The 252,929-nt window shown below is 44.2% G+C and overlaps 6 protein-coding genes across 13 annotated transcripts; 3 read left to right on the forward strand and 3 right to left on the reverse strand.

The window, feature by feature from the left end:
- Positions 1 to 4,964: 4,964 nt before the first annotated feature.
- On the reverse strand, positions 4,965 to 41,184 carry OCLN (occludin). Of its 2 annotated transcripts, none has more exons than XM_066602931.1 (9): positions 41,066 to 41,184; positions 28,000 to 28,083; positions 25,939 to 26,611; positions 23,092 to 23,253; positions 13,776 to 13,912; positions 12,898 to 13,098; positions 12,282 to 12,453; positions 7,894 to 7,935; positions 4,965 to 6,588 (listed from the first exon to the last, which is right to left on the reverse strand). In XM_066602931.1, exons 2-9 carry the CDS (start codon positions 28,047 to 28,049, stop codon positions 6,490 to 6,492), a joined length of 1,536 nt encoding a protein of 511 aa, XP_066459028.1. In that variant the 5' UTR covers positions 28,050 to 28,083; positions 41,066 to 41,184; the 3' UTR covers positions 4,965 to 6,489. The 2 variants fall into 2 exon arrangements, with proteins under 2 accessions (XP_066459028.1, XP_066459029.1); XM_066602932.1 differs by having other exon boundaries at positions 28,000 to 28,088; positions 41,066 to 41,172.
- A 12,724-nt stretch (positions 41,185 to 53,908) lies between these two features.
- On the reverse strand, positions 53,909 to 83,810 carry MARVELD2 (MARVEL domain containing 2). Its single transcript, XM_066602933.1, has 7 exons — positions 83,632 to 83,810; positions 79,502 to 80,689; positions 77,729 to 77,773; positions 69,945 to 70,096; positions 68,297 to 68,468; positions 56,613 to 56,663; positions 53,909 to 54,620 (listed from the first exon to the last, which is right to left on the reverse strand). The coding sequence occupies exons 2-7, from the start codon at positions 80,678 to 80,680 to the stop codon at positions 54,501 to 54,503; spliced, it is 1,719 nt and encodes a 572-aa protein (XP_066459030.1). The 5' UTR covers positions 80,681 to 80,689; positions 83,632 to 83,810; the 3' UTR covers positions 53,909 to 54,500.
- A 12,163-nt stretch (positions 83,811 to 95,973) lies between these two features.
- AK6 (adenylate kinase 6) lies at positions 95,974 to 105,171 on the reverse strand. Its single transcript, XM_066602934.1, has 5 exons — positions 105,053 to 105,171; positions 102,048 to 102,140; positions 98,170 to 98,228; positions 97,074 to 97,219; positions 95,974 to 96,416 (listed from the first exon to the last, which is right to left on the reverse strand). Exons 1-5 carry the CDS (start codon positions 105,078 to 105,080, stop codon positions 96,227 to 96,229), a joined length of 516 nt encoding a protein of 171 aa, XP_066459031.1. The 5' UTR covers positions 105,081 to 105,171; the 3' UTR covers positions 95,974 to 96,226.
- Positions 105,172 to 105,404: 233 nt separating this feature from the next.
- RAD17 (RAD17 checkpoint clamp loader component) lies at positions 105,405 to 132,289 on the forward strand. Of its 3 annotated transcripts, none has more exons than XM_066602936.1 (17): positions 105,405 to 105,479; positions 108,124 to 108,227; positions 109,699 to 109,944; positions 111,124 to 111,198; positions 112,637 to 112,793; positions 114,220 to 114,356; positions 114,459 to 114,511; positions 114,602 to 114,727; positions 116,601 to 116,670; positions 118,595 to 118,706; positions 120,118 to 120,312; positions 121,548 to 121,636; positions 121,870 to 122,016; positions 124,863 to 125,009; positions 125,626 to 125,746; positions 126,245 to 126,302; positions 131,333 to 132,289. In XM_066602936.1, the coding sequence occupies exons 2-17, from the start codon at positions 108,186 to 108,188 to the stop codon at positions 131,592 to 131,594; spliced, it is 2,037 nt and encodes a 678-aa protein (XP_066459033.1). In that variant the 5' UTR covers positions 105,405 to 105,479; positions 108,124 to 108,185; the 3' UTR covers positions 131,595 to 132,289. The 3 variants fall into 3 exon arrangements, with proteins under 3 accessions (XP_066459033.1, XP_066459034.1, XP_066459035.1); XM_066602937.1 differs by lacking the exon at positions 105,405 to 105,479 and adding an exon at positions 105,562 to 105,690; XM_066602938.1 differs by lacking the exon at positions 105,405 to 105,479 and adding an exon at positions 105,628 to 105,645.
- Positions 132,290 to 135,504: 3,215 nt separating this feature from the next.
- CCDC125 (coiled-coil domain containing 125) lies at positions 135,505 to 173,318 on the forward strand. Of its 3 annotated transcripts, none has more exons than XM_066602939.1 (12): positions 135,505 to 135,641; positions 137,590 to 137,914; positions 152,771 to 152,829; positions 155,445 to 155,531; positions 158,150 to 158,227; positions 159,791 to 159,876; positions 161,230 to 161,312; positions 161,794 to 161,909; positions 167,705 to 167,809; positions 169,945 to 170,122; positions 171,351 to 171,484; positions 172,782 to 173,318. In XM_066602939.1, exons 2-12 carry the CDS (start codon positions 137,629 to 137,631, stop codon positions 173,139 to 173,141), a joined length of 1,572 nt encoding a protein of 523 aa, XP_066459036.1. In that variant the 5' UTR covers positions 135,505 to 135,641; positions 137,590 to 137,628; the 3' UTR covers positions 173,142 to 173,318. The 3 variants fall into 3 exon arrangements, with proteins under 3 accessions (XP_066459036.1, XP_066459039.1, XP_066459037.1); XM_066602940.1 differs by lacking the exon at positions 135,505 to 135,641 and adding an exon at positions 136,782 to 137,442; XM_066602942.1 differs by lacking the exon at positions 158,150 to 158,227.
- An 18,837-nt stretch (positions 173,319 to 192,155) lies between these two features.
- ZFYVE16 (zinc finger FYVE-type containing 16) lies at positions 192,156 to 232,809 on the forward strand. 3 transcript variants are annotated; one of them, XM_066602943.1, is made up of 18 exons: positions 192,156 to 192,240; positions 199,031 to 199,135; positions 204,012 to 205,945; positions 208,413 to 208,509; positions 209,788 to 209,958; positions 214,659 to 214,810; positions 216,590 to 216,830; positions 218,877 to 218,999; positions 219,096 to 219,251; positions 220,757 to 220,981; positions 222,025 to 222,107; positions 222,574 to 222,678; positions 224,091 to 224,241; positions 224,889 to 224,969; positions 226,922 to 227,084; positions 228,376 to 228,481; positions 229,326 to 229,493; positions 230,075 to 232,809. In XM_066602943.1, exons 2-18 carry the CDS (start codon positions 199,066 to 199,068, stop codon positions 230,234 to 230,236), a joined length of 4,188 nt encoding a protein of 1,395 aa, XP_066459040.1. In that variant the 5' UTR covers positions 192,156 to 192,240; positions 199,031 to 199,065; the 3' UTR covers positions 230,237 to 232,809. The 3 variants fall into 3 exon arrangements, with proteins under 3 accessions (XP_066459040.1, XP_066459041.1, XP_066459042.1); XM_066602944.1 differs by having other exon boundaries at positions 209,788 to 209,889; XM_066602945.1 differs by lacking the exon at positions 209,788 to 209,958.
- The last annotated feature ends 20,120 nt before the right edge of the window (positions 232,810 to 252,929 follow it).

The raw sequence follows: 252,929 nt of genomic DNA on the forward strand, positions 1-252,929 counted from the left end.
CTGAGGACCTGGGACGGTTTCGCACATAGACACCATTGGTTGGAAATCCAGATTTCCCCCAGGGAGATGCAGGTCTACCCCTTCTGGGCAGGCTGGGGATTTGGCTTCCTAGGCTCCGGGATGTGGTAAATGGGGATGGTCTTCTACCATTCAAATCATTCCTGGGAGATGGGGGACCCTTGGTGGGTGCGTGGTTCCATTACCTCCAGATAGGCCACTATGTACGAGCTCTGAGCCCAATCTCAGATCTGACATCGCCATACGATCCTTTTGAGGTGATTTGTGGAAACCCTCAGAGGTCGAGGGGAGAGATCTCCGCAGTTTATGGTATTCTGGTAGCCGTAGAGGGGCGGAACCCCGGGGGTACCTTTATAATGTCTTGGGAAAAAGAACTGGGACGAACTGTGACTGAGGAGGAATGGGCCAAGGCTATGTGCTTGACCCACAAAATGACGGTTTCAGGCAACCATCAGGAGCTAAATTATAAGTTGTTAACAAGGTGGTATCATACCTCGGCTCGCCTAGCAAGATATTACCCGGGATCATCTGACCTGTGTTGGAGATGTCAGGTAGAGGTTGGCACGCTTGCACACATATGGTGGTCTTGTCCTCAGATCTTGGAACTTTGGAGAGAGGTTGAGGACCTGCATAATGTTTTGAATAGGGGCTCCTGGTATTCACACTGAAAATTGCTCTGATCTCAGTCTTGCCGGGGCCTATTGGAGCTAGTAAGAGGAACATACTTAGATTTTTCCTCCTAGCTATGAGAACGATGATCCCTCGACTTTGGAGGTCTCGGGTTTTACCGACAAGATTGAATTGGGTGACAGCCTTGGATGACATAGGTCGTATGGAAGAGCCGAGGGCTAGAGATGTTGCTAAATACTCGGCGTATCATGCAGTGTGGGAGACCTGACTGACGTTCTGCAAATCTGCTGGGTTTGAACAGTGGTTGGTAGATGGGGTTATGCCTAATTAAAAATAAAGCTAGGTGTTAACAGGCCAACGTGGGACTGAGGTACTTTTTCTTCTTCATTATTTCTTATCTTCTGTTCCTCTTTGTGTGTTTTTTTTTGTTTTGTTTTTATGTCTCCCCTCCCCTCTCCCCCTTTCCCTCTTATGAGCCCTCTGTGGAGCTCTACTTGGCGCTCTTCATGGGGTTCTTATTTAGGAGGGTGTATAGCTCACCGTTAACAGTTCTCATTAACGCAGTTAGTTATTCTTTGTCTCAAAGTGTGGGCATTTTCAGCGTTAAAAGTACAGTAAAGTGAGAGACCCCTCAAGGCGGTCGCCTTATAGCAATCGGTTGTTAGCCATATGATTTTTTTTGTTTTTGACACGAATTATATTACAGAAATGTTTATATATGCAACTGAGTCTATCATATTGTATGTATCGTGCAGAGTTTCTAACAATAAAAATACATATTGAACTGAAACCAAAATGAAATACATAAAGTATTCCCCTTCTTTTTTTTTTTTAAATGTATTAAGGGCCCCTATACACGGGGATCAGGGGAGAGAACTGCCAGGAGAATCGGGGCAAATCGCAGCATGCTGAGATTTGAGTCCCGCTAGCGGAGAATCGCTATGATTCTCCGCTCGTGGACAGGGGACTGCGCTTTCCATAGCAATGCTATGCTATGGAAAGCATGCACTGCGTTACTAACAGCCAGATTATCGCCGTAACGCAATGCATGATTGCCCGTGGACAGGAGCCCCTATTTGATTATGTCAAAGATAAATATCGGAAATTTACTACTCAAAATAATGCAGAATTATAGTGCAATGTAAGCAATGAAACTGGTATACAAATCTTGAATGTTTTTTTTCACACTTCAAAGGCTATTGGCCCCTTGAGTGTAAGGGTGGGTTGTTGTCACTTAAATGCAGGTATTTTGGACTGACAATCATTTTTGTAATAGGGTTTCATTACATATTTTGCATTTTGTTTTCTGCAGTTTCTACATATCGCTGTATATAGAAACTGCAGTTGAAATCTCAATAGGAGATCAGTTAATGTAGCTGGACTGGCTTCATTTTCAACCCTCATCTCTTCTTCCGTAGGCTTCTTTCCCATGAGCGTATATCGACCACCATTTTCACGGTCGGCCGATATACTTTTACATCTGTGGTGTTAAAGCTCCTGAACAGGCGCACAAATCTAACGTTTGGGCGCCCTTTCACACAGCATGGGCCCCGACGCATATACGTCGAGGCTACCATGCCGTCGGCCCTTTCCCCTCCCACCCCCCCATATACGTCGAGGCTACCATGCAGTCGGCCCTCCCCCCCCCCTCCTCACAGGCTCACCTCTGCTCTCCTCCCCGCTCGCTCTTTGCAATGGGAGAGGCAGGGCGGAGCTAGGCCTAGCTTAGCTCCGTCCCACCCCTTGTCCACAGCCAGCAATGGGAGGAGGCGGGACGGGGCGGTGCTTAGCTCAGAGAATAATGTTATCACATTATTTATTCTGCATGCTGAATGCCGTAAAAATGAAATCCAAAAAACAAATGGAAGAATTTGTTTTTCTTCCCCAATCGCTCTACAATTTATTTTTTTTTTACAAAAGTTATGCAATACATTATACAACTTGTCCCGCAAAAAACAAGCCCTCACATGGCCGTGTCAATGGAAAAATGAAAAAAAGTTATGGCTCTTAAAACGCGACTGGAAAATTAGTTGAAATTAAATGACTGGCCCATTTAAAAAACCTGCCTTTGGGGGTCTGACAGGTTGGTAAGAAACCCGCCACTGAAGGGATTAAAATTAAACTCCAACAGAAGCGATATTACCTATGTTAATACACCTCGCTCCTTAATAAAATTAGTGGAACTGAATTTTGGCTTTTAACATCGGGCCTACTATATTCTCTACTTGGGTGTTAACCTGACCACTTCCTTGTCCACACTATATAAATGGAACTATCCTCCTTGATACAGAATCTCTCTTCAGAGTTACTTAAGTGGGAGGATCCACTGTTGTCTTGGGTGAAAAGGATTCACGCTGTCGAAATGAACCTGCTTCCACGTATGTTATATCTCTTTCGACCTTTGCCTATCCCGGTCCCCAGGGGTGTTTTATCTAATTTTCAGAGACTTAATTTTAAAATTTATTTGGGCCAATAAACACCCTAGAATTAAAAATCATATAAATGTACTACCATAAAAGACAACTTCTGTCCCAAATTTAATGAAGTATTACACAGCTGCTAAAATTGCCTAATTGATTGAGACTCTGGGTGAAGATGGGGCCCCGCTGAAGGTGGATCTAGAGGCATCGAGAATAGCTCTGCACACATTTCCGGATTTGATGTGGTCAAATAGTCCTAAATCGCCAATTTGTGTAATACTAGCCTGCTTACCTATTATTCACTGCAAATTTGGAGAAACACTAGATTTAAATATACTCTTTCTACTAAACCCTCTAGGTTGTTCCCTCTGATACCAAATGTGAGATTCCCGCCAAGCTTAGATCCAATTCATTTCCAGTGGTGGAAAAATAATGAAATAACAAGCCTCCATCATTTCAATAGAGAGTTCCCCTAACTAACAGTGGCTCAATTCCAAGCCAAATTTAGTCGCCCTCCGAGAATTATGGTGTTAATTAGGTGTTTCATTTTCTAAACTTGTTGCAGCTACTGTATGTTCTTTAACACATGACTATGTTTGAGAGACTGTATGTGAGATCCCATGACAAAAGGCACCCTGTTTTTAATTTACAGTATCCTGAATAACCCAACGGGGGAAGGCAAATTGCCATTTATGTCAAAATGGGAGATGGATTTAAAAATGAAACTGTAAGTGGAAAATTGGGGCCACTGTTGTGAAACAATCTCTAAAGGCAGTTATCAGGTTACTGGAAACTAGATGGACATAAGTTATAAAAGTACAGCAATGGGTCCAAAAGTCCTCTAGCAATTAGTCAGCAACCACATACAGTAATCTATGCGTTTAGTTTCGATGAGCTCCTTCAGTTCTTGCACACGTTATTTGGTATGTTTCAGATTCAGGGAAAATTCAGCACTTGCTGACGCATCGTTCGTGATACACCCATGTTACTAGAACAGTCTCTGGACTTGGCATGTCCAAACTGATGGAGGCCGAAGCTTCTTCAAGTTTGACACAGACCCAGTATGGTGTCATTTCTGAACCAGGCTCTGGATACAATGTTTAGCAGGTGGTTTTGTACCTGGGTACTTGTTGGCGTAGGCCATTTGTGTTTCTTTAATTAATCTGATTTGCACATAGCCTTCCACAGTAACTATTTTCTGTTGCAGGAAGAACACCATCTTTCTGCCTCAATGTACACAGAAGGACTAAATAGAAGGACTAAATAAAGCAGGAACACTGCACAAGGGCCAACTCGATTTGTCCATACAGGGTGCAAAGGGGCTACGGCCTCCAAGGATTGCAGTGTCGGAATTGGAGGTGGGCTAGTTTTTTGTGGCCCATCCTGTACGTTACCTTTAAGAATAAAGCAGATTCTGTCATGTGTTGCATAGTTTGTAATGTAGGTATGACCATTACTTGACTGGTTTGTAGATCTGTCCTATAAACAGGTTATACTCTAGTATGGAGATGCTGTAATTTATAGAATATGACTAACCCAGCTATATATCCATCTATCACACACACGATCCTGGATGATTTACAGATGTAGTAGAGCTAAATTTGTGAGCTATCTGTTCCTTTCAGCAACTCGTAATTCATGCTAGGATATATTGAGCCTAATTAAAAAGCTCAGCCCTTTATGCAGGCATTTTAATGAATCCCTTTGTCATCATTTGTATCGTTCTTTGATGTGCCATATTGTACCCAATCTGCATTTTTATTACAATAATACATTTGATGGTTAAGAAATCCAGCATGGTTAATTAGCCACAAGTTTGCACACCGATTTACAAATTGGTAAAACTGATTGGGTTTAAAAAAAAAAAAAAAAAAAAAGGTCACACGTATATTCCTATGCAAGAGATTAGAAAACATTTATTAACGAATAGTCATAGTACAAGTAAAATATACATCAAATGTGTTCAATGACCCTTGAAATCAAAAGGCCTAAAAAGTTCTACTAATGGAAGTGACAGTATGTATGTGTATATATAAAAATCATATTACCTGGATATTTGTAAGCTTGTGAAACTTTTTACAAATCAAAACATTACAAAAAATATATACAATTATTCACAGGAAACATCCTGAAATCATAAAACATGACGACGTGTAAATATAAAAATCTGTAGCAAGGTTTTGGGGTTTTCCTTTCTTTTTACACATTCATTGTTCAGGTTTTGTAGTTCACATATATTGATTTAAAGCTTATAAACTACTTGAGAGAAAAACAAAGACACAAACAAAAAAAACGTGTGGCCGCACTTAAAGGAGTTCCAGGAGATTAGAGTCTGCTTATTTTTCCCCAGAACCACCACTCTCGGCATTTGGGCTTTATCAGGTTTTGCAGCTCAGCCCTAGTCACTTGAATGCTCAAATTGACATGAGTGACATATGGTGGAGGTCAAGTAAGTCTTTTCTTACCCCACACCAACCTCCTAAAACACTGAAAATGACAGTGTGGTATATTTTGAACAAGCACTTGCCAGTGAATTAACACATGTAATACTCCAGTGGTTTATTTCACAATTTTATCTAAGAATCAATAGGAGAAAAAGTTTTGCATTTTTTGTTCAATGGGAGCCAACCAACTGGATATCAGATGTGCTCCTAAATAGAAGGGAACTGAATACAAAATCCGAAAAGTAGTACAAAGAGCTTAAGAACAAAGCTGTATCACCTTTTACTATAAATCTGACAATTACATTTTAGATACAACAATGCACAAATTTTACAAAATATCGATGAATGGCTAACAAAACACGCAAGCACACACCTAAATGTTTAAAATACATCTGCAAACTGGCTCATTGGGGTAAAAAGATGGCCACCAGATCAGGCCAATAATTAGACTGTTCATAGCAAAAACTGAGGTGATCACTATTGACAAAAGGATTCTCCAATCTGTAATAAATGGACGCCTACGCTTTCTTGTGGGAAAAGGAAAAAAATTGGTTGCTCACAGTGCCAGCAGAATTTATAAGTCCAAGGACCAGACCACTTTGGGGTCTCAAAAAGGGCTAGTCAGGCTTCATGTCAGAAAGACATCCTGAGTTTCGTCACAGATACTGGGAAGGCCCATACAATTCGATATAAAAAGGACTAGCACTTGCATTAACAATGGAAATGAGGAACTTTTGCTTAAACAAAACGCCTTATAAATATAAGCATATGTACATTTAAAATCCTGTGGAGGCAAGGGGAAAATCATTTGGTGGGTAGAAACATACATATCATTTACACTCATTCTTTAGATATGCAAGAAAACATGACCACTGCAACCAAGTAGTTGTCAGTGACCTCTTCTAAAAACAGTCAAAGTGGGCCAAAAATAAAAAAGGCTGCTGTTGATGTTCCTAGATCTTGAAATCTAGTTGCTTTTATCTGCCCCGGTCATAGTCGCTGACCATACCCTTGATGTGATTCAGTTTGGCTTTAAGCAGCTTGCAACGATTCCTCTTGTTCTTGTAATCGGCAGACTGGATAAAATAAAACAGCAGCATTTTAAATCACAAAAACAACAGGATAATATAGCGACAACATACAAAGCAATGAATCCAATATACAGCCATTAGAACACAACAAAACTTGCCATATAAATCATTAAATGGGTTGCGTCATCAAAAATAAATTGGCAACATATATCCTTAGCATGTGTCAACAAAGTTCTGGCTGATATGACCCATGCCACTTCAGTAGAGATGAGCGAGTATACTCGCTAAGGCTCATTACTCGAGCGAGTAGTGCCTTAGCCGAGTATCTCCCCGCTCGTCTCTAAAGATTCGGGGGGCGGGGAGGAACGGAGGGGAGATCTCTCTCTCCCTCTCTCCCCGCCGCAACTCACCTCTCACCCGCGGCGGCCCCCGAATCTTTAGAGACGAGCGGGGAGATACTCGGCTAAGGCACTACTCGCTCAAGTAATGTGCCTTAGCGAGTATACTCACTCATCTCTACACTTCATCTATCCAGAAGAGCAGAAAGAGTTCATGGACTATAATGGCCATCCATATCTCTATCAGGAAAACGTTAAAGTGACACAGGGCTTTCCTAACACAGCTGCCACCTCAGTGTCATGGTCAAAGGTCAGATTTCTGCCAATTGGACACTAGCAATGAGTCAAATTATTTGGCAAAATTATGCTAGAATAGCTGCACCCTTTACTTTGTTTGTCTACATGCTTCTAAATCCAACATGGCCACGTTAGACCGGTATTCGACCATGAATTTGATGTACTTCAGAAAGACTTCCAAATATGCTCAGATTAGATTTCAGGTATGCCTTATCCTGTGGATAGGGAATAGCTTTATATTTTGGCAAAACCCCTTTAAGAGATCAAATGAATCATTTACAATTGTTATTCCATCAATGAAGATGGTCTTCTAGAGAGGTTACTGTTCGGATCATTTAAAAAAAAAATCTAAGTTATCAAAAATTCCCAAACCTTCCAAAGAAAAATAAGTTCATCAACATTTGAGAAACCACAAAAGCTATTTAAGAATAAACCCTAGGGAAAAATAAGATAACAGTGGGTATATTTCAATGAACACATTAGCATAAGTCCCAATGCACATGGCTATATAATGGCCTCTAACAAGGATCCCATAGAGGTGCATACTATACCGCAGATTTCACTGGGATCATTTCTGACGAAAAGAGTATTATAGCTTGCTCCATGGGAAGCAGCTATGCACTTAGCAATGCTTCAAGGGAGAATACCCATGTGTTTACCAAGCATCATATTGTTTTGACATCACTAATACACGCAGTTATTACAGCAAGCTTACCGATTTAATGTCCTTTAAACGATTATATTCATCAGCAACAGCCTGGAAGAAAAAAAAACGTGAAAAATCAGTGCAAAAGTTTTTACTGCAGTCTACATAGTAAGCTCATACACTGTAAAGGATATGATAAAAGGGGTTGTCTCATGAATATAGCTCTTTTATTAAATAGAGACAATCCATGCATTGAAATCCAGCAGCTGTTATGGGGAAAATGTATTACATGGACAAGAATTGTTCTTGAGAAGTTTCACTCTAGCTTACAGAGATAGCCTTCACCCTACTCTCCTACAAGTGGGAGACACTCTTCATTATGATGTTCATACACATAACAATTAAATAAATAAATAAATAAATAAATAAATAAATAATTATATTTAATAGCGTATGTAGAAAAAAAAAAGCAGTTGTCTTAAGGAGACAGCTCCTTTAAAAGGGTATCAAATAACTCATGAAGCCATCAATGCCAGACATTATGTTGATGCTAGAATTATTGCAGTCAGAGAAAGATGTCCAAGATCTCGGTATTTGTGTATCTTGACGCCACCAGAAGCTAGGGGTTTGAGAGGGGGAACGCCCCTCTCACACCGCCAGCTCCCCATAGGGTCAAGGAACCAAGGTCCTGCAAAAACGCTGCCATGTTAGCGTTGTAACATGGCAGAATTACAATGTAATAGAGTGATGCAAGGTCCCCCGATGACAGATGCCGCCCTCACTGCTTCTGTTAGTCCGCCAGAACTCTCAGCTCCACGTTGGCCGCTGCCCCGTGCAGAGCTGCCGCTCTCCCCGCTTCTGCTCCTCTGCTGGGACTGTCAGCTGCGTGGACGGTGCTCCCCTGTTGCCAGCTGGCGCCCTGAGCGCTTATGCTCCTTCACCGGCACTGTGACATCCCTGCCATCCGGTCCTCTGCTGACAGCTGCTGTTTGCGCCCTGAACACTCACATTCCTGGCGACAGGTCGTCCTGTGACAGCTTGCGCCATCTGCGCTTCCACTCCTCCGCCGGGAAAGACGGCTGAGGGAGAGTGGGGGTGGGAGTGAGAGCGCCAGCGTGTGCTCCTGCAGTCTGCGGCCGGGGCCTAAGACAGTCTGTCGCCCCAGCCCTGCAGCGTTCAGTATGGCACTGTAAAATCTGCTGGGGGTGTCTGTTGTGGTGCGGCGGCGTCCCAGCAAAAGCCGATGCAAGAAGCCGTCACCTCAGTGCTCCAAAACTGAGGCCGGTTCCGCCATTAGATGCAGGGATTGTTTTATATTTTTTCCCTGCATTTTGGGCACGCTGTATGTTTTCTGAGGGCTCTTTTACAGGGCTTCCAGGACCTTAGTGCAAGCCTACTGAGCAGCCTATCAGGTTCAGGGGGCGTCACCCCCCTGTCTATCTTGACTCCACCAGGACTTCCTGGGGGCGTCAAGATACACTAATAGCTAAGATCTCTATATACTAGTAAGATGCTGTATTACTCTTTGGAGGAGCAGAGCAGCAAAAGACAGGAGCATGTTAACACTATTGCACATTGCCACTCTGAGGGTGGCATTGTGTATCCTTGAGAGATCATTTAATGCCTCGAGTATAGCAGCTGCAAACAAAAGCTGCATAAGAGACAAACTATCCTTTATGCCTTCACTATAGCAGCTGTAAAATAGCTGCACGAGAGGTAGAGACCATCTATATCTTCTATGCCTTCAGTATAGCATCTGCAAACAAAAGCCACGTAAGAGGCATATATTATCCTTTTTTGAAAAAAGGGCATACTGATTTTCCTTTTTTTTTTTTTTTTTTTTTTTAAGGGCACCATCAAGTAATTGATGTGTTAAAGGGGTTGTCCCGAGCCAAACCCGCAAAATTTTAAATCTGCACATTCCCCCAGTCACCCCCCGGCATAAAGCAGCCCTTTAAACCGTTTAAAAAACGCTTCCTACTTACTGTTGAGATGAAATAATAACTTATAAAGTTCAGCAGCTAAGATGGCGCCTGTGTTGTCCCGTCCCACGGTGCATCGCGCTTCCAGGAGGCCTTCATGCGGTCCAGCAGCAGCGGCATTCTGGCTCCACCCCCTTGTATGCGTCATAGCGTAGCTCCGCCCCCGTCACATGTGCCAATTCCAGCCTCCTGATTGGCTGGAATCGGCACATGTGACGGGGGCGGAGCTACGCGGTGGCACGTACAAGGGGGCGGAGCCAGAATGCCGGAGCGAAGAGATGGCAGAAGACCCTTCTGCGCAAGCGCGTCTAATCAGGAGATTAGACGCTGAAATTAGACAGCACCATGGAGACGGGGACGCCAGCAACGGACCAGGTAAGTGAATAACTTTGTATGGCACATATTTAATGCACGATGTATATTACAAAGTGCATTAATATGGCCATACAGAAGTATATAACCCCACTTGCTTTCACGGGACAACCCCTTTAAATCACTATACTAAAAAGACACAAGAGTATGCCTCTTATTTTATGCCTTATACTTGCTAAGGCATATATGCATGTAGTTTTTACCTGACCCCCTTCCATTTCATATTCTATATAGTACTTATGTTTATTAGACCCCTGATAACATTTAACTGAATGAAACACATAGGATCTTAGCTGTATATACATGTATTTAACCCAGTGTTTTTGCAGTGTTCGCGATTACATCATCAACTATATCATTTCACTGTAGCATTTAGGGATTACATTTATTACATCATTAGTAAAGTACTCAAACTAACAGTTGGGAGCTTTAATTTTTTTCCCCCCCATTAACCCCTTCATGATGCGGCCCCTTTTTCTTTTTCCATTTTCATTTTTTTCCTCCCTCCTTCAAAAAAATCGTAACTCCTTTATTTATCCATCAATGTCGCTGTATGAGGGCTTGTTTCTTGCGGGACGAGTTGTATTTTTCAATGGTGCTATTTAATGTACCATATAATGTACTGAAAAGTTGAGTAAAATGGAAAAAAAAAAAAAAAAAAGGACATCCCCTCATCTTTCAGTGCGCCTTGTTTCTACGGCGCACAAACTGCAACAAAAGCGACATGATAACTTTATTCTATGGGTCGGTACGATTTCTACGATACCATACTTGTATAGGTTTTTTTTTTACTGTACTATTTTTTTTTCAAATACATTTAATTTTTTTCAATTATTTTCTGCGGTCATTTTGTGCGTGCAATAACTATTTTTCCGTTGACGTAGTTGAGCGAGGGCTCATTTTTTGCGGGATGTCCTGTAGTTTCTGATAGTACCAATTCGGAATACATGCGACTTTTTGATCGCTTTTTATTGCGTTTTTTTCTGGGAGACAGGGTAACTAAAAAAGTGCATTTCTAGCGTTCTTTATTTTTTATTTTATTTTTATTCGGACGACGTTCACCGTGCAGGAAAAATGACGCCCGCGCATGTTGTACCCTTACATCCTGGAGCGGGAAGGGGTTAAATAAAAGTTACGTTTTAACCCTTTAGGCTACATGTACATGAGCACGAATGTCCTTTTGCATTGCGAGACGCACAAAAATAACACGGATATGGACTACATTCTTTTGAATGGAGTTATTTACATGAGCAATTTTTTCCCCCCTCACAGTGATGCTGTGAGGTTAAAAATCATTATGTTTTATCTTTAGGCATTCCCTTGGAATGCGTCGCCCATTGTATTCAGAGGGACTTTTAAAGACATCATAAGGCACTTGCATGCCGTGCGATGTGAGTTTTTCCATTGAAATCAATGGGAAACACTTGTGATCCTCTAGCGCACCTCGGAGGATAGCAACTTTACAGAACTGATGAGGGGCGTTTTTGAATGATGAATGCCTCGCATCCGTGTGTAGAACGCACGTTTCCAAGCGCGGTATCGGGCCAAGTTTCTCTGCCTGATATCACGCTCATCCATGTGAATGCAGGCTTATTCTTTTCTCCATGATACAGTTTATATAAAAGGGTTTTCCAGCCAGTTCCGGCTGTCAGAGCCGGGCTACACTGGGGTTGGAACGAAAGCTGCTGCTCCGACCCTCGTTTAGTGGCTGGTGCTCATAATTGCAGGCACAGCTTTCATGGATTTAATTTCTGATTTAGTTTGCCAAAATCAGAAGTGTTTGGCAGCCAATGGTGACCACTTTGAGCACCTGATGTGATTGCAGAAGTCAAATATGACTTACAGCTATAATCTAAAAAGAAAAAATTTTCTGCAGATAGCTTTATGTTGAAGTGTGTATACATTTTTAGGCCACCCTGTATGTGCATATGTATTACATTACATGCACACACAAGACACGAAGGGTGGGGGGGGGGGGGGGGGGGATGCACCAAAAATTCTTAAGAAAAAAAAAAAATTTGGTGTAGACAAATTGGTCATTTTCTGATAATTCGATCGAAGCTTAAAACAATCTGCTCCAATAAATAACTACTCTAAACTGACCTTGTATGACTGGCTGCCCTCTGGGTGTTCATCCAGCTCTCTGTCTAGCTGCAGTATGGATCTTGAGACTTCCTCCAGCTCTGCTTGTAACCCCTTGTATTCTTGCAAATTTGCATCAAACTCTCGCTTGTAGTCTTGTCTCTGTTGGTCTGAAGTAATGGGAGGGTATTCGCTGCATGAAGAAACAGATAGGTTTATTAGTTTGCTGAAACCCAGGACAATAAAATAATAAAAAATAGCCATAAAAGAACTCTATACTGGCCTAACTGGTTCTGTTCTGCCTCTGTAAGGTCATCTTACAGTGCTGGCTCCCATACTGAAGACCGGAGCCCAGAACGCACTATGTTGAGGTACAGCCATCAGCATGAACCCAACACTGGTCCATGCTACACATTAGAAGCTACTCAATGTATATATAAAAATAATCACTCCACAGTCATATACTATAGTTATTTTATGGCAACAAGAACTATAGAAAGGATATACCTGAAGTTATATAAATGATCAGACTAGACAGACATAGGCATTGCTTTCTGCTAGTTAATCTATATACGTGTTCGTATTTGGTCACATGACTGTTACAGTATGGAAATTTTATGATCTCTGTAGAATTTACCTTTCGAAGTCATCATCTTCCAATTCTTCACCTGACTCTCCTCCTGTTGTGTAATCCGTATCATTGTCATTGGGAGATCTCCTAGCTCTGCCTGGCCTTTTTTTGCGCGGCGCTTTCTTGCTTGCATCAGAGCTGCTGCTATAGACAACATTTGGGGAAAAGCCAGCTTCGTTTTTCATGGGGTATACGGTTTCTGTCATTCTGATGGGAAAAAACAATTCAAATAAATACATTAAAAAAAAAAACAAAACTATGGAATTGAGGCCATTATAAATCATATCATGTTCTCAGATATTTCATCTTTACTTACATTTTCTACACTTGACTAATTTTTGGTTTACAGTATGGACTGTGTTACAGGATACGCATCCTGGACTGATACATTTGCTACCCATGCTCTACCAACGTGACGAGTCCTCTATGATTTAAAGTGTACAAGTGCACTCATAGCTCCTAATCCAGAGAGCTGTTAAACCGTGGGGAATCCCTACAGCCGAACAGCTCAGTCTCTGGATGGAACCAAACAGCGTCAGGCGGACCCTATTGTCTATAATGGAGTTCGTCCGCTTTGTGCCCAGCTGACCGGCTTTTGGACAGAAGAAAAAGCGCTGCATGGAGACATTTTTCTTCAGGGATTTTGCGATGGAACATCCGATCCGAGGTGAAGCCACCCAGAATCCAGTTTTGTTTTTATGAAACATACACCTCCGCTGGCCGAATACTTGTTTACATGCACAGTAGAATAAAGTGATTTACTGTTCCCTCTCCCGACTATAGACATCTTCCAGAGCAGCTGCGGTGACAGATGTGTAACACAATGTGCAACCACTGCTCCGAAGCCTATAGGAAGCGCAGCATACAGAAGAAATGAAACTCACGGGTGTGATCTGAAGCTGTGTTCAGAATACGCCTGAAGACCATTAACACTTCTGTGCTCCATAACTGATCCATTCACCTTCTCGTTGTATTCGGACATGGCCGGTACCTGCTCAGGATTTGTTGACACATTTTTCACCTGTTTAAGAGAAGGAGTTCGTAAAGAGATGAATACGGTTAAGGAAACTGAAATATTTAAAACGGATACATATATTAAATCATTAATGCCATAGTAATTGTTCAAGATGAGTGACTTGGATAAGTCCATCAGCTGCCAGAGACCACCTTTTAAGTGGTTTCACACAGTGCGTTTTGGAAAAACGTCACATTGTATTGACCAATTACAAAAAAAAACAAAAAACACAACCAACAAGGCAAAAGAGACACCACAACCAGATGCTAGCAGCAAGTCAGTGAAGTTTTAAACACTACAAACAGTGCTTTTTTATTTTGCCTTTTCCTTTTTCTGGGTCTGTACCTTGTTTTTGTAAACGCAGCAAGATGTTGGTTTGGCGTCTTGTAATAAAAAAAAAACCAAAACAAACCTGTGAAGCCATTCTAATCAGTTTGTAATCTAGTGCTTTTTATCCAGCCTGTAAGAAAATTTGCCATAAATTTCATGTGCGTTTTTTTTGTTTTTAAACAAACCTTTTAATGGTGTTTTCTTTATACAGGCATGTCCTTTTTTGAGGCTTTTTTTTTTTTACTATAAAAAAAGCTTGTGAGAAAAGTGTTTCAAAAGGTATAAAAGCCAGAACCTAGAGGAGTATTCTGTGATTTGCAAAAATTGTCATTGACCCAAAGACCACACTAAAAGTGAGGGAAAAAACAAACAAAAAAAAAACAAAAAAAAAACCCAATTACTGTACTGTCCATAGAGCCTTTAACAACTTCCTTTTGACTTAGGTCAGCTTAACACTGGTGTAAACGTATTACCATGCGCATTTGCACTGCGTATTTTCGTAATGGGTGTTGAGTTTTTGTGCTAGTGTGCGTATTTGACTGTTAAACAAAAAAAAAAAAAAAAAACGCTCCCATTGACATCAGTGGGCAATTAAGTTCAATCAGTTTAGCCTGCCATTTCCCTGCACAATAATGAACACTTGCACCTTCCTCTATCACGGAATCTCAATATACACACACCGTCAAAAAAAATAAATAAAAAATATTAAGCACTTAAGAGAAGAAGGAGTTGTCACTTTGCTGCAAAACTCGGCATGCAGTTACATCTAAGGCCGCCTGCAAACGAGCGGGTCGGATCCGGCGGCGATTCTCGCCGCAGGACCCGACCCGAGCGCCTGCAGGGATGAGCGCGTACTCACCCGCGCCCAGCGGTCCCGGCTCTTTCATGTGCCGGCTGCGCAGACCAGCACCGGCGGCCGGGTGAGTGACATTTCTGTGCGGGGCTCGAAATAGGACATGCTGCGGTTTGTTTGCTGCGCAAGAGTTCGCGCGGCCAAACCACGCCCGTCTGCATAGGATTGCGTTTTTTAACGCAATCCTATGCAAGCTTTGAGCGGCGGATATCCCGCCGCAGGATTTCCACCCGTTTGCAGGCGGCCTTAGGCAGATATGCACATGATTGAAGTTGTGGTGTGATAAGGTGAATGGTTTTTTTCACCTGATGCCATAAAAGTGGGTCCACCTTTGGCCGATAAAAAAAAAAAAAGACTTAGATGCTACTTGTGTGCAGTGGACCTCCTTTTCCGCTTGTTGACCACTAGACGTCTCTACGATGCAATCTAAGAGATTTTGCCCAATTAACAGAGTTTGAAAGGGGGCTCATTCTTGGAATGCAAGCAGCTGGATGTCGCATTGACGAATTGCCCGCCACCTGGTCCTTTCAGACCTGATTGTTAGGAGATATTGGGACCAGTGGATGCGTGCGGGCGCACACACAAAGCGAACGGGCTCAGGACAGCCTCGACAAACCACCAGTAGAAAGCATCGTCTGACAAGCACAAGCTGCTCCAACTGTCACATTGTCTGCCATTCAGAGACAGGTGGCACAATAGCTACAGGCCCTGTGTCTGTCTGAACCATTTCCAGGTGCTTGGATGAAGGACAATTGGTATGAAGGCGCCCATTACATGCAGTGTCTTTGACACCCACGGTCGCCTCCGTTTGCAGTGGTGTCGTGAACAACAAAACTGGACACTACGGAGTAGAACTGCAATATCTGAGGTTCCAGTCCATAGTGTCCAATGAATCCAGGTTTAGTTTGGGCACTGATGACAGCCGTATTTGTGTCTGGAGATCTAGGCGTGAACAACTATTGTCCGCATACTCGCTCGATAGAGCATACACAGGTGAGAATTCATTCGCTAGTTGCTTCGTTACGGCTCACCTAAAAATGGTCACAGGTTGGTTAATTGTCTGGTGTACGCAAGCAATAGGCTGCCTTTCAACAACCAGCTAATAACTTTGCAGGGAGGGAAATGCTTCAGTGAACATGAAATTGAACAAGTGAACAAGAACTGCTCTGTATAAAAGTACACAAACAGTCGTTCATAAGCTTTAGGCTGTCTGCACACGAACGCATTTTTGTTGCGGAATCCACAGCAGGCGTCCAGACCGTGGATTTTGTGTCATCGCCTAGCAACGGTGTGGGAAAAATAAAGATTTAAAAAAATATATAAAAATTCTGTACTGCGCATGGCCGATGGCGGCCTGCCACGACCATCCGCAGTATAGAAAAAGGCTAAAGAACACCGGTACGCAGTGTCGCCGTCCAGGGTTAGGGCTGGAATCCGCAAGTGGAATCTGGCTCTGCCGTGTGCAGGCAGCCTTAGTGATTATTTGGAGCCACTATTTCGATGACAGTTGTCCTCTTATAGTCTTGAACAATTACAAGTGAAAAGAAAAAAATATATATATGATTTCTGCAACACTGAACGTAAAGACTGAAATTACAATGCACAGTTACATAAGACGTGCAGCTGCAAACACATATGGTCCTCCGACACCTATGGATGGACGCCAAGATGAATTGCTGTGGTTCTGAAGGCCAAAAGGAAGCCCAACACGCTACTACGGAGGTGCTTTTAATAAAAGTGGACAGGTTTATATCCATATACTGTGTATGATACACTCAAAATGCACCCATCAAGATCAATAGGTTGTCCACCTAATGCACAGACTTGCATACCAATAGGACACTTTTTTTGGAGGGTAATTGAATGGGTTTTCTATACTGGGCAAACTTTTTAATAAAAATTAAAAATGCCAGACAGTGCAAATATTTGCATGACAATTTCACACTAAAACTATGCAAATCCTTCAATATAAGAGCAAAATTCTTTATAGCATCCCCCCATGCTCTAGATTTAGGTCAGCGGAACAAGAATGTTATAGCAGTGCCTGGTGAGAAGGCCGCTAATCATACTACTTATTACTTGACCTAAGATTTCAACTTACTATTGCTTGGCAACACAGTCTCCAAGAAAAAACATCTGCAGATTTCTAGAAACCCTATCATATACTTGGCAACAGACAATATTATGATTTTTATTATTAATCTTTAGCTATGAAGAGCAAATATATTTCCCAGCAGTTTATATAGTCAGAGGAAACAGACCAGATAGGACCAGATTGTCCAGGGTAGAACAATCCATAGAATTGGTGCAGCTCAGGAAAAAATCTTGGACACTGAATTGGGAGGAAATACTCAAACATCTGAAAAACCTCTTTTCACACTCACGGCTGCCTCCATTATACATACTGGATCCATTTTTAATTTATGCAACAGAAACCACTGGTACCAGATACTTTATGCCTCCGGGAAGAAATAAAAAAAATAAAAAAAGGGGGGGGGGGGGGGGTCACCAGGACTCCATTTATTAATTATTTAAATATTATATAGAAAGTTTCCTCTTAAAGAGATCATACCCCAATTGCCTTATAACCCATACATAGCATTGATGATTGGGGGTCTCACCAGTGACACCATCAGGGAGCCTGAGAACAGGGGTCCCGTGTACCCATGTGTTTGTTTAATATATATATATATATATATATATATATATATATATATATATATATATATTATATATATATATATATATATATACACACACACACATACATATACATATACACATACATACATACACACACACTATATATTTATTACACACACACACACACACACACACACACACACACACACACACACAGCAGTGTTTTTCGGTTTTACTTTAAGGGGTAATCCGGCTATTAAAAACTGATGGCCTAGCCTCATCAATATCTGATCAGTGGGAATCTGCCGCCCGAGTCTGCATGAGGATAATCCTGTTTGTATTTGGAAGGCCATACAATTTGCAGCGGCCGTTCTGTATACGGCAGTGAATGGAACAACGCTGCAGTACGCAGAACAACTGCTACAAATAGTACAGCGTCCTGAATATAAACAGGATTGTACTTGCATGTACGAACAACGTGGCTCCTTCAATCAGCTAATCGGTGGGGCTCCTAGGCAGTGGACTCCTACCAATTAGATATTGATCACCATCCGGAGAATAAACCATCAGTTTTTAAAAGGCATCAATTTAGTACATGTTCAGTCAATGGACCAGGCAGGTGCTGATAATAAAGGGCTACCAATTCGGAAACCAAAAAAACTAACATGTTGCAAAAGGTACATCTGGCAGTGTTCACACGCTAACGAATTTTCAATGATAAATTGGTACCGTCTAAATGGGTCTTAAATTGTGAGACCATTAAGGATCTATTCATGATGGCCACACGATTTTGCGAAAAATCCCTCCCCCAAAGTCGAAGCATGCTGCGACTATGGGGTATTTTCCCATAGACTTCTCTAAAAAAAAATTAAAAAAAATAAAAACTTGAAAGATTACAAGAAAAAAAGTATGGGTTTTAAATTTAACAAAAAAATAAATACATGATAGAAGACGATTGGAACACAAAAGAAAAAAAAGTGAAGGAGCTCTAAAAGTTGGGACACACAGACATGTAGCTGTAGTCTTCCACGTGAAGCCAGAACAAACAAGCTTGAATGTAATGAAACTCCAGGCCCCGCCCAGAAACTGCCACCTCTCATTACAAACACTTCTCTGTCATGAGACGTTGTGTTACATCACTAGCACAGAGCTCCTCAAACACGTTTATCTGCCAGCACATCTCTATATACGGAATGTTACCTGTGCCCCAGGATATTCACACCGAGTACCTGCACACAGATACTGACCTACCGTCTCACTCAAGAGCCAGAACCATAGCCGCAGTAACCCATCCCGCTAGTATAAACAAGACGACTAATCATTCAGTTGAATCAAAGGTGAAAACGCTCTGTGCACGCTTCCATAAAACATGCAAATGAGCAAGTTCAACCGATAAGCCATGACTAATATTAGCGCAATAGTCACCTTTTATTATATTACACGTCAACTATTGAAATGAACGTCCAACCGTGTGATACATATATCACCACTTTGTCTCATTGAAAGGGGGTCAGGACTTGAAAAGGGAAATCCCTTCTATGACTTTTATATGTCCAAACAGACGGAACCAAACAAAAAGATTTTCCTATTGCTCTTCAAAGATCTCAGCCAATTGTTGGCGCTGGAGCAGTACTACTGTGTGGACCAAATCCTGCAAAGTCCAGAGGAGGGCTTATGTGGTCAATACAGCTATCCAACATTTCAATAGTGTTCACATCTTACTAAAATCTTATGTAAAGGGGCCTTTTACACGGTAAGATAAAGCGGTGAACTAGCAATCTTACACCATTCGCTTGGCTTGCATTTACATTAAACAATTGGGTAGATTTGATCGCTCGTTGGATCATAGCCACGTCTCTAGTCAACCCTTCTGCTACTGCTTTCTAAAAGCAAATTGTAATGACGCTTGTCTATACCAAAAGATTTTCCGCCAGACAAACTAAGATTTTTAAGTCTGCATGAAAGATCCGAATGATTTATCACTGATCGGTAGTTTGCTGCATGCATTTACACCTAACAATTATCATGCAACCCACTCGATCGCAAGATTATTTACACTATAAAAATCGCTAAGTATAGAAGGACATTAAGACTGAAAAAGAAGAAGAAAAAAAAAAAAACCGCAAACCAAAAAGACATGCCCATTGTCTTGTAATGTTGATACAGAGGAAGGCAAAAAGGAAACAACCCCCCCCCCCAGAAAACAAACACATGAGGTTGAAACCAATTATCCTTATTTTATGGAAACAACCTTTCTGAATTAATGTAGCGACTATGACATGTAATATTGTATCGCTCAAGAAAGGTGTCCAGGCCCCTGTTGAACTCCTGAGCGAGTTCTCCACCACCACGTCCTCAGGCAGAGAGTTTCATAGTCTCACTGCTCTTACAGTAAAGAACCCCCTTCTGTGTCAGTGTGAAAACCTTCCTACCCCTAGATGTAGAAGGTGCTCCCTTGTTATTCACAGTACTGTGTATAAACAGATCATGGGGGAGATCTCTGTATTGATCCCCAATATATTTTTATATATTTATAGTTATTAGGTCACCCCTCAGTCGTCTTTTTTCAAAAGTCAATAACCCCAATTTTGATAACCTCTCTGGGTATTGTAGTCCACCCATTCCATTTATTACTTTAGTTGCCTGCCTTTGAACCCGCTCAAGCTTGGATATGTCCTTCTTGAGTACCGGTGCCCAAAACTGTATACAATATTTCATAAGCGGTCTGACCAGTGACTTGTAAAAAGGAAGAACAATGTTCGTCATTTGCCCCTAGACCTCTCATGAGGCATCCCTTGATTTTATTTGCCTTGGCAGCAGCTGCCTGACACTGGTTGCTCCGGCTGAAGACCAAGCATCTCTCCGCATGAAGAATTTGAAGTTGTGGCCCTCAGGCAGGATGGGATTTCACCGATAAGGGAGTCTGTAAGCAGTTTCGACACTGCAAAACTGGTAACGGTGCTGTGTAGGTAGAGGCCAGAGAGCAGGGCTAAAAACATTTTTGTGAATGATGTTACTACCGTATAACCAGCATCAAGAAAAACATGTTTTACTCCCCCTACACTGCCTTCTCACTGACTTGCCCTCCACTCAGTCAGCTGTAGCATCCAACTAGAAAACCACTACAGCTGTGGAGCAGGTCAATAACCAGAGTGGAGGACACTTGAGTGCCAAGTCCTGCTTCTAGAGCGCTTGCAGCAGCTAAATGTGTTTTATAACTGCTGGGGACACTAAAAAGAAAGGCTAGGGGAACACTTACACCCTTCTTCCCGACCTAAGAAGAGCCTGATCTGGTGACCGGAGGTTGGTATGAAACAAAAAAAACACGACAAAAGAGACAATGGACCTATGGCGGAGCAATTCAGCAAGCCCCGCTGATTTTATCCCATGACAGGTCCTCTCCATTTTTGGGGTTGTTCTTTAGGCTGATTTCACTCCAGACACTTTTTTGGGGTGTGGGACCACACGATTATAGCGGTTACAAAATAAATGTATAAACAAGCCCTTAGGATCATTCTGAAGAGCGGATGCTATTGTCAACATTAGTTGATATTAGAGAGGCTAGATTATATAGTCCCATGTTTAAGCCAAGTCATAAATGCGGCAGCATGTGGCCCTAACACGGGAATATATCCAATCTCCTTTCTTGGACCCAGAAACCAAAACAGATTTTTCACACACAAAGAAAAACCAACTAGCCTGACCAATCATAACATTTAGGGGGCCTTCACACTGGTGATAAAATTGTGCAAGATTTGTGCATTGCAAGACGCACAAATATGAAAGCCATTCCCTTGAATGGGTTCATTCATATTTATGAGGTTTTCCTGCATAGCACCGTGTTACGATGCAGAAAAGAATCGCAGCATATACTCTCTTTTGGAGATTTCTTTAGCGATTTTGGCGCAGCATATTCTTTCTTTTGATGATCTCCTGCCGCAGCTGTGACAGCTGCAGCAGGGGATTCCTTCAGCGTTCTTCTCCCATTGATTTCAATGGGGCCGGCGCTGCTGCCGCCAGCCCCATCAATAATCAATGGGAGAACATAATGATCTCCTGCCGCGGCTGTGATAGCCGCGGCGGGGGTGAAAGGAACCCCCTGCATGGATTGAGAGGTTGTTTTCAAATGAAAACACCATGCTTCCAGGGGTTTCCACACGTTTGAAATCAATGGAAGATGATCGCCATCTCCTGCCGCTGCTGTGACAGCTGCATTGGGAATTCCTTCAGCCCTGCTGTCTTGCGAGGCAGTTACCCTGTAAAAACACCTCACATCCAGGGCTTTTCAGAAGCATTGGGAGGGCGATATTGTGCCGTGAATCACAGCCCAATATCGCTCCTGCATACTGGCATGAAAATTGTGTGAGATTTATGCATTGCGAGACACACAAATCTCACACAAATATGAAATTTGCAAGGTTTTCTGCATAGTACTGCGGTGCAATGCAGAAAACAATTGTAGCATGTTCTTTCCCGCCCCCTCTCCTGGCTAGAGAGGAATCACTATGAGAACACTCTCTAGCCCCAGCTCTCGAGAAAGCAATCTAGTCCCGCCCCCTTCTCTCCAAATATGGGGAGATCTCTAGGAGAGCCCCTGCAGCTCTGCCTCCCCCTCTCTCATTGCTATGGGGCATTCTTTCATCCCCACAGGAATGCGAGGCTGTCTCCTTTTGAAAACTCCTCGCATCCAGGGGTTTTTAGAAGGCAGCATTACCGTCACGTGTCAATATACCGTTAGGGCTGCTGTGGGTGGGGTCACTATTACCGCTGGGGTAATAGTGACACCCCCCCACAGCGGCTCCAACAGGAATAGTGACACGACACGAACACACGAACACACACACACACACACGCCCCAATGATAATAGTGATTCTTGACAGTAGCCTCAACGGTAATAGTGACCCCCCCCCCCCCACAACGGCTCCAGAGTTAATAGTGACCTCCAGAGCCGCTTCAGCGGTAATAGTGACCCCTGACAGCGGCCTCAACGGTAATAGTCACCCCCGACAGTGGCTTCAGCGGTAATAGTGCTATTACTAGCAGTAGCCCCTATATCAGCCCCAGTAGTAATAATGCCCCCGAGACCCATATACTTACCCACTCCTTGTCAAAGCGCCGCTGTTTACCCTGCTGGCACTGTGGCGTCAGTGTGCTGCCGGATGCCTCCTCCCCTGCTCTCGCAGAACCAAGGAGGAGACGTTAGGGGAGGGGATGATCGCTTACTCTGAAACAACAATGTCGCTAGGCTCCAAACCAAAGTTCTGCTGATTGCCATGATGTGTTATGCCTTTATTAAATATTTCGTGCATACAGAAGTAGCTCCATAAAATTATAAAACCAACAGGGTTCTGCCCTTACCCACTCCTCCACGTTTGGATCCCCCTGTTCCTCATGCTGCGTTTTCTTCCATAGGATATTTGACTTCCCGTAGTTGTTGATCTTCCTCCTTGTTTTCACAGCAAAGAATATGATAATGGCAAATGCTACAACAATCAGGAACCCCAGGACAATGGCAATAGCCTAGAAAAAGAAATCCTATTTTTATTTTTATGTTTGTCTGGTTATTTTTACATGTTATTATAAGATATATGCTACACATAGACCTGGGTAATGTGAACCATGCCCTTTATATACAGTGGGTTACATTTATTTTTAATACAGAAATACACTGCACTATTTGTTATCTAAACCTGCACATCAGATGTTTGAAAGTGGAAAAACCACTTAAAGGTAGGACTAATTTCCAGGAGCTCACCATGACTGCACCACAGGAGGTTGCCCTCTGAACACAGAAGTTAAAAGGCCTCTCCCATCCCCACCCTCCAGTGTTTTTCCAATTACTACAGGAGGACGGATGCAACAGATAAATCTATAATGTAAAGTTCACACAGTAGACTACAAACCGGATAAAGCAGTTACTCGAGCAAGCATCGGGGGGGGGGGGGGGGGGGGGAGATCTCGCTCACTCCCCCCCCCCCCCAAGCCTGCTCGGACCAGTAAGCAGTTACTCGAGAAGAGCGATGCTCGCTCAAGTAACTGTTTTATCCGAGTGTGCTCACTCATCTCTACCTATTACCCATAGGGCTAATACTTTCCAGGATGTCCCTTGTTATAGTTCCACAAGAGCAGTGCCAAATATGGAGGCTCACAGAGAACAATTGTCTGAAGGACTCTGTCCATATGGCCAAGTTCTGCTTTGAAGTAAAGTCCTGTCTGTAATGTCTACAGAAGGGATGAATATTAGACCAGGTAGCTGCTTTGCAGAGGTGTTGCCTTCCAACAGTGGAGTCCCAGGTATGCATCTGACCAAGGGCACGATCTGTGCAGATTTTTCACAAGATTTGAGATTGGCCCTTGTGTGTGTTTGAGGTAGGGGAACTGGATGGCAATTCTGTGGATCGGAAGTCTGTATAGTAACTCATTCTCGCCTTGTATTGTGCTGCTTTTAAAACCCTCCTGAAAAATGAACCTCAGTGTCTCTAGGAAATGGTGCATAGGCCCATCCTGTACACATACTGGGGGAAAAGGTTACTGGAGGCAAGGTTGCCATTATTCAGGACATATTTTCCAAAGTATTGTGAAGTATTGATAAATTTAAGTATGTGTCATGGTGTTTCTATCATGTTCATGCACCCAATTAGTGCAGTAGCTCAGCTCCAAAATTTGGAGACTTAAGAGTCTCAGTTGATTAACGTGTAGAAATCTGTCTAAAAACCTCTATCAAGCAAAACTGGTTCACCCTTTTCTAGACACTTTTAAAAAGTATCAGTGCAGATCAATAGCGAATTTGTGTAAATCAATTTGTGCCAAAATGCCAACGCAACTTACGCCAGAATTTTGGCACAACACCAATAGTAATTGTGCCAGACTAAGCCTGTGTGCGCACTGGATGCAGAAGGAAGGGCCCCTGAAATCTGGTTGGGAAAAAAGGTTCCTAATTTGCTACATGCACAAGAACGGTCATGTTTGAAGATACGGTCAATCAGGGAGTAAATAAAGAACAACTAAGATCTGGAGTATCCTCCTTACTCACTCATCAACTCTGCGGTACATACACCATAATCAGCAGGTTATTAAAAGAAAAAGAACACTATACAAAGAAAAATATCCATTAACAATAGTGCCAAGCAGACATTACAATAGCTTTGCATTAGGGATGAGCGAGTATACTCGCTAAGGCACTACTTGCTCGAGTAATGTGCCTTAGCCGAGTATCTCCCCACTCGTCCCGAAAGATTCGGGTGCCGCCGCGGGGCGGGGAGCTGCGGGGGAGAGCAGGGAGGAACGGAGGGGAGATCTCTCTCTCCCTCTCTCCCGCCCGCTCTGCCCCGCTCCCCGCCGCAACTCACCTGTCAGCTGCGGCAGCCCCCGAAGCTTTAGGGACGAGCAGGGAGATACTCGGCTAAGGCACATTACTCGAGCGAGTAGTGCCTTAGCGAGTATACTCGCTCATCCCTACTTTGCATATTAAAAGTCGCCACCATAGAAATTAATGTCTATTCTGTACTTGTGGACTGTCATCACTTTTTTAATTAATATCACAAATGTTTCACAAATACATATGTGTAAAAAAACAACCAAACACACTATTTCTTAGGCTCAATGCACACGGGCGTATTTGCATTGCGGATTCCACAGCAAAAACTGCCCATAAGCATGCTATGCAAAAATCGCTTTTCCATGTCTACAAGCAAAAAACAATTGCGATTTTACGCTCATGGAGGGGGAAATTTTTTTTTTTAAATCGCAACATGTCATATTCCAGCATGGATGGCTTCCATTGAAGTCAATGGAAGCTGTCTGATCCGCAGCCCTTCCGCAAAGACATTGCGGAAGGGTCGTGGAATCTGCATCATCGCTAGGCGACGAAGCAGGGAAGAGCAACCGTTTAAAAAAAAATAAATTATGTACTGCGCATGTCCGACGGCTCGCCGCGCGGACCAACTACAGTACAGAAGAAAAGAAGAAACAGTAGGTATGTATGGATGCTGGCCGCGGGCAGGGTCTGATTACACATGCGGAATCCGACCGCCCATGTGCCTTGAAATTCTTGTGTCTCCAAAACATAAATATTTATAATATTAAGGTGGTATAAACGAGGCAATCAGCTGCAAGATCGCGTCAAATGGGTATATTAAAAAACTGGTGACAAATAACCCACGAGTACCCTATTCTGATAATGTAATATAAAGCAAAGATTCTTACCTCTTGTGGTTCCACAACACAGTAATGGTAGAGATACTGATTAACAAACACTGCGTTGGTTACCGGTGCATAGAACTGCTGGCATAGTGATAAAATCTGGTTATAGAAAGACGATCCAGATGCTTGGGCTACAGGATTTACCCCCATGATGTAGACAATTGTAGCAATCAAGACCAATCCCGCCATGATTCCGCTGATGATAGTGACAATCAGGTAGAATCTTCTAGTGGTAGATGTCTCTGTCCTTGTTACCGACATTACAAAGATTACCATACCACATATAAAGCAAAACGCAGACATGGCAAGAATGAACCCTTTGGCAGCACGGGGATCCGTGTAAGATCCTCCATAAGCAAAGCCATAGCCCATCCCTTGTCCTCCAAAACCATAGCCACTGAATCCAGGAGAATAACTAGAAAATCCTCCTCCCATGCCATATCCCATAGACTGTCCAGTGATATCTAAATCCCATGGCAATGTGGAAGCTACACATGCAAAGATTCCCACACACATGACGACGATGAGGATGGCCATTATCTTGATGATTCCTGGTGGAGAACTCCATTTGTAGAAGTGCTGGACTACTTCGTCCTCGGGATAATAGGAGTATGCAGGTTGTGAAGCCATTTTCGCTCCGTACATGTCTTGACTGGGGGCATAAATAGATGGTTTGCTGCAATAATAAAACCAAAAACATTGAGTTAGAACAAGAGAGAAGAAAAAAATAAATGTTTTACAAATTCAAGTCGGTGGCAAAGTCATTGAGTTACAGGCCCTTTTCTCCATCTGCGATATTTGGTGTTCAGTGCTCTATTTTATAAGCAAATTGACAACCCGCAGCATTTCCAACAAAGGGTTTAAGCAGTTAACAGTGTTTCCGCTCACCTCGCAATTCTTTGCACGGTCAGCGCTCCCCTTCACCCAGAAGCCTCTAGTGAGTGTAGCACCACTTGTCAGGTGATGCATAAGTGACATCACCTGGCCAGTAGTGCTGCGCTCACTAGAGGGTATATGCCGACAGCACACAGAATTACGAGGTGAGGGGAAGCGCCGTAGCTGCTGAAATTAGCTGCAGATTTTCTTAACTGATTTGAAGCCAAAATTTGCGCCGATGGCGAGGATTGTGACTCTTTCTTTTGCAGATTTTGTAGTGGAAAATCTGCAGCATTCCCATTATGTGTGAACATACCCTAAGTACGTCTCTAGTAACGCACATACAGCGCTACATCTTCTATTGTTTTGCATTGAATCACTTGTTGACACAGCCACAAAATATTTCTACCTCAATCCCTCTTTAAACTTGTGCAAGTTGATGAATAAGTCATGCGTGCATCAGAAAACATTTTGTTCTCCAGTGCACCATGGTTGACATGACAAATGAAAGTTAAGAGCTGCCAAAAGAAACCTTAGACTGCAGTAAGAGGAGATGTCCGAAACAAACTAGTCTCCGGATATACATTTATCCTGTTGAGGTCCACTAGATCTAGAAACTACAAAGTAAAAATATCTGATATTATCTATCTCAGATATATGTGTATGTTCCTGGAGGTTCTTAGGGCTGGACCTATGCAGAATAAGAGTAGTGATCATTTAGGAAGACGCTTTATAGACTTACTCTAAATAATCCCATTATTGAACCGTGCAAACACTCTTCCCAAGTGAGTAGCTGCTATCAAACCAATAAACCACATTGAATAGACTGAATTTTGGGCAAGGAATAATGCAAGGTTTATGAGTGCAAAACCTGCACTTCACCCCAAGTACACTGAATTGTACATTGCAGTTTTGCAGGTAAAGTAGTGTATATCTGCTGGATTCCTGGAACACCCAAACAGTGAAAGGTATAAACAGATCTTTAAAACCAATAATGGTCATTTCCAGAATTCAATGTGGAAGGTTTACAAAGCCACACAATGCCCAGGGCATCTAATATAAGAGCAAGCGCTAATGTGTACAGCCGCACTCTTATCACTTATTCATTGCATGGCAGGCTGTTTCCCAGATTAGGTTCACAATACTTATCAAATGTTTACTCAGTAAAGCAGCAAAGTAGATACGTACTACTCATCTGGTCGATAAGGTGGCGGACTTTCAAACGGCCGGGAAGACATTTCGGCAAGCAGGGAGACGGACCACAGAAGGAACCTGAGCTTCAAAAGAAACAGAAACAGTAGTGAATTACAAACAAGCTTAATCCTCCAAAAGGGTCAGCCATGCAACATGGCCTTCTGAAACAGAAGTTATGTGGAGTTCATCTCAAATCCCAAAATGAAAGGGCTTTATAATGCACCTTAGGATAGTAGGTGGAGCTGGGCAGATCATTCCTTTTCATGTGTGTCCAGAAACAGTATGCAAATAGCAGATTGTGTGATGCCTCTGCAGCGCCACCTATTGGTAGATAGGGTGGCTACTGACTAACAGACCTTGCAGCATGACTAAGGAGAAGTGTGGTTTGGATTATATCCTTAGTTATGTTTCAAAGCCTGTTAAAGGCCCTGACATTGACATTTAGGGTATTAATTTCCAATAGGTGGCGCTGCAGAGGTATTCTAATATCTGCCATTTGCATACTAAATTTCCCAGAGGAGCATTACATGACCTATAAGCCTCCTCATACCCTCTTGGTGTTCTCCATAAGGAGAAGCAATAACCCCTCCAGACCCAGAACTAATATAGCTCTTCTAAAAGCCAAAAAACTACACAACTATTTTTATTCCACTTTGCCTATGGTGGTTTTAGGGATTGTCAGTGCAAAAGTGGAGGGTTTTTGGTTCACCCCATACGACCTGTCATGTAATACAAGTTACACCAAGCCTACAGGACAATATACACAGGACTTTCAGTAGACTCAATGATGTGAAAACATTGTAGAAAAAAAAAGCAAATGTATCAGAAGTCTAATTACCTATTCGGCTCAGTATATGGCCAACAATGGACTTACTATCTGGAGATTCTCTGCAGCATACTATTTAGAGGCAAAGTACCTCCTGAACTGGTCAAAAGTCTAACAATAGTCGTTAGGAGCGCACAATCACCACTATTGTTCCACAAAGTACAAGCTCCTCATGACTTGGAAATTACTACCTCTCCAAAATTAGGCTGTACCTTCAGATGGGTTCCGGTTGGAATGATAAGCCAGTTTAATTTTCTAAATTAAGTTAATTCTATGAGGTTTAACAATTAAAAACCTTTCAGACTCTTGTTTTCTACAAACTTAAAGGGGTTGTCCCGCGGCAGCAAGTGGGGTTATACACTTCTGTATGGCCATATTAATGCACTTTGTAATATACATCGTGCATTAAATAGGAGCCATACAGAAGTTATTCACTTACCTGTTCCATTGCTAGCGTCCTCGTCTCCATGGTGCCGTCTAATTTCAGCGTCTAATCGCCCAATTAGACACGCTTGCGCAGTCCGGTCTTCTCCCTGGTAAATGGGGCCGCTCGTGCCGGAGAGCTGGTCCTCGTAGCTCCGCCCCGTCACATGTGCCGATTCCAGCCAATCAGGAGGCTGGAATCAGCAATGGACCGCACAGAGCCCACGGTGCACCATGGGAGAAGACCCGCGGTGCATCGTGGGTGAAGATCCCGGCGGCCATCTTGCTAAGGTAAGGAAGAAGTCGCCGCAGCGCGGGGATTCGGGTAAGTACTAAACGGTTTTGTTTTTTTTAAACACATGCATTGGGTTTGTCTCGCGCCGAACGGGGGGCCTATTGGAAAAAAAAAACCCGTTTCGGCGCGGGATAACCCCTTTAATAAAATATGCGGAAGGCGCTGCCCTCAATGAACACGACCAGCAGCCTAGATGGCGTTATGCTTCCCTCTATTCTCCAAATGTGTCACCATCATCATTTATTTATAAAACACCAACTATTACGCATCAGGAGTCATAACAAAGGAAATAAAAACAAGACACTAAGGCCGGTTTCACACGGGCGTGAAAACCACACCATGCGAGAGCGTGTGAAAATGTTTGTGAGGTTTTCACTTATACAATGTTTCATGAAAAAAAAAATTGCGCATGCCTTATCTTTTCAAATATTCCCTCACACTCGTGTGTATGTATTGCGTATTCCGTGAGCAGAAGAAAAATCTAATGCGTATTCCTGTCAGAGCTGTGCCACCACCTGCGAGTCTCTGGACCAAGCGGTGTGGAGGTGCGCTGGGCTCAAAATCCAAAATGGTACCCGCTCCCTGAACCAAGAGCTGACTGTGTCTTCCAGGGAAAGTGGAGAGCTGGTCCGTCTGTGTCCAGACCTCGTTGCCAGCAACATACAGTCATGTAGCGGACTGGATTTAGCCCACAGCCTTGAGTTTGACGCGTGGTTTATGTCCCTGGCAACGAGCAGTAAGCTACCAGAGGATTCAATAGCTGCAATATCCGGAGAATGGATCTTTCTGGAAATAAACATCTTATGGGTGAATGCATTGGTCGGTGATCCCAAAATGGGAATAGCTCTTTACGTATCATGTCCCCATTTATGCCATGTCCACCGCATAAGGTGTTCTTTACAATGTAGTAGCCACCACTTCTCAGAACATGGCTGGTCTTTAGGCAAGCATTGACAAGAAACAAAAACTCTGAAACGGTTTGGACATCTTTTCTTTCAGGAGACTCTTGTTTTGGCTTAGTGTTCCAGTTATTGTTACAAAGCCTGTTAGGCAGAGCTGAAATGAGCGGGTCAGATCCAGCATTTGGGAGCCCCGTAGCAGAATCCGGATGTGCACCCGGCCGGTGACCCTCGTATGGCCCTTTACTGTATTGCAGATGACCGTGGAGGCTAGCAGGTGGTCATTATTGTGGAAAGTCCGCTTAGACTCCGATCGCAGAATCCGCAATTCAAATCTGGTTGTATGAGACCGGCCTTAAAAAGGTCAGACATTAACTTGTAGGAGAGCTGCCTTTTAATAGGTGGCATCGTACCATCTATATTTGCATACCAAATTTCCCAGAGGAGCATTGCAGGGCCTTTTACATCCCCTCGCACCTACTAAATGTTCTCCACAAGAAGAAATGGTAACCCTCCTGACCCTGTTCTATGGGTAGGCATGCAGCTTGTACCCAGGTAACCACATTACCCCCCAGCTGCCTTTACATGTAACAATTAAAAATGAAAAAAAAAAAAAAAAAAAGTCATTGGATTTGAACAATCATCGTTTAGACTAAACACTGCCAACGACTGAACAATAATTTATCGTTCATTTCATGCAAGCATGAAAATAATCTTTGGCTCGTTCGCTACCGATCATTCAGACGTTCTCATTCACTTATATAGTGAACTGAACGAGCCAGTTTTATAAAAACTATTTATCTTTGTGTTTAAACTGCTTGCCCAAACAAAACAATACACCGTTTGCTCGGGTGAACAATCATCATTATATGTAACGGTTACCTAAATTTCCCTGCAACCCCCTTGCCTCAGTAGGACTTGTGCATATTTGTTAGACTAAGGCCCAATGTCCACGAGCGGATTTGATTTCTGGAATCCGCGAGTGAGATCCGCAAATCAAGCTGCCCATAGGGAAGCATCCGCACTTCATTTAACACCTGTGGATTTGTTTCTATTTGATTTGCGGATGTCACGTACGGATAATAAAATCGCAGCATGCGCCATTCATCTGTATGGGAGCTTATGATCCACAGTGCAACCGCAATACATTTGCGGATTCACTGCAAATTTGAAGGTTAAAATCAATTAGGAAGGTGGAGTTTGATTTTTTTCTGCACGGATAATCCACAGTGCATCCACGTAGGAAAAGAATTCCCACAATCCGTGATCTCCCGCAAGCAATAAAAAACAAAATTTAATGATGACTCGCAGTGCATATGCTTCGGAAATCTGCATGAAAAATCTGCGCATGCCGTGGACATAACCCTAGGGTGATTTCACATTTGTGTTAGGGATTCCGATTTCCTGCTCCATTCTGTGAGCAGGATTGGGGAATCCCCATGGCTGAACAGTTCAGTCTCTGGATAGAACCGAACAGCTCTGGGGCAGATCCCATTGACTAGAATACAGTCCACCCGCTTTCCACCGAGCTGGGCAGTTTTTGGACGGAAGAAAAAAATGCTGCATGTTGCTCTTTTTCAGCTAGATCTGCTACGGAACTTCCAGACAGAAGTTCTGACGCAGATATGAAACTACCCTAAGATGACAAGACTTCCATGAGACTCTGCATTCTTTATTGGTACATGTAAGGCTGAGCAAGTGTAGCAAACATTCTTCTCAAATTATCAAATCTAACTGCAACTAAATCTCCGTACAAACATCACAGATTTAAAAAAAAAAAAGGTGTACAAAATTGATGGCTCGTTCACATCAGCATTGGTGGTTTCGTTCAGAACTTCCGTAGCAAATTTCCACTAGAAGACGGGACGAAAAAGCGCAGCAAGCTGTTATTTCATCCTTTATATTCTGCCAAAATGCCGGACTTCAAGCTGGAAAACAATGAACCCCGTCACAGTCAAATGGGTGTCCATTCGGAGCCATTCAGTTCTGTCATAAGACAGAACGGTTCGGCCAGGGGGGTGCCGTTTTCCTGCTCCGAACGGACACTATAGAGAGACTAACAAATATGGACATGATGGTTGGAACAGCACATACAGGTGTTTAAACATCTGACGTTAAACCTCCTCATGGTCAACTCTCAGACAATAGGTCTATAAATAGTTTCATAGAAAAGCAAAATCGGGCTGCGCACATGACATTCTTCTGCTCTATTTTGCTAAAGGAACACACCAAGGATCCTGCTGTGATCCCCAGAGCCAAGTCTGTAAGAGCTATGCGAGTCTTCTACTTGGAGGAAGAAGGAGAGGCCACCTTGCAGGGAGTTTCCTGACATTAAATGCTTTTTCTGAGCCAACATCCAGGCTGACATTGTTTCATGTAAGTTAACACTTTTTAGCTGAGGAGTGGCAAAAAAAATTATTTTATAGTACATTAAGTATGTACCATGCTGTATTAGTCAACCGGCTCACAGCGATAAGCTCTCATCTCCTCCATACACGATCATGAGATCAATGCGATTACCAGCTAAAGGAATTTCTCTACTAGGCTGCCAACTAAGGAATTTTACATGGACAGTTTTATTGTAAGATTTCAAAACCCAGAAACACAGATCGTCAAGGTCGTTTTCATTAGAAACCTTGCAAGCTTTAAGAAAAACAAGCAAGAACACCATTTGTAAAGTTTCCTAGGGCCATAAAATCTCATACTTCATTATTGCAGTTTGTCAAGTTTAGTTGGGTGTATTGTCACACTGATGAGACATTCAGTTCAAAGTCCGTTCAATGCAGTCTGAGCCACCTACATTGAGAAAGAGCGCTAATGATCATTTCTGGATGGCAGTGAGAACTTGTACATTTCTATGGCCATAGACGCTGCAATGCTTCACACAATATCACCATTATTAGCATTGGCGAAACCAAAACACTTGAAGCCTGTTTCGGGTCAAAGTCTGCTAAAAGTTCGGTTCGGTGTGAACCCAAATCTCAAGCGGCTCATTTCAGCTGAACTCACTAAAATTTCCTTTATCTTCTATAAATGTGGCTCAGTGGTTAGCACAATTGCCTTGCTGTGCTGAGATCCTAGCCTCCTAGGTTTAAATTCAACTGAGAACATCCGCTTGCTCAGATTTGAACCTAGGACCCCAGCGCTCCAAGGCAAAAGTGCTAACCACAGAGCCACCATGCTTTTCCCTTCTTCCTCCTCCTGCAGAGCAGGAGAAGAAACCGAAAATACAAACTCCAAGCAGCCCTTGCTCAGATTTAAATTTAGGACCCCAGCATTGCAAAGCAACAATGCTAATCTCTGAGCCATTGTGCTTCTTTCTGTCTTGTTCCTCCTGAGCAGAAGGATTTTTATGGCTCTTCATGTTGTAAACCAGTTTTAGGGGTATTGGTGAAGTTCAATTCAGTCCAAAACCAAACTTTTTACTGAAATTCGGTGAACCAGCTTAACCGAACTTTTCAAAAGTTTGCTCAAGAAAAATCATTATGTGTGGTCATAAAACGATCAGTTCCAATCACTGGAAGTTTGTTTTATCAATGATACACTTAGGTAGTGGTTAAAGTGGCTGTCTCATGAAATAAACTCATTTAAGCAGGAAGCGATGTAGCTACTAAAATCAGCTGCAGGTACGGTGTGGATTTTTTCAAAATTCAGAAATGCTGTGGAATTTGCCTCGAAAAGTCCAAGTGTTTCCGCTCACTATGAACATAGCATAAGGCTGCATCCACACGGGCTACAAAATCTTGCTACAAAACGTCGCTCATGTGAAAGAACCCATTGGAAACCATGGGCTTCACATTGTAGCGAGATTTTGTAGCCAGTGTGAATACAGCCCAACAGTACATTCATGTGTTGCAGAATTGGTCCACACCAAAATCCCTGTCAATTTCCGCTTCAAAGTCCACATCGATTCTGCGGATCCACAGCAGAATTCAATGTTGCAGTTTTTGGTGTAGATCCACACGGGAAGTTCCAGAACTTAGCTCCGCCCCCTCCCAGTGCAAATAGTGGCGAGGGGCGGAGAGGGGGTCGGGAGCTCAGTGCACTACTCCCGGCTCTTCCAGCCTCCTCCCCCCTGCAGAGAAGGACACCGCCCCCCCAGGTCCCGTAGTAAAAGTTACACTTCCATTTTCGAGTACACAGTGCTCATTGAGCGCTGTGTACTCAGGGAAGGAAAAGGCAGAAAGGCTTAAAAAAAAAACCTCCTGCCTTCTCCTCCGGGTTATCAACTGTTACTAACAGCTGACAACTCCTTCTGCCTTTGATTGATTGCAGAGCCAGGAGGCTTACAGCACCGCCATAATTTTACTATTGGCTTGGCTTTAAGCCCAGGACCAAGCGCCGTAAATTTACTGCGCTTGGTCCTTAATGGGTTAATTGCAGAAGAACCGCAATTGAAAACTGCAACAACAACAAAAAAAAGAACAAAAAACTAAAAGGTTACTTGTGAACGCAGCCTTAAGAAAGTATAACTATGCATATACTGTAAGTCCATATCTACTTATATTAGAAATGTTGAAAATCCAGAGCTGACAAGCTTATCAATGAAATTATGATACAGCAATTAATTGAAGATAAACTGAAAAAAGTCAGATTTAAGTATAAAAGACCAAAAACAAGTCTTGTGGGTGTCAATCTAGAACAGTGTTTCCCAACTCCGGTCCTCAAGGCACCCCAACAGGTCATGTTTTCAGGACCTCCTATAGTAAGCACACCTGTGGCAATGTCTGAGGCACCAACAATAATTACATCACCTGTGCAGTACTGAGGAAATCCTGAAAACATGACCTGCTGGCGGTCCCTGAGGACTGGAGTTGGGAAAGACTGACCTACAATTTTGGCAATAACAAAACTAAAGTTCTACACAAGAGTGGAGAAGAACAATGAGATCGCAGGAACGACTGCCACCATGCTTGTTGAATGATTATTAACCAACTGGCATTCCCAGGGCAGTTTTAGACAAGTGCAAGTGAGGAGGGGAAAAAAAAAAAATTAAAAAAAATAATCGCTAATTTTAGTTTTCAGCTCAAAACCAAGTAACAGTCGGCTTGCAATAGTCACTCATCTATGAGCAACTTGGCTGTTTAATCTGAATAAAGGCAGCGGCAGGAAGAGCTCTCTGGCCCGCTCCACCTTTATTTCAGTGAGTGATTATCGCTTCTGTGCTTTTAGACAGGAATGTTTTTATGGATGCAACAAAAATTTTGTTCCCCAATGTTATCATTCCTGAGCGATAATCGCACGAATACGTAAAAGTACCCTCATTCTTCTCCGTGTTGGCATTCTTCAAGTGCACTTGTGAACCTGTATGCTTAAAGATCATTACTAAAGAGATCAAATAAGGCTGCAGCTCAACTGGACAACCCCATTTTACAGGTTAGGGTATGCTCACATGGGCGAAATCCACATTGGATATTTCTGCACGGAGTCTGCCTCTAAAAGCACAGCAGAAATACGCAGCTGGGCCATAAAAAATTTTGCATCGGCTCTGCACTCCTGTGCCCATGCATCCAGTCCTTTACAATAGGCACAATGGCGTATGGAATTTCCAATGTGAATTCGCTATGGAATCTGTGCCAAGAAGTGACATGTCACTTTTTTCCTGCATGTGGATTTTAAATTCGTGCTATACAGACTACGGAGCAGATTCCCACCGACAGTAATGGGGCCCCTTCAGACATCTGGATTTGATGTGTAACGTGGCTAAATTCCACCGTGTGAAGATAGCCATAAGTTGTTCTAGCGTCCACCAAATGAATTGTGACCGGTAAGACATTGTCACAGCAAATACAATCAACCCTTTACAGAAGCTCTCATCCCTGACTTGTTTAAGAAGGGCTAATGGAAGTAGAAAAAAAAGGGTGGAGGTGGTGTACCTGGGGGCTCAGAGTCTATAAATCGGTGTACTGGTCTTCTCCCTTTTCCTATTATAGCAGTGAGGAATGCTCAATTTTTGATGAATATGAAAGTATGTGGGCAGCCCATGAGACGTCACACCTTTCCAGGAAAGCACAGAGGCGCAAGACGAAATGTTAAGCTCGACGCCTCTGTTTTTCTTTAGATATCCAACATACAATAAGGCTGGGTTCACACAGGGCAGATTTGCCGCGGTTTTTCCGTTGCGGTTTTGCCGCAGAAGAACTGCTTCTGTGGCAAAACCTCTTCAAATGTTAATTTGGGCTTGTGGATTTTGCTGCGGAAAAATCCACACGCGTTTTTTTCCGCAGCGCTTTAGTCGCGTATTTGGTGCGGTTTTGGCTGCGTCCATAGAGGTCTATGGACAAAAACGCGCTGCGGAAAAGACCCAAGAATGGACATGCTGCATCTTTTAAAACCGCGACGCAGTTGCATTTCCGCACTGCGGCTGTGCGGAAAAAATCCGTCCCGTGAGAACAGCTTTTTGGCAAATCTCATTTGTGCTGCATTGCACTGCAAACGCAGAGGTTTTGCCGCAGTGCGGATATGCAACGGCAATCCGTGGCAAAACCGCAGCAAATCTGCCCCTGTGTGAACCCAGCCTAAACACGTTTCTGGGCTGTTGCGCCCCTTCCTCAGTGTATAAGCTGGGGACACACAACCAGTGCTGTGTCTTCAGACAGAACACATCCGCCCTGGCTGTGTGTCCCCAGCTTAGGTTGGTGCCTACTGCCACTTTGTTCTAACATTCACTTCATGTTATTAAAGGGGTCCCAATAGGTGAGCTCCCCAACCTATGATATACATATTGCATAACAGGGTAGTCTAACAAGAGTTTATACTCAGTGTTAGTAAAATGAAGCCAATGTTAGAGATACGGAAACAATCAACCCGTTGTTACATATGAAACAAGTCGGACATTCCTTGAAATATTGCCACAAAGCAGCATTTCCCAGCCATTATTGATACAAGAGGGAACCCCTGAGAAGAGGCCAGGTGCACACAGTGTCATTTCACTCTGGATTCAGACACGGATTCCACAAACACACCACAACGTCTGCGCCATTTCAGTATTCCAACCTGCGCCACTCATACAGCACAGATTTTTTTGCATGTAGATTTTGAAATCCACACTGTGGAAAAAAATAAGTGACAATTCACAGCACGGTTTCCACTTGAGAATCCACAAAAGAACTTCAAGGCTCAGCAGATTGAAGTGTCAGAGCCATATCAGAGAAATCTGTCATGGATCTAATAGTTCTAAGGCCGTGTGAGCGAGGCCCTGGGGAACATCTATTCCTGCTTCAAGATCTAGAGGTGGATAAAACAGCCTGCAATTCAGTAAAATCTAGTTTGTTGCTATTGCAAACGCTGCAGATATTCCACCTAGGAAGTAAGGCGTTTCCGCTCTGTGGAGCCGTTCCCTGAAAGTGACAGCTCCTACTGTTGCTGTACTCTAGTACTGGTTGGGATACATTCTTATGGACGGTATCTGCCCAGTCTCTCCAGGACTGCTGGGCACGGAGCTCTTGTGATCAGCGGAGGCCTATGACATGTAACTAATTGGTTGAAATGACAGGCATACTTTTTTTTTTTTTTTTCAACCACAGTTTTTGTTACACTATTAAAAAAAACAACTAGGCTATGCAAACAAGGCCTACAGGCCGTTTAACATGGGCCAACGATCAGGAACAAACTGCTTCCACCCCATCATTGCCCCATGTGAAGGTGCCGAAGATCAGCTACAAATGAACAAATGCTCACTTGCCAGGAGATCACATCTTTTATGTGGCACTAAGGGCTCCTTCACACTGGCGATTGCAATACTGGACACTAGAAAATCGCGGCAATATCACATATGTGCTCATGCGATGTCCGAGCGTCAACAATGCTTCTAGGAAATTAATCTTGCGCTATAGAGGGCAACAGGCGTTGCTAATGTTAAAAACACATCACACGAACATTGCAAAACGCAGAAAGATAGGACATGCAGCGATTTCTACAATTCGCAACATCGCAGAACAGGAAACATCGCAAATGGGAATGAAGCCGTTGAAAATCATGGGTTTCATAATTCTGCGTTTTCTTGCATTCTCGTATCACCCAAAAAATGTTCTCCCCACTGTGAAGGCAGCCTAAAATAGTTGTCGACAGCGCATCTCGCCATGAGGAAAGCGCATGTATTAATGAGCCTTTCCCCCCAGTCTGCATTAGCCTGTGTAAGGGTACGTTTACACCTAGGGAATGTGTGCAGTTTCCACAGGGTCAAATTCTGAGGCAATTGTGCGGATTTGACGGAGATCCACCGCAGCCTTCAGCCAATCAATTGAATAGGTGAAATCTGCGGCAGATCCACTGCAATATCTGCAATTGCTGCAGTCTACCCTCAGCGGTTTCACCAGGTGTGAGCCTGTCCTAAGGGCTCTTTCACAAGGGATAGAATATTCTGCTGTCAGAATCTGTAGGTCTAAATGCAAGATAGCAGGCTGAATTCTGCACATTAGATATGCGGATTTTGGGCAACTTATCAGGACAGCAGAATACTTGATCCTGTATGAAAGAGCATCGATATCATTTGGCTCCAGTTGAGCCATGCAAGACCCCAAGATACATTCAGCAATCGTTAATCTAAACATGGAGCACACATGCAGGTTAGATGGGAAGCCCTTTGTGCTCGCTTACAGCAGTCATTAGCATTAGAGATATTTATCTTGTGTCGTGTGACATTTATTTTGTATCAAGAGAGAAAGCACGAACTACAATATGCAGACATCACTGCGATCATAGCCCGACCCCGTGAGAAACTCACTTACCAGTGAAAAAGTGCACACGGGACATAACGAACACATCAGTGCCCTGCGCAGTACCCCCAATGAACCTGAGGTAGGCGCCTGCACGTGGGTCAGCTCCCTTCACTGAGGCTAAATAGGGTGAGCGAGTTGTTCGCTTTCAAACGACGTCCGTTCACAAGCGCAGACAATCATTTACAGTTTTTTTTCTTTTCCACAGCTCGCTGGTCTGTCAGGGAATTCTGAGAATCACTGAACGGTCGCCTTTTACACGAAACGACTAGCAAATGGCGATTTTATAGCTGCATAAAATAACGATAAGCGAACAAACCGCTGTTCGTTGTTGGCCACGTTTACACGGAACGATCATCATTCATTTTCCCACGATCCAACAATTATAAAAATAATCACTGCACACAGCCCGCTTCATATAGGCGTAAGCGCATTTTTGTGCGCTCCTGCGCACGTTCTACTTTATTTTTGTGCGGCGTGGAGTGCTAAGGCAGCAGAAATGCAGTCTTTAGCTCTTGCTCATGACCTGAAGGTTGCGGGTTCAATCCCCGCGTGGTTCAGGTAGCCGGCTCAAGGTCGATTCCATCCTTCTGAGGTCAGTAAAATGAGCACCCAGCTTGGTGGTGGGGTAATAAATAAATTACCTGAAAGCGCTGCGGCATAAGTTGGCGCTATATAAGATTTTTTTTTTAGCAATAAATCACACAAGCATGCTCCCATTGATTTCAATGGACAATTAAGTTAAATTAGTTTAATATGTGTTGGTTTGTGTGCAATATGCACAAAAATAGAATATGCTGCATATACGCCCACCGAATAAAATATGCTTATGTGACTAAACCTATTGAAATCAATGGATTCTAATTACTGCGTATTGTGTGCACAAGATTTGTATTCCCAAAACTCTGTGCAAATAAGCCTTAAATCTACATGCGGCTCCACAGCAGAACTCTGCAACGCAGCCTCAGGATTGTGTCGCAGGTTGAACTGTCAGCTCCATGTAAAAAATTTTTTTTTTTTAAAATTATGTCAAATGAGCTTGTAAATAAACCCTAATCAGGATGATAATTGTATCCAACACTAGATATAGTAATTCTCCGCGGTGATTCGCTAGTGAACGAGACAACTCCAACTTTTTCCGTTTTGGGGACTGTTTTTCCATCGGATTTTATGAGAATAAACAAATTTAAAGAACGCCGCCATAATCGATCACGCGGTGTATTACGGTTGGTTCACACACAGCTGATGACTCGCACAAGTTTGTGTCTCTCACAGGTATATTCTCCCAGCAGTGTGGCTTCTCGGGGACAATAAAGTAACTAAGAGTACGGACAGGTGCGGAATACACCCCTCCCCCACCACAGAGGGTGCACGGAACAGACCCCGGAACCCCTACAGATCCTCACAGGTAAACAAGTGGTGAATAATCATCATATGAGCTGTCACGGCCTCACTACATGCCCACGCTTGTATGAAATGGCGTATACGGTTATTTATATAGCGACGCTCAGCTTTGTGGCGAGCAAACAAAAGAGCTATGGGCTCCGTCCCAAAGGAAATGTCTCCTCTGCCGGGATCAGATATCGGCCGGGGCTAAATGTGTGCTAATAAAACATGGAATACATAATAATCAAACAAAGATACATTACACAACATGAAGACGCACTGAAACAGGTGCATCGGGGAAGATACAGCAACTGCTACACTGCATTATATATATATATATATATATATATATATATATATATATATATATATATATATACAGTCTGGGATCCTGACCAAACTGAATGCTGGTCCTTGTAGTTCCACCAGAAATTCTAAATTACTTGCAGGTGATTTCACTTTGTAATTAAATCTTTACCCAACAGATAGAATAAGATTAGGAGAGCTTCCTCACCTCCGGGAGCAGCTGAAGGACTCCTCAAAGTCCACACAATAGGGGTAAAAGTTTCCTCCGCAGTGCTAGCTGCCTCTTCTTCTACAGCCCAGGCTCAGGAACTCTGGAGCCTCACAAAGCCCCGCCCCTCGGCCCCCCTCCCCCACCTTCAGGGCGTGGCCGAGACCGAATACACCTGAAACTCTGACGAACAGGTTTGTCGGCGCTGCGGGCGCTGCGGGGAGCGGCCTGCTGCAGCACATGGCGGAGGGAGCGCACGCCGCTCATCTCTGCGGCGGCATGTCATCAGGGCGCCGCTCATTAATGTCAGCTCTTTGGCCTCACATCTCCTCAGAGCGGCTAATGCTCCCTCCGTGAGCTGACTAGAGGGAGCTGCCGGCCGGTAGAACCGTGCCCTGGTGCTTCCCAGGCAGACCACTATGCCAGGAGGTCACGATTTGTACCATTTTTATTTACCAAGCACAATTTTTTCCGTAATTTTTCACAAATAAGATTAAAAAAAAAATGGTTACAACTCATGGTTTTTCTTTTCTTGTTGGCAAACTATGCCAGAAATTGGCTTAATTTAACACCTTAGTGACCGCTGCTACGCCTTTTGGCGGTCTATGTATGAAGAGAGATCGCGTGGCAATCTCTGCATGCAGCGCTGGCGCCAGCTATTTCTTACAGCCGACACCTGGCGGCAATAGCGCCAATCAGCTGTGCGGCTGATTGAAACTGTTAACCCTTTAAATGCCATTGTCTATTCTGAGAGTGGCATTTAAATCCCCCGAACAATGTTCAGGGGTCCCGTATGGCCCCCATAATGAGATTGCAGGGAGCTGTACAAGATGTCATGACAGTCCCCTTCTGACAGTGGATGGCATTACATCATACTGCAGGAGCGATCAAAACATTGCAAGTTGTTGGCCCCTATAGGGACTAAAAAAAAGTAAAAATAAGATCAATAAAGTTTTACTAATTATTTTTTAAAAAGTTATAAAACTTTATTAAAAAAAAAACTCTTTTGCCATATTTATAATTAAAGAATCTGAATAATAAAACAGAAATACATATTTGGTATCCCCACGTCCGTAAGAGTCTGATCTATCAAAGTAACGCGTTATTTACCCCGCACGATGAATGTGGTCAGGAAAAAAAGAACGCCAGAATTGCACTTTTTGGTCACCCTGTCTCTAAGAAAAAATGCAGTAAAAAGCGGTCAAAAAGTCGTATGTATTCCACAATGGTACGGACACAAACGACAGGACGTCCCGCATAAAATGAGCGAGGGCAACTATGTCAACGGAAAAGGAAAAAAAGCTATTGTGTGCAGAAGATGGCGGCAGAAAATAATAAAAAAATATCTGAAAAAAAAACAAGTAGTACAGCAAAAAAAACTAAGTTTGGTATCATAGTAATCGCACTGATCCACAGAATAAAGTTATCGTGATTTTTGTTGCAGTTTGTACGCCGTAGAAACAAAACACAACGAAAGAATTTCATTTATTTTCTATTTCTCTCTACTTAGAATTTTTTTAAAGTTTTTCAGTACTTTATATGGTACATTAAATAGCACCACTGAAAAATACAACTCGTCCCGCAAAAAACAACCCGCCCTCATCCAAAGACGTCGATGGATAAATAAAGGAGTTATGATTTTTTTAAAAGGGGGGAGGAAAAAATGAAAATAGAAAAACAATAAAAAGCTTGGTCACTAAGGGGTTAAGGTGACCAGATTTTCCAGAGTAAAAATGGGACAAAGGGGTGTGGTCAGGGGTGGGGCTTATCATGCTGTACGATTTTACCTCCATTGCTATAAAAAGTACCAGGCCAGTTCAAATAAAGAAAGGCAGCAAATTCTGCAGCATTTCTGCATCTAAAAAACTGTCAAAATACATATACCATTGGTGCAGATTTTGCCTGAAAATTAGCTGCGTACCTGCAGCTGATATCCTACTATGCGGTGGTCCCCTCACCTCCTCCATAGGCTTCCTACTATCAGCGCTCCCCAGCTTCCAGTGGCCTGTAGTGGTCTCACCTGACCAGCGGCGCCACACCTGACAAGGCTGCAGGGAACTGGAAGCCGGGAAGCCTTCAGAGGAGGAGAGAGGAACGCTGCATAGTATGGAATCAGCGGCGGCTACAGGACTGATTACAAGTCAAAATCTGCACCAATAGTATGTATTTTGACAGTTTTTTTCAGATGCGGCATTTGCTGTGGACATTCTGCAGCATTTTTGCCACATTTAAACATACCCTAAGTCAGCTTGAGGTATGCTGCTACGTGCAGAGTGGCATCAGTAGTAATAGTGTCTGATATACCAACCCTAGCAATAATAGTGACCCTCACAGTAGCCCCAGTAAAATTAGGGCCCCCCTATACCAGCCCCAGCAATAATAGTGACCCCCCATAGTAGCCCCTATAGGAGGCTGGGATGCACTGACAGCGGAAAGACATTGCAGGTCAGGGAGAGCACCGTATCAGCAGATACGCAGCTGATTTTGAGTCAAAATCGATGGAGCAGATTCAGGAAAGGTTGATCCAGGAAACTACAGGCCTGTGAGCCTGACTTCTATACTGTGAAGATATTTGAACACATTATTAAACAGCATGTATGCAGGTACCTGGATGAAAATGGAGTAATTAACCAGAGGCAGCATGAGTTTATAACAAACAAGTGATGCCAGACGAATCTAATTTCCTTCTAGGATAGAATCATGGACTGGACTGATCAGGCAAATGCAGCTGATACAGTACATCTTGGCTTTGGTAAAGCATTTAAAAAAGTATCTCATATCGTCATTATTGAAAAAAATGACCAAATATGGGGTCCACAAGGCAACTGTTAAAGGGGTTGTCCCGCGACAGCAAGTGGGGTTCAGCACTTCTGTATGGCCATATTAATGCACTTTGTAATATACATCGTGCATTAAATATTGGCCATACAGAAGTTATACACTTACCCCCTCCCGGTGCTGGCGTCCCCCTCTCCATGGCGACGACCAAACTTCTCCTCTGGTCGCACGAACAGTCGCGCTTGCGCACTGAAGATTCCTCTTCTGGATGGTCCGGGCTCACGAGCTGCGTACTGGCTCCTCCCTCTTCTCCGCATCATCGCGTAGCTCCACCCCCGTCACGTGGTGCCGATCAGCCAATGAGGTGGCTGTAATCGGCAGTGGAGCTCAGACTGGAGAAGAACATCCACGGTGCACCGTGGGAGAAGACCCGCGGTGCACCGTGGGAGAAGACCAGCGGTGCACCTTGGGAAATGACGGCAGCCATCTTGGAAGAAGAATTTTAGAACTTCATAAAACTGCTTCATGGTGAGTAGAAACGCTCTATACAGACGATTTACATGGGTAGTTTGTGATGTTTGCTGAACATGGGGAACTGAGCTGTGAAAAAATTTTCATTTTGGCCGCGGGACAACCCCTTTAAGTGGATTCACAACTGGCTGAGTGATCGTACTCAAAGAGTGGCCATAAATGGCTGCACATCCATGTGGAAGAATGTATCAAGTGGGGTACCACAAGGCTCTGTCCTAGGCCCAATGTGTAACATTTTTATAAAGGATCTGGAGGAGGGCATTGAGGGAAACTGATCAAATTTGCCGACCACACAAAGCTAGGAGGGATAGCTAACACTAGAGAAGAGAGAGAGTATTCAAAAAGATCTAGACAAGCATGAACAGTGGGCAGCGACTAACAGAATGGTATTTAACAAGGAGGAATGCAAAGTCCTGCGGATTCAGCACATGAAGTGAGGGCAAGTAAAGTACAGGCATCCCTTGGCACAGCATCTGCATGGGATTTCATCAGAGGATAGAAAATTATTATGCCTGTCTATCAAAAATAGGGGGTGTGCCTGACACGACTTGGAAGAAAAAATCTGATTCTTTTTGCTTAATTTTAATATAGCGTGGGAAAACTACAAAAGATGATTGTAAAAGTACTGGGGCATAGCAATAGTATGTAGCAATAGGGCAATATCATTATCAGCACTATTACGTGCAGAGCTTTGATTGAATAGGAATAACTTGTTTATAGGTTCCCTTTAACAGCATAGCAGTCTGTTCGCAGGGGAAAAACTAGGAGCAGCAGTTTTTGTGCTGTGGGGATGGGAGAGAACCAGGAGGAGCAGCCTATGTTTTGTGGACAAGAGAAGCAGTTTTTGAGTCTTTATGATGGGAGAACCAGGAGGAGCAGGGTTTTGTGTTCTGCGTGGAGGGCAGGAGGCGTAGTGGTGGTGAGAACAGGAAGATTAGTCTATGTGTTGCAAGAAGCTGAGAAATGGGGGGTCAGGAGAACCAGATGGAGCAGTCTCGGGATTATGCTGTCATGGTATGGTGGAGTTATTCGATCACAATATAGAGTTTTATATTCAGTTACTTTATGGCGGTAATATTTAGTCACTTTATGAAAGTATTCAATCACTATATTATTTGGGGTTAGGGCTAAGCAATGTATACAGATTCCAGTACAATATCGTGGGCCATGTATTTCCAAATAAAGTACATGACTCTTGTGGAGCATAGTCTGCATTACTGAACACCAGGACCTGACTGTGCGCTTGACAGCAATGCCTTGTGTACTGCAAATGTCACTGAGCAGCATTTATACTTCTTGATCATGCCGCCGATAATTATATGTACAGCACCAGAATTAGTGACAGCATAAGATGTAAATATGATCCTGAATACAGTTTGTCATGCGTTTCTGACTGAGGATCGGAGCTGTGGACTACATGTGGCAAGCAGGGGGACTGTTACTACTCATTCGAAGGGAAATATGCACTGGAGGGCCAAAATATGTAAGCAGCCAGTGCCTATGGTCTATGTAATCTGCCACTGAATGAGAGGTACAGTGGGGGGTGGATGTAGGACATGACATGCTTACTCAGCACATGCTCTAGCACCCTAGCAGCCACCAAAGGAACATTACTAGATTCTAGGGAGAGCAGACCACCGTTTCCCCATAGCCATGTATGGATGTGAAAGCTGGACTGCAAAAAAAGCTGATAGGAGGATTGATGTGTTTGAGCTGTCGTGCTGGCGAAAAGCTGCTGCATATGCCCTGGACTGCGAGAGTAACAAACAGAGAAGTCCTGAATCATATAAGACCAGATATATCACCGGAGGGCAAGATGACCGGGCTCAGACTCACGGATTTTGGCCATGTAATGCGAGCAGAGTCACTACAAAAATCTTTAATGCTTGGACAGATTAGTGGCAACAGAAGACATGGCGCCAAAGAACACGATGGCTGATACTGGCATGGGTATCACACGACTCAAAGAAGCAGTGCAAAACCAAAAAACACGGAGGAGCTCGCCTTTAGGGTCGCCGAGGGTCGTAAACAACTAAACGGCTACCAACAACAGGGAGAACAAGCTTGTGCTTTATTTTTCTTCTGCGGCACTTACCTCCTATGGTATGTGTAGCACACTTTGAGAACCACTCGTCTAGTCATCACAATTTACCACTTGTCAAAGTCTCTTAGATGCTTGCACATTTCTGCTGCTTCTAGCATACTGTTTGCTTGCTGGCTAATATATTCCACCTCATGACAGATGTTATCAGAAGAGAATCACTTGTCAGTGCGTTTAATGTTATAGCTGATCACTGTATACATATGCCATTTTAATCACCTGCAGGATTATTAGTACATCTAGATAATTACTAGATAATATCATATTCGGTGCAGAGACATTATCTCGCTCTGAGCAGCAGTACAATGGTGTGTGCATTACTTATCAAAAGTAAATATATTGTGCAGTGAAGTTAATACTGAGTATTTGCCTAATGATAAAAATAAAATCAGCACATTGGCCATTCAGACAGAATGTTGCGATTATAAATATGAGCATAATTCAAGCAGCCATGAAAGGTGATTGCGGTGATGCATTGTAGGGCCCGGTCTCCATAACTTGGGTTAGGACTAGAGATGAGCGAGCGTACTCGCTAAGGCAAACTACTTGAGTGAGTAGTGCCTTATGCGAGTACCTGCCCGCTCGTCTCTAAAGATTCAGGTGCCGGCGGAGGAGAGCGGTGAGTTGCGGGAGTGAGCAGGGAGGAGCGGGGGAGAGAGTGAGAGAGAGAGATCTCCCCCCCGTTCTCCCCCCGCCACCTGAATCTTTAGAGACGAGCGGGCAGGTACTCTCATAAGGCACTACTCGCTCGAGTAGTTTGCCTTAGCGAGTACGCTCGCTCATCTCTAGTTAGGACTCCTTCACATACAATATTTTTTAACATTATTAAAGAGGGTCTGTCATGTTGTAAAATCAGTGGGGCTGACTGTATAGTTCTGCAGCTGCAGCTCCTTTACTGCTTTCCTTTTTTTCATGCTCAACCCCTTTTGCTTCAATCAAGTCTACGTCATCCAATGACCGTGAACGGTGGGGACCGCCCACTTGACAAATTTACAGTGCCAGTGCCCGGATCTAAGAGCCCATATGGGTGAACAAGGATGAGTATCACGAAAAGAAAAATGACAACAGTCATTCGGGGCCTGGCTGCAAAATTGTGCAGACATTCCCACTGTCTTTCTGTCACGGCTTTTTGGCCTTCTGAATGCAGATTTGGACCAGTTTAAGACAGCATTTTAATAAGAGCCATATGATCCAGCATGCAGGATTAAGGTAAAATATTATTAAACTTTATTAACCCCCTCCTCCCAACCTGAACCACTAATTAGCTGGAATTCTGTTTGTTCTTGTGGAAACGGTCAATACAGTTTTAAATGAACAGAACAAGGGCCTGAGTTCAAGTGCAAAGATGACCGCTAATTAGTAGCAGCTATGTGTCTCTGTACCTTCTCCATCAGCTGAGGCTGAAAGGTCAAAGGAAAACAAAGTTTCAGCCAAGTATTACTTAGGCTGCATTCCCACGAACGTATATCGGCTCGGTTTTCACGCCGAGCCGATATACGTCGTCCTCATCTGCAGGGGGGGGGGGGGGGGAGGGAGAGCCAGGAGCAGGAACTGAGCTCCCGCCCCCTCTCTGCCTCCTCTCCGTCCCTCTGCAGTATTTGCACTGAAAGGAGGTGGGACGAGGCAGGGCTAAGTGTGGGGGGAATTAGCCCCGCCCCCATCCTGCCTCTCCCCATTGCAAATAGTGCAGAGGGGCGGAGAGGAGGCAAGAGAGGGGGTGGGAGCTCAGTTCCTGCTCCTGGCTCTTCCATCCCCTCCCCCCCGCAGATGGGGAGGACGTATATTGGCTCGGCGTGAAAACCGAGCCGATATACGTTCGTGGGAATGCACCCTTAGGCTAGTTTCACACGGGCGATCATGATTTTGCCTTCAGAAAATTGCTGCAAAATCATGTCTTTGTTGCTGCGATTTTTGAGCTTCTATGCTTTTTTTTTTTAGAATAATCTCGCATTGCGTCAGTGCCGTTTCCAAAAAAGCGCACAATTGTTTTAACGCAAAAGTCAATAGGAGTTTCTAATGTTAAAATCGCATCGCAATGCGTGTTTCGTGTGTTGTGATGCGATAAAAAGAAGGCTCTATAGGGAAACATGGGAGATTAAAAAAAAATCGCACATCGCAGAAAGATAGAGCATGCCACAATTTTTTGTTCTTTCAACATCGCATCAGTGAAAACCTTACTAATGGGAAGGAAACCATTGAAAATCATTAGTTTCATAATCTGCTTTTTACAAAAATCACACAATTTTCTTGCTCGTGGGAAACCACCCTAATTGACACTTTGCTCAACATTGAAGTGCCCCTTTACCTCTGCTCCATTCAATAAGATACTATGTGTCTTCTTCCTCCCTTTTCAACAAGCAGGCTAGAATCTGTTCCTCTGGTGCAGATTCTGCATGAAATCCCTCTTCACATAGTGCATGCCAGAAGCCAACCAGACCTCCGAGGAAAGGAACATTTTTCTGCCCCTTAAAGGGTTCTGACATCAGAAAAAAATTCAATACTTACCTCTTCCTCCCCAGGCAGTCTTCTTACCGCATCTTCTCCCTGACAATCTTCTCCCGGCTCCTGCAGCCCTTCCTCCGGGTCAACTCACATCCAGCTGCTTTTCTTCCAGTGACAAAGCGTACATTGACAACATTCTCCTTCCTGCAGGGCAATGTATGCGACTTCACTAGTGTCCCTACTTCTATCTAAAGAGGATGTTTGTTTGTCAAGGGATATACATGTTTAACTGATTTTGGCATGTAAAGGCCCATTTACATGCAAAGATAATTGTTCAAAAGCTGGGTTTTGAGCGATTGTTTTGCATAAACTGTTAATCGGCACTAATGTCCATTAGCAGCTTATCACCTTCATTTGCATGTAAATGAGCCTCCAGGACCTTTATGCAGAGAACAGCTGGTGGTCTGTTCTCTGCATTTAGCTCCTTTGTTCTGCCATGGGGCTGCAAGCTGAATACAATGTAATCAGCTCTCCGATGGAGAATACAGCACCATGGACAGCAAACAAACTATGCAGTCTGTGTTATCTTCTCTCCGGGTGAACGATGGATTTTATGCTCACCTAAAAATCACCGTTCAGCCTAAGAGTAAAAGATGGGAGCATTTACACACAATGATTATCGCTCAAACGATGGCTTTTGAGTGAATTTTGAGTGCTAATCATTGTGTGTAAATGGGCCTTTAGACTGCCTTTGAGCTCTCTTCCATGCTTTCCATATCAAACTTAAAATATTTCTATTGATGAGAACTGCCACCACCTTCTTCAGTATTCCAACTCCTCAAACATAAGTGTCTTGTCTCATAAGGCTCTCTATTTTCATGGTACCACTAATTGCTTTTAGAAGCTGCTCTGTGTCCCAAGACTGAAAAGGGGGTTTCCCACATTTAGAATCTAGGACAGATGTCAGAGTCTAGTTCCTTACTATTAAGATCTATCGTCAGAACAAGATATGATAAATATGGTGCATCACCACTTGCAGCCTATAAACAAAGACTGGCAAGAGAATACAAGCATTGGTAAGGAGTTAAAGGGGTTGTCCCGTGGCAGCAAGTGGGGTTATGCACTTCTGTATGGCCATATTAATGCACTTTGTAATATACATCGTGCATTAAATATGAGCCATACAGAAGTTATTCACTTACCTGCTCCGTTGCTGGCGTTCCCGTCGCCATGGTGCCGTCTAATTTCAGCGTCTAATCTCCCGATTAGACGCGCTTGCACAGAAGGGTGTTCTCCCTTCTCTTCGGTCTCGGCACGAGCGGCATTCTGGCTCCGCCCCCTTCTACACATCATCGTGTAGCTCCGCCCCATCACGTGTGCAGATTCCAGCCAATCAGGAGGCTGGAATCAGCAATGGAGCGCACAGAGCCCACAGTGCACCATGGGAGAAGACCCGCGGTGCATTGTGGGTGAAGATCCCGGCGGCCATCTTGGCTGCAAAGAAGAAAGAAGCTGCAGAGACAGGATTCGGGTAAGTAAAATTATAATTTTTTTTTTATCACGTCCTTTGGGTTTGTCCCGCACTGAACGGGGGGGTCTATGAAAAAAAAACAAAACGTTTCGGCGCGGGACAACCCCTTTGAGAGTCAAGTACTTTGTGGAGTGTTTTTTTTTTTTTTTGTTTAAACTATATTATGCTTTTCAGGGTTTTTTTTTCAATTTTTAGGCAACCCCTTTAATATTCATATGCAGTAATTTTTGATTTGGATACACGGAATGAGTTATATGAAGACACTCTTCATAATGCATTATATTTAAAGGGGTTGTCTCGTGGCAAGCATCAAAATTTAACATTACCCCATTCCCCCTGTCACCCCCCTGGCATAAAATAGCAAATTAAAGCGGTTTTTAAACCGCTTGCTACTCATCGATCCGACGAAATAAGGAGTTTAAAAAATCTTCTCCCTAAGATGGCCGCCGGTCCTTTCCCAGGGATGCACTGCGGTTTTCTCCCATGGTGCACCATGGGCTCTGTGCGTTCCATTGCCGATTCCAGCCTCCTGATTGGCTGGAATCGGCACACGTGACGGGGTGGAGCTACGATGACGACGCGGTGACCAGCTCTCCGGCACGAGCGGCTCCATTCACCAGCCAGAAGCACAGACTGCGCAAGCGCGTCTAAAAACGCCAGAAGACATCAGAATTAGACGGATCCATGGCGACGTGGACGCCAGCAATGGAGCAGGTAAGTGAATAACTTCTGTATGGCTCATATTTAATGCACAATGTACATTATAAAGTGCATTAATATGGCCATACAGAAGTGTATAACCCCACTTGCTTTCGCGAGACAACCCCTTTAACATATTCCAATAGGATTTGTCCAAAACCAGAAAAAAATGGTGCCAGATATTCTGTTCTGCAGGTTTCATTTACACTCATGAGCTCCCACAATGAACTTACCTTTTCGTGTGAATAGCCAATAACATATGTAATTAAAAAAGTAGAACAAGATAAGCAAACAAAACAACTTGACCTTTTAGATAGGCAAACTGTAAAATATTGTTCTCTTCCTCCTGTGATTGAGAATGGAGAGCTGGAAAGTGTACTGCAATACAGTGTACTGCAGCTATGTTTACAAGCACAAGGTGTGAACTGTATTTTGTAAACTTGGTCCATTGCAGTGTGAACAAGCCATTTCTGATCAGATAGCATCAATGGGTGAATGAACACCTCATGTTCTGGCAAAAGCACGTAGCTCTGAAGCATCATGTAAGGAGGCTCATACATATCACAGTAAGTGCATGTAGGTTACTGCTAGTTAAATGGCAAGTTCAGGTCTAGTCTAACAAGTAGCCATAATTCACATATGCTTACTACAGATCAGTCACATCCTGAACAGGCACCTTTTGAGTCCTTAATCCAAAAAGCTTCTCATTTTATGCTCATTTCAATGATTTGTCTTTTTTTTACATTTTAGAGCCCTAATTACTTGCTGCCTAGTGACCAACAATCCACATCCTGTTAAGAGGTAGGTTTTCCTGACAGGATTTAGATATATAGAGAAAGCAGCTGTTCAGTGAGTCAAAATACGCACCTGCTGAAAGAAAGCTATACCCAAGGGTATGAATCCAGTAATGCTAAAAGGAACTGGAACAATAAAACATCAAAGACTAGCCTGGAATTGTGTTTGCATTGGCATTAGAGACGCTCATTTGATGAAAAGAATTACTCATATACAACATCCTTTTACTATTACTTCAGATGAGCTTCATAAGACACTGCTCATGCCTGCTGCACCCCTTTTTGTACATGTGACATAACTGAAGGGGCCTAGGAGAGAACCTCACATGAGTGGTTAGTGTTGATCGCTCCCAGTCTTGGCACAAGGTGGGAAGTACAAATATGTTAATTGTCAAGTTAAATTTTGCTATGTTAAGAAAATGGACCGCGCCACAGTTTTTGCCCCAGTGATAGCTTTTCATCGGCTTACGATAAAATAATTGTGATAACTTTCTGCTACAAGTTGAGGTAAACGTTGATACATCTGTAGTGTGTTTGAGCTGGGGATGTAGAAAAGGCCATGTAATATAGAGGTGGCTTGCACCCATATTACACTCATGTGAGACTGATCAAAGGGTAGCTTTTGTAGGAGGAAATTAGGCTTTTACACTTATTTGGACAAACAGTTGAGACATGCACCCCTTTGTCTCCTCCCTAAAAGGAAATCTATAGATCTAGCAGAGTTTAACTTGATTGTGCCAATTTGTCCTTGCAATGGCTTTTGTTGTAAGATTTAAAAAAAACAACAACTTTTGAATATTTTAAGTTAACTTCTCATAGAAAGTTATCAGTCAAGTTAAACCTTGCTACATCTGTATGCAACTGCGCATATTTATTTAACCCCTTAGTGACCAAGCCTGTTTGCAAGCCTTAATGACCAGGCCACATTTTGGAAATCTGACATGTCAATTTAACATAGAATAACTCCGTAAAGGTTTTGCACCCCAAAATGGATACCCTCATTTGTCCCGTGTTCAGAAACATGCACCTTTTAGCCCTAATCATATGTCCGTATGCACAACGGGGCTCAAACCGACAGGAGCATAATACTTCCAACTGTGTTTTAACTTTTACGTAATCGCCGTTATCCATTGGATAATGGCACTCATATGACCGGAAACCGCTCACCATGGCCCTCAGTCAGTGCTTCAGGCTCTCGGCTACCTTTAGTAGCCAGGAGCAAGTAGACTTTACATTTCCCGGCCCCTCCCCAGTTTCTGCGCTTGCGGCCGTCACTTTGCTGATGAGCGCATGCGCCAAAGTTGGGGAAAGGTCCACTGATAAAGATCCCATCGGGAGGACATCACCTTCCCTCGCGGAAGCCAGAGAGATTTTTTAATTTCCTGGACCGCTATACGACGCGCATGCGCGGAAGGCGCTTTTGGGGCTGGGAGGCCAGAATGCCGCAGGACATCGCAGAGGATGAGTACTTTCAGCTACCCTAATGGATCCGATCCATCAGGGCAGCTGAATCTTTAACTATTTTTTTTTACTTTACATTGACTTTCATATGATCATATTACAGATTGGTGAACCTCTGACCATCTTTACTTCTGAGAGACTCTGCTCCTCTAACATGCACTTTTCATACAGTCATGTGACTTAGTAGAAAACTGACCTTCCAACTATTTTTCATTAGGACTAGTTACTTTTCCAGCTGTTTGTTAACCCTGTTCCAATTTTTTTGAGATGTGTTGCTGCCATCAATTGCTAGATTAGTTTTTTTGTTTTTTTTTTAAACAAAATGGAAAAAGGTCTCACTTTCAACTTGTGATGTGTTCTATCGTGAATAACATATGGTTATGAGACTTACATATCACTACATTCTTTTTTCCTTTTACATTTATTATAGCATCCCGTTTTTGGAATCTGGTTTGTATAAAGATTTCAAATTGTAGTCTTCAAAATATTACACACCGGCAACACAATAAAATAAAACAAATTATGTACACTTTATTAGTCTGCCGAGAACAATTATATTCCTTTATTACAGTTTATGCCTTGGAAATATGTAAATGAAATGGCAAGTGTGTTTCCACTGGTCTGTTATAGCATCTGAAATGCTTCTTACAGAGATTTTACTTTATTATGAAAAATACAAAAAGATACTTTTTTTTACTGCATTGCCTAAATTGTAAGTACTCCCTTTTCATGAGTAGATGTACACAGCCTTTTATATATCTAATCAACTTCACAAAACTATATTTACAATAAAAGTATGTAGATTATTAAAAAGGTTTAGGAGAATAAAGCTCTGCTCACATTATCACTGGGGCAAATTGTGTCAGACTTGATGGGAATAACAGCACTGCATACAGCATTATTGTCCCCATCGGTGACAGAATCCAGTGGACCCCATTTTAAGTCAATGGTGTGCTTCAGGCACTGGTGGTATTAATCATATGATGGATGTAGCACCCTGCTGGGACTTAAAAATGTAAGTCACAATGTAAAGGAGAACAGAGCCAAACATATAAGTGACATAACACTATTTACAGATAAAAAGAAACTTTTAGTAACCTAATTAAATCCATCATTCCAGCTCATGACTTTATCATACTCCTGAATTCTTTGCTTGATGTGAGAAAGCTTGTTCTTCAAGTACTCGCAGCGTTCCTTCTTCTCCAAAAATGTAGGATCCTATTAGAGAAAAAAATAATTAGCCTGGATTTCACATAATGACTTAGGAAAGAACATTCAGCCCAGGTCAGTTAGGGCACAACAATCCATATAAATATCTATCTATCTATCTATCTATCTATCTATCTATCTATCTATCTATCTATCTATCTATCTATCTATCTATCGTGTAGTCATTTTGTATAGCCATGGGTGAAGGGGCCTCATGCACACAGGCGGGTCTGATTCCACATCTAGCCCTGGCAGCGGCGGTGTCCATGTGTACCTGCTCTTCTTTTCTTTAATCTCCACCGCGGATGGTCTGCACGGCTCGCCGTCAAACATGTGCAGTACAGATTTAAAATTTTTTTTAAACTCCCACTTTTCCCAAATTATAGCCTAGCGATGACGCGGAATCCGTAACCATTCTGCAGTGTCAATTGCGGAAGGGCTGCAGATCAGATGGCTTCCATTGACTTCAATGGAAGCCGTCCGCGCGGAATCCACGCAAAAATAAAGCATGCTGCGATTCTTCATCTGCAAGCTGTTTCCACTCGTGTGCATGAAAAATCACTTTTCCATAGCATGCTATGGTCAGTATTTACTGCGAAGTCCGAAGGCGGACGCCTGCACCAGATTCCACAATGCAAATCCACCCATGTGCATGAGGCCTAAGTATAGGTCTTGAAGAATGCTACTTTTAAGCTGTCCAAATGCATAGGATAGCCGTTAGTACTGGCCCAGATAAATCATAGTCAGGGCCAAGGGCTAAGCCCAAAAAACCCATTTGAGTAGTAATAATCACCCTGACTCACATTCCCACTAGTTCCAGTAGCCCACCACCTACTATTATGATGGAGAAGGATAGCAGTAAGGGTCATCCCACACAGTGGTTCAATCGCAGTTTTGCCTAATTTTATGAAAAACTGACGTGTGTCTTGACCACAAAAGACATTTACAGTATATATAGATTAATTCAGATTGTTACATATTCTTTAAAAAAAAACTATTGTTCCATTAAAGGACTGTTTCATTAAAAAAAAAAAATTGTTTCTGGATAAATCCAGCCCATACAAATTTTTTATATTTACACTATTAATGTTTCTATCCCCAGATATTTTAGGACTAAATATTAGAATATAGCACCACCCGCTGTTTCTATTGAAGAGCCTCTCTGTGTCCAGTCCACCTCAGTACTTGTCTGGAGGTGGTCACACATGCTCAGTGTTGCTTCTCTGCAGTAACACAGTCTAACTTATCACTTGCTCAGCATCTCTTCTGACATCAGAGAAGATACAACAACTTCAGAAGCAGCTGCTTACCACACCAGAAACCCCTCCACATACTCAGTAGGGCAGAGAGAACAATTACTGAGGTCGACACAGTATAAAGGCAGCAAGTGGCACTATTCTAACAGTCCTGGAATATCTGGGGATAGAAACATTTTTTTAACGTTTAAAAAAAAAAAAAAAAGAAGCGCCTATAATTATGGGCTGAATAAACAATATTTTTTGCGTGGCAACCCCTTAAAGCCACAATTCTGTGCATCTACCTTTTAAAGGCACACAAGTGAGAAGTGATCACCTCCATCACCAGTAGTCACAGCAGGCACCCATCCAAGTCTTTTAAATTTGCAGTTTTTAATCTATCAACTACAGAACGAATGGGAAATTGTCTTGTAATCTGTTTATACTAAAATCGGTTATTTCCTAATATCTTGCTGCACCACACACCTTATATTACATTAGAAGAGAGGGATGAGGGGTAGGGGGAGTAAGTCACCTGAAGAGACATTGAGGGAAGGGGGTACAATTAGTTTTGGGGAAGAGAGGTGTAACCAGGAAACTAATGATTTCGCATTTGACAGCGGTCATGCTGAACTTCAAGAGGCTGAAGGTGGTCAGGAGCATTCTGAAATCACCCACTTAAAGGGGTTGTCCAGTTGTCAACTACTGATGGCCTATCAGTTTAATAACAGTTCAGTTTTATTTTATATGCATTGAATATACTCACATTCTTTTTCTTCTTATATTCCTGCAAAACTTTTGATATCCGTTCATATTCCTGTAAAATTAAGGACAGCAATATTATATTTTAGCGTGCCACTGCTCACATACACAAGCAGCCCATTGGTGGTTGCATGCTCTGGCCATTGTGCAAGTGATATCACATAACAATAGGATAGCTGTCACGTATCAGATGTTGTGACGATTACTTCCCCTTGTGAGCATCTGTTATCACAATGTAAGCTATTACAGACTTTACCAGCATAGGACATCTAGCCTATAAAAACGGCCATAGGCTTTAGATACAGGTAATGAATAGGATTAATTAGTGGGAAAACAAGCAATGTCTATGTAAAGCTTTGGTTGTTTATGTCAACTGCAACCTCAAAAGGTTCTCATGCTGCTAGTATTTTCTGCATGTTCCAGGGTTCAAAGTCAAAAATGTGAACGGCACATGATTTACATTTAACTACGAGGTCCTGTCCTACAGCAACAACCAACATCACTATTATTGCAAAAAAATAGGCGGATCTCAGGAACTGAAGTTATTAGTAGAAACAGCAATTAAGCAGCTGCTCCAATGTTGGGCAGATGCCTTTTATTGCTTTTGAGGCATTATGCAATGCAGGCAAAGAACAGAAAGGACTGAACATGCCATGTCACCATACTACATGTACAATAGCCCTAAGCTACCGTGTTTCCCCCAAAATAAGATGCTTTCATTGTTTTTTACCCCAAAAGAGGCACAGTGTCTTACTTTTAGGGGGTGGGGGAGGAGTACACCTACCCTACTGTCAGATACGACAAATAGTTGGAAATGGTTTCTAGGATCACTGTAAACTGAAAAAGCCTGATTGGAGCAACAAGAATGCCATGTACATATCATAGTGTGAGATAATGTAGTATATATTACAATGTATTGACTAGTATACCATTGGGGACGTTCTTAAGAAATGCCTTCATAGTTGTGAGGGGGATCTGAAAATTGATTTACTAAGCAGATTAGAAAAAACGGACATCCTCTTTAAGGTTTAAAACAGCAGATATACTATAGTCTTTGTCATGAAGAGAACGCCGCTGATAGCGGCGGCATTAAGTGCTTTATCCTGTGGTTAGGATAAGGGGATTGGTCACAGTGACTTCTGTCAGAGGTGGCCAATCACCCTACCGCAACTGTGGGATGATGCACTCAATGATCATGTGACCATATTTGTTGACAGAGGAGAGACGTTGGCCATCCACTCCAACAACCAACCACAAATGGCGGAGAGATATACTTAACGCCTTCACTATAGCTGTTCTTATTATGGTCCTATACATCCATTATACCTCATATTATTACAAACCTCCTACCTCTTGCATCGGTTTCCTACATTACAGGCAGAAACACTAAATATATTGTAGTCAGTCTACCTCTGATCAGAAATGGTGCAACGCCAACCAAAAATCTATCCGATTTTTTCACTATGACCAATGGGAACCTGTCGCCTTTAACACAGTGTCCAAACTGCAGGCATCATGTTGTAGAACAGGAGGAGCTGAGACTATTGATAGATGGTTAATAGTCACCGAAATGGAAACTAAGTACAGGCAGCTATAAAATCCTATGAGTAGTTATGTGTAATCTGTTTTTATTGAGTTTCAAATCTAGGAGTGTACAAAACCAGAATTTTACTAGCGATAAAGAAATACAATTACAGAAATATGTCAGAATTGATTTGTATGGAGAAACTGAGGTCGTATGCCGTTTTACAGAGGTATACACCACATAGCTGGGATAAGCTACAAGAAGTCCTTCATCAGATATCCTCACAATAATACATAAGGTAATTGCATAAAGAGCAATCTCCTAATCAGGTTGTCAACCATCTGTAAATTCCTGGACAGTCCCTAACAAAGGGGATCATTAAGCAGCTCTACACACACGTGAGGGGGTGGCCCATGTGTAAGTGGATTAAAAAATAGATCACATGTTGTGATATACAATAATAGCTTTTAATTAGCAGCTGATTAACGCTACAGGCGCTTTACCTCGGCAGACAGGAATCAGCAGAATATTCACTTTAGCTTGGCAAACCGTTTCAGAACGTTGCAACACAGGTTCAAATACTTCAGCAATGCAATCTGTAGTACTCAGCGATACAGACACTGGAATCTTAGCAATACTGTCTTAGCCTGCAGGCCCTCGTGGAATCAAGTTCAGTCTCTCCAACTAGGCAGCAATCTTTCTGTACAATATCACAGTCTCTACATACATATCCACCAGCCTCCTGTAAATTATACAGTCTCAGCGGTGGGGGATATGCCTGTGTAGAATCATTGGTCGTGCCGTGGCCGCGCGGGGCCTCCACACATTCTGAAGATCTCCAGCAAGAAGGTCAACAGACCAAGTATGTTAATGTCAAAACGGGTCAAGAGTTTGTTTTAATACGTGTGTCCCCCCCCCAATTTGATAAAAATGTTATGCAAAATGTGAATCAGGATGACTTATATACCCATGATGCTAATGCAGCAAAAAAAAACACTGTAGTGATAAGTTATGTCCTGATTTAACTAAATAAAAACAAATTAAAAAACAATTATACAGTCTCTCTAGACTCACGGGCTCTTTATGGATTCACAGGCTCTCAATACATTCATATATAATCACTCAGTCTTTCATGGACTCTCAAGCTCTTTATAATTATCTGGCTTTACTTATCCAAAGTCTATTTGGCAAAAGACTCTCTCCGATTCAGTGAGCCAATGACTGGAGCTACCTCTGCTACTATGGACAAATGTCTGGGTAACCACACTGAACAAGAGGTTCCAGAGAGCAGCTATCCTGCGGGCTTGACGTGTCCTACATGTCCCCCTTCCAGCACGGTGACCTGTTGATGTACACCTAATAGCCACATGGGTCATTGTAGGCAATCTCTGATGTAGTCCAAGTGCATGGTTGTATCCACGCTGTACATTAAGCATCAGCAGTTAACACATCTTCCTAATAAAGGGCTCACTCACACAGGCGTATTGTCACTACATATTACACGCGTATTTTTTGTGTACATAATATGCAGTGATAAGATCCATTGACTTACACTGGGTCGCTCACACCCGTGTATTCTCCTGTGCTTATTACGCACGTGGAAAAAAAGCTCACAGCGCATTCCATTTTGGTGCCGTAATACGCCCGTTAAAGGCTATGGGAACCTAAAATACACAGCAAATACACGTTACATGTACTGCGTAATACATAGTGACAAAACGCTTCATGTAAGTGAGCCCAAACCCTGGCACTTGATAACATGCTAGCTATAACCAAACTTCTCTAACTAGGCAACAATCGATTATCACTGCAGCATTTCTTCCACTATACCTATGCAATACTACAGCATTTCCTATGCTAAACCTCAGCATTTAAACACTAAACCTCAGCAATTATAACATTTTTCATACATAAGCACTTTACATACTGCTATTCTAAGACTTTTGGCACATCAGTATAAATTAATCAAAATAATAATCTTTATATAGCGCAAACATATTCCACAGCGCTTACAAAACAGGGAGAACAGATACAAAAAAAACCCCAAAGATACAAAAACCAGTGTTATATGAAGTAATCAATTGATTGAAACAGGAGGGGTGCGGATCCTGCTCCAACGCGCTTACATACTACAAATAATGGGCTGATACAGAAGGTGCTGGAGATATGTACTGTATGGCGAGGTAGAGAGTGAGGGATGCTATACACATAGACAATGGTCAGACATAAGCCGTGTGGTGGTGGCTTAATCGGTATAACTGCAGAGGGCGGTTAGCAGGGTTTGCAGTCACTAGGACAGGGAGCATGTTATCAGGCGGCGTAAAAAGGGGTTTGGTTTAGGAGATGTGGTATGCCTCCCTGAAGGGGGGGTGTTTTTTGAAGTTTTGCGTGTCAGGGATTGCCCTGATAGTTTGGGGTAGCGCATTCCAGAGGACTGGTGCTGCTCTGGAGAAGTCTTGGAGGCAGGAATGAGAGGTTTGAATAAAAGGGGTACTTAATCTGATTTATTTAGCGTAGGGCACGGACTGGGTGGTGGATTGAGATGAGTGAGGCGATGTAGGGCGGCGCAGTGCTGTGGAGGGCTTTATAGATGAAGGTAGTGAGTTTGAATTTAATTCTATATTTGACGGGCAGCCAGTGCAGTGACCGGCACAGGGCGGACATAAACAGCAGAAATGTCCAACAGCACTCATCTCTCAGGCTGAGCAGATCGGCCAAACAAAAGGATGCACCGCCCAAAACAGGATCCCTGATCCAGATAATGTCCAAGAAAGTAGAAAAAAAGGTAGCATCCGCGGCACTCACTAATAGTTATCAAACATTTTATTCCACATGGTCCAAACACAGAGCAAGCGATGTTTCCATCCCAGCAGGGATCTTTGTCAAGCCTCTCTTTGTCAAGCCTGCCTTCTACTTTCTTGGCACAGGGCAGAGGTGTCCAAGTAGTAGCTGCACAGGAAGAGGAGCCTGGCTGCTGCATTCAGGATGGATTGGAGAGGACAGAGTAGGCATGGGGGAGGCCGATCAGCAGCGAGTTGCAATAATCGAGCCAAGAGTGGGTGAGGGCAACAATGAGCGTTTTAAGCGTATCCACAGTGAGAGTGGTGGATTCTTGCGATGTTCTTGAGGTGCAGCTGACATATTCGGGCAAGAGAGATTTTGAAGTGGTGTAACCTCTTGTGGTGGCTTGGGAACAACCGAACCTATATAAGTTGTGAGGTGTTATCTTGTGAGTGAGGCTGTATACTGGCCAGCATGGTAATGTAAATTAGGAGTTCAAACAAGGCATGATAGTGGGAGCCAGTAGTATGGGACAATCCATTTCCAAAGCTGTACAAGCATTTACCATTCCTCAATCCACAATATCACATATGTACCAGAAATACATAATAGAAACCATTACCACTCACAGTGGACAATGCTGTGGCCGCCCACGGGTGCTTAATGATTGCAACTGACGGCATCTGTGTAAAATTGTATTTGCGAACAGACAAGAGACTCCAGCAAAAAAATAAATAAATCAATCACATCCACATTCAATGCAAGGCCCCACATGCATATCCCACAGATCAGTGCAGCATTCTTTAGCTTCCATAGGATATGAGAGCACAATACCCACTAGAGTGAGTCTGTTTAAACCATGATACCTGACACATTGAATTATGCGGGCTTGTGAGGTTGCCAATTGGACCCTAAAAGTACTGGCAACATGAAGTATGGCTTAATGAATCACAGTACCAACTGCGTTGGGCTGATGATAGGGTTCATATATGGTGCAGACCTCGAGCTGGTAGGGTTTTCACACTTGTGTGGGGTATGTTCTCATTGCATAGGTTGGGTCTGCTGGTCTGTCTAAACTAGTCATCGACCAGTGCCCACTACAGTTAACCTTCATGGACTTCATGCACTCCCAACAATTATGGGATATTCCAGTAGAATAATGGGCCATGGCATTGGGCATAAGTTGTCCAGAACTGCTCTAAGTAGTATTCTGGAGCGTTCCTAAGAATGGTGTGGCCTGCTTGTCCACTTGACATGAGCCCGGTGAAGCATTTATGGGATGTGGTGGAGAGGTCCACCAAGATCACGCCCCTACAAATGCAATGGAGCTGTGGGTGGCTATCCAGATATCTTTCATTTACTTATGGAATTGATATCATACCAAGTTGCTGCACTTTGCAGGGCAAAGAAATACGAGAGGGGTTTCTACACAATATTAGTTCCTATCCCATGACTTTTGGCATGTCAATGTTGGTCACTTTCCGCTCTAAACTCTAGAATTTAAAGTGCATTCACATGTAACGGATATTATTGTACATCTGCATCAAAATCCACATAATATTTTGCGCTGATCTGAAACATTTTGTGTGGATTTTGAAATGAATCTGCAGTAAATTTCATCCTTTCAATTGAAGGAGTAAAATCTGCTGTGGATCTGCATCAATCTGACATGAATTCTGGTGCAGATTTTCTGCAGTGGAATATCTGTACCAAATCTGCTACATGTGAACACAACCTTATATTACTTTGTTATATGAATGTTTGTATTTGTGTCACATTTGCATTTCTCTTACTTTACTAGTTTAACTTGTCTGATGCCCCTTAGGTCCCTTTTACACCGGACAACCTGCCAAGCACAGATGCCTGACAGTTCGTCCCAGTAAGGGATTGTTGCTGTGCTTTCACACGGGAACAATCGAGTGGGCCGGGATCGTTTTGGCTCACCCGCCTTCATTCACAGTAAAACAGGCAGTCGCTGATAGAAGAATGACTGCTTGTTTACATCGGCCAATGGAAGTTAAGTTTTTAGGCATGTGTAAACTGAATGAAGAAGAAAAGCGAACAAATCATCATTCGTCGTTCAGTTGATGCATGCATTTACATGCAGATTCTCGCTGCGTTGCGGAAATCTGAATAATATGTCTGCCTGTGTAAAAGGGCCCTTATACACAGACACATAAGTGTTTGCAAGGTGGTGGATGGTGTATAATTACCATGGTGTATATTGTGGTCTGACTGCGGGTAACCTGACAGTAGAGCAGTCACCAGCACATTGTTTTCTGTGATGAGCCATATTTTATGAGAATGCAGGGATTATTATCACAGTAATATGCTCCATTATTCCTACAGTAATCATCATGCCAGAAATATCCAACCTCTCCAAAAGGTCACAATGAATCACTTACGGGCGGCTCTGCTTACTATTTTGGAATTACATTTCTACACGCCTAATTTACACACTAAATTTGATTCAAGAAAATGGACCTTCCGCAAATTTTTGACCATTTAAAAAGAGATTGATGCGCTGTTCTACAGAACATAAAGTTATGTTAGGAGGTGTTGGGACCAGTAGATACATGAGGGCACGCCACCAGTAGAGTAGCTCCAACTGTTTTGTTGTCTGCCATGCAGAGACAGATGGTAGCATCCCTGTGTCTAATCGGAACCATATTCAGACGCTGGGCTGAAGGACATCTAATCCTACAGTGCCCATTATGTGTATTGCCTTTGACACCCACCCACCGTCTGCAGTGGTGTTGCGAATTACAAAACTGGACTGCTGTGGAGTGGAACCGGGTTACATTCAGAAAAGAATCCATGTTTAGTTTACGCACGGACTATGGCTGTGTTCATGTCTGGAGACCTGGGGGTGAGCGCCCAAATTCTGCCTTTGCTGTGGAGCAGCATTCTGCCCCCACTGCTTGTGTGGTGGTCTGGGGGAGGGGGGGGGGGGGGCCCATCACATATGACAGTTGGTCACCCACAGTAGTGGTACGAGGGACAATGACAGCTCAGCGATATGTTCAGGACATCCTGCAGCCACATGTGTTCCTCTCATGGCAGCTTCCAAGAGGCATTTTCCAGCAGAATAATACTCGGTCGCACACACAAGGGGGTCACAGGAATGTCCCCACAACATTGTCACAGTTCCATGGCTGCCCAGTCACCAGATTTATCACCAGTAGAACATGTATGGGACCATCTGGAATACCAATTTTGCATGATCTAGATCTAGAGGCTCAGTTATAGCAAATGTGGACAGATATGCCACAGGATACCATACGGAACCTGTATGCCTCCATGCTGCCTGTATCACATCTTGTATCCAAGCAAGACGCGATACAACCGGGTACTAGACTTTTCTACTATAAATTATGTTTTTGCTCAGATATTGTAATCACTTACTAATATCAACGTTACAGTCACACATAGAAGTGAACATACAAACTTTCTAGGGGGCTACATTTTTTTTTTAACAATGAGTGTATATTATATATTTATTTACACACAGACTAATTAAAAAAAAAAAAAAAAAGAAGTAATTCAAGAGATAGTCTCCTGTTGGATTGCTAGGATATACCACCAATATCAAAATCAGGAAGGATCTAACTGCTGTGACCCCTGCTGATCTCTAGAAGCGGCAGTGACGCTAGTAAAGAGCCACGCTACTTCATCTCCTGACAAGTGAGTTCTCTGGAGGTTGCATGGCTGGCCCACTGTAGTCAATAATCAGGTGGTACTAGTAGCAAAATAGACATAAAATGTCCATGAACTGTCAAACTGTCTGAGAAATAGTAAGGCTAGTTATATCGGCCAAAAGATAGCACAGTGCTCGCGAAGCCACTCTCCATATACATGAGAGGGAGCGCCAAACCTTGTATTCCAAGGCACCAGTACCTCCTAATGAGGCTGAAATGACAAATCTGGTCAAGCAAGATTCAGAACACACATGGAACTAAAATAGTTTTAATGCTGTATGGCATTTTTTTCACAAAAAACTGTTATATTTAAATACCACTGCAAATCTTAAATGTAGCTTTTTGATCCAAAAGGGTTGGGAAATATTAAAAGGAAGGACTTAGACTTTTCCTTCCTACCAGAACCACTGACGGAGATACAACTCCCGCTGTTAACCCCTTTTCCTGCCGCGATCTATGTATATGGCGGCATGGGAAGGGTTTACAGAGGGAGAGCACTCCCTCTCTGACATCATCGGGCTCTCGCAATGTAATCGCAGAGAGCCCGGCTGGTTGCCATGGTAACAGGACGCCACCTACAGGCGTCCTGTATTATCACTGCCTATGATCGCTATAACAAGCGATAAGGCATTGCAGGAGAGAAGTCCTGTAATGTCTTATCATAGCGATAATCGGTGCTATGTTGTAAGTCCCTCAGAGGGAGACAAATGGTGTTACAAAAAGAGAAAAATGATGTACAAAAAATTAGAAATGTAACACCCCTCTTTTTTTTGTGCTTTTTCTCATATTAGCATAAAAAATAACAGCAACAAAAATCCCCACATATTTGGTATCGTTGTGTTCGTAATGATGTATACAATAAGTTGAACACGCTTTTTATCATGCACGGTAAAAAAAAAAAATGCTAAAAAACTGAGGCAAAATGCAAATTTTTAGCATGTTAACCCCCCCCCCCCCCCAAAAAAAAAACAAAACACAATAAAGGTGATCAAAAAAGCCGTATGTACCCCAAAATGGTACCAATAAAAACTACAGCGCGTCTTGCAAAGAAATACGCCCTCCATGGAAAATTTAAAAAAAAAGTTATAGAACTTTGAATGCAGCGATTTAGGAAAAGAGAAAAATTACAAAAGGGTTTTATCGCAGAAAAATGGAAAAACCTACAAAAAAAATAAGAATTTTGGTATCGTATTCATACTGAACTACAGAAAAAAGTTTATTGTCTCATTTATGCTGCATGATTAACGCTGTAAAAAGAAAAACAATCTATAGCAAAATTGATGTGTTTTCTCTCCCTATCATAAAAAAATTTAAGTTTTACAATATAGTCTATGTACCCAAAACGGCACCAATAAAAACTGCCGTTCGCCACGCAGAAAACACGCCCTTATACGGCCGCATCAACGGAAAAATAAAAAAGTTATGACTTTTGAAAAATGGACATGAAAATCCGCCAAAAATCGCTGCGACCTTAAGCCCAAAATAGGCCATGCCGTTAAGGAGTTAAAGACAAACAAACAAAAAAACAAACACACACCAACCACATGCAGTGTTATTTTTCCAAAAAGTGTAGGTGTGTGAAACCAACCTAGCAAACAAGTTTTTTTTCTGAAGAGGTTGGGTTCTGATTCATATGCAAGTAGCTCCCCTAGTGGATGAAAAAGGTCATCAACAAGCAGCTTGGTTCCTGCACCCAAGTGGTGTCTTCGGGCTCTTTGCAGCTGCTGAAGCTGTAGTTACACCCATGTGAGCCAGCTTACTACTCACATGTTGCAGAGCGGTTGAGCACACCAGAGAACCATCTGAAATCTTAGAAGGTTTCTGCAAATAATGTTTTCTCCATCGGCAAGCATAGGTCATCTTTTTGGTGGGACTATTTAATTACACAACTTAAAAACCAACTTGCTCCAAAGATCTGCTGTATGTTGCCACAACCCCTAAGGACACGGCCTATTTTGGCATTGAGGACAAAGCGATTTTTGGTATTTTTCCCATCTCCATTTTTCAAAAGCCATAACTTTTTTATTTTTCCGTCGACATGGCCATATAAGGGCTTGTTTTTTGCGCGGCGAGCTGTAGTTTTTAAAATCGGTGCCACTTTTGGGTACATAAACTATATCATAAAAGTTTTATTATTTTTGTTATGATAACAGGGAGAGAAAAAGCAACAATTCTGCCATAGATTTTTTTTTACAGCGTTAATCATGCAGCATACATGACACAAAATTTTTTCTGCGGGTCGGTACGGTTACAACGATACCAAAATCCTTACTTTTTTTTAGGTTTTTGCACTTTTTTGCAATAAAAACCCCTTTTTTTTGGAAATCTTTTTTTTTTCTCTATAGCTGCATTCAAAGTCCTGTAACTTTTTTACTTTTCTATGTACGGAGCTCTATAAGGGCTTATTTTTTGTGAGACGAGCTGTAGTTTTTGTTGGTACCATTTTGGGGAATGTACGGCTTTTTTGATCACTTTTATTGCATTTTTTCAGAGGCAAAATGCTAAAAATTAGCATTTTGCCTCCGTTTTTTAGCTTTTTTTTAATGCTTTTTGCTGTACAAAGTAAAAAGTATGTTCAACTTTTTGTACACGTCGTTACAGACGCGTCAATACCCAATATGTGGGGTTTATTTTTTTAAACTTTTTTTATGCTAATATTAGAAAAAGCATAAAAAAGGGGTTTTTTTACAATTTTTTTTTACATTTTTCTTTTCTTTTTTTCACTATTTGAGTCCCTCTGAGGGACTTGCAGCACTATGCCTATGATCGCTGTCATAAGGCATGGCAGAACCACTGCTCTGCCATGCCTTATCGCTTATACAGCGATCATAGGCATAGGCAATACAGGACGCCAGTGTCTGGCGTCCTGTTGCCATGGTGACAGGCCGGGCTCTCGCGATGACATCGCGAGAGCCAGCCGGAGACACAGAGGGAGCGCGCTCCCTCTGTGAACTCTTTCCCTGCCGCGATCTACTCAGACTGACAGACTGTGACTGACAGCCGGCTCCCGCTGCGGGATAGCGCGGGGTCAGTCATGATCTCGCGCTATCCCGATGACGTACCGGTACGTTATTTTGCGCGAAGTACCAGCCTGCCATGACGTACCGGTACGTCATGGAGCGGGAAGGGGTTAATATATACAACCATCGACATTTAGGACATTCTCACACAAGTGTTTGTAAAAAAGCTGCCTTTTACAATGTTAAGGGACAGCGTTTCCAAACGTGTTCGACACTAGTTTTAACGCACCCCAGCATTGCAATGGGTGATGTGGGGTGTTAAAAAGCACTGAAACAAGCTAAAAATAGAACAGACAGCGTTCGATTAGCATGGCGTTAGAAATGCTCGTTTGAGAAGCCCCACTGAACTCAATGTAGGCTCAGTACAGGGTTTTTAGGGTCTTAATCACCTGCTAGAACGATGTATAAACCACCTGTGTGAGAGTGGCTAAGCCTCAGATGTGGGCAGAGCACCCAGTACGGAGTGTCCTTAACACTATTACAGTTTCATTGTAGAAGAAATTTTTACTTAATTTTAATTTGTTAGTGTTTTATATATTGAATATATAGAACAAAACAGATTTCCATTCCAGAAATTTAGGATGTGGATTGAAGACAGAAAGGAAAAAAAAAAAAGAATAGATATAAACCCAATAACTTTGTAGAATGTGTTAGACATACTCACATATTCATTGTCCGGGTTTCTTGGTAATTGTCTCATAACCTGATCCAGTTCACTGAACTTTTTCAATACTGCCTGTACTTCCGCCGACAGCTCTTTATACTCAGAATACTGGTCGTTAAACACAGCTTTATATCGATCTCGCTCATCATCTGATTTTATTGCTTGGTATTTCCTATTTAAAAACAAAAAAGCAAACAGTTTTCTAAGTGTAACCTTCAGGACACAGGACAGTTCTGTACAGTTACAGTGAAATTGTACTATTGTATTATGTCTCCACCAGAATAATGGATGGAGACCTTGAGTGACAGCAAAGAGCTAGGTAACGCCCCCAAAGGTCCTGATTGGTTGGCTGGTGCAAGGTCCTAGCCGAGTGGGGATTTAGTTATGGCTCGGATGGAGGGTTAGGGTTTGTTTCAGTGTTAGGGCGCCTACCCACTTGCGTTGCCGATTTTCGCGCGTGACAAACGCGGCATTTTCCGCGGCGTTTTTTGCAGCCCTCCATTGACAATCATGGGTGCATTAAGAGAAAAATAAGGACACATGCAACTGACAGTTCCTATGTGAAAAAACCCCACGAAACGGAAAAAAAACCCCAGATGGACAAGAACACATTCTATACTAATTGCTCTTGAGAAAAAACGCAAAACATCACAGGGGAAAAAAAAAACGCAGCCAACGCCATGCTGTTACCACCCCCCACTTCAAGATCAAAGCTGGACGAGCAACCCGTGAGTGGAGAAGGCAGACCGGGGGTGGTAAGTTGCAGGACCCGAGAGCCCAGAGCGGAGAAGGGAGACTGGAGTGATGAGTGGCAGGACATAACAGGCTGAGGAAGGGAGCGAGAAGGGAACCCGCAGTGCTAGGACCTGAGAGGAAGAAGACGGAGAGCGAGCCGTGCAGCCAATCAGGAACAGGAGGCATCACCTGGCTATCAAACAGCCTTACCCTTGTCGACACCCACCACTTCCGGTGTCAACAAGATACCCCAGTACCCAGTGAAATTACAACCATCTAGCTTCTAATAATTCAGAAACTCTACACCTCCCATTGATGCTGGATGAAAGGAATTTTACTGTATATTAAACAAGGCCAAGTTGCTTTGCACACAAGACCACTGGACTCACATTCAACATTTGGAAGTTTTCTTAGCGCTTTTTAATGCCTTTTAAAAATGCTGCAGCCAAATGTGACTTTAAAAAGTCTGTGATAAATTATTGAAAAATCTACATACACAGCGTTTTTGGATTTTGTGAGTTTTTTTTTTCAAGAGGCAATATACACTCTGAATATAGAATTTCTTTTTATAGTATTTTTTTCAAATAGGTTTCTCTACAGGACTTGAAAACACTAGGAAAAAAAAAACAATACCTGTATAGATAGTTACAAATTATAAGAAAAACAAAAAAACCTACTGCAAACATTTGTAAAAAAAAAAAAATGCTTGAAATTCATGGAGTTTTAGCAAACATTAAAAAAAATTCTGAAGAAAAAAAAAAAAAAAAATTTGTGTGTGTGAGAAGAAGCCTTCACAGAAAAGAAGCCTTCACAGAAAAGAAAAGGTAGTCGCTTTATGTACGCAATTAGGGGAACGCATGCAAAAAAAAAAAAAAAGCATTTTTAAGTAAAAAGTTGTATGACCAATACTTACGCCACGTAGTCTGGCATGACAATGGGTTTTGGAATATGTCCTGCTGGAATGTATCCACTTATGAGTTCAGGTCTCTTCTCAGCCAGTTGGTTAGCTCTGTATTTTCCTGGAGAGTCAGTCACTAAATGGTCGTTACCAGCAGAAGCGTCACGCTAAAGGAGACAAAGCAACAAAGTCATGTATGGAAGAAAATATTTGTGATCGCTAAAATAAAAGCCGGAATGCCGACTGGAGGGGAGAAAGATCTTTATTCTGTGCGTATAATACGCTGTGCATACATGGAAAACCACACACATCTGCAATCTTCCGCAACCATTCACAATTATATTCTGCGATGGATCGCAGGCCTTCCGCTATGGATATCTGCATGTGGAACGCAACCAGTTTGTGTGATCTTGGCCTCAATCTTTCAGAGACCAATGTGAGGTTCTCTGCTTCTGAAGGGTACACAGGCTCATATTAGAGATCACCCACAGCATGATCTATGGTCTGGCAATGATCCAAACAAAGAACACATGAAAGTCACTGTATTAAAAGGCAATTTCCAATCACAAAGCCATAAAAGAATTCGGAAGTACAAATTTATAACAACTTTTGACACTTTCAACAGAGGGCTTAATTCTTCAAGAAGATTCATGCGTGACTGGGAAGGATGAGAAATCTATAGCACAGATAACACTCTGGCCTGGTGACCCCCTAACACTAATTCAGAGACCATAAAACCTTCACATCTTTATCAGTGGACTATTTTAAGTATTTATTTATTTCTCTACTCATCCTGTTGTGGCATTCTTTCAAGTGCAAATTAATCACATCCATGTCTGTGCCTTGTCATAAGTATGTGTGGAAATATATGCATCCCTCTTCGGATCTATTTCATTATGCTTGAGGAAGAACCCTGAGTAGGTCATCATGTATTTCTGTTAGTCATTAAAAAGGTATCATATCTATAAGATTACTTGGTTTCTCTTGCTGGGAACAATCACATAGAAAGTCCAGGTATGTGCACCGATATTTTGCTACAATCTTAGGGTAGGTTCAACATCGCAGATTTGCTGGGAATCTTCTGCAGTAGAAAATCCGCATTGGCAAATCTATGTCAAAAAGGTACCGATTTTGACGCAGATTTGCCGTGGATTTCATCCCCTTCATTTGAAGGAGTTAACGAAAACCAGCAGCATTTCAAACCCATCTGAACATAAATACTTTTTAAGGGTATCTTCATTAAACAACACTTTTAAACGAGAAGCCACGCATCCAGTTAACCCTTGTCGATCAGATGCGATCTCTAACAAAGTCTCACCAGGTTCAACATTTTCCCTGCAAGTGAATAGCCGTCCATGTAATGCAGCAGAGCAGGATTCATTGTCACAAAGGAGCTCATGTTTGTGTGTGTGTGTGGGGGGGAGGGGGGGGGGGGGGCGGCGCAGAGCATCCGATAAGGTAGTTAGTGTGTGATGAGATTAAAAGGAATATTCTGTACAAAACTGATACTTTATGCACTGCTTGGTGCATCAGGTATTACACAATATTAGTTTTTGATATAATATCAAAAGTTGCATAAAGAGTCAACAACTGATCCACATATCAGATCAATGTGAATTTGCCACTCGGGATCTCCATTGATCAGCTGTATGAAGGGGCTGCAGCACTTGAGCGAGTGCCGCAGCTACTTAAGTCCATACCAGACAACACCATTCCCTGTATAGCAGCTGTGTCTTGTATAGCAGCTCAGTCCCCTTCATTTGAATAGGACTAATCTGCTTTCGGTCCAAGTGGCTGATGAAGGTGATGTCACATGCCTAAAAAATGGCCATGCTGCTCATGCGTCTACTGCAGAGTCTTCAAACAGCTGATTGGTGGGGTTCCAAGCGGCAGACCCGCCATGGGCGTAGAAAAAATACACTGCTGGAGTTCTGAATCCATCACACAATACATGCCAATGGTGCCCAACACACCCCATTGACTTCTAACAGGGGTCAGTCGGATTCCATTATTGTGTTCACTATATTACTGAAAAGAATAGTGCAGCATTCTGTGCTATTTTATCAGAAAAATGTTATGGAATCTGCGATGGAGGCTGCTAAATGATACCGCAATACTGACAGCACATATGTTCTGTATAATGGGTGAGCCCTAACAACTCTAATCCAACACTGGACTACACTAAAAAGCACTGTGTACCTTAAAGGGTCCTGTTACACAGTGATTGTCATGCGCTTGGTCTTCAAGTTTATTGGTCCTGTGCTTTCACACAGGAGCGATAATTGTTGCGCGAGTGGAGGCGAAGTGTGCCGAAGGCCTCTATTAGCAGTATACAGGCAGCTGTTCATAGAGGATTTCTGGAGTGGACTGTTCTGGTAGGTACTACATTATGACAGATAGCTGCATTTCCTGTTTAGGTTTTGGTTGTAATCCCTAATCACAAGGCTGGAGATAAAGCGGTGTGTGCAATAAACAAGAAGCAGCACGTCATGAACATTCCACAGGAAGCCCAAATCCTCCAGAGTGGTTGTGGAGCACATTCCTATACGATTACACTCCTCATTACTAGCAAAGGCCGTCCTGCATATGATTGACTACGTAAAAGTAATGCACTAATGTAGATCTTCTCAGGAAGCCAAAGCGCTAAACACATGACTTGTTGTTAGCCGTTTAGTCGTTCACGACCCTCGGCGACCTCCTCTGTGTTTTTCGGTTTTGCACGGCTTATTTCAGTTGCGTGATATCCATGCCGGTATCCGCTCTGACAGTATCGGCTATCATGTCCTTTGGCGGCCCGGTCTTGTTTTGCCGCTGATCTGTGCAAGCATTATAGATTTTTCTAGTGACTCTGCTCATATTATATGGCCATATTCTGTGAGTCTGAATTTAGTCATCTTCCCCTCCAGTCATATATCGGGTCTTATACGATTCAGGACTTCTCTGTTTGTTCCTCTCACTGTCCAGGGTATACACAGCAGCTTTCGTCAGCACCACAGCTCAAACGCATCAATCCTACTTCTATCAGCTTTTTTCACAGGCCAGCTATCACATCCATACATGGCTATGGGGAAACCGGTGGTTTGCACCATTCTGCGTTTATTGCTATGCCGATATCCCTACTTTTCCAGATTTTGTCCATGTTTAGCATCACGCTTTGACCAAATGCTATCCTACGTTTTAGCTCTGGCATAGATTCTCCATCCTGGTCAATTTTTGAGCCAAGGGAGATGAAGTCTCACATGCATTCTATGACTCATTGTCATTTCGATTTGAATTTGGCCATTTTTTTTGCAGTTGTCATCATTTTAGTCTTCGTTAAATTCAGGTAGACCCCCATTTATTCACATATCACTACAAGTAGTGAATAAAGATTACATTGGCCAAAATATTCAAAACAAAAAAAAAATAAATCTAAAACTATTCCAACACAATTGAAAAAAAAAAAAAAATAATAATAATATTTATAAATTAGTGGGTAAACCATTGATACCAAAAGGCCAAGCAAAGTTGTTGGAATCTGTCAATTTAGGAAGCACAGATGAGCCATTATTTGTGTGAGTGAGGGCTCTTTCCCACGAGCGTATATCAGCCCGCCATTTTCACGGTCGGCCGACATACGCTGTGATCTGATGCATTGGATTCCAATGCATCAGATCACATGGCCGTATTTCCTTGACGTATCCTGGAACTGCATGGGCTCCTATGGGAGCCAATGACAGCTGCCGGAGAAGGGATGTGGGAGGAGGTTTAGCAGCGTGGCTGCTAAACTCCCTCCCTCTTCTCTCCTCCAATCCGGCTGATCCCTCCCATTGGAATCAGCCGGAGAGGAGAGAAGAGGCGAGACAGCGAGGGGGAGGGAAGGGGAAGGCTCAACGGCATGGCAGCCTTGGCATATATGCGCCGAGGGCCCATGCCATTTGAACGGGCGCACAAACGTTAAATTTGTGCACCCGTTCACAAGCTTTTACGCCCCAGATGGTAGCATATATCGGCCGGCCATGAAAATGGTGGCCGATATACGCTCGTGGGAATGAGGCCTCAGGCTGCCTTCACATCTGTGTCGGGGGTTACAGTCTCCTTTCTCCATTCGGAGCCAGACCTGGCACTTCTATTTCTTCCAGTATTTTGTGTCAGACCTACAACAGATCCTCTGACCAGAGGTTCCAACGCAGATGTGAAGGCAGCCTTAAACACTGACACTTCGCTTGTACGTTTATTAGCAAAGTGACAATCTGTAATCTGAATTTGACATATTGGCAGGTTTCTGGCCACATGCCGTTTACCACCCTTACATACGTAGGGTATCCAGTATTATACGTACCACTTTGTGTAATAGGAAGTAAAACTTAAATGGGTTGTCTGGTTACTAACACTCCCCCCCCCCCCCCATTTCAATAAACCCTGTGTATGAAAAATCATAAACATAGCTATAGCCCTCTGCAGCCACCAGGATCCAGCACTTGGTGATTGCTGTGCTGAGGATGTGAGCGCTGATACCCAGATAACAGGTGATGACACTGCAGCTGTCATCATATGTCACAACAATCACTGGGACCACAGCGGACTACAGTGCTGGATCACAGCGACTACAGAGGGGCAAGTATAGCTGTGTCTATTATTTTCATACACGTGGTCCTATTGAAGCAGTGTTGTCCAGTAACCAGACAACCCCCTTTAAACTTTTGGAAGTCTGAGTATACTGCATGCTTTAAAAATGCCCTCAATATAATTATATGATTAGGACAGCATTAGCAGATAAATCACAGACTGACATCGGCACAACTACAAAAAGGATCAGCGTTTTCTCTGACACTGAACAAAATTGAAACTTAGAATGAAAATTGCTTGCGTTCCCACTACTTAAGAGTAAAAAAATATTTATTCAGCATTGCTTACAGTTAGGAATAATAATCTGTCATTTACAACCCATATGATTGGTAATCTAAATAATTAAAGATGCTTAGGGCTCATTCACACTAGCGTTGATCTGCATTGGTCCTAGGAGCTGAACAACTGTAAAAGTGGACGTGCCAGATCCGGCATATGCCAGATCTGAACATGGCCACACTGAGCCCATTGACTAGAATGAGTTCTGTTCGGTGCCGTTATACACTCCTGCATGCAGCGCTATATCATCCTGGATTTTCACTGACTTCAGCCACAGAGGTCCGAATAGATCCTCCAACACTGATGTGAACATAGCCTTAGTGCTGCGTCTTTATTTTTAGGGGCACAGTTGATGAAATACAGTTTATGAGTAATGTCTTGCTGAACCCTTCCATCAGGACTGCCCCGAGTCATACGCGATGCTTCAAGCAGGGCAGACTCGTATGTTGTTCAAGCTTATAGATGTATTGATTGCTGTACTTAAAAATATGCCTGTCAATGGAGTTGTGTGAGGTATTAGTTTTTACATGAAGAGTTGTAGTTTCCATTCGTACCATTTTGGGGTAACTGCAACTTTTTGATTGGTTTTTATTGCATTTTTTGCACAACAGCAATTTTGGGCATTTTTTATTGTGTGGTATAAATAGCATGCTAACTTTAATCCCTGGGTCAATATGATAAATCTAATCCCTGGGCCCGCACAGCGTACGGCAGTGATTGTGCGAATGTGATAGTGCATCTCAGGCACACTGTCATGCATAGTGCAACTAGTTTTTTTCCCCCTGCTGTCACATAGCAGCGTTGCGTATTAAATGCTGTACAGCATTTAATACGCAACCTATAGAGAACAATAGGGCCGGACGCGCATAATACGCAGTAAAAAAAAAAAAGAGCACATGCAAATGTGACTGCATCCATGAAAATCAATGTACTTTTATTGACTCCATGTACTACGTATTAATGCTCATGTAAAGGAGCCCTTATAATAGTTATAAAAAAATTATATAAGAAAAGTCAGCTTAAAAACCTGCAAATGAATAATAAGCGATTTCTGTGCATTTACACTACACATTTGTTTAAACGGATTTTGAGCGATAATTCGTCCTGTGTAATAGGCCTATTATGCAGCGCTTTTAGCAGGTGTTGAAAGGAGAGAGAAGCCTAATAAAACACCATCTTATTAAGCAAGGCCAAATATTTATAGGATTCTCACCATCGAATTTCCATAGGTAAATATGCTACCACTAATAGTCAGTAGTACAATCTGCTATTTACACTGCAAATCACCCGAAGTCAAAAACAAAGCTTTGAGCAAATAACTTTCAGTCTTTGCTGTGGCTAACGGTTGCCTCAAAAACAGGCCAAAAACAGCTGGAATATGCCATCCAACTGCCAGATCACTACCAAGCCTTCAAAGTTTTTCCCTACACAATGGTGCTTAGGACCACCCTTAACCATTGCCCCTCATTCTTGGTATCACGGAGGGGAACTGCGATAGTCATATAGGCAATTGCATTATTATCCCACATATGATACATTTCTATTACTGAATACATACCCTTCCATCTCAGCTACAAAATGTCAACCCGTGCCATAGTCTGAATGGAATCTCCAAAATTGCCAGAATAGTATATGTTTGTATTCTGAGAAGCGTAGAGCCTTGTAAAAATCTCACTCACATTAAACACTTAAATATATCAAAGGCTTTGCTGTGGTTATTGAAAGACCCAGCATAATGTATATGAAAGCTAGTGGAAGGGTGCCTTCACATCTGCAAGAAAACCACGCTTTAAGTGATGCAAGTTAGTGAAAATGCAGAATTATGAAACCAATGATTTCATTCCCATGTGTGATGCTTGTTTTCACTCATGCGATGTGGGGTGAACAAAAAATTAAATATCACTGTATGCCCCATCTTTCTGTGTTTTGCGATTTTTAATCTCTCATGGTTTCCCTGTGGAGCCTACTTTTTATTGTATCGCAAAGCACAAACTTGCGATTTTCATGTGATGTGTTCTTAATATTAGAAACTCCTATTGTCTATTGCGAGAAAAATGTTCAGAAATCTCAAGAGCAAAATTACGATTTTGCTGCAATTTTCTCACAGTAATATCGCGATAGTCAGTATGAAGGAGCCCTAAAGAGAGAAGAGGATCCGTTGCTCCCCTCAAAATTTTGGGAAAATAAAAGCAGCGACCAAACTGATTATAATGCACAACAAGACCCTATACTCACCTGTCCAGATCCGCAGCGCATGATGCGGATTCGTGCGATACTTTCGCTGTGCCCACAGCGCGGAGTATCGCGGGATGGGCGGCTTCCGTTGACTGCAAAAGAAGCCGTCCGTGCATTTTTCTGCACAAATTAGGACATGCTGCGACTCTCTCTCTGCGAGTGGGGGGAGGGGGGGGGGGGAAACGCAGCCGATTTCCGCTCGTGGGCAGGGGAGAATCGTTTTACACAGCATGTCTGTGGATGGACATTGCTGCAGAAATCGCGCGCGTGGGGGGGGGGGGGGGGGCCTGACTGCGATTTCTGCAGCAATAATCTGTCCATGGGCTTTCAGCCTAAGGGTGCGTTAACACATACAGTTTTTGTTCAATTATTTGAGCCATAACGAGACGAGGATCCTAAAAAGGAGGATATATAAAAGGATGGATACTATTTCTATTTATTTTTGATCCACTCCGGGTTTTGACTTCAAAAACTGCATCAAAGAACCTGAACAAAAACTGCAGGTGTGAACACACCCTAAAAGGGAGAAACTAATCAGCACATAATGGTGGACAACATTGGGTTAAAAGATAGATGATGATTTTAAGTTGTGACTGAGTCCACTGCAGGACACTACTATGTAGGCAATAGTAAGTCCGACCAATAAACCAGAACATGTCTTGTTGAAACATACATACCACCATGACTTTATGTGGATAATCCTGCGAGTCGTGTGACTTCATCTGACAAAGAGAAAAACGAAAATATCAGGTTACCGTTACTCCACCATCCGTATGAAAGTGACGTTAATCATTCTGTGCACTGAATGATTAACCTGAAGTAACTTGAAAACATTAAAAGCTCCTCTTAAAGGGGTTGTCCCGGAAAGCAAGTGGGGTTATACACTTCTGTATGGCCATATTAATGCACTTTGTAATGTACATCGTGCATTAATTATGAGCCATACAGAAGTTATTCACTTACCTGTTCCGTTGCTGGCGTCCTCTAATCTTCAGCGTCTAATCGCCCGATTAGACGAGCTTGCGCAGTCCTGTCTTCTGTATGGGGCTGCTCGTGCCAGAGAGCGGCTCCTCGTAGCTCCGCCCCGTCACGTGTGCCGATTCCAGCCAATCAGGAGGCTGGAATCGGCAATGGACCGCACAGAAGCCCTGCGGTCCACCGAGGGTGAAGATCCCGGCGGCCATCTTCACCAGGTAAGTAAGAAGTCACCGGAGCGCGGGGATTAAGGTAAGCACTATCCGGTTTTCTTTTTTAACCCCTGCATCGGGTTTGTCTCGCGCCGAACGGGGGGGGCTATTGAAAAAAAAAAAAAAACGTTTCGGCGCGGGACAACCCCTTTAAGAGGGTTTGTAGCATTACTTACATGTCAGAAACAATACAGAAAATATACATAGGGAAGGAAATTAAAGGGGTTGTACCACAAATGATTTTTATGACCCATCCATAAGTAATAGAAGCCCGATTGGTTGGGGCTTCCCCACTAAGAGCCTCACCGATTCTGAGAACAGGGGTCCAGTGCCCCCTCTTCTCGTCAATGCAGGCTCGTTGCATTCAGCCAGTGTGATGTCGAGATTGAATGGTGCGGTGGTGGCATATGCACAGCGCCTGCCAGTCCATTAATTTCACTGGGGCTGACAAAAATAGAGTACAAGTGCTTGGCCACCTCCAGCAGTCCCACTGTGGGAGGAAGGTTGGTGGGTAAGCGGGTGGGAAGCCTGCAGCGAGGAGGAGAGGGAAACACGGAACCTCGTTCTTGGGATTGGTTGCAGTCTCAGTGGCGGGGCCTACACCGATCAGACTGTCTTCACCTATTCTGTGAATCTTATTTGAAGTGGTGCAGTCTGCACTGAAAACATGCAACATAAATAGAGATGAGCGAACGTACTCGGTAAGGGCGATTTCGCAATCGAGCACCGCGATTTTCGAGTACTTCACTACTCGGGTGAAAAGTACTCGGGTGCGCTGTGGGGCAGAAGCGGGGAACAGGGGGGAGCCCTCTCCCTCTCCCTCTCCCCCCCACTCCCCGCTGCAACCCCCCGCTCACCCACAGCGCACCCGAGTACTTTTCACCCGAGTAGTGAAGTACTCGAAAATCGCGGTGCTCGATTGCGAAATCGCCCTTACCGAGTACGTTCGTTCATCTCTAAACATAAATGGACATATTGTGGATTTTAAATCCACACTACATGTCAGATCTGCTTAAGATTTCTTGCTAACTTTTTCCACACAATGAACAAGATTTCTTAAACCTCATCCACATGGATTGTGCTTATAAAGCTGCAGCATTTCCACCCCATGTGAACATACCGCTACAGGGACCCGGCATCAATTTCCAACAGAAGGTGGAAAATCTCCAAGACAGAACAATCCAAAGGTTCAAGGAGGTCAATCTAATGCATGATATACGCTTAAAATGTTAAAACAATGAAATGAGATAAATAAAAATGTACCTCACGCTCAATATATTCTCGTCTCTTCCGGGCACTCTCATGTCGCCAAAGTTTCAGAGCAACAATGCCACTAATTAAATAGACTAACATGATGACAAACAGAAAGATAATGGCTGCCGTCTGCCCGCCTTCTACACGACAGAATGTGGCATACATGGGGTTGTTGAATAAAGAATAGTAGCATAGTCCTCCTCTGTTCGTGTCGTTCACATACACAATGGCCGCCGCCATATACAGAACAAATAAGCAGATATTTATTCCAAACTCGGTTAAAGGCCACCAGTTAGAATCCAGGAGAATTGTCCTGTAGTACATGGACATGCCGAGCACCAGGAGGATTATAGTAACCAGCCATGCCAAGCCTGCCACCACAAGTATAAAGGGAGTCTTGGGTCCACCATAATAGTACCCCCCTTGTAGAGAGGAGCCATAGGAATAAGGCTGTGAGTAACCAAACATATTGTACCATTCATTGTCTTTATGGATATAAGCTGTAACACAGGCAAAGACGCCAGCTCCGAGCAAGAGCTCCACGACGCCAAGTATTCTCAGCAATCCTGCCCATGACTTCATGTAAGAGTATCGCAAGTTGTACTCTTCTACCATCTCACTATAGGCTTTCACAGTATGTGTCTGGCGACCAAGGGAGCCGAATGGATCATCGGCATTAACGGCATCACCATCTCTCCTTGAGTTGTAGCTACCACCAGATTCCCCATATGGGTCTTGGAATGAATTTCCAGCTAACTTTGCATTCGCAACTGAGTTTTTTCCATGAGACTCAGAGGCAGGAAGGGATGGTGAAGGAGGAGGTGAACAACGTTCTCCCCCAGAAATGTAGTTAATTTCAGAAATGGGCTCTTCCCATGGAGTCTCTTTTTTACTCTTGAAGATCTGTTTCCAGGAATCTGGAATAAACCGTCGTACAGGTCTAAGTTCGAGTGCAGTGACCGGCTCCTCGCTGTCACTTGGAAAGAACTCGGGCCCAAAGGGAGGATTGAGTGGTAATGGAGGCGGTGGCAACGGGTCCGCACTCAAAGCCAACTCACAGCCCTCTAACGTCCGGAGATTATTTCTTTGTGTTTGCGACTCAACCGGCACCTGGTCATATTGCACAGCATGGCCATTTGGAGCTCTGTGTTTGGATCTTGATAATGAAGATGATCCTCCTCCAGACATTGGTGTAAGCTTGAAAGGACACAAAAATATGAAAATTAACTAAAGTTTAAGAAAAGAAGAAAAAAATGTAATCTTGTCAATCAATCATAAACATTTTCATTCCAAAGGCTCTGTTCACATCCGCATTTGGGATTTCAGTTCTCCTGTTTCATCATAGCAGAAACAAGAATTTCCATGTAATTTCAAAGGGGGCTTCTAGGGCTCTCAGCTTGCGCCTGTTCTGTCAGGTTTCCATTTTTTTTCCATGGAAACAAGAAGGTAGGGTGGCTTTACATGGGACAACTATCGTTCGAACAGTTGCTGGAAATTCTCACTCTAAGGCCTCCTGCACACGGGCGGAAATTCTGCGGTGGGATTTCCTATGAATCCTATGCAGACGGCCACGACTTGAGGGCATGAAAACTCACACAGAAACGTCACCGCTGACGTGCCAGCTCTGCACTGCGCATGTGCGGCTGTTCTTCAGCCGGCACATGGCAGTGCAGAGAGAGAAGACGCCGGACGGGTGAGTATAAGGTCAATACCGGGACATGGGTCGCATTCCACTGAAAGAATTCTCACAGCGAGATCCGACCCAGCCCTGTGCAGGCGGCCTTATAAGTTGTTAGCATACGAAGGACTGTTTGTGTGCTTTTAGCGATTGTTGACGCGCAAACCTCCCTGCAAAGTTATTGGCTAGTTGTTGAAAGACAAGCGATTGCCTGTTTACGCCAAACAAATTGACTAGCGACTGTTCTTTAGGCAAGCTGAAACGGAATGACCAGTGAACGAATTATCATTCATCATCCTGTAGGTGACCGTCTTTACATGGAACACCCATTGCTTACATGTGTTCTTCCAAGCGACTTTTCAGACGATAGTAGTCCCGTGTAAATCCACCCGCAGAGCTAAAATGGAAACCTGAAAGCAGCCTTCTATTTCTTTTTACATTACTGTTGATGCAGAACGGATGCAAGTGGAAAGCCTTCTGATTGTATCCATCAGGGCTTATTTACACAATCGGTACGCAACTGACATTAGGCAGTACATGAACTGGCGTCCAAGTGGTGGGGACAGTGGACATTGTGATGTGGATGGAATAAAAAAAAGAACATGCTGCAACTTTGTTTTGCACGGATCATGTGTCTGTGAAAAAAATTGCATGTGTGGAAAGACCTATTGAAGTCAATGGGTCTGTATACTGTGCGAGTGCAGCCCGTTGCAAAAATATGGGTGTGTGAATAAGCCCTTATTGGTGCCTTCTAAGGAATTTGTCAGGTCCTCTAAAGCTACCCGTGCTGCTAGTAGCAGGGTATGGTGACAGACAAGCCGATTTCATACAGGCAAGTGCGATATCACAGTGTATTGTACGCACGGAAAACCGATCGCAGACAGGGAAACAATACCAGAAAGTAGTGAGATGCACTCTCTTTCTCTCCCCTCTTGCAGACAGAAAGAATTCAGGCTTTTCTATGCTAGTTCCGCCACTCATATGCAATATTTATTGTGTATGGGCTGCGGGACACTTGCATCCATTGACTTCAATGGAAGCCGCTTGCGCAGAATCCATGCTAAAATAGAACATGCCGCGATTTTTCTTCCGCTCGTGGAACACGCAATTCATATGTGTGAATGTGAAGGAATACTCAAATACATGCCTTTCAATCCCAGCGTTTAACCGCGGGGGCGATCGCAGAATCAACTATTCCAATCAGCACATCTGTCACCATTCCCTGCTACTAGCTGCATGTTTTTCTTCGGTGCATAGTCAGGCACATCGGCGTCAGAGCGTCTGCTTGGAGCCTCCCTCGCACATTTCCATTAAAATCCAGGACAAAATATTCAGACTATTTGGTCCTGGACTCTGGAGGGACCTTGTTAGATTTATTGGGGTCTGTCTGGCACCATTCGGTTCAGCTTGCTCAGACACTTCTGGTTTGTTGTTCGGCTCCATCGATCTACCATGGATAGCGGGTATATTTCTGCACGGTACAGCAGTGTTGGAGTACATCCTATGATTACTCCGTCACCGGGCTGTGCTGATGAATACATAAGGTTACATACCAGCAAGAAATGTTCCCTGCTGTAGGATCGTCCCCAACAAACAGATTTCATATATTCAAACATAATTATTTGTAAAGGGGAACATCTGATGAAACCCAGTGATACGGTGTCATGCAAACGCTATCAGCCACAGGGTGTCCACCGCCATCATGATCACTTTTGGCTCTAATTTTTGACATTTTTTCGGCTCGCATATCTGTGTATTTTATTGCCCTTTTTCCGCCTGCAGGCAGATTCATTTGCACTCCGCAAACAAGATGCACCACTTAAAACAGCTAACTAGTTCCATATGTGTTATTTTGCAGCTGAATTATGCATCTCCTTGCGCATTTGCACGCCCCATTGACTTCTATGGAGAGCTTTGCTGTGCAAATGTGCAGAAAAGCAGAGCATACTGCGTTTTTTATTTGCGCAATCGAAATGCACGCAGGTAAATGAACCCATTGAAATCAATGGGTCTACTCTCTGTGTATTGTGCGTGCAGATACGCCCGTATGAAGGAGCCCTAAGGGTATGTTCACACATTGCAGATTTGCTATGGATTTTCCACAGTAAACCTTCACCATTCGCTGCGGATTTTTACATGGATCCAATGCAGTCTTCACCCCAGCAGGTAAAAGGATGGAATCTGCTATGGATCCACAACAAAGTCCGCACCAGTAAACACACTGTACAAGGAGATCACTTCTCTGGGCTCCGGTTACACAGGACATTCCTGATGCGCCATTTATCATCCTGCAGCAGATGGCCTGTGGCTGGCAGAGCATGCTGGGAGTTGTAGTTTCTGGGGAACCACAGGTTGCACAATACTTCCATACGATGGCTGCTCTATAAAACTTCCTTGTAAAAGTTGAGCTGAGGAGACATCCTAGAAATGAGTGGATGAGACAGTGCAGGAGGGAGCTCACCTGTAGTCTAATGTGAGTGCTGTCCTTAGCTGCAGTCTCTGGTCATGTCTCACTGGACTGTCTCTTGGCTCTTCCCTCCCAGGATCACTCGGACTTGGACAGCAGTCTACACACCGCACTCTCTCCCGGGACAGGCTTCCTCTCTCTCTCGGTCACGTGACTCTCTTCCTCTCCCGGGATGACGTCACTGCCCGGCCCCGCCCCCTCTGCAGGTAGCTGGGCGGGACCTGACTCACCTTCTGTACTGGGTGCAGCGCTGGCTGCTTCCTAGCGCCCCCTGGCGGTCCACATGTGTGTAACAATGTGTCACACCTAATTGCTGGTTTCAGCAGCAGGTAGTGTTGTTTACAGGGCATGGGTATGAATTATCCATGACTAATGAAATATGAAAACTAACCATCATGCTGAGAATATCTGAAACTGTGAGGTAACAAGATTGGGGCTCCGCCGTGAAAAACTTCTCCCATGTCATCTATACATGGCGTAAGTTGGGATTGCTGAGACCCAGAGGTGTAGCTAAAGGCTCATTGGCCCAGATGCAAAAGTTCAGCATGCCCCCCAACTTTCCTCTGCATTGTTTGGTCTCTTAAAGAGACTCTCCACCAACTTTAAGCACTATGAGATAGACTTATGGGTTAAAAGTAGGTGAAGTGCTGAGTTTTTTTCGTTTCCCTCATGTGAGCGCTGGAAGCCGCCGCTGAATGCATTGAGGGGCGCTCTTAGTTGTCTTCCCCGCTCTAATGTGATAATGGACGGACTACTCAGCAGCGCTGCTCAATGAGTGGCACCTTTCAGTGGTGACACCAGGGGTATGATGGGGGAGGTAAGTATAAGGTCGGCTTCACACGATCGGGTCAGATTCCGCCTGTGAGCCTGGCCGGCGACCCTACATACCTGTGATTTCTGTAATGTGGATGACCGCAGCAGCTCGCCATCAGCCATGCACAGTACAGATTTTCTGTTTTCGATATTTGTATTTCACACGCTGTTGCTAAGCGATGACACGGTTAACCGCGGCCCATACTCACTGTTAGTTGCGTACGGGCTGCGGATCCGTGGAGTCTGCAGCAAAATAGAGCATGCTGTGATTATTCCTCCACTCGCAGAATACGCAATTCTATCCATGAATGCGAGCAAAAAATCAAAAGTACATGCCTTTCAATGCGTGCAATTCGCTGTGGATCCTCCACATGAACGCCGATCGCGGATTCCACAATAGCTTAGTTTATAGAGCTGTAAGTAGGTGACAGTTTCTTTAAGAAGTCCATTAATGCAATACTACTGTGTTTACCCCCAAATAAGACCCTGTCTTATATTAAGTTCTGCCCCAAAAGAGGCACAGGGTCCTATTTTCAGGGATGTCTTATACTTACCTAGCAGGCAGTCTGGGTCCCTCTCACTGGTCTCTGTAATTTTTGCTCGGCCAGGCTTGCTTACAGTACTCAGCGCCGACAGAACATCGCTTTCTGGTAACGGGGTTGGTAAACCCCACCTCCAGCAAGCGATTGCTCTGATTGGTTCTTGAACGCCGCGGCTCAGCCAATCACGGCCAGAGCTCGATGAACCAATCACAGACATTCAATCAATGGCTGTTTTTGGTTATTGAGCGCCTCAGTAATTGGCTGATCCGCGGCGCTCGAGAACCAATCAGAGCAATTGCTTGCTGGAGCTGGGGTTTACAAGCGGGGTTTCCCCACAAGTGGAAATCAATTGCGATTTTTCACTCACGTGGGAAAAATCGCAGCATGCTCTATTTTGAGGTGGATTCCATACAGACAGCTTCCATTGAAGTCAATGGAAGCCGTCCGACCAGTGGCCTCTCCACAATCATCATTGCAGAGCGGTCGTGAGATCCGCATCATTACCTAGTGACCGCGTGGCATTATCTGTACTGCGCATTATCCCCCTGCTCACTCCCGCAGCCCACCGCTCACCCCCGCCGGCACCCGAATCTTTTCTGACAAACGGGCAGGTACTCGAAAAGAACGATACTCGCTCGAGTGTCTGCCCTTAACGAGTATGCTCGCTCATCTCTAGTCGTGACAGATTTGGGATATTTGGTCAGACCATGGTTGCCAAGTCTTAAGGAAGCCCTCCATAGAATCATCCCTCATAGCAGACAGCTTTTCACAGATCATCATTTTGGAGATTCTTGCTATGATGGGGTTCAGAATAAGGGATGGTTACAACCAATGGGCTGCTATGTAGATCCTTGCCGCCATACAAATAAACTGGGAGAGGTTTGTGTTGCTGATTATTATACCTGGTCGGTTTGTCCGCCAGCAGGCAAACCGAGAGGCTGAGGGGGAATGTGAAGCCCAAAACTCTCGAAACCAGCCTGGCTGCACAAAGATTTTACCGTTGGGCATGTCCACCAGGTATGCAAAACTGAACCCAGTGCCCCGCAACCTCTAAAGCAATTAGGAGAAGTAGTACGGTAGGGGAGAAGTTGTGTATCATCATTGTGGGTATGTAGTGTGACCTGTGTAGGATCTTGTAGGAGGTTTCGGCCAGGGTCACCTGATGTCTGGCAATGAATGCACACCAGTGATGCCATATATATATTATTATATAGGAGAGAAATCGTCCCAGACTGGAGGGGTGACCAGACGCACAGCCTCTAAAACATCGTATCGGGTATTTTAGAGTGGAGTTTAGGAAACATCGTCTGGAAGAAGCTATAAATCTGGCGTGTGTCCAGCCACAAGTGGCCTGGAACTGAGTATTTTTCTAAGATTTGTTGAATAGTCATGGGATTATTTCCGTGATGGCGAACCTATGACACGCGTAGCCATAGCCGCTGACACGCGGCCGCTGTCGGAAGTTCACCCCGTTAGTGGTGAATACTGGCAGAGGCCGCGGCTCTTCTGCCAGTATTGACTAAGCAGCCCTACTAGCAGCGCTGATCCCGGCGCACACCGTGATGTCAGTGTGCAACCGGGATCCTCCTCCCCCCTCCAATGACGTCTCCTACTACTTGGTTCCGCGAATGCGTCCGGGGGAGGAGGTGTCTGGCAGCACACTGACGTCACCTTGTGTGCCGGAGATCATCGCTGCTAGCGGCGCGCCAGGCAGAGGAGGAGCGGAGCTTCCCCGAGGTGGAGGGGGTAAGTACATGGGTCTCGGGGGCACTGTCACTGCTGGGTCCGCTGTGGGCGGCACTGTCACTGCTGGGGCTCATCATTACTGATCGCACGCGTGGGAAGAAATCACAGCATGCTCCATTTTCCTGCGGATTCCGCAGGACGGCTTCCATTGAAGTCAATGGAAGACATCCAATTTGTGGCACAGCCACAGCTGTCACTGTGGACATGCCGCGGATCTGCTGGAAAAAAAAAATTGCACTGCGAATGAGTCCGGCCCGTCGCCGGCGTGTCTGGACGCATCCGCCATGCTGAAGAAAGAAGATCCAGGCGGCGTGGAGGAGACCTGCACTGGATCTGGACAGGTAAGAAAATGTCTTTTCCTGTCCATGTCTGCGGACACGGCTGGATTACGCTGCGGGATTCAGCAGTAGAATCCGTGCGTGCAAGTTGGTCCTAAGGAGGGGGAAGGTGAGAGGAGTTGTATTTTAGAAATGTTTAATTTTATGTCCCAAAATATAGCTCTCAGGTCCGCAGAGGATGTTAGGGAGGCCTCCAGCTCCGCCCAGAGGGGCGCTCCTGGGCCTGCAAACATGAGGGGGGGGGGGGGGGGATCTGGGCCATCTGTGCTGCATATTCTTCTGTGAAAGTACATTATTTTCTGTTTAATCCGTGGTCTTTTGTTGTTTAAATAAATTCAGAGATGGCCTGTTGCATAGGTTTCATGTTTGGTGGGAGGATGTTAATTGGGAGGCACCTAAATAGATAGGAGAGTTGTGGTAGGATGTTCATTTTAATTGAGTTTATGCACCCTACCCAGGAGAGGGGGCGCTGGTTCCATTTTTTCATTTCTAGTTTGAAGGTTCTAAACAGGGGTGTGTAATTCCATTTATAAAGGGAATTCAGGGTGGGGTGACTTTAATACCTAAATATATTTGGTTTGTTTTTTGAGGACCGTAATACAGAGCTAATGCAAATCTATGTATCAATTCACATGGGCAAGTTCTTCACCATTTTTTACAAACCATTTTTTTGCACATTTGCATCCGTATTTGTATTCTTTTCTATTGGGCGGATATGGATCAGTATTTGCCCAGTAGAAAATAAAATATACAGAGGAATATATTGATGAAAATATGGATGCCATATAGTTGTAATGTACATGCAATGCCCCCTCAGGTTGGCACTAGACATAACGCAATGTACAACATTTGCCTGGAGCATGCCTTTAAAATGCAAAATTTACCAGATGTTTGACAAATTCACAAAACTGATGCACAAATGTATCAAGGTAAATTCATATCTTGTATTACTAAGGGGATTAAAAAGAAATCTTCAACACATGCAGGGAAAGTATTCACACAGGGGAAATATCTCACCTCTCACCCAGCCAGCCAACAACCTACTGCACACTGATGAGGGGCAAATACTCTGAAACTGTGTGTACATAGTTATCGTTTCCTTCTAGAGAAGACTCTGGCTTTGGCTTATACTCCCAGTCATTCTTACAAAACTTGTTAAAAGGTCTGATATTGAGGGCGGCATCACATAGCCTTGCTTGTGTACTTTTTTGTATTGCGTATGCGCAGCATTGCATACGCTGCCTATACAAGTGTATAGGGCTTGCGCTGCATGGTATGCAGAGAAATAGAGCATGCTGCGACCTACTTATGCGTATCTACACGCACATGTGCATGGAGTCAATGAAAGTCAATTGACTTTCATTGACTCCATTCACCATGTATCACGAGGCCGTGCATCGCATGCTTTATACACAAGTGAAAAAAAGGCCCCAGGACATGAGCCCTAACTGTGGATTTGGATGTGGAATTGCTGGCAGAATTTTGCTATTTCGAATTATGCATCAAAATCTGGATTTTGGTATTGAATATTCGGCAGGAGGGCGTATTACCTGTGAAAGGTCCCTAATAGTTGGTGCTCTACAGGCATTGTTCTATCATAGACTTAAATACTGTGTGAAATTCTGCAAAAAACATTTCATAGCAAATACACCCCAAAATTCACAACACTAAATCTGCTTGTATTTTATTTTTGCTATATAATTCCTCTTGCGGATTCTGTGGTGTGATTTTTTACCCGGCGTGAATCCATCCTGAGAGTTTTGTGCAGGTTCTGTATATTAGAGCAGACTCACCAAAGCCTAAATTACTACAAAACCAAAATAGTAATTAACATGTGAAATCTAGAATGCACCCCTGGTCAGACCAGACATAGGCTGGCGGACAAGAAGGTCGCGTAAGCTTTATTTGGCTACAGTTGTGACAAAGCACAAACCCAATGAACATGTGAAAAACGATGGCTACATGCTTTATAAATCTGGTGGGCATGCTTAAGTAATAATGTAGGCACTAAGCAGAATGTTAAAAAAGGAAACTTTATCTGCCTGTCAAATCTAGTAATATTCCACTTAAAGGGGTTGTTCAAGTTATTTAAGGGGTATCCTAAGAGGTCCCCCATGGTGTAATATAACAAAACAGCTGATACTCCTGACTCTTCCCACGTCGGCAGCTCCAGTCTCCCAGCTGATGTCATCTTTACAGGCTGCACTCAGCCTGAGCCATCTGCAGACAAGCTGCAGCAGCCAATAACAGCACTCTGTGATTATCGCTGTCATTGGCTGCAGCAGGTTTACAGGATGTCACAGCGGACACCAGAGCCACGGGCGAGGGATAAGTAAGAAGTGGCGAGTATCAGCTGTATTGTAATTTTACACTATATCCTTTACACAACTTGGACAACCCCTTTAAAAGAAAATGTAACTAAAAATGAGAAGTCTCCATAGAAAAAGTTTTTTCTAGCGTGTCTCAACTGTGTAACTTGTCATTAACCTCTACAGCGAAACAATAAAGTAGTGTGATGTAGAAGTGAAACTGATGTTTTTACCCTTAAGACCCATTCACACAGGCATATTTCCCATCCATGTTATCTTCACGGACAGCACATGGACCAATTATAGCCTATGAGGCGATTCACATGTCCAAGTTTCTGTATGAACATATAACAAAAAGTGCAGCATGAGCTATTCTGTTCCGTATTACAGATGAGAATCGGACATGCAATGTTCGCTGCCTGCGGGTATCAGACAACAGGCGGGCATGTGTCTGTGTGCTGTCCAACGCACATTTGGTCTGAGAATCTCGGGGGCAACTTGCATACTTGTAAGGAGAATTCAAAAGAGTTGTGAACCAGGTTATATGTGAAGTATCATCTGCTGTATTCTTTCAGTGCTCACATATCAGGACAAACACAGAAAACGCATTTCAATTCAAAAGAATCTTGTTCACCTGCAACTTGCATGCGGCTGTCTGAATGTGGCCTTAGAATATGCAATTATTTTCTAATTGTGGGGATTCAACCTCTTGGACCCCTGTCAATCTTGAGAAGCTACCGGTAGATGCTGTTTTCCTTCGTCTGATTACTGTATAGTGTCTGATGTAAAGACTACACTTTTGAGAAGCCAAGTCCGCAAATTAGGCTGGGCAGATAGTGAGCTGACAAGGAAGGCTGGTAGATTTCTGATCTGAAGCCTGCAGAACTATGAATGCGGCTGTGGCTCATAAAACAGGCTGCAACTCGCAATTATAACTATGTAATGCAATGTACACTCATTGTCAAAAAAGAAAATTCCTCCCCTAGGAGTTGTAAGAATCAAATGAAACCTTCTGTGCGATTGTAACTTTGATATAAGTGATTACAAGATCAGAGCAAAAAGGCAATTTATTGCGGAAAACTGAACACTTAAAGGTAGGCTCTAGTACCCTGTTGTATCGTCTTTAGTTTGGTTACAACATGTGATATGGATGGTCATAGAGGCTCTAGTACCCTGTTGTACTGCCTGTAGCTTGGATACAAGATGTGATACAGACGGGCATGGAGGCTCTAGTACCCTGTTGTACCGCCTCTAGCTTAGATACAAGATGTGATATGGGTGGGCATGGCGGCTCTAGTACCCTGTTGTACCGCCCCTAGCTTGTATGCAAGATGTGATGCGGGTGGGCATGGAGGCTCTAGTACCCTGTTGTACCGCCCCTAGCTTGTATACAAGATGTGATACGAGGGGGCATGGAGGCTCTAGTACCGTTGTATCGCCTCTGGCATGGATACAAGATGTGATATGGATAGGCATAGAGACTCTAGTACCCTGCTGTACCGCCTCTAGCTGGGATACAAGATGTGACACGGGTGGGCATGGAGGCATACAGGTTTTGTATGGTATCCTGCAGCCTCTGTAACTAAGCCTCTAGATTGTGCAAACTTGTAGACTATTAAAGTTGGCATCCCAGATAGTCCCATACAAGTTCTACTGGCGATAAATCTAGTGACCGGGCAGCCACTGAAATGTGACAATGTTGTGGGTACATTCCTGTGACTCCCTTGCTGTGTGCGGCCGAGCATTATCCTGCTGGGAAATGCCTCTTGGAAGCCATGAGAGGAACACATGTGGCTGCAGGATGTCCTGAACATATGGATGAGCTGTCATTGTCCGTCGTACCACTACAGGGGTGACCGACTGTTGTATGCGATGCCCTCCAGACCATCATACCAGCAATGAGGGAAGGGTGCTGCTCAATCGTAAAGGCAGGATTGAGTTGCTCACCCCTAGGTCTCCAGACACTAAGGCCGCCTGCAGACAGGATTCCCCGCAGAATTTCCGCCCGTACACGCCTGCACAGGATTGCATTACAACACGCAATCCTATGCAGACGGACGCGGTTTGTCTGCGCGAAATCCCACGCAGAAAACAAACCGCGGCATGCTCCAATTCTGAAACGTCACTCACCGGCCGCCGACTCCGCTCTGCGCATGCGCCGGCACATGAAAGAGCCGGAGCTGTGGGAGCGGGTGAGTTCCGCGCTGCTCTCTACAGGCGCTCGGGTTGGGTCCGGCTGCGAGAATTCTCGCAGCCGGACGGACCCGGTCGTCTGCAGGTGGCCTAACACGGCTGTCATTAGGGCCCAAACTAGATCTGGATTCGTTGTTGAAGACAATCCAGTTCCACACCGTAGCAGTTCAGTTCTGTCGTTCACGTCACCACTGCAAACTGTGGTGGGTGTCAAGGGCTGTACATGTAATGGGTGCCGTGAGACCAAATGTCCTTCAGCCAAGCACCTTTAATCCCTTAGTGATGGAGTTTTTTTAAACTTTTTTTCTATTATCGATTTCTCCGCCCCCCTTTTAAAAAATCGTAACTCCTTTATTTATCCATTAGCGTCGCTGTATGAGGGCTTCTTTTTCGCAGGACAAGTTGTATTTTTCAATGGTGCTATTTAATGTACCATATAATGTACTGAAAGCTTCCTAGGTGGAGAGAAATGGAAAATAAAAAAGAAATTCCGCCATCTTTCGGCGCGTCTTGTTTCTATGGCACACAAACTGCAACAAAAATGACATGATAACAGCCCCGATCAGCCACGTGGCTGATCGGGGCTGTTGCTGCCAAGTGTCGGCCGTGAGAAACAGATGACACCTGCATTGTGTGGAGGGAGATCACTGCAAGTGGAAAAAGTAGTAACTACATACAAGTAGCCTCTGAGAGCCTTTTTATATACCAGGTGGCAAGACCGTTCTTCTAATCACACCCCAACTCTATTCATTTGTATATCTGCCTGAGATGGAACTGGATGTTGAGTTTTGCAGCAAAATGACAACTTCTAAGCACTGGATTTTTTACAAAGTTTTTCAACTTTTATGCAGTTTAATATTATATGTAAACTAGGGAGTTTATAGAAACACAATTTAAACACAGCAATGAGAATTCCACTCATTTATTCCACCACTGAATGAATATATTCCTGGCACTGTATAAAATCGGTCATACATTTGGCTGATAGCTGTTGTTCCCAACCTCCCATACACATGTGTACTCAGTTGAGCATACTCCGGTAGCAACTTAGGCCTCCCTCACACAGCAGCGCTGCAAAGTGCTGTGATTTTACGTTTGTTTTTGCCCACAGCTGCCTTGCAGCCAACAGTGGAGTTTAACATACCAAAATAGTACAGACTATGCTCGAAAATTGCCGCTTGGCTCCATTGGAAACAATAGGAGCGTTGTTATCCCACGTCTAGCGCAGCGCTCAGAATAGTAAAAAAGCACTTGTGTAAGGAACGCCTTATGTCCCCTGAAAACTAAGGAATTAGACATGCCAGACCCTCCTTTCTACCAACATCTACTATCAGGGGAGAGTCATAGGGTCCCCCATCTGATGGTCAATCACTCCCTTCAAAATGAGCAGGATCAGCCAGCATTATTCCATTCGTACGGCCCCCGTTAGCCTCTGAGTGTAGATAATAACATCCCGGGGGTGGATGGTCCTTGAGTCATGGCAGGCCGCTGCACCATAGCTCTGAGCAGTCATCACATAGCTCTGCAGTTCTTCATCGCACGCCGCAGCACTAGTTTCCAGACACATAATTATAGCATTACAGTTTGCATTTCTTTGATATCACAGACCGGAAGGGCTACATTACAAAGTCTACACGGTATTTAAAGTGCACCTGTATCCTGAGACAAGTGCATTTCAAACAGGGACTTCTACAAGTTGCCCATATAAGTTTGAGTGTCCACAGAATTAAAGCACTAATTTCAAGTCAATGACTTTTAGCAATCGCGAAGCGTAGCTAAAAGCCAGCTGCCTTAGATGTTGCCCCCAGCTCTACAGTATGGTACAGCCCTCACCGATGGTGCTCCAACTACAGTATACAGAAAATCGCTCTCACATAGACTTTGGGGGCAAACTGTAGTTAAAAGAAATATAAATAATCAGAATTTCCCATCTTGTTTTAACTCAGTCCAGGTTCTTTCTCCTAGGGCCCATGAAATAACATTACTTGTGCTCTATCTACCGCTTTGCTATTGCATGACCTTATTTACGTTTTGGGTGTAAATGCCCGTTAACTTACCAGTCTCTCAGGACAGGTACGCTTACTACAATTTACCCAAACTATCAAGTTAAAAATATTTTAAGTTAAATATATATTTTTACGTCACATAAATATAAAGCGTAGGCTGCATTCCCACGAACGTATATCGGCTCGGTTTTCACGCTAAGCCGATATATGTCGCCCTCATCTGCCGGGGAGGGGGAGGATGGAAGAGCCAGGATCGGGACCTGAGCTCCCGCCCCCTCTGCACTATTTGCAATGAAAGGAGGCGGGGTGGGGCAGGGCTAAGTGGCGAGAATTAGCCCCGCCCCACCTCCCCCCATTGCAAATAGTGCAGAGGGGTGGAGAGGAGGCAGAGAGGGGACGGGAGCTCAGTTCCTGCTCCTGGCTCTTCTATCCTCCCCCCCCCCCCCCCTGCAGATGAGGACGACGTATATCGGCTCGGCGTGAAAACCGAGCCGATATACGTTCGTGTGAATGCACCCTAAGGCCGCTTGCATCAAATGGTGTAGAAAAGGGAACAGCATAAGCAGAGGAATACCATACATGTCTATTAGACAAGGTTCAATCCACTCCTACAAACCCTAACATTGGGCTGTATGTAACAATTATAACAATGTGCATTGGATCTAACTCCTGATTTCTACTATAGCAATGAATGATAAAAACACACATCAGCATATGTTCTGGGGCAAAAGGAATTGCTCAAAGTAAGAAGGCCAAGCGGCTAAACTATGCCCCAAAACATCGGATTTGGGCTGCAGAATGATAGCAGCAGGTGCTCTGGACTAATGAGTCAAAATCTGAAATATCTGGCTGTGACAGAAAAGAGTGGGAAGAAATTTTTTCACCCAAATGGGCTAAATTGGCTCAGTGGGTTTTTTTTGCCTTCCTCTGGATCAACAACAGGAGTGTGCAATCACAGAAAATGGCCATATACTTACATTGGTGTCCCTCACAGGTGCAATTAGCTCCCTCATTTGGTAGTCAGCTACCTGCATGGTGAGAGGATGCATGCATATGGCCATGTTCTGTGATTGCTTTTATGTTTTTATATTTTCCCTTCTGTGATGCATTTATATTAGTGTAGGGACCCACTACATGCAAGGAACCTTGACGCGGTTAGTGGGGTGATGTATCTTGGCCAAAATCCAACTAATGCCTTGCATTTATTATCTATCATTCACATGCAGTGTGGCTTTAAAACTCCAGGGGGAGCCCAGGGTGGCAGTACCAATGTGGTTCACTGTTTGAAGTGCAGGACAACCCGATGAACTATTATGGCGTCATTAATAGGTTGCTGGTCTGTATAGTGCACTAGATGTATCAGAATAGTCTGCCACTTTGTATCCATTCTGTGTGGAATTATACACCAAGCAGCCACCCCCTCTATATTAGGAGGCAGTGTGAGTGGCTGTCTCATCGGTGTCCCTCACAGGTGCAATTGGCTCCCTCATTTGGTAGTCTGCTACCTGCATGGTGAGAGGATGCAGCTATATGCACTCCTTAGTCAGTAAGTATATGGCTGTTTTCTGTGATTGCTTTTATATTTCCCCTACTGTGATGTAACAACAAGAGTGAGGAGTAACAACGACCCCAGACATACGGCCAATACTATTAAGAACCATCTGCAGTGTAAAGATATAGAAGGAGTGCTGGAAGTGATGATTGTGGCCCCAGAGAGCTCAGATCTCAACATTATACAGTCTCTCTGGGATAACTTAAGAGACAGTCTACGGAACAGCGCACTGCAAGCCACAGTCAATTCCACAGCCTAGCTGCTGATTTTGATGCATTGAATTAAAAATGACTTCTAACCTGCCCACAATTCCACATCAATATCCTCAGATTTTGGTACGGAATTCCACAGTTGTGGATTTGGCAGCAAAATCCCATCCCATATGAAAGGTCTCTTAAGAAACAGAAGGATTTGAGCGAGCTTACAGCCACAGATGATTTGTGGTTAGTTCTCCCAGATGCTTAAAACAATCTCTGTGCTGAGTTCCTTCAAAAACTGTGTGCAAGTATACATAGAAGAATTGATGCGGTTTTGAATATAAAAAGTGTGGTCACACCAAATATTGATTTGATTGAGATTTATCTTTTGTTCATTCACTTTGCATTTTGTTAGTTGAGAAAATAAACTATTAACACTTCTTCTTATGAAAGCATTCTTACGTTGCAGCATTTTTTCCACACCTACCTAAAATTATTGTACATATTATTTATATTCTTAAAGGGACACTCCAAGCAATGGCCACTTCTGTGTTAGAGCCTGAGAGGACCCTCCTGTACTTGCAATCCCCTCTTAGGTCAGCACTAGGCATAACACTATGTACAACCCCTAACTCGAGGGTGCCTTAAAAATACAAAGTTTACCAGATGTCTGTCAAATGCACAAAACTGATGCCCAGATGTATCAGGGTGGATTCACACCACGTCTTTCTATGGGAACCAAAAAATCTGCAATAATTAGAACAATTTACAGTATGTACATTGGGTCCTACTCATATGTTTTCTGCTAAAGCAATGAATGCTGAAACGCGCATCAGTATATGTTCTGGGGTAAAAGGAATCGCATACAGTAAAAAGCAGTCCAGTGTCACAATTCAGTTATTATCCTTTATCCATTGCTGTATCCATTGGGCAATCTGATCAAGGTTTTTCTCCAGATCCTCTGGAGTGTTACTGGGCAGCTGATGAACGATTTCATGTCGATACGACTCAACAGCCTCTTCATAGATGGTCTGGAAAATCTCACACTGAATGTTTTCTTGAAGCTTTTTCTGCTTGTAACCCCTAAACAAAAACAAAAAAGAAAAAAGAAAGTGAATTTTCAAGCGACACATTCATAGACGTGAACTTAATAGGACAGATGTATATGATCTTTACTTCAAATGGCAGCAAGCATGAGTGTATTTGTGAGTAGGTGGAAGTAATGCAGGACCGTCATCTAACAGGAGAACATGGACTGCAACTGCTAAGAATCAAGAACCTAGAGGCCCCTGTTCTATCAAAAGGTAAGGGTCCCATAACGGGCATTTATTCACTGCATGTGCCGGAAATGTTTAAAGCGCAACTGAACTTTCAATAAACTTTTGTCATAGGAACGTGTCAAAAGTTGTGATCAGTGGGGGGCCGAGTACTGAATTCTCCACCAATTGCTAGAACAAAGGCAGAAGCTCTTATCCAAGCGCTCTTTGCGCATTAGCCAGAATGGACCCAATAGAAATTCTATTGAGCCGGTCTTTAGCTTGTGAGCAAAGGCAGCGCTTCTGCTGCTTGTTTCTAATGATCGTGGGGAGGTGGTGTCTCAGCACCTGGACACTGATCAAACCTTCTAACATATCCCCATGACAGATCAAAAGATTGTTTCAAGTAGTGTTACACTTTAAAATGGGAATCCCCCTTTAGCATCACTGTTTTCTACGCAGCTTAGCATTTTGACATATTTACCTGCTCTCCAGTCTTTCATATAACAGCGAATTGTCTGTTCTCAGAACAAATACTATGTGGAACCATCTTTCTGGGAAAAAGTCACAGCCGTGATAGTCTACAATGACCCCTCCTTCACTCATTCTGTCCTCCAGCTCATCAATCACCTGCAAGAAATGGAATAGCTGAAATTGGGGAAAACCCCAAAACAATCTACTTATATACAGTTATACACTACACCCACGTTACCTTACCATGTGTATTTGTATTACACACTTTAGTATAAATTGGGAACTACCGACATATTTGACTGGACGACAACTTATAAGGGTTCTCCGGAACCTTTCCTACTGATGACCTACCTTCAGGATAGTTTATCAACAGTTGATTGGCTGGGGTCCATTGCTGAGGATCTCTGGGTTCGCTGTCAGCATGGAAAGCCCTGGAAGCAGATAGTGCTGTCAACATTGTAAGTTTGTACTGCACGATCTGCTTCCAGTGCTTTCCGCACTGACAGTGGGCCTGAAGGATCAGCCGATTGGCAGAGATCCTGAGCGATGGATCCCTGATGATCAACTATTGATGTCCCATCCTGAGAATAGGTCATTAATAGTAATAGTCTGGGAGAATCCCTTAAAGAGATCATCCAGAATTAGAAAAACATAGCTGCTTTCATGTAGAAACACAGAAGTCCACAGGTTATATCTGCAATACCACCAACAACCTGCAGGCAGATACGTTTCCATTTCTAGAAAAAGGCAGCCATATTTTTCTAATCCTAGATGACCCCTTTACCCACTATGATAGAAATGGCAACTTTTAGCCAGCGCCATAATAAGCAAGGAACAAAGCATGCTCCTTCCAAAAAAAGCTCATCGTGGAGACATTTACATACTTAATATATCTCTCTCTAAACCTGTGCTGAAGGCCTTTAAACCCTCCCCCCCCCCCATGCTTTCATACTCATCAGACCAATAACAGACATGTTTGTTGCTACAACAGTGAATTGTAATCAAAGGGATTTTCTGAAATTATTGCTACACCAAGTCAAGAAATTAGGTGGTTTTCCAGATGGAAGGAATGAGATTTCTGTGTATAACAAACTAATACAACTTACTCGGTCTTCATCGAGAACGGGACACTCATACTCGTTATCAAAACCTTCATACAAGTTGCCTACAAAAGCAGATAAACAAAATGTTTTTTGGATTAGATCTATTGTTTGCCTTCAAACGTTTTCTCCACGATATTTAACTATTTTATTTATAGCAGAGGTAAAAGTGTGTAAATCAGGATACGCTTTGTGGGAGTAATTAGTTAATATGGTGCATTAGTGCTAATGCCCACGGCCAGATTTCCGACGTGCAAAACGCGGCGGAAATCCGCTGCGTTTCACCACAGCTATTAGATTCTATTGAACCTAATAGCTCAATGTACATGCTGCGGAATTCCGCTGGGTGAAATAACCCAAGGCATGTCCTATTTGCCGCGGGAATACGCGCGGATGGCTTCCATTGTAGTCAATGGAAGCCGCCCATCATGCTATACTTCCGCTGTAGCACAGCGGAAGTATAGTGTGAATGTGCACCGACAGTGTCATGCGAGTATGGGGTGTCTGGGGGGGTGGCGTCGTTACGAACTCCACTGCGGTATTCCACTTGCAGAGCCTGTCACGGCCAGGGGCATGAGGCCTTATGTTGTACTGATGATGAGTAACGGTCTGTATTATGTCTCGAACTATATCATAACTCTGCAGTTATCACTAGCCGCTTTTCTATGTGCTCCTCAGCATTGCTTTTTGGGGTCAGGAACGCTATCTTTTCTCCTTAGGGAGAGCACCTAGAAGGTGAGTGAGTAGACTCATGCTCCTCTGGGTAATATGCAAATAAGGGAGATGGAACGGTTTTGACTAGGTTACTGTACAGAGCCTAGTGGAAAGACAAGCCTTCACAAAATGCAAATCACCAGAGCAAACTATACCGACCGTGAAGAAGCAGGGAATAATGGAAGATTTGCATTCTGGATGCAAGCGAGATGTAATTCAACAGCCTTATAAACCTCCTGATCAACAAAGTAACAGCAAGTGACAGCTAGTTAACTAAAAGTTGGATCTGCATAAGGAGAGCTGACAGAGTCGCTTTAAAGAAAGTCTATCAGTCAAATATGTGTCCTAAACTAAGTAGCTGCTATGAAGAGAAGCAAGTATGATGAATAGAGATGAGCGAACGTACTCGGTAAAGCACTACTCGTCCGAGTAATGTGCTTTATCCGAGTACCTCCCCGCTCGTCCTGAAAGATTCGGGGAGCGCCGCTGCTGACAGGTGAGTTGCGGCGGGGAGCAGGGGAGAGCGGGCGGGAGAGAAGGAGAGAGAGATCTCCCCTCCGTTCCTCCCCGCTCTCCCCTGCAGCCCCCTGCTCCGCGGCGGCACCCGAATCTTTCAGGACGAGCAGAGAGGTACTCGGATAAAGCACATTACTCAGACGAGTAGTGCTTTACCGAGTACGTTCGCTCATCTCTAATGATGAACCTAGTGGAGTGTCAAGGGGAAGGCCCCTGGGTTACTCAGCGGTAACAGTCCAGGGCATTACAAGCTGCAAGTAGTTTCATTTATGATGCGGTACTTTTTTTTTCTGCGACAGGCTGTAGCTGATGTACATACAGCCACAGGTAAATGCCGCTATCTCCGTCATGCCTACTTTATCAGGGATACAATGGAGCGTCTCTTTATAGCGGCTAACTAGTTTGGGCAATTACTTTACTTGGCTGACAGACTTTCTTTAAAGTGTATATGAGTTTTCAAAAAAAACAAAAGCAAAAAAACTTCAGAAGCCCAGGTCTCCATTGGCTGCTGAATTGCTTCTATTTGCACCCTGTTTGAGCATTAAATCAATTTTGCATGTAGATTTTCCTATTTTTCTGCTGTCCTGCTGTTTGCAATCCACTCACAGGTGGGGGATGTCCCAAGTCAGCCATTCTACCAGTACTGTACTGGTCGGGACTTCCTCTCTCCCACTTTTCATGCTTGCCTGTTCCAATCAGCTGTAAGGCAGCATCTGAACGTCAACCCTTCTGCTACATGTAGTAACTAACAGTGTCCCCATATCCCTGTTACTACAGAAGTCAAATGCATAACAACAGGCAGTGGATTGCAAAAGTGCAGGAAGGAAGACCCCTTGTGGCAGCCACTCCAAACTTGATTTTCAGTGGTAAAACAGAAAACAAAAATTCAAGTATACAACAAGATTGATGATAGGTAGGGATGAGCGAGTATACTCGCTAAGGCACTACTCGTTCGAGTAATGTGCCTTAGACGAGTATCTCCCTGCTCATCCTTAAAGATTCGGGGACCGCTGCGGAGAGGAACGGAGGGGAGATCTCTCTCTCCCGCCCGCTCTCCCCTGCTCCCCGCCACAACTCACCTGTCAGCTGCGGCGGCTCCCGAATCTTCAGGGACGAGCAGGGAGATACTCGTCTAAAGCACATTACTCGAGCTAGTAGTGCTTTAGCGATTATACTCGCTCATCCTTAATGATAGGCTGTCAGATGAGCACAAGTTGTGTGAAATGTTAGTGCCCATATAAAGCTATAATCCACAGAATATATGAGGGGCTGCTCATAAGCCCTTAGCTGTGCAATCTTCATTTGTTCAGACGTCAATGAAAGTTCTATCATTTTAAAGTGCAATCTTTGCAGGCAAATTCTGACACGATCTCAAGTGCCATTCTTATGTCATGCAGGTTTGAAGACATAAAGGCAAAGTCTGCAGCAGATTTCATTGCAAAGGAGAGTACAGCAGTGATAAAGTTCCTGTTTCGGAAAGTGATTTTGGCCAAAGACACTGAACTGGACATGGTACAAACCTTGGGTGACAAGTGCCCTTCATACAAAAATTGGGTTGTCAAATTAAAAACCAGCAACTTAACCATTAACCACAAAGACTACTCCAGGAGACCTCAATGGGGACCATTCCACAAACCATAGAGGTCATTCATGACACAATTCTGGAAGACCGGCACATTTCTGCTAAGACGATAGCCGAGGCTCTGACTATTCCCAGAGAAAGAGTTGGGTTCATAATTCACGATCATCTGGACATGAATGTGTCTGCCAAGTGGGAAATGTTTATCAGCAGTTCACAAGTGTGACTAACATTCAGCAGCATTTTTGGCAACAAGGCGATGCTTTCCCATCTTCACTGTTGACAATGGATGAGATGTGGGTTTTTATGTATGATCCTGAGTCAAAAAAATAGAGACACAGTGGTTCTCTGCATGCAAAATAGTTCTGAGTGCAGAATTCGTCATTCAAGGTGATGGTGTCTGTCTTCTGGAATGCAAGCATCATAACATTTTCTTGGCAGACTGTTTTTGCGCGGTGGTTTGCCTTCTTTTACCCCCTTCCCGTAAGCTGGGTACTCATTTTACCAATGGAAGGATAAGTCAACCTTGAGCCGGCTACCTGAACTACGTGGGGATTGAACCTGCAACCTCCAAGTCATGAGCGAGAGCTTAGGACTGCATTTCTGCTGCCTTAACACTCTGCACAATTGAGCAATTTGCTGCTCAATCAAAGGCATTCTGCATGCTTGAAGACGTTGCAACCCCGTCTTCAGAAGTGCATCGATATTTAAGGGGACTCTGCAGAGTAACTGAAATGTCATTGCTCTATGTCAAATTATTTTGTGGTCAACGCCAAAGTCTTATCAGCACCCCCTTGCATTCATGCAAAAAGCAGTTTAAATCCTGCCAGGGGTTATAGTGCAAACCTTCTTCCCCACCCACAGTGACTGACATCTCTCCCTATGTACAGGAAAAGCCATCACTAGCAGTGTGGACGGGGGAAGAAGGACTCACAGGCTTTCTCTAGGTGTCTGTACTTTCCCTATAGGCATGATATGGAAATACTAATTAAACATTTAAATTAGACTATTTATAATAGCACACCAATAATAATTCTCCAGTCCCAACATCCTTACACCGAGTCCTAAAACTTACCATCTTTTGCCAAATCTCCAACGTTGACAAACTCGAGTCCAGTTCTCTCTGCCAGCTCTTTACCCAGGGTGGTCTTGCCAACACCGGGAGTACCTGATAAAGTGATAAGAACCAATCGTATGTTATCAGACAGCGTAATATACAACACTGAGTACGAAGAGAAGGTTTTAAAGGAGATCTACCAGAAAATGTCATAAAGGTATAATTCCTATGTATCGCTATGCTGGGATACGATCAATGTCCAAAGGCGAGAATGCAATGCTTTCTCCCTGCTGCACTAGTATGAACGCCCTCACCACCTAGATCCATGTCACTAATATACACATGTATTGGCCTCTCCAAGCCCGGCTGGCTGCAGAGAATGACTGAGATTGGGATTTGGATATATAGAAGGTCTCAACCCCTCCTGCTGCTGTTCTCACAACCTGCCAGTAGAGCGGCGTCAGGCTTTCGTTGGGATGAGCGCCCATCCTCAGCAAGTCAGGCTGTTTACACTCTATAGCAGAATGAACAATGGATAGTTGGACCATCATTCAATGACTCCCATAGACTAAAGCGTACCTAACTTTTCAGACAACTCATGCCCATGTGTTTCATTAATTTTGTAATATTCATTAATTTTTTTTAGTTTTCCCACTGAAATATCAAGGCCGACGTGCAGCCCCTCTGCAATCCACTGCTTGTCATTAGGCATTGAGCTTCTCTAGCAACTAGGACATATCTTAGCTGTAGGGGAGGGGTTGTCTCCCCAGGGTCAGCTTCCTGTACTCACACTGCTCTCAGATCTGCAGTCAGTGTGTACACAATCTCTGCCTCTCTCGATCTTATATGTACCTAACCACCTATGTGCAGTTATCTTCAATCTGTGGGCATTAAATGTCTCTCCACAACATGTACAGCGCATATATCTCTACCTCAGTAAGAATGATGCTGCTATGCCCAGAGCACACACATATCATGCCTACAACAAAGGTAAGTGCATATAGCAGGGTAGGCAAGTCTAACATCAGAAGAGGCAGAGATTGTGTACACGCTGACTGCAGGTCTGTGAGCAGTGTGAGTGCAGGAAGATGAGCCAATGGAGACAGCCCCTCACCCATAGTTTAGAAATGCCCTAAGGTTGTAGTTGCTAGAGAAGCTGAATGCCTATTGACAAGCAGTGGATTGCACAGGGGCTGCACTTCAAATTAGGTTTTCAGTGGTAAAACAAAACAATTTTTAATGGAAGTATATTACAAGATTGATGAGACACACACAGGCTATTAGATGAGTATAGCTTGTCTGAAGCGTTAATTACACATTAGGCTAATTTCACACCAGCGAACCGTGAAACTCGACCCAATACCACGCTCGGAAATGTGTGCTGTCCATGCGGATGGGAGGCGGTTTTATGTAAAAAATGCCTTGCATCACTTCAGGGAAGTAGCGATCCCGCGGCTGAAAGAATCGGCAAGCGTTTCCCATTGTTTTCAGTGGTAAGCCCCACATCGCACTCGCGTGCACCTCGAACGCCGTGCACTGATTTTAGCGGACCCATTGAAAACAATTAACAAGGCGTTCTGAGAGAACGCCCAAAGAGAGGGCACGCCGCGATGCCATGTGGCAAAAAGGAAAAAGTATATATAAAATCACTCATCTATGTTAGCCACAAAAGAATGGGGTTCGTATTTGTGCGAGAGCTCTGTGTTTAGCAACGCACAAATCTCTTGCGATTTTCTCGGCCGACCTCTGGGCGGAGGCTCCACTGCAGATCCAGCTCAAAATACCAGAAGGAAATCCGCTGCATGTAGCAGGTTTACTTCTGGCTAAAAGCCGGGCAGGTGGGACGGAGCCGCTCTACTGCAGGGATACCCCCTTTAGAGCCAGAAAGCGAACCTCGGATAAAGGCCTGTTTACACGCAAAGACAAGCTTTCAAATAATTGACGGTTTTAGCAATCGTTTTGCTGATGTCCATTAGTATTTTATTAGCTTAATTTGCATGTAAAAGGGCCTCCGAGAGCTGTTTGCAGAGCACAGATTATGGGTTAGGCTTTGCTCACAGCCGCATTGTTCTGGCACGGGCTGTCAGCAGAATACGATGTAATCCCCCGTCACCCGCTGAGAACACAGCGTGCGGTGCCTGTTATTCCTCGCCGGCTGAATGATGGATTTTAAGCTCACCTTAAAATCATTGTTCAGCCGAAAAATGAATGCTGGCCATGTTCACACGCAACAATTATCGCTTATATACCAGTTACAACAAATTTTGAGTGATAATCGTTGCGTGTAAACGGGCCTTTAGAGAAACACGCCTTAGGCCACTCGCACACATGCGTTCACGAAACGCCGCTTCTGAAACAATGGCGTTTTACCGAGATTTCAAGCAGAGTTTAAAAAAGCATGTTGCAGCTTTACCGCATCCCATAACTGTGAGGTGTGTTAAAAAGCGAGAAAACGTGCAAAAATAGACAGCGCTCAAAAATTAATGGGAACGCTGGACCACAGTTAGTGCGGTGCTTGAAACACCACGCCAATCACAGTAAAAAGCGGGCTGCGTGAGAGCGGCCGTACACCATAGCAAACTTCTATTCTGCCTAGTATAACGCCAGACGGCAGGACAGAAACCCCACAGCCCCAATTGCAGTGAATGAGGACGCATGGAGCGTGGTTGGCGCCTGTCTGGTATTTTTGTTGTTCATCTTCTATGACAGAACTGAACAAGGAAAACTACGAGTGCGAGCGAACAGCGCCTAATAACGCCGTCCGTCTGCATTTCAGGTGGGAAAACCATAGGGGTATATTTACGAAAGTGTCTTAGTGACCCGTAGCAACCAATCACAGTGCTGCTTTCATTTTCCCGCAGCATAATTCACGATAAAAGCTGCGCTGTGATTGGTTGCTCGAGGAACTAAGGCAGTTTTTCTTTAAGACAGTTTCCCCCATAGTCTGATGTTCTTCCAATCATATCCAGCAGACTGGCCGGAGCCTGTAACTACAGTGTAACACAGGAGTGCTCGCTACTCACCGGTCAGCAGCACGTTGGGGCGCCTCATGGTCACACCGTGTCTCCCCGGTCACGTGCAGTACAGCAGGCACACGCTGTCCCCCACACACCGGAGGCACGCACATGCGGGAGGCGTGGCCATATGACGTCATAGCTCAATCCACATCATCGGGCTCTATAGTAATAAAACGCTTCAAATTAGAGAGGAACAAACGTGTAATTATAGTATCGTGACATTTACGATATATTTCATAATACTGAAGCAAATTGTTAATTCAAATATTTGACCATATCAAAGATGGCGGCGGAGGCTTCACCTCACTAAGCCGTCAGCGTCCTCCCTCAACTTGCCGGCTACGTCAGTGTGCGCCGGTGACGTAGTTGCGCGGCGCCCGCGGTGTGAGGAGTAGCTGCGCAGAAGTGGATGTGTTGTTGTGGTTCTAACAAGGTGAGTTCCGCGGGGTGTACCTCCACATGACCGCGCGCCCTCCTCACCAGCAGGGGGCGCAGTGCAGCCTAGAGGAGGTGACACGGCCGGTGGCGCTGCTATACGCAGCTTCTACACTTGCACTGGTGGAACTACAAGTCGCATCACCCCCAACACACGGGCCTCGGTAGTTACAGCCTCGCAGCCTGCATATTTCCATATGTCAGCATAGGTAAAACCGTCTCTGCATCGCAGGATGTAAACCGCATGTAGTCTGCCCGGTGGGGTATTTAGGGCTCCTTCACACGCACGTATTTGCGCAGTGTGCGGCGTCTGTTCCCGTGTGTTTTGGTCCTCCATGAACCCCGCACGCATCCTGCTCCATTTTCTTGCATATTTGTGCGCCAAAAGTCAACAAAAAAAGTTATCGATGTGCAAATGTGCGCAGGATGCGTTAGGAGGAGCGCGAGACATCGCGTATGGAAAAGAACGGATTTGGAACTCAGACTAATTAGCCATTTCACTGGGTGCGGTTTTGTCTGCTGCGCGCAAATGAACATGCCGACACGTGCGCTGAAAATACGCAGCGCCCGTGTGTGTGTGTGTGTGTGTGTGTGTGTGTGTGTGTGTATGTATGTATGTATGTATGTATGTATGTGCGTGCGTGCGGGGGGCACCAGAGATATTTAGACTTCATTCAGGCTGTTGTATTGTGAATTGCACCGAGAATCTCGGAAGCAGGACACAGCCGCACCTCAAATATAAAGAATGCTTATCTTATTTAGTCCCCTGTGTGTTCTCCACCCCCCCCCCACCCCAAAAAAGAGAAAATTATGCAGCATAATGCGCAGGTCTCGGGTTCTCATTTGCGCCCCCCGTAGACTCCTATGGGCCTTTAGTGCACAAATACTAAAATAGAGCACGCTGCGTTTCTTTTTTTGTGTGTGCAAAGCGACAGAGAATTAACCCCTTGAATACAGCGGGTTCTGTTCTCTGCACATTGCGCTGCAGATTTTGCATTCACAAATCTGTCCGTGTGAAGCCGGCTCACAGCAGCCGAGCTTTATCATCTGTATTTTGCTCATCAGTGAGCGCTCACATAACCAGTGGAGAAGAGAGAAGGTGGAAACAGAATAGAAACAGCAGGTGGCGCTATTCTAACTTTAGTCCCGGAATATCTGTGGATAGAAAAAACTTTTTAAGGCCGGCTGTCCACGGGCGTTGTGACGTCCTGTGGCAGATCTCCGCCGGTCAGCCCTATCTAATAGATAGGCTGGCCGCGGAGAATCGGGGCAATTCGCAGCATGCTGCGAATTGCCTGCTGCGAGCTGAGAATCGTAATGATTCTCCGCTTGTGGATAGGGGTCAGCGCTGTCCATAGCAATGCTATGGAAAGCGTCGGCCGGCGTGATTCGCCGGTGATTTACCGCCGGCGAATCCACGTCCGTGGACAGGGGTCCTAAATGTAAATATAAAAAAAAAATGTTTATAATTGGGAACTGGATTTATAGGGGTTGTAACAGAATTTCAAGCGTGGATAGGGGATAACTTGCTGATTGGTGGGGGCTTGTTGCTGAGACCCCTGCCAATCTCAAGAACGGGGGTACCGCGCGTGCTGAAAATGTAATTGGCTATTTGTAGCCCTACATCTTGTATTCGAACAGCCATGAATGGTCAATGTATAAATTATGAGGCTTGTATAACTGAGTGTTATAGACCAGCTGGAACCACATTAATATCTGGACATAGTGTCACCATTGTCTATGGCCACCCTCATACATGCCGTCAGCAAAATTGCAGTCAATGGAAGCCGTCCATTCACGCTATCTTCCAGTGTAGCACAGCAGAAGAAAGCGTGAAAATGCTTCTCCGCCCACCGCCGCCGCGTCATGTGACACAGTGGGCGTGTCACATGACACGGCGGAGGTGGGCGGGGAAGCGTCATGCGGGAGCGAGGACGCCGGATCCGCAGGTAAGTATGGGGTCTCCTGGGGGGGGCGCCGTGACGGGCTCCGCCGCGGAATTTCGCGGCGGAGCCCATCACGGCCGTGTGCAGCCGGCCTAAGGCTCTTGGTGATGTGAGTATTGATGTGACCATTGTTTAAGAATTGTTTCCAAAACGTATATGCAACATCACCTATTTTTAGGTAACTTTGTTTTATTTTTATCATTTATTCACTTGTATTAATAAATTGTGTTGTATCAACCCACTTGTCCTTCTTTATAGCCGTATCCGAACTTTTTGCCTTTCAACTTGGCAACACACTGTCTCCTGTCCTCCTCGCTGCGAGGTTACTGCACCCCTTGCAGTGAGGAGGAGACGGATTGCAGCGCTGATCACACAGGCGCACCAGCACTCTGTTCACTTTCAGTGGGACTGCTGAGATAGCGAAGCGGCACCTGCTCAGATATTTCTGTCAGCCCCTTTTAAATGAATGGAGCGCTGACCGTGCATGTACAGTCGGTGCTTCATTTACTGTGACATCACTGCTGGGGGACAGAGGAGAGCGGAACGTGGGAGTCCCATTTTTGAGATCAGTAAGTAACTTGAAATTCTAGTACAAGCCCTATAAGTAACAGTGTTTTTCATGAGACCTTCCCTTTAATGTGATCTTTTTGTTACATAACACATTTGTACATGACTGTCCTTTGTGCTCTGTTACAGTGCAGCCGGCGGTCCCCACACATCACACAGTGCTGAGCTGATGGGAATCTTACAACTTGATAATGTCAAAGACATCTTGCAGAAGGAAAGTAACTTCTGCTAAGGTAATGTCTCTTTATTAATATACACTTTGCATTGCAGTATTACAATGTTTATCTTTTAGAGAAGACCTGTCACAACTGATGCTGGCTGCGTACTTTTACAGCCCGCTGCTCACCCATTCTAGTGCAGTTTTTCTTCCAGCATGCCACCCCCACCCACATTCACTTATGATCAGTGCCGTTCATTTCAGCACTATTAAATTGTCAGGTGGGCAATCTCCAAATAGTTTAGGCGATGTTCCATTGACATTGGGCAGTAGAGTACCCCCACATGACAAACAGCACTGACTGCAGCCAAATGGGGTTGGTGGTGGGCAACTAGAAATAAAAGGCACAAGATAAGTGAAGAACCAGCTGCAAAAGTATGCAGCCAGTTTCAGTTGTGTGAGGAGGTGACAGGCCTTTGTTAAAGGGGTTGTCTGGTTGCAATATGGGTTCTTAAAATTCAATCCAAATGATATAAAACAATAAAACCAGTGATCCCTACCCATCCTCGGCCCCAGCCCTGCAGTCCTCCCTGTCTTTGTTGTGGAATGGACACCAAATCCCCGCTGCAGTGGTCTGGTGATGTTTTCCTGGCATGATGGCTCACCGTATCTGAGTGGATGTGCCAGGAGAATGGCACTGATCACTGTGACCTCTGACCATAGGGTTGCAGCTCTGAATCGCTGGGGCTGAGGACGGGTAAGTACCGCTGGTTTTATTGTTTGAACTGATTTGGATTTGATTTTAAAAATTCAAATTGCAACCAGACAACCCCTTTAAATGGTAAGGTGGTCCTACAGGAGCATGCCATCATCTTGTTATTTCTTAAGTACTCTCAAGAATGGGACTGAGCTGTAACACCCAGCACAGTCGCTGCTAAAAATACAGAGCTGTGCCCAGTGAACCATGAATAGCGTGTGGCACGCTGGCAAACACCGCTGCCCTTCAAACTACTGATTAGCATCACTGGTGAAAGTCACACTTGACTGATGGAATATTAATGGCTTATCACAAGGTATGGGTGTCCGTTATAAAATTCTGCAAAACTTATTTAAATTGCTTTGTATAGGTTGAAGTAGTTTTCTAATGTGTTTTAATACTAGATGTTGATCATCTCGAGTTGTCTTTACATGAAAAGTGCTAGAAAGTCTTATAGTTTTACTGTACAGATGTGAAACATTTGTACAGAAATACCATATATTTATATTATACAGACATGATGATGGCACTAGTCTGCTGCCGAAATACCTTCTCTTCTTCCACTCTAATATTTTAGGTGACAGCAATGCCCACATATCCTTTGGGATTTTCTTCTTGTTCTGATTCCACTTTTAAAGGGCCACTCTGGTGTTTTTTTTTTTTTTTTCATTCATTCATTATGTAACTGGCCCCATAGTATAAGTAAGTTGGCTAGTGTTACCTTAGCTCTATAAAAAGACTGGAATATACTGTATAACAGAATTACATTTCCATTATGACTTGTCTGCAGATCACCGATTGGGTAGAACCTTCCTTTGAAGATTTCTTTGGCAGCTCCGGCAAAGTCACTTCTCAGGTGGTCAAATCCTCTAAAAGAGGTGCTAGCAAGAAGGATGAGTCCACATTAGAGAACACCTCCCAGCGCAAAAAAAGGGTGAATCCATTCTCTGCCAATCATTGTCATGATGGAGTTAAAGCGGCATCGGACCAGCCTCAGGATGAGCCATGGATTGATAAATACAAACCCAATGTTCAGGTAGGTCTGGGTCGCGGATCCGGATGCGCTCTGCAGTTCTTGCTTCTCTAACACTCTGATTAGAGGTTATTACTGGAAGTCAGATATTTCCAATGCAGTAGCCAATATTCATCAATACAATAGCGCCCTTTCTGATGAATGCTAACCATGTAATGAATGCATAGATGGGAGGTGCTTAAGCCGGGTCTCCATTATCACTTATTGAGGTAGGTCCCCTCTCCATAATGTGAGACCTAATAGGACACAATATGGGACAACCCTTTAATGCTCAAAAAGGTCCCCAGTGACTACTTCATTATGTGCAGAATAGTAGAAAAATGGTGGAGCGACCCCAGTAGATAAAATGGAAATAAGGGAATGATGCCCTCTTTTTAGAGTGTAGTAGGCTAGAGCTTCTTATAGAAATGAAGGGAGAGGGTCCCTATGTGTAGTAGGTGCAGCCAACCCCAAGTCCCAACTGGGTCAACGTTTAAACTACATGGTCCAAAGAAAAAATAAAAATAGGTGTATGGCACAAGCTACAGGCGTAATAACATTACATGAGTTGGTTATTTGCCAAACATCTCTGTTTATTTATTAAACCAACATGTAACTAGTTATAGAATCAGATTTGGATACAATTGGTGTGCCAAGAGGATTCTTTAGATCGCTATGGAGTTTCGGTTGTGTAATGTCTTTTCATTGTTAATTTTCTTAAATGCTGGTTTAATAAATAAACAGAGGTTTAGCAAATAACCCACTCATGTAATGTTATTATACCAGTAGAGTGCACCATATAACTTAAATTTTTTTAACCCCATAGTGACTATTTTTGCAAATGTCATTTTAAAGACAGGATTTTTTTCTATAGTGCACATGAAAATGAGGATTTGCACCCAAAATGGACACCCCTATTTGTCCTGTGTTCAGCATATCTCGGCCTTCCCTGACAGCCCTAGGCTATTGGCTACCTCTAGCAGCCCATAGCAGGGAGCTGTCACATCCACAGCCCCCGCGGCTTTAATCCCCAGGGCTGGGGGATTAAAGCCCACAAAGCCAGAGCGTAAAAACACTATGAGTCGTTCACTAAGGCGTTACATTTTTGAAGAATACAGTCATTATTACACTAAACATAATGTAATGGTTACAAGGTGGACAGCATTGAAGATTCCAATAAAAGCACCTATGGTTTTTTTGCAGGCGGACCTCGCTGTACATAAGAAGAAAGTAGAGGAAGTTGAAACCTGGCTAAAAGCTCATGCTGAAAAAAAACAGGTTAGTTTGTTTATTTTGCTTTGCTTTATATCTTGGAAAATTCTTTATATGGCTTATTCTCATTAGGTATAACATAGATATTGTTACCCTTATAGTATCTTTAAGGGTCTGTCCACATGGGGTTGATATGCTGCAGCTTTTCCATTCAGAAGTTCCACAGTCTTTAGGCTGGGTTTACACGGATTTCCGTGCAGATGTGAAATCCCAGCATGTCAATTTATGGTGTGGATTATCACAGTGGACCACATCCTTTTAATGAGCAGGATGAAATCCATGATGAAGCCGCAGTAAAAGCTGAGGTAAGTTTACATGCAACATGTAAACATAAAAACTGACCTAGATAACATTTACATACAAACGGACCTAGATAAGCTGGGGGCTTGGGCAGAAAAATGGCAAATGAAGTTCAATGTTGATAAATGTAAGGTTATGCACATGGGCAGCAAAAATGGATGTTACCAATATTCACTTAATGGGATACTGCTAGGGAAAAGTGATATGGAAATAGACCTGGAATATAGACTAAACTGGAATAACCAATGCCAATCAGCTGCTGCAAAGGCAAATAAAGTCTTGGGGTGCATTAAAAGAGGTATAGGGGCGAAGGACGAGAACATTATCCTCCAACTATATAAGGCACTTGTCAGGCCCCACATGGAATACTGCGTACAGTTCTGGTCACCGGTGCTCAGGAAAGATGTTACAGTATTGGAGGGGGTTCAAAGAAGGGCAACTAAACTAATACATGGAATGAAGGGACTGGCATACCCAGAGAGGCTATCCAAATTGGGACTATTTACTCTAGAAAAAAGAAGGTTAAGAGGCGACCAAATAACCATGTATAAGTACATGAGGGGACAATACAAGGATCTCTCCCATGATCTGTTTATACTCAGGACTGCGACAGTAATGAGAGGGCATCCGCTACGTTTAGAGGAAAGCAGGTTTCATCACCAACATAGAAAGGGATTCTTTACTGTTAGAGCAGTTAGACAGTGGAACTCTCTGCCTGAGGATGTGGTGATGGCAAAATCCTTAGAGGAGTTTAAAAGGGGACTTGATGTCTTTCTGGAGAGAAAGGATATTATAGGTTATAAATCTTAGGTTAATTGTTAATCCTGGTATACAGGCAGGTAGGAACTATTAGGGGTTGATCCAGGGAACAGTCTAATTGCCATTAGGGAGTCGGGAAGGAATTTTTTTCCCCAAAAGGGCTATTGGCTTCTGCTCTTGGGGTTTTTTGCCTTCCTCTGGATCAACAAAACAGGAGGATAAACAGGCTGGACTAGATGGACATTGTCTTCATTCAGCCTTAGGAACTATGTTACTATGTGGATGCTGCAACGGATTCATCATCGATATTGTCATGAGATTGTGGCAGAAAATCTGCCCCCGTGTGGCTGTGGACTAACTTTCACTCATTTGTATATGTTCACAGGGTGGCTCCATTTTACTTCTGACTGGCCCTTCCGGTTGTGGAAAAACTGTAACCATCCTAGTGCTAGCCAAGGAGGCGGGCATCCAAGTGCAGGAATGGATTAACCCTGTAATGCAAGAATTTAAACAGAATGAAGCGCCAGAGATTTTTGACCGAGGTAATTAAAAATCTTAAGTAAAAATAAATAAAACGTGATGCATTTTTTACATTGCCATAGCAGCTCAAGGTACACCAGGTAAATAAGGCTTTGATCATTGGACAGCTGTCACAGTTAGGGCTGTGGTGTGTTTAATTACCAACCAGTAGCTTGTCTACGTGACCACTCTCTTAATGATCACCAATATACCCTAGTGCTTGTGGTGAAAAAATAGGTTAAATTCCGTGTAACGTGCCATACAGCCTTTATTTTACAATGCTCCAGGAGCAGCTCTGTAGAATAGGGCACTAGTTAAAAGGAATGCATCATATATTTAATTCAAGTTTCATTAATTAGATGTAAATAAACATAAGAGGACTCATATATTATGTTTTTGGAATTACAGTATTTTTTTTTTTAATCTTCCTTGGGGGCCGCCATATAGGTGACATGTGCTTTCTTCCCAGCTGGTTGTGTTGAATTTATGGCAGCTACAATGAATGTAATTTAATAGACAGAGAAATGTTCTACATCACACCGTACAAAAAGTGATGTAGTACTGACCAATGTGTGACAGAGGAGATGCATACACAGCCTTGCCTGTTTTTATAGTGTTCTCCTATCCTAGCCTTATAAAGGTCTCTGGTAGTACAAGAGAGCTGCTAATAAAGCGACCCTCTGTTTTTGGGACAACATTGTGTTCCAGAACCAAAGGAAAGGGGTATATTGGCTGCAGTTGTTCTCTGCTGATTCACTGCTTTACAGCCCTGTTTGTAGGCATTGCAATTTTTTAACTATCTAATGCACACTTTCTGTGCTCTAATTGGCCAGTGCTGATCACATGAGCGGCGCTCTGGGGATTAGGTAGTCTGAACATTACGTGGGCCATATCCGATAGTGGATGGCAGTGACAACAGAGAAGAACAACTATAGTTAATATACCCCCCCTCAGGTCCCAGGGCAGGATTTTGTCTTGAAACCAGAAGGTCGCTTTAATTCGCCCCTTCTGTGGTGATAATGAGATGGCTACCGATTCTGTCAACCATAAAAGCTGACAAGTGAGCTGCAGAGAACAATTGTGACTGCGCTAGTGGCCAGTGTGAAAGCCTGGAATAAGATTTTCTCATCCGTGTCATTAGGGGACACAGCAAGACCTTGGGGTGTAGTTGATGCCACTAGCAGATCACATAAAGTACCAAACATGTGAGTTCCTCCCGCCAGCTTTGCCCCTCCTGCACACCGAGCAACATCAGTTTTAGTATTAAAAAAAAATTATGCCATTAAAAGGCAAACTGATGTTTATTTATGTCTTCCGGAGCTGTTCACCGATAAGCATTTTATGGCTCTTATCCTTTATTTTAACAGATTCGTCCTATAGGGGAAGTTAATGAAATACATAATATTGCATGTAATCCTAATATTTGTCCTGTTTCCTTTCCCCCTCTAGATATGGGGTTCCAGATTTTCACCAGTCAGTCTCAGGCCGCTCTTTTCCAGGACTTTCTTTTAAGGGCAAACAAATACAACAAACTTCAGATGGTGGGAGAGTCACTTTCTTCTGACAGAAAACTAATTATTGTTGATGTAAGTTCTAACTTAAAGTCAAAATCAACCGTGCTCATCACAGGGTTTGGGCACATCGTACCTATGTATCAAAGGAAAATATATATATTTTATTTTTTTTAGGATATGCCCAACCAATTTTATAGGGACCCTGCAAGTCTACATGATATTCTTAGGTAAGGCAGAGCATAAAATGTGTATTCTTCTTTGTTATATGGACACATATTTCGCTGTGTCAAACTCTTCATTTTTTTTTTCCACCACAGGAGATTTGTAAAGACAGGTCGATGCCCTCTAGTGTTTATAATATCGGACAGTCTAAGTGGTGACAGCCATCAAAGACGACTGTTTCCGAAAGAAATCCAGGATGAGCTGTGTGTTTCCAATATCAGGTGAAAGCATTCTACACTGATGTATCACTTTATGTAAGAGCATTACCATCCAAAACCTAAAATCAGACATATGTTAAAGGGGTTTTCCAGGCACAAAATACTATGGATGACCTATCCTCAGAAAAGGGCATTAATAGGTGATCGGCCGAGGTCCGCCGCTTGGGAACCTAGCCGCTCAGCTGGGATGCCTCATGCTGTCTGTATACACAAGGGACACTGTGTAGTGGCTGGCACTTGTAATTGCAGGTACAGCACCCATGGATTTCAATGAGAGCTGCGCCTGCAGTTACAAGCGTTGGGTCGGAGCTTCCACTCTAACCATTGTGTATAGTGGAGCTGACAATATTCGCCTGCTCAGCTGATTGGCTGGGTTCCTGAGTAGCGGACTCCAGCCGATGAACTATTAATGACCTATGCTGAAGGGTAGGTGATCAATAGTATTTGTGTCTGAAAAACCCTTTAACGCATTAGCGCTTTTATTACAGTAAAGTGGACCTGCTTCCTCTCCTGATATGTCTGCTTTAGTAAATAATTTTATTGCCAATGAAATAACCATTTTGGAGCATCTTTTCTTAGAACTCTGCATTGCACTGTTCTATTATTCCTCCAAGAAACTTATGAATAAGTTATAGGGGTTTTCCAACACTTGCTATTGTTGGCCTATCGTCAGAATAGCTCATCAATAGTTGATAGGCCTTGGTACACTGCTTCGGATCCCCGCCAATCAGCTGTTTCCTGGGTCTGCTGTCAGCGTGGACAGTGCTAGATGCAGATGGCACTGTCAATGTTGAAGCGGAGCCTCTAGATCATGCAAAATGGTAGGTTGTCGAAGTGTGTGTTCTGGATGGTCCCATACATGTTCTATTGGTGATAAATCTGGCAGCCAGGCAGGCTATGGAAGTGAGACAATGTTGTGGGGACATTCCTATGACCCCTTCCCCCTTGTGTGTGCGCCCGAGCATTATCCTGCTGGGCCTCTTGGAAGCCGCCATGAGAGTAACACATGTGGCTGCAGAATGTCCTGGACATATCGCTGAGCTGTCAGTTTGTCACCCCCAGCAGTGGAGTAAGTGTTCTGTTCCACAAGGCAGGATTGGGGCACTCACCTCTGAGTCTCCAGACACAAACACGGCTGTCGTCAGTGCCCAAACTAAACTTAGATTTGTCACTGAAGACAACCCAGCTCCATTGTGTAGCAGTGCAATTTAGTTGTTCAAAACACCACTGCAAAAATGTTTTTCAGCCAAAAAATGGATGGCGGACAACAAAACAGTTGGAGCTGCTCTTGCTTGTTGGACAATCAGATGATGCTCTCTACTGGTGGTCTGTTAAGGGCGTCCTGAGCCCAGTCACTTTGTATGTGTATTTTCACGTATCCACTAGTCCCCACATCTCCTAACAATCTGTTCAGGACGGGCCCGGAGGTGGGCAATTTGTCGATATCATCATCCAGCTTCTTTCATTCCAATAATGCGCCCCCTCTCAGACTGTATTAACTGGACAAAAACTCCTTGATTATATCGCAGAAGCACGTCTAGTGGTCAACAAGCTCCACAGACGTGGAAGAAGACGTCACTACATACAAGGAGCCTCCGAGAGCCTTTTATAAGCCAAGGGGGGAACCACTTTTAGGGCCTCAGATCACAAGACTGTTCATCTAATCACCACAACTCTAATCATTTGTATATCTGCCTGAGATGTAACTGTATGCAGAGAATTGCAGCAAAACGTCAACTTCCTCTATGGGCTTAATTTATTTATTTTTACAAAGAGTGTATATAGTGACACAAGTGATTTATACCAGTACTAATTACACCAATTTTATGTACTATAGAAAAGTAATCCTGTACTAAATGCTCGTGTACTCTTGCAGCTTTAATCCCGTTGCTCCCACCAACATGATGAAAGTGCTGAGCAGGATTGCAGCTTCAGAAGCTACTATGGTCAGTATGTGCCTAGTCCAGGCACTATCTCATAATCCTCTTCCTTTCTATAGCTGTGATCTTATGAAGTGATAAACCTCTGTACATAGAAAATAGTGGCGGGAATTCCCGCAGAATTTCCGCCCATGGAAGCTGCCATAGGATTGCGTTAGAAAACGCAATCCTATGCAGACAGACGCAATTTGTCCGCGCGAAAAACAAATCGCGGCATGCTTTATTTCTGTGCGGGGCTTGCAGAGCCCCGCACAGAAATGTCATTCCCCGGCCGCCAGCTTCGCTCTGCGTATGCGCCAGCTGGGCAGCAGCCAGAACATCACAGAGCCGGAGCCGCGGGAGCAGGTGAGCGCTGCGCTGCTCCCTGCAGAAGCTCGGGTCGGGTCCCGCTGTGAGAATTCTCGCAACAGGATTCGGCCCGGCTGTCTGCAGGCGGCCTTACAGTGCAACTGAGCTTTCTATAATGATTATCGCTCAAAATTCTCCAACGCTCCGAAAGTGAGCAATAATCGTTTCATGTAAACGCAGGCAGTCGTGCACTATTCGTTCACTTGTTTAGCGCTGTTTTTTAGCTGGCATCAAAACCTTTGCTTGATCGCTCAGAATTCGTTCCATTTGAATGGAAACCATCAGTATTTTGAGTGATCAAATGATAGTGTTGTTTGCCTTGCATACAAAATGAGTACACTGTTGATGCAAGGCAAACAAATACCCAGAGGAGTCAATAGAATCCCGCCAGTCTGATAATCTTCACATAAACACACGCCCAGCTGAGCAAACAAGTCATGGAGGAAATACAGATGATTAAAAGCCATTATCTGTACATGTAATTTCATTCAAAAACGTTGTCAGATTGTTTATTCATGTAGTTGTTTTAGCGATAATCGTTGCGTGTAAAGGCCCATTTACACGGCGCAATCATTTTGCACAAACTATTAAGTAGCTACTCTGCTACTTACTAGCTATTTAACGTGAAAATGAAGCCTTTAGCTGAATGCAGTTATTAGCCGGAGGGCTCTTATCTGATTTCAGTTCCTTTGATCTCCAGATGGGAAACAATGCTATCAGCACTACCCGTGGAGAACTCCTGATAAGACTGCACAACGATTTTTAGCTTGGCCTGAATTTAATGATCAGCTAGCAGTGCACGGTGGCCGTGCGTTTAGATGCAACGATGATCGCTCAAACGATCGCTTTTTAGTGATTTTTGAGCAATCATCGCTCAGTATAAATGGGCCTTAAAAGAGCCTTTACTGTTTGCTGAAGACTGACTCAATAGAAAGTTCAATGCAATAATAGTCTATGGGCCCATCTTCAGCTGGAGAGCAGTAACAGCACATGAAAACTGGGAAAGGGTTTTTAAACTTTTTATTTTTTCTAATTCATTTTTTCCAAACTCCTGACTTTTATTTTTGTAGCCCCATAGGAGACTTGAGCTTGTGAACTCCTAATTACTTGTACAATATACTGCAATACATCAGTATTGCAATATATTGTACTTTTGCCAGCAGCCTATTAAGCAGGGCTTAATAGATTAAAAAATATGGCAGGCCTGGGTTCCCTCATAAGGCTCCTGGCTGCCAAGCCATCAACACCCTGTGTTTGCATCGCATGGTGGGCGATAGGATGTCGGAGGGGGCCTTCCCCTTTGGCCAGTTGCTTACATGCCACGGTCACCTTTGATTGAAGCAGTTAAATGGCTGTGGCCACAGTCAGCGACTGTTGGCTGACCGAAAGATTTGATGGCCAATGGGTATCAAACATCTGATGGCCAATGGGTATGAAGCAAGCTCGGCTTCCGAGTCCTCTTTATACTTTCCCCTTTTGACCCATGACAGACACATACATCATAGGTTAATAGTTTGGAGTTCTGTAGTGGCTGGCTCTCTGAACTACATTGTGATGTGCACCCTGTTGTTTTTTGTTTCAGAACAGAGGGAAATTTGTTGTTCCTGATAAGGAAGCTCTGGAGTTGTTATGCTCAGGATGTTCAGGGGACATTAGAAGCGCTATCAATAGCCTTCAGTTCTCAGCACTTAAAGGTAAGAGTGAACGTCTTTCTTAAGGCCCTTTTACATGGAACAATTATCATTCGAATAAGCGAAAGTGAACAAGTCTAAACACAGGTCAACGACCGAACAATAATCGTTCACTTTTCTTTCATCATTCATTTTATGCAGGCATAGAAATCCTCATTGGCTTGTTCACTTATTGTTCTGTTTGAATAGCACTTGTTTAGTTGTTTTCATTTACTTATACAGTGAGTGTGAACGACTGAACGATTTCTTGTTTGAATAAGCCAACGTTCTATCTGCCTGTATAAACAGGTTGTCTGTGTGAACTCTGACATCGTTCACTCATTCAAACAATATATAGTTTGGTGTAAACAGACCCTTAGGGCTCATTTACACTGGTCGATTATCGCTAAAAATTCGCTAATCGGCGATTCTTTTAGTGATAATTGGTGTGTGTAAATGGGCGCAGGGCACCCTCATTTTGGGCTTTTTTTTTGGTGATCCTTAAAATCAAGCTCACTTGATTTTAATGATCACTTTTATCAGTCGTTCTCCATGAGGGAGTGCTGATAGCATTGTTTTTCCCCTGGAGAACAAAGGATCTGAGCGCAGATAATAGCCTTGGGCTATTAGCTGCGCTCAGGGAAGGTCTCATTCACATACATAATTGGCATTTAAGTAGCTGAGAAGCTACTTGAATACCAATTATGTTTTATCCAAAATAATCGCTCAAAGCTGTCGCTCAAACTGTCCTTTGAGGGATCTTTGAGCGATTATCTGCTTGTGTAAACGGACCTTAAATCAAGCAAAGAATTGATCTGAAGTCAGCATCTCCTCATGACAATTTTATTGGGTCCCTTGGGAACTCAGTAAAATTAGCATGAGAAGGTGCTGTCTTCAGAGTGCTATTTTGCTTGGATAATAGAAGAATCGCCTTGTGAGCCATTCGGATGCATGACCCTTTACAATAGATGCGATTTGGACTAAATTGGTGCTATATTTGATTGCTGCTATATTATATCTTAGTTAGTCCTGAAAATTCAAGGTGTTGTCTGGGTTTGGTAAAACACAGACCCCAAGAGTATGTTCACATGGTAGAGTTTTGCTGTGAAATCTGCAGCAAATTCAGTGGCATATCTGTATTCCGTTATATTCAATGGGAATCTGTAACAAAGTATATATATGCGGATCCTCGGCAGTTATTTTGTAGCAGCCACAGGAATCCACAGCTCGGCTGCGGTTTTGTGCTGCAGTTTATGCATGCAGAATTCACGTAGAGGAAAAAACTGCCACGCATTCTGCTGTCTGAATATACCCTTAGAGACCTGTGTCAGGAACGCTTGTATTTTCTTTTTTTTTTTTTCTCTATGAAAACATTTGGAAGTTCCTTCCAAAAAATCCTGCAGCTACCTTTCTTATCTCTTTCTGATGATCACAGATTCTTCCTTGCCAAGTGATTTTTGGGCCAAGAAAAAAGGAAAACCGTTAAAGACATCAAAAACTTCATCCAAATTAAAGAATAAAAACAAATCTAATAAAGTAGGAGACAAAACAGACGATGTTCAAGCCATTGGAGGCAAAGATGCTTCTCTATTCCTGTTCCGAGCATTGGGGAAAATCCTCCACTGTAAAAGTAAGTTATTTGAGGCACTTAACTCTGCTGTTCTGTTTCTAATAGTCAAAGTCTCCCATTTTGAATAAAAAAGCAGCAATTACTATACTAGTTGGCACCCAACATATAATATTAATTGGTTCTGGGATGACTATGGTATGTTGAACATTTTGTATATTGAAGCCATAGCTCTATGGGAAAACTGGTAATTGGTTCTGAAGCCTCCAAAATGTCACCCCAAAGTAAGATGAAAGAAAGATTAAAGAAAATAAAGCAGATAAGTAATAAAGATAAAGCAGGTTCTTACATATAGAAGTCATAAGGAGCTGCTGGAAGCTGTAAGTCACTTTCTATGTATAGGGCAGGAGCTTCTTCAGGGTCCTGAACAGAACAGACAGTGTACCAGAAAAATAACATGGAGCCACCCTCACCTGGTGGCCAAAGGAGCAGCTTATCCTGGTAGAGAGTAGTACAGAACATGTACACTGTACTGTAGAGAGGCGCTACTAGACAGCCAATCATGCATGCACTACAGTAATGCAAGTGTACTATGAAATGCGCATGGATTGTCAGTTAGGTGCATGTGATGGAGGAGCGGACTATCTGTAACATTCTATGTTGATTTGCAATGGCATGGGAAAGACGATTGCATCGTGAAAATATTGTATCCTGAGGCCATTGTAATTTGAGGGATTTCTGTAGTTGTGAGGGCTCCTCTACATCTGTGCTATGAATTGCTTTTTGTTCTGTATGGAAAATGGAGTTCCTGGCCAAAAAATTATCTGTCCTATGATGGATCTGACCAGTGCTTTAATGGAGTCTATTGGGCTACGGTTTATGCCCTTCGGCATATTACAGGATAAAATAGTGCTGAGTGCAACCCTATTTCATACTGTATTTTAACGGTAAACTGCAATGGAATTCCGAAAAGAACCTCTGATGCAGACCTGAACCACACCTTAGTTCTTCATTATAATAAGATGACTTAACTACTATCTAAAGATATAGCAGCAGCAGTGAAAATCTTCACAGGACAACACACTCCATCTCCATGTATAGTAATGCCCATAAGCCAAGAGAAACATGCAATAAATTCAAAGATCTTGGGGGCTACGATTGACTGTTGTCATGTTTTTAGGCTTTTGGCCAACATTAGGTCTGTCACCATGCAGCTAATGAGAAATTCTAGTTATCTATGTGTCAGGATTACAGACATTGTGGTGATATACTCTCTCCTTCTATATATTTTGTGCCAGGGGAGGCTCCAGAATCTGACGTGGGCTACCATAAGCTGCCGGCACATTTGTCAGAACATGACAGAGACCTCCTTCTTGTCGTCCCTGAGGTAAGGAATGTTGCTTGTTACTATTTGCAGGGTGTTGCTGAAGACACATTTTTGTATATGGATATAAGATTGTTTAAACAGGTGAATGTTGTACAATAAGTCTTTTCTATTGAATTCCATAAATCTTGCAAGCAAATTTTTTCCACTCTGCTTTTGGTGGCAATTTAGTTAATAATGTAGTAAAATTATTCATTCCGGTTCATTATAATCTTTCTCTTGTGTTTTCTCCATAGGCCGTTGTAGAGAAATCTCATATGCAAAGCGAATTATTCAATTTATATCTTCACCAAAATTATGTCGATTTCTTCTCTGATATTGATGACCTTGTACGAGCCAGCGAGTACTTCAGTGCTGCCGATGTTCTTACCGGAGACTGGAATGTAAGTACAGTTACTCATGCTCACTTGTGCATTAGAGTGATTACAGTCCTTGGGAAATACAACTCAAGGTCTACTATATAGAGAGGTTTGTTATCTCTGTTAATAGAATGAGCTCAGTTGTTCATGCTTGAAGCAGACCTGAGGTTTTTCAAAAACATTTCAGAAGTAGCTCAGGTCCTCATTGGCGGCTACTTTGTTACTCTCTGCATCTAGTTTGAGCTCTGGCAATTCAGATTTCTATGTAGATTTTCCAGTGTGTGTATACAGTACTAGCATTCTGCTAGTACTGTGCTGGCCAGGACCTCCTCTCCCACATTTTTTCATCCTGCCTTGCATAGCCCTGCTTCAGTCAGCTGGAAAGTGGCATCTAAATGCCCACCCTTCTGTTGCCTGCAGTAACTAGCAGCTTCCCCATGTCTCTGTTGTTGGAGAAACCTAATGCCGAAGTGTGTGTGTTTGTGTTTGTGTGTGTGTTTGTGTTTGTGTGTGTTTGTGTGTTTGTGTGTGTGTGTGTGTGTGTGTGTGTGTGTGTGTGTGTGTGTGTCAGTATGTCAGTGTCATATATATATATATATAAAATTATATTATTTTTTTATAAAGACTGTACGCTGTGTCTGTATTTTGCAGTTCAGCTACATTCGCTCCAATCAGACTGACCTGCCAAATCATGTTGCTGTAGAAAAAGCCCATGCATGAAATACACATGGCACTCCAAAATAATTACATCACAAAATATTAAATAAATATCACCCAAGTTTATTGATACACACTTGCTAACAGACAATGTAAAAACATTTAAAAAGTTCCAATGACCATGAACATATTAATGAACAAAGGCCACATACAAAATAAGCCCTAAGCCAAATGACAGGATATATTTACTGATAAGAGTATAGAAGGCATCCTGCACATTGAACATCAGATATTAAAATCTTCATACCTTGCCTGCAGTACAAATTATATAAACAGGTCCAATCCCATATATTACACCAGTACCAGTATACACACAAAGCCTGAAAAGGCTAATCAGCGTAATGGTGGGTTTACACGGGGTGGAAATGCTGTCAGCAGAAAATTCAGCAGCATTTCTGCATCCAACACGACTTGAAATGAACTGCGTACCTGCCGCTGATTCCAGAAGACACAGCACTCTCCTCTGAAGTTTTCAACTGTTAGCGCACTCTTTCATCTGCCGGCCTTTAGTCAGTGCAGCGGCGCTGATCAGGTTATGGCACTTCTGCATCACCTGGCCAGCAGCACTGCGCTCAGTATTGGCCACCAGGTGAAGGAGTGCTCTGACAGTCAAAGACTTCGGAAAGGGAGTGCTGTGTCTTCTGAAATCAATGCCGGGTACACAGCTGATTTCTAGTCAAAATGAGCACGATTTCCACCTCTTGTAAACTTACCCTAAGAGACTACTTCAAACAGTCTGAAGCAAAGCTAAAGTGCTGGTATAGAGTAGCAAAGAAATGATAATAAGTAAGCAGTAAAAAGGTAACCCGAAGTTACCCGTGTCCCAACGGGTATCACCACTATATTTGTGACTTTCTCCAGGGCAAGACATTCTATCTTTGCCTCAGGCTATTTGAAATAGTCTCTTATGTTTATTAACCTTTTCAGGCTTTGTATGTATATACTGGTACTGCTATAATATATGTGGATTGGACCTGTTTACATTATTTGTACTGTGGGCAAAGTATGAAGATTTTAATATCTGATGTTCAATGCGCACGGTATTTTCTGTACTCCAATCAGTAAATATATCCTGTCATTTGGGTTACATGTGGTCTACACTTATTTTGCATATGACCTTTGTTCATTAATATGTTCTGGGTCATTGGAACTCTTTAAGTGTTTTTCGATTATCGTTAGCAAGTGTGTATCAATAAACTTGGGTGATATATTGATTATAATTATTGTGGAGTAGACCTGGCAACCATGGGTAGCGTTCCGAGGATCGGATGCCTTTAAAAGCTGGATTGACCAAGGCTCACTTAACTAATCCATCGCACGGACCGGTGCGTGGAAGACTTTCCACTCAGAGCCATACCTATGCATTTATCTCTCTCCCCACTCCCCCCCCCCCCTTCCCTTCCTTATCTATCCCCCTCCTTCCTTCCCTTTTTGTCTAAGTTTGAGTTCTAGATAAGACAAGTTTACACGAAGGGGAAAATGGATTTATCTCTATAATGGTAGTCGAGCTAGGGACAAATCCCCAGCCTAGAGCATTAGACTGAGGCACGGGAAAAAGGGGAGGTCGGGGGCAGGACCAATCCCCGAGCGGAAACTACTATCAGACCAAGACCTGGCGAAAGGCACGTCCCCCATGCTCTACCTTCCCCTTCACTATCTTTCCCTATCTTATTTGCCGTTTCTACATTTCCTGTTTATAAAGATTTTATTTTATTGTGGCAACGATCAAAGCACAAGTATTTCTTGTCTGATATGTAATCAATAAAATTTATTTGAATCTATAGTTATTGTGGAGTGCCATGTGTATTTCGTGCATGGGGTTTGTCTATAGTAACGTGTTTCATATGCATGTTAACCATTGAGCACCCAGTACCCTTTATTTGACTTTGTTGCCTACCCTAGTTTGTGAGCTGCAAAATCAGACCCAGAACACGGGCACGAGTGGTATTAAACAGGATAAAGAAAATGAGGGGCATCAACGCTCTACCAACTCATAGCCCTTTTACTCTATCACCATAGAAATGCTGGATAATACATGAATCTACTCTAAGCTATTTTTCAGCTATAGCCACATCTTTAGATCCTAGTGATCGTATAGGTGTAATGTACATTCCTTGTACGTCACTGTATTTTTATGTGTTTACACTCTGCAGTTCAGATCCACGCTGAATGTATATGGCTCTTCCGTGGCGAGCAGAGGGGTCATACATTCCAACCGTTCCAGGGCTTTTGCCAGTTGTCAATCAGGAGTTGGTTTCCGACCTCTACATAAGCCACAATGGCTTCTTGTAAATAAAAAGGTAGGTGAAATATGTTTTATTTCTTCCAGGATTTAACAATGATAGTCTATCCACCCATCCACCAGTCAGCCAAACAAATGGGCCGCATCACTCATTGAAGCACTGCGGCCTCCACACTGCAGTATTAGTGCCCCCCCCCCCCCCCCCCCCACACACACACACTTTGTTCTTTTTGGCTGTCGCTTGTACTGCAGCTTAGCTGTAATATCGAACACAGTTACAGACATGCGGACGCATTATATTCAAGGGCTCTCTGCAGACACCATACTGCTGATTAAGGAAAAACACCCTCTCCTTTTTGTAGTATTCTTCTAATGGCACCAGCAGAGCATAGTCTGATTTTACTGCTGGTCAGCTTTTCTCCAGCTTGTCAAGGCAATGATGCCATTGTTATATTGGACAACTGCTGATGATGCAGTTTGTAAGGTGGTTTCATTATAGAGCTTCTTGGGCAACTTCTCAAAGTTCCCATAAGAGGTTGAGAATTGACTTTCTACAGATGCCTTTTGTGAGTTCTCTCTGACCTTCATTTTCATTTTGCATTGTATGTGTGTATGCATTTCACTGGTATCTTAGTATTCCTTTTTCTTCACCCTTTTTTCTTTTCCGCTTGCAGTATCAGGAAAACACACATGCTGCAAGAGAACTGTTCTCAAACTTCTGTTCCTCACCAATGTGCCTTCAAACCCAAGTGGTACCTTACTTGGCAAAACTCGCCAACCCTCTAAGAAACCAAGGTAAACTGTCCTTTTTTTTTTTTTTTTTTTTTTTTTTGCATAAACCTCAAAAACTTGTATATACCAGTTTACCAGCTGCTCTTATATTATTTCCTTTGTCCGATTTTCGATTTGAGCCAGTATATTGGCAAAGCTACATACACTTCTTCCCCGAAACTACACATAAGTAAAGAATGCCCTCCATCTAATTTATATTACCCTGAAACTTAGAAAATCTGAGACTGTTCCTCCACTCGGCCCCTTTACCACTCCCTGACAAGCCTTCCTGGCCCTAGTCCTTATTCCTTTTTTGGGTTTATTCACACTCCTCATTATTAAATTAAGCAGCATTGTGAATGTTATCACTTTGGTCATCTCATCTTGCATGAAGGTTGTTGTTACCTATGAACACCTGTAACTAGTGATCCTGGATACATTTTTAGATCTTTGTCTAGAACAGGAATATCCTGCTACACATTGTAAACATTTCCTTATAACAAACCTTGTCATTTCCTGCAGCACAAATTGCCTTTATCCAAGATGTTGGCAGGCTTCCCTTGAAGAGACACTTCGAAAGGTATTACAAAACATTTTATGCTATGTAATGTGTCCACATGTCTTTGTCATTTTCTCGGCTGTGTCATTGGGAGACACAGCGGAGACCTCAGGTATAGCTCCTACCAGTAGGAGGCAAACGCTAAGCAAAAAAAGAGTTCCCTCCTGCTACCAGCTATACTCCTCATGGAGCCATTAAGCTAAATCCGTTTTAGCTTAGTGCCCATAGGAGGCAAACTTTCCGGATGCAGGTCTTCAAGATCCTGGAGTTCCTTGGCCTTTTTTTGGGGGCACACGGTGACAGAATCTTGTTCTTGCCCTCCTGAGGAGGGACATAAGGGTTGTCACTAACTTCCCTGCTGCTTCCCTACATCCTGAAAGCACAGGTGGCACAAGAAAGCACTAACTCTTCTATGTCCCACCAGTGAAGATCCACTCACTCGTATCCTTGGGCTCCCCTCCTCCACCAAAGTGAGGCAAAATGTAGCAGAAGATCAGGCTGGAGTTAATGCTATGGTGGCCATGCCCCTCTAGGGCAGGTAAGTATGGGGGCCCCGTATTCCTGTCTTTTTCCATCCCCATTCCTGGGCTCTCAGCCCATGCAACTGAATCCCTTGCAGTTCCAGGGGGCTGGGGTGCCCACGCACGTGGTTAACAAGGAAGGCTAAGGTAAGTCCCCTTGAGGTGGTTTTCTTGGGTTTCGCTGTGTAATGGGGACTTCCAGTCACTTCTTCAGGTCCAGTGATGGCTTCTGGTCTTCATAACTGCGTGTTGAACATTAGTGGTGCAGTGTCGGCTTCCACTTTCAGTGCCTGCTTTACTCTGATCAACTCCCTCTCCAGTTTGCCTGAGTCTCTTTGGTCGCCCAGTCCTCCTTCCAGCCTGCCCAAGCCCCCCTTTAGTCGCATGCTGTTTCGGTCATCTCACCAGCTCCGGTGCCTCCTTTTCTGGTTTCTCCTTGTTTAGTCGCATGCGATCTCACCACTGATAGGTGTTTGAATACAGCTTTCCTACAACTTACTATGACATGCTTTCGGAGGTGGTATTTCCATTACTTGCGATCGATCCAGACTCCAATTTCTTGCACCTCTCATCCTCGGTGCCATTTTCTGTGGCTCCTCTGCTCCATAGGTCGGGGGTGGGGACCTCTTGTACTCGGAGAAGACCTGCCGTAGGCAGCTCCTTGACAATTTAGCCCACTGTTGCTTTCAGTCTTTACATTGTGTACATGTTGCAGCCAGACAAATTTTCCTCTGCACATACACTTACAATGTTGGATTTTAGGGGAAAATCCAGTAATCTGAACATAACCATTGTAATATGCTTTGCATGCTCTTGCTGTTGCATGAGATTTCCATATGCTCAACAGGAGCCCTTTTGCACAAACTGCTTGCCTCCCAGTTCAGTCAGTGAATTTGTCCCAGAGACATCCACCATTCCCCCACATGGTCTTGAACCCGAATGAGAGCACTCTCTCTTTTGACAGCTCTTGTGGACCTCTCAAAAGCATCCTTTATGGAGATGCTGGTGAGGACATCCAGCCAGAACCCGACTGAAGGGTCTGATGCTGAGGAATTGTTTCTACCAGAACACATTCATGGTAGTACCTCCAAACACTAAAGGTACTCAAGATCACACGGTCATATACCATTGACTCCTTCCTCTGTCTAGTCTCCACCCGCAGCTTCCCACTCAATCCCCTCTAGGGACAGCTACCACTCTGAGAGCGAAATTTTGGATTCTAACTCTTTCTTGGATGAGGATCAGTCTTACAAAGCCTCTGCTATAGTAGACTCTCTCACAGAGGTGGTTAAAGAGACGTTCCATGTGCAAGACCACGTGGTTCCTCTACCATCGCGGGCACCTTTTTCTTTACAACGTCCTAGCTGTTCACACAAAACATTCCCCACTCATGCTGAATTTGAGGAGGTCATGACCAAAAAATGGTCAAGTCCGTATAAACCTTTCCTCAAGCCTAAGCGCTTAGACGTTATCTATCTGTTCCCTGAGGAATCAATTAAAAAGTGGTATTCGTCATGGGTGGATGCCCTCATTGTCCTGTCTGTCCAATACAGTACTCTGCTCATGGCAGATGCATCATCCTTTAAGAACCAGCATGATAGGCGGCTGAAATCCCAGAATAGTTTCCTCCTCCAATCAGGCATGGATATGAGATTGATCATTAGCTCATTATAAGGTTAAGTCTGCGCGCTATTAATCCTTTTCCAACGCCACCTGGTTTCCAAGTCTACAGGGTGGAAGGGTTCAGGACCTGCAATTCCTGATTGGGCAATTTAAATACCACTGTCAGAATTGACAGCGGCATTTGAAGTCCTAACAGCAGTATTCGGTGTGAACGCTGATTGTGGCTGTTACAGCCGGGTGTCCGCTATCAAAGACAGCTGACTCTGACCTTGTATGGAAAAGGTTTTGCTTCTAACCCTGTGCACCTAGGCAATATATGTCCTGGAGCACTAAGGGGTTAAACTAGGTCTCTATAATTTAGATAAATATGGCTAAATGAGGATTTGGAGGTGGCTGGGTTTTTCTGTAGAGGATTTTGTTCAAAATCTGTAGTAACATTTCTGCACAGCTTTCAAAGGGCTGCATTGTAAATGGTGAGATCCACTGTGAAAATCTAAGAACGTTTGGAAAATCCCCTCCACATGTGTTGTGCTGTGAATGGTTGCAGATTATTGATGCGTAATTCGCACCAATAATACTAAGCCTATCCACCACATCTGAACTTGGCCTAATAGATTTTATGAGGAAATGTGAGACGGTAAACTTGGTCTTTCATGGTTGGTTTCAGGCCACAGTTTTAGGGCTTATTTACACGAGCGTATATCGGCCGGTGTTTTCATGGCCGGACGATATACGCTTCCATCTGTGCAGTCCCCCCTTACCTCTCCCTCACCGCCTCTCTCCTTCCCTCCGGCTGTTTGCAATGGGAGTGGGCAGGATGAGAGCAGAGCTAAGCCCCTGCCCCCTCCCTTTGTCCGCAGCCAGCAGTGGTAGTGGGCGGCAGAGTGGAGCTTGGCTCCGCCCCATCCCACCCACTCCCGTTGCAAACGCCGGAGTGGAGGAGAGAGACTAAGAGCCGGTGACGGGGAGGTAAGGGGGGAAACTGCTTAGATGGAAGCATATATCAGTCAGCCATGAAAATGCCGGCCGATATACGCTCGTGTAAATGAGCCCTTAGGCCAGGCACAACTCGCATCGAACACACATACAGCACTTTGACGTGCACTGCCATTTTTTATCCCTCGTCTGTGAAAAGGGCAGGAAAAGGATATGCAGATTTTTTTTCCTCGCGGACTATCAGAAAAAATAACCATCTGTTTAGCTGCATTGGCTATAATGGGGTCATGTGCTGTCTGTGGAACTACATAGACAGCATGCAGCCCCAAAATACTATATTGTACACCCAGGCTTCATGGGCAGGATTTCTATATTTTTTTGTAACCCATATCAGATCATGGGCAAAGTACGTATTACCTTCCCAGAGCAGCTTTAAGGTGGAGACATAAGTAAACAAGTCCCTGCCCTATGTAGATACTAAGAGCTAATGAAAACCTCTGGACATAACTAATACACTGGGACAGATTTATTAATGTTGTCTAATATTAGGCAGTGTAAAATTGGACAAGGCAAGTTAGAAGATGCCCAGATTTGTCAGCGGTGCACACTGTCATAGAGTTGTCACTTCTTGCTAAGTTGCACAGTTTTACTTACGTCAGCTCAAGATTGGCTTTCTTTTCACCATTATAATATATTGAAAGTGTCTAGCCCGGTGCAAAAAGTGTCTAAAACTACTGATGAATGTGGTACCCGACATGTGCATTTTGAATAGTTAGGTTGCCCCTCTATGTTGTGCCTAGTGAGGACGTGAGTGGAGTTCAGAGAATACTTTGTAGAGAATTCATGCATGGCCCTCTCAGGTCCTACAGTAGTCATAACACGGTGGTTCATTCTTACCTGGCATGTTCCTACATGATATATATCCTATGTATAGATATGAATTAGTTGGCCTGAATGACAGCGATCTCTCAATAACATGTAGGGAGAGGGATAAGCATTAGAGATGAGCGAACGTACTTGGTAAGGCCGATTTCGCAATCGAGCACCGCGATTTTCGAGTACTTCACTACTCGGGTGAAAAGATTCGGGGGTCGCCGGGGGGGCGGGGCGGGGCGTGGTAGAGCGGGGGTAGCAGCGCGGAACAGGTGGGAGCTCTCTCTCTCTCTCTCCCTCTCCCCCCCGCCCCCCTGCAACCCCCCGCTCACCCAAAGTGCACCCGAGTACTTTTCACCCGAGTAGTGAAGTACTCGAAAATCGCGGTGCTCGATTGCGAAATCGGCCTTACCGAGTACGTTCGCTCATCTCTAATAAGCATCTACCAGACTTATCTGCTGCTTATCCCTGGCAAAACAAAGCCAAGGTAGAAATTTAAAGAGTAACAGCACTTTTCAAAAAACTTTTGACATGTCAAAAGCTTTGACTAGTGGGTGTCCGCGAGCGGTGCACTTCTTCAGCTGTCATCTTTGCTCGTTGGCTGCTCCTTGCAGCTGAAGATAGACTCATGGATGTACAGACTGCTATTGATATCTGTTTTTAACTAGCCAGCAAGCATCAAAGACAGCAAAAGGGGCACTGCAGCCACGTCATTTCCATGATCAGCTGGGGTCTTGTCACCTGGACCTGGAAAACGTTTTTCTTTTAAAAGTGCATTTACACTTTAAACTATTTGACGCGTTTCCTCCAACAAGAGACATAAGGGGACAGTCAAGCAGATTAGTGGTGTGATCCACTTACAGAATCTGAGGTCTATGGCTAGTTTATTATTTGCTGAATGTTTTAATCTGCCCAGGTCTTGAGAAGAATGAAGGCGTACAAGCACGTCGTTGACTACAGTGCTAAAGGCAATATACAGTCGGTTCTCTTACTGATCACAATCGCTTACCTGTGTCTATAGCAGCGCTGTTTTCTTTTATGTTTTGGAATGCGAGTCACTTTTGTATTGTTCTAATCCCGTGTATAATGTTGGTCTAGAATGAAGCTGGAAGCCCTGACCGACAAGGACCCTGGGGTACCAGATGCTGACAGCGGTGATGAGGAAGACCCGGCTCATGGCACTAATGCAAAAGAAAGTGGTTGTGAAATCAGGTCGAATCCTCAACAAGTGTCAGGTGGCTCAAGACTTCCTTCCAGTCAAGGAGAAACCGATCTTCCAACCAGTCAACCTCAACCTGTTACAGCTCAGGCCATAATGGAAGATGAAGAGCTGAAGATAGAGGAATATGACAGTGACTGATATAGGCCATGTATAGGAGCTACATATTCTGTTTTATTTAACGAAGGATTTTCATGCAAACATTTTTTCTGTAAATAATTAGAGATGAGCGAGTATACTCGCTAAAGGCAATTGCTCGAGCGAGCATTGCCTTTAGCGAGTATCTCCCCCGCTCGAGACGAAAGGTTCGGGTGCCAGCGCGGGGGAGCGGTGAGTAGCGGCAGTCAGCAGGAGGGAGCGGGGGGGGGGGGAGAGATCTCCCCTCCATTCCTCCCTGCCCGCCACCGGCACCCGAGCCTTTGGTCTCGAGCGGGCAGGTACTTGCTAAAGGCAATGCTCGCTCGAGCAATTGCCTTTAGCGAGTATACTCGCTCATCTCTATAAATAATCCGTACAGTTGCGGCTTTAGCCATTTATTTTATAGCTCTGAAAAACCGAAAACTAGGACACGAGAAAATAAACCTGACCCATTTCCACAGTCCCCTCACCTCTGGTCCCCCTCACCTCTGGTCCCCCTCACCTCTGGTCCCCCTCACCTCTGGTCCCCCTCACCTCTGTCCACTTTCAGTACCTGTGCCTCTGCTGTGACATTACAGACCTCTGTGCAGTTTGATAACAAGCCAGCATACCTAGAATGTGAAGTGCGTTTATGTAAAGTTCTCTGCTAAACTATTTATGTAAATAAAAGAATTGAGGTTTTTGGGGTTTTTTTTAAATGTTTAATTTCCATTTTTTCTTTTTTTACCTGATTTCCTTTAATATTACCAAGGAGAAATGCTAAAATATGGAGACGGATGAGAGGTTGGACTGAAAAGAAGTCGAAGTAGAGAAATGAAGCAGTGTGATCATTACATGGGTCAGAACAGCCTTTTTGGGTCTTTGTATCAGCCACATGCAGGCACTTGGGGTGTTCTGGGTGCAGACTGACACTTTAGCATCTAATGTATATCATCACAATAAGTCATTGTGCAGTAGGTTCACTGTACCTGGTCTGACTGCTTTCTTTTTCTATCTGTCACGTGACCCTCTGCCTAAAAAATATCTCCACTTCCTCTGACATCTTGTCCACATTTGCTACTTCCTCCCATGTCCATAGCCTCCAACTTCCTGTGAGCAATGCATGATGGGAGGAAAAAAAGAGGAAGTGCTGCATGGCTCATGTGCAGTTCACAGTTCCGGAAGGTTCTGTCTGCTGGCTTCAGCTGTCTTTCTCTGGCACTGAGTGAGAGGGAGGTTGGTGTCGGTAAGTTGCAGGATCGGTGATCTGTGGGCGGAGCTACAGCACTGGAAGTTGTGGGTAACAGTCTGCTGCTGTGTTTACTGCAGAAGTCTATATGATGCAGATTTTTCTGCATACAGACTTGAAATCCATGTGCAGAAAAAAAAGGTGACGTCACTTCTTGATACAGATTCTGCTGTCTGAATATACTCTTAGGCTGCTTGCAGACGGCCGGGTCGGATCCGGCTGCAAGAATCCTCGCAGCGGGACCCGACCTGAGCCCCTGCAGAGAGCAGTGTGGCACTCACCTGCTCCCGCGGCTCGGATCTTTCACGTGCCGGCGCATGCGCAGACCGGAGCCGGCGGCCGGGAAGTGACCTTTCTGTGCGGAGCTCTGCGACCCCTGCACAAAAATGGAGCATGTAATTTCGCGCAGACAAATCGCGGCCGTCTGCATAGGATTGCGTTTTGTAATGCAATCCTATGCAGGCGTGTACGGGCGGAAATTCTGCAGGAAATCCTGCCGTGGAATTTCCACCTGTGTGCAGGGGGCCTTAGAATAGCAAAATTCACTTTTCCTCATAATTAGAGGGGAAAAAATGGGCGTTGGGGCGTATACTGAGCTACACTGGCCATTCTGGACCTACTAATTAAGAAAAAAAAAAAGAACCCTTTTCTTATTTCTTGCGTTAGAAAAACAAACCTAATTGTATTGATTTTCCTGGGATGAGTGAAAATGCAGAATTATGAAACCAGTGATTTTCAATGGTTTCATTCCCATCTGCGATGTTTTCACTTAAAGGGGTTGTCCCGCGCCGAAACGTTTTTTGTTTTTTTTCAATAGCCCCCCCCCCCCGTTCGGCGCGAGACAAACCCGATGCAGGGGTTTAAAAAAACCAAAAACGGATAGTACTTACCCGAATCCCCGCGCTCCGGTGACTTCTTACTTACCTTGCGAAGATGGCCGCCGGGATCTTCACCCACGGTGGACCGCAGGTCTTCTCCCATGGTGCACCCTGGGCTCTGCGTTCCATTGCAGATTCCAGCCTCCTGATTGGCTGGAATCGGCACACGTGACGGGGCGGAGCTACGAGGAGCAGCTCTCCGACACGAGCGGCCCCATTCAGAAGGGAGAAGACCGGACTGCGCAAGCGCGTCTAATCGGGAGATTAGACGCTGAAATTAGACGGCACCATGGAAACGAGGACGCTAGCAACGGAACAGGTAAGTGAATAACTTCTGTATGGCTCATATTTAATGCACGATGTACATTACAAAGTGCATTAATATGGCCATACAGAAGTGCTGAACCCCACTTGCTGCCGCGAGACAACCCCTTTAAGTGATGTGTTAGTACAGTGTTTCCCAACTCCAGTCCTCAGGGAGATCGGCAACAGGTCATGTTTTCAGGATTTCCGCAGTATTGCACAGGTGATGTAATTATTGTCAGTCCTCAGACATTGCCACAGGTGTTCTTACCATAAGATATCCTGAAAACATGACCTGCTGGTGGTCCCCGAGGACTGGAGTTGGGAAACCCCTGTGTTAGAACATGCTTTCTCTCTCTTTTTGCGATATAGCCCATTGTTTTCAATGGAGCTGGCAGCAGCAGTGGCATCGGACCCATGAATCTGATAACTCTGTGACCCTCTGTGTGATGACTGCAACAACCACAGCAGGGGCTTCCTTCATCCCCTTGGGGGAATCCCTTTAGCTGTGGTGGGGGTGAAGGGATTCCCCCACAGTGATGCAAGCCTGTTTTCACATGAAAATACCTCGCATCCAGTGTTTCACATGGATTGCGAGGGCGATATTGGGGCGTGAATCATAGTCAGATATCGCCCTTGCCGGTGTGAAGCTGACCTAAAAGGGATCAAAAAGTTGTATGTACTTCAAACTGGTATCAAGAAAAACTGTGAATTACTCTATGAAAAACAACCCCTCACACAGCCACGCTGCTGATAAAATAACATTCTGAGTCTCAGAAGATGCCGCAGAGGCAATTCATTTTTAAACAGTAAATGTTTTTATCTTTTTAGAAATATTACATTCGAGTACATTAAAAAACTGAATCTGGTATTACCACATTTGTACTGACACTCAGAATAAAATTAACATGTCATTTCTGCTGCACTATGAACACATAAAAACAAAACCCCAAAAACTGGGGCAATTGTGGGTTTTTAAAAATATTTTACCCTGCTTTAAAAAAATAAAGAAATAAATTTTTCAACACATTTTTTGGTACAGAAGTACAGCTATTGACGTGGTTTCACACCTGTGCATGGGTTACGCATTCCTGATTCGTTCAGAAAGCAGGAAATTGGAATCCCCACGGCTGAACGGCTCCGTCTCGGGGATGGAATCGAACAGTTTCTGCTTAGCTGCCCAGCTTTTAGCCAGAAGAAAACGCGTTGCATGCGCCACGGTTTCTTCTGGTATTTTTAGCCGGATCTACGACTGGTGGTTCCAACACAGATGTGAAACTGGCCTTAAAAACAATTTCTCATAGAAAGAAATAAGTTCTAACTCTTCAAAAGTGGGGAGAAGAAATGAAAAGAGAACATTTCAGAAGTTTCTACCAGTTACATATTGCAAAAAGTCTACCTCACCCCACCCCCAGCAGCATGTATCATAGTTACTATATCGGGCAGGACTATGAGCCGGGCACCTGGCACACTGCACCCAGGTGAGCAGGGCAAAGCCCGGGTCATGTGACCAGGAGGGGGCGGGAAGGCCACGTCCGTGAAGGAGGAAATCCCTACCTGTACGCCGTGCAGTCAGCGGGGGAGGACGAGGCTGAGCCAGGAGACTGCGGCCATGGCAGGGCAGTGACAGCGGTGTGAGAGGTGAGAACAGCTGGGGTACACGTGGGGGGCCCGGCTGTATCTGGGAGCGGTCTGCCCCTCCTGAGCACACACTGCCGGCCGCTGTGTCCCCGCCGGCTCTACACGGGGAGGACAGGCGGATAACACTTTAGGGGGTCGGAAACTTGTGGATTTGTATGGAAATAAGTGTAAAATCCTCCAACTGCCTCCTTCCCGCTTGTGTGAGCCGGGTTCCAGTGTCACAGGAGATGTCTGCTAGTGGGATTGGCGCACAGCTGACCCTTGTGGCACAAATCACAGTGTCCGGCAAAGCGCGCATTTTTTTTTCTTGAAAAAGGGATTTGTGGAAACCCCATCCACCGGCGCAGGAGGCGGAGTCAGTGCCAAGATTGTCAGGATATTGGTACTTGAGGGTTATCTGTCACCACTTTAATATATACCATTCAACGCTACCATGTTTCCCCGAAAATAAGACAGGTATCTGTAAGCCCGATGCCGGCTGCTTTAAAGAATAAAGTATTTAAGAGCCGACACTTTGTATCCCTGTATGTGCAGAAGTAGCGCTTGGACCGCCGGCGAGTCTAGAGCTCAGTGTGGTTTTCCGCTGGAGAGGAGGTGAGCGCTTGCTTTTATGACCACATATATTTTTGGAGTAGGGCTTGTTTTTCAAGCATCCTGAAAAATCATGCTAGGGCTTATTTTGGGGGAAAACCCTATCCTGCAGACTGTTGCTGCATTTACACCACCTGAATAATATTATAAATATTTATGTTTTGGGGAAATAAGAAAAAGTTTAAAACAGGCTTTTTTTTCCCACATCTGTATTGGTGTAAACGTTTGTGAAGTTAAAGTGGTGACAGATGACCCCCAAGTACCCGGATATCTCACACAGCAGAATCCAGTTCACTTACGCCTTTAGAACCACAGCAGATATCTGTGGCACATGCGTTTCCCTTTTTTTCTCACCCTCCTGGGTCACTCTGATGCCAGGGTAAACCAGCCTCAGGTGCCACCAGTCTAATAGGTCTGCGGGGCAAGCATAGGGTTCGAGGAACTCCTCAGTGACTTCTAATATTCCTTTAGGTTACAGTAGTGGGAATATTTATTATTCCGTATTATGACTCATAGCTGCTGCAGAACCTCTTGTTAAGGAGCAAAGAGAAAATTCTCGCTCACTACTGATGGAAATACAGCTGCTGAAGAACCTCTCTTTAAGTGCCCATATAGATGGTCAGGTTTTCTGTCTGTGTTGTCCATGTATCTCACGGACCCACGATAGCCTATGGTACACGTAGTTAAGAAAAAAATAGGTGTATGTCCTATGCTTATCATCTTTACTGACAAGAATAGGACTTGCAAGGTGCATCATTCATACGGGTGTCCAAGGCGTGTTGTGCCCGTCTGAAGAAGTCCTAACCTAGCGGAAGCACTGTGTCATTACCTGCCATCTGAGGGCACCACATACCCCTTCAATGTTCCATGTCCGTCCTTTAATGCAATACTATATGTTAAAGGGGTTGTCTGAGTGTAGGCGATTTTATTTATTTATTTTTTTTAATGGGTCCAAATGTGCTAAAACAATAAAAGCAGCAATACTCCAGTGATCGTTCCCCTGGTGATCCAGTGTTCCTCCTGTTTTTTTGTGTGTATTATCGGCTACGAGCACTGCAGCCAATCGGACGCTGCCGTGGTCACTTGCCTCCCTCCTCGAATCTGAGCTGCAATGCCAGAAGAGCGGCATGTTACCGCTGCAGCAGTCAGGTGGACCAACATCAGGAGGACTGCGGAAACTGCATCACTGGATGGCTGAGTTAACGAACGGGTGAGTACGGATGCTTTTATTGTTTTAGGATGTTTAAGCCAATTTAAAAAAAAATTGTCTTACACCCAACAATCCCTTTAACAGTAGACCTGGAGACATATATACTAGAAAACGCGTCGGTAGCTCATTATGTTACTTGTCTTTTAGATCTTTAAGACTATCGCCTCATTCCTGCACGCGTTGGCGATGACTGACTTCCTGTCCGAGGAGGAGGAAGACTTTATGGCTGGAGGAGACTTGGGTGAGGGCTTTGGGAGAAAGCCTGGTGGGCTCTACGAGGGTCCGGATGAGACTACAGCAAAAGCATTCAAAGTGAGGAAAGGATCCGGTTCTCTTCATTACCATCTTATCAAGAAGGGAGAAGACGATGGTAACAAAAGGCATCATGTGGGAAAGTGTAGCGCGTCTGAGGAAAGGGAGACCGTGAGGCCGTCCCGAGAGAGCTACATGCGCTGCAGACAGAACAGTATAGGTAAGAAAGTATGGTCTGTCCTTCTCACATCTAGCTTTTTTTTTCTGGTATGCTGGTCGGAAACCTGATCCATTAGCAACGCTTCCTGTCCAGCATCAACGTGACTTCCTCTTCTTGTTCAGAACTCGGGGAAGAGGAAACTTGGGATTCTTTTCCTCTTTGTTCACAACTTCTGGTGAAAACTGACACAAAGCAGCTTGATTTTATTATTGGTCAGGATCCTGAGCAGGTTGGCTTGGCCTTTTTTCCAGCCAGTACTGACCTCAGTTAGATGGCACACAGGGTGCCATCTAACTGAGGCCAGTACTGGATGGAACTTGTGTGTTTTTTTTTGTTTTTTTTTGGCATGCCTTGTCCTAAAAAATAATTATCTATATAATATGTATTGCACTGATAGGCAGTCTGCCTGTATCCTGCTTGCATGGAAAGTAGCAAGATAGCAGCAGCATGCCCCAGAGCCAAAGCTCCTAACATAAATACAGCACAAACCAGACTTGGTGCATTGATACAACACCGAACCCAACCTAAATACTGCAGCAGAACGAGACTCCTAACCTAAATACAATACTAACCAACCTCCGTACATGGATACAATATGAAAATCAGAGTTATCTACTATACATACTATCCATCGCTGTAAAATCAGAAAGCTTGAGTTTGATACATTGAGTGCTCAGTCAGGCCAGGTCAAAGTACCTATGTTAAATTTAGCGATGCCGTTGTGCTTCAGCCAACAGCTGCCCTAGGGAGAGTCAAGCGTTGCTGAGCAGCGCTTATATCAAGTGCTTATCAGTTTTTGACGGTTGCCATGTCTCCAAATCATGGAAGACTGAGCCGTGGATGGCGAACAGTTCAAGCCGAATCCTAGGCTCGACAGTTCTTAAAACATTTACAACCATTTTTCCAAACCTTTTATGTTCACGTAATGAACATCAGATCAATCTAGTTACATAAATAACACTAATCAAGATCCTAGATACATAGATCCAGTACCAGAACCAAGCTCATAATGTAAATACAGTAGTAGATCGAAGTGATTCTGTTATGGGGGCACCAATAAGCTGACAGTGACGCCTCAGAATGTCAGGGGGGAAGAGAGAGGGCAAAGAGCACAATGATTATTGGACCTGCACAAGAATTTGTCACACAGAGGAAGATCATCTGGCCAGCCGGACCTTTGGGGGCAATCTTTCCCAGCCTACATCTGCCTGGTGCACCCCTACAAGCTGGTGGCTGCGACTGCACAGCTTGCACATAGTTAAGGCTGGCCATGGCTAAAGGGTTTATTTAGAAAAAGTGTTTAGACATATTGACAATTGTAACCTCTAAAATGCCACAGGACGCAAGTTTACGTCCTGGCTGTGTGGTATTTATGCAACAGGGTGTAACCTTATATTATATGGATGGCGCAGGATCAGAAGTGAGCCCATGACATCCGGCAGCAGGAGCCGGATGTTACTGCAACAGCAAGGGTACGTGAGGACAGTGAACCCCACTGTTAACCCCCTACATCCTGCGATCTATGTAGATCACGGCATGTAAAGTGTTCACAGAGGGAGGGCGCTCCCTTTGTGATGTCATCGTACCCCTGCGATGTAATCGCGGAGGGCCGACGGGTCGCCATGGTAACATGTGCCAGATACTATATTGTCATTTTTACTGTATGATTGACATTGTAAAAAAATAAGTAAATAAGAAAAGTTTTACGATACATTATATGCACCCAAAAATGGTACCAATAAAAACTCTAGTTCGCCACACAAAAAACAAGCCCTTATACGGCCATGTCGACAGAAAAATAAAAAAGTTATGGCTTTTGAAAAGTGCAGCTGAAAATCACTCCAAAATCATTGCATTCTCAACGCTGAAACAGGCCATGTCCTTAAGGGGTTAGAACAAGATAAAATTGAGGTCCTTCTGCCAGATAGGGCCACCTTTGTCAAAAAGCCTAGAATCTAGGGAATCTTGTGTGTAAGTGTCTGTGTCAGTAAGTGTGAATCGAGGTGCAAGTGAAGCAGAATTGAGTGAGAGCAAGCAATAAGTGTGTGAGTGTGTTTAAAAAAAAAAAAAAAAAAGCGGGAGCGGTTGCAAACAGGGGGCGGTGTGTTTGGAGTGTGATCTAGTCAATCTTCACTACTTCCATAACTAAATCTAGATCCCCATAAGGATGAGCTCCATGCCTGACAATGCTGTCCAGTGTGCTACATGCGTGCTCGTCGCCCATTTGGAAGCCCAAATCCTGAATCTAAATGAGCGACTGGCAATACTGAGATTCATCGACAACATGGAAAGGAGTTGGCTGCTCACTGAGCAGGCACTCGCTGGGGTAGAGGCAGGGGGAGAGGGCAGTAGTTCGAAAGAGTCGGGGAGCAGGCAGCTAGCTGGGTGACAGACGGGGTAAAGCGAAGAGAACCAGTGAGGCTAGTCCAGAACTTGCACAACTCAACAAGTTTGCAACGTTGGCAGATGAGGGGGACGCCATTACAGAGACAGCACCGCTGCAGCACGACATGCCCTCTGCACGCCAGGGAGATGACTGCTCCAGTGAGAAGGGGACTGGGAACGCAGGGCAGGTTAGACAGGTCCTAGTGGTGGGGGACTCAATTATAAGGGGGACACATAGGGCAATCTGCCACAAAGACCGGGATCGTCGAACGGTGTGTTGTCTTCTGGCGCTCGAGTTCGACACATCACGGATCAGATTGACAGATTACTGGGAGGGGCGGGTGAGGATCCAGCAGTCATGGTGCATGTTGGCACCAATAAACAAATTAGAGATCAATGGAGGGCCCTCAAAAATGATTTCGGGGACCTAGGATCCAAGCTTATATATTATCTGCTATCGTAGTAATCGTATTGACCCATAGAACAAAGGTATCATATAATTTTTGTTGCAGTTTGTGTGCCGTAGAAATGAGATGCACCAGAACATGCAAAACATAAGCTCTGTCACTAAGGGGTTAAAACATTACCAAGTTTGACTATTTGTTGCACAGCCTGAAAGAGCAAGTTGAAGTCAGACTTTCAGTTTCACTTCAGAATCCTTGTGCATAAATATCTGTACCATATAAAACTATGGTGCGTATTCTCATACCATTCATTAGAATACTGAAATGATGGCAAATGATGGTAAAAGTCTGCCATGTGAACAAAGTCTTAGCAACAAACCCAAAGCAAACCCCTTACAACACCTCTTATCAATCTGCTGCAACCCTACCTCAACCACCTCCCCATCTATAGAGTATTGTGGCCTAATATGTGTAATGGATAAATAGGGATGGATATCCATAAGGAGAATTGATGTCGGGGAGGAGGACACGGAGCATCACATTAGTGATAATAGCTGGAAAAAAAAACCTCACTTAACGCTTATATCCACCAAGGAGGAACCATGACAAGCGCAGCACTGACAGAAATAATACCAAATACTGCATCACACCCAGACGGGAGAGAACTATTCCCTCAATTCTGGGTCTCAATGTGTTCCCTGCGGTCTGCAGGATCCTCATGGAGCTATTGAGCCTCATGAGGTATATAAATTATACAGCAAGGTATGAGGTAGTGCAACACATGCAAAATATACTAAACACCACAAGTCCCAGCAGATGCATGAGAAGTGCAAACTATGATTAAAACGTAGCCAGTAGTTTAATATCAATGGATACTTTGTAGCAATAAGGCCACTATCCCTAGGGGGAGGAGAGCGTGTAGCTAAACTGATTAGACAAAGCCAACTGAGGTAACTCAGTATATGCCCAGGCCGTAGCAGCATCTCTAGTTTTGACCGTATCCTTAGTAAGGGACAGACCCATAACCACGCCGGCCACCTGTAGACTGATCTTCTGTGAAGATGGCAATTGGTTACAGCAGACTCCCCCCATTGTCTTCAAAGACCCAAGGCAAGACAGGTGCCAGCTGCCACACAGGCAATAGGGGAAAATGTACCTAATCGGACGTCCGCTGGAGTGAAAAGTGCCAGACTTCCACGTAGAACAAAAGGACCAACAAGGAGAGATAGCCTAATAGAAGCGGGACAAACCCATCTAGTAGCGTATACTCATCTCTGCAACACATGGGTAGTCGGTGACATTACCTGTCAGCTACAGCTAACCGTGATGTTATCAATGAATCAGAGCTTACATGTATTGTTGGTATTTATAAATAAAGAAGATGGCTAAATAAGCATCAGAGTGCTTGACTTAAATATAGGTACACTGCTATGTACTACACTTAGCCACGCTGTTAACCCTTTCCAATCCAATTTGTATCCTGGTTTTGCTAGGGGGGGCTTACTCTTTTTCTGCCGTTATACAACGGCGCTGTCTGCTGGCTAAAGCCAGTACTGCATGAGGTGACACGTTGGTTAGGCTCCCACAGCAGAGAGGCTGGCAATATACAGTAAGAGAACCCCGATGGAAGTCCTCAAACATCAGAGCTGTACAGCCTTAAATCATAATGTCTTCAGAGGTCAGACAGTGGATTGGAAAGGGTTAAACAGCTATAGAGATTAAGAGGAGGAGTCCGGTATATCACGAGACTGTGTGTGATTCCCGCACTTGCGCAAAAGAGTCCTTAGTGACACGGATAGCGTCTATAGTAATGAGTGGGGTTAGCGCTAATGCCCACGGCCGGATTTCTTTGCAGCTATTAGGTTCTATTGAACCTAATAGCTCAATGTACATGCTGCGGAATTCCGCAGGGTAAAATTACCCACGGCATGTCCTATTTGCCACGGGAATACGCGCGGACGGCTTCTGTTGTAGTCAATGGAAGCCGCCCGTCACACTATACTTCTGCTGTAGCACAGCGGAAGTATAGTGTGAATACGCGCCCCGCCGGCTGCGTCATGTGACACCCCGCCGATGTGTCATGCGGCGCTACGCAGCGGATCCTGAGGTGAGTATGGGGTCTTTGGGGGGGGCGCCGTGACTGAGTCTGCTGGGGTATTCCACTCGGGGAGCCCGTCATGGCCGTGGGCATGAGCCCTTAGGATTCTCTGCACGTCGCAAGAGTGCCTGTGATCCTCGCACAGGCGCAGTGGAACTCCCCGAACGCCGGGTTGGTTTGCTGTGACGGATGAGAGCAATCTTTCTTATAGTGCTGAGGTAAAATCAAAGCTGCGCTGTGATTGGTTGCTGTGGACAACACAGATCTCTTTTGGACAGTTTTCATAAGAGTGCGGTGCCGGGCTCATTTTTGTTGCGCATAAAGTTGTGCCAATTTGCGTAGAGGCTCATAACCAAATTTTTGATGAACAAATGATTTGGGACTGCTCCAAAATATAGTAGTAATAGAAGTTATTATGTAAGAAAATAACTTTGAAAGCCCACTTTTCAATACCCAATACCTGCTCTTATAGCACCATGCAATGCACGGGTATATTTTGCTAAAAAGTTTCTGCATTCTGTAGTTCGAAGTGAAATGGGTCCAGCAGTGCCAGACTCCTCACCCCTGCTTTAAGTGGGCATTTTACTAATTTACAAAATTTTACTAATTTAGTTAATAGTTATGTGTGCATGTGGTGTATATGTACTGTTTGTATAGTAGAGCAGTATGTACAGTTAGGGCCAGAAATATTTGGACAGTAACACAATTTTCGCGAGTTGGGCTCTGCATGCCACCGCATTGGATTTGAAATGAAGCCTCTACAACAGAATTCAAGTGCAGATTGTAACGTTTAATTTAAAGGGTTGAACAAAAATATCTGATAGAAAATGTAGGAATTGTACACATTTCTTTACAAACACTCCACATTTTATGTTTCAACGGTTTTTATTGAAATAAAATCTTAAGGGTGGCAACACTCTGCCGCAATTTCCCCACGCAGGGGGGTAAAGTTTTGGCGTTACAGTACAGAGTCTTTGGCCTGTTTTTAACTTATATAATATAAATAACAATTAACAGAACTAAAATATTTATTCAGTTTGCAAGGATAGGGTTACATCATGGTGTTATGAGTCTCACATGTTTTTATTAGAATGGTAGGGGGGTGGGGGGTAAAACAGATCTCGATGTCCTCCAGCTCTGGTCATGACTAAGAGATTCATTATTTTTTATTAGATGTCTTTGCCACCTTCATAGTGGATATTTTTAGGTTAGTGAATATAACTAGATGGCTCTAGCAGGATCTTCCACTTATGTCCTCATGTGGTTGTATAGATTAGGGATGTTGATGTGCGTTATCCAGGGATTCCATATCTTCTCAAATTGGGGGGTTGTGTCTTGCCGGATGGCTACAAGCTTTTCGTTTAGAAAAATCTTATTTATTCGTGTTATGCAGGCTTCGAAGGGTAGTGTAGGTTTTCTCCATTGTTGTGCTATTAGTATGCGAGCTGCCATAGTTATATGTTGGAGTAACTTAAATGGAGGGTTGCGCATTCCTGTGGGTTTATTTAACACTCCACATTTTAGGAGCTCAAAAGTAATTGGACAAATAAACATAACCCAAACAAAATATTTTTTTTTCAATATTTTGTTGCGAATCCTTTGGAGGCAATCACTGCCTTAAGTCTGGAACCCATGGACATCACCAAACGCTGGGTTTCCTCCTTAATGCTTTGCCAGGCCTTTACAGCCGCAGCCTTCAGGTCTTGCTTGTTTGTGGGTCTTTCCGTCTGAAGTCTGGATTTGAGCAAGTGAAATGCATGCTCAATTGGGTTAAGATCTGGTGATTGACTTGGCCATTGCAGAATGTTCCACTTTTTTGCACTCATGAACTCCTGGGTAGCTTTGGCTGTATGCTTGGGGTCATTGTCCATCTGTACTGTGAAGCGCCGTCCGATCAACTTTGCAGCATTTGGCTGAATCTGGGCTGAAAGTATATCCCGGTACACTTCAGAATTCATCCGGCTACTCTTGTCTGCTGTTATGTCATCAATAAACACAAGTGACCCAGTGCCATTGAAAGCCATGCATGCCCATGCCATCACGTTGCCTCCACCATGTTTTACAGAGGATGTGGTGTGCCTTGGATCATGTGCCGTTCCCTTTCTTCTCCAAACTTTTTTCTTCCCATCATTCTGGTACAGGTTGATCTTTGTCTCATCTGTCCATAGAATACTTTTCCAGAACTGGGCTGGCTTCTTAAGGTGTTGTTCGGCAAATTTAACTCTGGCCTGTCTATTTTTGGAATTGATGAATGGTTTGCATCTAGATGTGAGCCCTTTGTATTTACTTTCATGGAGTCTTCTCTTTACTGTTGACTTAGAGACAGATACACCTACTTCCCTGAGTGTGTTCTGGACTTCAGTTGATGTTGTGAACGGGTTCTTCTTCACCAAAGAAAGTATGCGGCGATCATCCACCACCGTTGTCTTCCGTGGACGCCCAGGCCTTTTTGAGTTCCCAAGCTCACCAGTGAATTCCTTTTTTCTCAGAATGTACCCGACTGTTGATTTTGCTACTCCAAGCATGTCTGCTATCTCTCTGATGGATTTTTTCTTTTTTTTCAGCCTCAGGATGTTCTGCTTCACCTCAATTGAGAGTTCCTTTGACCGCATGTTGTCTGGTCACAGTAACAGCTTCCAAATCCAAAACCACACACCTGGAATCAACCCCAGACCTTTTAACTACTTAATTGATTACAGGTTAACGAGGGAGACGCCTTCTGAGTTAATTGCAGCCCTTAGAGTCCATTGTCCAATTACTTTTGGTCCCTTGAAAAAGAGGAGGCTATGCATTACAGAGCTATGATTCCTAAACCCTTTCTCCGATTTGGATGTGGAAACTCTCATATTGCAGCTGGGAGTGTGCACTTTCAGCCCATATTATATATATATAATTGTATTTCTGAACATGTTTTTGTAAACAGCTAAAATAACAAAACTTGTGTCACTGTCCAAATATTTCTGGCCCTAACTGTATGTAGCAAGTGTTCATACACCAGAGCGTTATATATATAGATAGATTATGTGCGTGTGAGATTGTGTATAATGCGTTAGAGGGAGTAAAAAAAATTCTAGTACCTAAAATTTTATAAAAACCACTTAAGGCCACCTTCAACCCTGCACTTGTATTTTCACTGTACAGCTCAATCCTTGGAGTCAAACAATGAAAAAACCAGAGCTGCTGGATCCAGCCAGTGTCAGAACCAGCAATTCTCGGGGGCCCCGTGCCCACACCACCGGTCCTGCCACCCGGGTTACAGGAGTGCGGCGTAGGGGAGCCCCGGTTCTTGTGATCTCCCCGGGCCGCTGTCAGACTGGTCGCCGCCGGGTTGCTAGGGAGGCAGCAGGTGCTTCTCTAGGCACTTGACTACCAGGCTGGCTTCCCTAGTAACTGTCTGTGCTGCAGACTGGGGGTGTGTCCCCAGCACCTCCCTGATTAGCCCTGCTGCTGTCAGGCTCCCCGCCCCAATCGGCTTCTGGGGCGGGAGCGCTGACAGCATTTAAAAAGGTGTGTTTTCCTTTCAGCCCTTGCCAGTGTTAGTTTGGTCTTCCAGCTGCACCCGCGTATTCTTTTGACTCCTGTTTGTGACCCCGGCTTTCCTGACCTCTGCTTTTGGACCTTGACTACGTTTTTGCCTGACCCCCCTGTACTGCGTACCCTCCTGTTGCCGACCCGGATTGTCTGACCATTCTACCGTTGTTTGTCTTCAGTGTCTGTTTGTCTTCCCGTGTCCCGCTTCCCTAGTGAGGGTAGGGACCGCCGCCCAGTTGTCGCCCTGGGGGTTAGCCCAGGGGGGCAAGTAGGCAGGGACAGGGGTTGCGGGATATCTCAGGGACCCCCATATCCCGGACACTGTCCTGACAGTAACACTGGCCGAACGAAGGTCAGACCCTTGCATCCGCCCGGCAACTCTGAACCCCTCGATGGAGGCCATGGCAGCTTTAGCGAACCAGGTCCAGTTCCTTACGAACCTTGCCCAGGACCTAACAGCCCGCTTGCAGCGACAGGAACAAGCGGCAGCTGCAGGTCCCATGCAGCCCCCTTCCGCTCCAGGAACAATGACAGAACCTCGAGCCACGCTTCCGGATTGTTTCTCCGGAGAGAGAAGTCAGTTTTTCGCATTTAGAGAGAGCTGCAAGCTCTACTTTGATCTCCGCCCCCACTCCTCTGGTACTGAATACCAGAAAGTGGGAATTGTAATTACCCGCCTGAGGGGAGAGCCCAAAATTGGGCTTTCTCATTACCTGCTGGCTCTCCCGCCCGACTATCCCTTGACGCCTTTTTTTCCGCCTTGGGTCAAATTTATGACGAACCCGACCGTGCCGGCTACGCAGTCTCCAAGCTTCTGGCCCTGCGCCAGGGTTGCAAGATGGCGGAGGACTACTGTTCCCAATTCCGCCAGCACTGTACAGAATCCGGGTGGAATGATGCCGCCCTAAAAGACCTATTTTTGACCGGTCTGTCTGAGGGTCTTAAGGACCTACTCGTGGCCCACCCGGAGCCAAGAACCCTGGAGCAAGCCATGTCGCTGGCTATTCGGGCTGACCGACGTTTGAGGGCCAGACACGCCGCTCGGACCACTCCACTCCCCACGCCCACTTCTTCTACTGACCCGACTTTTCCACCTCCCACCACCGAGGCCATGGAGCTGGGAGCCATGAACCCCAAGCAACGACGGGAAAATCGCCTGAAGAAGAACCTCTGCTTCTACTGTGGGGAGCCGGGTCACCGCATTGCAACCTGCGCCAAGAAGCCATGGCAGGGAAAACGTCCGCTCCTAGGCAGTTGTCCGGAGGACTGTCTAGGAGCCAAGGTACTCCCTGTGTTGTCCAAAATGTTATTGCCTTGCACCCTAGAATTCCATTCTTTCCACCGTACTGGGCAAGCCTTCGTTGATTCTGGGGCTGCTGCTAATTTCGTTAACTTTAATTTCGTTGCCCAACTGTCCGGGGTTCTGTTACGTTTAGAGACTCCGATTCTTGTTTCAGGAGTGGACTCCACTCCACTGCAAGCAGGGGTAGTTAATCTGGTTACCCCTGAGGTAAGGTTTACTATAGGAGCCCTACATGTTGAAACCTGCACATTTCTGGTGATGAGAGATTTGTCTGTGGACGTCGTCCTAGGTCTCCCCTGGCTCCGGGAGCACAACCCGGTAGTAAATTGGGACACGTTGGAACTGGTAGAGTGGGGTCCCCGCTGTGCCAACCACCTATGTCCGGTGGAGGTGGGGATCTCCACCTGCGAGGGGATTCCCCTACCAGATTACCTCTCCGAGTTCTCGGATGTCTTCTCCAAGCAATTATCTGAAGCCCTGCCCCCTCATAGGGAATGGGACTGTAAAATCGATTTGATTCCTGGGGCCAAACTTCCTAAGGGCCGCATTTATAATGTTACGGTTCCAGAGAGAGAATCCATGAGGGACTATATCCAGGACAGCTTGGCCAAGGGGCACATCCGGCCCTCAGAATCCCCGGTGGGTGCCGGGTTTTTCTTCGTCGAGAAAAAGGATGGGGGTCTCCGGCCCTGTATTGACTATAGAGAGCTAAATAAGATCACAGTCAGAAACCAGTATGCCCTTCCGCTCATTCCTGACCTCCTCAACCAGGTCGCTGGTGCCCAATGGTTTTCTAAACTTGATCTCAGGGGGGCATACAACCTCATTCGCATTCGGGAGGGGGATGAGTGGAAAACTGCCTTCAATACGCCTCTCGGTCATTTTGAATACCTAGTAATGCCTTTTGGCTTGTGTAACGCCCCCGCCATTTTTCAGGGGTACATGAATTCTGTGTTTCAGGATATCATGGGGGTGTTTGTCGTTGTATATCTAGACGACATTCTGATTTTTTCCTCCGACTTGCCGAGTCACCGTACTCATGTTCAAACCGTGCTAGCTCGACTCAGACATAACAAGCTGTTTGCTAAGCTCGAGAAATGTGTTTTTGGGGTACAAAAGATATCATTCTTGGGGTATATTATCACGCCATGCGACTTCCAGATGGATCCTGGGAAGGTGAAAGCCATCACGGAGTGGGCTCGGCCAGGTACCTTGAAAGCTCTTCAACGCTTCCTCGGCTTCGCCAATTACTATCGCAAGTTCATCAAAGACTTCTCCGTGGTGGCTAAACCTCTAACGGACCTCACCAGAAAGGGAGCAGATGTGAGTACCTGGTCTTCTGAGGCTCTGAGGGCCTTCGATAACCTAAAGGCGGCGTTCTCTTCAGCGCCTGTCCTGGTACAACCGGATCTGTCCTGCCCATTTGTGGTGGAGGTAGATGCCTCAGAGTTTGGTGTGGGAGCGGTACTGTCCCAAGGGCCCTCCACACTCACTAACCTTAGACCGTGTGCCTATTTTTCTAGAAAGTTCTCTTCCACTGAACGGAACTACGATATAGGCAACCGGGAATTGCTGGCTATTAAGTGGGCTTTTGAGGAGTGGAGGCATTTTTTGGAAGGAGCTCGTCACCAGATCACGGTACTCACAGACCATAAAAACCTCACCTATTTAGATTCCGCTAAGAGGGTAAATGCTCGGCAAGCCCGCTGGGCCTTGTTTTTCTCTCGGTTCAATTTTGTTGTTACCTATAGACCCGGTTCTAAAAACGTCAAGGCAGACGCCCTGTCTAGGAGTTTTGGTTCTCCGGAACCTTCCGAGTCTGAGCCTGAGAGCATTCTCTCTCCTGGAGTGGTCCTCGCTGCTGTCTCCTCCGACCTTTCACCTCTCATACACGCTGCTCAACAATCCGCCCCTGAAGCCCTTCCGGAAGGCAAATTTTTTGTTCCGTTGTCACTGAGATTGAAAGTGTTAGAGGAGACACATGCTTCAGTCCTAGCTGGACACCCCGGTATCAGGGGTACACTAGAGTTAGTATCCAGACTCTATTGGTGGCCGCACATGGCCAGGGATGTACGGTTATTTGTGTCCGCGTGCCCGGTTTGCGCAAGGGGGAAGAATCTCAGGAGACGTCCTGAGGGTCCTCTTCTTCCCTTGCCCATTCCGTCCAGGCCATGGTCCCATTTGTCCATGGATTTTATTACTGATCTGCCATCCTCGCTGGGGAATACGGTCATTTGGGTCATAGTTGACCGTTTTTCTAAAATGTCACATTTCGTTCCGCTTTGCAAGTTACCTAACGCCAAACTTCTGTCTGAAATGTTCATCAAGGAGATTGTTCGGCTACATGGGATCCCCGAGGATATTGTGTCAGATAGAGGGGTACAGTTCGTCGCTCGCTTCTGGCGAGCTTTTTGTAAAAACCTAAATGTCAATTTGTCTTTTTCCTCCGCCTTCCATCCCGAGAGTAACGGACAAACAGAACGGATGAATCAAGAACTTATCCAGTACCTGCGACTTTTTGTCTCTGATAACCAGTTTCAGTGGGCCAACTACCTGCCTCTCGCCGAATTTGCTATTAACAACCATGTTAACTCGTCATCTCAAGTGTCACCTTTTTTTTGTAACTATGGGTTCCATCCCCGATTCTCGCTTTCTACTCCCCTTGTCTCGAACAATCCGGCCGCTGACATATCCTCTGAGGAACTGTGCACAGTTTGGGCCCAGGTTCGTAAGAACCTTCAGGGCTCCCAAGAGAAGCTACGTAAATACTCTGAGAAAAGATGTACTATCTCGGCACCTTTTGTGGTCGGGGAGCAGGTTTTATTGTCATCCAAAAATCTGAGACTTAAGGTTCCCTCCCTGAAACTTGCTCCTCGGTTCATTGGCCCATTTACTGTGTCGCAGGTTATCAACCCGATGTCATATAAGTTGTCACTTCCGGACTCCTGGAAGGTCCACAAGGTTTTTCATAAAAGCTTGCTTAAAAAATACGTGACTCCAGTTCTACCCACCCAGAACCCGCCCCCTCCTTCTTTGGTACAGGGGGAACTGGAGTATGAAGTAGAAAGGCTTGTTGACGCCCGACGGGTTAGAGGTGTACTGCAGTACCTGGTCCACTGGAGTGGATTTGGCCCTGAGGATAGGACGTGGGTCCCTGCCAGGGACGTTCATGCCCCACGCCTAGTCCGATCATTCCACAGGGCCTTCCCGCTCAAGCCCGCTCCTGGCCATGGGGGTCCGGTGTCCCCCCGTAGAAGGGGGGGTACTGTCAGAACCAGCAATTCTCGGGGGCCCCGTGCCCACACCACCGGTCCTGCCACCCGGGTTACAGGAGTGCGGCGTAGGGGAGCCCCGGTTCTTGTGATCTCCCCGGGCCGCTGTCAGACTGGTCGCCGCCGGGTTGCTAGGGAGGCAGCAGGTGCTTCTCTAGGCACTTGACTACCAGGCTGGCTTCCCTAGTAACTGTCTGTGCTGCAGACTGGGGGTGTGTCCCCAGCACCTCCCTGATTAGCCCTGCTGCTGTCAGGCTCCCCGCCCCAATCGGCTTCTGGGGCGGGAGCGCTGACAGCATTTAAAAAGGTGTGTTTTCCTTTCAGCCCTTGCCAGTGTTAGTTTGGTCTTCCAGCTGCACCCGCGTATTCTTTTGACTCCTGTTTGTGACCCCGGCTTTCCTGACCTCTGCTTTTGGACCTTGACTACGTTTTTGCCTGACCCCCCTGTACTGCGTACCCTCCTGTTGCCGACCCGGATTGTCTGACCATTCTACCGTTGTTTGTCTTCAGTGTCTGTTTGTCTTCCCGTGTCCCGCTTCCCTAGTGAGGGTAGGGACCGCCGCCCAGTTGTCGCCCTGGGGGTTAGCCCAGGGGGGCAAGTAGGCAGGGACAGGGGTTGCGGGATATCTCAGGGACCCCCATATCCCGGACACTGTCCTGACAGCCAGTACAGAACAGAAGCAGTGCCAGAGACCCCGTTGACTATAATGGGGTCCGTCTGGCTTCTAGCATGCCAGGGAAATGTTCCCAGATTAGATGAGATTTTGTGCTCGATCTATAATGGAAGCTTCCAATGCAGATCTAAATAAAGTCTAAAAGAAAATAGAATAAAGCAGGATGAGCGGACACTAAAGAGCAATATGGAGGAATCCACAAGAGGAACATTTATGTGGCTAGCTAAACACATGCGGTATCTACATGCGCCATTGCAATTTGTTTCAATGGTTAAAGAAAAAGAGGGCACACCGAGTTTAACTGGATTCATGGCTACTAACTGTCTGACCTACTGTAGAATTCCAAAAATGGAAAACCTGGTTAAAGAGTTTTTCTGTGACTTTTTTACAATTGATGACCTATCCTCAGCATAATCAATGGTTGATTGGTGGGGGGCCACTGCTTGGGTTCCCTGGCGATCAGCTGATCCCTTAGCCTGGGGATAGCGCTGTGGCCTTTGTTTTCTAATTCAGTGGAATATGTATCTATATCCAACTGGGCTGCTGCATTTTTGACAGCGCTATCAGCTTCCAGCGCGGTATGCACTTATATCAGGCCCAGGGATCAGCTGATTGTCGGGAATTCCAAGTGGTGAACTTGAGCCAATCAACTATTGATGACCTCTTCCTGAGGATAAGTGATCAATATTAAGAGTACTGGACAACCCTTTAAGTGGATTCTTAAAATGCAGTACATTTTTCAGAGATGTGTGCCAATTCTTGGTGTAAATCGTTTGTGTGTATATGTAAGAGTAATCTGCCCAACATGCCTAGTGAGGTGTGTGAAATCTAACAAGTCAAGTGTGCCATACTTCTGAAACTCTTGTTGCAATTTGCTGGCTTATAAGTGCACTGATGACACTATTTGATATTACTACATATCATTCTGCTAGTGTTTGCATCGGTAGGCGACACAGTTTTTTTTTAAAATAGGCGATTCAGTGATGTGTTCTCCTTTCTTAAAATAACTCTCTACAACTGAGCAGATCAAATCTGCAATGTAGCCAGTGTGATGTTTGCTACAATCGTACACGTGGGAAGATATTCATGCATATTATTAACCGTCTGGTAATTTTGTTGATTTCCTAACTGTACCCAGTGGAGACTGTCTAGTAACTACATCCTTCTGCTATATCCCGGTCCTCTGCAGATGCAAGCTCTGAAGTGTCTAGTGAAGATCTGAAGCAACGTCTCCAAGACTTAACTGAAGTACGTTTGATGCATAGCTGCAGCTGTTCTGTATGTTCTCTTTATTCTCCTGCAGTTTGCTGCTTATAGTAAAGTTATCCCATAGCCTTTGTCGAAGTATAGAAGCTCCAAATGTTATCTTGACACTTAACGTGTTCTACTTTAAGGTGCTTTTACACGGAACGATTATTATTTGGAGTCCCACAATTCAGAAAACTGAATGACGTATTGTTCACTTATGAATGACTGCCTGCTTACTGTGAATGGAGACGGGTAGGCTGGTACAATTACCGAGACGCTCCATCTCCATTCAGTCAGCGATACTTAGTCCTGTGTAAAAGCACAGGAACGATTATCGCCGGGACAACTTGTTGCTCGACAGATCGTACCGTGTAAAAGCACCTTTAGCCACAATGTGAATTACCATGATGCTCCAGTCATGTTAATAATTGCCAACTCTGTGCCATACACTATGCCGTTTAGCAATGGTTAACTGGCACATCATGGCGCTTCACGTTTTACTCATTTAAAGTGTTGTAGTTAAGGCCTCCTGCACACTGGCGGATTTGCATTGCGGAGTCGCGGTGGGTGTCCGCCCTCGGACTCCGCAGCAAATACCGCCCTATAGCATTCAATGGCAAAATGCCATTTCATCTCCACGAGCGAAAATAGATTGCGATTTTCCACTCGCTGAAAAGAAATATCAGCATGCTGCGATTCTGTGCAGGCTACGCACAGACAGCTTCCATTGAAGTCAATGGAAGCATTCTGTCCCGCAGCACTTCAGCAGTAAGCACTGCGGAAGTATCACGGGATATGCGTCATTGCCGAGCGCCGGCACCTACTGCACATGTGCGACAGAATGCTGGCTGGCACATCCACAGCACTCGCAGAAAATGCCGGACAAGTACGTGGTTGGTCACTGGCCAGGCACTGGGTCGAACTCGGCTGTGGGAATCCCGCATGCAGGGTCCAACCCGCCTGTGTGCAGGAGGCCTAACACGTGAAGTTATGAAAACCGAATACTTGCTACATCACTGTGTATGTATGTGTGTATATGTAATATTTATATAATCTATTTAAACATTTTTATTATTTCTTTTTGGTATAATATATATTTTTTATGCTTTGAATGTGGACTAATAAGCAGTTTTACTGTGATGCCAGTGTTGGATTGTTCTTAACCAGTATTGCAAGTTACTTAGCATAAATGCTATAACAGTGGGACCATTGTTGCAGAGGTTCTACTTGTTTTTGCTTTGTGCGCTCTCTTCTCTTTTTGGTTCATAGTGTTAAATTTTCCACAATCTGCAGAATCTGATAAAGTAGAATCCAGCTATAAATGATCAATAGGCATGGCATAGATATATTTATTTTACTCCTTTTTTATGTATTTGATTTTACTCATTTATATAGTGCTGACAAACTCCGCACCAGATGCTAGCTGTGTTACACTGTTGACACATTCCTGGCCTTTTAACTATTTTAGATGCTCATCACATCATTTAAGCCATTATAAAGAGTTGACGTCCTATTGGCCCCCTTGCAACAAGATTGTGAGGTGCCAATAGGTTGTCATGGTTACTGATACTTAGTGAAGGCCAGGCAGGTCATGTATTCAAAAATATTACACCCTGACCATAGCAGAGCTAAGTAGGCTAGCAATGACTGATACACTGCAAAACTTTGACATTGCTAACATACTGTATTATTAAAGCAACATGCAATTGCATGTTCAGGTCCCCTAGCGGAACCAAAAGAAAATGCTCTAAAAACAGAACATTTATTTATTTTATTTATTTATTTATTTATTTATATATATATATATATATATATATATATATATATATATATATATATATATATATATATATATAGTGCAAGCTTTTATGCTTTTCCCAACCTTCTGTGAAGTGACAACCACTGTTGTGTTCAGAGCAGTTGTCACTTCCTTTCATCAATATCTGCAGCATTTTCGCAAAAGATAGTCAAAATCCGCATTATCATTGCAAATTTCGACACAAAATCGGCTTTTCGGATTTCAGAAGATACTGCACTCCTTTTAACCTCAAAGTTTTTGCACTCTTGAAGCTTCCTTACCATTTCAAGAGTATTGCCATGATGTTGTCTTGAATGTCAACCAACGGACTGACGACATGCCACGTAAAATATCCCCAGATCATAACAGAACTTTAGCCATATTGAACTGTTGACAAAACACACTTGAGCAAAAAGTGTTCCCCGGGCATCCAACACCCAAGTATGTCCATGTGATTTGAAGATGGAGTAGTGTGATCCGTCACTCCATAGAATGTTCTTCCATTGTTCAACTGTCCGATGACCCTCCTTGCAGCACTGTAGATGGGCCGATGCATTATGCTTTGTGATGGACTGCTTGTGTGCAGCGGCATAACCCGTATGTCCAATAGTGTGCAGCTCCTGTCAAAAACCATGGCTGACACTTCCAAGGGTCTGCATCTTATGTTTAGGACACGTGATATGCTAATAAATTATCTATTTTACTGATAGGAGTGTCCAAATAGTTTTACTTTCCTCTGTCATATCTTTTAAAAATCTGTTGTATTATTAGTTTTCTGATGTTTAACGTAATGGAAGTTTATTACTACCGTCTTCAGGAAGTAGAAATTTTAAGAGTGGAACTTGAAGCTTCCCAAAGACAACTTGATGGAAAAGATGAAGCACTGAAGATATTACAAAACATGGTAAGTTATAGAACTGGAACTTCATAGCGGGTGTTTCTCTCGCTGGGAAACCAAAACATTCCTCAATTACGTTGTAAATTTTGTATGATTCCCTATGGTATTTGATCTAGACTAAGATTTTGGGCAGAAAGAAAAGCTGTCTAAAGTTGCTATGGGATTGTTGTCCACCGCACTCAATTTTTCAAGAGCTCTAAAAGGAATGAAGGTTGCGCTGTGACTGTCCTTGTTGCCCATAGGATCCAGTTTTTGTTTTATAAATCCACCCCCCCCCCCCAATACTTCTCCCAGATTTATTAAACATCACACCTCTCAACAAAGTGGACTGTGCTTTTAACATCGAGACCCAACTGATATGGGCCTCCTGCACACGAGCAGAAATTCCACAGAGAGATTCCCCGCAGAATTTCCGCCTGTGCCCGCTTCCATAGGATTACATTAGATAATGCAAACCTATGCGGACAGCTGCGATTTGTCCATGTGAAAACACGCACTGTAAACAAATCGTGGCATGTCCTATTTCTGTGCGAGCCTCATGGAGGCCTGCACAGAAACGTCACTAGTGACACAGCAACTCTGCACTGCACATCTGCTTGCTGGGCGGCAGCCAGCACATAGCACAGTGGAGCGAGACGCTGGGAGCGGGTGAGCCGTGGGTCACTGCAGGGGCATGGCTTGCATCCCGCTGTGAGAATTCTGGCAGCGGGATCCGACCTGGCCGTCTGCAGGAGGGCCATACAGGTGTTTGACTCAGTGTGCCACAAACATAGACACAGTTAAACAGTGTGTGGTTAATAACTGGCAAACTGCTTCATTTAAGCAATGTCGAAGGGCATTTTGGAAATAGAATCACGTGTCTCTATAAAAGCTGCTGTCTGTCAATCAATAAACGGATTACTTTGGATCACATCCCATGCTGTGTGATTTAATGTTGGTCTCCTGAGCTCAGCTTACCTCTATCATTGAATTTGGATCCCTATAGCATATTGTATAGCAAATATTGGTTTGCACTAACAGAAAGTTACCCTCGGTAAGATGTGCAACACGCCGCACTCTAATGTCAGCATGGAGAAAACTCAGTCATTTTTGTGAATGATTAATTTAGAAAAATCTATGGCCGTCAAAATCACCAGTGCAGACGCCACCTGGTTTCTTCTTGTGGGGCCATGAATACAGCAATGAACTGCGAACAACTGATGCCCTCAAAAACGCAATATGGCAAAAGATTGCTACCATTACTGATTTCAAATTAGCGGATGTCTTCCCCAATATACAGACTCTCTTACAATTGCTAGGATGCTGAGGGGCCATTTTCAGTAGATGCTATTGGCAGATCTTGTTTTGCAATGTAAAAGGTAAATACAGATTTTCATGGGAAATTAGATAAAAGCTGAAGTTGGTGAGGAATGTTTTAGGCTTCCTACAGGTAGGCTTCCTTCCTGTATTACACTATACTTTGCTGTATTAGGGGAGCTTATTTAGGCTGGGTTCTCACATGCCGAATTCCCGGCGGAAATCTTGCAGTTTGGCCGCAGCAAAAAAAATGTGAGATTTCCGCCGGTAGAAGCACTGCTTCAAAACCTGCGGCACTTAGCCGCGGATTTTGAAGCGGCCTGACCGTTTGCTCTTCCTCTGCGGTCGGCGCTCCCATAGAGGAGAGCGTGGCTGCAGCAGAAAAAGAAAAAAAATGAACATGCTGCGGCCAGCGAATCCGCGCCGCAGCGCCGGCTTTGCCGCGGCGGATTTGCCGTCCCCTGTGGACGAGATTTCTGAGAAATCTCGTCCACATGGCTGGCTAATCCCAGGATTAGCAGCCGCAGGCGGATTTGCCGCGGCAAAATTCCGGACGGAATTTCCACGGCAAATCCGCTCCGTGTGAACCCAGCCTTACAGGGGGAGATAAAACTATAATGCCTTAGTTGAGCACACTTAAACGGGTTGTCCCAACTGAACAATCCCCGATCATACCCTACAGGCTATACCGCCACCGAGGACCTCCCTGCCAACTGGTGCGGAGAGCTTCCTCGGAAAATGCTCCTTGCTCTGGCATACTTGGTGTGATCCTGTATTATATGATTGGCCTTTCTTCTTCTTTTTCTTTTCTTTCCACTATGTGTAATGTCACATTTCTTCTGCATCAGGTACTGCAGGGAAATATATCTTCATCAGCTGCACCTGTGGCAATTTGCTGATTACTTTGTTGTTTCCTTATTTAGTCAACTTCTTTTAACTTTTTCCAATCCAATTTGTATCCTGGTTTTCCTAGGGGGCTTACTCTTTTTCTGCCGTTATACAATGGCGCTATCTGCTGGCTAAAGCCAGTACTGCATGAGGTGACACGTTGGATAGGCTCCAACAGCAGAGAGACTAGCAATAAACAGTAAGAGAACCCCAACGGACGTCTTCCAATATTGGAGCTGTACAGCCTTAAATCATAATGTCTTCAGACAGTGGATTGGAAAGGGTTAAGACCATTTATTTTCTTCCAAGTCTATATAATCAGCAGTTCAGTTAGTAGAATAGTGATCTTGGTAAGAGAATAACTGAGAACTATAAAGCGAATAGCGGGACTTGTTTGTATGATCTGGATGCTGACACATGAATCTGGTGCATTCTCTCAGGCGGTGTTTGATAAAGCCACAAGTCACACTAAGGTCATGCTTCAGAAAGCAGAAAATCAGCGAAGAATCCTAGAAAAGGTCAGTCTCACATACATACATACATACATACATACATACATACATACATACATGTACCTCCTGTCATTTTATTCCCATATAGCAGCAGTGGAAATGACTGAGCCTTCTCTACCTACACCTAAAAGTCTACACCTCTACTAGTATCTCTAGCTGGTCCGATCACATACATTTATATCGGTTGCTAAGTAACTGAGAATGCATGCTTCTGTATTACGTCAACTCGTGGCCGGAATTACGGAAACGGTCAAACTAGCTATTTCTGTAATTCCCTTTAAAAAGTGAATGTGAGCTACCAAAACAGCCTAGCACAGACAACAGATGTAATTATCGTCGGCGCCTCAGACATTGCCACAGGTGTTCTTACCATAGGATATCCTGAAAACATGACCTGTAGGGGGTCTCTGAGGACTGGAGTTGGGGAACCCGATGTAGAGCATAGAACATTAATTTCAGTGAGTGACAAGGAATGCCTATACTAGGGAATGGGGACTAACTTTTCTTTCCCAGCCATAGCAGCTGATGGCAGGGGGGCAGCAGTGGGCCTCCCAGTATCAGCTCTTATTTTGATTTGTATGCGCTAGAAAACTCTGTAGCATGCTCTATTTTGGTCTGCATTTGCACACCAAAGGCCCCATAGTAGTCTAAGGCAGGGGGGTGGGGTTCAATTTTGTGCAGAAAAGAATACACCGGGGACTACTTAAACTACAAAACCTTTTAACTTGGGCCGTGGCTGTGTCCCGTGCCCATATGAACGGAACCAGCGTAAAAAGTACAGTAAAATGCACAGATACATGTGCGATAACGTGACGTTTGTGGTGCAACAAAGTCATGCTTTCGTGTGCTTTTTGCGCATACGCTCGTGGGTAGCCGCCCTTACGGACAACAGCCACATTTTGCCAAGCTCCAACACAGCTCAATTAGGGAGCACTTTTAGCCTTTTCTGGTGGTGCTCTGCACTTAAAGTCCATACATATGTATCAAATATAACAAATCGCGCCACTCGCCAAAGTATTTTTTTCGTGTTATCCATGCTTCATTTTTGCCTTTGCATGAAGTGTCGATAACGCGGAGCAGCTGTCAGCCATGCTTGGGGTCACTAACCCTACTCCCACAGTTTGATCTGCAGTTATGTGCTGCCATTTAATAAAGGACCTTAAAGATGACGGAGTGCCGCCATTTCTTCAGTTTGCTACATGTATATACACATACTGTCAGCTTTCTTAGCCAGTTGGCAGCACATTCATTGTTTACTTTGGGTCAGGTTGTGCAGCAGCTATTGACAGGTCACCTCCCAGAAGTGAGGTGATCGCAGTCGCTGGTCCTGACTTTCCAGGATTATTCTTGTGGGAGTCGCCTTTTTACACAACTCTTACATGTAAGTAACCTGCTAGGACCTGTACCAGGGCATCATTTGTCAGTCAGCGCTGTCAGCTTTACACTCTGCTTCTTCTGTTCATTAACCATTGAACAAACAATAAACCTGTGAAATATCTGAGTATAAAAGACAATATTTAAGTATGGCGTTTACCTATTTAATAATCATTACTGTATCTTTCCATGCAGGAGATAAATGTTCTGCAGTGGGAAATTGAGTTTGATAAAGTGAGGCTTAAGAACCTGGAGGAGTCGTGGAAGGAGAAGTATGAACGGTACGTCTGTCACGTCCAGGACCTCCGATTATATTATGTTTTATGAGAATTAGAGATTTGGACTCCATTTATAAACGTAACGTGTCTGGTTTTGTGGCCCATGTATAATGTACTGTACGTTCCCACTGTGTACAGAATGTTAAATCCATTTGTTGACCTTTCGGAGCAGTAGCTTTCGGTGTATGTTGTTAGGGGTCAATGATAAAGTCTTATCTATCTCGATGTTTCCACTGCTCAAATGAATTGCCATCCATGAAATACATGGACCACTGGAGCCCACCAGAGGAAACCTTTTCTATGACGACCATATTCCCTAATGGATCACATGAGCATTGGTTGTCTTCCCATTAATCCCTTAAAGCCACAGGACGTAAGGTTACATCATGGCAGCGTGGTACTTAATGCGACAGAATGTAAGCTTACTTCATGTGGATGGCGCAGGATCAGAAGTAAGCCCGCGCCATCTGGCATCGGGAGCCGGCTGTTAGTGATAGCCAGCCTCCTGCTGCATCAGCGAGGGTACTTGAGGACAGCGACCCCCGCTGTTAACGCCCTACATGCCACGATCTATGTGGATCATGGCATGTAAAGGGTTCACAGAGGGAGGGCGGTAATTGACCCATTTATTTCAGTTTTACATCAGTTTCTCTGCTCCAGAAATGGAATACAGTGGGCAAGATACCGTATTTTTCGCTTTATAAGACGCACTGGTCTATACGACGCACCCCCGTTTTAGAGCGGGAAAATAGGGGGAAAAAAATTGAACTCACCCAGGGACAGTGCAGGGTTAGTGCTGGGTGTCGGAGCAGAGGTCTGAAAAACCGGCGCTCCATATCACAGCGGGGAGGCAGGGAGCAGCAGTAGTACCCGCCGGCGCTCACGACCAATCAGAGGTATGTATGGGAGGCAGTGGGGAGGAGACTGGTCGCACATTTGTTCGTGCGATCGCAAGTTTAACACGCAATCGCGCTAACTAAATCGCGTTCGTGCTAAAAATGGCGATCGTAACAAATTTTTGGCACATTCGCACTATAAGACGCAGCAACTCCCCCACCCCACCCCCCCACCCCCGCTTTGGAGGGGGAAAAAGTGCGTCTTGTAAAGCGAAAAATACGGTACACTCTTAAACATTATCCATTGTTATAAACCTAACAGCATATCCATTCCTTTCCATATCACATTTTTGTGGTACTAACTTCCAGTTTCCAGTTAACACAATTTTATAAGGCCTCTCCATAGCAATACTTGGCTCCTTTTATACCAATGTATTCATCATACGTTATTTTTTCTTTTTACTTTGCTTTTGAGTGATTTAGGTGGAAATTGACAAGATAGTGTTTTATTTTCTCTTAGGGTACAGTGTGAAAATGTAGCACTGAAGGAAAGTCTAGAGCTACAGACAAATGAAGTGAAGGTCCTGAAGTCTGAAAACTCAAGTAAGAATGGGAGAAGCTAGTTTTTTTGTTTTTTTTTTATAACTTGAACAGGATTTTCTTATGAAATTATTAGTAACAATCTACTTTTATTACCCCTTATGGCCATCCTATGGTTTCTAGAAAATATTCTATCCCTTAACAAAGGAGTAGACTAATTTGTCCTGTTTGTGTCACTCGTTTTAGATAGTGTCAGGAAACTTGTATTTTGAGTTAACTAGAGATGAGCGAGCACGCTCGTTTAAGGCAGATACTCGAGCGAGCATCACTCTCCTCGAGGAACTGCTTACTCGTCCGAGCAAATGCGGGGGGGCAGCAGGGGGGAGAAGCGAGAGAGATCTCTCTCCTCCCTGCCGCCCCCCTGCAATTGCTCGGACAAGTAAGCAGTTACTCGAGAAGAGCGATGCTCGCTCGAGTATTTGCCTTAAACGAGCGTGCTCGCTCATCTCTAGAGTTAACCCATCTTTTCTCTACTTTGGTGTAGTTATAAACCAGCAATGCCAGGAGCTGTTAGCGATGCTTGATGTGAAGCAGCAGAAAATCTTCCAGGATAGTGTCTCTCTCGATAAAAGCAGTCTAATGGAAGTCACAGCACTTGAAGTAAGTACATTAGCTATGACACTATATAGTACAGTGATATTCAGAAGGCCTCTCCCTTTCAGCTGGTTCTGCTGTTTCATTGTTTTTATACTCATTTATATTGTATTAGGAGACCAGGTGGTACAGGAAAGCAATTGTAAACCTGAGCAAGTTCTTCTGCCTAAAGACCCCCATTTTACATGGGACCATTATTGTTCAGTTAATTGCTAGATCATGTGGAAATAAAATATAATTGTTCAGTGTAACCACTGCTAGCAACTGAATGACTGTAAAGGGGTCACAACTTGATTATTCAATGCCAAGTGCAAAAGTATTGGCACCCCTGTGTAATGTACCTAATCTAATTCTCTAACTTCCAAGTGTTGTACAAACATGAAATTTAGCACGACCATTCTTTAGGTCCTAAATGGAAAAAGGAAAGGGGTCACAACTTGATTATTCAATGCTAATTGCAAAAGTAAGTGCACCCCTATGTAATGTAACTTCCCAGTATCGTACAGGGGTGAAATTTGGTGCGAGCATTCTAAATGAGAGCGGGAGTGGTGGCACATTCTGCAGAGGGACATCAGTACATGTATCCTGAGGAGAATCTAATGCTCCTCTGTGTATACATATTTTATTCTTCGGTTACTCCAAAGTAAACTTGACGTCACAAAATTTTCTGTGCGAATAACGCATAAACACCTGTATCAAATTAGTTCGGGCGAAGCCGGTTATATCAGCTAGTAGTGAATAAGGCTAGGGCTGTATGTCAACCTTGCCCGGTTGCACTGGTCACCTGGCTAAAGATTGAAGTGTAGCTATGAGAGCTTGCAATCTAAAAGTAGTCAATGCATTCGCTTCACAGTTTTCAAATTGCTATGACCTGCAGGTCCGTTTTTTGGGGAGACTTCTTGTGAGTTGCAATGCAAGTGCATTGACTAGTATTAAATTGCAAGGTTTCAGGGCTACACTGTGATCTGTGGCCTTGTGACCTCGGTCATATCTAAAATAGTTGTATAGCCCTAACCTAAATGTATGTAAATACAGAGTTCACATGAACATCCTAATCAATGTTTTGAGGGGGAAAAGTTTAGCACAAACCTGAAAAGCAGGTACATGAAAGTTTAACCCTTGAACGACCAGCCAATTTTTTCTTTTTCAACTTTGTTTTTTACATCCCTGCTTTTCAAGAGAAATAACTTTTATTTATTATTATTTAAATTAAAGGGGTTTTCCAGGGAGAATACTACTGGTGACTTATCATCAGGATAGGTCATCAATAGTTGATCGGCTGGGGTCCGTTGCTCGGGTGCATGCTGTCAATGCTGCAAATACGGAGAGGGCTGAGCGGAAGTCTCCACTCCAATCTCTGCGTAGTGGCTGGTGCTTGTAACTGTAGGCACAGCTCGAGTTGATTTCAATTAGAGCCGTGCCTGCAGTTACATAGTCACAGAGTGCTGCAGCCAATCAAAAAGCTTAGTGCTCAATTGCCATGCTCTTGTTATTGGCAGCAGTAGCCTGTGACTTCCCATACCCAGGCTGCTACAGCCTGTAAACAGTATGTCACAGGGAAGACCAGGGCTGTTGGCTTGTTTTGTTTCTTTTGTTTGTTTGTTTTTTTTATTGCCATGCGGAACCTGTTTCCTAAATAAAAATTTATATGGGACAACAACTTTAGTTTTGCTTTTTGCCATAGGATTTGGAAGCACTTTATCGCTACTTTATTATCAGACGTATGATCTAAACACATTGCACTAATTTTAATAACTATCTGAACTCACACAATGCACTGCTCCATATTAACAGGAAACCAGTGGCAGCTTGAATGTAGCTTTAGGGCCCTTTTACATAGAACGATTATCGTTTAGATTATCTCTGGATTGTTCGAATCTGAACGATACTCGTTCAGTGTAAATGCTGCCAGCAACTGAACAAGGAATCACAATTTGTTAATTTGTTAATTTATCATTCATCATGTAGTTTATGCAGGCATAAAAATCAAACAACGATCGGCCTGTGTAAACTGGTGGTCGTTCTCCTATGAATGACTGCGTCTCCATTGACTGAGCTATTATCGCTCCAATAATTGCTGGGCCAATTGTCTGGCCCCTGGGTCTTTTAAAAGATACCTCATCCTGGATTAGGAGGGCCGCATCCAAATGGGCAAAACAACTACGTCAAGGCACCCTTCCAGTATCCCACAGGAGAAGTTAGCTGAGCTGGCTCTTCAGCTCTCCCAGGGAGTCAAATTCCTCTGTGAGGCTTCCATGCATGCCACCAGGTTACTAGCTTGTTCCTCCACGCCTTCTGTGCCAATTTGCCACAATTTGTGGCTAAAGTGTTTTGGTCTGCAGACCATCCCTCCAAAAAGTCACTCAACGGCCTTCCCTTTACAGGACTTAGCCTCTTTGGCAGCTGCCTAGACATAATTTCTGAGGCAACAGGCAGAAAAAGTTTTCATCTTCCACAATGCAGGTCCTCCCATCAGTACAATGCCAAGAAACTGCCTACTTCTCATTCCTTTTGTAAGTCCAGCCCACGGCAAGTGGAATCGCTCCAGCATCTAATGGGCCATAAAAAGCGCTGTGCTATTTCTGACATCTTCCTTAAGCAACCAAACCCTCATGAACAATGGCTTCCTTGGGAAGAAAGATGGTCCCCAACCTGGTTATCCGGTGAGGGCGTCTCCTGCTATTCAGGGACATGTGGGTTGCTCCCACCCAAGATTTCTGGCTGCACAAGATCATCTCTTCAGGCTATGCAATAGATTTTTCACGTCCCAGCAGCTCAGTCATCCACATTCTGGGAGTGAATTATTGGATGGCGGACTTCCTCAGCCGGGAAACAGTAGACCCAGGGGAGTGGACACTACATGAGAAAGTCTTCATGGACCTATGCATCAAATCGGGTATGCTGGACATGGATCTGCTGGCATCTAGGCTCAACAGTCAGCTCCCGTTCTTTGCCACACGGACTCGCAATCCTCAAACATTCGAGGTGGATGACCTGGTGATCCTATGGAACCAGTTCTTGTTCCTGTATGCCTTTCTACCGATACCTCTGATCCCATGGCTCCTTAAGAAAGGCAAGATGTAGAGCGTCCCAATGATCCTCACAGTGTCAGACTGGCCACATCATCCTTGGTATGCTGATCTTGTGTCCCTACTGGTCAACACATTTTGGCCCCAGCCACTCAGACAAGATCTGCTGCAGCAGGGCCTAGCTCTTCACCCACATTTACATATGTTACATTTGATGGTGTGGCTGTTGAATCCCCAGTCTTGAAAGCACAAGGATTTCTGGACCCCGTTGTCCAGACTATGCTCAGGGCCAAGAAACCAAGACCCTATGGTAGATGCAAGAGGAAGCTAAAGTCCTTCAGATGAAGCAAGCAGTATAATAATCTCCTCCAACCAATGCATTTTTCTATTACCATTATCCTATCCTTCTTCCAGTGTCAGACCTAGCTATTCTGCAATCCACTTTGTAAAGTTTCTCAGTGCTCCCTGCCTTTTGAATATTTGCATTTAGAAAGGCAATTGTCTGGCCTTACTCTGGACCACAATGAAAAAGCACCTTCCATTCTTCTTGCCTTCCTGGCTCCACTTGTCTTTTTTATTTAGAATTCGCTTGGGGAAACCAAATTGGTTGACCATTTACTTGTTAATGAAGTTGAAAGGAAATTCTCCTACTAGAAGCTAGATTCTCACAGACGCTCTTGCTCCAGCTTTCAAATTAGGGAAAAATCTTTTAACTATGATTATTGGTCCTGTGAAGGTTCTAGCCCGATTTAAATTATATTTTCGGAATCAAGCGGGCCAGCTGAATAAAATGCATCTAAACTCATTGAGGTGTGAGCCCCAGAACACCCCTAAATGGTGTATCCAGGTTTCTGGTTATAATTTCCGTGTCACGCTTGATATCGCTGAATAGATAAAATCATAAGTGGAAATATGCTGGGCATATATTCCCAATCGAAGGATCTCCTGTGGAGTTATGGCTAAAATGGAGAATTATGTTTTTTCACAGGTACATGCACATTTACCCTACCCCTCTCTGAATGACCTTAGAGGGGTGGCGGGAGGTGTGTTCTAGGGAAACTTTAAAAACTGTGGGGTCAGAGAGATCCAGTGTTAGACCTTCGGAGGTGAACTACGGCATATGGACTTTCCTGTTTTTTTCCAGTGACTCCACACAATCAGAAACTTGGGCTGAACATCTCAAATCTGGTATCTTTTTTTAATTTTTTAATTTTATTATTAATTACTTTATTAGTCAAACCTTGACCATTTTAAAATGAACCATAACTCCAAAGATTGTGTTAATAATTCATAAGTCTGGGTTGTATTATACCTGGGAAACAAAAGCTAGTGGTGACAGTGAGTGTGTATGAGTATTGTAGAGTGGTGGGACGTTAGAGCAGGGCGTGCGTACAGAAGCCTGGGACAAGTGTTTGTAGCTGTGACAGCGCTCGGATTAGTCTATCTGTAAGAAATGTATAATGGAGGCGGTATCGATCGGGTCCCTCATCCTCTCTCTCTCTGACACCCTAACTTCCAAATCCAAAGTGCGTACCTCTCTTCAGGGAGTGGCACATGCTGCCCTCCTTACCATTCACCTCAGGACCTTAAATTTGGTCCTAGATGCATTACAATTGTGCATTGGCTCGACGGTAGAAATTTCCCTCTGTTTGCCATCTTTTAAAAAGTGCCTTCCTGATAGCCATCACTTTGCTGCATTAGCATGCAGTTTTCCCTTTTTGGCGCTCTATCAGGACAAGGCAGTTCTCTGCCTGGTTCCATTTGTCCTTCTCAAGGTGGTCTCCTCCTTCAATTTCAGTGGAGGACATCATTCTGCTGTCTGGAGCCTGCTTACCCTTCGGAGCGATGTCTGCACAAATTTGACGTCGTCTGTGCAATGCGGATCTATCTTTCCTGTACTGAATCCTTCCTGTGTTTTGGATTCTTTGTTTATTATCCCTGACGGCCGTCATCCGGGTCTGGTGGCCTCCAAGTCCACTATCGCACGACGGATTTGTTCAGTGATTATGGAGGCCTATTGTGCCAAGGCTCCATTCGGTGATGGTGTACTCCACACAGACAGCGGGTGCATCCTGGGCGGTGTCCCAGAATTCTTTTGCTCTCCAGATTAGCAAGGCTGTGACCTGGTCTTCATTCACACCTTCACAAAGTTTTATAGAGTGCATACTTTTGAATCTTCTGATGCTGTTTTTGGTTCCAGGATTCTGCAGGTGGCAGTAGCCTGATCACATTTGAGGTACTTTTGGTCCACCTCTAGAGGAATGCTTTTGACCGTCTGACACAGCCAAGAAAGTTTTACTTACCGTAAAATGTTTTTTTTCGGATGTTCATTAGGGGGATGGGGACAGCACCCACACATTGTTCAGGGGAACCGGCTGTTTCTGTGTTCTGAGATTTCTGCTTCACTTCTTTGTTTAGTGGTATGTTTTCAAGTTTTTTTATATTCAGTTAGCCATTTCCTTTCCTACTGCTTATGTACAAACTGATTTAGCTAAGAGGCTACAGGAGAGGTATAGCTGGTAGGAGGAGTCAATTCTTCCTTTTGCTTAGTGTCTGCCTCCTAGTGGTAGGAGTTATACCTGAGGTCTTTGCTTTGGCCTTTAATAAACATCCGAGAGTAATAAAAAATCCTGTTATGTAGACTTGAAGTGTGTAACTAAAAGTGAAAATCTACTTGTAAGACCCCATGAAGAACAAATGACTGTGTAATCTGCAGCTGAGCCTAGTGATGTACATAATGTTCCAACCTGAGGCTTGTATAATTGTGTTTAGCTTGCAGTGCTTGGCGCCTGTACATGTTGTCCTGGAGGAGAGCCCTGCTTGTGTGCTAAAATGTCGGCTGCTACCCGAAAACAGCAACTACAGCTCCGGCAAGAGGTAAATATTCTGTTAGAATTATTCTTTACATTCTTTCTTTCAGATAGCTGCACTTTATCTAAAAGGTTGTTAGTTACCACTTTGCTTTATTACAGGGGTTTGACTGTGCTCTTTGTAATAGCATTACCAGTCTGTAAAAAGGAAACCAGGACCAGTCAGCTGTCTTTCATGAATACTTGTAAGGGAGGGGGTATGTTCACATAGCAGTATTCACTGTGGAATTTTCTGCGTGAATTCCGCCTCTGAAAACCATGTCAAAATCCGTGTTTTTTGGCACAGATCAACATGGGGAATTTGTGCACTCTATGGATAAAATCTGGTGCTGAATTCCAATATGGAAAATAGGTTCCACATTGGAATTCTGCATGTTGATTTTGCCTATTGTCAGGAAATTCTGTGTGCGGATCCACACTGAAAACTGCTATGGATTTGCCTTTTTTTTTTTTTTCCGGCATTCTTTTCTGTGGTGAATTTTGCCCGTGTGAACATATACTAATAATAATCCTTATATATCGAAACATATTCTGCAGCACTTTACAAATCAGAGTACACCCAGACTAAGTATTGTAATAGTAACACAGGATTTTTGTTATTGTAAAATCCATTTTTCGGGACGTTCATTGGGGGACATACCAAGACCTTGGGTATAGATCCTGCTAGTAAGTGGCACACAATAAGCAAAGAAAAAGTTAGTCCCTCCTACCAGCTATATCCCTCCTGCAAGCACTGAGCTAAATCTATTTGTATGTAAGCAGTAAGAACAAATTAACCCTTTGCAATCCCATTTTGGATTCGTGGTTTCCTAGGGGGCTTTCTCTTTCTACCATTATACAATGGTGACATCTGCTGGCTAGAGCCAGTACTGCGGTATGTGACATGCTGGAGAGGCCTCTGACAACAGAGCAGCCAGTAATCTACAGTAAGAATACCCTGCCGGACATCTTCTGACATTGGAGCTTTACAGCCTTCAATCAGAATGTCTTTAGATGTCAGACAGTGGATTGGAAAGGGTTAATACATGTAGGTGATAAAGACAGACCATCAGAAAAAAAACGTATTTGTGTACTGAAAAAAAAACAGATCGAATTGCGGATGGCGTCTTGAGAAAATGCCACCAATGCTAGGGAAGAATAAGCAACTGGGTGGGTGCTGTGTACCCAAATGAACGTGACGACAAATGGATTTTACTGTAAGTAACAAAAATCCTATTTTCTTGCTGTGTTGCCCAATTTCACAGACAAGACCTTAGGATGTTGTAGTGTAATACCAAAGGGGATGGGAAAAGGAGGTGTGGGCAGCCTGTTGGACTTGTCGCTTCCTTGCACCCACTAAAACTATTGACTGCTGCAAAATTAGGCTTTCTGTAAAAGATTAGAAATGATAAAGACTGGAAAGTGAGCCTATCAGGAGGAAGGCCAAAGAAGTTGCTGATTTGTAAGAAAGTATCTGCATACTTAGTAGGGCGTTACCAATTTAGGTAGGATGATGCCCCTTTACTGTAACAGGTATGCTGTGCTGAAAACCAGATATGGACTTACTAGTTGACATTAGGTAAGTCAGAGCTCTGCTTGTTGAGGGCAGCTGATTTCTGTAGGAGCTGAGGGAAAAGACAGACTTGATCCTCAAAGGGGCGAAGAACGAGCGAGAGGCAAAGAAAAGATACTGTGCATTCTACGGTTCGCTACTCGCAAAGAGGCAAACTACACTCATTGTTGAATAAATGCTGATTGCCTGGGGTAATGCATTCCACAGACCTGGTGTGGCTCTGGAGAAAGTTCTGATGTGGAAGTGAGAGGTTAGAATTAAAGGAGAACTTAATGTAAGTCATTAGTCTTGACTCATTGGTCACCATGACAACACATCCTATACTTGTCTCTTGTAAGCTAAAGTTTTTTTGGGGACTTTGGTATTGATTACCTGCCTTTGGGATACGTCATCAATATCTGATCAGTAGAGGAAGCTGCTTAGGACCTTGTCCATCAGCTGTTTTAGATCCACTTAATGCTGAAAAGTCAAAGGATTGATAGGACAACAAATAGGGCATTTGTGTACAGTAAAGCACTATTTATGTGACATAAACAATGACCTGTATTTATTTATGGTGTGCTGAAATTCTCCTTAATTTTGTTATGCAGCTTGAAGTGGAGAAGAAGACTAAGGAAGAAGCCTATATCATGGCTGATGCTTTTCGGATTGCCTTTGAGCAGCAACTTAAGCGGAGGAATGATGTGACTTTGCCTCTTAGTGAAATTGAGCAACTGTGCAAGAAAGGGAGCAAAAAACTAAACAGCTGGAGACGTCTTAAAGTGGATGGTAGTAATCCCTATTGTAGGGAGTGTTTGCATTTACTCATTATTATTGTTGCATACTTAAACACTTTAAGGGGGCCTGTCCTCCCCGAGCAGCACCATAAACTAAAATATAGTGCTGTACAAGGAAGTAACGGTAAGGTGGGGAATGTGATTCTTTTAGTACTTTCCCGCTGTCCATGCACAACCGTCTGAAGAGTTAGATTTTCAGACCGTGTACAGATGTCATCAGTGGACAGCGGGGAAGTGACTGTGTATTAACCCTTTCCAATCCACTGTCTGACGACATTCTGATTGAAAGTTGTACAGCTCCGATATCGGAAGACGTCCGGCAGGGTATTCTTACTGTAGATTACTGGCCGCTCTGTTGTCGGGGGGCCTCTCCAGCATGTCCCATACCGAAGTACTGGCACTAGCCAGCAGATGGCGTCATTGTATAATGGCAGAAAGAGAAAGCCCCCTAGGAAACCCCGAATCCAAAATTGGATTGCAAAGGGTTAAAAAAAAGTGTCCCTCGGCTTCCTGTCGTCTCTGTGCAGCACCATAACTTAGTTTATAGTTAGGGATGAGCGAGTATACTCGCTAAGGCACTACTGGCTTGAGTAATGTGCCTTAGCCGTGTATCTCCCTGCTCGTCCCTAAAGATTCGGGACCCGCTGCAGCTGACAGGTGAGTTGCGGCGAGGAGCAGGGGAGAGCGGGCGGGAGAGAGGGAAAGAGAGATCTCCCCTCCGTTCCTCCCGGCTCTCCCCCGCAGCTCCCCGCCCCGCGGCGGCCCCCGAATCTTTAGGGACGAGCGGGGAGATACTCGGCTAAGGCACATTACTCGAGCGAGTAGTGCCTTAGCGAGTATACTCACTCATCCCTATTTATAGTGCTTGAAGGTGGACAGGTTGACTTTAATGGGGTTGTCCGATCTGAGCAAACCCCATTTTATTGTCTCAAGCTTTTAGGTGAAAACTTCAAGTAAAGGAACAAGAATGTTTGCACATTGAGCCGGCTACATCTATTTTTGTGCTAGTCATATTTCTGGTGTGCAGGACGTTTATCACACTACATTTTCTTCAGATTCTTGGGAATCATGTAATACTACATACCTTTCTGTGCCTTATTAGTACAGATGCAGGTATCATTTGTAGTTATCAGATTTAACTAGTTGCCATGTTTATATTACACATTCATTTATAATGTACTAATGTATGCTCATGTGTGCTTCTGTGTTTTCTGTTTTAGAGCAAACAATTTCTGGAGCGAAAAACAGAAGTTTAGGTCAGAAACTAAAGGGCATGCTAGTATCAGCAGCTGACAGTATGACCCTAGACGCTGTGGATGACCCTCAAGAAATTTTTAGGTTATTAATTGACCTGGTAAGTGAGAATAAAACATTTAAATCATAGTATTTTTTATTTTATTAATACAGGTAAAAAAGGTAAGCTATCAGGAGAGGAGTACCTCCGCTTGCTACAGGATACCCACTAGTTTATGCCAGTGCACATGTGAACATAGTAACATAGTATGTAAGGCTGAAAAAAGACATATGTCCATCCAGTTTAGCCCATTACCCCCCAATGTTGATCCAGAGGAAGGCAAAAAAATACCCCAATGAGGTAGAAGCCAATTTTCCCCATTTAAGAAAAAAAATTTCATCCCAACTCAGTCTGTCAATCGGAATAATCCCTGTGGCTAGAATGAATGAATTTGTATCCTGCCATCTTGGAGTAGTGCTATGGATTACAGCCTCTTGTAGCTTAATTTATTAGCTGGTAGAGAGGTTGGTTTTACATTAGACATCAACAGTCCGTTTTCAGTGTATTGAAGATTCAAGGCTAGACAACACCGTAGGTTAAAATCGCATGCAAGTTATTTTCTGTGTTGCAATAAAATTTCATATGACTATTAACTTAAGTGTCTACATGCAGGTGATTTTGGCAGTATCCACTAGGTTGGATTATCGTGTGTGTTTACTGCCTTAGGCTGCTTCACATGGGCATATGCAGAGAATAGAACCCATTGCTATCAATAGGTTAGTTCACATTTCCGTATTTTGCGTGCATTTCAGTCGCAAAAAACATTCTATTTTTCTACATATTTGCACACCAAAGGTCCCTATTGAAGTAAATGGTGGGTGCGCAAATGTGCACGCAATACACAAGAACGTGCGTGAAACATTGCATAATTGCGCAGGACATAGAACACATCTGGAATGCATTAAGACTTAATCGGTGTGTCTGTTTTGCTGTGTGCAAATGAACATGCAGTTCAGTAAAATATGGTGAAGCACTCGCAAAAAAAAAAAGCATAGTTCGCTCAAGTGTGTGCAAATATGCTTAAGTTTGACTTAGGACAGGGGAATGAGTCATTACCAGATACTTCTGGCATTGCTTCTCTCTAATGTATGTCCTCATACGCATTAGAGTGACCCTTTCAAGACCAGAGATTTTGCACTTTGTTTTGATTTTTTTTTTTTTTTTTTCCTTTTGTATCATCGCCCTTTTTCAAGATGGTGTAGTTTTTTTTTCTTTTTTGTTCCACCCCGGTGTTGTTGGTATATGTATGTTTATTAATATTTTTTTTTTCCCTACCGCCCATATGAAAATACAGCAGCCTGGTGCATATGATGCATACAGTATACATATAATAATAATTGTAGTGTTTGACTTGTAGCTTAATGATAAGGAAGAGGCTTTGGCCCATCAAAGGAAAGTAAGCTACATGCTTGCACGAACTATAGAAGGCAAAATAGATCCAGCAAAAGCCCATGATAAGAGGAATCCTCAGGAAAAGCCTCCTGCGAGTGGCGACAAGCACAACTGCTGTGGAATAGGAGTAACTGATGACCCTTGCCACTACCTGATGGACAATGCGTCACAAGGGACAAGTAACCAGGAGCTGGGTACACTTAGGACTCTCGAAACATCATTCTCATTGCTACTAAAAGATGTCTATCCTCAACAAGAAGATACAGAAGAGACTGCCATATCCCAGGAGACCCCTTCTGAAACTTCAGCACTTCCTCAGACATAGTATTTATAAATGTCGGCATTTTCTGATGATATTCTGAATTTATATATTTCTGTTCTGAATTTATATTTTTATTTGTTAAATGTATGAACTCAATTTGTACTTAATGATCCGGATTTACTGTGCGATTTGTAATTGGTCATTTTTATGGAAAAAAAAATTATCACATTTTACAGGAAATCTCTGTATTTATTTAGAGATTATTCTAAGTATCTGTATAGCATATTTTTTAACATTGCACAGTATCACCTCTTAGCAATCTCTTGTGACCTTTAACTGGGTATTTCCATCCTACAAAGTGACGGCATATCACTAGGAACCTCCATGATCATAAAGCAATGGTATATCACTAGAATGTCTCATCACTTTGATCGTGGGGGTTCAACCTCAGGCCTCAGTCACACGGGCGTATATACGCGCGTAAAAAAAACGCGTGACCATGTCCATTGCCACCAATATGTTCTATCTTTTGTAGGTGCGTTTTTACGCGCGTATATACGCGCGTAAAAACGCCCGTGGGTTTTTAAGCGCGTATATACGCGCGTATTTACGCCCATGTGACTAAGGCCTCAGAATGAAGGGGCTGCGGTGCACCTCAGTTACCTGCTCTGCATAGAACTGAAGTGCTGCCCCATTCAAGTGGAAGAGGGACCGTGCTGTAGTTCAGAAGGAAATGCAGAAGTAAATTAACTCTGTGACCCCTGGTTTCTCAGGATCGTAGTGGTCAGAGTTTGAACCCTCACCAATCATAAAGTGATCATATATTCTTTTTTTTTTTTTTTTTTTTTTTTTTTTATTGAACATTTTCCATTTTTTTCCAAAACCATAAAATTTCCACATACCAAGAAACAAAAAAAATGTAAGTAATCCCTCCAACCCCCCCTACAGTTCACCCCATAAAAAACAATGTATTACAGCTCCATATAAACTTTAAGCAGTATGGAGTTGTAATGTGGTGCCTTCACTTTCAAAGAGTTAGTTCCTGTGAGCTTTTGTATGAATCAAAGGGGGATAAAACTGACATGCTCTGGGGGGCACCCTGTTCCGGAGCTACTGATGATAGGGTGTCTTACGAACCATACAGTAACTTGGGCACAGGGTATGCATAAAGCCTAACAATGGGCAGTTCCCCACTGTCCATGGTAACCAGCAGTTTATCAAAAACGCAACTGGCACTGCAAATTGGCTTGGTTGCCTGGGCCAATCAATGTTTTATGTGGCTTGCGAGGGGGAGGCCACTAGCACCACTTATTTCAGGAAGTGCCTAAAAAAGGTCATTATTAGAAATATATTTGAAAAAATTTGCAGCTGAACTCAATGAAATAAACTATCCCAGACATGTAAAAATGGGAAATGCATCAGGCCTGCTGCAAGGAGAAGTGTACATGTCAATGGAAACCAATAAGATTCCAACGTTTATTATTTAGATGCCATTTAGAAAGACTGAAACAGTTACCTGATTGCCTGATTCACCTTTCCTTTGCACCCGTTTTGTTACAACTCCCCTACGGTTTCTAGTTGCCCTAAACACATCTATTTGGCAGTAAATAAAGGCCAAATTCATATGGGCGAACATGATATTGGGCCAAGGAACCTGGCCCAATATCCTACTTGCCAATTCACGTTTTAAACAACGATACAAGGAGTTTTCCACTAAAGCGCCTCATATCGCTTTTGTGAAATTACAATACACAGGTGCGTATTTCACGCACGTCAGAGGGTCACAAATGTCTCCCATCGATTTAAAGGGGAAACCTCACACTCGCATTCACATCTCTTACTAGTGCCATGCAATTTTTTTTTAAGGTCCTATTGAAAACAATTGGCAAGGCGTTCCAAGAGAACGCAAAAAGATAGAACGTGCTGCGATTTTCATCCACGCAGTATCGCTGTAAGGGAAAAAAAAATTGCTCGTGAATAAGTCCATTTAAAAGAATGGAATTCATAGTCATGGGTCTCACAACACACAAAACTTGAGCAAGATTCACCCCCTGTGAATGAACCTTAACACTAACTTTTTAAAAAGGACAGGACAAATTGATTTTAAGTAACCGTTTCGAAGGGTGCCTTCACACAGGATGGAATGTTTCACAATCTGCTGCAGAATATTCTGATGTCAACATCCATTGGTTTAACTGCGGATTTAGATGCAGAAGGCTGCCATTTGCAATTTCACATCAAAATCTGAACTTTTCACCGCAGATTTTCCTGCATAGTAGAATATTCCCTAGCAGCCTGTTGAATGTTCTTTACCAAGTGAAAGCATGCTGCTAACTCTACACAGGGACGAGGGCAATATTGGGTCATGAATCACGGCCCGATATTGCCCTAGTCATCCATGTGAAAGCCCCGTTGATGGGAGGCGTTTTCATATGAATGCAGGGAATCTCTCTGCTGCGACTGTCACAGCGGCGGCAGAGGATCGTGGAGTTCTCGCATTGCTTTTAATGCTTCCACCGGCCCCATTGAAAACAATGGGGCTGCAGTGCTAGAGCACGCAGCCAGATCGAACATGCCGCAACTTGTTTCTCGCATAGCATTGCATCACGGCTTGATGCAGGAAAAGATCGCTCGTGTGTATGACCCTATTCAAAAGAATGGGGTGCATATTTGTGAGTCTCGCAACGCACAAAGCTCACGTGATTTTCTCGCGCATGCCATGGCGGCCTAAGCCTTCTCCTAGAGTAAACGTAGGCAGATAAATGTATTTTCCTGTGTACGTACACACACACACACACACACACTAACACGATAACACACACACGATAACACACTAACACACACACACGATAACACACACACACACGATAACACACACACACGATAACACACACACACACGATAACACACACACACACACGATAACACACACACACACGATAACACACACACACGCGATAACACACTAACACACACACACACGATAACACACTAACACACACACACGATAACACACACACACACGATAACACACACACACGATAACACACACACACACGATAACACACACACACACGATAACACACACACGATAACACACACACACGATAACACACACGATAACACACACACACACACGATAACACACACGATAACACACACGATAACACACACGATAACACACACGATAACACACACGATAACACACACGATAACACACACACACACGATAACACACACACACACGATAACACACACACACACGATAAAACACACACACACGATAAAACACACACACGATAACACACACACACGATAACACACTCACACACACGATAAAACACACACACACGATAAAACACACACACACGATAACACACTAACACACACGATAACACACTAACACACACGATAACACACTAACACACACGATAACACACTAACACACACGATAACACACACACACACGATAACACACTAACACACACGATAACACACACACACACACGATAACACACACACACACGATAACACACACACACACGATAAAACACACACACACGATAACACACACACACGATAACACACTAACACACACGATAACACACTAACACACACGATAACACACTAACACACACGATAACACACTAATACACACACACACGATAACACACACACACACGATAACAAACACACACACGATAACACACACACACGATAACACACACACACGATAACACACACACACGATAACACACACACACACGATAACACACACACACACGATAATACACACACGATAACACACACACACACGATAACACACACTAACACACACGATAACACACACACACACGATAACACACACACACACACGATAACACACACACACACGATAACACACACACACACGATAACACACACACACACGATAACACACACACACACGATAACACACACACACACGATAACACACACACACACGATAACACACACACACACGATAACACACACACACACGATAACACACACACACACGATAACACACACACACACGATAACACACACACACACGATAACACACACACACACGATAACACACACACACACACACACACACACACGATAACACACACACGATAACACACACACGATAACACACACACGATAACACACACACACACGATAACACACACACACACGATAACACACACACACACGATAACACACACACACACGATAACACACTAACACACACGATAACACACTAACACACACGATAACACACTAACACACACGATAACACACTAACACACACGATAACACACTAACACACACGATAACACACTAACACACACGATAACACACACACACACACACGATAACACACACACACACACGATAACACACACACACACGATAACACACACACACACGATAACACACACACACACGATAACACACACACGATAACACACACACACACGATAACACACACACACACGATAACACACACACACACGATAACACACACACACACGATAACACACACACACACGATAACACACACACACACGATAACACACACACACACGATAACACACACACACACGATAACACACACACACGATAACACACACACACACGATAACACACACACACACGATAACACACACACGATAACACACACACGATAACACACACACGATAACACACACACACACGATAACACACACACGATAACACACACACACACGATAACACACACACACACGATAACACACACACACACACGATAAAACACACACACACGATAAAACACACACACGATAACACACTAACACACACGATAACACACTAACACACACGATAACACACTAACACACACGATAACACACTAACACACACGATAACACACTCACACACGATAACACACACACACACGATAACACACACACACACACACGATAACACACACACACACGATAACACACACGATAACACACACACACACGATAACACACACACACACGATAAAACACACACGATAAAACACACACACACACGATAACACACACACACACGATAACACACTAACACACTAACACACACGATAACACACTAACACACACGATAACACACTCACACACGATAACACACACACACACGATAACACACACACACACACACACGATAACACACACACACGATAACACACACACACACGATAACACACACGATAACACACACACACACGATAACACACACACACGATAACACACACACACGATAAAACACACACACGATAAAACACACACACACGATAAAACACACACACACGATAACACACACACACACGATAACACACACACACACGATAACACACACACACACGATAACACACACGATAACACACTAACACACACACACACGATAACACACACACACGATAACACACACACACACACGATAACACACACACACACACGATAACACACACACACACACGATAACACACACACACACACGATAACACACACACACACGATAACACACACACACACGATAACACACACACACACGATAACACACACACACACGATAACACACACACACACGATAACACACACACGATAAAACACACACACACGATAACACACTAACACACACGATGACACACTAACACACACGATGACACACTAACACACACGATGACACACTAACACACACGATGACACACTAACACACACGATGACACACTAACACACACGATGACACACTAACACACACGATGACACACTAACACACACGATGACACACTAACACACACGATGACACACTAACACACACGATGACACACTAACACACACGATGACACACTAACACACACGATGACACACTAACACACACGATGACACACTAACACACACGATGACACACTAACACACACGATGACACACTAACACACACGATGACACACTAACACACACGATGACACACTAACACACACGATGACACACTAACACACACGATGACACGCACACGATAACACGCGCGCACGATAACACGCGCGCACGATAACACGCGCGCACGATAACACGCGCGCACGATAACACGCGCGCACGATAACACGCGCGCACGATAACACGCGCGCACGATAACACGCGCGCACGATAACACGCGCGCACGATAACACGCGCGCACGATAACACGCGCGCACGATAACACGCGCGCACGATAACACGCGCGCACGATAACACGGACGCGCGCACACACGATAACACGGACGCACGCACGCACACACGATAACACGCACGATAACACGCACGCACGCACGATAACACGCACGCACGATAGCACGCACGCACGATAGCACGCACGCACGCACGATATAACGCACGCACGCACGATATAACACGCACGCACACACGATATAACACGCACGCACACACGATATAACACGCACGCACACACGATATAACACGCACGCACACACGATATAACACGCACGCACACACGATAACACGCACGCACACACGATAACACGCGCACACACGATAACACAGACGCGCGCACACACGATAGCACGCACACACGATAACACGCACGCACGCACACACGATAACACGGACGCACGCACGCACACACGATAACACGCACGATAACACGCACGCACGCACGATAGCACGCACGCACGCACGATAGCACGCACGATAACACGCACGATATAACGCACGCACACACGATATAACACGCACGCACACACGATATAACACGCACGCACACACGATATAACACGCACGCACACACGATATAACACGCACGCACACACGATATAACACGCACGCACACACGATATAACACGCACGCACACACGATATAACACGCACGCACACACGATATAACACGCACGCACACGCACGCACACACGATAACACGCACGCACACACGATAACACACACGATAACACGCGCACACACGATAACACGCGCACACACGATAACACAGACGCGCGCACACACGATAGCACGCACACACGATAACACGCACGCACGCACACACGATAACACGGACGCACGCACGCACACACGATAACACGCACGATAACACGCACGCACGCACGATAGCACGCACGCACGATAGCACGCACGATAGCACGCACGATAACACGCACGATATAACGCACGCACACACGATATAACACGCACGCACACACGATATAACACGCACGCACACACGATAACACACACGATAACACGCACGCACACACGATAACACGCACGCACACACGATAACACGCACGCACACACGATAACACGCACGCGCACACACACACGCACGCACACACGATAACACGCACGCACGCACACACGATAACACACACACGATAACACACACACGCACACACGATAACGCACACACGATAACACACACGCACGCACACACGATAACACACACGCACGCACACACGATAACACACACGCACGCACACACGATAACACACACGCACGCACACACGATAACACACACGCACGCACACACGATAACACACACGCACGCACACACGATAACACACACGCACGCACACACGATAACACGCACGCACACACGATAACACACACGCACGCACACACGATAACACGCACGCACACACGATAACACGCACGCACACACGATAACACGCACGCACACACGATAACACATCCCTGATGTATAAAACTAGATTGCCCTCTTCCACCAACACAGCTCTCAGTTATTGAGGTCTGGACTCCAAGACCTTTGAAGGTGTTCTGCAGATTCTGGTACCAAGATTTTTGCAGTAGATCCGTTTAGTCCTGTAAGGTGGGACCTCCATGGATCGGACTTGTATTTCCAGTACATCCCATCAATGCTCAATCAGAGTTGGATCTGGGAAATTTGGAGGCTGGATTATCACCTTGAACTCTGTCATGTTCCTCAAACATGAAGTATTCTTGCCATTTAGCAGGACTCATTATCCTGCTGAAAGAGCGCCCGCTGTTCGAGAATACCACTTCCATTGGGGATGTATTTAGGTTGGTGGTATGTGTCTTAGTAACAGCCACATGAATAGCACTAACCAAGGTTCATGAGAAGAGCATTGCCCAGAGCATTACACTACCTCTGCTGCCATCTCTTTCCCATGTGTATGATGGACAGGCACTCGACCATCCACATGATGTAAAAGCAGACACGATTATTCAGACCAGGCCACCTTCTTCAATTGCTCCAGTTCTGATGCTCATGTGCCCATTATAGGCACTTTCAGTGGTAGACCGGGGTCAACGTTGACACTGGCCAGTCTGTGACTACTCCGCCCGATACACTGCAAGCTGTAATGTCCTGTTCTACTATATTCAACAGTAACTTTTTCAGCCCTTTATACCATAGTAGCGCCTCTGGAATGGAATAGAGGGGTTAGCTTTCACTCCTCACATGCGTCAATGAGCCTTGGGTGCCCATGCTCTTGTTGCCAGTTCACTGTTTGTTCTTCCTTGGACTACTTTCGTAGGTACTAATGACTGCTTACCGGGAACACCCAACAAGACTGCCATATTGGAGATGGTCTGCCTACCCAGCCAGTCATCAGATCCTTTGGTCCCATTCACACAGGCACATACAAGTATTCACTGTGCATGTATGTGTGTCCTTTGTGCATAGGCATGTTCTTTACATCCATGTGGCATCTGTATTCACTGTGGTTTTCATGTGCAACCCCCTGCCCTCCTTCGTAAATAGGACCAGTTGATACACCGTAATTTTTTCTCTTTTCTACTCTCTCCTGGCAAGATGCGTAAAGAACACAATGAATATGCATGTAGCATCCGCTTTAATTTGTACTTTTACACTCCTATAGACTTTCATGGGCATTTTTTTAAATTTTTTCTTTGTCCGTGATGCAGACTAAAATAAGATATGTTGCTCTTTTTTTTTGTGTGTAAAAATAGGACAGTTTTCAGTCAGTAAAAAATACGAACTAAATGCATACAGAAAATACGCCTGTGTGAATGGGCCCTTAGGGTTCGTTTGTAACCTCTGTCACCGATTTCTGCTAGAAACTGGATGAAATCGCACGGCATGCAGGATTATTTAGTCCTGTCAAACCCAGCACAATGCCGGATAGTCAGACAGAAACCAAATGGCCCTCATTATAGTCAGTGGGGTCTGTTTGGTTAGGTCATATGATGCTTCCGTTTGACTAGGGGGGGGGGGTGCTGAAACTCCTAGCGCTGATGTGAATGAGCCCTTACACTTGTCTAGTTTTCCTGTTTCCAACATATCAACTTCAAGAATATCTTTCTAATTTAGACTACCTTCACACAGGCGAGTGCGTTTTACTCGCAAATACAAAATGTTTTTCATGCAAAAACGCCTCGCATCACTTCTCTGAAATTCTGATCCTCTGGCGCTTGCTTACAATGAGAAATATCACATTACATGACATGCGATGTCATGACTGTCCCATTGAAAACAATGGGAGTTGCATTACAGGGGGCGTGAAAAAATAGGACATGCGGGGATTTTTTTTTTTACATCACGGCATTACTGAGAGGAAAACAAATCACTCATGTATGACTCCATTCATATGGAATTCATTTTTGTGCAAGTCTGTGCGCCTTGAAATGCACAAAACCGGCGTGAGGTTCATGAGCCTGTAGCCTTAGTTGTACATAAATAACTTGAAATGCTGGTACAACTCCTTGAACCCTTTGCAATCCAATTTTCAATTCAGGGTTTCCTAGGCGGTTCTCTCTTTCTGCCATTATACAATGGCCCCATCTGCTGGCTAGAGCCAGTACTGTGGACTGGGACATGCTGGAGAGGCCCCCCGACAACAGAGCGGCCAGTAATATACAGTAAGAATACCCTGCTGGCTGTCTTCCGACATCGGAGCTGTACAGCTTTCAATCAGAATGTCTTCAGACATCAGACAGTGGATTGGAAAGGGTTAATTCTGAGCTGGTCAGAACTGAGATCACATGACCTGAGGAGAAAGGTGAGGAATTTCAGATAGAGAGAAGTAACTAACCAAGATAGCACTAGTCACTTATATGTACTGGGGAATAGCTACATCATGAATCAATGAAAGAAAAATCACTGGTGTGGCCCTTTAACCTCTTAAGGACACAGGACATAAGGTTATGCATCGTTTGGGTATATATTAAGGGAGATCGTGCAGTGACCTCTCTTCATACAGTTCGCTGGCTGTTTCTTACAGCTGACAACCGATGACAACAGCTCTGATAACCCTTTATTTTTTTAAATTCTTTATTTTCTCGTTTTCAATTTTCATTTTCAATTACAGTGACATAGTAACGAAAAAGTATGGCATTTCTCATTAAACATCTTCAAACTTTTGTCTGAACATAACTTGGACATCCTATACATAGTCTTGTCTCAGCTGCTTTGTGTAGTGTGGTGTTTTAGAGTGCTTCTGCGTTCGTCTCTCCTCAGACGGAGTACCGCCCCGAGAACAGCGAGAGCAGTCATTCTCTTGCTATTGGAACCGTTTTCTCTAGTGTTCTTTGCCCGGCTGTAAAGTGTATAACCATTGGCTAGATAGAGCACGAGTATAGCAGCCGCAGAGGGGTGTAGTGTGCATAGAGGTAGACGATCGCCGGGGGGTTTCATGTCTCAAAACACTGTTATCCCCAGCGGCCGATTGCTTCACCTGTAGTCGTATGCTTCTGCTAGTGCATGCTCTCATGTGCATTTGCAGAAGGACAGGACATGTAGGGATGACTTACAAACAGCTCACAAAGGGGAGAACAGTAGGAGCAGGGGGTGGGGGGAGAGGAGGTTGCAGGGATTCAGGGGGTGGGGTACTTGGTACCTTAAGTGCGGAGTAATTGCTGATATTCCACTGAACCCTGGAATGCTATCCAGTGGTACCAGGTCTTCCTGAATTTTTCTTGTGTCCCTTTCAGAGATGCAGTAAGGTCCTCCATTTCCATGATCCGGTTGGCTATGTTAAGCCACATGTGTAAGGTGGGTGGCGCAGTCTGCCTCCACAGTCTGGGGATACAGGATTTCGCCGCGTTCACCAGGTGGCGCACTATCGAATTTTTGTATCTCGCCAGCGGTATGTCGCTATGATGCAGGAGGAAGAAGGCCGGGGATTTCGGAACCCAGTAGTCTGTGAACTTTGATATAATTCGCCAGACTTCGGACCAGAAGTTCGCTAACGCCGGACACTCTCAGAACACGTGCAACAACGTGCCCCGTTCTGCACCGCATCTCCAGCACAGGTGTGAGACTGATGGGAATATTGTGTTGAGGAAGGAGGGCACCCTGTACCAGCGCGAGAGGATTTTAAATCCTGACTCTTGGATCTTGCTTGGTATTGAGGAAGAGTGCGTGATGTTGTATAGTCTTCCCTTTCCTCTGTGGAGAGCGTAATCCCGAGCTCTGTTTCCCATTTCTGTATGTATCCCGGGGGCACAGGTGTCTCTGGTTGTGAATTGAGTAGGTTGTACATTCTGGAGAGTGTGTGTCTTGAGGGTCCCTCCTGAATGCAGGTGCTTTCGAATTGTGTTTTGGGGCGCGTGAAGGTGTTGGGTCGGGGGAGGGAAGTGAGGAAGTGCCGTGTTTGGATCGCCCTCCAATGTGTCAGTGGTGTTCTGCCTGTCCTTGCTAGTAGGGCGTCCGTCGAGAGCCATTGGCCCTCCTGTATGAAGTGCTCTGCCCTGAATACGCCCTCAGAGAGCCAGTTTCTCAGTGCCTTGTCTTCGACACCTGGGGGGAAGGCAGGGTTGCCCAGGATTGGGAACAATGGTGAGGGCTTAGGGGAGATGTTTGCTCTGGGGAAGGTTTTTGCTGCTACCGCCAACGTGGGGCCGATCGTGGGGTGACTTGCTATTTCCGAGGGGATTCCTGTTTGTGCCCAGGGTAGAACTTTGAGCGGGACTGATGTAGTGTGCTGTTCGATAGTAATCCATTATTTGGATGCTGAGTGTCTGTGCCACGCTACGATCCGTGTTAGATGAACTGCCTGATAGTATTGCGTAAAATTGGGAAGTCCCATACCCCCTTCGTTTTTTGGTCTGGATAAAGTATTTCGTGCGATGCGGGTGGGCTTACCTGCCCACACGAATTTGGTCATCAGGGAGTTTAGGTGCTGAAAGAATTGTTTCGGGATTTGGATAGGGAGGGCCTGGAGAAGATATAATACTCTGGGTAGGATATTCATCTTGATAACTGCCCCTCTACCAAACCATGAGAACAGGCCTTTCGTCCAGGAGTTGAGATCCTGTCTTACCCTGTTCAGGAGCGCTGGAAAGTTAGCTGCGTAAAGTCCCTCAACCTCTGGTGTCAGTTTAGTTCCTAAGTACTGTATATGGTCACCTTTCCACGAAAAAGGGAAGGAGTCCTCTAGCTCTGTCGCCGTGGTCTGGGGTAGTGATACATTAAGTGCCGCAGATTTGTTGTAATTAATTTTGAAATTCGATAAGGCGGAGTATTGGTTTACTTCTGCCATTAGATTAGGGAGCGATATTCGTGGGTTTGAGATAAAGAACAGGAGGTCATCTGCGTATGCCGCTATCTTATGCTCGGTGTCTGCTAGCTTGACTCCCTTAATATCTGGGTTGGAGCGGATATGTCCTAATAGCGGTTCCAGGCATATGATAAAAATTAGGGGTGATAGGGGGCAGCCCTGCCTTGTGCCGTTATTGATCGTGAATGGGGAGGAGAGCTGGCCGTTCACCTTGACCGATGCTGAGGGGTTGGAGTAAAGGCTTGCGAGCCAGGAGAGCATGTTAGGACCCAGCCCCACATGGGAGACCGTGGTAAATATAAAGTCCCAGTCTACTCTGTTGAACGCTTTGTCCGCGTCTGTGGAGAGTAGACTGATGGGGAGCGAGCTTTTTTTTGCTATGTTGATCAGGTTTATGGCCTTCGTCGTATTATCTTTTGCTTCCCTGAGTGGGACAAAGCCCACTTGGTCTTCATGGATCAGGCCCTGTAGGAATGGGGAGATCCTGTTGGCTAGAATTTTGGCAAATAATTTCAGATCTGTATTTAGCAGTGAGATGGGGCGGTAGCTCTGGCACTGCGATGGGTCCTTTCCTTCTTTTGGTATTACCATGATGTGGGCTTTTAGGGTGTCCCTTGGCAGTTTGTTCCCTGACGTAATTGCATTAAATGCACGGGTAAAATGAGGGGATAAGATCTCTGTATACTTTTTGTAATATGTGAGTGTAAGACCGTCTGGTCCTGGTGCCTTCCCTGTGTTGGAGTCTGCTATGGCGTTTGCTAGTTCTATTTGTGTGATCGGGGCCTCCATTGCTTTTATGGCCTCTCGTGGGAGTTTGCCTAAGTTGGAGTGTTGAAGATAATCTCTCATTTTTTCTTGTCTGGCTGTCCTCTCCTGCTCTGACAAGGTGGGGGCCGAGTTGTACAGGGCCTGGTAATAGTCCCTGAATGCCTCGGCTATCTGTTGAGGTGTATGGTGCGTATGCCCGCTGCCATTTGTGATATGTGGTATGTATGTCCTGGTTCTGGTGGTGCGGAGTGCATGGGCTAGTGTGCGGTTAGGCTTGTCCCCGAATTCGAAGAAGTGGCGTTTGCATTTTGTCAGATTCGCCTTTGCCCGACCCAGACAGAATGAGCGTACCTTCTCTCTGAGCTGAGTTAGTTCTGTCCCCCTGTCGTTGCTTGAGGATTTGTGGGTGCGTTCTAGTGTCTGGATCTGTGAGAGCAGTCCCTGGAGGTGTGCGTTTCGCTCTTTCTTGATGCGGGATCCGAGGCTGATGCAAAAGCCACGAATGACACATTTGTGGGCTTCCCATATCATTAATGGGTCTACATCTGTGGTGTTGTTGTGGACGAAGTAGTCTTGTAGTGCCTCACTGATTTCTTTGGAAGTAATCGGGTCGTTGATCAGGGATTCATTTAAGCGCCAGTGCCATGCTCTGCCATACATATTGGGAAGCGTTATGGACATAGTGATCATGGCGTGGTCTGAGAAGGTAATGTTGCCTATGTCTGCTGTGACTAGGGCGGGCAGGGTTGAGTGATGCAATAGAAAGTAATCTATCCTGGAGTATGTATTGTGGGGCGCAGAGAAGAACGTATAGTCCTTTGTAGAGGGGTGTAGGATCCTCCACTAGTTGGTGTTTGTGGAGTGTTTTTCGAATTCTACGATGTGCGGCTAGCGATAGGCAGCTACTCCCCCTGCAGGTGTCTATGTGTGGGTCTAATGGCAGGTTGAAGTCTCCCCCCAGTATCAGGGTGCCCTCCTTGAACTCCTCTAAGTCCTCCAGGGTCCTCTCCAAGAAAGTCACCTGGTTGGAGTTAGGGAGGTAAACTGTTGCAAGTGTGACTGGAGTGTCGGCCAGCTTACCTTTAATGAAGAGAGATCTGCCTCCTGCATCAGCGTGCGTCCCCACGTGCTCCCACGGAACCGAATTGGCGATAAGGATCGATACCCCCTTAGACTTGGATTCGTGATTCGTGCTGTGGTAAGCGTTCGGAAACCTGGTATCGCAGAACCTGGGGGATGCGTCTGTCCGGAAGTGTGTCTCTTGTACGAAGGCCACTTGTGCTTTTCTTTTCCACAGGAGATGGAGAATGGAGGACCTTTTCTCTGGAACATTCAAGCCCTGTGCATTTAGGGACACAATCGTAAGATTAGCAGTATCGGGTGGCATTTTTGACATGGTTGGGGTTGGTGTGCCAGTAGGATACCGTTACGATGTCCCTGCAGTCAGAGGTGTGCCCCTGGAGATGGGTCCGTGGGGAAAGAGGGGAAGGGGGAGAGAGGGGGGGTTCACAAGGACAAAGACGTACACTAAAAACTTAAAGGGGTTGTCCCGCGGCAGCAAGTGGGTCTATACACTTCTGTATGGCCATATTAATGCACTTTGTAATGTACATTGTGCATTAATTATGAGCCATACAGAAGTTATAAGAAGTTTTTCACTTACCTGCTCCGTTGCTAGCGTCCTCGTCTCCATGGTTGCCGTCTAATTTTCGCCGTCTAATGGCCAAATTAGACGCGCTTGCGCAGTCCGGGTCTTCTTATCTTCTCAATGGGGCTCCGTGTAGCTCCGCCCCGTCACGTGCCGATTCCAGCCAATCAGGAGGCTGGAATCGGCAATGGACCGCACAGAAGCCCTGCGGTCCACGGAGGGAGAAGATGCCGGCGGCCATCTTCACCGGGTAAGTAAGAAGTCACCGGAGCGCGGGGATTCAGGTAAGCGCTGTCCGGTGATCTTTTTTAACCCCTGCATCGGGGTTGTCTCGCGCCGAACGGGGGGGGGGGGTTTGAAAAAAAAACAAAACCTGTTTCGGCGCAGGACAACCCCTTTAACTGCTAGCGTAAAGCCAGCAGGGTGCTATAAACTATTCAGAGGGCCTGTTCCTCCAAGTTTCTGGGAGAAACCAGTGCCCTTGAAACCCTACTTGGGGTAACGTGGCAGTGCGTAGGGTCCGAAACGGCACTACGGCACTCCAAAACCGTGCAGTGAAAGATAGAAGAGGCAACGTCCTTTTCTATCTTGGTATTGTGTAACCGAAAACAAAATGCTTGGTCTAGCCGCTTGGCCGCGATTTGCGCGTCCTACTCTGGGAGGAAAGAGAGTGGTTATAATGATAATGTCCATCTCGTTGCTTCTCTGCACGAGGGTAGAAAAGGCGGAGAAGTCCACTCCAGTGGAGGAGTCAAGTCGGTGTGTCATGTCCCGGTAACTGGTCTCGTGCCGGCAAACATACTGGCCTTAGAGCCTTGGGGGTTAGCGGAGTCCTGGAAGTCAGGCATTCGTAGGGGCAAAGTCCATCGGGGCGGTCCAATCCGGGACCGGAAATGCTGGAACCTCCAGGAAGGCGAACGCCCCCTCAAGATCTGCGGGGGATCTGACTGTAAAGAGGCGGCCATGCCTGCGAAGAACCAGGTGGAATGGATGGCCCCATCTGTATGTCGCGTCTGCTCTTCGGGCGGCCTCCAGTAGCGGGCGGATGAGCCTCCGGCAGTTGAGGGTCAGTCTTGAGACGTCCGGTAGGATTGTAATTTCCGCCCCATCGAGGTTTACTGGGCCCCGTTCCCAGGCGAGTCGCTGAATCTCTTCTTTCTGCCTATAAAAATGGACGCGGCATATGACGTCCCTCGGGATGTTTGGGTTCCGTGTTCTCCCGCCCAGCAGGCGGTGGACTCTGTACATTTCTATAGGCCTATCTTGGGGACGTTGCAGCAGTTTGTTGAAGATGATTGTCACGTACTCGTGTAGTGCCTCTGTTGGTACGTTCTCGGGGATGCCTCTTAGCTTTAGATTGTTGCGTCTTCCTCTATTCTCTATGTCATCAAGATGAAAAGTTAAGTCTCTCAGCTGTTTTTGCTGCTTTTCCACCGTGATGCTAAGTTGTTGAAAGTCCATAGAGGATTCGTTCGGAGCCTGTTCCAGAGCGGTAACCCGGTCCGACAAGGTCTGTACGGTCTGATTAACTGCTGAGATGGCCCGTTCGTGTTTCTCTTCTAGGCGTTGGAGGTGTGACTCTAGATACGTTTTGGTTGGTGGGGCGCGGACCATGACCCATAGCGCCTGCAGGGTCTGGGAGTCATCTAAAGACGGTTCTGGGAGCTTGCGTTCTGGCGTTCCGCTTTCGGACTGCGGGGTCATTGTGACATGGGAGGGGGATCTGTAGTTCAGGTTTTCCCTAGGGGGTGCTGCATAGTGGTGTGGGGGAGTTGAGCTCCCTTTGTTTGGGGTGCACCTGGGGCCCGTGGGGGTGCAGTACGTTTGCTGCATGGCTTCTTCCTGCCTGCCCTGATCAGCTTCTCCTCCACTGCTGCAGGGCTTGTCTGGGCTCATGCAGGGGTTTCTACTGGCTGTGCTGCCTGTTAGTGCGGGGGGAGGGTCTAGTGCTGCCCCTGGTCTCTGCTCCTTGTCCCCGGCACTGACCTTATTAATGGAGCGTGGAGACTCCTGTGTGCGCGGGCTCCCCGCTTCTCCTCCGCTCCGGTGTGCCTGCTCCACGTGTGTTCCCGGCGCCATGTTTGCTGGGGACTTCTCCGCTACGGCTCGGGCAGTGGCGCCCGCACCGTGCAGGTAACGCTTCATTTGGGTCCCGGCGGCCGCCGGAGGTTCTCCCCTCTTCTTCCCTGCTTTTTTGAGCATATTGCCGAGGTTTGGCGTCTGGTATCCGGCTTTCTGTATGTCAGCGGCTGCGGAGTTCAGTGCCGTGCGCCCTCACTCTCCCATAGCCAGGCCACCTGATAACCCTTTAAATGCCGCCTTCAACTGTAACATCGGCGTTTAAATTCCCCGGACGATATTCCGCGGGCCCATATGAGATCGCAGGGACAGCCATGGCCTTGAGGTGGCTTGATAAAATGCTTGCCCGATCACAGTATGATGTAATGGCATGGCATTATATCACACTGCAGGAGCAATCGCAAATTGTTGTCCCCTTTGGGAACTAGGAAAAAAATAAAAATAAGATTAATAAAAGTTTTACTAATTGTTAAAAAAAAAAGTCATTAAAGTTTAAAAAAACAACTTTTTCATATTTAGGATAAAAGAATCTAAATAATAAAACAAAAAAAAACATATTTGGTATCACTGCATCTGTAAAAGTCCAATCTATCAAAGTAATGCATTATCTACGCCACCTGATGATTGTCGTCAAACAAAAAAAAAAAGAAAGAACAACGGAAATGAGCTTTTTTTGGTCACCCTGTCTCCAAGAAAAAATGCAATAAAAAGCGATCCAAAAGTTGTATGTATTCCAAAATGGTACCAATGCAAACTACAAGATGTCCCGCAAGAAATGAGACATTGCACAACTATGACGATGCAAAAATAAAAAGTTATAGCTGGCAGAAGGTGGCGGCAAAAAAGAATTAAAAACCGAAATATCTTTGAAAAAAAATTAAAGAAGTGCAGCAAAAAAAAACAACCCACTATATATATTTGGTATCGTAGTAATCATACTGACCCGTAGAATAAAAATATCAGGTCATTTTTGCTGCAGTTTGTACTTTGTAGCTCCGCCCTCTCCCATTGCAAATAGTGGCGAGGGGCGGGAGCTCAGAGCACTGCTCCCTGCTCTTCCAGCCTCCTCCCCCTGCAGAGAGAGACGCCGTATATCGGCCAGGTATTCACGCCAGCCGATATACGGTCGTCTGAATACGCCCTAAAGGTGGCGGAATTTCGTATTTTTTTTCCATTTCACTCCACTAAAAAAGTTTTTCAGTGCATTATATGATACATTATATAGCACCATTGAAAAATACAACTCGTCTGCGGAAAAAACAAGCCCTCATACAGCGAGAGCGATGAATAAATAAAAGAGTTATGACTTTTTAAAAGGGGGGGGGGGAGGAAAAAATGAAAATGGAAAAGAAAGGGAATGATCCTTAAAGGGTTAACCAAACTGTTAATCACTTTAAAGGAGATGTCCCGCGCCGAAACGGGTTTTTTTTTTTTTAAACCCCCCCCCGTTCGGCGCGAGACAACCCCGATGCAGGGGTTAAAAAAACCACCCGCACAGCGCTTACCTGAATCCCGGCGGTCCGGCGTCTTCATACTCACCTGCTGAAGATGGCCGCCGGGATCCTCTGTCTTCATGGACCGCAGGGCTTCTGTGCGGTCCATTGCCGATTCCAGCCTCCTGATTGGCTGGAATCGGCACGTGACGGGGCGGAGCTACACGGAGCTACACGGAGCCCCATAGAGAAGAGGAGAAGACCCGGACTGCGCAAGCGCGGCTAATTTGGCCATCGGAGGGCGAAAATTAGTCGGCACCATGGAGACGAGGACGCCAGCAACGGAGCAGGTAAGTATAAAACTTTTTATAACTTCTGTATGGCTCATAATTAATGCACAATGTACATTACAAAGTGCATTATTATGGCCATACAGAAGTGTATAGACCCACTTGCTGCCTCGGGACAACCCCTTTAATTAGAGGGGTTGAATCTATCATCTATCTATCTGTTTGTCTGTCTATCTGTCTCACAGATCACTCCTCTCGTCAGCGCGCAGTATCCCCTCGTCACGTGACCTCGCTACTTCTCGGCGGTCATGTGACTAGGACGTGGTCTCCTCACATGACGGAGGGGCGGGATGTCATGACGTCAGAGGTGAAAGGCTGCTGAGAGGTAGAAGCTGCAGCTGGAGAGGATGAGGCCGGGGTGACTGCGGAGGTGAGCGCTGTCCTCCATGAGCGGCTACCTGCGCTGCCGGCTGCAGCAGCCGTGTTTATAAGGCGGAGCCCGTCCCGCTGCTCTCCCGGCTGCGGTAACGCTTCTGTCTCTGCGCTCCGTTTTTAGGGAAGAGTACTGAACTAAAACGCAGCGTCTTCAGTCTCCCCCGTCCCGCCGGCTTCTGGGGCTTTGGCCGGAGAGCGGCGCAGCCGGCAGCCTGATTTTTCAGTCCCAAACAATGAAGTCTTTCCGTTAACGGTTTTTTTTAAAACCCCATTCAAATCAACGGGAGACAAAAACGGATCCGTTTATTCCCATTTTATGTCAGTTCCTCAGAGAGCCTGAGCTGAGCCCTAGCGCCGTGTGCGGGCCGCTGCGTGTACCGTGTGGTCTGTATGGTGTAGTCCGCCGCTACCTGTATGTCAGGTGTGATGGATATCACATCACTTTGTGTATATGGGCACCACAGTGGGCACCCCGTGAGCTGGTGGGGGGGCATCTGCTCCAGGTCACGTGACGCCTCTAAGACCCCTGACCGCAGTTGTTCCCCGTAGCCCTGCTCTGGTATGGGGGCAGGTAACACGCTGGGTACTGCAGTCACCAAGGCAACCATAAAGCATCTAAAGATTCTTGTGTGTTGTGTCTATTTGGACAGGAACTAAATGCGAGACTCTCTAGCGATGTGCTGTTACCGTGGCAACTGCACAGCCCGCTGCGTTATCTGTATCAATATGCAGTGAGGTAAGCGGCTCTAAACTAAGTTCTGGTGCTAATAGTTTGGGTGAGTCTGGGGGGGCCGTGTCTTGTACTCACCTGCTCCCCGTCCTGCAGTGCCCACGGTGGAGTGCGCAGCAGCGTGACCCTTCACAAGGGAGCGCGCCCATCCCCATTCATCTCTGTGGTAGAGCACACAGCCTTCTGTAGACAGTCATGCATGCTCACTCCACCGGGGGCGCTGCAGGAGCGGGTGAGTATAAAGAGTCCCCGGACTCCACTGCACCTAAACTATAACTTAGGGCTCATGTCCACAGGGGGTTTTGAATTCCGGGATCCGTGTGGATGATCCTGAGTTTAAGCCGCCCATAGGCAATTCATGGGCGCCCGCAGCTTAATTAAAGCACGTAAGTTTGTTTTCCGTACGGTCCGGAAAACAAATTGCAGCATGCTGTATTTTGACATGGGTCCTGCAGGGACAGCTTCCATTGAAGTCAACGGAAGCGATCCGATCCGCAGCACAGCCGGAACTGTCACTCCGGGTGTGCTGCACGTCCCGCAGGAAATCGGGAGAGTTAAAGAAAAAATGTAAAAAAATCTCGACTACGCGTGTGCGGTTGGGGGGGGGGGGGGACGCTGGACGACCCACATGCGTCTAGAATGTCCTCATCCCGTGGGCAGGGTGGGGTCTCGCGGCAGGGCTCCCTCCCGTGGACATGAGGCCTTAGCTTATGGAGCTTGTAGTTCATGGCGGGTTCCCTTTAAATAAGAATTGATCTCCAGTTTCTGGGTCAGGGGGTCCCGACTCTCAGCACCCCCCTGATCAGCTATTTGAAGGAATGCTGCACTCACAGGGGTGCTACCTTGTCTTCTTCAGGCTGTATTCACACAGGCGATTGTGATTTAGACTTTTTTATATTTATTTATTTTTTTTACTGCTCTCCACTTTTTCCCCCCACGTTGCCCACATAGTAACATGTATTAAAAACACATCTAGCTTGCACAACATGTGATTGCGATCCGTGTTATTACGCTCCCATAGAAAATAGCAGGCAGTTCTTGAAGAAGAAGCAAACAGAGATGGGACCAGCAGCGAGACATATACTGTATATAATATTTATTTATTTTTTCCCAAACTCGGACTATCAGAAGGGACTCTTTAGAACTAGCCTTGTCATCCTTGGCCACCCCCTATAAGTAGTCCTGTGTTCATCGCAGGGTCTCCCGGGGTTCCTGCGATCCACAGACTCCCATCAGGGTTGTCGCCTGTATTCTCTCTCGCACTACGGAGACAAACGGTAAGCATGGAGGTTCTGTGTGGACGCTGCAGGTAATAGCGCACCATCCAGTAGGACGTGCCTCGTTACAAGAAGTGCTGACTGTTCACTGACGAACATTAGCAGTGTATGAGACCTTCCAAACACAAATGTGAGGGAGGAAATACAATATCCGGCCGTGTCTAGGGCTAATTTTATTTCGTAAGAGAACGATTTTTCTGTCCCATTCTTGGACAGTTTTTTTTTTTTACAATTTCATGTCTATATCCACATTTTTTTTTTGTACAGGGACAAACAGTTAAAAAAAAATAAAAATCACTGCATGTACTATTTTGGTGCATTTTTTTGTACAAAAATTGCCATTTCAAGTTTAATTAAAAAAAAAAAAAATTACGCTTGCATTATGCTAGTGCAGCCGCTTTAAAGCGCATGCAACCATAATTTAAAAGAAGGGAGTAAGGCCGCCTGCACATGGCACAGCTGGATTCCACATTCGGAATCCGGCCCTGGGAGCAGCGGCGTCCCGTGTACCTGCTTTCTTGGTTCTTCATCTGTACTGTGGATGGTCCGCACAGCTCGCCGTCAGACATGCGCAGTACAGATTTATTTTTTTTAATGACGTGGAATGCGCGATCTTTTACACAATGTGTTTTGAAGAATCATTTTTGTATAGCATGCTATAGGTGGCATTTTCTGCGGAATCGGGAGGCAGACGCCCGCTCTGAATTCTTCAATTCAAATCCGCCGGTGTGCATTGATCCTTAGAAAGCATTTTTATTTGCATATGAAAAAACACTAAAGATGAAAAATCGCAAAATTGTACAAAAAATGCAAAGGATCAGACTTGTACGGACCAAATTGAATATACCCTAAGGCTGTATTCACATGGTAGACTTATCCGACATGAAAATAATCTGATTTTTCACTTTGATAACGATGCGAGTAAGGGTCCATTTACACTCAAAGATAATCGTTCAAAAGCGATTGTTTTGCATAAGCTGCTAATTTACACTAATGTCCATTAGCAGCTTGTTACCTTCATTTCCATGTTAATTAGCCTCAGGGAGCTGTATGCAGAGAACAGCTCTATTGTTCTGCAGCAGGCTCTCTGCTGAATACAAAGTAATCAGCAGCTCCCGTGGAGAATTCAGCACCATGGAAAGCAAACGCAGCATGCGGTCTGTGTTATCTTCACTCCAGCTGAACCATGGATTTTATACACAGCTAAAAATCATCGTTCAGCCAAACAGTGAAAGATGGCATAATTTACACACAATGATTATTGAGTGAATTATGAGACAATCGTTGTGTGTAAATGGGCCTTAAGGCCCAATGTCCATGGGCAAATTTGATTTGCGGAAGATCCGCAAATCAAGCTGCCCATAGGGAGACATGGGAGTCCGCAAATGAAATAAAGCACTCAAATTTGATTTGTGGACCTTTTGGTCTAGAAAAAAAATTGCAGTATGCTACATTTCAGTGCAGATCCCGCTCAGACGGCTTGCAGTCAATGGAAGCCGTCTGATTCGCGGCCTGTCTGCAATTAAATTGGGACGCGTATTCTGTTAAAAAGCAGGAAAAAAAAAACCCTCCACTGTGCATGTGATTTATTTTTGACACGTGTAACCACGTGATCAATAAAATATGAAGAGAGCCAAGTTCAGAGCCTGTACATTTGTGTTTTTAATGTGCACGAAAAACGGATGTAAATCGCATAAAGGCATCCGAAATGAGCCAGAGGCCGTACTCTTTACAGATCAGAGTCGCAATTGTCCGTCTGAATGACGCCTAAAGTAGCTTCCCCTAATGTGAGCCGATATCAAACAGCCTGGCTCTAATAGGCCGTATGGACCAGGGTTGATATCCGGGAGCGGTGTGTGTGCAGGGTTTGTTTGTAATCTTACTACTATAGCTCTGCACAGGAGCTGCATACACCAAACAGTAGGATATTGGAGTTAACTTTATCTGCAAAATTGCTTCAGCTTCTGCTTTAGGTGAAATGAAGCAATAAAAGTGCACCTAGACATTAAAGGGGTGTTCCAGCCTGCGCCAACTATACTGCTTGATGTGCTGAGGGCTTCTGACTGCTGGGACCCCCTGCTATTGCTAGAGCAGAGGAGGACCTCAAAGTCCCCAGTCCTCGCTTGAAAGCATGTGGCGAGGAGGTGTTTGCATGGAGTGGAGGCCAAGGACATGCCCTGCTGCTACACTCAGTCTGTGGTGCGGACCAACATAAGTAAGTGCTGTGGTCACCTGTGTTACCCTTGTGGGGAATCATAAAGGCGGTCCTTCCAAATGTCTCCCATCGTATTCTACTATACCCCCGAAACAACCCCATCATCCTTCAAGTAAGCCCTGCCACCAGGCCATGGATCTGCATGCAAGCCTGGACACAGGAACCTGTTCAAGCTCACATGCAGCTGGTTCCTGACACCAGAGGAAGGGGACACAGTGCTGACTGGCCAACATCAGGCCACCGTCACTAGTCCTCACCTCAATACTGGCGGCAGAGGGTTATTTGGGGGTACAGTTATCGGTTGCCTGCGCTGTTGGCTACAAAAGTGGACAATACCGCAAAGTGAAACCTGCAGACTGCGCTTGTACACGCACATAGAGATCAATGGAAGTGCATACGCACAGCATGGAGCCTGATATTCGAATGGGCAGTGTGGGCATCGGGAGATAAGTATATAAAAAAAAATAAAAATAAAAAAAATGTAAAAAATCCTTTACGGGAACCTACGTTATGAGCACCATATCTTAATTGATGGTGTTCATAGCCGGTGACCGTACCCTAAGGCCTCCCTCACACAGGGCGGTTTCAGCCCCGTGTTAAACGCTGTACAACGCTCCCATTCGTATCAATGGGGCTGCTCACACAAGGCTGAAAACGCTGCTTTGAAAAACGCTGCGTTTTGAAAGCGCTAAATGTTCTATCTCTGAGCATTTTCAGCTGAGTCTTCCATTAAAATGAAAAGGCAGTGTTTTGCAAACGCCCTGTGTGAGGGAGGCCTAAGGCTGTAATTACATTGGTAAGTGCAATATCGACCTCAATACTCGACAGAAACTGCCCTTACAAGGGTATCCAACGACGTACTGACAGCCAAATCGAGGGGCAATTACTCCCTACTGATCCTCCTCGACCTCTCTGCAGCATTTGACACTGTTGACCACAAACTTCTCCTCAGTATGCTACGCTCCATCAGCCTAAAGAACACTGCTCTCTCCTGGTTCTCCTCCTACCTATCTGACCGCTCTTTCAGCGTCTCCTTTGCTGGCTCTACCTCCCCTCCTCTTCCCCTTGCTATTGGAGTCCCCCAGGGCTCTGTCCTCGGCCCTCTCCTCTTCTCTATCTACACAGCCCCTATTGGACAAACCATCAGGAGATTTGGCCTCCAATACCACCTGTATGCTGATGACACCCAGCTATACACCTCTTCCAGTGACCTCTCTGCACCTTTCCTCCAAAACATCACAAGACTGTCTGTCTGCTGTCTCTTAACACTATGTCCTCTTTCTACTAACCGACCTCATCGTGACATCTCCATCTCAGTGTGTGGAGCCACCATAACTCCCAGACAGTATGCCCGCTGCCTTGGGGTTATATTCGACTCTGATCTCTCATTTACCCCCTACATCCAATCTCTCGCCCGAACTTGTCAGCTGCACCTCAAGAATATCGCAAGAATCCGCTCTTTTCTCACTGTGGACACGTTAAAAAAACCCTGTTGTCCTCATCTACACTCGGCTCGATTATTTCAACTCGTTGCTGATCGGCCTCCCCTGCACCAGACTCTACCCTCTCCAATCCATCCTGAATGCGGCAGCCAGGCTCATCTTCCTGTCCAGCCGCTACTCAGACGCCTCTGTCCTGTGCCGGTCACTGCACTGGCTGCCCGTTAAATACAGAATTCAATTTAAACCCGCTACCTTCATCCACAAAGCCCTCCACAGCGCAGCGCCCCCCTATATCACCTCCCTCATCTCAATCCATCAACCAGCCCGGGCTCTCCGCTCTGCTAACAAAACTAGACTGCGCACCCCTCTAATTCGAACTTCTCATTCCCGCCTCCAAGACTTCTCCAGAGCAGCATCGGTCCTCTGGAATGCACTACCAAAGGCTACCCGAGCAATCCAGGACTCGCAGAACTTCAGGCGTGCTCTAAACGCACCTCTTCAGGGAGGCATACCGCATTCCCTAAACAAACCCCTCTGTACTCCACCTGATAACATGCTCCCTGACCTACTGACTGCAATCCCTGCTAGCCATCATAAACCGCTCCTGCAGTCATACTGATTCTGCCATCACATGGCTAAATGTCTGACCATTGTCTATGTGTATAACATCGCTCACACTCCACCTCACTATACCGTGCACATCTCCAGCCCCTTTACCTTCTGTATCACCCCATTATCTGTAGTATGTAAGCTCGTTGGAGCAGGAGCCTCACCCCTATTGTATCAATCAACTGATTACTATATGTAACCGTGGTTCTGTAATTTTTGTACTTTTGTTTTTCTGTATTCCCCCTGTCTATGTAAGCGCTGCGGATTATGTTGGCGCTATACAAATAAAGTTTATTATTATTATATTGGTCTGAGAAATGGGACTGATATCTGCCTACAAAACATCCCTCATGTGAAGGAACCCATTGGACAGCAGGGGCTTCACATACCTGCGATTTATAGCACTGTCGCATTGTGAGAAAGTCACGCGATTTTATCGCCCGTGTGATAGCGGCCTTGGACTTGTAATGAATATTCTGTATATGTTTTCATGGTAAATCTCTGTATTTCAGGTGCCAAAGAACAGGAGCTGTGGATCCCCAGGAAGATGGACACTTACTTCCAAGCAGCAGTTGTAGATTTGGATAAACTGCTTGATGACTTTGAGCAGAATACGGGTGCGTCTTACCATTTTGTCTACATGGGCTGGCGTATTGTGTTAGGAATATCTCATGGGCACTGGAGGCCTTCATATGGACGGTATAAGGCTGCATTTACACAGGGGGTGTGGGTGCAGGGAAATCTGCATTACAAAAATCTACATGCATTCTGCAGGGTTTGCTGGCAAAAACAGTCATTTTCACTATATATATATATATATATATATATATATATATATATATATATATATATATATATATAATATATAAAATTTAATATATTTTTTTTTTAATGCAGTTTCTCCATATTTTGTGCGACAGGGTTTTGTCTTCTGAAATAACAAAAACCTCTTCGTCTGTGATTTATATGCTTCTGGCGCTGTTAGATGAAAATGCAACATTATGAGCCTCCATTCCATGCTCCTGCGGAGGTTCGGCATGAAATAGCGCAGCATGTTGCACTATCCCAGCCAGCATGCCGGAAGCTTACAGGCCCCATTGTAGTTAGTGAAGTGAGTCTGGCGCTGCACAAGTGCCGCACCCAAATCATTCTGAAGTTTTTGTTCAGCTCTGAGGAAGGAGCAAAACAGAACGGTCACCGGAAGGCTGTCCGCAGGTGTGAACAGCATCTGATTCTTCACTCTGTGTTACCGCAACTGAAGCAAGAATATTGTATAATACTCATTCGACATGCAAAGCTCAGAATTTCAGTATTTAAAGAAAAAAATTTTTAGCTTTGCTTTGAAAGATGTTCTGTTTTTTTATTTATTTATTTCTCCTGTTTCCACTTTGCTTTTCTTTAGGCCCCCTGTCCACGGGCGTTGCGGTATCCCACGGAAGCCGCTGCCAGAAAGCAGGAGTCGGCAGACGGTTCTCCGCAGGTCAGCCTATCTGACAGAATTGCCAGCCACGAGCGGAGAATCGCACTGATTCTCCGCTCGTGGACATGGGGCCAGCACTTTCCATAGCAACACTATGGAAAGCTTCAGCCGGCGTGATTTGCCGGCGATTTACCGCTGCCTTGGACAGGGGGCCTTATTTGCATGTCCTGTTTAAAAAGGAAACACACCTGTTTTGCATATTTTAATATGCAAGGGTCTTGGAATCGTACATTTCTTATTACAGTGGTCCTACAAACGCAGAATGTGCATATACCTCAGGAGGCCGCCTGTTTTTTGTTTTGTTTTTTTTTGCCCTATTTTATATGGGTTGATGTTTTCTCTACTATAAATTCTAAGCTTAGTAATCACAAGGAGAGGATATAAAATCACGGGGCAGCAGGCGAGTTAATTCTATGCAGGTTGTGAGTCTCTCAGATGGCTCTTAATAATCTTTATATACAAGGGTATACATTGTTTTCAATACCTCAGCTGCTGCAGAACCTCCTTTTGAAGAGAGAATATATCTGCACACCATTTAACAGATTTGATATGAAATGATCTCATACTTTTATGATCTGCAGCGGGTGGGGCACAGTACTGCAGCCGCTGAAGACCCTCTCCTTGATGAGGACCTATCAACTCACCTGACTTGTCCGTTTTAGTTAAGCCTCGTGTTCCTCATAAATTATAATTCTGGATAACCTCTTCCTAGATGTCTGCATTGTGCTGTCCCTTTTTTATTCCTTCTAGGACAGTGACAGTTGGGTATCACAATCTGTGGCCGTGTCCCCTACACAGTCTAACAATGTCTTGTATGGGCTAACAGTATTAATTTGCTCATAAGTTTCTAGAATGAATTACAGAGGAACAGCACAATATAGACTTATGAGTAAAGATGATCAAAAATGATTTAAAGGGGTTGTCCCGCGAAACAAAGTGGGGGTATACACTTCTGTATGGCCATATTAATGCACTTTGTAATGTACATCGTGCATTAATTATGAGCCATACAGAAGTTATTCACTTACCTGTTCTGTTGCTGGCGTCCCCGTCTCCATGGTGCCGTCTAATTTTCAGCGTCTAATCGCCCGATTAGACGCGCTTGCGCAGTCCGGTCTTCTCCCTTCTGAATGGGGCCGCTCGTGCCAGAGAGCTGCTCCTCGTAGCTCCGCCCCGTCACATGTGCCGATTCCAGCCAATCAGGAGGCTGGAATCGGCAATGGACCGCACAGAAGACCTGCGGTCCACCGAGGGTGAAGATTCCCGGCGGCCATCTTCGCAAGGTAAGTAAGAAGTCACCGGAGCGCGGGGATTCGGGTAAGTACTATCCGTTTTTGTTTTTTTTTAAAACCCCTGCATCGGGTTTGTCTCGCGCCGAACGGGGGGGCTATTGAAGAAAAAAAAAAACGTTTCGGCGCGGGACAACCCCTTTAATGGACAATACTGGTATTTACTAAAAGAGATGTCCGGAGCGATGACGGGCCTCATGCAGCCGCTGCTTGTACAGGAGAAGGGACTTCCTGCGAGAGCAATCTGTGACAGACGTCTTCTGTAGGAAAGGAATGAAGCTCATCACTATATCATCATCAGAATATACAAACTTTATTTACTGAAAATTTCTATTGACATCTATTGTAATAGTTCCAGAATGCAAAATATGTTAAAGGGGTAATTATGTTACTGGACAACATGCCCTTGTAGCACCCATTGTGCTAAATTAAGAGAAGCAACAGTACTTGCCAGTGCTGCTGGTCCTGGTGTGTGTTTGGTAGATAGCACTAGAAGTCAAGTGACCGCTGCAGCCAACCAGAGGCTGCATCATGGTGCCCAGTATGTGAGCGCTGATGCCAGAAGAACGGCTGCAACCTATAATTATATGCAGCGGTCACTTGACTTGCGTTGACATCTGCAACAACAAACACCAGGACCGAAGCTGGACTGCAGCAATGGATCGTGGTGCTAGAGGATGGGTAAGTACTGATCCTTTTCTTATTTAAACACAGTGGGCTCTACAGGGGTCATGTTGTCCAGTAACTGGACCACTCCTTTTAATTCTAACTCGGCAGATTAATATATAAAGCATGGCTTGATAGTTTGCAATATGCAGCCCTGTTGGCTTTCAGAAGGACCCAACTGCTATGGCAACCTAATGGTACCCTGTAATCTCATCACAGGTGGGGCCATTCGGGACACCCGAACTCCAATTGGGGCATTTAAATTTTGCTTTCAGAATTGGCAGCATTTAAAGAGTTAACAGCCGCCTATCAACATTCACAGTGATCGTGGGTGTCAGTTGTGAGAAGCAGCCGGCGCCCGCTTTGTATGGAACTGGATTGGTTCCCAATCCCCCCTCCATACAAACCCCACACGCCCAGGACATAACTATATGTCCTGGAGCGTTAAGGGGTTAATGGAGTTGTGCCAAGAATGTGTCATCCACTCTCCACAGGATAGGAGTTAACTGTCTGATGGGTGAGGGTTTGACTGCTGGGACCGCACACATTAGGGGACTATGTGGTCCCAAAGGTTCCTGAATGTATGGAGAGGGGGCCGAGAAATTGTACTGCTGCTCCATTTCAGTGGGACTGCTGAAGGGCTATCTCTGTTGACCCAGTTGAGGTATTAGTGTAAGCATTACCACTGCTACATTAATTTGGGGACACTCAAGACCCTTGTTTTTATAATCTGTAGGGGTCCCAGTAGTCAAAACCCAACTGGTTATATAGTCTTCCCCTGTGTATAGGGGGTAACTTCTATTCTTTACAAACTCCTTTAGCCCTAGTTACATCATGGAGGTTTGTGGTTTGTATGGAGCGGGATCGGGGGGTAGATCCCAGTCTGTACAATGAGGGTGTTGACTGTCTTTGAGCCTGGATGTTAACCCTTTAAATGTCGCTGTTAATGCTGATAGTGGCATTTAAATGCTCTGATCGGAGTTTGTGGATCCAGAACGGCTATTCCATACGAAGAGTTTGTTGGGTGCTGTTCGGTTACCATGGCAGCTGCTGGCCTTTTGGAGGCTCCCAGGGCTGCCATTGCCAATTGTCTATCAAGCCACGTCTGTCACATCGCAGTATAATGTAATACTATGGTATTGCATTATACTGCAGGAGCGATCGCTAGTTCAAGTCACTTATGGGGACTGAAAAATAAAATATGAAAAAATTTTCCCCATATTTCTAGTTAAAAAAAAATCTAATTAAAAAAATATATATTTGCTATTGCAGTGTCCGTAAAAGTCCGATCTGTCAAATGAATGCATTATTTCTTCTGCACAGTAAAAAATCGTCTGGAAAAAAAAATGCACAGCGTCAGAATTGCACTTTTTTGTCACACAGTCTCTAAAAAAAAAATGTAAGAAAAAGCTATCAAAAAGTCGTATGTACTCCAAAATGGTACCAATAAAAACTACAGGAAGTGCCACAAAAAATAAAGCTTCACACAACTGTCTAGAATTTTTTTTTTTAAAGTTATGGCTGTCAAAACATGTCGCCAGAAAATATTTTTCCAAAGATTTTTTTTAAAGGTAATACAGCAAAAAAATATATACATTTTAGTATCTTTGCAATCATACTGACCCATAAAATATTTGTCATTTTTGCTGCAGTGTGTTAGAAATTAGTCAACCCCCCCATCTGCTGAAAAGATGGCAGAAATAAATTTTTTTTCTTCCCCATTTTACTTCACTTTAGATTTTTTTCTTTACGTTTTTTTTGATTATATGGTATATCAAATGGTAGCATTGAAAAATACAAATCATCCCGTCAAAAACAAGCTCCTGCATCTACTTTGATGGAAAAATAAGAGTTGTGATTTTTTTTTTTTAAAGGGAGGGGGGGGGGGGGCACTTCCTTAAGGGGTTAAGTGTGTAAAGTATTCGAGTGCTTCACATAGTATGAGTGGAGTGAGCACAGATGTCTGTCTCCACAACAGAATAGTAACAGGTTTGTGTCTACATAAACATAGTGCTTTGTTTGAGGCTTGAAGCATTTACTCTTTCTTTCTCAATACAGACGAGTTGGAAACCTACCAGTCCTGTGACGCGCCTCTCAACCCAAACCAAAGTGTTCTTTCTTCAGGGGACTTCTACCTGCAGCCAGACTTCCAAACTCCTGGGAAGCAGTCCTACAGTAGTGATTCTGAAGATCCTCCATCTCCCATCTGTCGGAGTGAGGAAGAGCTTAAAAATGTTCCTCCTGTCTCACAAGGTGAAAGAAATGTCACTGGGCCAGATCTCTTATCTTGTGTAGAGGAAGGAAAATCCAATGAAGATGAATCAAGCACTGGGAGGAGTAGTGTGCCTTTATGTGACCTTATCAGTGACACCACCAGCTTGCTTCATGCTGCAAGTAGCAATGAGTCATTAATCCCTGATGCTCTCCAGCCAAGCGGAAATGTTGTTTCTGACCTTGAGTTGCTTTCTGACCCAGGTTTCTTTACAGTTCCAGCTTCAGAGCTGACCATTTCATTAGAGAATGAGGAACTGCAATGTGCAGATGTGCAATGTGCAAGGCAATCGGATTGGTTACCTGAAACTCAATCAAATCTGCTTGATCTGAACCTTGCAGCTAGTAGTGCAAACTTCAGTGTCACTTCGGATCTTACTGCTAACTTGGACGATGCAAGAGAAACTTCTGACATTGCATCTAGTACCGACTCCACTAGTACTTCAAGTTCCTCTAGTACTGATGGCTATGTAAGTGATGATCTCTGTTACGAAGCCTTAAATGAAGATCAAACTGGCCTAGAGTCAAAGGTGCTGGAGGCTGAATTGGCCGATACAATGGCTTTTGAGCCTAAGGAAGTCAAACCAACAGCAAATTTAGATGCTGAATTTGCATTGAAAAGTGAAATTTATAGTAATCTAGGTGCTTGCCAAACTGAATGTCCATCTGTGGAAAGGCGAGAGATCACAAGCGTGACCATCTCGGAACAGGGTGAAATAACGGAGGCATCTGTAACATTGCCAGATCTTGAACAGAGTCCTAAAACCGATTCCAAGCCTTGTGCTTTGTTAGATTATACCACACAAGATGGCGATTCGCCTGTGAAAGACAACTCAATGGAGCCTTATAACCAAGCATGGTGTGGGGTTTCACCAAATGACCTTGAGATACCATCCCAACCCACAACTCTTGTATCTGTACCTGCGGAGAAAGGCCTTGCCAATGAAAGTAAGTCAACAGGTGGTGATTCTCCACCAGAACCTGTTACTGGATTGCCTACGATGGAAATATGCAAGCCCATTACCCTTACCCCAACCCTTGCGGATAATATTTACAGCCCTGATTTTGAAAATGCTGTATTATCTGACTTCATAAGTGACCATAATGACGTGGTGTTAAGTGACACGTACATCAGTGACGCGGAGCTTGATGCTTTTCTTAGTGAAGAAGGTGTTCCATCGAATAAAGAAACTGTTTTGGAAAACCCCTCAGTTTTGGTTGAAAAAAGTGGGACTACTGCGGTTGGTGATGAGTTACAGTCTCAGGAAATGGATCAAGATAAAGCACAAAGCAACATGGCGGATGATGACCAGAATAAAGCCACTTCTCCGCCACAAAATCAAGGTGCTACTGTGACTTCTCACATTGGAGGTGCTAGGCCAAAACAGTTGTTTAATCAGCCACCAAAATCCCTGACTCTTACCCAACCCGAAAAGCTAAATAATGAGACCGTTTCTGACCAAACGCCTGAAGAATCTGGATCGGACAGCTTACATTCTCACAGCGTTTCGCGAGGATCGGTGAACGATGATACCGATGAGAGTCCTGAGCTCAGTATGAAGGAGGCAGTAGAAAGACCTGGATATGAGGCGGCGGAAACTACTGTAACTGGTCAGAGGCAGCCGACCTGGATTCCTGATTCTGAAGCTCCAACCTGCATGAACTGCAGCACAAGGTTCACTTTCACTAAGCGGAGACACCATTGTAGAGCTTGTGGAAAAGTAAGTTGGCTGTATGGAGTGGTTGCACTACCTTAAAGGGGACATTAATTACACTGTAGAAATGGTTTTCTGCCCTTAAAAAGTTGCAGCACTTTTCTCAAACTTTTGACATGGCAGAGAGACATGTTAAAAGTTTTGACTAGTGGGTGTCCCACTGCTGAGACTTCCGCTGATCGCTAAAGCAGTGGGGCTGCAGCGCTCATCTAGGCACTGGGCCCCTGCAGCTGTCTTTGTTGCTTTTCGGCTCTTCCTCGTAGCTGAAGACCGCTTCATAGAGGTCAGTAGCAGGTATCTATAGACCTCTATGAAGCAGTCTTCGCTGCTTTCCGGCTCCCCTCAAGAGCTGAAGACTGCCGAAGGGGCCCAGTGCTTGAATGAGCACTGCAGCCCCCTTGTTCTGGCGGTCAGTTGGGGTCTCGGCAGCGGAACTCCCACTGATCAAAAGTTTGACAAAAATGCTGCAACTCTTTGAAGATATTTAGCTACATGACTGCTCAAAACATTAACTCTATATATGACTGTTTTCTGTATAGATTTAATTATCCAGAACTAAACTTAAAGGGCCACTCCGGTGAAACTTATTTTCATTTATTTTGTAACTAGTCCCCCAGTATATATGTCAGAAAGGAATAACTAAACAAAGTAGTACTAGCTATCTGAAACTTCCTGGAGTCCTTCTCTTTGGATGGATAATTTGATCTCAAATCTGACTAGCTGAGACTTACTTGGCTTCAGGTTCTTTCAAATTAGTGAGTTTTGCAGTCAGCGTAATTTCTGTGTGATGGACTCTACCACACAAGCTCTTTAGAGGGGGAGACAAACTCCTATTACAGTTACTGCTCATGATTAGAGGCTCTTGTCACAATTCTAATGGAGATGAACTCCAGACAGAAGCTTGAACTATGAGCCTGTAGCTTATTTCTGTGAATGTACAGGGCAATGAATTGGTTTGTCTCTAGCTGTTCATGTGATGCTGTTCTGATGTTTCATATGATTGATAGCACAGAATAGTGAAAAGAAAGCAGGGAGAAATTTCAGCATCAAGATGTTGCCTGATAAGCATCAGACAGGAGGCTGCACTGCATGGAAGTGACTGCAATATACAGTGGAGACCTTAAGAGTGTGAAAAAAAAACAATGTTCTTGCCAGAGTGGCCCTTTAACGTCCTTTTTACGTGGCTGAATAACGAGTGAAGAGCAATCCTTTAAATGGCCTTTTATGGGCTAATGACTGAATGCATGATGCAATATCATTAATTTAATCATTTTAGCTCTTTCTGGTAATACGTTTGGTTTGTTTGTGCCCTACAAACTTGCTTATATAAAAGCTAAGTAACTTGTATTACCATTTCACAACAGTAAATTTATTACGAATTAGCATATATCCACCATTTTATGAGAGTCGGTGTGTGAGGGGGGAACAAAGGAGACAGAAGTTTGGCTTACTGACTCCACAGTCCTGAGACAAAGTGTATAACATTATTATTATTATTCTGTGTTAGACGTCTTATGCAGGTCTGTATTTCATCAGACTACAAACAAAGCCAGTATATAGTTCCTTTCTGATCCCGTGGTCATGTGTAAGGCCCTTTTTACACAGGCCAATGATTGGGCGCACAGATTCTCCTAAATCAGTGTTTAACAAACTCCAGTCCTCAGGGACCCCCAACAGGTCATGTTTTCAGGATTTCCTCAGTATTACACAGGTGATGTAATTATTGTTGGTGCCTTGGACATTGCCACAGGTGTTCTTACTATAGGAAATCCTGAAAACATGACCTGTTGGGGGGTCGTGAGGACTGGAGTTGGGAAACATTGGCCTAAACATTCTTTTGACTGATGAACAGGGCATGTGAATATTCGCTCAATCAGCCAATGAACCAGCAAATGCTCATTCATCAGCTGATTGGGTTGTTTGCCAAATCATTGCTGGCAGGACATCTATCTGTGTGAACAGGAATAAGTTGCTGAAAATTATACTGTATTGGAGACTATCGTATTTACTATAGTTCGTCCCCTGTACAGCCATTATTGGCCCGTGTAAAGGCTACTTGATCTCTGCTCAGGTAAAGGGCCCTTGCTCTTCTCCATCTGCCCCGTTCTCTATGTTGGTTAGCAAGAGTGGGGTACAGGGAGTAAAGGCCCATTTACACACCAAGACAATCTTTCAAATGATTGAAAGTTTAGGCGATCATTTTGCATAAAGTGTTAATGGACACTATTGCCCATTAACACTTTATCAACTTCATTGGCGCATAAAAGGGCCTCCGGAAGCTGTTTGCAGAGCACAGCATGTTAGAGGTTTAAAGGAACCTGCATCAAAAGCGAGGAAAATGAGAAATCCTTGTAAAGGTATTTAAGCTTAAGTGTGCTGGGTGTAGTTCTGGCTTAGTCATCCGGTAAATCATCTACATATATTTATAGGTGAGATGTGTAATCCTCATTTACTGTGTGGTTTGTTTCCTCAGGTATTTTGTTCTGTCTGCTGCAGTCAGAAGTGCCGGCTGCAGTACCTGGAGAAGGAAGCCCGAGTCTGTGTGGTCTGCTATGACTCTATCACTAAAGGTAAGGATCTGTCTGCATTTGGCACGCTATCCCACATTTATTATTTATGGCTTTCCTAAGCCGCTAGGTGTGGTAAACCGCCAGTAGTTGTGGCGTTTGATGTTCTAATATTCCATTTCATTCTTTACTAACCTTTGTCCTACTCGCTGACATCCTGAAACGGAAACATAAATCCAAAATGTGATTAATGTGACGTGAACGCTCACCTACACACCAGGTGGCAGACCTGTACTTTTCCATCTCTGTATTTTGATCTTTTTAATTATTGCATCCAAAAGCAGCAATTATATGTGCTTGCAGCAAATTAAAGGGAGGCACAAATTTGGCCATAGCTGGATGTGATCGGAAGCTGATGCCAAGAGCAGTATTCTGTATCCTTCAACAATCAGACCTTAAAGGGAACCTGTCACCGGGTTCACGGTGCCCGAACCACAGGCAGAATGAACCCCGGACTGCAATAGCTATCATCTTGTGTATGTAGTAGTCTGAAATGCTGTGGGGTTTCAGAATAAACACACTTTGAAGTTTGGCTTGGTACGAAGCTCCGAGTCAGAGGCGGGCCGGACTCTCCCCACCTACAGCATGTTGGCTGACGGCTCTCTCTCCTTCTGTATAGGAGGACAGCTGGCTGCGTGAAGCTGGCGCGGCCCGCCTCTGACTCGGAGCTCCATTCTGGGTCAAACTTCAAAGTGTGTTTATTCGGGAACTCTGCAGTGTTTCAGTATAACACGGGCAATAGACATACCTGCCCCGGGCTCATGCTGTGGTTTGGGCAGCAGGAACCCTTTAATCAGTGCTGGGTGTAATATCTAGATCCAGGACTTATAATAATGCTAATAGTGGTACTCACATGTCACTTGGACCAAAGTTTCTCAACTACAGTTTTCAAGTACCCCTAACAGGTCATGTTTTCAGGATTAACTCCGTATCGCACAAGTGATGTGACTATTGTCAGTACATCAGAAATTGCCACAGACATTTTCTTTATAGGATATCCTCAAATCCTGACCTGTTGAGGGGACTTGAGGACCGGAGTTGAGAAACTCTTTCCTTTAGAGGATGTCAGTCAGTAAAAGCTCTTCTAGGACTCTTCAACTTCTGCTTTTGTTGGAAATGTCTGTTTTTGCTCTGATATTATTCTTTCCCCTGAAGCTTCTGTCTATCCTCTTGGATGAGGCTTTCCTCCTTCCTCACAGATCTTTTGTGCACTCTGTAACCTAGACTGCAGCCAGCTAGTATATCCCTATCAAGTGTTCTGTTTTGTTTCCCTTCCTTTAGTACAGGCCATTAAGAGGATGATGAGCCCAACTGCTCCTAGTCCAAATCTCACTGTCCCCTCTGAGTACAGTCCTACCATTCCTCCTTTCGCACAGGCAGCAGGTACTAGTAACTCTTCTCCGCCCATTGTTTTGGTGCCTGGCTCAGTACTTAAATCACCAGGAGCTGAAGGTAAATCAGAGCTGACGACTAGATGGAAAGTAACTGGTTGGGAAAGATAAGCAGTGGCACCTACAGATTCAAAGGAGGGATATGCACTTAAATATCTGATCTTCCTTATATACAGAAACTAATTTCTGGAGAATCGCACCTAAAACTGAATTTAGTGTTAAAGGAAAACTCCAGGCAAAACTGATCTAGGCTATGGTACAATAAGAGAGATTTTCTAAGCTAGATTTGCCAGATTTCTGGCTTAAAGGGGTTGTCCAGGACCTTTTTTTACATTTTTATTTAGTTTTTTAAATTTAAGATCTGTCCGCTGTGACTACGGGAAGCAGATAGTGTTGACCATAGCGCAGCAGCCTGGGTTGGTATTGAATCTGCTTTCTGAAGTGACAGCAACACCCGCAATCAGCTGAACTGAACAGTGTAGATCCCAAGCGGCAGACCCCTGTTGATCATCCATTGATGACCTGTGTAGGTCATCAATGAAAATAAGTGTCAGACAGCACATATAATTTGCACCAAAAATCTGCTGTACATGCCTTGCGTCACTTTTATTTTATTTTTTTTACATTTTTGTGTCTTCCTCAACAATGCTGCACAGCTTGGTAGTAAAGAGAAGAGTGGCTTAAAGGAGTTGTCTGGTTACTGGGCGACATCTCCTGCAATAGCTGACCGAAAATAACTACTTAACTCTGGGCTGCAGTGTCGCTGCCCTTTCTCCTGGCATCAGCACACATCCATAATGCCAGGAGCTCAGGACGGAGATGGTGGAGCCTCTGGCTGCAGTGGTCAGGTAACGTTTGAGGAACACAACAATCAGCGGGAGGATGGCGTGGCAACATTGCTGGATCCCCGCTGCAGAGGATAGGTAAGTACGGCTCTGTTTGTTATTTTAGATCTATTGCAGAAATGTCCAGTAACAGGACACCTTTTAAGATGAACCAACATTTGTCAAAAAAATGTTTTTGCCCACAGTAAGTCAACCAGTAGGTGGTGTAAAATTAGACAAAGGTGTCTGAAGATGTACCAAAGTTCTCATCCAGCATTAGCCTCTTTGGCACATCTTTACACTGCCTGGTCTAACTCTAGGCTGCCTAGATAAATTATTCAGGATTATTAAGACTCTTATTTGGACCCTCGGTTACAAATCCAGGACAAACTAGCGTAGCATGCTGCATTGTTTTGTAAAATGCTGGAGGGCTTGCCAGAGGCCTGACAAACCCCTTTATAGTCAACTGGGTTTGTTGGATGGTTAAATCCAAATCCAGCACTTGCTTCATTTTCAATGTTCTGTGCCCATGAACATAACACACGATACTCCCCAGTGTATCGGGAAGTTCTCCTTCAGCACGGTTTGCTGGCAGTGGCACTCGGTGGGATGGAACAGCAGGGTGGGTGAGCTGCCAAGTTCTCCAGCTTTTTCCTGAAGTGTTCCTTTAAGTGGAGGTTGTACAAGACCCTGTTTATACCCTTCATCTGTGCCCACTTTCACATTGGTTTACATGGCTTTTAATGCTTGCTTTGACCTCTTCATGCTAGACTTTAAAATCACTGATGGTTAACCTTTTAGAACTCGTAAGGTCAGACAGTAAATGTAGATGGTGTGTAACGCAGCCGCCCTAAATACTTTAACCCCTTAGTTATGTAACAAATTTTAGACTCAAGGGCCGGTAACCTTTTTTGTCCTCTTGTGTTCCAGCGGTAATATTTTTATCTATTCAGTGTCGCAGTATGAGACCTTGTGTTTTGCAGGACGAGTTATAGCTTTTATAGGCAGCATTTTGGGATACATATGATGTATCTTATAGCTTTCACTAACTTTGTTTTGGGGGCGATGTAAATAAAAATCTGCAACTTCATTGTTTTTGGGGATTTATTTTTACAGTAGTCACTGCATTCTATAATTTTACTTTACAAGTTGCCCCTCACAAAATAGACGTAGCCTAAAACCTAATTTTTTATTAATAGTAGATTAAAATTATTTTATACATATAGGGCTCAAACACACACATAACGTATCGCCACACAGTAGCAAAATTGTATTAATGAGAGTGTGGCGATAACTGGGGAGGGTTGGGGGTCACAAAAACTTGTGGTCACCCATTTAATATGGGGAACAATGTACCCCTACACTTAATTCCCCAGTTGAAAAATAGAAAGACTTTACAATTCGCTAGAAGAATTCCTCAGCTGGGAATTCCTCACTAGGGCAATTGCTAATTTAATCTTTTTTATACGGTTGTTTCGGTCGAATGTCTGGGTTATCCTCCAAGCTGAGAAATTCTTATAGCGAATTCTAAAGTCTTTCTATTTTTTAAGTGTAAATTAAGTGTAGGGGTACATTGTTCCCCATACCAATGGGTGACCACAAGTTCCTGTGACCCCCCCCCTCCCCAGTTATCGCCACACTCTCATCAATACAATTTTGCTACTGTGTGGCGATACGTTGTGTGTGTTTGAGCCCTATATGTATAAAATAATTTTTATCTACTATTAATAAAAAATTTGGTTTTTAGCTACGTCTATTCTGTGAGGGGTTCTAAATGACTGTAGACTGTTCTGCCTCTGTGAAGAATGCTTTACAAGTGGCTACAATTACAATAATGCCAAATTTATATAGTTTTTAGATTTTACAACTTTTTGTACCATAAAAACACCTTTTACCACAGGGTTTGTTTTTGCCACATTCTAAGAACTATAGCATTTTTACTTTCCGCTTACATAGCTATACGAGGGCTTGTTTTTTGCACGACGGCTTGTACTTTTCATTGGTTCCATTTTAGGGGGCATATTCCTTTTGGATTAGGTGTGTGTGTGTGTGTGTGTGTGTGTGTGTGTGTGATATTTTATCCCCTCCCCCCCCCCTTTTTTTATGCTTACTGTTAATTTTATAGTACGATGTATGGATGCAGAGATAACCACTACGAATTAAAGATGACAAGTTTTTGTTTTGCTGATTGTTCCTGTAAAACCACTTGAGCACTGTGGATAATTGATGGAATGCTAACTTTACATGGCCATTGTAATCGCATATACAGGGTGTAGTCTAAGAGTGATCCAGTGCTGTATCTCGATACTGGTATCCTACATTGAAATAACAATAGTGTACTTGAGTAGAAAGACATGGATGCGCTACATGATGGTGTACGGGCTCCGGAACATGGATTTCAATTTTGTGTTGTGTTGTCCTCATAAGAGTGAGAGAGTAAAACCCAACTGCAAAGTTGAAGAGTAAGAAGTATAAATCTGCTTTCAGTCTCTCCCCAAGTCCCGTGGGACCGTTGCTATGAATGAAGTAAGCAAACTGTACTTTAAGTGGCTCCTTATTGACGACTTCATACATGTATCGCAGCAGAAGGACGCCTACGAGTACGCTTTCCTTACTTCAGTAACAGCAGCGGTCTTACGGGACTTAAAAAGTGGATTTCTGCTTCTCACATGCTACTCTTCAACTTAGCAATTAGGTTTCACTCTCTGTCTCTTACAGGGGCCACAACACAAAACTGAAATCCATGTCCCAGGGCCCTGTGCACCATACCATCATGCAATATATCCATGTCTTCCTATTCAAGTACGTTATTGTTGTTACAATATAGGACGCCAGTATTGAGTATTGAGTGTTTGTGACTGCGCCCTGTATAAAGGAGCCCTTTGCCTTCTGTTTTGTTAAATAAAATGCCTTTCAGTGAGTTCCAGCAACACACTAGTAAATTATTGACTGATCTCTGCATGGAAAGACATTGACATTGAGTTCTAGGCAAGTACAAGACCTAAGGGTTTATTCACACATTGCTTTTCTTGTTGAGATTTTTGGAAAAATCGTGGCAAAACCCACCACTTGTGAAGGCAACCTGAAATGATGGAGGTATGTGTCACCGGCCTGACCTCACACATTACCCATCAGTGATTTAGAGGATCCTACAGCTATGTAACGTCTGGAGGCTCTGCGCTTTGGATGAAAGATATTTAAATGCTTTTGATCCTTTGATGTTATGTGCTTATGCTCATTTATACCAAGTCTGTATTTGCTTTGTTTTTGTGTCAGGATGTTGCATGCTACAAAACATGGCACATGTGATGGGTTAATACCAAAGCATGTGCTTCACATACATGCGATTTGTAGCAATGCAACAAAATCATGTGACTTTGTCACCCGTGTGAAGGAGGCCTAAAGGGAGAACAACGTTCTTATGTATAAGCACAACGCTGCATTCTATTTTTATAGCAGTGTTATGCTTCACAGTCAGAGTTTAGGACAAGCTTGGCTATGTTGAACTGTGTATGTGATTATTTATGCACTTTTTTGGTACTAACTGGGTACAAGCAGATCTTACTGACTTCCCCAAACCTGTTCAGGATCCAGATGTATTGTAAACAAGTGCGATGTCAGTGGAGCTGAGGAAATCTCCAAGAGGTTCCAGATAGATTCAAGCAGACTCCCTGCAGTATTGTCATTGTGCATAGACTACCTTCATATGTTTTCTACTACCAAATGGCATGAGAGATCTTAACAAATCTCTGGATCGTTCTGGAAAGCTAGGAGTATGTCCATTACAGGGAATATCTGCTGTTGAGTTATAACTGGGAAATAAGTGCCCACTTTATCAGTAATCGGTGGTGATCTTTGAGGACGTTACGTTTCACGTTATTGTGGGTTTTTCCCAGATGGTTGTGTGTTGTTTAACCGTTTTCCATCATGTCTCTAGGAATGAATCCGAAGGAACAGAAGAGAGTGTGGTTTGCTGACGGCTTATTACCTAATGGAGAAGTGGCAGACACAAGTAAACTTGCTGCTGTTGGCAAGAAGACTCCTCAAGACTCAAGTCCAGTAACTCCAGTTACCCCAGTTGCTGCCACGGTAAGATTGTTGGAAACAATGTCATTTATTTGTGTGTTCAGAAGGACAATCCGCTGGCTCACAAGAGTTGTTCTCCATGTAATAATTTCTGCAGCATAAGTTTTACTTGTTTAACCCCTTCACCCTAAAAGGCATATATGTATGCCCTCTGAGTGCGGCGTTTGTACACAGCACTATCGGTAGCCATTCCCGCTACATAAACGTTAGGTGTTGTGACCAGTCCTTAAACTGATTGCGGCTCTTAATTTTTTTTAAAGGGAACCTGTCACATCCCCACAGCACCATACACTAAGTTATGGTGCTGTTAGCAGAGTTTATTTATTTACATACTCGCCCGCTTCCACCATCGAGCGGTGTCACCCTTTGATGTTGGCATGGCAGAAAATCTACATTAAATAGTACCATTGAAAAGTACAGCTTTTCCCGCAAAAAAACCCAAAAAACAAGCCTTCAGATGGCTACGTTGACAGAAAAATAAGATTAATGATTTACTGAAAGTGGGGAGGAAAAAGAAGAGAGGAAAAGGAAAAAAAGGTGGGTCGTGTCCTCAAGGGTTGAAAGAGGTATTAGTTGTAGCTTATTCGTTGTATACGTTTTATAAAATCTTCATATGGTTTGCTTCCAGAGCATGAAAATCTGCTCTGGCCATGTGTTGGACAATTGGTGCCTTTTACAAGGGGCGAATTATCGGGCCTGAGCATTCCTCTGAACTCTCATATGCCCCATAATTGGGCTGTGTAAAGGGACAAACAATCAGCTGATTAACAAGCAAAGCAGAGTTAAGGCCCCTGTATACGCAATGCTCAAAATTCATCTAAACGGCCCTAAAATTAGCGATAATCGGTACATGTAAACGCGGGCATCGTGTACTTTTCATTTGAACTATGGACTTAACTTCGCATAAAATCCATCGTTCAGTCGCTGAAAGACTGAGCAAATGCATTCCAATTGAATGTATTTTGCTCATCTTTCAATAGACTGCAGGATGTTCTTCCCGCAGCATGTCTACACTAGCCACAAGGAGAACAATGGTATGTCAGCAACTGTTTGCACAGCTGGGTGTGTGTTTAAACACGCTGGGCCCTGCAAAGAGCTCCTGGAGGTCTTTTTTACATGCAAAGGAGGGCTGTTAATGGCCATTAAAGCCATTAACCGTTTATGCAAATACAATGCTAAATCTTTAAATCTTTCAGCCGTTTGAAAGATTATTATAGCGTGTAAAAGGGCCTTTAGCTTTGTCACTCGTGCAGTGTATTTATACAGGCAGATAAATTGTTGGCGCATTCAAATGATAAATCGTTCACATTCACGCTCTCTGGAAGTAAACATTAAAGGTTGATATTAAATTACTGCAGCTTGGGTCTTTTTAAAACTCATGAATTTATATATAAAAATAACCCTTATTTGCTGAACCCGTAAGAGTTCAACTTCACCAGCCTTTTGGCTTGAGGCAGGACGGATATTATAACACTGCCTCCTCTCCATTGTTCCGATAGTGTGTATACTGTGTCTAATGTATTGTTGGATAGGGGCGCATAGTACATTGGTAACTTGTGTACAGTATGTGGTCTGTTCTTGTGTACTTTTCATTATTGAAACAGCTTGCAGAGTAGTTTTTCTTATTGTCTCTAATATATACTAGCTTGTAGAATTTGGAAATCTAATATACTTGTCTAGGACATCTATTTAGCAAGGATCAATAGTTGGATTTCTTTTGCTGAAGGGTTATTCACATTTAAAAGGGTCTAATCCGTAAATGGTACATTTTTTTTCCAACAGGCTCTTGGATCCTTTCAGGATAATGCAAAGCAATCTGATAACACAGACATACCTGAAACACCGCATGAACTGCCCAAAGCACAGGTAACCGAGGAATCAGCTAGTGCCTTCAAAGTGTCTTCTGCATCGGACTATAGAATGCTTTGCTGCATTGAGAAATCTGTGAGCCGAGAATCCAGCCTTGTTCCAGACGATGAAACTGGTCTACCTCCCCTATTAATGACAATTGGAGAAAGTGAAGGTAATTGCTGTGCAATTTGGCTTTTTATGCTGATATGATGTATATTCAGTATAGTTTTACATCATACAAAAAGGTGTATTGGAAAATCTGCTCAGCATGTTTATATGCCAGTTTTTCATACGCTACCTCTGTTCCCCTTGAAAAAATGGCATATAATGTACAGTACTGTGAAGGTTTTAGACAGGTGTGGGAAAAATGCTGCAAAGTAAGTATGCCCTTCACAGACTAGACTAAAGAATGTTAAAACTACATTGTAGAACTAAAATAAGCCATATATAGACTTGGTGGCAAAGGTAATCACCCCAATCAGGGGATATCTGTCAGATAAATGTACAAACGCAGGAGTATGTATCGATTTGTGGGTCCTTCACCGTGGCCCAAGCATACCCAATGCGTATATGGTATTACATCTCTGGGTGTCAGCCAGAGACAAGGATTGTAATGACCATAATGAGTTGGTGCTAATCCATCTGTTAGGGCTTTTACCCACACGCGGTTTTTTTTACTGCTGTGATATCGCTGCGTTTATTTCAATGGAACTTTCTAATGTTAAAATCACATTGAACAAAAATCGCAAGTTTGTGGGGTTTTTTTTGTTTGTTTTTTGTGGTGATGCGATTTTTAACATTAAAAAGTCCCATTGAAAAAAACGCAGCAATATTGGGTAGAAGCCCTAAGGCTCACAGTAAAAGATGCCTGGAAACAGTTCCACTGGATGCCAGTCGATTGGCAATGGCACCTATAAGAATTTTTTAAATGCTCAATATGTAAGAGTTCAACTCGTTTCACCGCAGGTTGAGTGGATCATCAGGAAGTGAAATGAGCCCTTTTTGATGGAATTCTTTGAATATATAATGTTGTTGTCACCGCCAGCTGCGTAGGTATAATTTAATGCGTGAGATACATTCAGATAAAAATTGTATTTTATAGACATTCACCTGGCGTGACTAGCAGACAGATTGCACTCAGTGTAATGATAACTGTTGTAGCATACCAGCTCTTCAACTTCCCCCTTGCAAAGTAAGAATGCTTTCAAAAATTTGAAGTGTTAATAGTTTAATTTTGTCAGTTATTAGAATGCAAAGTGAATGACTAAAAGAGAAGTCTAAATCAAGTCTTTGCCTTTAAAACAGCCTCAATTCTTGCACCTAACAGGTGGTGGTGATCATCATTTTTATATGTAGCTTGAATACAGTCATCAACTAAAACAGAAACTGCTGTGTAGGAAGTTTAAAACAATGTGAAGAACAGCCAAACTGCTACAAAGGTGAGGTTGTGGAAGACAGTTACCTGCCACAGGCCATACACCATGGCAAGACTGAGCACCGCAATAAGACACAAGGTCTGTCTCAAGTAAAGATTTCAAAGCGGACTCGGATTTCTTGATGTGCTGTTGAAGCTCTTTTGAAGAAGCACAACGAAACTGGCAACATTGACAACCGTAGATGCAGTGGTCGGCCAAGAAGACTAAGTGCAGCAGATGCAACATCATGCTTACCTCAGAATCGCAACTTCTCCAGCAGTGCCATCAGCTCAGAACTGGATGAACCCAGTGGGACCGAAGTACTAATCTACTGTTAAGAAAAGTCTGGCCAGAAGTGGACTTCATCAAGTCTGTTTGGGATTACATGAAGAGACAGAAGGATTACATCCACAGACTTTCCGTGGTTAGTTCTGCAAGATGTTTGGAACAACCTTCCTGCCAAGTTCCTTCAAAAACTGTGCAAGTGTATCTAAAAGAACTAATGCTATTTTTGTAGACAAGGGGAGGGCACACCAAATATTGTTTTGATTTAGATTTTTCTTTAGTTCATTAATTTTGCATTTTATTTGACAAAAATAAACTCTTAACACTTTTATATTTTATGAAAGCATTCTTACTTTGCCGCATTAGACCTAAGATATGCTTCAGTAATTTTAGTGTTTTATGGTTTGGATTGTTTTTTTGTTATTTAGGCTTATTTGCTCCTTTTTTTTTTTTCTTTCTTTTTCTGTTTATGCATATGTAACACTATACTGAACTTTTCTGCATTTTATATCTTTCAGATGCTGTGGTAGAAAATAGACCAACTCACGCAGGAGTCTTGTTGCTTTTGGAAGAAGATGGGCCAAACCCATTAACATTTATCCTAAATACAAATTTACTTGTTAATGTCAAGTTAGTAACTTGTAAGTAAAATGTGTCTAGTTATCTTCAATGTTTGTATGCCCTTCTTGATCATAAAGAGAACTGAACTACACATTTTATCTTTGTATTCTCTGCAGATGCTTCGGAAAAATGTTGGTTTTTTGCAACCAATGGATTACATGGCTTGGGTCAGGCTGAAATTGTATTCATGTTGGCTTGCCTGCCGAATGAAGACACTGTTCCAAAAGATGTATTTAAACTTCTGGTAAACATCTACAAGGATGCACAGAAAGGTACAGTGTGCTCTTGGGGCATTGTATGGGCTTCTCTGGACTATAAGAGGAGTATCCGGGGTATAATTCTACTGGCCTATTGTCTGCTGTGTTCTGAACAAATAGCTGGATGGCTTCATTTTATTTCTAGGCATACAGTCGTTCTGTCATTTGAAGTCATATATTGTGACTGCATCCAACCAAAAGCACAATGACAGATGAGCATTATGGTCATTCAGCCAGTCAGTATTGCTAGGTGTGTTCGGTATTATTGTACCTTGACGCCACCGGAAGCTAGGGGTTTGACAGGAGGAACGCCCCTTTCACACCCCCAGCTCCTGATACGGTCAAGGCACAAAGGTCCTAGCATGTGGATAGATTGTCCCAGCGCTGCAGCCTTAGCCAGAGGGTTACTATAGTACAAGCTGTTCATATAAAGTTTTGACGACTAATAAGATGCATCAGGGAACTAGGGGGGTCCCTCACATTAGAGACATTAAGACTGAAGGAAATAAAGGATCCTTCATAAAAGTTTCCCATAAAATCAGGGGCGTATCTATAGGGGGCTGCAGGGGTAGCAGTTGCTACAGGGCCCTGGAGCCGTAGGGGGCCCAAAGGCCCCTCTATCACATAAGAAGACACCAGTATTTTAAATGGCACATGGCAGATAAGGGGCCTATTACAGATTTTGCAACAGGGCCCAAGAGCGTCTAGTTATGCCTCTGCTAAAAGTCCTTTTTATATAGTATCCCGAAGGTGCTTTCGGAGAGGGGCACACATGGTGCCCTCTGAATGTGTTGTGTAATCTTGGCTTCTGAGTTACTGAGAGCATTGCATAAAAAAAGAGGAAAACTGCAGGCATGCCTGCTAAAAGAGGGTGGCTGTAATCTAATTTCTCCTCTTGGAGAGGGGTAAAGAGGCTGTCCAGTGGTTGCAAGAACAGCGTAATCCTGAAGATGGCTATGATTGCCTACCACAATGGCCTCTTCACAGAACGGAAATGATATGGCGGCCTGATGTCACCAAACCGATGGTATAAAAATGGTAAATTCCAGTAGAATACAAATATTACTATGACTGCATACTCCAATAAAACACACAGTGTAGATATAAAACCAGTATTTCGCCCATGTAGTGGCCTTATGTTCATCATGGCTATGTCAAGCAGTAGATCTAGAGTGTAGTTGTAGTAGCAGCTTGAAGCTCACAGTAACTGCATAAGCAGGCAAGAACCGACTCGAGCGGAAAATATTACTCCTGCCCAGGATATGAAGATGAAGTGTCACACCGTAACCATGTATCTTTCGTGGACATGTTGAAGACAGAGTCTAACATAAATGTAAATACTCCTACCATGAAAGGTGGTAACGAGGAGGCTGCTGCTTGCCGTACCCATGTAGGGATGTCCGATACTAACACTATTACTAATGATCAGATAATATTACACAATAATATTGATGTGAAAGTTGGCCATTTTTAGTCATCTCCCGTATTCTTTCTAACTGATTTTTTTTTTTATCCAACAGGAAAATATATTGGAAATTTGGAAAATATTACATTTACTGAAAGCTTTCTGGGTAGTAAGGATCATGGTGGCATCCTGTTTTTTATACCCACTTTTCAAGATCTCAGTGGACTGCCTGTGCCTAATAGTCCTTTCCTGTGTGGGGTTATCATCCTGAAAATGGAGGTTCCATGGGCAAAGGTTTTCCCTATTCGTTTACTGTTGACGTTGGGAGCCGAAAGTGGTGGTAAGTTGTGTCACATCCCATCTTCAGTTTTAGACCTTCAGCAATAAGCCACTTAAATTTGGTTTTGCCATCATGGAGTAAGCTAGTATGCTTCTAGAATGTGCCAACATTTACTTACCGTGGGGGTCTGACTGCAGAGCGTCCCACAATCTTCAGAATAAGGGATCCTCTTTTCCTTTGTTCTGCACCCATCCTAGTAATGTCATATGCTAGTCATTTCATAAGAACACATCTCTGAAAATGTTCTCTAAACTTTTCGGTTACTTTTCTTTTCCTAATTGTGTCATTTTCAAACGTGTGTTTTCTAACCATTGCAGAGTGCAGGCATAAAAATGATCGGCATTGTCGTGTAAACAAGGGTTGTGCCAACAACCATAATGTAAACCCTGTGAATCGCAACTCAAAAATTACGGCGTGTGATTGCTAAAGTCAATGAGCATTAGTAGTCTTGCTATATTGTCTATTGGTGTTCACTGGGGACAACCTGCCCTTTTAATAGGACCCTTACAATACATTCACTAATTAAAATCCACATACGGGAGTCCGTAGACAGGAATTGGCTTTCAGCTACTGCCCACAGAAGTCTATGAGGAAGAGAGGGGGGAGGAAGAGGGAGCATAGACACACAGAGGCGAGGCACTGCAGGTGGCTCTAGTGTTTTTACTGTTTCACCTTGGTGTTGGTTTTTCAGTTAAACTGCTCAGTACTGCTGTGTAGTGTCCTCCACACTCTTGCATCTGAGAGTTCGATAGAGGGGAACAGGATCTCCTCTTCTCTCTGTGTACAGTGTATGGGCATCATAACAGCTAGTCTCCAGATGGAGCCTACAGAAGAGGCAAGATCTCATGAAACAGTAGGTAAACTTCTGAGTGAACCTGCAAGCTTGGAACAGCAGCATAACTTGGTTTATGGTCTTGTTACGAGGAGGCAGTTTCCCTTTAAGGACGCTCTTTGGATGTTTAATTAAAACCTATAGATCTTCTAACTTTGACCGAGATTGTCAAAATAACTAAAGTGTTTCAATGTCTGTTTAATTCCTCAAGTATATCCATGCCCTATAACAAGCCGCAGACATCGAAAATCTGTATTCGGAGAGATTGGACATACTATCATAAACTTATTGACTGTAAGTATTTTATTCTGTATGTTTTATAGCAAAGTGATTTAACATGAAACTCTTGAGCAAAAACAGAAAAAGAAACCACTTTTGGCCAGAGTTTTGGAGATCTATCCACCGTTCCTCAGTTATACTTACTGATTCACTGTCTTTGCCGAGGTTTTTCAGCATCTTTTTGTAGGCCTAATCCTGAAGCTGGATGAGAGTACTGCAAAAAGATGTCTGGATGATGTCTGCATGGACACTGGACTAGAATCCTAGAATGGTAGAGTTAGAAGGGACCTCCAAGGTCATCGGGTCCAACCCCCTGCTCAGTGCAGGATTCACTAAATCATCCCAGGTTGGGTAACTTCTACACTTTGACCAAAAGCCAATTCAATATTTGCCTGAGGATTCATGTTACATATGTATATACTAAAAGAGCGATTTTATAGAATTTTTAGTTTCCTCCCTTTTTTTTCTATTGTGTATTCAGGACCTCAGAAATTACCAGTACACAATTCCACATGTGGAGGGTTTGGTAATTCACATGGAAATGAGCAAAAGCTGCATAAAGATCCCTTCAAAGCGACATAATGAGGTGAGCAAGATATACAAGTTAAATCTTACTGGGTAGAACTCGCCGATTGCAGGAGCTCATTCATCCCATAATATTATTTGTACCCCATCATACTGGGCAGAGTTATCAAAATCAAGGGAAATGTGTTTCTTTTCTTGTGTGTTTTTACCAGAGTTGTGCTCTTTCTTATATGTAATATGAGTAGTCTACAGACCAATAATATAGTTTGTGAATGCTTTATCGTTTCCTAAATGAAAGAAAAACAGTAGGGCAGATTTACTATTGGAAATGTCTTATTTGATTTGCATCATATTTATCAACTGCTGAGACACTGTTTAAGCAGCAAAAAAAGTGGCTTTGCTGAAAAGGGCATGTTTAAATGTAACCTCGTGCTACAAATGTATTTGCAAAATTTGGTGTAAACTAGGCCAACTGAAAGGTGGTTTAAAGAGTCTAAAGATAATTTAGATTTATTATCCAGCATGGGTCACTGTGATCAATTTGGTGCATTTTTAAGACTGGCAAGTCTAAAGGCCCTTTTACATGCAAAGATAATTGCTCAAACTGACGAAAGATTTAGCAATGGTTTTGCATAAAATTACACGCACTGATAATCACTCTATTTCCTCATTAGCTTAAGCTATATTTAGACGGGACGAATGTTGGGCAAACGATGCCAGACACTCGTCCCCGCACGTACACGCTCCCGTGCATCGGTACAGGGGCTTGTATCGCTGGCTCACAGCTGGGCGGCAGGAGCAGATTTCAGTTCTCGCTCCCCCCCCCCCCCCTCCCCTCTCCATTCAGTTACCATAGTGGCCGTTCAATACTGAGCAGCTGCTATTTACACTGAACTGTCATAGTTAAACTCCTCGCTCATTGTTTATACTAATAAGTTCAATTTTCGGCCACATTGCAGCGCTGGGTGTCTCTTACAGTTTTTTATGGTTTATAGGCGCAATTCCTTTTTTTTTTTTTTAAGTTTAACTCCTCTGTTTTTATTAAGAAATAATCCAGCATTCAGTAGACACGTTTCAGGGCCGGTGAGCCCCTTCCTCAGTATTTTAGCTGGGGACACACAGCCAGCATTGGTATGTTCTCTTTACAGAGGAGGGACTCCACTTGTAACGAGGTGGCTGTTTTTGGAATTGATGCTGGAATTCACGTTGCACTTGAACAATGTATTCACACTTGGCAAACTCAGCACACAGAACGATTTCTCCTGTGGTGTCGCCATTTCCCTATAGACTGTAAGCAAGAAACAGCGCTGCGGTGTGGCAGAGAATGGAACTTAGTAGTATGTCATGAGAAACTTTGACCCTTCCTCTTCTCAGTGAACCTGTCTTTGTAATTAAGTCCCCAAAGCTGCTCCTTTTTGAATAACCCTGTATTTAACTGATTTTTTTTTCCCCCTAACTTGTTGTTTTTAACAGATTCTTAAAGTGATTCATTCTTGCAATGAGCACGTCATAAGCATCGGTGCTAGCTTCAGTTTGGAAGCGGACTCTCATCTGGTTTGTGTGCAGAATAGTGATGGAATCTACCAGACACAAGCCAACAGTGCTGCTGGACAGCCTAGAAAAGGTGAGGACCTATTATTTTATACTGGAAACAGTTATTGTATTCCATCGGATGTCTGACAGCGAATGGATGCTTGTCTGACTAAGCTGCTGTCTTGTGTAAAGCTCCGTTTTAAGATCTAACTTGTGCTAGTGCTATACAGGCTGCAATCAAAATTAGTCATCCGGGCCCAAATATGCTCAGCATGCAACCAGTATTGCCTGTGTGTGGTATGCTGTAGAAGCACTCACAAAGCACAATGTCATACTGTCATTTTGTAGCCGTGACATATAAAAAACAATCACCTCACATAGAATCTGGGCCACACTTTTAAGGCATATGACCCAATTCCAGAAAGATGTTTACATGTACAATACATGATTCATGGAGAAAGGATTACTCTCCATCACAAGATCACAATAACCTTTCGGGTAGACAGACTTGTGATGTTTTCTCTGAGCTGTTGATGAATGGTCTTGGTACAAATTGTTCATTTGGTGAAATTGTACTTTTGCTCTTTATTGGCCACCCATTCATCGTGTTTAAACTATTAGTGTAATATGTGGCCATATTGACCATTTTAATTAACTATAAATGTTTAGTTTGATGTAGACTTCTTTTACACTTGGGCACTCTGTGTTTCTTATTTATTGTAATATATTGTTTCTTAGTTACTGGAGCGAGTTTTGTTGTCTTCAATGGTGCTCTGAAAACCTCATCTGGATTTCTTGCTAAGTCTAGCATAGTAGAAGGTAAGTGTTAAATGTATACATGATAACGTACTTAACAGTTGGAGAACATGACCATTTTTTTGTTTCTTCATCTTTGTTTTCTTCTTGCTACTTAACAGAAAATTAAAAAAAAAGACTTTTTTTTGTCATAGCTGCGTGAGGGCTTGCTTTTACAGGACAACTTGTATTTTTCAATGGTACCATTTAATGTATCATATAATGAACTGAAAAACTTTTAGAAATTTTAAAAAGTGTGGTCAAATGGCAAAAATGCAAATTATTTTTTTTCCTTTTAGGACTTTTCTTTATAGCGTACATAAGCCTGCTCTATACAGTGACACATGATGTCCACTGTACATGTACAGCGCATGTTAGGAAGGAGTTACCAACTTCTGCAGGCTTTTCTGTTTGTCTTTTACATTCTACATTAAGTGTCAGTGTGTCCGGTACTTTCTCCCATCTTATTTGGCAATGCCCCAAGGTGCAAGGCTTTTGCGGTCCAGTAATTAGGGCCCTTTTACACTGAACGATGATTGTCCAAAAAATATTTGGATTATGCGAATTTGAACGATAATCGTTTAGTGTAAATGGGCCAGCGATTGAACGGCGAACATTAATTGGTTCACTTATCTTTCGTTCGTCGTTTAGTGCTTCAGTCCATGAATACGCTACGTATTTGCAGACTGAAATCTGCATATGTCCGTGTGAATGAGCTTTTATACCTCTTATACTTGTGCTTACTCTAGTAATCTTTATGTAGTATCATTAGATTTGCTATCTTATTGCACCCTGTGTTTTTCAGTTTTTCCTAAGAAATAATCACTTGCACCATTTTGTTTACACAAGAAAGCATTAATACCCGATGTTGTATTATGCCACAGTACTTAGTGTGAGGGTGGCTTCACCTATGCGTACAAAGGTACGCGCAAACCTCGTCTACGTACGTGCAAAAACACACGTGAATGCAGGTCCATGCCCATTGCCTTCAATGGGGCCCCGGCTGCTGCCAGCAGCCCCATTGAAAGCATGGGGCTGCCAACAACCCCTGCAGTGATTTTCGGGGAAGGGCTTTAAATATAAGCCCTTCCCTGAAAATAATCCCTGGTTTGTGTAAAAAAATTTTAAAAAAACATATAGCTGTCCGCCGCTGCTGGGGCTCAGGCACGATTTCTTTGCTTGGTCCCCGGCAGTGTAGTGTAGTTCATTGCAGGGGATTCCTTGGATGGGACCGGCGCTTCTGTAGCCCACTGAAAGAAATGGGCTGCCGGCAAGCCCTGCAGGGATTTTCGGGGAAGGGCTTTAAATATAAGCACTTTCCTGAAAATCATCCCTAGAATGTGTTGAAAATAAAAATTTTTATATATATATATATATATATATATATATATATATATATATATATATATATATATATATATATATATATATATATATATATAATATATATATATACATACATACATACATACATACATACATACATACATACATACATACACACTCACCTCTCCGCAGCTGCCAGGGCTCATGCACATCCAGCCACATCTTCTCCCTGCACTGCTCTGAATCTGTTTCAGCAGGCGGGGATTTAAAATCCCCCCCCCCCCCCTCCTGCTGAAAGGGCTGTATCTGATTGGCTGAGGGCTGCCTGTGATTGGCTGAGCGCTCAGCCATTCATTGAATGACAGCTGAGCGCTGCCTGTGATTTGGCTGAGCGCTGTAATAAATCCCCACCTGATGAAAGAGATTTAGAGCAGTGCAGGGAGAAGACACGGCTGGATGCTCCTGAGCTCCGGCAGTTGCAGTTCTTGTCTGAATGCAGCCTGATACATATTCATGACGGTAAAGCTGTCTCTTTGCCTTTTGGACAAGTGTGCCGTTTTCATTTCTAATCTAGTTTTACTGCAAAGGGGAAAAAACCCTACATTAAAACGTTGTCCTGTCTTCATTAACCTTTTTTTTTTTTTCCCTAGATGGAATGATGGTTCAGATAACACAGGAGATGATGGAAGCTCTGCGCCAGGCTCTGAGAGACAAAAAAGACTTCCGGATAACATGCGGCAAAATAGATTCGGGAGACTTGTCTGAAGAAGTGACCATTCGTTGGGTGGAGACTGTAGACAATAAAAATAAAGGGTAAAAGAATGAAGTGTGAAAATATGAATGTGTTAGCACTAGTAATTCAGATATTTAAAAGTGTTATTTGGTCCCTAGTTATCAGTCATGTTGTATCTGAGCTTTTTCTTTCTTTCTAGCAATTTTGTACAATGTTATTTTGACACTTTTTTTTTTTTTAATACATCGATCTGTACACCTAATTGAGAAGGTTAGGCTTCTATGCTAGACAACAGGATTGTTGCTGTTTTGGGGGTGAAAAAGTCAGATTTTTTAAATTTATTTTTTTCCCCGCTCAATCCTAGGCAGCTGCTTGCTTTAATTTTTAGCCCCAGTTTGAGTGACAGTTTTGAGTGATAATTTTTGCATAAACTCTTAAGTAGCTAATTAGCTACTTAAGAGTTAAATGTAGGTGGAGCGGGACACCGCTGATATCTCCAAGAACAGCAGCTGCTTTGTATAAGCAAACAACTGCTCTGTTCTCAAAGCTTTTAGCTGGTATCCCGCTGAGCTGATGGCTCCAAGAACAGCAGGAGCGCTAACCACTGCTTTGTTCTTGGAGCTATTGCTGAGAGCTCGGAGCAGGATACCAGTTGAAAGAATACCATCAGCTGGTATCCCGCTGAGAACTTAGCGCGTGGTGCTGATAAGAGTCATCGCTGACACTTAACTTGCTAAAAATCAGTGATGAACTAATAATGCACGAAAAGTGCACGATGGCAGCACGTTTAGACACAACGGTTATCGCTCAAAAAATGGCTTTTGAGCAAATTTTGAGCGATAATCGTTGTGTTTAAATGGGCCTTTAGTCTTCCTGAGCTAGTATATGCAAAGACAATTAGTTTCAGGTAGAGGATGATATGCAGGCCAATTACCAGGTTCTGCACTATATACGCTTATGATACATTTAGACAGTACGATCTGCCCGTCTTAACGACTACACAAAGGCTGACTTCAATGCTTGTTGTAAGCGCTTGTGAAGTCTTATGTTGGGCAGATCCTCACTGGCTTCTTGCTCAGCGCTTCATATTCTATGTCCAGTGCTGAGTGGGAAGTGTTTACGTGCAGCGAGAAGCCTGCGATCACTGATTTTTATGCTGATTCGAAAAGTGAACGAATAGTAAACTTTTTTCATTTAGATGCAACGATTATTGTTCATTTTCGTTCCTATAAACGAATTTAGAGCGATTAATTGTCCCGTGTAAATGGTCCTTTTATACAGGAAAATCTGTCCGTCAGCCAGTGTAGGCAGTAATACTAGTTCTACATCTACAGTACCTTATATTTCTGACTATATGGCTTTGAATTCTAGGATCATAAGCCCCATTGATGGCCAATCAATGGAAGGAGTTTCAAGTGAAAGGATTTGTCAGGATACTGATTTTGAAGCCCACGATAAGGCTGTGAAATGCACAGAGGTAAGTGTTGCACTCTCGGACATTACAAGTTGTGGAGCACATGCATTTTCCTGGTGTCACACTATTGAGCTGTAGATGATAATAGTGTGAACATTTTCATTAAAAGAACAGAACAACGTTGCATGTAACACGCGATGACCTGTAAGCTGTAATGTTACATGTTATGCCATCTTCTGGCCAAGGACTTAATACATGAAGTGATGATCGATCGTTCCCAGTCATTGCTCGGTGTAAACATGCTTAGCAATAAAACGCTTGGATGTAATTGGTTGTATGGTTTGTGTGGGAATACAAATGTATCATTTGTCTGCAACACATCCTCTTATCGAAAAAGGATAAGAATAGGCGGAACAAATGATATTTTAGCATAATGTACTAATTTTAAAAATAGAGCTGTAAATTCTTGTTTACATTTTTGCACTCATTACCCTTAATAAAACGAAGAAAAAAATGTCAATTTTTTTTTTGGTGCTCCAGGAAAAAAAATAGAACTATAAAATCGCTAAAAAGAGTCTTGTCCTTTTTTAAGAATGAAACAGTCGTGGAGTACCATGTTTCCCTTGCTCCTCAGACAAATACTAATTGTGTTTATTGTTTTTTTTAATGATTTTTTTTTTAGTAATTTATTTTGAGTTGGGAAAATTTTATAGAAAAATGATTTGACCAATGAGCTGCTGCATTGTGACCAAGAATAGTCCTCTTTATGCACTCTTGAAAAGTAAGCTTCAGTTAGTGCAGTGTTAACTAACAGCAATGCATTAAAACAGTTGGTGCTAATGGTATGGTGCGAGCCTAAAACTACTGGTGTTAGTTCTTTAATCAGGTTCTCATGTCCATCTTTTAGGTGTTTTATCTGCTAAGAGACCGGGAGCCATCCAATGCGACGGCTCACCTTCAGTTCGCTAAAGAAATAGCAACGGCATGTGGAGCTGCTCTCTGTCCGCATCTCAAGACCTTGAAGAACAGTGGAATGAATAAGATAGGCTTACGAGTCTCCATGGACATCGACATGGTAACAGTTCTGCTCCTTGATTTATCCATATCTATTCATTGATCTAGTGTTATAATAAATATATATTAATGTATACAATGTCAGTATCTTAACAAAGCACACTGTTGTGGTTTTCTGAAATAAAGATATTGGGTGGGGAATTTCTCATAAAATCATAGAAGGTAAAATAAAATGGAACTTCATATATTATTTCCAGCTTGGGATGTGCAGGGTGAGGTAAAAGTCTGGACGCACCCATTTAACTGGTGTAATAATGAGAAAATAGAATTCCAATGAATGAAAGTATTGTGGGAGAGACTACTCTTTTTTTTTTTTTTTTTTTTTTTTTTTTAGTAGAGGACACATTTTTGGCAGCCATTTTGAACTCTGCCATATCAAACTCAGCTTAGGTTTTTTAAATGGTCAGATGGTTATGTGATATATCAGTCTTTTTTGCTGTGGATCCTCCGTGCGGACGCAGACTGCAGATTCCGCAAAAAGAATCCGGTTGTGTGAAGCCAGCCTCACCCTGTATACCTTTTACATATTTTGTATCTACTTTATACTCTAAATGTTTTGTTTTTGTATCGTCTTCTGTTCAGGTCGAATATCGTGTCGGGTCTGGTGGTCAGCCTCTCGCTCAACTGTACTTGAATGACCTAGATAGTGCCCTCATCCCAGTCATCCACAACCGAACCTCAGACACCAGCATCTTGCCTCTGGTAATGGAACTGATCTTCTTCTTGATAGAGAGCCTTAGTTAGTGTTCCCCATACTCATTGGTCGTTTGATGGCGTGGGCTCTCGCCTGTTCTTGAACTTGTCAGCCTGTTTTGGACATCAAGTGCTTTATACAAAGAATTCATTGCTATAAAAACCATTGCAGATGTAAGTTCTCTGTTGCCCTCTATCCTAATTGTGCCACCGCGACGACTAATCCACATTTTTCAACCAAAATCTAGATTTGTTGCTGGTTTCCAAGACCTCCCTGGTCTTTGTAGTATTCAGGACCCAGGGTTATTCTCCTTCATGCACTGGCTTGTTTAAACCTAATTGGCGTTATTGAAGCTTTTTCCTTGTGAATAGTTGCTGTTGGCAATACCTTTGTGTTTAAATCAAGAATCCAGCTGACAGAAGAATATAGATGACCGACATTTGTGGAAGCAGTCAAAGTAATCAAATATCACATTATTGTGCTGAACGCTAAAGCAGCTATTCCCTGATGGAAGACGGTCTAAGAAAAGCCTGATTTTACAACCTTTTACATAAAGGAAACCGTGAGTGAGCTGTAAAATAAAATGAATAAACATAGGCATCAATGGTAAAAAGGAAAATTCAGGAAGCTATCAAAGGATCAGAAGTGGGGACTGATTACCTTTCTCTTGGTTGCTTCATTCGAAAAAATGGTGGCTTGGCTGGAGCATAGATCACTTCTAATATCCCTTTATGCTTGTGGAGGTCCAACCTCTAGGACCCCCATTGATCATTGCTAGTTTAGTGCTGCATCCTCTTCACAGTTTTTACATAGTGGTGTCCAAGTATGCAGAAAACCTGCAGCTAGCACCATTCGCATCACTTTATATTGAAATACTCCTTTAACACATCAGGTGCCGATACCCATTTGATATACTGGCCAAGGCACAATGGGTTGGGAAAGATGAGGATCCCACAGTTGGATTTTAAGAGTACTTTTACATCCTTAGAATAGCCGCCTGGGAAATTGTTCAAGAGGGATTACAAGCAACTGTCGTTCCGTGTACACAGGAGAAGCGACAGGGCAAGTAAGCCAGAATCGTTCTCGTCAGACGGTTCGTATTTACCTTAGCTAAAAATGAAGCAACTATCTGCCTGTGTAAACGGGCAATCCTTCATCTATGAACAATTGCCTGTTTACTCTGAATAGGGGTGGGCAGCTGGAAGAGATCTCTGACACGCTACACCTCCATTCAGTGAATGGCTATTGCTCCTGTGTTGCGATGGCTGGTGGATCCTTAAGTGCCTGATGGTCGTCCCATGTAAAAGCATCCTAACTGCTCAATCCTTATCTGGAGATAAGCCTCTATCCGAGTAGTCTTGCAGCTGCTTTCTCTGCTCTCTACATTCTGAACACATGCACACTCTTCCAGTGATGCATGTGTTTATATAGGGTGTCCGCTGAGATGGCCATCTAGTGTGTATGGGCAGCCTTGGATAAATCAACTTTTTCATAGAAACTCACAGGGATCGAAACTTTGGCCAAGCACCCTGTCAGGAAATAAAAACTCTTTGTAGGGAGTGCAAGATAAGGGTCAGCACTCTGCAGCCATACTAAATCTAACCACGACTGTTCCTTTAGGGCTTCAACGACTTTTCCTTCTTTATCTATAGCTTCAACTTTATGATAAAACTTTTCCTATTTAATTTTACTAAAAGTTATTTAGGATCCACTATGATCTCAAAATACTAAAAAAAATGATTTTCTGGATTATCTTCTTCTAATTAAAAAAAAAGCAGAAAATAAAAAAATGAGACAATGTTTTTAACCCATTATATACTGGTAAGCACAATTTATAAGCTGCGACTATTTATGATTCTGACGCCATAACATAAGGACATTGTATAGCTCATTGGAACACTTTATCTTTGTAGCAATCCGCTCTCGTTTGTAAGTATCAGACAATACATTACGCACTGAACGCAAAACACTAAATGGTCAGATTAGTTTCTTGAATCGTTGTCACGGTGATACAAGAGTTAGAGCAAGTATCTTGTGCTAATCTTGGAATACAACAAGGTACGGCTCAAAAGAAACCGCTAAAGAATAAAACTTTAATACATAATTCTCATAGTGCGAACCTGAGGTTTGCGCATTTGAGGTTCGCTATTACAGCAACCCTGGTGCAATATATTATGTAAATTAGCTTTCCTCATTTATAGAAATCTTCAGTTACTACGTTTTGCTCTTGTAATTACACTGCTGGATCAGTTTTTCACAAGCAGGGCTGGTTTTTCAGGTCAGGGCTGTAAATATACTGCATTACGTTCTATGTGTTATTTCGAAGGCTAAAAAGTATTCTGTATATCATTAGTTCTATTTAATTTTGAGAAGTATAAACGTATCTGTAAAGATCCAGCCTGTGTAGAGCTCTAAGGTTCATCGTCATACCTTTATATTCCTAAAGCTATATTTAGATACAACGTTGCAGGATGGAAGGAATAATTTAATTTACTTTGTATATTTATAATTACACAAGCAATAACTTAGAGAGGGCACACATATATTTTTCTATTGCATTTCTTTCCATTGCATAGTGTATCTAGTTCATTTTAACTCATGTATATTAATAAACATTCATATGCAAAAACTTTTGCAGTTTCTGAAGTGGGTAATCCAAATGTAGCATTCCTTACTAATAATGGCATACGCCAGTCTTGTTGGTTTGTACACGCTTTCAAGTGCTATTTTTATGCAATATATCACGTTAAAATAAGATTCTGGACAGATTCAGAATTTGTCGTATGTCCAGACCCCCCCCCCCCCCCCCAGGTATTTCATCTCGTCCCGCAGCTCCTGTGATTAGATACGCAGTGCAGTTTATGTACAGTAGCGCAGACCCTGGTGATAGTCCTTTGACACTCTCTCATTACAGTCTGAATTGCACGCAGTGTAGAGGGTCTGGCAGCATTTTCTTCCCCCTGTCTCTATTTAAATAATAATAAGCGTGCTTGGCCGAGCCGATCTGTGCATTTTTAGGCCACTTTCACACAAGCGTATTTGCATAAATCTGTAATATGGACGTATCGGAGATGAAATTGCATCACTGTGTTGCTTTGATTGCCTTTGTTTTCTAGTGGGCAAATGTGGATCTGTTTGTTTGCACAATAGAAAATGCAAATAAATGCAAATATGGGTAACCTAGAGATGTGTATATATATTTTAGTCACTCTCCGTAGGCTAGAATAGGCGTACTTTTCACCAAAAATGGACTCATGCAAATAGATTCATAGATTTTTATTAGCTACATATTATGGTCCTCCAAAACACAGGACAAATACGGATTGAAAATGCGCTCCTCTGAAAGTGACCTTATGGTGAAGTTCGGAGAAAGAAAGAATTGATAGACTGCTCTTTGCAGATTCTGGCCAGCTTTTAGCATGGGTTCCCACGGGACGCTTTCCCAGCGGAAATCTCGAGGTTTTGCCGCAGCGAAAAATCACGAGATTGCTGCAGGTCTTGGAGTGGCTTAGCTGCATGCTTTTCCATTGTGGACGGCTCTCCCATACAGAGGAGCGAGGCCACAACGGAAAAAAATGGACATGCTGCGTCCCTGGGAATCCATGCTGCAGCTTCGGCTAATGCCAGCTTTGCCGCAACGGATTGTCCCCCTCCCTCCGTGTGGACGAGATTTTTGACAAATCTCGTCCACATGGCTGGCTAATCCCAGGATTAGCGGCTGCAGGCGGATTTGCCGCAGCGAAATTTCGCAGGGAATATCCGTGGCAAATCCTTTGGCAAGGCTTTTAAATAGGTCTCAGAGACAACACCTATCCTGTTGCAGCTGCCATGGCAATTGACTGATTATCATTAGGCCAGCTAATGCCCACAGCTCATATTGCCATGAGAAGCACTCCCAAGCAGACATTTGTACTATCACATTGCAACTGTCCTCAGTGGCGTCCATATATCCTGATACGGCGTGTTGGGCTGGAGTTGTCTGTTTTGTTTTTTTTAATTCAAAATGTATTTTTATTAAGGTTTCATGTATTACAGTCAGTGTAGTGAACACATTTCAAGTTAAACTTTGCAGATATTTACTCCTCATTGCAACCATATAATCGCGCATCTTGACCTCCTTTCGTTATAAGATGTCGCTTCACGAAGAGTCTCTTGTCTTGTAGTGTTTTTTTTTTTGCGCCAGATACGCCCACACTTAACATAGCGTAACCACTAACTGTAAGTACTTCAATTAGAGTGAATAATCAACTATAGTATAACTTATGTAACATTCTGGGGAAGGGAAGTGGAGGAGGTCCGTGGAGGCGTCTACGAGATCTCTCCGTAGGCCTCGTAGAATAGAGGGGGGGGGGGCTAAGGTGTAGGGCAAGTGAGGGGTTACTAGGGTGAAAGAAGGAGAGGAGGAAAAAGATAAAGAAGAGGGAAAAAGGAAATCGAAAATGTCTCATTCCCAGGGTCATTTCTTAACACCCAAATTTATGTTTAGTTAGATATATCACTGTTCGCCAGCCAGTTCTCAAACCTTGGGGATCTGCGGAACGTCAGCCAACTCTCCCATGTAGCGTGGTATGTCGAGTATTTGGCATCGTCTCTGGCCCTCAGCTCCTCCATACGGCAATTTTCGTCTAGGGCTGTCACCCACTCCACTCTCGTCGGTGGGGTCTGAGATCTCCAGAGTCGAGGTATTGCCACTCGCATTGCTAGTAGGAAGAACCTGAGGATGCTCCTCTTGTTAGCTTTGATAGGACCTGGTAGGACCGATAAAAGTGCCATGATAGGCGTTAGTACCAGAGATTCCCTGTTCAGAGAGTTATGTAGGGCCTCGATCTCCTTCCACAACGCCAGGATCTGGGGGCAGGACCACCAAATATGTGCGAGCGTGCCAGTCTCGCCTTGGCATCTCCAACACGTCAGATGTTCCCGGGTAGTATCTTGCCAGGCGTGCGGGGGTGCGATACCACCTTGTTAGTAGTTTATAGTTTAGTTCCTGGTGGTTACCAGAAGCTGTCATCTTGTGGGTTAGACACATTGCTTTGTCCCACTCATCTTCAGTCACAGCTCGCCCCAGCTCCTTTTCCCAGGACCTCTTAATACCCCCTCCGGGGTCCAGACCCCCCCCCCCCCCCCCCCGGCTATCAAGATGCCATACACCGCGGAGACCTCCCCTCTCGGCCTCCCAGGGCCCCCTCACATCTCCTCAAAGGGGGTGGGAGGTGATGTCAAGTCCGAGATCGGACCCAGGGATCGTATATAATGTCCTAGCTGAAGGTACTGGAACCACGCACCCGCCATGTGTCCCCCATCCCCCAGGAGTGTGCTCAGTGCCAGCAGGCCCTCTTTGCCAACCACCTCTCTGACCCTGGGATACGGAGTCCCTAATCTCAGTAGGGGTAGTCCTGCGTCTCCCTGGGGGAAGTCCGGGTTCCCAGTCAGCGGTGTCCAGGGCCCTGGGACCGTTACCAGTCCATGTCGATGCGCAAACCCATCCCAGCTCCTTAGGAGGTTCCCCATAAAGGAGGAGACCCTGTTACCTCTTCTTCCCAGTCCACCTCTCAACCAAAAGAAACCCTGGATTCGTCCTGCCGTAGCCTCTTGTTCTAGTTCGACCCATCGCTTGGATGATCTTCCATGAACCAGGTCCAGTACTGCCTTGCATATGGCGGCTCTGTAGTAAAGAAGTAGGTCTGGTAGACCCGCTCCTCCCCTCTCCTTTGGTTGGGTAAGTAGTTTAAAGCTGAGACGTGGCCTGGCTCCACCCCACACAAAGCGTGTCACCACTTTCTGAAGTTTAGCAAAGTAGTTCCGCGGGATCCCTATGGGTAGGGTTTGGAAGAGGTAAAGGAGCTTGGGGAGGGAGTTCATTTTGACGGTGTTGATTTTGCCAAACCACGAGAGGGACAACGGTCTCCATCTCTCGAAGTCCCTCACTAAGGCGCTGTACATGGGTTCGTAGTTCAGGCCAAGTATTTTCTCAGGATCTGGGGAAAGGACCACTCCCAGGTATTTTATATGATCTTCTCGCCACTTTAGAGGGAACAGGGCCCTGAGCCTCACTATTTCCGACTCCGGAAGTGTGATATTCAAAATTTCCGATTTAGTCAGGTTAATCTTGTAGTTGCTAACCTGGCTATATCTGTCGAACTCTTGCAGTATAGCAGGTAACGCCTGGCTGGGGTTCGTGACATACACCAGCAGGTCATCAGCAAACAAGGCCACTTTGTGTTCGCCACCAGCTGTTTTATAACCCTGTATGTCTTTATTTCCCCTCAAGGCGTTGGCCAGTGATTCCATGACTAGGGCATATAGTGTCGGGGATAATGGGCAGCCCTGTTGTGTGCTGTTCCTGATGTGGATTGGGTTGGAAAGTTTCCCGTTAACACGGACCTGTGCTGTGGGGTTGTTGTAAAGGGCCATTACCCAGCCTATTATCCTGTTACCTAGCCCGATCTTTCCTAGTGTGGCGTCTAGAAATGTCCAGTTTACGCGGTCAAAAGCCTTTTCAGCGTCGACCGAGAGAAGACTCAATGGGTTATTTGCCTCTCGTGTCCTTCCTATCAGTGATAGGGTCCGTATCGTGTTGTCCCTTGCTTCGCGCCCCGGCACGAATCCCACCTGATCCCTATGGATAAGCCCGGGGACAAGAGGGCGCAGACGTGCAGCTATCGTTTTGGCAAAGATTTTCGTGTCGACATTCAATAGGGAGATCGGGCGGTAATTTCCACACGACATGGGGTCCTTGCCTGGCTTCGGGATGACTGTTATTGTGGCTTGCAGGGCCTGGTATGGGAAAGGGCATTTCCTTGAAACTGCGTTGAAGGCTTTGCATAAGAGTGGGGCTACAAGTTCCCTACATGTTTTGTAAAACCTAGGTGTGAATCCGTCGGGGCCCGGACTTTCCCCAATTTTCAAGTTGTTGATTTCCCCTATTATCTCTTGGTCTAGGAGGTCCTCCTCCAGTGCCTCCCCGTTCTCTGCCGGAATCGGGGCTGGGGCATATTTTTGTAAATATTGATCGATCTCTGATATGTTAGCTATTCCTTCAATGTTATATAACTCGTTATAGTATTTCCTGAAACATTCCAAGATGTCGTTTGTTGAGTGGACCTTGCCCTTTTCCGTTGAGTTCATTGCAAAGATATACGAGTGATTTTCCCACGGGTTTAGTGCTTTAGCTAACCAGGAGCTGCATTTATTGCCATATTCATAGAACCCCCCCCCCCCTTTAATCTATCTCTCAGATGTAAGTATGTCTGGTCCATATTGCCCAATATTTGTCGTCGTAAGTCTGAGATCTCAGCGTTTAGTGACGGAGAGGCGTTGGTTTTATTGGCCTGTTCCGCCTTGTCCAGCCTAGATATTAAGTCTGTCAGCTTGGCTGTCCTGTCCCTTTTAAGTCTTGCTCCGTGGGAGATGAAGACTCCCCTCAGGACACATTTCAGGGCTTCCCACTGGATAGTCGGGGGGGACGTGTCCGTCTTATGAACTTCAGTAAAGGTTTCTATTGTCTGTCTGTCTGATCTCCTGTAGGCAGCAAGGGTCATCCAGTAGATTGTCATTAAGTCTCCACGTGTTGAGTCCCCTTGGAGTCTCCCCCCCCCCCCACCAGTAGGGCCCCATAGACGGGTGCGTGGTCCGACCATATAAAGCTACTAATGGTACTTCTAGGGGCTAAATCTAGGAGGCCATGGGATATAAATAAGTAGTCCAGCCGTCCATAACTATTATGGGCGACTGAATGGTGGCTGTAGTCCTTGACCCCCGGGTGGAGTGTCCTCCAGAGGTCAATGAGTCGCAGCTCAGAAAACCATCTCCGCAGTGCTGCCAGGGAAGAGTTGGACTTACCCGAGGATGTATCTAGGCTGGGATCCAGGGCAAGGTTTAGGTCACCTCCAAGGATAATCTGGGATCCCGAGGCGAACTGCGCCAGTTCCCCTAGCACGTGGCATCCAAACGAGATCTGACCTTTGTTGGGAAAATAGACGTTAGCTATTGTTAAGATACGACATCCCAGGTCTATTTTTAAAAAGATATATCTGCCTTCCTTGTCCGTCCTAGAAGCCAGTCTTCTATGAGGGAGGTTTTTGTGAATTGCAGCGGACGTTCCGCAGATCCTCTTTTCTGGGTGGACACTATGGTGCCAGCTGGTATAGTATTTATTACCCTTAGGGGTGTGGTCTTTTCTATAGTGGGTCTCCTGAAACAGAGCTATCATGATCTTTTTCTTGTGCATATGTGCTAGTATCTGGCCCCGTTTAGCAGGGGCGTTCAATCCCCTGGCGTTGTATGTACAGAAGGAAAGACTAGTCATGGCGGCAGTTTATTGGAAAAGGTGGGTGTTTTCGTGGTGTATAGCTTCTTGTTTGGGAATGAGAGAGGGAAAAGGGGTGCGGAAAAAGGCTGTGATGGCAGATAGAAATGAGAAAAATAGGGAATAAGGGGACAGAAAGAGAACATTCTGTCGACTGGGAAGTGGAGTCCCAGTCTCACTAGATGGGAGAGCCAACCAGTGGTCAGCTGTAGACGGCACTAACATGTCGTCAACACGGTGGGAGGAGGGGAGTCACAAACACTAGAGTAACCCGGTCCCTCCCGCCATCCCCACCAGCAAACCGTGTAATCTATTGCATGTAACATACAATCAACAATAGCAATAATGAAGTGTACTGCAATTATCAAACATTTCGGTACCAATGCAATGAAATAGACAGTGGAAATACTTAGGCTCAATTAGCTCAATTAAAATTTAGCGCAACACCCGACAACTCGTGGCAGGTCACAACCGGTCAGAGGAAGGAGGCGGACCCTTTTTTCCAGGTCGGGGGGGGGGGGGGGGGCGGCACTGCGGTCCCTTTGGGGAGGTAGTCAGCGTGGGGGTCTGTTGAGCTGGTTATTGGGCCTAGGGCCGCGTGAACCGACTTCTTGCCATGATGCCCTGGGGCCAGAGATGGGTAAAGCCGGAATGTGTGGCCAGTCTGGTAGAGCCGGGAGTTCTAGTGTGCCCAGGAACCTGGGGAGGTCTGCGGGAGATCTGAAGATCCCTGTCTTGCCATTCCTGGTGGCCGTAATTTGAAAGGGGTATCCCCATCGGTAAAGGATTTTACTGGCCCTCAGCACTTCTAATATCGGCCGCACGGCTCTGCGTAGCTGCAAGGTGCGTCGTGCCAGGTCCGCGAAAATTGTGATAGGTTTGCCATTATAGGTTAATGTGTCCTTTTTATCTCGGGCGCTTTTCATGATGGCCTCTTTATCTTTGAAAAAGTGTATGCGGCATACAACGTCGTGGGGTCTGCTAGGGTCGTCTGGCTTGGGACCAAGTGCCCTGTGTATGCGATCAATTTCAACTGGTTGGTCGGGGTTACGTTTTAGAAGTGAGCTGAAGAAGTTGTGAGCCCAATCCTCTAGCTGAGATGGCAGCACCTCCTCAGGCAGGCCCCGCAGTCGCAGGTTATTGCGCCTGTGGCGGTTCTCCAGATCGTCAATATGCGCTAAGATATCTGCCAGTTGTAAGGCTTGTGCATTAAAGGAGATGTCCCGCGCCGAAACGGGTTTTTTTTTTTTTAAACCCCCCCCCCGTTCGGCGCGAGACAACCCCGATGCAGGGGTTAAAAAAACCACCCGCACAGCGCTTACCTGAATCCCGGCGGTCCGGCGTCTTCATACTCACCTGCTGAAGATGGCCGCCGGGATCCTCTGTCTTCATGGACCGCAGGGCTTCTGTGCGGTCCATTGCCGATTCCAGCCTCCTGATTGGCTGGAATCGGCACGTGACGGGGCGGAGCTACACGGAGCTACACGGAGCCCCATAGAGAAGAGGAGAAGACCCGGACTGCGCAAGCGCGGCTAATTTGGCCATCGGAGGGCGAAAATTAGTCGGCACCATGGAGACGAGGACGCCAGCAACGGAGCAGGTAAGTATAAAACTTTTTATAACTTCTGTATGGCTCATAATTAATGCACAATGTACATTACAAAGTGCATTATTATGGCCATGCAGAAGTGTATAGACCCACTTGCTGCCTCGGGACATCTCCTTTAATAACTTGACTGTGATCCTCGAGCATGGTCATAACTTTATCCTGAGATTCCTCAACCACGTTTAAACGGTTACCGACATGCTTTAAGCTCTTGTTGTAAAAGTGATAGTCTCCTTATGAGAGGCCTCCAGCCTCTGAAAGTCCCTTTTTGTCGCGAGAGATCGCAAGTGTTCCTTCCAATCCCACTCTTCGTCTGAGGAAGAACTACTGTAAGAGATTGGGCAGGCTGGTGCAGTTTTGGCTGCTGCAGAACCTCTTCTGCGGGCCCTTTGTTGGAGACTACTACCCCCATCTGATAGGGCGCTTGTTTTCCCAGAGGGGCTCGTGTGTTGTGCTATCTGGCTTCCACCCAGCCTTTTCCCCTGGGTTTGTGGTTGGGCTATGCCCCTGGGGTTTCTGGGTCCCTCACTGCCCTGTGTGGGGGTTGCCTGTGGTCCCACATCTTGTGTGTATGTGGGGCTGCTGGAGGGACAATCACCCTCCCCATCCACAGCTGGAGCAGGCTGGGGGGGCTCATCATCAGACCCTTTATTCATAGGGTCAGGCCAGGAAGAAGTGCTGCTGTCCCCACTTGTGTTGGGGCCAGCTCTGGGGGTGACAGAGTACTTATCTAGCGGCAGTGCAGCTCCCTCCTCTGCGCCGCTCTTCTCCTCTCCTCTCTGCTGCCGGTCCCACTGTCAGTGAAGGTCGGGCGCACATGGTCCAGCGCCATCTTGAGAGCAGAGGCAGTCTGCCCGCGGCCGCTGAAGAACTGCTCTATCTTTGGCGGCTCGTCCGCCGCCGCCTCCTGTGTCCTTCCTGTGAGCCTCCTCTTCCCCCATCGAGTCGTCGGTGTTTGCTTTGAGCCTGCTGGAGCACGGTAAGCTGTGTTTTACCGGTGGGTGCAGCGGGAGCCCGGGAGGGAAGCGTCCTACTCCTGCATGAGTTAGTCTCCGCCTCGTCTGTTTTTTTTTTTTCTTTTTTTCCCTGCATTAATCCTTTAGTCAGTGCATCAAATTTCGACAGAGGGTACAAATATCATGTGCACTAAATTAAAGGGGTTTTCCAGGCAAATTCTATTGATGACCTATCCTCAGGAAAGGTCATTGATAGTTGATCCCTGGGACCTACTCAGGATCCCTAGTGATCAGCTGATCACCTGGCACACTATCATTGTAGCAGTGCCAGATGTAATTGTTGGAGGTGGAAGCATCAGAGCACTGCCTCCTATTATGCCAGCTTTTGACCCTGCTGTCTGAACAGGAAGTGTAATAGGAGGCTCCCTTTGATTTCAGTGGAAGTGAAGCCCTCCTATGACCCTTCCACCTCCAACTTCAATGACTGCATCCCTCCCTGCTGTGCTGACCATGGTCCAGGCAATCAGCAGATCACTGATATCCTGAGTGGCCGATCCTTAGGGATCAACTACTATCCCGAGCATAGGTCATCAATAGGATTTGCCCCAAAAAAACCTTTTAATTTAGTCAACTGCACACCTATTTGTACACTGTTAAAATTTGATGCACTGACTGAGGGGTGATGGTTGATTAATATTGTACATATTGGATAGGTTTGTGGCCAGCCATATGTAAAGAAACACACTGCACCCATTCCTGTATTTTGCCACCAGCAACAAGTTTTGAGATCCGCTCAAGGTGGCCTGAATTTTCAGCAGCATCTATATTATCCAGCATGAGGACTACATCTTCTCTATATGTTAAAATCAATTTACTGTTGGCTCCCTCTATAAAAACAATTCTTCATGACCATGTAATGTATTTGTTCACCATGTGCCTTGCATTTTAGTGATCGATCCCTCTATAGAGTCTGAACATGTTCATTTTATTCAGCTACTCTAGAAAGCTACAAAACACTTCTTATGTGAATACAGCTTAATCATGCAGCGATGACACACTAAGTATATTCAAAATTCCTAAATACTTTAATTTCTCACCTTTTTGAAGATTTCTGCTGGCTGTCAGTGAATAGGAATATTAAGAAGTTGATAAAGACTTACAGCCCAAAGAGCTTGCTATAGGTTGTTCCAGTGGAGGCAATGTTCTCTGATCTAAATGGGCAGCATAAATCTGTGTTCCCTGCTGATATGGTAGTTTGCTACATTGTATCAGTGCAGGTAATGTATCATTCTAGAGTTCAGGTATTTTAGTTCACAGGGGACTGTATACAACTAGATGACTGTCAGCTGTGAGAACTAGATCAATGCTTATTGGCTTTCAGCCTCTGGATATAAGGAAGAATATTCTCATTTACCAACAGCAAGAACTGTGACTATTGTGAGGAATTTGAGAATGAGTGAGCTTTATTTAAACATCCCCATAATTTAGATCCGAAACAATTACAATAATTCAATTTGTAACTGTAATTGGCACCTCACTCTCTGCCTGTGCTAGATGGCTGCCATCCAACAGCATCCACATCTCTAAGGCCGCCTTCATATGAAGTGTAATTACTGTGGGCATTCCGCAACAGAAAACCCACAGTAAATACACAGTAGCCAAATCTGCACCTCAATGGTGTGTTTTTGGCCATTAACTTACTTGTGGAAATGCTGTGGACTTTAACCCTTGTATTGCATTCATCTGCAGCTTTAACATGCATGCTGCTGATTTCTAATTGTTGCGGAAATTTTCTACTGTGTGTGAAGTAGAATTTAGAAATCTCCTCTACACAGCTTGCACTGTGAATGCTGCAGCAAAGTCCACTGTGGCAACCCTGTAGCATTTACGCTACCTATGAAGTCACCCTTGGGCTCAGAAGACGCAGAGCTACACTGAGATCTTTGACCAGGCGACCTGTGTTATGGCCAAAGTTGTTGTGGAACCCTAGCCTTTAGGCTTGTAAATAGAAATGAGTGAGCGTACTCGCTAAGGGCAAATACTCGAGCGAGTATTGCCTTTTGCGAGTACCTGCCTGCTTATCTCAAAAGATTCGGGTGACGGCGGGAGTGAGCAGGGGAGAGTGGGGGGGAGAGAGATCTCCCACACTCTTGTCCAAAAGAGCTTAAAGGTGTCCGGTCTTGGACAAACAAAGATGGCTGCACTGCCTCACTGACTACCTAATGCTCACAGGGCATTAGTAGGCATCATTAGTCTAAGTCTGAGTATCCCAGGGTTGGAGCATATTTTATGTTGAACTTTTTAGTCCAAGATACTCCACCTGTTATGATTGGCCAGTACTGCTCACATGAGCAGCATGTAGTGTCTTAGACTACCGCTACATACTAATACAGTGTACATCAGGCGGTCAGAGAAGTGGTGCGGCCATCTTTATTTCTCCAGGACCAGAGGGTTGATTTTAAAGTGAATCTGTCTGGGTTTGCAGGGTAATCGAGACTCGTCCTCCCTAGTAATCTCTTCAGGATTTACTTGGTTCACTTTTAAATATTTTCTGGTATTAGAATGGCTCTGCTTCTTCTAGAGGCAGTTTCTGGGAGAGTAATATGTGATTAGCTTAATTTTTGGTTACTCATCTGAACAGGACAAACCCCTTTCTTATTGCATGTTCTTTAGACTAGTGATTTAAAGTGTTTTATAGAGAAATCTTAAAATGGCATTTCAGGTTGCTTGGCTCGGGTTCCTATCATTTACATCCTAGACACGTAGTGGTTGTGGATCAATGTACAGTATAGTGTAGCAGGTTATATCTTTAGGTTTCGGCTACATCCTTCATGACCAGTCATTCTCACAAGGTACGATTGTCCATAACCTGTCACTACTATTTTGTGGTGCCATAGTAAAGCCATCCCATTTCTATATCCAGACTATTATAGTAGTAGCATGGCATGGAGTAAAGGTAGAAAAGCCAGCAGTAGTGAAGTGCAGATCGGTATTTATACTGATGCTCATGAAGAATAGCAAGTTTCAAGCTATGCAAGCTTTTTTCATAAAACCAATAGATTTCCTACGCTGCTGGCAGGCAATAGCTTTTCAGTGGTCTAAACTCTTGTATACTTTACAGGCTCTTCTGTAGCATTGGTTTTATACTGAATGTCTGTACATTTTATAATTGTCTGTCAACAAGTATTTACAATTCCCTCCACTATGCAATGAAATAACATGTAAACGATGGGGGGAAATAAATAAAATGCTGACCTGTGGGGACTGCGTTCTGCTGCTGTGCAGGGTCCTTGCAAGTAGCAGTGCTGTGTGCATGGAGCATTATCTTGTACAGCTGTATTGTAGGCCAGACTTGCATTCCCAAATGTGCAGGTTGTCATTAAACAGGACACATTTGTCATCGGACACATCCCAGCTTGGCTCTAATACTTTCAGCTTCACAATCTGTGGTGTAAAGAGGACATTTTCAAGAATTAACAGAGAAAGCTTTGTGCAGCCATTAAACTAGCAAGGAATGCTGGGAGATCGCAGCAGTGAAGCCTGAAGAATTGTGAATGGAATTATGTATTCTGGAAACTTGAATACTGATTTGTAATTTGTGATCAGTACAATTAATACAACATATTCACATACATTACGCTAGGGTCACAGAACAGGGCAATGACTGCTACAAATGGGTACCATCAATCTGCTACAAATGGGTACCAATGAATCCCGATGTATTTCATTAAAACAACCCTCTAGTTGTGGGATGAAATTCTGGCCCGAGACCAGAGGGAGATATATTACCTACAGTAGTTCTTCTCTGCCGTCCCTCTGATCCGCTGGTTTTGTGCCCCATTTTGGGTCATCCAAGTTGGCTGGACAGCATTTTGTTCCTAAACCAAAGGGCCTCTAAGTTAAAATCAACTTTTTATGCAGAATTTAAGTAAACAGTAAATGGTGTTCTAGGTTGAGCAGATTCTTCCATTCAACCTTGTCCCGAAGTACTAAAGATGTAGTTCATGGCAGAGTGTGGGCTTTGTATCCCAGCAATTGCTAGTAATAATCTGTTCCAAACGAAGTTGGTTTTTTCTGGTCCGGGTAAAGATCAACTAAAAGATGAGTTGTGTTAACACCCGTGTTTGAAGGCTCCATTTGAAGCCCCTGTTGCAGATCAAGTGGCAGGCAAATAGCGCGGTGTGCTGCACCATTTTGTCAGGTGAAACGACAGTCCCCATGGTGGAAACCGTTGCTGCCCTTCATGTGACAGATCCAGCAATACCATCATTTTCATCCTATGACTGAGCCGAACAATGGAAATGAACAACCCAGATGTGAACAGAGCCTCAATGACAGACAAATACGCAGCAGCCTCCTGAATGTAGTAATTCTGTGGATCACCAGCACTCAAGAACTGCACCCTACTGGTAGAGGCAGGCCATATGAGTGGCATAAACTGGCATCCACAGTTCTTGTCACCTTTTGTATCATATTGGACCATTGGGCTAGGACTACATGGTAATTTTGGCATGATACACATTGTGCTGGCAATATGCCCTCGTAAATTGCATCTAATGTAAGTTAATGTGACCACCTTGTGGATAGAAACCCGTAGATAACCTGCTGATCAGTGGATGTCAAACTTGTGATCCTGGTACAACCTGGGCTGTAATACAATTCTTGGTTGCACAATGTGCGCCAAAGCCAAAATTGCCCTTCAGCCTGAGCCTTTCCCAGTTGAGGTAGTAGGTCAGCGCAATGTGCTGAGAAGATTTTGGTGTTATTTCCTTAGTGTGTAAAGATGTGTTGTCATAGGCAGTGACTGATCTGACCATTCAAGTATATGATCAAATAACACCCTGATTCATGGAGAAAGTTAATACAGAAACAGATATGGACAGTCTACAAATAGCAAAGAAGTTATCTGACCCTAGAACCCAGTAATATATGCCTATGGCAAAAAATCTCTCATTCTTGCCTTTCGAATCCACCACTAATGCAGTACTGTCACTTCTGCATCAGTCAATGATTGGTTTCTGGATTTGGTGCAGTGTAAGACCACAAAACTGTCTGAGAGGGGGTTTGGAAAGTTGAATTTGTGATTTGTATAGGCATATGCAGTTATTAGGTTTTCCAAAGGTCAGAAAATCCCTATAAGATAGAGGTATTAGATTTCTTCTACTGCAGCACCAGTTTTATTTCTCGCAGCATGAGAAGGATGCCTTTTCTTCTGCATACCTATTATTTTGTTTTTTTATATTTGCAAATGTAGAGCATGAATTTACTCATACTAATAGCATGCAACTCATTTGCACTACACATCAGGGATATATTCTGTTCAAAGCTCAGGATTGCTAGGAACATTTTTTTTTTTTTTTTTACAACTGCAACTATACAAAGCATCACTAATACATCTTGGTAAATGCAGAGCTGTGAGGATCTTGTAAAGATTATCGGAGTATTACAACCTGTAGCAAATTTTACATCATACTTTTTATGATTTCTTCTAAAGTTCAATTTACACAAATAGATCGGGAACTGTTTTTAGTTTTGTTTTCCAAGTTTTTTTTTTTTTTTACTTCACTTTTAACGCAGCTACACACATGGGTACAGAGTAGAAGCTGCTGCTCCGATTCCCTATGTAGTGGCTGGCATTTGTAACGGCAGGCTGAGTTCTCATCACAAAGGTTTTCTAGGGTTAGAAAAACATGGCAGCCTTCTTTCAAACACAGCGCCACCATTGTCCCTTGGGTTATTTGTGGTATTACAGCTCAGCTCGAAATGGGAGCTAGGCTGCAATACTGGACACAACCAACTGACAACAGTGGTGCTGTGTTTGAAGTAAAGCAACTATGTTTTTCTACCCCTGGACCACCCCTGTAAAATCAATGGGAGCTGCACCTGCTGTTACGAGTGCCGGCCACTACACTGGGGTTGGAGACGCAGCTTTCACTCTGGTCACATCTCAGAGCTGCAGCTCACAGGAGGACAATCGGCTGGGGTGCTCAATGGCAGACACCAGTCGATCAACTATTGATGACCTATCCTGAGAATAGATCATCAATAGTATTTTCCAGGAAAACCACTTTAAAGTTAAATTTGTGTAAAGCATGTTTATTACTGCACAAAATTGTGTTTTTTGACAAATATTTGCAAATGGTTTGAAAAAAGTCTGGTCTATAACAATATAACCAAATATAAAAATAAGCAAACACCAATAGGTTTGTGCATTTTCCTTTAATTAGTATTCTTAGTTTGTCACTTTGGAGAAACTGTTGCCCTGAACATCATCCAGTGTTCATCAACATTACATCTATTAAAGTGGGGGTATAACATAAAAATGACTGCTCTCTATATAAGAGCATTGCTGTATTAGGTTGTTATGCAAAAGTCAGAAAAAGGCACAAATTTGTCATGAACCGTAAGGAGTGATGTAGGAATGTTTCTATATAGGATTATCCCCTGAACTTTTGTAAAGGTTGGGAAACTATCCGATCCTATTGAAAAAATTTTTTTTTGTTGAGTTCGTCTTAATTTTTTGATATTTTGTAACGTGATAATTCGTTGTACAATAAAACCAATTTGTATTTAATAAACTGCAAATAAATGTTGTCCAGTTCTGTCTGTCTGTTGAATGCATGTTCGAGCTGCTGCCATAACAGTCCGTATGCATATTCCAAAACCTTAGGTGCCACTATGAGGCTCTGTGCTTGCCATAACCCCTCCTTGGCACAGAATACCTCCATCTTGCCTGCTCCCAGGATCCAACAGTGTAGTCTTACCTAAGTTTCTGTGGAGTATGGAAATCTGAGACTTTTTTCAGAATCCTATGTGCGTGCTCTCCTATACAAGTCTACGGCTTCCTGTCACGTCCCCTAGCCCCACCATAACGTAGTTTATGGTGCTGGAGGGACATGACAGGTTTTACTTTAAATTAATCTGCTGATCTTTTTTGCTGCAAAAATCCTTCCTGCAATATTTTTTTACCTGTTTTGTGGATTTCGTACTATTTCACTGAGGCAAGAATAGCCCAAAGAGTTTAGACCTATTCACTGCCTGGACTATTAAAATCTAACTTTTATTATTACAGATTAAAACCCTATAGGAAAACCAAACAAACATCTAGTAGAAGTAAATTCATTCAGGGATAAAACCCATAAGGTGAAATGTAGTAGGGACGCATGAAGAACAACTTTCCTCACTTGGAATGCAAGGGTGGGGTGTTGTGTGTCACAAAAACTACTAATGAAAATAATCACTCGAGACAGACGTTCATCCCTAGCTTTTTCGGGAAGCGTCGACTCTGTTAACTCGCTGTTGTCACCCCTTGAAGTGGTAAAAAAGTGAGCAGCAGATCGTAATAGTTGGTCCAACGCATTTCGCTCGAAGGCGAGCTCCTCGGGGACTTAAATAGACCTCTGATAGATGTATGCACGTAAGTGCGAATGTAAATTTGTTTTCTGACACCAGACAGTATCCCTAGTATACAATCCTCTGCAGAAAAATATCATCCTGTATCCTTTGTTAGCATCGTAAAGGAAACCAGAAGGCAAGGCGGAACCACCTTCCTTAAAATATATCAGATGCTTGTACAGAGGAATTCTTTCCTCTGTATATCATATGGCCAGTGAATGTACAGTGGCTCCCCCCCCCCCCCCCCCCCAAGAGTTCAATCCTCTTTTGTCTTTCAGAATTCTTCTACATAATTTCTTAATGTCTTTGTACTAATACACTTTCATGCTAATTTTTTTAACCCCTTTCCTCCCCATGACGTAAGGGTACGTCATGGGAGCAGAGTACTTCCCGCAAAATGATGTACCCTTACGTCATAGGGATAGCGTGAGATCATCACAGATCTAATCGGAGAGCCCTGCTGGTTGGCATGGCAACAGGACACCAGATACCGGCGTCCTGTATTGCCAGTGCCTGTGATTGCTGTGATCATCAGTGCTGTGCTTTAAGTCCCCCTGAGGGACACATAGTGTAAAAAAAGATATTGTGCAAAAAAGAAAAAGGTAAAAAAATAAAATCCCACATATTTGGTATCAACTCGTCCATAAGGACGTGTACAATAAGTTGAACACGCTTTTTATTCTGCACAACAAAAAGCATTAAAAAAACGCTAAACATTAGCATTTTGCCTCCCAAAAAATGCAATAAAAGTGATCAAACAAAGCCGTATGTTCCCCAAAATGGTCCCAATAAAAACTACAGCTTCGCAAAAAATAAGGCCTCACAGAGCTCCGTACATAGAAAAATAAAAAAGTTACAGGACTTTTGAATGCAGCGATTTAGAAAAAAACATTTCCAAAAAAGGGTTTTTATTGCAGAAAAGTGGAAAAACCTAAAAAAAATAAGATCTTTGGTATCATTTTAATCACACTGGCGCGCAGAAAAAAATGTATTGTATCATTTTTGCTGCATGATTAACGCTGTAAAACACCCCCCAAAAAAATCTATGGCAGAATTGATGCGTTTTCTCTCCGTTATCATAAAAAAAATTAAGTTTTACAATATAGTCTATGTACCCAAAAATGGTGCCATCAAAAACTACACTTCGCCACGCAAAAAACAAGCCGTTATACGGCTGCATTGACAGAAAAGTAAAAACGTTATGGCTTTTGAAAAATGGAGGTGAGAATCCCCTAAAAATCGTTGCGTCCTTAAGCCCAAATTAGGCCATGTCCTTAAGGGGTGTACTAGCTAGAACTAAGAGTAGCTTTTCAATTAGGAATATAGTTATCTTATTTCTTCCCTTCATCTTTCTCCAACAGAAGTACTCTAATCCTAACAGAAGTGAGAGTAGCAAGATGGCAAAAAACAAAAATCTAAGAAATAAAATGATGAGCATATAAACCAACAGCCCAGATGGTAGGCTGCTGGTGCAAATGAGCTGCTTTCAAACCAACCTATTTATAAGGATTAGTTTAACCGTCACATTAGGGCTGTGTGGTACTTATGTCCAATCATCATGTGGCATTATACTAGGAGTATAGCGCCTTTGATGAGTATACTCCCAGTTCAGCATAGGATCGTCATGGAAAGCGGGGCACATCAATTGTTCTTTTGTCCAGGAGGGAGATCAATTTCCCTAGTGTGTCTCCCTGTCTGCACATATCATTAGATCACCATAAGTCCACCCCAGTCGGGACATCTGATCGCTATTTCGGGGATTAGTTACAAAAGAATAGCCTTAATTACATCACTGGGACAATTCAGTACCGTGGTAAAGTCTGCCTTGGTGGAGGCGTGATTCTGGCATCATAGTGCCAACCTTTATACCGCAGTGCTTCCAGGTAATAAGCTGGGTACTTCTTTTACCAACCTCAGAAGGATGCAAGGCTGAGTCAACTTCAAGCCAGCTACCGGAACCATATAGACTAATTGCCCTCCGCCTGGGCCGTTCTGACCAATTCTTAGAAAGTGTTGGGACCAGTGAATGTGTTAAGGCATCCTTAACCCTTTCCAATCCAATTTGTATATGGTTTTCCTAGGGGGCTTACTCTTTTTCTGCCGTTATACAACGGCGCTATATGCTGGCTAAAGCCAGTACTGCATGAGCTGACACGTAGGATAGGCTCCGACAGCAGAGAGGCTGGTAATATACAGTAAGAGAACCCCGACGGACGTCTACCAACAACGGAGCTGTACAGCCTTAAACCCTAATGTCTTCACAGGTCAGACAGTGGACTGGAAAGGGTTAATAGACCACGAGTAGAGAGGATTGTCCAGCAAGCACGAGCAGCTCCAACTGTTTCGTTGTTAGCCATCCAGAGAAACTTACAGGCCCCTGTGTCTGTTGCAATCATTTTCAGGCACTTGGCTGAAGAACATTTAGTCTCACGGCGCCAATTACGTGTACTGACTTTGATACTACCCTACCGTCACCTTTGTTTGCAGCTGTGGAATGGAACAGGGTTGTCTGCAGCTACTAATCCAGGTTTAGTTTGCATACTGACAATGGCTGTGTTCATGTCTGGGGTGAGCACCACATCCATGCCTTTGCTGTGGAGCAACACACTGCCCCCATTGCTAGTGTGATGGTCTGGAAGGGTTATCACATAGGACAGTCACCCCAAGTAGCAGTACGAGGTACAATGGCAGCTCAGCGATATGTTCAGGACATCCTGCAGCTACATGTTTTCCTCTCATGGCAGCTTCCAAGAGGCATTTCCCAGCAGGATAATGGTCAGGCTGACACACAAGGAGTCACAGGAATGTCCCCACAACATTGTCACTTCTATGCCTGCCGGTCACCAGATTTATCACCAACAGAACATGTATGGTACCATCTGGGATGCCAACTTCGACAGCCTACGAGTTTGCACAATCTAGAGACTCAGTTACAGCAAATGTAGACTGATAAAAGTATGCCCCACACTGTGCTCTTAAATAAAAAGTATGCCCCACACTGCGCTCTTAAATAAAAAGTATGCCCCACACTGCGCCTTCACAGTAAGAAAACTTGCCCTGACTGCTTCTGAATGAAAGAATGCTCTACAATGTACCTACTGAATAAACATGCCCCATAATGTGTAACAAACCCCCAGTAAGGCGTATTGCTCTGCCAACACACCTACACACTCACTGCACAAATATTAAGTGTGTTCTCACATAGCAGACTTAGGCCGCCTGCAGACGGGCGGGTCGGATCCGGCAGCGAGGACTCTCGCCGTGGGACCCGAGCGCCTGCAGGGACTAGCGCATACTCACCCGCGCCCCGCAGCTCCGGCTCCTTCATGTTCCGGCTGCCGGGTGAGTGACGTTTCTGTGCGGGGCTCGCAGAGGACATGCCGCGGCCAAACCGCGTCCGTCTGCATAGGATTGTGTTTGGTAACGCAATCCTATGTAGGCTTGCAGCAGCGGAAATTCCGCGGGAAATCCTGCTGCGGAATTTCTGCCTGTGTGCAGGGGGCCTTAGGGCTCATGTCCACGGGGAAAATCAGGCCCGCTCCAAATTCGCCATGGAGAATCTGCAGCGGGTCCCTCCTGCCCCACGGACATGAGGGCTGAAAATAAGAATAAATGAGAATAAACTCACCTCCCATCCGCTCCGTTTCTTCTCTTCGCTGCGGCGTCATCTTCTCTGCGTCGCGGCCGGATCTTCTTTCTTCGGCTCGGCGGATGTGCATGATGACGTCGGTGACGTGCCCCGCGCATGCGCCGGGCCGAAGCAAAATGATCCGGCCGCGACTGAGAGAAGATGGCACCGCGGAGAAGAGAAGAACCAGAGCGTGTGAGTAAAATCAGATTTTAGGTCTCCCGCGGATCCGGACGGCTTCCATAGGCTTCAATAGAAGCCCGCGGGAGCCATCCCCGCGGGAGACCCGCATGAAAATGGAGCATGGTTCAGATTTTTTCATGCTCCATTTTTTTTTAAATCACTTTTATTGACGATCCGCGGGTGGTCAATGCATCCCTATGGGATGCGGATCCGCGTGCGGGAGAAGAGTTAAAATCCGCTGCGGATTTTAATTCTTATTTTGCCCGTGGACATGAGCCCTTAGTGCGGATTTTCCGCAGTGGAAAAATCTGCAACATTTGATGCGAATCCATAGTAGACTTCATGCCAAATAATGCAGATTTTCCACTGCAGAAAATCCATACTAAATTTCCTATGGGTGAACGCACCCTATGGATATGTTCACACAGTGGATTCCATGCAAAATCCTCCTGTAAATCCAAGGCAGAAATCCCCAACTATTCTGCTGCAGTTTTGTTGCATTTCAAATAGGCAAAATCTGTGGGCAGAATTTTGGACAGATCTGCAGAAAGATGGGACATGTCACTTCTAATGCGGATCCGCATGTAAATATATTGGAAATTACGCACATGGATTTTCCCCATTGACAGGTCTAAATCCACAAGCGGGGCAGCGGTAGAATAGCCGT

Source organism: Eleutherodactylus coqui, chromosome 5 (assembly GCF_035609145.1).
Source record: "Eleutherodactylus coqui strain aEleCoq1 chromosome 5, aEleCoq1.hap1, whole genome shotgun sequence".
Classification (NCBI taxonomy): Eukaryota; Metazoa; Chordata; class Amphibia; order Anura; family Eleutherodactylidae; genus Eleutherodactylus; species Eleutherodactylus coqui.

What these genes read in the sequence shown, in the direction of transcription:
- OCLN (XM_066602931.1), bottom strand. Translation starts at nt 28,049, where the DNA reads ATGTCTTCCCGGCCGTTTGAAAGTCCGCCACCTTATCGACCAGATGAG. An exon ending in AGGGCAGCCAGTCATACAAG is followed by an intron (nt 7,936 to 12,281) that starts GTCAGTTTAGAG and finishes TTTTTCTTCCAG; the next exon opens with GCTGTTGCTGATGAATATAA. An exon ending in GTTTAAAGGACATTAAATCG is followed by an intron (nt 6,589 to 7,893) that starts GTAAGCTTGCTG and finishes TATTTTATCCAG; the next exon opens with TCTGCCGATTACAAGAACAA.
- MARVELD2 (XM_066602933.1), bottom strand. Translation starts at nt 80,680, where the DNA reads ATGTCTGGAGGAGGATCATCTTCATTATCAAGATCCAAACACAGAGCT. An exon ending in GTCATGCCAGACTACGTGGC is followed by an intron (nt 68,469 to 69,944) that starts GTAAGTATTGGT and finishes GTTTTTAAATAG; the next exon opens with GAAATACCAAGCAATAAAAT. An exon ending in GAAACCCGGACAATGAATAT is followed by an intron (nt 56,664 to 68,296) that starts GTGAGTATGTCT and finishes TTAATTTTACAG; the next exon opens with GAATATGAACGGATATCAAA.
- AK6 (XM_066602934.1), bottom strand. Translation starts at nt 105,080, where the DNA reads ATGAGGCGCCCCAACGTGCTGCTGACCG. An exon ending in CCCCAACGTGCTGCTGACCG is followed by an intron (nt 102,141 to 105,052) that starts GTGAGTAGCGAG and finishes TCACTTTATCAG; the next exon opens with GTACTCCCGGTGTTGGCAAG. An exon ending in TATGAAAGACTGGAGAGCAG is followed by an intron (nt 96,417 to 97,073) that starts GTAAATATGTCA and finishes GTTTTTGTTTAG; the next exon opens with GGGTTACAAGCAGAAAAAGC.
- RAD17 (XM_066602936.1), top strand. Translation starts at nt 108,186, where the DNA reads ATGTCAAAGACATCTTGCAGAAGGAAAGTAACTTCTGCTAAG. An exon ending in CTCATGCTGAAAAAAAACAG is followed by an intron (nt 111,199 to 112,636) that starts GTTAGTTTGTTT and finishes ATATGTTCACAG; the next exon opens with GGTGGCTCCATTTTACTTCT. An exon ending in GCCAGAGATTTTTGACCGAG is followed by an intron (nt 112,794 to 114,219) that starts GTAATTAAAAAT and finishes TTCCCCCTCTAG; the next exon opens with ATATGGGGTTCCAGATTTTC.
- CCDC125 (XM_066602939.1), top strand. Translation starts at nt 137,629, where the DNA reads ATGACTGACTTCCTGTCCGAGGAGGAGGAAGACTTTATGGCTGGAGGA. An exon ending in TGAAGATATTACAAAACATG is followed by an intron (nt 155,532 to 158,149) that starts GTAAGTTATAGA and finishes GCATTCTCTCAG; the next exon opens with GCGGTGTTTGATAAAGCCAC. An exon ending in AACTACAGCTCCGGCAAGAG is followed by an intron (nt 167,810 to 169,944) that starts GTAAATATTCTG and finishes TTTGTTATGCAG; the next exon opens with CTTGAAGTGGAGAAGAAGAC.
- ZFYVE16 (XM_066602943.1), top strand. Translation starts at nt 199,066, where the DNA reads ATGGACACTTACTTCCAAGCAGCAGTTGTAGATTTGGATAAACTGCTT. An exon ending in TAAATCACCAGGAGCTGAAG is followed by an intron (nt 209,959 to 214,658) that starts GTAAATCAGAGC and finishes TCATGTCTCTAG; the next exon opens with GAATGAATCCGAAGGAACAG. An exon ending in TTACCCCAGTTGCTGCCACG is followed by an intron (nt 214,811 to 216,589) that starts GTAAGATTGTTG and finishes TTTTTCCAACAG; the next exon opens with GCTCTTGGATCCTTTCAGGA.